At 48.6% G+C, this 273,605-nt stretch overlaps 8 protein-coding genes, 5 non-coding genes and 1 pseudogene across 22 annotated transcripts; 8 read left to right on the top strand and 6 right to left on the bottom strand.

Moving 5' to 3' along the window:
* The first annotated feature begins 2,554 nt into the window (after positions 1-2,554).
* On the top strand, positions 2,555-13,021 carry LOC123454633. Its single transcript, XM_045133356.1, has 5 exons — positions 2,555-3,324; positions 3,527-3,801; positions 5,203-5,349; positions 12,562-12,693; positions 12,954-13,021. The coding sequence occupies exons 1-5, from the start codon at positions 2,555-2,557 to the stop codon at positions 13,019-13,021; spliced, it is 1,392 nt and encodes a 463-aa protein (XP_044989291.1).
* A 5,008-nt stretch (positions 13,022-18,029) lies between these two features.
* Positions 18,030-22,755, top strand: LOC101598364 (Friend virus susceptibility protein 1-like). Of its 2 annotated transcripts, XM_045134277.1 has the most exons (5): positions 18,035-18,102; positions 18,369-18,555; positions 19,464-19,506; positions 20,837-20,877; positions 21,124-22,755. In XM_045134277.1, exon 5 carries the CDS (start codon positions 21,171-21,173, stop codon positions 22,017-22,019), a length of 849 nt encoding a protein of 282 aa, XP_044990212.1. In that variant the 5' UTR covers positions 18,035-18,102; positions 18,369-18,555; positions 19,464-19,506; positions 20,837-20,877; positions 21,124-21,170; the 3' UTR covers positions 22,020-22,755. The 2 variants fall into 2 exon arrangements, with proteins under 2 accessions (XP_004672622.1, XP_044990212.1); XM_004672565.2 differs by lacking the exon at positions 18,369-18,555 and having other exon boundaries at positions 18,030-18,102.
* LOC123454972 lies at positions 19,291-19,380 on the top strand. The gene has a single exon (XR_006633611.1). It is a non-coding gene; the product is annotated as a small nucleolar RNA SNORD88 (small nucleolar RNA).
* Positions 20,655-20,747, top strand: LOC123454971. Its single transcript, XR_006633610.1, has one exon. It is a non-coding gene; the product is annotated as a small nucleolar RNA SNORD88 (small nucleolar RNA).
* LOC123454973 lies at positions 20,964-21,054 on the top strand. The gene has a single exon (XR_006633612.1). It is a non-coding gene; the product is annotated as a small nucleolar RNA SNORD88 (small nucleolar RNA).
* An 864-nt stretch (positions 22,756-23,619) lies between the features above and the next one.
* Acp4 (acid phosphatase 4) lies at positions 23,620-28,032 on the bottom strand. The gene is made up of 11 exons (XM_004672564.2): positions 27,922-28,032; positions 27,735-27,839; positions 27,563-27,649; positions 26,484-26,630; positions 25,575-25,673; positions 25,399-25,494; positions 24,771-24,903; positions 24,594-24,676; positions 24,080-24,207; positions 23,814-23,992; positions 23,620-23,735 (listed from the first exon to the last, which is right to left on the bottom strand). Exons 1-11 carry the CDS (start codon positions 28,030-28,032, stop codon positions 23,620-23,622), a joined length of 1,284 nt encoding a protein of 427 aa, XP_004672621.1.
* Positions 28,033-35,895: 7,863 nt separating this feature from the next.
* Positions 35,896-36,030, top strand: LOC123454940. Its single transcript, XR_006633584.1, has one exon. It is a non-coding gene; the product is annotated as a small nucleolar RNA SNORA72 (small nucleolar RNA).
* A 16,970-nt stretch (positions 36,031-53,000) lies between these two features.
* Positions 53,001-54,359, bottom strand: LOC123454632 (annotated as a pseudogene).
* A 6,850-nt stretch (positions 54,360-61,209) lies between these two features.
* Gpr32 (G protein-coupled receptor 32) lies at positions 61,210-69,983 on the bottom strand. The gene is given in 10 exon segments (XM_045133355.1): positions 61,210-61,272; positions 61,366-61,553; positions 68,748-68,835; positions 68,838-69,029; positions 69,032-69,084; positions 69,087-69,189; positions 69,191-69,245; positions 69,540-69,706; positions 69,709-69,758; positions 69,761-69,983. Coding segments are annotated over 10 exon segments (1,182 nt in total).
* Positions 69,984-87,440: 17,457 nt separating this feature from the next.
* Clec11a (C-type lectin domain containing 11A) lies at positions 87,441-90,195 on the bottom strand. Its single transcript, XM_004672563.2, has 4 exons — positions 89,862-90,195; positions 89,547-89,733; positions 89,144-89,335; positions 87,441-88,000 (listed from the first exon to the last, which is right to left on the bottom strand). Exons 1-4 carry the CDS (start codon positions 90,006-90,008, stop codon positions 87,555-87,557), a joined length of 972 nt encoding a protein of 323 aa, XP_004672620.1. The 5' UTR covers positions 90,009-90,195; the 3' UTR covers positions 87,441-87,554.
* A 3,911-nt stretch (positions 90,196-94,106) lies between these two features.
* Shank1 (SH3 and multiple ankyrin repeat domains 1) lies at positions 94,107-160,377 on the top strand. Of its 5 annotated transcripts, XM_045134339.1 has the most exons (26): positions 95,590-96,182; positions 96,549-96,846; positions 97,027-97,230; positions 97,663-97,734; positions 100,872-100,980; positions 101,095-101,246; positions 104,787-104,954; positions 105,517-105,633; positions 113,103-113,180; positions 113,399-113,465; positions 114,358-114,688; positions 115,443-115,636; positions 122,833-122,946; positions 123,116-123,191; positions 123,590-123,616; positions 132,064-132,146; positions 132,388-132,512; positions 133,498-133,633; positions 134,597-134,677; positions 135,212-135,235; positions 135,405-135,473; positions 135,826-135,944; positions 152,197-152,293; positions 153,218-156,278; positions 158,583-158,663; positions 159,058-159,191. In XM_045134339.1, the coding sequence occupies exons 2-25, from the start codon at positions 96,592-96,594 to the stop codon at positions 158,626-158,628; spliced, it is 5,805 nt and encodes a 1,934-aa protein (XP_044990274.1). In that variant the 5' UTR covers positions 95,590-96,182; positions 96,549-96,591; the 3' UTR covers positions 158,629-158,663; positions 159,058-159,191. The 5 variants fall into 5 exon arrangements, with proteins under 5 accessions (XP_044990271.1, XP_044990274.1, XP_044990270.1 ...); XM_045134336.1 differs by lacking the exons at positions 95,590-96,182; positions 158,583-158,663 and adding an exon at positions 94,107-94,133 and having other exon boundaries at positions 159,058-160,377; XM_045134335.1 differs by lacking the exon at positions 158,583-158,663 and having other exon boundaries at positions 95,592-96,182; positions 159,058-160,377.
* Positions 160,378-162,058: 1,681 nt separating this feature from the next.
* On the bottom strand, positions 162,059-167,537 carry C14H19orf81 (chromosome 14 C19orf81 homolog). The gene is made up of 5 exons (XM_004672560.2): positions 167,468-167,537; positions 164,454-164,526; positions 164,229-164,349; positions 162,967-163,100; positions 162,059-162,293 (listed from the first exon to the last, which is right to left on the bottom strand). The coding sequence occupies exons 1-5, from the start codon at positions 167,535-167,537 to the stop codon at positions 162,098-162,100; spliced, it is 594 nt and encodes a 197-aa protein (XP_004672617.1). The 3' UTR covers positions 162,059-162,097.
* Syt3 (synaptotagmin 3) lies at positions 167,418-198,615 on the top strand. Of its 5 annotated transcripts, none has more exons than XM_045133970.1 (12): positions 167,418-167,685; positions 179,423-179,725; positions 181,019-181,122; positions 182,125-182,346; positions 186,211-186,739; positions 189,493-189,868; positions 190,265-190,483; positions 192,986-193,106; positions 193,403-193,574; positions 193,662-193,794; positions 197,441-197,508; positions 198,140-198,615. In XM_045133970.1, the coding sequence occupies exons 4-11, from the start codon at positions 182,196-182,198 to the stop codon at positions 197,504-197,506; spliced, it is 1,767 nt and encodes a 588-aa protein (XP_044989905.1). In that variant the 5' UTR covers positions 167,418-167,685; positions 179,423-179,725; positions 181,019-181,122; positions 182,125-182,195; the 3' UTR covers positions 197,507-197,508; positions 198,140-198,615. The 5 variants fall into 5 exon arrangements, with proteins under 5 accessions (XP_044989905.1, XP_044989906.1, XP_044989904.1 ...); XM_045133971.1 differs by having other exon boundaries at positions 179,382-179,725; positions 182,181-182,346; XM_045133969.1 differs by having other exon boundaries at positions 179,382-179,725.
* Positions 198,616-225,399: 26,784 nt separating this feature from the next.
* Positions 225,400-225,504, bottom strand: LOC123454977. Its single transcript, XR_006633613.1, has one exon. It is a non-coding gene; the product is annotated as a small nucleolar RNA U13 (small nucleolar RNA).
* Between the last annotated feature and the right edge of the window lie 48,101 nt (positions 225,505-273,605).

Below are 273,605 nucleotides of genomic sequence, written 5' to 3'. Positions count from 1 at the left end.
ACATTCTCAGCCCTGGACCTTATTCTTCTGAGAATAAAACAACTTATGATTAAAGCCATAAGCCAGGTCGGGTGGTTCATGCCTGTAAACGTAGCCCTCAAGAAGCTTAGATGGGAGGATTCCTCTGAGTTTGAGGCCATCCTAGGCTACAGAATAAGTTAGTTTCAGATCAGCCTAGGCTAGAGTGAGATCCTGCCTCAAAAAAAAATAGTGTCTAGGGACTAAGGGGATGGTTCAGTGGCTACAGTTTCTAAATATGAGTTCAATCCCCAGAATCCACATTTTTAAAAAGTGGTTAAAGGGGCTGGAGAGATGGCCCAGCAGTTAAGCATGCTTGTGTGCAACACCTGAAGGCTGGGGTTTGATTTCCCAGTTCCCACGTAAAGCCAGATGCACAAAGTGGCACATGCATGGAGTTCATTCGCAGCGGCTGGAGGCCCTGGCATGCCCATACTCACCTTCTTTCTGTCTCTCTCAAATAAAGAAAAATATGTTCTAAAACATGCCTAAAGGCATTCACTTGCAAAGCCCAGGTTTCAATTCCCCAGTAACTTCATAAAGCCAAATCCACATGTGGCAAAAGTTTCTGGAGTTCATTTGCAGTGGCTAGAGGCCTTGGTGTGCCTCATCTCCTTCCCTCCTCCTCCTCCTCCTTCTTTCTCTCTCTCTCTCTTTCTCTCATCTATCTCTCCTCTCTGCTTGCAAATAAATAAATAAATAAATAATATTCTTTAAAGCCAGGTATGCTTGTAAAACCACTGCTGGGAAATGGAGACAGGAGGTGCTCATTAACCAGCCTGTCTAGCCTACTTAGCAAGTTCCATGCCAGTGTGAGACTCTGTCTCCAAAACAATGATGGGAAGCTCCTGGCTGAGGTTGTCCTCTGGCATCCATACACAAGAGCACACACATGTATATATGCTTGCACACACACACACACACACACACACACATACACAAACACAATGCCTAGATTCCCAAGCTGGAGAGGTGGCTCAATGGTTTAAGGCACTTGCTTGAAAAGCCTAGTGGCCCTGGTTTCTACCCCACTACCCACATAAAGCCAGATACACAAAGTGGTACATGTGTCTGGAGTTTATTTGCAATGGCAGAAGGCTCTGACACACCCATACTCTGTCACTTTGTTTCTCTCTCTCTCCAATAAATAAATATACTTAAAATAATAATGCCTGGCTTCTCTATAACACACAATATTATGTCTCAGTGAAATCTAATTGATCAGGGAGTGGTGGCATGGGTCCACAATCTCAGCACTCAGGAGGCTGAGGCAGGAGGATTGTCACAACTTCCAGACCAGCCTTGGCTAACTAGTGAGTTTGAGGCCAGTCAAGACCATAAATGAATAGATAATCAATCTAATAATGTCAATATTCATATAATTAGCATAAAAGTTTGTGGGTCTTTTTTCCCTCTAAAGTTCATCACAAAAGTCAAAAGATAGTATGGGCAAAGAGTTTTTTCTATTTTTAAAATATAGGGGGGCTGGGGAGATGGCTCAGTGGGTAAGGCACTTGGCTGCAAAGCCTAATGACCCAGGTTTGTTTCCCTAGTACCAATGTAAAGCTAGATGTAGTGGCTGGAGAACCTGATGTGCCCATATTCATTCTATGTGTGTGTGTGCCTTTTTCTCTCTTTCTCAAATTAATAAATATTTTTAAAAACCCATAATCTCACTGTGTAGCTCAGGCTGGCCTCAAACTCATGGCAAGTCTCATGCCTCAAAGTACTGGGATTACAAGTGTGGTGACCATGCCCAGCTGGGGATATTAAGAGTTTCTACTCTGTCCCTTCTGAGACGCCTGCTCCATACTGAACTCTCACTCCCGACCATGCTGTGTTAGGTCTGGGCCTCCTCTCCTCAACCTCCAAACTGGAGGCCTTTGGGTGCAAGGAGTAAGTCCCGTCTTCTCTGAGATCTCAGGGGAAGAGGACGAGGAATCCAAACAGAGGAGAAAGAAAACACAGGAACAAGGTGAACCATGGACACGGAGAATGGGATGAAAGGAGGCCCTGGAGGCTGAAGGAGTACACAGATAGGCCGAGGGAAATACAAGTTCAGATCTCAGACCCTCTAGAAACTATTCAAATTCATCTCAGACACACCGTTGACCCTGACTTGACCTGACCTCAACCCAGTCTGTGCTGGCCTCTTCATTGAGCCAGCATCTCCCTGCCTGACCCATTCCTGATTCAGGCAGACCCTACACTGAGTCTCACGGGCCCAGCCCCAGACTCTAGGTTACTCACAGAAGTCTGTGGTGGAGTCTGAGGCCATAGCCAATCAACTTCCCAGCTTCCTGGAACCCCTCCAACTGTCATAGAACCTCCCCCACCCCCAGCCGCTGGCCAGCCAGGATCCCTAAGCTTGGCCTGCAGATAGCAAGAGAGAGAGAGAGAGCCACAGACAGAGTGGCAGAGTCTGACAATAGAGTGAGACCTATGGACTTCCAGATGGTTATGAAAAAGCCCAGAAGGAGAGGCTGATGCAAGCTGAGTACATCTGTGGACTGGGCCTGCCCTGCTGCTTCTCCACATGGACCAGAAATCTCCACCTGACCTCCAGGACACACAGCAAGCAGCTCCCAGCCACACATCGGGTCAAAGAGAAGAGTCTCTGAATCAGGTTCCCAGCCTCCCAGTCATATCTCAGAATCCAGTCAGCCATGGTCACCGGGTCAGTATTCAAGAGCCTGTATCAATTCTTCATTCTCACAGGATCAGCAACCAAGAGCCTTCACCATCAGCCCTCGGCCCTCGAAGGGTCAGTATCCAAGAGCCTCTGCCATCAGCCCTCAGCCCTCGAAGGGTCAGTATCCAAGAGCCTCCACCATCAGCCCTCAGCCCTCGAAGGGTCAGTATCCAAGAGCCTCCATCATCAGCCCTCAGCTCTCGATGGGTCAGTGCCCAAGAGTCTTCAGAATTTGGCTTCATCTCTCCCCAGCTCAGTATCCAAGCATCTCTACCATCTGCCTACAGTGATTGGGCCAGTTCCAAAAATGCTCCATCAGATTTCCATGGACATCACTTCAACACCCAAAGCCCTCATAACCTGACTAATGCTCCATCAAAAACCTACAGTAGCCAAGATATCAAAGGTCGCCAGTTACACAGCCTTGCGAAAAGACTAACCCGGCCCAGCATCGATGTCCCCCCATCTCTTACCCAAAGCCCAAAGGCCAGCATTGAATCCATTGACTGGGATGACAATGAAAGTTTGAGAGAATGTATATGTGACTCCAAGGCCAGCGAGAGCAGTGCCCTCACCCATGCCTCAAGCAGCTCCATAGTAATCAATTCTATGAGGTGAGTGACAGAAGGGTATGCAAGAGGCCGAGGTCTGGGTTATAGAGTTCTGCATCTGATCAGAAACTGGAGGTGTAGTGGTGGGGCTTAGAAAGCAGTACCTGAGTGGACGGGAGGTGGTCGGGGTCTGATAGATGGACATGGGCTGACTGGACATGGTGGGTGGACTCACTGCTGACCAGTACCGTGTGATCTGCTGCAGGCTACAGAACAGTCGAAGCCTCCCCTCACTGCTTCCCAAGGCTTCACAGCTGCTGCTGGAGGCCAAGAAGGTGAGCCACCAGCTGAGCCTGGTGCTGACCCTGGCTGGGATGATGGTGATCACCACTGTCTCCTTTGGTCAGCCCTGGATCCACTTCTGGGTGCCTCTGAGGCCCCCGGGGGACCCTGCTGGCTCCCAGACCATCCCCATCGACACCATCTTGTTCGTGCAGTGCCCGGACGTCTCCTGCTTGCATGAATTCGATAAGAATGCCTGTAAGGTCTGCCCTGCCCTCACCCCTCCTGGAGCCTGGCTTTTCCCCTTTGTCCCAGGGAGGACCCCTCCTTCTGCCAGAAAACAGTTCCTCCCTTCCCTGGAGGGTCCCGGCTATTCCACACAACTTCTCCCTGCCCATGAATCTGACTTCACTAACCCAGAAGTCCGTCTTGAAGACCAATCCGTCCCACTGAATATCCTTCTCTAAAGCCAGTGTCAGTTTTCTTCTGTCCTTTTGTGTGTGTGCTCTTGCCACACAGATGTGGATGTGTGTGCACATGTGGACATGTACATGTGGAAGCCAAAACTACTCAGTGCTGATTGTATTCCTTCATTTTTCTCCACCTTTTGTTGTTGTTTGTTTTGGTTTTTTGAGGTAAGAGTCTTACTCTAGCCCAGGCTGACCTGGAATTCACTATGTATTCTCAAACTCATGGCAATCCTCCTACCTCTGCCTCTGGAGTGCTGGGATTAAAGGCGTGTGCCACCACGCCCAGCTTTTGTTTGTTTGTTTGTTTTGTTCATTCAAGGTAGGGTCTCGCTCTAGCCCCAGCTGACCTGCAATTCACTATGTAGTTTCAGACTAGTCTTGAGCTTACAGCAATCCTCTGCCCTCTGATGGGATTGAAGGTGTGCGCCCCCATGCCCAGCTCTCCACCTTATTTTTTTGGACAGGATGTCTCACTGAACCTGGAGCTCAGTGATCCAGCTAAACTAGTTAGCTAGACAGCAAGTCTTAGGAATCCCCGTTTCCTCCTCCCTAGCACTAGCATTACAGGCACACACCACCCCACCAGGCTTCTATATGGGTGCTGGGGATCCAAATTCAGGTCCTCATGCTTGCACAGCAAGTATTTCACACACTGAGCAGGTACAGTGATGCACATTTATAATCCCAGCCCTTGAGAAGCTGAAGCAAAAGGATTGCCACAAGTTCAAGGACAGCATGGCTTATGCAGTGAGAAAAGAAAGGTTGGAGAGATGCTCAGTGAGTAACGGTTTGTCATGCAAGCATGAAGATATGAGTTCAAGTCCCCAGCACCCACATAAATACTGGGTGGGCATGGCAGGTTGCCAGTCATCCCAGTACTTAGAAGGCAGAGACAGGGTGACCTAGGGCCAAGCTGGCTACTTAGACTAGCCAAATCAGATTGGTAAACCCTGGATTCAGTAAGAGACCATGGAGGAAAACACCCAACATCAACCTCTGGCCAGGACACACACACACACACACACACACATGCACACACTCATGCACATGGAAACACACCTGTACACACTGGGCACATACCCACACATAAGAGAGAGAATTATTTTCCTGGGAGGAGGCTTGAGAACACTCCAGACTCCTGCTCAGAGCTTAAGGACACCCTGGTGTTCTCGATTCTCCCCTGGCGCAGACCTCCTGGACCTGGCTTGGGCCTGCTTCCTCATCTCCGGCATCACCAGCTTCTGTGTCTGTGCAGGCCTCATCGGTGCCTTGTGCTTTCCCAGCTCCAGCCTTCCCCTGACGGACTTCTTCCTCCTGATGGGCAGCTTCATAGCAGGTATCCACCAGCATCCTTGCCTGGGCAACCAGCGCCTGTGAAGAAAGCCAGGCCCATCTCCTGGGCACCTCAGTGTCACCCTACTCCTACCCCCACCCAGATCTCCAACTCATCACACAGAAGTCAACCTCCAGCCCATCCCCAAAGCGTGGCTTGACTGCAACTCCCGTCTCATCATGGACAAATTTCACTTGCCCCATCTCATCTCCCTCTTTGATTGATGCCTGTTCTGTCCCCACATCTTCCTAAATCATCCATCTCAACCTTCTCATCACAAATCTCAACATCCAACTTAACTCATCACTAACTTACCATTAGGGCCTCTTCATCCTCTACACTTGTTTCCGGTTCCACCCCGCCCCACCAGCTGTGAACTTTAACCTGAACCTCAGCCCCAGTCCATCCCCAGCCCCACCACCTCTCAGGCTCCACTCCAATCCATCAGCTATACACTGGACTCTCAAACGCCACCCCACCCATTCCCATCTCTGTCCTCGTCCTCAACCACACCTGTCGACATCCTCCACCTGGTGCGAGCCCAGCGGGCATCCACTACAATCGATACCCACGGGGCAATTCTAGTCCCAATCCTACCCTCCCTCCATCCCAATGCTCGGTGATATTTTGGCATGTATATGTGTGGGGTGTGTATATGTGCATGTGTGCATATGTATGTGCGTGTATAATGTAAATGGGGTGTGTGTGTGTGTGTGTGTGTGTGTGTGTGTGTGTAGGCTAGAGGTTACCATCAGGTGTCTTCTTCTATTGCCCTCCACCTTATTATTTTTTTGTTTGTTTGTTTGTTTGTTTGTTTGAAAGCAGCGACGGAGAGAGAGAGAGAGAGCTCTGAGAGCAGCCGGAGGGAGGGAGCACTAGGGCCTCCAGCTCACACCCGCACCCGCACCCGCACCCGCCGCCACCGCCTGGGGCCCCAGGCTCTCTCCTCCCCAGGGCCTCCCCCTGCCGGAGATCCGGCTCAGCCCAGCCCTTCCCAGCCGGACTCTACGCTGCCGGCACGTACCTCCATCTCCGGACCCTGGGCTGGGTCCTGGTGGGTTCCCCCCCCACCGCCCGCCGCCCGCCCCGTTCCCTCCTCTCCCGCCCCATTCCGCTGTGGCCTTGGTGCCCCTCTGATCCTTACCTCCGGGAAGGTGTAAAAAGACTAGGCTGAGCCTTTCCTGGGAAGTGAAGGCTGCAGGTATGCAAATCTGGAAAGTTAGAACAGGCACACCCCCCAGATTCACGAGGGCGGCGGCTTCAGGATGGGAAATGGCTTGTCCTGGGCCTGCCACTTTATTCTTACTTATTCGATTTTCAGAAAGAGATAGAGAAGCGAGGCAGGTCCTCTTGTCACTGGAAATAAATTCCAGATGCATGCGCCACCTTGTGCGTCTGGCCTACGTGGGTCCTGGGGAACCGAGCCTGGGCCCTTAGGCTTCACAGGGACCCTTAACCGCTAAGCCATCTCTCCATTCCTTTCACCTTTTTTAGACAGGGTCTCTTGCTGCACCTGGAGCTCAACAATTCAGGTAGACTAGCTAGCCAGAAAATCTTCATGATCACCTGTCTCCAGCCTCTCCCAGCACATGCCACCACACCCAGCTTTACATGGGTACTGGGGATTTGAACTCAGTTCTTCACGCTTGAGTGGCAAGCACTTTACCTACTGAGCCATTCTCCAGCCCTGCTCTGCTCTGTGTTTTTTGTTCAAGCTACTTTATCTCTCTCTCCTAGACACAGTCTGCTCATCTTTTAGATGATGGGTTTTCTTTCATAAAACAATTATTCATTTGCATGAGTGTGCTCACTACAGGTCTCTTAACCCTGTAAGCAAACAGCTCATGCTTGTGTCACTTGCTGTGTCCAGCTCACACGGGTGAGTTGGGAATTGAAGCCCAAGCCAGCAGGCTTTGCAAGCAAGTGCCTTTAAACCACTGAGCCATCTTCCCAGACCCCTCTTTTATTTTTATTAAATATTTTATTCACTTATTTATTTGAGAAAGGGGCAGATAGAGAGAGAATGTGCGCATCAGGGCCTCCAGCCACTGCAAATGAACTCCAGACTCATGCACCACCATGTGCATCTGGCTTACATGGGTTCTGGGGAATTGAACCTGGATCCTTAGGTTTTGGAGGCAAGCATCTTAATCGCTGAGCCATCTCTCCAGCTCTTCCCTCTTTTATTTTTGGAGATAGGGTCTCATTTAGCCCAGGCTAGCCTCAAAAGCACTATGTGGCCAAAGATGACCTTAAACTTCTGATCTTTCTACTCCCCTCTCCTGAGTGCTGGGTGACAGACCTGTGTCACCATGCCTTGTTTTTGTGGTGATGGGCATCAAACCCAGTGCCTCATGCATGCTAGGCAAACACTCTACTAACTAATTAACATCTTCAGCCCAGTAGAGCATAACTTTTTCTATTATATGGAGCTATAATGAGTGCACTTAGACATGAGAGTGCATTGTCTGTGGCCCCGCTGACCCCCACATTAGGTTGGGTCAGCCTGGCTGTCAGTTGCCTCATTAGACATTTTTGGAGAGGAAGGAAGATGAAAATAGACACCACTACTCCCGTTTGCATGTTAATCACTAGTGTTCAGGCTCTCTCGTAGCTCTTCCTAAGTGTGGTTTGCTTTGCTGGGGGGGAGGGGGGGCGGGGAGTCTTTTCTTGTTTTCTTTGTTTTGTTTTGTTTTATTTTCTTGAGATAGGATCTCACTCTAGCCCAGACTGACCTGGAATTCACTATGTAGCATCAGGCTGGCCTTGGACTCCCAGCAATCCTCCTACCTTGGACTCCCCAGTGCTAGGATTAAAGGTGTGAGCCACCACATTTGTCTGGTTTGCTAATTTCTTTAAAATATTTTTTTTTATTTTTATTTATCTACTTGACTTATTTTATTTATTTACTTGAAGAGGGAGAGAGAGAATGGGCGCGCCAGGGCCTCCAGCCACTGCAAACGAACTCCAGACACATGTGCCCCCTTGTGCATCTGGCTAATGTGGGTCCTGGGGAATCGAACCTAGGTCCTTTGGCTTTGTAGGCAAATGCCTTAACCGTTAAGCCATCTCTCCAACCCTGGTTTGCTAATTTTGAGAGAGGGTCTCACTCTGTAGCCCAGGCTAGCCTCATACTCCAGTGAGCTTCCCACCATAGTATGCCCAGTGCTGGAATTTCAGATCTAACCATCAAGCTCCTGATTATTTAAACAAAAGATACACAGGGTAGAAAATACTTTGGTTGAAAAGCACCTAAAGTAAAACATTTTTCTTTTTTTTGTTTTTTCCTTCTCTTTTTATGAGAAAGAATGAGAATTGGCATGCCAGGGCCTCCAGCCACTGCGATTGAACGCCAGATGTGTGTGCCCCTTGTGGGCATGTGAGAGCTTACACACTTGTATCACTTTGTACATCTCTCCAGCCCAGCAATACATTTTTCTATAAGATCATTTCTGTCCTTTTTCCCCAACCCCACCCTCACACCATGCTGGTTTAAATGAAATTTCCCCCATAGTCTCATGTGTTTTGAAAACGTGGTCCTCAGCTGGTGGCAATTTGGGAAAATTGTGGAGCCTTTGAGAGGTGAAGCCTTGCTGGAGGAGGTGTTTCAATGCGGGTCTTGAGATGTGTTAGTCCAGCCCTCCTGATGTTGATATCTAGCTCACACTTCCTGGTGCTGAGGAGATACACAGCCTGCTGTCTGTTCTGTAACGCTTTTCCCACCACCATGAGACTTCCCCCTTGAAACTGTAAGCAAGAAGTAAACCCTTCTCTTCCATAAGTCCATTGAAATGTCCCAGCTACAGCCCCGCTTTTGGTATATGTGTATGTTGTGTATGCCCAGGGAGTGTGCATCTGCGCCCCCTCCACCTCTCATCTGTGTGTTTCCTTGAGATGGAGTCTCTCACTGATTCTGGAGCTTGCCATTTTCACAAGCCCCAGCTATTCTTCAATCTCTGCTCCCCACAAGACTGGAGCTATAGATGGTGTCTGTCCATTCCCAGCTGTCTACCTGAGTGCTAGGGAATCAAACTCAGGTGGTCTCTGGGCCCCGTGGGCCCTCATGTTTGCATTGCAAGTACTCGTAACTACTGAGCTGTCTCTCCAGCCCTCATCCCCTCTCTTAGTTGAGCTGAAAATGACCTCCTGTTTTATTTTCAATAACCCCAGAAATATGTACAATCTAAGCAAGGAAAATTCTTGTTTTCCTTTTCACACATTATCTTTAATTTGTGACATTTCAAAATGAGCTCTTCATAATTTTTTTTTTTTAATGAGCTCTTTGTGTCTTTGGAAGCCCAGTGTTAAAGGCCACTATGAGAACATATTTCTGGCTTACTACATGTGAAATGTGACAGTCATGGTGTACCCTCATGGCAGCCCTAGAAGTCAGATGCTATAGCTATGCCCACTCTACAGATGAACAGATAGAGGTTCAGAGCAATGGTAATGGACAGAAGCAGAGTGAGTGACCTATAAGCCCCAAAGCCTGTGCCTCCAGTCAGTGGTAAAAGTTCCAGGTTTGTACTTATAAAGTCTCCCAGCAGGATACTGTCAGGAACCCATTTTTCTTCCTATGAGCAGAGGCATAGGCCTGGAAGGCTAATGCAACTGAGGAAAATGCCTGGCATGGTGGCACATGCTTGTAATTCCAGCTCTTGGAAAACTGAGGCAGGAGGATTGCAACAAATTTGATGTCAGCAGGGGTTACATAGTGAGTTCAAGGCCAGCCAGGGATATATAATGGGACTATGTCTCAGAAAAAGAAAGAAGTGCTGGTCATGGTGGTTGAGATAGGAGTATTTCTGTGAGTTCAAGATCAGTTTAGGGCTACAGAGTGAGTTCCAGGTTAGCCCTACCGTAAACAAATAAGGCTTGGAGAGAGAGCTCAGTTGGTAAAGTGGATGCCTTGAAACATGAAGACCTGAGTTTGATCCCCAGAACCCAAATTAAAAAGCTGAGTGCGGTGGCCTGTGGTTGTAATCTCAGCCCTGGGAAGATGGCGGCAGGAGGATCTCTGGGGCTGCCAGTTTATCTCCTTCACGAGTTTCAGATCAGTGAGATTTTGAGTCAGCTCTTTCTCACTGCTAGGACAAAATGCCTGGCCAGAAGCAGCTTAAGGAAAGAAAGGGTTTTATTTTTGACAGTTTTGATGGGAAGTTTCATCATGGTGGGGAAAGCCAGTGTCACATCTTTACATCAGCATGAAGGAAGTAGGGAGAGATGGATACTGAATGTGTAGGTGGCTTTCTTTTGATTCTATCCAGGATCTCAGCCCACGGAATGGTACTGCTCACAGTTAGGGCAGGTCCTCCCACCTCAGTTAATCTAACCTAGAAAGTCCTCATAGACATGACCAGAGATTTTTCCATGGTGATTCTATCCTATCTAGCTGACAGCTAGATATTAACCATGGCAGATACTGTCTCTAAATAAATAAAGTAGGGCTGGAGAGGTGATGGCTCAGCTGCTAAGGGCATGCACAGGTAAAACCAGATGTGCAAAGTGGTGTATATGTCTGGAATTGGTGTGTGGTGGCAGAAGGCCTTGGCACATCTATGCTTACTCTATATCTGTCTCTGTGTACCTCTCTCTCAAATAAATAAATAAAAATATTTAAATCATAAATGAGGGCTGGAGAGGTAGTTTCATGGTTAAGGCACTTGCCTGCAAAGCCTAAGGACCCACGTTTGATTCCCCAGTACCCACATAAGCCAGATGCACAAAGTGGCACATGTGTCTGGAGTTCATATGCAGTGGCTAGAGAACCTGGTGCATCCATTCTCTCCTCTCTCTCTGCCTGTTTCCTCTTTCTCTCTTTCAAATAAATAAAGAAATAAAGATAAAATATTCTAAATCATAAATAAAAGTATTTCAAAACTAAAGTATGAGCTGGAGAGATGGCTTAGTGGTTAAGACACTTGCCTGTGAAGCCTAAGAACTTATATTCAAATCTCCAGGTTCCACATTAACCAGATTGACAGACACAAGTGGGCAATATCACACATGCACACAAGGGGGCGGCCACATCTGGAGTTCATTCACAGCCCCTGAAGGCCCTGGTGTTCTCTCTCTCTCTCTCTCTCTCTCTCTCTCTCTCTCTCTCTCTCTGCCTCTTTCTCTATGTCTCTCAAAATAAAAACTTTTTAAGTGTTAAAAATAAGTAAATTAATAAAGTGGAACATGCCTGAGGAACAACACCCAAGGCTTTTCTTGCCTCTACATGCATGTGCACACAGCTGCACAAACACACACACACAGGCTCTCACTTTCATTTCTACAGCCTGATACTGTCAGGAGCCTATTTTTCTACTTGTGCACATATATAGAATGTGTAAAGAAATTTGGGACAGGGGCTGGGGAGATGGTTCAGTGAATAAACCATTCACTACTCAAGCCTGAGTTCCCATGTTCCATCTTCAGACCCAATGTAAAAAGAAGCCAGAAGCTGTAGTAGGTTTCTGTAATCCCAGTATTCTGGCAAGATGGAAGGCAGAGAGGAGAGTTTCCCAGCTTCTCAAAGCAAGGACAGCAAAGAACAAGAGCAGTAGAGCAAGATCAAGAGAAACCCTGCCTCAAAAGAGCTAGAATGGGGAGGGCTGGAAAGATGGCTCAGCAGTAAAAGACACTTGCTTGCAAAGCCTGATGACCCTGATGGGAGCCCCCAGTATCCACATTAAAGCTAGATGTGCAAAGTGGCATATGTATCTGGAGTTCATCTGCAGAAGCAAGAGGCATGTCCATTCTCATTCCCCCCCACACACACACCCTTTCTCTTTCTCCTTTCTCTCTCTCCTTGCAAACAAATAAATAAAATTATTTTTAAAAGAGCTACAATGGCAAAAGCCAACCTGAAAACTGCCCTCTAACCTCCACGTGCTTGCCATGGCACACACATGCACACAAACACAAAAAATAAATTAATTAATTTAATTAAATAAAAAAGAAACTTGGGGCGATGCCAAATATGGTGGTTCATACTCATAAACCTAGCACTTGGGAGGCTGAGGCAGCAAAATTGCAGCAAATGTGAGGCCAGTCTGACAGCCTGGGCTACACAGCAAGACCTTGTCTTAAAAGAAAAGGAAGGAAGGAAGGAAAAGAAAAAAGAAAAGGAAACTGGTATGACATGAAGAGCAAGAGCCGGTGGCTATGAGAGCAAGAGAGCGGTCCCCACAGCCCTGACCCTGCCTCCTCCCATCTGTGCTCACGCAGGGACCAGCATTATACTGGGGATCCTCTTGTACCTGATGCAGGCAAAAAAGTACTTGCAGGAAGGCATGACCTACACACTGGGCATCAGCTTCTACCTGGCTTGGACTGGCGTCTTTTTATTCCTGATGATTGGTTTGTCTGGGCTGGGCTGGGCTGGGGCCTCAGGAGTGTAGCTGGGTACCATCGGGATCAGAGTTTGGAATGGGGTTGCACACAGGGCCGAGAAGGATGGGATGGAGGTGGAAGACAAGGCTGTAGGGTTGCAAGTGGGTTGGGATAACATGGGCGTGGAATTGGGTAGGTTTGGGATGGGGCTGGACACCATGTGGGGTACACAGCTGGGACTGGGCTGCTGAACTCTGGGCCTTATTGTGTCTGCCCTCTTCTCACAGGTCTCTTCTCCTATCTGAATTACGTGAACTTCTGGTCCATCCTGGCACTTCAGGCCATCTGGTCTTAGTACATGGTAATGATCCCACAGGCCTGCTCCGATGGCCCCAACAGAACTCAGTCCTCTCTGACTCCATCCAACCCAGACTAATGACCTACATATATATATTTTTAAAAAAATCTTTATTTTCTGACCAGAATATTCTTTTACTTGGCTCTGTACATTGGAAGCACTTTGTAGAATTGTCATCTCCTGTTGTTGGCCGCCCTTGGGCCCTCTAGGAAAGGAAAGGGACTCAGAAGTAAGAGGCCATAGATATATGGTCAGCAAAAAATCTGACACAGGGAACCCTGGTATACATACAGTACTTAATGTTTGTTTGCCCCATGCCTTGACTTCAACCTTTAAGTTTTTTGTTGTTGTTTTTGTATGTATGTGTGTATATGTACATGTGTGTGTGTTACACCAATGTGTGTATGCATGTTCACATGTGTGTGGGCACCTGTGTGTATAGGTATGTATGTGCACATGGAGACCAGAGGTTGACATCAGGTCTGTCCCTCCATCAATCTCCACTTTATTTCCTAAGGCAGGGTCTCTTAGTTGAACCCAGAACTCACCAATTCAGGTAGTCTAAGCTTGCTCTTGGAATCCTTCATCTCCCAAGCAATGGGGTTCCAGGCAGGCTGCTATGCCCACCTGGCATTTACTTGGGTGTTAAGGAGTTCAGACTTGGGTCATGCTTGCACAGCAACCACCTTACCAACTGAGCCATCTCCTCAGCCCTCAACTTTTAGTTCTATAAACTCCAAGAATTCAGCTTTTCTGAGAAAGTCCTCCCTACATTCTTACCTCACCTCTCAACCTTACCAACAACCCCAATCCCCACTCCCACTCCACCTCCCCGAATCCCTCGACACATACCTATTCTGTGTAGCAGCTTTACGAGGAAGGGTCAGGGCTGACAGTCATCAGGTGAACACGGAAGGGTTGAAAGCCAAGTACAAAACCCTATGATTGAAGCTGGAGAGATGGCTCAGCCATTAAGGTGTTTGCCTGCAAAGCCTAACAACCTGAGCTCAGTTCCCCAGTACCCACATAAAGTCAGATGCACAAAGTGGCACATGCATCTGGAGTTTGCTTACACTGGCTGGAGGCCCTGGTGTACCTATTCTCTCTGTCTTTCTTCTCTCTTTCTCTCACTGCTTGCAAATAAATAATTACAGATATCTTTAAAAGAAAAAATAAATAAATTTCTTTTAAAATCCTGATTGGAGGCTAGAAAAATGGGTTAGTGGTTAAGGTGCATGCCTGTGAAGCCTGAGGACCCAGGTTCTCTTTCTCTCTCATTATCTAATAAATAAAAATAAAATCTTTTTTTTTAAATTTTCATTTGTTTCTTTTTTATATTTATTTATTTGAGAGAGAGAGGAAGAGGCAAAGAGAAAGAGAGAATGGGCACACCAGGGCCTCCAGGCTCTGCAAAGGAACTCCAGATGCATGTGCACCTTGTGCATCTGGCTCATGTGGGTCCTGAGAAATCGAACCAGGGTCCTTAGGCTTTGCAGGCAAATACCTTAACTGCTAAGCCATTTCCCCAGCCCCAAAATAAAATCTTTAAAATCCTGATTGGTTCACATCCACCCACAGAGAAAGAGAGACAGAGAGAGAGGAGAGAACGGGCCTGGGGTTCCCCTCTCACAGGTTTGATGTCTAGACTCTACTTACTAGCTCTGTGACCCATGACTAGGTGTTGAACCCATCTGGGACCCAGTTTCCTTGTGTGTAAAATGGGGGGATGGGACAATAAGAGTACTTCTAGACAGTGTCTGACATAAATGCCTGGCCTGTAATGCTCTTATCTCCTATAAAATGTCCCTAAAATTGGCCATTTTTAAACACAGATGAGCTGAACTATGCACCAGACACAGGATCTACAAGAATGACCAGACAGAATGTAAGTGCCAAAGGAAGGGGAGGAATGCTTACAATACTGTCCTCCAGACACAAAGTGGCCTTGATATGCATGACCACACAATGGCTGATGCTACTTTCACAAGACCTGCATATTAGGAGAGAAAAAAATAATGCCATCAAAATAGAAGAAACCAGTTAGAAAGAAGGGATTCAGTAGAGGAGGGATCTGGGAGGGGGGAAGGGAAGTGAAGGTGATGGGAGAGAATTATGATCATGGCATATTGTCTATATTTAAGGAAGTTGTCAATAAAAAAAGTTTTTTAAAACCAACAAAAAAAAAAAAAAGAATGAGGGCTGGAGAGATAGCTTAGCTGTTAAGATGTTTGCCTGCAAAGCCAAAGGACCCAGGTTTGATTCCTCAGGACCCATGTAATGTGGCTGATGCGTCTGGAGTACATTTGCAGTGGCTAGAGGCCCTGGCATGCCCATTATCTCTCTTTTTCTCTTTCTGTCTCTTTCTCTCTCTCAAATAGGACAAGGCCAGGGAGATAGCTCAATGGATAAAAGGTTTGCTGTGCAAGCATTGAATACCTGAGTTTGGGTCCTAGACCACACATAGAGCTGGATGCAGTGGTGTAATCGTGGTGTGCCTGTGGTTCGAAGGGAGGTGGAGACGAGAGAATCCTCAGAAGGTTGTGAGCCAACTAGTCTGGCAAATGCTGCTGTGAATGACAGACCCTGCCCTAAACAAGGTGAAAGGTGAGGGCTGTGATGGTTTGAATGGTTCTCATAAGCTGATATGTTTTAAATACTTGGTCCTGAGCTGGTGGCAATTCGGGAGAGTGGTGGAGACTTTGGGAGATGGAACCCTGCTAGAGGAGGTATCACTGGGGCAGGTCTTGGGATTTTATAGTCCAACCCATTTGCCAGTGCTAGCTAGCTTACTCTTGCGGCTTCCTCCCAGCTGATGTGACAAAATACGATGCCCTGGGCTGTAGAGATGGCTTAGCAGTTAAGGCTCTTGCCTGCAAAGCCTAAGGACCCATGTTTGACTCTGCAGAGCCCATATAAGCCAGATGTAAAGTGATGCATACACACAGGTTGCAAAGGCGCACGTTCGTGGTGGCTAAGGCCCTGGGACACCAATTCTCTCTCATAATTTTTTTATTAAAAAAAAGCTCAGCACTCGAAGGCAGAGGTAAGAGAATCGTTGTGAGTTCAAGGCCACCCTGAGACCATAGAGTGAATTCCAGGTCAGCCTGGGCTAGAGTAAGACCCACCCTCAAAAAAAAAAAAACTAAGCCGGGCATGGTGGCACACGCCTTTAATCCCAGCACTCAGGAGGCAGAGGTATGAGCATCGCCATGAGTTCAAGACCACCCTGAGACTACATAGTGAGTTCCAGGTCAGAATGAGGTAGAGAGAGACCCAACCTCAAAAAAACAAACAAACAAACAAACAATAAAAGATAATAATCATCAAATAGACACAAATCGCCATCCTGTGGAAATAACATTTCAGTAGAGGCAGAAATAAGCAGTATGGTATGAAGAAATAAGGGAGACAGAGCTGGAAGGAAAGGAGTGAAGGCAAAGTAGGGGACTCTAAGCTAAGGGGACACTGGAGCAGACACGACTGAGGCAGGAGAGAGCCGTGTGGGCTGGAGCACAGTTCCAGGCTGACCAGTACCTGCAAAGGTCCTGCAGTAGAGCTATACTGGCAGGTCTTACAAACACCGGGGGACGAAGGGAGAGAAAGGAAGGGTGTAGGAGGCAGTAAGGGCCAGAGTACACAAGGCTGGCATCACTTAGGGGCCACCTTGAGAACTGTGCCTTTCTTCTGGAGTTGAAGCAGGAGCCAGAGCCAGTGATGGCAACTCACTTAGAGCCTTAGTTGGGGAATCTAAGTTGCTTTCTTTCTCTTCAGACCACCACGTTAACGAGTTTCCTCACAGGTATGCCCAATCTGTAGCCTGTGGCTCCAGGCTAGTATGAATGTGGCACAACATCTCTGTAGATGACATCAGGTCACAAGGTCAAAGGTTAAAGACCTGAGAAAGGAAGAACACAGCCCTAGTGAGCAGGGGCCAGACGCACAGAGCATGTTCAGCCAAGGTAGAAGGAAATAGTTCCCTAAGTACTGATTCAGGGAGACTATTTGAGGTACGGAAGGGAGGAAGGGAGAGAGGGAAGGAGGAGGGAAGGAAAGGAAGAAAGGAAGGTGAACTGGAGAGATTGCTCAGTGGTTAAGGCGCTTGCCTGCAAAGCCATAAGGACCCAGGTTCGATTCCCCCTCGTGCCCACGTAAGCCAGCGGCACAAGGTGGAGCATGCAATCTGAAGTTCGTTTAGCAGGAGCTGGAAGCCCTGGCACGACCATTCTCTCCCTCTCCCCCCACCCCCCGTCTTTCTGTCTCAAATAAATTAATGATAAGTAAATAAAATTATCCAAATGAAAACCCACCCCAAACTGTGTAGTGTCTGTGGCAAGTAGAAGCATTCCCCAAACACAAATTTTTATTAATACTGTTCGTGGAGACGAGCTGCAACAAAACCAAGAAGTCGAGCACCGGGCCTCCTTCCTCAGACCCTCTAACAGCCCTGAGAACGTGGCCTTCTCTTTTCCACTGACGCACATCCTCACCTCCCAGCCCGGCGTCAGCCCCGCCCCGCCCCGCCCCGCCCCGCCCCTCCCGGTGCAGATCCGCCCCTTAATCTGCGCCACGCCGGCTGCATCTCCTGTCCATCACCTCGTGGCCCCGCCTCCCGCGCTGCGGCGTTGAACTCCCCCTAGGCTCGCCGCCCAGCCGCCCGGCGATTCTGGTGACTTCCGGTCCTGGCCCCGCCCTTCCCGGGGGGGGTCCTTTCCCTCCCGCCCTTGGTTGGGTGTGGCCTCAGAACTGCCTGAATCGCGTGACGGGAGTACCGTCCATATATGTCCTCCCTCCTGTTTGTCCTCTTCAAGGGCAATGTCGTCTCACACCTGGTCAGGAATATTCTAGCAGCAGCGGGGGTTTCTCCTTTCCTACCACTCCAAAAGCGGGCTTTCCGACGCCAGGGCACGTTGTGGGCCGCCCCGGGGCGGGGCTTGGTTGACGCAGGGGGCGGAGCCTGGCGAGCGGCGCGCGCACTATAAAATCGGGCGCGCGGGACTGGCGCGAGCGGAGGGCCAGCGGCGTGTGGCGTGCTGCGGCAGCGTGGTCTCCGGCTGCTCCCGTGGTGCGCGTGTCCTGAGGTGCCCGGGGGCTTCGTCGCGTGGTCCGGGAGGGAACGTTTTAGGTGGGAGCTGGGTGGCCCCTTCGGGGAGGGTGCTGGCGCTTGGGGGTCGGTCTCTTCTGCCAGGTGAGTGGAGCTGGGGGTCCCGGCGCAGGCCTACCTTTGTCTGCATCTGAGCCGATCTGCGCCATTTCTGCTGCCCACACCCCAAGGTTCCGCCATCTTGCCCATTTGGGGGGGTGACAGGGAAGGGGTTGTGACATTGGACTTCTTTTTCCTCCCAAGGATGGATGACTGTCCTGTTAGTTGTAGGGCTTAGAAAATCACGACCACTCCTACTCCCTAGTTTTGGGATTTGGAGCATTTTTGTGCAGCCTAGAACATGTGAGGGATGGAAGAAGAAGAAAGGGCGTGGGGCGGAGACGTTATCCAAGACTACCACGTGGATTCCTGGATTACTTCGGAGAAACAGGTAGGAGTAGGAGACAGGCAACGAGGCTTCTGTTGGCCTGACAGAATGGCTGCAGATAACAAAGGATTCTTTCCATTGCCCAGGCAAGTGCACACGTGTCATCAGGAAAATAGAAAGCTCAAGGCGTACAGAGTGACTTCACCGCCATCCTGGGTAGCTTAGTTAAGACCCTGCCTCGAAATTTTCAGAGGTGATATAGCCAACGTGGTAAAGTGCCTAACTGATATGTGAGGGCCCGATGCCACTAAAAATAAATTGAGGAATTGTCGGGTCATCCTTAGTGGACAGTGCCATCATCATACTTGAGGCTAGATTCCTTCCCAGTGAGAATCTGCTGCTCTTTTTTGTGTGTGTTTATTGCTAAGTCATTCCCAGAATGCCTTTCGTGGGTTTGGTCAAAACTGGCTGAGTAAGGTCTGTTACCTTTGTCTGTATTGCTTTGAGGTTTTCTCCTTAGTTCATCCCCCTTTCTCTTCATTCCTCCCACTGAGTTTTTTCAGGGGTAGGTGTTTTTGGAGTTCTCATTTCCCACGGTTTTATAGCAGGTACTCAGCCAGCTCATGGGGGACATCAGGATCCTCTTCATATAGTGGCTTTGGAACCCTGTCCCACGAGTGAAGCCTGTGGAATTGGGGGAGATGGAGCTTCTGGTAGATTTTCTGTTTACCATTTTCTGTTCGCTTGATATCTGTACCTAGAGGCAAGAGGTCTTTGGATCTAGTTGTAGAGGGTCCAGGGCTCTCATGATGTGTAGCACTGGGCTCTGATCTGCTCTGAAGACACAGTGCCCCCAGGACCTTTGACACCTGGGGATCTGAGGGGCCCCGGAGGTTGATGATGCTCTGAACTGATGAACTGTTCCCCCCCCCCCACACACACACACCCTCACCAAATCCTTCCTGTTACAGGTGTGTTTTAAAGACGAAGGGCCACTCACCATCACCCATTGTGGTAAGAACCTTTGCTCCCACTCCTTTTGGGAGGGTATAGCATGGGGTGGGTGTGCATGTATGTGTGCAGAGAAGAACATTGGGTATCCTCTGTGGCTCTTCCACCTTGTTTCTTTGGAGCCCACTACTTTATTGGACTGGTTGACCATTTGAATGCCAATCTTTGCTCCCCTTCAGTCCTGGCACTAGAAGTGTACATGGGTCCGTGTGGCTTTTTACGTGTGTATTAAGGATCAAACTTGCATCCTCATGCTTGTGTAGTAAGTGCCCCTGTCCACTGAGCCATGGCACCAACCCTCATTTTGGATGACTTCCTATCTGTTGTCTCTAAGACTTAATTTACATAGCAACCAGTGCAGGAGGTGCTACATATTAAAACCATCTCCTAAATGGGGGGCCCAGTAGCTAGTCCTAGGTCTAGATTCCCGTTCTGCTGTCATAGGTCTGTAGTGTCAGGGAGCCATCTTGCTTGCTGTATGAGCAGATGCCCAAATCCTTTGCACCTGGGCCAGAGTAGCAGTGTTTTCAAAGGTAAGGTTTGAGTGAAATGTAGAGTGGAGAAGAAAGTACTTGCATGCCAGGAAAAGGACTCAGAACCTTGAACTTAGATGGGAGCCATTGTTAAAATAACAAGGCTTATCTACAGAATGTGTGTTTCCAAGGGTAAAATCTGGGTGGGGACAGGCTTGTGCATGTTATCAGCAAAGGAAGGAGTGTTCTGTGCTTGGGAGGACTTGGATGTTGCCACTTAGGAAGACACTGGTTGCAGTAACCTTGGCCTAGACTATGTTGAACTTGTGCTGGTTAGCCCCAGGGTGTTTTGCATAGTGAACTGGGCATAGAAAGCATGGAGAAAGATGGAGTCCTGAAGGTGCATGGCTTGGCAGAGATGTGAGAGCCGAGGAGAGAGGTGACAACCGGGTGGAGACCTCAGGCACCTGCAGCATGTATTGTCACATAGAACAGGCAAGACAGAAATGTGCTTCGTGTTGTCCACCCCGTAGCCACTGATGGTATGTGGCTCATGAGCATTGGAAATGGAGCTTGTATTACTGTGGGCGGAGCCTTACAGAAAGCAAGCACAGGCTACATTGACCTTGGAACTAGGTTGTGGCAGGACCTGAGTAGGGGAGGGGATCCAGAGTACCAGGGTCCCTGTGATGTCTAGCACTGGGCTCTGACCACACCTTGAGGACTTGGTGCTCCCCCAGGACCTTTGACACCTGGGGGTCTGAGGGACCCTGGTTCTGAGTAGGGGGTGAGTGGGGGTAATGCAGTTTTCCTGCTCCCCACAAACTTCTTTCCTGTCTCTGGCTCCTTTCTGCCTATAGGTAGTTCTGCAGACAGCCTGGTCTGACTTCCTTCCCGCAAGGTAAGAATGGAATGATAGCCTGGGATCCTAATGGTGACACAGATGGAGCTTACTGACTCACTGTGAGATACTCTGTTTGTGCTTGGGGACCCCCATGATGTCCAGCACTGGGCTCTGACCACATCTGAGGACATAGTGCCACCCCAGGACCTTTGACACTTGGGGACTGAGGGGCCCAATCCTAGAGGGACTCCAGGTGGAGTGTAGTCCATGTCACCTCCAAGAGCCACCTTTGTCCTTCCACAGCACCCCACTTGGGTCTCTTGCCGTTCCTGTGTTGAGGCGACCCCGTCATGGCTGAGAGAGCGCTGGCACCCACCCAGCTAGGCCGGGGGGACCGCTACTACACATACACAGAGCTGCTGGCCATCTCAAGGCGCTTCAAGCAGAACCCCAATGAGCTCATGATCACCTGGATCCTAAGAGTGTATGACCAGGGAGGCCCTGCCCTGTCCCTAAATTCGGGGGAGCTGGGGTTGCTGGGTGACCTGACCCATGATGCTATCTTCAACTACCGCTGCAAGGCCCTGCGCGGTGGCTGCCAGACACTGCTCAGCTGGCTGCGCAAGGCTTGGCGCCAGCGCTGGGAATCCTCCCTGCACTTTGAGGCCACCGAGCTGCCCTTCCGGCCCTGGACCACCATGGAGGAGGGCATCCAACTGGTGCGTGAGCTGGGCATGCTAGAGTGGATCTACCGTGAGCCTGCTGAGCCTGAGGATGTGGCTCCAGAGGATGTGGCCTTCACACAGGGTCTGCAGCGGCGCCTACTCACAGCAGCACCTTCGGAGCTGCGGCTCTCACTGGTCAGCCTGTTGGTTAAGGGTATGACTGTGCTGGAGGCAGTAATGGAGATCCAGACCATTGCTGATGTCGGCCTGCTCTGGCGCCAGAGCCAGCCTGGACGCACCAAGCTCATGCTGGGGCCTAACCCAACACGCAAGGACCTCTTGGGTTGGTTGATTAGCCATGGCGTGCCCCGTGAGCAGGTGGACAGACAGCCCACCAAGGTCCTCCTGGAGCTGTATATCAGAGAGGCCAAGCGTAGCCGTGGCCAGCCCAACTATGGGCTGGGTGAGGAGCATCCCCCACCACCCCCTTACTCAGACCAGGCCGGGGAAGAGCCGCCTGTGCACCATGACTAGCCCTGGATTGGCTCCTTCCGACAGGTAGACAGGCAGCCTGAGCCACTGGGAGACAAGACCAGTGCCTTCCCCGTGTACCTATATACAGCACTTAATACCACAATGTGGGGCCCTGGAGAGAGGGGTACCTTTGTTCCCAGCTACCATCTGTACAAGGAATGAACCACAAGTGTCCACCTGTCTTGAAGGTGGGTGTTATGGCCCCCTGGGAATTGAGTTGTACTTGGTGGCTACAGTTGGGTCCCTGACCCACTGCCACTACAGGCCACTTTTAATTTTTTACTTTTTTGTTTTATAGTTTTTTTCAATGCAACATTTTTACTTAATATTTTAAGCATATGTAACACTACAGTTGTAATTGGGAGGGCTTGAAAGCTTTACTGAATATTTTATTTTTAAGCATATAACACTTTAGGGAGGGTTGGTTCCTCTTGTAAAGGCTTAGCGTCTTAAATTTTTTTTTAATGCAACATTTTTTACTTTGTATTTTATTTTGAGCATGTGCACTTTAGTTTTAGGTGGGGCCAGGGTCCCTTTCCTAAAGATTTTCCTCTGAAGACCCCGCTCAGCTTTCTCTTTGCTCCGCCCATCCCTTCTGGAACAGCCTCTCCTCTGTGGCATCTGGTTTCCCAGGCTGCACAAGGGGCCTCGCGTTATTGTGGGTCTGGGTTTAGTGGGGGAGCTGGGCCTGCAGCCCTGCCGTTGTGGGTACCCATTAAACAGCAGTTGCATCACCCTCTGTGGACTGTAGTGTTTGGCTTGGTTCCGGCGTGGGTGCAGTTGGAGTGTCAAGCTGGGTCCTGGGCAGGGAAGGTGCACACGGGCTTGCCCACCTCGAGCCCATTTCCATGGGGTGTTCCAGAGGTCTGCTGAGGAAAGGTGGGAGCCAGTCATGGCCACAGGCTGGCCCCAGCCTTAACCTTACCTTGAGTCTTGGGTTTGGGGTTGACAATCTTGATAGCCCAGGCTGGCTGAAAACTTGGTCCCTTGGCATGTGGGTGTGGGGGCTCCCAGGGGTGCTAACAGGTGATGGCCATATTAGAACTTGGCTGAAGGAGAGCGGGGCTGCCCTAGCTTGCCCGTCTTTATCAGGTCCTGTGGGAATCCCTCATTCCACCAAGGTCTGGCAGGGTGGCCACCGTGACAGGAGCCTTCCTGGTGCCCTACAGGACCTCAGCTCTGCATTCTACAGGTTGGTTGCCTGATGAGCTAGGGAATCTCTACTCTGAATCACTTGCTGCACTGAGGGCCCTGAGTGGCTGGCCAGGCAACACCTGCTCTGCCACCCCCTGGAGCTGGCTGCAAAGGAACAGTTCAAAATCCCATGTGGCCACAGGCTCCCTTTGCTTCCACATGTGTTGATGTGCACACATGGGTCATGACACATGAGCTTTGGGAGCCACTGAGTATAGGAACGGGCACAGGCATGTCCATCCGTGCTGGTGTAATCAGTGCTTGAGGCCTTCAGACCAGGGAGCATACCCACCCTGTCCCCACGCGCACAGACACACATTAAGTGACAAGCCAGAGCAGCAGGTGTGCACACACACGTGTTGGGATCCAGCTTCAGCTGAGCAGGAGGGACTACCCACCCACCCGCTCACACGACCCCCGCAAGGGCCCGTAGGCAGCTGGGCCTCCAGGCCAGCAGCCCAAGCCCCAGGCTCAGCAGGGCCAGCACAGCCACAGCTCCAGCCAGCAGGGGCACCGCCGTGGCTGTGGGAAGAACATGGGGGTTGTGACTCCCAGGCCCTGGGGATTCCCCACTCCCACCCCTGCACAGAGGGCTGTCACCTGGGGGGCTGGCAGGCGCTAAGGAGCCATGGCAGGGGGCCCCATGAGCTGGAGGCCGCGCTGGAGCAGTCAGTTTCTGGAAACGCCCTAGTGGACAGGGGGCTGGGCACCCAGGGAGCCGGAGGGGCAGGGGTGGACGGGAGGTGTCGTTGCGGTAGAACAGGGAGACGGTGACATTCCTGGAGGCAGACAGGAAACTGGTACTGTTCATCACCCCCTCTAGAATGTCCATCCCTCCCCATGCCCTGTCACCACACCATCCTCACCCTCCATCTTCCTCCTCAGGGTCTCTGAGGCGCTTCCGGAACTCAAAGGCAAGGCAGGCAGCATAGGGTGGGGTATTCCCATCATAGAGGCCCAGGGCCCCCTGGAGGGCCAGCAGAGTGCTGTCATGCTGCAGGGAGGGGATCCCATCCAAGGCCTGAGGAGGACTCTCCCAAAAGGACTTGCACATCCAGTTGTCCCCTAAGCCCCTTGAAAACAACCCCAAACCACTGCTTGCCCCCCCCCCATCCACACCCTAGGGGCAGTCCCTCCAGTTTCAGGGAACCACTCAACAAAAATGGGTCAGAAATGCAATTAAGGTGCAACAGTTCCATTAGACTTTCCTTCCAGTGGGCTTGCTCTTCTGACCTCTGTTCTTACAGACTATGCTTCTAGCAATGTGGTCTGACAGTAACATTGGAGGTTAGGGTTACCCAAGGCAATAATAGACTGAGGTTACATTAAGGCTGTCAGCTCTTCCCTGTTGCCCATGCCGTCCCTCCCCCAAGGACTCACAGCTGAATACATGACCATCTTGAGGGGCAGGCCCAGGCGCTGGGCCCGGGAGAAGTTACTGAGAATAGCATCCAACAGAATTCCTGTGGACAAGAGCCAAGTGCTTAGGTGTTACCCCACCACCACCCAGAAAAATAAAAAGCATGTCCTCCTCACCTCCACTGACCCGCACCTCACCCCCGGTCAGCTGGGCCTTCTCTGCAGCCCTGGGTGGGCCCACATGCGCCCTGATATCCAAGGCAGAGATCTGTGCCAGCGTCCTAAGGACATCTGGGGAGGCCCAGGACGGGAGCTGGAGACCATGGGCACGCTGGAGAGAGAAAGAGACAGGAGCGAGAGACGGGCATTCCCCAGTAGCCCTACCCACCCCTTTGAGCCCACTGATGACCAATTCTGTTGTGAAGATACAGTGTGGGGCCAGGGCAAGCATCACATGCCCAGCCAGAGCTCTTAACTGAACCCTTTGGGATTCTAGGAAGGTCTGCCGAGCAGACTTCGTTCTCATGAGGCAGGGTGCACAGCATGTCTGAGCTCTTCAGGTCAGCTCCTGTTGCCCACATTTTGGTTTCCAGAGATTTTCCCATTACTGGCTGGCAGAAGGAATATTTCCAGAGCATAGCCTCAAACCCTGTGCTGCCTCCAGGGTGTGCCAGGCTGTCACATGGGTTAACTCCCATGTAGATATGGTATATTTCCATCCCTACAATGTAGATGAGGAAACTGAGGCACATGGCTAAGTCACTTACCCCAGGATACGGGCCAAGTTAGAATCTGAATCCCTCAACTGGGAGGAGAGTGGACTCACCTGGCAAATCAGGGTGTCCAGAACTTTCCATGACCTGCGGAGTGGTTCTCCAACCAGTGACAGCCCAGTAAAGTTGCCCAAGCGAGTCAGGAAGTCCTGAGTGAGGCACGGGGCTGAGTGAGCCCTGACCAGTCCCCTGCAGGGGCTCTGGCCCACCTACCTGTCCCCATGCTCACCGTCCAGCCTTCCAGGGCCTCCTGATAGTCCGCGGCCTCAGTGGACTCCCGGAGCAGCTCATGATATCGGGGACAGCTGCGCATGGGGAATCTCAGCAGCTGGGGGAAACTGAGGCTCAGAGAAGACAGCAACAAGCTCATAGCAGGTCACAGGGCCAAGGTGTCTGGGGCCCTAGTCTCTCTTCCAGTCTATCCTGTATCCAGCTGTGCAGCATAAGGGTGGCAGCTCTCCCCCTCAGAACTCAGCCAGGGAGAGTTCACTGCTCTGAGCCATCCTGAGCTTCAGAAATCAACCCCCCTGGATCCCCCAACCCAAACTGTCTCTGTCACCTCTTCATCTCTGTCTGTGTCAGTATGTCTCTGTGAAGTTGAATCCAGGGCTTCCAGAATCACTGAGCCACGCCTCCAGCCCTCACTGTGAATTCTAGGCAGGAGCTCTACCTCTGAGCCATGCCCCCAGTCCCCTCACTGTGGATTCTAGACAGGAGCTCTACCTCTGAGCCACGCCCCCAGCCCTCACTGTGGATTCTAGACAGGAGCTCTACCTCTGAGCCACGCCCCCAGCCCTCACTGTGGATTCTAGACAGGAGCTCTACCTCTGAGCCACGCCCCCAGCCCTTCACTGTAGATTCTAGACAAGTGCTCTACCTCTGAGCCACACCTCTCCCTCTTTTCACTTTATTTATTTAGGGTTTTCAAGGTAGGGTCTCACTCTGGTCTGGGCTGACCTATGTAGTCTCAGGATGGCCTCGAACTCACAGCGAACCTCCTACCTCTGCCTCCTGAGTGCTGGGCTTAAAGGCATGCACCACCAAGGCCGGCTCTTTTCACCTTTTAAGTCTAAGTTGTCCAGTCTGACCTTGGGCTCAATATCCTCCTGCCTCTCCCACCCAGGTCCAGCCCCCTGACCTTGTCCTCAGAAACAGGTACTGTGTGCACTGGGATGGGCTTCCAGTCGGCCTCCGGGCTTCCCGGGGCCGCCTCAGGAAACAGCCCCGCCAGGTTGGCCTGCGCACTCTCCAGCGTCCGGTCGAAGTCAGTGCTGCGGATGTACACCTAGGGCAGGTAGGGCAGCGCGGAGGGGGTGGGGGGCAGGCCCAGCATCAGCTGCAGCGCCAAAGCAAAAGCTTCAGATTCGGTTTGGGGTAGGTTAAAGATCATACAGGTAGCAAGGGTGAGGCATGGGCAGTGGGTCATCTAGGCTTCAGTGTCTGAAGTTGGGAGGTGGCTGGGAAGATGGCTCAGCACTTAAAGGCACTTGCTTGCAAAGCCTGTGGCAAAAAGTGCAAGCATCTGGCATTTGTCCAAGCAACAAGAGGCCCTAGTGTGCCCCTGCCCTCCCACAAGTAAATAAAAATTAAAAATTGAAAGGAAGCTGGGAGCAAGGGTCAGTGGTCAGTGTAGTTGGGTGAAAGTGTTGGACTACAGAGGTCATCTGAGCTAATAAGGGTTAAAAAGGAAGGTCAGATCACTGAGATTTGGAGGGAAGAGGACAAGATGAGGGAGCAGGCTGGAGGACGTGGGCCCAAAGGAATGAGAGGTCATAGGTAAGAAAACTGATTTTAAGGAGTCAGAAGTCAGAGGAAGAGACAGAAAATAAGGTCATTATTGATGAAGGTCAGAGATCACAGGTTGGAGGTCAGGACTGGGGGTATAGCTGCTTAGTGGTGGAGTGCTTTACCAAGCATGCTTAAGATCTGAATATACTCCCCACCCATCCCACCCTCCACCCACCCTCAATCAGGAGAGCAAAGCAAGTTGATCAGCGAGGGTAAAGACAAGCTACCAAGTTGAGGGGTAGGTCAAGTTGGAGGGGGTGGAGATGAGGTCAGAGGTCAGAATGTGATTCCGGTTAAGATGAGAGTAGAGGTTCACTGGTGACTGGGAAGTCCGTGGGGCACAGACCAAGTGGACGGAGGTCAAAGCCCAGAAGTTGAAAGCCCAAAGGGAGCCTTGCAGTCAGAGGTGAGGGGTCAACATGGCAGTACCTCCTCCCTCCGGTACTCGGGACTCAGAAAGGCCTTGTAGCGCCTCCTCAGGAAGCGGCCCAGTTCCAGCTGCTGACGGATGCCCTCCTAGGGACAGAGGTGTGGCCTCAGCAGACCCTCCTCGCCCTGCCTCTCACCTCACCTAAACGCCTCACCTCAACCCCCTCCTCACCCTGGTCAGCTGGCCTAGGCCTCGAGGCCACAGGGTGGAAGCGGCTTCCTTGTGCGGGTCTGTGGGATAGGTGGCCAGCGGGGCACGGTCGCCATGGCGGAACACCTGGGGACGACGTGAGGATCAGGACAGAGCCGGCCCAGGGAGGGAGGCAGGGAGTGGGTCAGGTGGTATGGGGGCTACTCACCAGAGCCACGAATAGCAGGGGTCCCTCTGGGAGGACCTGGGGTGGCACCAGCAGCAGCAGTAGTAGCAGCAGGGGTCCAGCGGTGTGGCCCTGAAACCCGGGCCCAGCCATTTCCAGTCAGCCCAGACGCTGAGCTCAGCCTCCGTCTCTTCTATGGCCTCACCCACTCATTAGCCACTGCCTCAGCCCCCTGCGATCAGGCACAGGCCCCAGCATGCCCCCCAACAGTTCCCTGAGGCCTCCCCAGCCTGGGATCAACCCATTTCATCTGCCCTTAACCCCAGGTGGTATCCATGTAGTCACCACCATCCCCAGTGGGATGGGGAAACTGAGGCACAGTAGAGCCACTGACTCATCTGAGAAGACACCTAGTGTGAGTGGAGCCACTGGGATCTGAGCCCAGGTTCCTTTAACCTGGATGTAGATAGAGGGAGAGACACCCCAATTCTAAACTCTTTCTGGAAACACCCCACATTTGAGACTCACCTCTCTGTTCTTTCTTCCCTTCTCCCTCGCCTACTCTGCTCTTCCTTTCTTCCCTCCTATAATGTTGGAGGGTCTCAGAGGCTGCTTGAAGATTTCACTTTTTTCCTGTGCTGCCCACAGCTGGTTAAAATACAGCAGGGCCCTGTGGCCAAATGCCCAAGTATGGGAATTAGACAGACTGAGTTCAAATCCCAGCTTCACCATTTATTAGCTGGGTGACTTTGAGCAAGTTACTTCACCCCTCTATGCCTTTGTCTCACAAAATGGGCCCAATGAGTGAGTTCAAATGATATTCATCACAGGGTAACTGCTAAGGTGTCATACATCTGTGGCCACAGAACAGCACGCCTTTAATCCCAACATTCGGGAGACAGTGGTAGGAAGCATTTGTTACTACTCACAGATATTGTGGGTCAGGAATTCAGGAAGGGTTTAGGTCAGGAGTCTAGCTGTTTTGTTTTTGCAGTGCTGGGGATTGAACCCAGGGCCTCACACATCTAAGCAAGTGCTCTATTGCTGAGTTACATCCCAGCACTTAAAAAAATTTTTTTTTTGCATTTATTTTTATTTACGATAGGGAGGGAGAGAAAGAATGGGCACATCAGAGCCTCTAGCCACTGCAAACAAACTCCAGATGCATGCTCCACCATGTACATCCAGCTTATATGGGCTCTGGAGAATCAAACCTGGGTCCTTAGGCTTCACAGAAAAATGCCTTAACCACTAAACCATCTCTCCAACCCTCCCAGCACTTTTATTATGTTGTGTGTGTGTGTGTGTGTGTGTGTGTGCAAGCACATGTGCACACACAGATGCACACCCACATGTGTGTGCAGGTATGTGTGAGTGCATGTACAGACCAAAAGACAACCTAGGATGGTGTTCCTCGGGTGCGCTTCAATTTTTTTCTTTTTGTAACAGGGCCTCTTATGGCCTGGAACTCACCAAGTAAGCTAGATTAGCTGGCAGCAAGACCCACAAATCCTTTGGTCTCTGCCTACCCAGCACTGGGATTATAAGCACATGTTACCACACCCAGCATTTTAAAATATTGATTTATTTGGTGGGGGAGGGTGTGCCAAGACCTCTTACTTCTTGCGTCCAGCTTGCATGGTTGGCTTGGGAATTGAACCCCAGACCGGCTTTGCAAGAAAGTACCTTTAAGTGCCGAGCCATCTTCCGAGCTCCTACATCTAGCCCAGCATTTTTTATGTGGGTTCTGGGGGGTGGTCATAGTCAGGTCCTCATACTTGCAAGGCAGATGCATAAGTGACTGAGCCATCTCCCCAGCCCCTGAAATCTGTTCTTAGAATAAGCCGCTTCCTGGCCTCTGTCCTGCGCATCCAGGTCTCACCACTGTCTCCCAGATTAAACCATTCCTCGCCTCCATGACATAGCTAAACCCCACCCACCCCCACCCCAACTGTCACTCATCTCTAGGAAGTGGCTAAGCCCCGCCTCACTGCCCAACCTGTCACTCCTTCCCATACATTGCTAAACTCCCCCCTCCCCCAACCTCCCACCAGTCACAAAGGCTGACTGTAGGAACCATGCATGTCTTTTCCTGTCTCTGGAGCTGTGACATCCAGGCCTTCCTGACTGCAGAATGCTCACCCTCCCAGGGCTGCCAGTGGCTAGACACACCTGTCAACTTTACCTACACAGCCAGCCAACCGGAGCCGCACCCCTCCACCTCCCTTAAGAAACTTAGAAGCTTGGGCCATTGCCCACGTGCCCCACTCAGCGCGGGCTGGAGTCTGGACAAGTCACATGGCCCCTGGGCCTGCACCTGAAGTCCCAGTAAACATTCTTGCCTGGTGTCCCTCCCCTCTTTCTGCTCCCCAGCCAAGCCCAGTGCTTAAGCCACCTTTTTGATATCCTTTTCCATTTCATAAAGTAGGGTCTCACTCTAGCTCAGGAAAACCTAGAACTTACTCTGTAGCCCAGGCTGGCCTTGAACTTGATCTATAACCAAAAATGACCTTGATCTCCCGATCCTCCTGTCTCCAGCTCCTGAGTGCTGTGATTACAGGCATACACTACCATGCCCAGTTACGTGGTGCTGGGGATGGAACTCAGGGCCTCATGCCTGCTAGGTGAGCACTGTACACAGAGCTAAGGCCCAGCTCCTGCCTCCTTTCAGCCAGTGTACAAAGTAATGGTTTTCTTTTTTCTGTTTTTTAAAATAGGTTATTTGAGAGAGAAGAAAGAAAGAGGCAGATAGAGAGAATGGGCATGCCAGGGCCTCCAGCCACTGCAAACAAACTCCAGATGCATGCACCACCTTGTGCATCTGACTTATGTGGGTCCTAGGGAATCGAACCTGGGTCCTTAGGCTTCACAGGCAAGTGCCTTAACTGCTGAGCCATCTCTCCAGCCCCCCCCCCCTTTTTTTTGGTTTTAAAATAGTTTTTAGCATTTTATTTATTAGAGAGAGTAAGAAAGGGGGAAGGGAGAATGGGTACTCCAGGGCTTCTAAGCCACTGCAAATGAACACCAGATGCATGTGCCACCTTGTGCATCTGACATTACGTGGGTACTGGGGAATCAAACCAGGGTCCTTAGGCTTTGCAGGCAAGCACCTAACTACTGAACCATCTATCCAGCCCAAAATATTTTTCAGCCAGGTGTGGTGGTGCATGCCTTTAACCCCAGCCCTCAGGAGACAGCAGTAGGAGGATCACTGTGAGTTTGAGGCCAGCCTGGAACTAGAGTAAATTCCAGATCAGCCTGGGCTAGCGTGAGACCCTACCTCAAAAAACACCAAATAAAGAAGGAAAGGAAAAGAAAAGAAAAGAAAAGAAAAGAAAAGAAAAGAAAAGAAAAGAAAAGAAAAGAAAAGGAAAGAAAGAAAGAAAGAAAAGAAAATATTTTTATTTATTTGAGAGAGAGAGAAAGAGAGTGAGTATGGGCACACCAGGGCATCCTGCCCACTGCAAATGAGCTCCAGATGCATGCGCCACTTTGTGCATCTGGCTTCCTTTGAGTACTGGGGAGTCAAACCCAGACCAACAGACTTTGTAAGCAAGCATTTTCACTGCTGAGCTCTCTCTCCAGCCCACAAGGTAATGATTTTCATTATGGCAGTTTCATACCTATGTGTCCTTACTCTTTGTTCTAATTCATCCCCTCCCCCACTGCCTCTGCCTCCCCTCTTTCTTCTTACATGTTATGTGTATGGTGTGTGTGCATGCATGTATGTGTATTGCCACGCTCATGTGTGTGCACATATATGCACATGGGTGTGGAGGCCACAGGCTTGACATCAGGTGTCTTCCTCTATCACTCTCTACCTTATTTGTTTGTTTGTTTGTTTCTCAGAGAAAGGGTCAGAGTAAGGGCACACCAAGGCCTCCTGCCGCTGCCAGTGAAGTATAGACACATGTGCATCTGGCTTTAAGGGGCAGTAGAGAATCGAGCCAGGACAATCAGGCTTTGTGAGCAAGTGCCTTTAACCACTGAGCCATCTTTCCAGCCCTGCCATCTTTATTATTATTATTATTATTATTATTATTATTATTATTGACAACTTCCATCATTATAGACAATAAACCATGATAATTCCTCCCCACACATTTCCCTTCACAACCCCGTTCTCCATCATCTCCCCTCCCCCTCTCAATCAGTCTTTTATTTTGATGTCATCATCTTTTCTCCTTTTATGATGATCTTGTGTAGGTAGTGCCAGGCACTGTGAAGTCATGGATATCCGGGTCATTTGGTGTCTAGAAGAGTGCATTGTAAGGAGTCCTACCCTTCCTTCGGCTCTTACCTTCTTTCTGCCACATCTTCTGCAATGCCATCTTCTTATTATTGATGCAGGATCTCTCAGTGAACTTACCTATTTGACTAGACGAACTAGCCAACATACCCCAGGGAGTCTCCTGTCTCTGCCTCCCCCAGCACTGGGATTACAGGCATGCACTACCATGCCCAGGTATTTTGTTTGGTTGGCTGGTTTTATTGTTAATATGATTATTTATTTGAGAGAGAGAGATATACAGAAATAGGCAGGTAGAGAGAGAGAGAATGGGCGTGCCAGGACCTCCATCCTCTGCAAACGAACTCCAGATGCATGTGCTCCCTTGTGCATTTGGGTCCTGGGGAGTCAAGCCTGGGTCCTTTGGCTTTGCAGGCAAGTGCCTGACTGCAAAGCCATCTCTCCAACCCAGTTGGTTGGTTTTTTTGAAGTAGGGTCTCACTGTAGCCCCGGCTGACCTGCCACTCACTTTGTAATCCCTGGCTGGCCTTAAATTCACAGCAATCCTCATAGCTCTGCCTCCTTTGTGCTGGGATTAAAGGCTTGCACCACTATACCCTGCCTAATGCCCGGTTCTTATATGGGTACTGGGGATCGGAACTCAGGTCTTCATTCTTGTATGACAAGCACTTTACCCACCAAGCCATCCAGTCCCCTCTGCCTCTACCTTATTAAAACCCTTGTGGATGTCGGGCATGTGTTTAATCCCAGCGTTTGGGAGGCAGAAGTAGGAGGATCGCCAAGAGTTCGAGGCCACCCTGGGACTACATAGTGAATTCCTGGTCAGCCTGAGCTAGCATGGGACCCTACCTCAGAAAAAAAAAAAAAAAAAAAAAGGGGCTGGAGAGATAGATGGCTTAGCGGTTAAGCGCTGGCCTGTGAAGCCTAAGGACCCCGGTTCGAGGCTCGGTTCCCCAGGTCCCACGTTAGCCAGATGCACAAGGGGGCGAACGCATCTGGAGTTCGTTTGCAGAGGCTGGAAGCCCTGGCGCGCCCATTCTCTCTCTCCCTCTATCTGTCTTTCTCTATGTGTCTGTCGCTCTCAAATAAATAAATAATAAAAAAAAAAGAAAAAAAATCCCTTGTGGTGCCATCTCCCCATCTCAGGACCATGAACTTCATATCCTCCAAGTCTTTCTCCCCATTAAGGTTAAATATTCATAGGGTCCAGGGAATCACATGTGGACACCTCAGGGGGCCACCAATGAAGATGGAAAAATGTGGACTGTAGAGATGGCTCAGCAGTTAAAGCACTTGCCTGCAAAGCCTAAGGACCCAAGTTGGATACCCCATACCCATGTAAAGCCAGTTTCAAGAGGTAGCATGCCCATTCTCTCTATCTGCCCCTTTTTTTCTTTCTCTCTCTCTCCAAAAAATAAATTTTAAAAATTTAAAAGAAAAATAAAATACAAAAAGTATTTATTTATTCATTTGGGAAAGAATGAGAAAGAGGCACAAAGAGAGAATGGATGTGCCAGGGCCTCTAGCCACTGCAGACAAACTCTAGATGCATCCGCCACCTTGTGTATTTGGATTACATGGGTAGTCGGGAATCAAACCTGGATCCTTAGGCTTTGTAGGCAAGTGCCTTAACCACTAAGCCACTGCTCCAGCCCAATAAAATGTTTTGTTTTGTTTTTTTTTCTTTTTTTAATTTTTTAATGTTTTTTTAAGATGTTGTTTTTTATTTATTTGTTTATTAGAGACAGAAAGGGAGAAAGAGAGAGAGAGAATGGGCACACCAGGGCCTCTATCCACTGCAAACAAACTCCAGATGCGTGTGCCACTATGTGCATCTGGCTTACATGGGACCTGGAAAATTGAACCTGGGTCCTCAGGTTTCACAGGCATGCGTCTCAACCATGCTGTATCTCCAGCCCAAATAAAATATATATTTTTTTAAAGATGGAAAAATGCCTTGGTTTGTTCTGTGCCTGTCACATACCCCTAGACCCACTCTTAGCTCTTCTCGGTCTGGCTCCCTGTACTACAGGTTGGCACTCTGCTGCTAGGATTATGGCTGGGGCTAAGTGACAGGTGGCATTCCTCTGCCACTTAGGATATGTATATCTATGTCCCGGAGCTGCTGTGACAAATTACCATATGTCTGGTGGCTTACAACATCCGGAGTTCATTCTCTCATGGGTCTGGGGACTGAGAGTCCAACTTCCAGGCCTCAGCCCTGCTGCATGCTACAGGAAGCCTATGTCATGGCTCACTCCCAACATCTCGTAGGGCCAGCCCCACCCCGGCCATGCTTGGCTTATTGATGGAGCCCCTCAGCTGCCTCCAACACCACACACATTTGCCTCTATCCCTTCACTCTTTTCACAGACCAGTTCTAGTTGGACACAGTGGCACATACCTGTCATCCCAGTGTTTGGAAGGCAGAGGCAGTAGGGGCCCAAAGTTCAAGTCCAGCATTGGTGCATAGTGAATTGGAGCTCAGCCTGGGCTGAATGAGACCCTGTCTCAAAAAAATCAACAAAACTCTGGTAAGCTATTCCACATTGGCAGAAAACAACAAGCACAGCCAAAAAGGTGTTTGTTTGTTTGTTTTTGTCTTTATTTTGGGGGGTAGGGTCTAGTCCAGGTTGACCTGGTATTCGCTGTGTAGTCTCAGGCTGGCCTTGAAATCATGGCAATCCTCTTACCTCTGCCTCCTGAGTGCTTGGATTAAAGGCTCCCAGAAAGGTTTTCACAGGATAGAGTTCAATGTGGGGACCATGGAGAGGGAGACAGGGCCTAGGCGGCAGAGGGATCAATGAGGGATGATGGTGCATCTGGAACCTGCTTTCACGCTGCTGCTAGTAAAATCAAAGCCCTCAGTACAGTACCTGTAGGACCTTCCTCAGTCATGGGATCTTTGCAGAATCTTAACTCGTAGCCAAGTTAAGCACAGGTCAGAGCTGGTGGGATTTGTTATTGCTTTTCAAAATATATTTATTTATTTGTATGTGTGCATGTGTGTGTGTGTGCATGTGCACACACATGTGTACGTGTGTGTGTGTGTGTGTGTGTGTGTGTGTGTGTATGCACCAGGGCTTCTTGCAACTACAAATGAACACCAGGCACTTATGCCATTTTTCATCTGTAGATATGTGGATGGCTTGGGAATTAAACCTGGGCCAGTAGGCTTTGCAAGCAAAGCACCTTTAACCACTGAGCCATCTTCCCAGACCTCTGTGTGTGTGTGTGTGTGTGTGTGTGTGTGTGTATGTGTGTGTGTGTGTGTGTGTGTGTGTAAAGCAGGGTTTCTGTGTCTCTGGCTGACCTGGAACTATGTACCTGAGGCTAGTCTTGAACTTCTGGTCCTCCTGCCTCCACCTCCTGAGAGTTGGAATGACAGGCATGTACCACCGCCTGGTTTATCTGGTGTTATGACCCAGGGCTTTGTGAGTGCACTCTCCAACCGAGCTGCAGCTTTGTCTGCTTATCTTGAGACGGTGCCTTGTTATGCCTCAACCTCCCCAGTGCCAGGATTATAAACATGAATTAACATTTGTCTCAATATTTACAAGTGAGTCCAAGGCCACATAGCAAGACCCTGTCTCAAACAATAATAGCCAGGTGTGGTGGCTCAGGCCTTTAATCCCAGCATTCTGGAGGCAGAGATAGGTTGAGCACCATGAGTTCAAAGCCTGCTTGGACTACAGATGAGTTCCAGAACAGCCTGGGCTAGAGTGAGATCCTGCATCAAAAACAAATTTGTGTGTGTGTGTGTGTGTGTGTGAATATTCTTGCTGTTCTGATTTTGTAATAATCTGGTTAGGTTAAACATTCACTATATTAAGACCATGCATGTGTCCTGAGGCCTAGGTCTTTTCTTTCCATAGGTTTTTGTTTGTTTGTTTGTTTTTAATTGACAACTTCCATGATTGTAAACAATATCCCATGGTAATTCCCTCCCTCCCCCCAACATTCCCCTTTAAAACTCCACTCTCCATCATATCCCCTCCCCCTCTCAATCAGTCTCTCTTTTATTTTGATGTCATCATCTTTTCCTCCTATTATGATGGTCTTGTGTAGGTAGTGTCAGGCACTGTGAGGTCATGGATATCTGGGCCACTTTGTGTCTGGAGGAACACGTTGTAAGGAATCCTACCCTTCCTTTGGCTCTTACATTCTTCCTGCCACCTCTTCCACAATGGACCCTGAGCTTTGGAAGGTGTAATCGAGATATTTCAGTGCTGAGCACTCCTCTGTCACTTCTTCTCAGCACCATGGTGCCTTCTGAGTCAAGGTCACTGCCATCTGAAAAGAAAAGATTCTCTAACCAAAAGTGAGAGTAGCATTAATATATGAGTATGAACATTAAGAGAAGTGCTTACTGGGTAGTTTGGTGAGCATAGTATATATATTTAACCATACAGCAGCAGACGTTACACCCCTGAGGCACATGACTACCCCGATATAGGTTTTCAGTTTCAGTGGGCCTCCAGTCAAATTAGAGGGCTGTTGATTTCCCCTATAACAGACATGCTGCTATTGCACCTGTTGGCTCATTTGGCCTTCCTGGCCAAATATAAGGCTTGCAGTGTCCACTGTGGAGTATCTTCACTGGTGATTTCTCTTTCTCCCATTGAACTGCATGTGTCGTAGCTTCTTGAACTTTCTGTCAGCTGGTCTACATGGAGGAGGTTATCACTCAGTTCCAGCAGGATTTCTCAGTGGCCTTGCAGCCCAAGTATGTGGAGTCTTTAGCAATTGGGTCTTACCTTCTATTCCTGGTGGGAAACCAAGGGCCTCAGCAATTGCCCTTAATGTTTTGGGGAAATCAGGGCTATGTCTGGTTTTATACATGCTGGTGATCGGCCTGGTCTGAATGCTTCTATGATTACTCGGTGTGATCGTATGATGGCTTAAGGTTCTGGGTTGTCTTTCACTGACCTTGAGAGAGGTGACAGTGCAGCCACTGTGATCATTTGCAAATGGTCAGTGCTAATGTGCAGTCCTGTCCAGGGGGATGTTTGATTGTCATTTTCCATTTAATGAATTGTTAAACTACTGTTTTTATTTCCTAGATGACTCTGACATTATTAGAAGCATGTCAGAGCAAACCCGTGAAAAGTAAACTATGTAAAATTTTTCTTTAATAAAATTTGCCAGAAAGTTGTTTTTTTAAAAGTGGGGGGTAGGGCTGGAGAGATGGCTTAGGGGTTAAGCACTTGCCTGTGAAGCCTAAGGACCCTGGTTCGAGGCTCGGTTCCCCAGGTCCAACGTTAGCCAGATGCACAAGGGGGCGCACGCGTCTGGAGTTCGTTTGCAGAGGCTGGAAGCCCTGGCGCACCCATTCTCTCTCTCTCCCTCTATCTGTCTTTCTCTCTGTGTCTGTCGCTCTCAAATAAATAAATAAATAATTTTTTTGAAAGTGGGGGGTAGAGTAGGGCTGGAGAGATGTCTTAGCAGCTAAGGCGCTTGCCTGCGAAGCCTAAGGTCTCATGTTTGACTCTTCAGATCCCACATAAGCTAGACGCACAAGGTGACGCAGGCGTGCCACATCGCGCATGCACTCAAGGTAGCACACACATCTGGGGTTCAATTTCAGTGGCTGGATGCCCTGGCATGCCAATTTTCTCTCTCTCTCTTGTTCTCACTCTCGCTCTCACTCTCTGTCATACAAAAATAAAAAGCCAATCTGTTGGGCTTGCCTCAAAATAAAATTTTTAAAAATATGAAAGGAATACCTTCATAATGGGTGAGTAACAAGAATAGCTCAACAAGACTTCCGGTTAAGATGGCGGCGTAGGTACCACGCCAAAGCAGCCTAGGGGGGAAAAAGACCAAAAAAACTCAGCAAAATACACACTTTTACTAAAAAGTGAGGTGTATAGGAAATTGAGGCGGCAGCGGAGAAGTGGAAGAGTTATAGAGCATCCAGAGCCCGCACAGGCGGAAAAGCAGCTCCGGCAGCTCCACCAACCGCCGCAGCCGCGGCGCAGCAGAAAGCCGCCAGACTCTCGGCTCGAGCCGCAGGACAAGCCAGGTGCGGGATTTTCCCCTCACACCGCGCTCTCCGCAACTCGGGAAACGTGAGGGGAGAGCGGCAGCGAGCAGCAGAGGAGAAGACCGCGAGGTAGAAGAACACGTGGAGCAGCGAGACAACCAGAGCAGCCGCGGCTCCCTCCCCTCCCCCACCGCCTGAACCCAGCTCCAGCGAACACAGCAGCGGCCCGGGACCCGGCCACGCCAACTTGGGCTGACAACGGGACCCAAGCAGGAGCAGAGTTCGGCAGCAACTTAAGCGGCTCCAGCACCGGTACCAGTGGCCCCAGCAGCAGCGGACCCAGGAGCGGCAGCGGCGGCAGATCCCGCAGCAGCGGCTTCGGGGGGAGCAGCGGCGGTGGACACGGCAGCAGCAGCTTCAGCAGCGGTGGTGGCTCCGGTGGTGGCAGCTATGGCAGCAGCAGAGGCAACAGGCAGCGGCTCGGTTTCTCCATAGGAAAAGCAAGTGCCCAGCTCCAGAAATCAGAACAGCAGCCCGACGACCCAGGCAGCAACTTGACTGAGACCAAAATCACCCAAGGTAACTGGGATTGCACCAGGGAAGGGTCTCACTTGGTCACAAGCTGACTTGGATCCCTCAACAGACCAGAAATCTAAACCTCTTTGTTGATAGAGGATCTGGTCATTATAATAACTACTCTTGCATACATACTCGGGGCTGTTTTTGATTGAATGTGTACAGTGTTTAGTTAAATTTTAGAATCTACCTGTATTTTATTCCACTCAGCCTGCTTGAATACTCCTATAGCAGGGAAACTCAACCCCTAAGAACATCTTTGTAGATACTCTGAGAGTCTTAAGAGCCACACCTAATACCTTAAGGTCCTACCCTGAAAATATATTACATCAAATCAATTGATACAGCTAAGAATACACAGCTAGCTAGAAAATCCAAGCATTAACTTAATCCAAGATGCAAAAATATATACATTATAACACAAGAAACACTAAAAAGCAAGACGATATAAATCCACCTAAAAGTGTTAATGCATCAGAAATGTCCTCCAGTGAGAAAGAGTTAGAGGAAATGCCTGAGAAAGAGTTCAAAAGAATAATTATAAATATGTTCAAAGAGGTCAAAGAACACATGAAAACAATCAAAGAGGAAATCAAAGGAATCAAAGAAGAGGCAGGACACCAATTTAATGAAATAAAGAAGGCAATACAAGACATAAATAGGGAAATAGAAATAATAAAGAAAAAACCAGTCAGAATTACTAGCAATGAAGAACACAGTTAATGAAATAAAAAACTCTGTAGAAAATCTCACCAGTAGGATGGATGAGGGAGAGGACAGAATATCTAAGCTAGAAGACCAGGTGGCAGACCTAATGCAGTCCAACAAAGAGAAAGACAAACTTATAGAAAAGTATGAGTGGGAATTTCAAGATATTCGGGACACTATGAAAAGATCCAATATAAGAATTCAGGGCATAGTAGAAGGAGAAGAACTCCACTCCAGAGGCATAGTAGGCATCTTCAACAAAATCATAGAGGAAAATTTCCCCCAAATTGGGAAAGAGGTGCCAATACAGATACAGGAAGCCTTTAGAACCCCAGCCAGACAAAACCCAGAAAGAACCTCTCCTCGCCATATTATAATCAAACTTCCAAACACACAAACCAAAGAAAAAATATTGAAAGCAGTTAGAGAGAAAAATCAAGTTACCTACAAAAGCAAGCCCATCAGGATTACAGCAGATTATTCAACACAAACTTTTAAAGCCAGAAGGGCTTGGAGTGATATATTCCAAGTTCTGAAAGATAACAACTGTCAACCAAGGTTACTTTATCCTGCAAAGTTATCCATTCAAATAGATGGAGAAATAAAGACATTCCATGACAAAAGCAGGTTAAAGGAGTATTTGAAGACAAAACCAGCTCTACAGAAAATACTTGATAGAATCCTCCATGCTGAACAAAAGGAAAAGCACACATAAAAGGAACCTAGAAAAAACAAGCTATACTCAAATACCAGTTAACAGCAGAGAGCACAGGTAGAACCAGTAACACACACACAAAAAAAAAAAAAAATGGCAAACATAAATACACACCTTTCAATAATATCTCTTAATATCAACGGTCTCAATGCCCCAACGAAAAGACATAGATTTGCAGACTGGGTTAAAAAGCAGGCTCCTACAATTTGTTGTCTCCAAGAAACTCACCTTTCTACAAAGGATAGACATTATCTTAGGGTGAAAGGTTGGAAGACGGTGTTTCAAGCAAATGGGCCTAGAAAACAAGCAGGGGTTGCTATCCTAATATCAGACAGGGTAGACTTTAGTCCGACGTTAGTCAAGAAAGATAAGGAAGGTCACTTTAGATTGATTAAGGGCACACTCCAACAGGAGGACATTACAATCCTAAACATATATGCACCTAACATGGGGGCTCCCAAATTCGTCAAACAAACACTATTAGAACTAAGGTCACAGATAACACCAAACACAGTGGTGGTGGGTGACTTTAACACCCCACTCTCATCAATTGACAGGTCATCCAGGGAAAGAATAAACAGAGAGGCATCTGGACTAAATGAGGTCATAGAAGGAATGGACCTAACAGATATATACAGGACATTTCATCCAAAGGCTGCAGAATATACATTCTTTTCAGCAGCACATGGAACATTCTCTAAAATAGACCATATATTAGGACACAAAGCAAATCTTAACAAATTCAGGAAAATTGAAATAATTCCTTGCATTCTATCTGACCACAATGGAATTAAACTACAAATCAGTAGCAAGAAAGGCTATAGAGCATACACAAAATCATGGAAACTAAACAATACACTACTAAATGATGAGTGGGTCAATGAAGAAATCAAAAAGGAAATCAAAAAATTTATAGAGTCAAATGATAATGAGAACACAACATACCAAAATCTCTGGGACACAATGAAGGCAGTTCTAAGAGGTAAATTTATAGCCTTAAGTGCCTATATTAAGAAATTAGAAAGGTCGCAAGTAAATGACCTAATGCTTCGCCTTAAAGCCTTGGAAAAAGAAGAACAAGGCAAACCAAAAATTAGTAGACGGGAAGGAATAATAAAGATTAGGGCAGAAATTAATGAGATAGAAACAAAAAGAACAATCCAAAGAATTAATGAAACAAAGAGTTGGTTCTTTGAAAGGATAAACAAGATTGATAAGCCCTTAGCAAATCTGACCAAAAGAAAGAGAGAAGAGACACAAATTAATAAAATCAGAGATGAACAAGGTAACATCACAACAGATTCCAGAGAAATTCAAAAAATCATAGGGACATACTATAAAAGCATATACTCCACAAAGTATGAAAATCTGAAAGAAATGGATGATTTCCTTGATCTATATGACCTACCTAAATTAAATCAAAATGAGATTAATCACTTAAATAGACCTATAACAAACATGGAGATCCGAACAGTTATCAATAATCTCCCAACTAAAAAAAGCCCAGGCCCGGATGGATTCACTGCTGAATTTTACCAGACTTTTAAGGAAGAGCTAACACCATTGCTTCTTAAGCTTTTCCAGGAAATAGAAAAAGAAGGAATTCTACCAAACTCCTTCTATGAGGCCAGCATCACCCTGATACCAAAACCAGGCAAAGATAGAACAAAAAAAGAAAATTACAGACCAATCTCCCTCATGAACATAGATACAAAAATTCTCAACAAAATATTGGCAAACAGAATACAAGAGTATATCAAAAAGATCATTCACCCTGACCAAGTAGGCTTTATCCCAGAGATGCAGGGATGGTTCAACATATGCAAATCTATAAATGTAATACATTACATAAACGGGTTGAAGGACAAAAATCACATGATCATCTCATTAGATGCAGAGAAAGCATTTGACAAAATCCAACATCCCTTCATGATAAAAGTCCTACAGAGACTGGGAATAGAAGGAACATATCTCAATATAATAAAGGCTATTTATGACAAGCCTACAGCCAACATATTACTAAATGGGGAAAAACTGGAAGCTTTTCCACTAAAATCAGGAACAAGACAAGGGTGTCCACTGTCCCCACTTCTATTTAATATAGTTTTGGAAGTCTTGGCCATAGCAATAAGGCAAGAGACACACATAAAAGGGATACAAATTGGAAAGGAAGAAATCAAGTTATCATTATTTGCAGATGACATGATTCTATACATAAAGGACCCTAAAGAGTCTACTAGCAAGCTGTTAGAGCTGATCAAAACCTACAGCAATGTAGCAGGATACAAAATAAATACACAGAAATCAGTAGCCTTCATATATGCTAACAACAAACACACAGAGGATGAAATCAGAGAATCACTCCCATTCACAATTGCATCAAAAAAAATAAAATACCTTGGAATAAACCTAACCAAGGAAGTAAAGAATCTCTACAATGAGAACTTTAAAACACTCAAGCGAGAAATTGCAGAAGACACTAGAAAGTGGAGAAACATCCCTTGTTCCTGGATTGGAAGAATCAATATCGTGAAAATGGCAATCTTACCTAAAGCAATCTACACATTTAATGCAATCCCTATCAAAATTCCAAAGGCTTTCTTCATGGAAATAGAAAAAACAATCCAAAAATTCATTTGGAATCACAAAAAACCTCGAATATCTAAAATAATACTGAGCAACAAAAAAGAGGCTGGTGGTATCACCATACCTGATTTTACCCTATATTACAGAGCCATAGTAACAAAAATAGCATGGTTCTGGCACAAAAACAGACATGTAGATCAGTGGAACAGAATAGAGGACCCAGATGTAAGCCCAAGTAGCTATAGCCACCTGATATTCGATAAAAATGCCAAAAATACTCATTGGAGAAGAGATAGCCTCTTCAGCAAATGGTGTTTTGAAAACTGGATAAATATCTGCAGAAGGATGAAAATAGATTCTTCTCTCTCGCCATGCACAAGAATTAAGTCCAAATGGATTAAAGACCTTAACATCAGACCGGAAACTTTGAAACTGCTAGAGGAAAAAGTAGGGGAAACCCTTCAACATATTGGTCTTGGCAAAGACTTTCTGAATACAACCCCAATTGCTCAGGCAATAAAACCACAGAGTAACCACTGGGACCTAATGAAATTACAAAGATTTTGCACCGCAAAGGACACAGTGAAAAAAGCAAAGAGGCAACCTACAGAATGGGAAAAAATCTTCGCCAGCTATATATCTGATAGAGGATTAATATCTGGGATATACAAAGAACTCAAAAAGTTAAATAATAAGGAATCAAACAAGCCAATCAAAAAATGGGCTATGGAGCTATATAGAGAGTTCTCAAAGGAAGAAATACGAATGGCATATAAGCATCTTAAAAAATGTTCTACGTCACTAGTCATCAGGGAAATGCAGATTAAAACTACATTGAGATTCCATCTCACTCCTGTCAGATTGGCCACCATCATGAAAACAAATGATCATAAATGTTGGCGGGGATGTGGAAAAAAAGGAACCCTTCTGCACTGCTGGTGGGAATGCAATCTGGTTCAGCCATTGTGGAAAACAGTGTGGAGGTTCCTAAAGCAGCTAGAGATTGATCTACCATATGACCCAGCTATAGCGCTTCTAGGCATATATCCAAAAGACTCATCTCATTTCCTTAGAAGTACATGCTCAACCATGTTTATTGCTGCTCAATTTATAATAGCTGGGAAATGGAACCAGCCTAGATGTCCCTCAACAGATGAGTGGATAATGAAGACGTGGTACATTTATACAATGGAGTTCTACTCAGCGGTAAAGAAAAATGAAGTTATGAAATTTGCAGAAAAATGGATGGACCTGGAAAGTATTATACTAAGTCAGGTAACCCAGGCCCAGAAAGCCAAGCGCCACATGTTCTCTCTCATATGTGGATCCTAGCTACAGATGACTGGGCTTCTGCGTGAGAATGAAAATACTTAGTAGCAGAGGCCAGTAAGTTGAAAAGGAGACATAAAGGGTGGAGAAAGGAAGGGAGGAGGCTACTTAATAGGTTGATATTGTATATATGTAATTACAATGATTGTAATGGGGAGGTAATATGATGGAGAATGGAATTTCAAACGGGAAAGTGTGGGGGTGGGGAGGGAGGGAATTACCATGGGATATATTTTATAATCATGGAAAATGTTAATAAAAATTAAAAAAAAAGAATAGCTCAACAAGATAATAATGAGAACATTTGATAGGAAACTGCGTATTCTCATTTTCCATGGTGGATATGCGAGATGGATACTAATCTCACACACCTATCTCATGGCGTTGAACAGTTGTTCCTAGGAGACTATTTCTGTTCACTTCAGCTAGAAAGAGCAGTAGCAAGGCTGGGGAGATGGCTTAGTGGGTAAAGCTGCTTCCTTACAATTACCTAGTACCCGCATAAGGCCAGATATACACAGTGGCATCTGGAGTTCATTTGTAGTAGCAGGAGGCCCTGGCTTGCCCATGTTTTCTCTCTAACTCTCTCTCACACACACTTGCTTTCTCATAAATAAATAAATAAATAAATAAATAAATAATGTATTTATTTATGATACATTATTTATTTATTTGAGAGAGACAGAGAGAGAGAGAAAGAGACAGATAGAAAGAATGAGCATACCCAGGGCCTCTAGCTGCTGCTGGAAATGAACTCCAGACACATGCACCACCTTGTGCATCTGGCTTACATAGGTTCTTGGGGGATTGATCCTGGGTCCTTTGGCTTTGCAAGCAAGTGCCTTAATCAAGCCATTTCTCCAGCCCATAACTAATTTTTAAAAAAGAATCAAAGAACAGTAACAAATCAAAGAAATTATTCTAGCATAAGCCTAGTTTGGTGGACCGTTGAGTTTGTTGGGGGTGCTTATGGGGGTGTGGATCCCTCAAAGGCACTGCATCTCCCACCATGGGCAATGACTCAGGCAAGCTGTATCACTAGCATCCTCTGTCCAACTTGCAGGCAGCTTCACTGAAGAGTCTCCTCTCCCCAGCAATTGTTTACTGCTTATATAACCCTGGAGAGGGGAGCCTCCTGGGTCTTGTAAGTTTCATGAACTTCTTGAGTTTTGAGCCTCCCTGCCATCAAGAGTAGCATAGCTGTACAACACACACACACACACACACACACACACAGAGAGAGAGAGAGAGAGAGAGAGAGAGAGAGAGAGAGAGAGAGAGAGAAAGATAGTGGAGCTGGGATTTGAACTTATGGCCTCATATATGCAAGCAACTCTCTACCATTGAGTTATATTCCCAACCTTCATGTATCACCTTTTTAAATATTTTATTTATTTTGATGAGTACAAGAGAGAAAAACATAGGTAAAGAAAGAGAATGGGTGTGACAGCATCTCTGGCCACTGCAAATGAACTCCAGACACACGTGCCACTTTGTACATGTGGCTTTATGTGGGTACTGGGGAACCGAACCCAGGTCATTAGGCTTTGCAGACAAGCACCTTAACCACTGAGCCATCTCTCCAGCCCCCATTATCATTTTTTCTGTGCATGTGTGCATGATTGTGTGTGTGTGTATGTTTGTATGTATGTGGGTACACATGTGTGTGGGTACATGTGCAGGCATGTGTGTGTGCATATGGAGGTCAGAGGCTGGAAATGTTGCCTGGGATACCAAGCCTTCTTTGCCTGCCTTTACCCTTCTCCTGCCTTGAGGTCTGACACCCAGAGCTGACCTTGTTCCTTCCCTGCTCATGAATCTCCCATTGCTCCCTGCGCCCCCCACCAGCTTCTCAGCCTGGACTTGGAGGTTTGGACTCCGATCTCACAGGTCTTGATGTCCAATTCTGACACCACATACAGCATTCTGCACACATCCCCCTTTCCCTAGGCCCCTGCTTAGGAATACCTCTCCTACCCAGAATGCCTTTCTTCAGTCACCAAGACCCCCATTCTGATCACCCTGACAACGCCCTCCCATTCTTGAGGCTTCCTCCCTGTCTGACTCAGAGGCCAGGGGAAGGGAAGGCAAGCCGGTGTGTGGCTTAAACCCATGGCTATGAACTTGCAAGAAGTAAGGAGGGGTGAAGGGTAAGGGAATGGGGGGGAGGAGAGGAGGTAGGTGCTGACCTCTCACCTCTTCCCCCAGAATGTGACCCTGGCCATGGCCGTTTTCACCATCCTAGCCTCCATCTACTTCTTCAACAAGGTGAGCAGACACTCATCCCTCATTTCTTGTCTCTGCTTCTCTTTCCGTACCATGTCTATCAGTGCTTCTGTTCCTGCCTCAGGCTCAGCAGTAAGAAGATGCAGCTGCCTCAGTCCAAGCGAACCCACCTGCCTCACCATGACTCTGGCCTCTGAGACCAAATAAATGTAGCAGCACCAGTCTCAAGTGCCCTGCGCCCCACACTCTGATGGGCTGGGCTGTAGAAGTCAGCACCCTCTGTAGGAGAGAGGAGGGCCAGGGCCTGGACCCCTGAGTCTGAGGGAGGAGGGCCAGGACCTGCACCCCTGAGTCTGAGGGAGGAGGGGACAGGGCTTGGACCCCTGAGTCTGAGGGAGGAGGGCTGGGGCCTGCACCCCTGAGTCTGAGGGAGGAGGGGACAGGGCTTGGACCCCTGAGTCTGAGGGAGGAGGGCCAGGGCCTGGACTCCAGAGTCTGAGGGAGGAGGACTGGGACCTGGATTCCAGAGTCTGAGGGAGAAGGGTATAGGGCCTGGACTCCAGAGTCTGAGGGAGGAGGGCTGGGACCTGGACTCCAGAGTCTGAGGGAGAAGGGTATAGGACCTGGATTCCAGAGTCTGAGGGAGGAGGGCTGGGACCTGGATTCCAGAGTCTGAGGGAGGAGGGCTAGAGTTTCAAGGAATAATTAGGAGCCTTTAAGGAACATTCCAACATTTGAATGACATTCTGCATGTGAGCTGAAGAGACAGAAATGGATGTCCAATTCTCCACCTGACACCAAACAGCCTTTTGGTACTTCAAGCTGGCTACTTCCCTCTGAGCCCGCCTCCTTCTTCTCTGACAAACAAACAGTGAAAACACCCCACAAGGCCACAGCAAGGGTTGCTCAACATCAAAGACGTGAATAGGCTTTGTATGCTGCCAAGGGTCTGAAATCACCATCATTTCTCCATTATCTTAATGTGTTAACATACCTTCCCTTTTTTCTTTGTAGCAAATGTCTATTCAACTTTCAGAACCACTGAAAGTCAGGACCCCTTCCTATAGAAGTGTCCAGAGCCCCAGTAAGCAGTCTTTTAAGCCCCTCCATCAATCATCCCCCTGCCCCTCCTGCAGCTAGGCCAAGTGAATGCCCCGAGGGCATCCCAGCCTTTGATTGAGGCTCATCCACCTTCTCAGCTGGCACAAAGTGGTTTCATTTTAACCCAATATCTGAAACAGTCTCTTCTGAATAGAGTACCTGCTGAGTTTCTAGAGAAAGCACAAGAAATTTCCAATGAACAGATTGGCTATTCTTAGTATATTTATTCCAGGTTCAGGTAACTTTTTCATTCTATTTTTATTTCTTTAAAATTTTTTTTTCATTTATATGAGAGAGAGAGAGAGATTGGGCATACCAGGACTTCTAGCCACTGTAAATGAACCCTAGATGCTTGCACCACCATGTGCATCTGGCTTGTGACCATGTGCATCTGGCTTATGTGGGTTCTGGGGAATTGAACCTGGGTCCAATCAAACCTGTGTTCTTAGGTTTCACAGGCAAGCACCTTAACTACTAAGCCATCTCTCCATCCCTTATTTATTTCTTTATTGGGGGGGACAGAAAGACAGAGAGAATAAGTACACCAGGGCCTATAGCCACTGCAAATAAGACTCCAGACACATGTGCCACCTTGTGCTTCTGCCTTATGTGGGTACTGGGAAATCAAACCTGGGTCCTTAGGCTTCACAAGCAAGCATCTTTAACACTAAGCATCTCTCCAGCCCTCATTTTATTTTATTTTTTTATTTATTTATTTTGTTTTGTGAGGTAGGGTCTCACTCTGGCCCAGGCTGACCTGGAATTCACTTCGTAGTCTCAGGCTGGCCTCAAAGTCACAGTGATCCTCCTGCCTCAGCCTGCCAGTGCGCCTGGCCTGGCCTTCGTTTTATTTTTTTAATTAGCTCAAAAAGTAACAAGTTTCCTTATGGATGGATGTTTCAGAGGTACTTCATTTTGGTTGCTCCTCCCCAAACCTTCCCTGGAATCTCCCTGTGCCCCTTCCCTCTTATAGCTTCCACCTCACTTGGCTGCCAGCATCCCCTGTGCTATGGTCACATCACACGTGCTCTACTACTGTGCCCACCACGCTCCCTTAAATGCTCCCTCTTCCCCTCTCATGGTTCCGTTCTTGTCTTCCGGCCTCTGTACACACTGACTCCCACATAGAATGTGCGCAAAACGCTCGAAGCTGGGCATAGTGGCGCACGCCTTTAATCCCAGCACTTGGGAGGCAAAGGGAGGAGGATTGCCATAAGTGCATAAGTTTGAGGCCACCCTGAGACTACATAGTGTATTCCAGGTCAGCCTGAGCTAGAGTGAGACCCTACCTCAAAAAAATAAAAACTGGAAAAATAAAAAGAGCCAGGTATGGTGGTGCACGCCTTTAATTCCAGCACTCAGGAGGCAGAGGTAGAAGGATCGCTGTGAGTTCAAGGCCACCTGAGACTGCATAGTGAAGTCCAGGTCAGCCTAGGCTAGAGCGAGACCTTACCTTGAAAAACCAAAAATAAATAAATAAATAATTGAAACTGGTCTTCGAATATAAATATGAATATATCTTATTTGTATATGAATATACTATTTGTTGGTTTGTTACAGGGCTTCAAGTAGTCCAGGCTAGTCAACTCACTATGTGGCCAAAGATGAACTCCTGCCTCTATTTCCCAAGTGCTGGGATAGGCTCTGCATAGGATAGTGAACAAGTGGCATTTTCCTTTCCGAGCCTGGGTTTCCTAACAATATAATGTTTTCCAGGTCCATCTCTTTTCTTTCAAACGTCATAAATACAGTTTTTCTTTATAGCTGAATAAAATTCCATTGTATAAATTGTATCACATTTTTATTACTTGGCCATCAGTTAACGGACATTTAGTCTGATTCCATTTTCTAGCTATTGTGAATAGATCAGCAATGAACATGGATGTACAGGATCTCTGCGGTAGGATTTAGAATCCTTTGGGCAGATGCCCAGGACAAGTATAGCTGTATTATATACATTTGAGGCCTGTGGTTCCCTCAGGGGACTGGTGATGGCGCCCTCTGTTGATGCTCAACTGTATCCTATTGGATGAGTCTATGGTTGCAGAATCAAGAACAGCCGCACAGTGGCGCTGTCGGACTAGCTTCCTAAACTGAATCCACCTCATGGAGCGGAGCACTGGTTCCTCCTGTGGGCCCGGGCTCTCCAGCCTCCTCCCGTCATTACAGGTACAGCTCTCCAGCTGGAGATCACACATTCCCTGCTCACAGCCCCTCCCACCCCTGGGCTAAATCTTTACAACCATTCCCCACTCCCTGCCATGGTGTCTGCTGTGTCCTCTCCCTGCCGCGTACACACACCCTCTTCAGAGTGCCCTTTCCCACCTCTAGTTTGCATCTCCTCCAATCCTTATCCCTACCCCCACCCAAGTAAAGTGACAGCTTTCCTCCCCCACCTTCTCCCTCCCCAAGTGGGCTTGGCTGTCAGTAGTTTTCAACCACATCTTAACAGTCAACTTTTGCATTTTCTGTGTCTTCCTCCCCCTCCAGGGTTCAGCCACTGAGAGGTCTCTGGGTGCTCAGGGAGCTGTCATGGGCATTCCCACAACCGCAGGCCTGCAGATAGATGGGTCTCAGGCCAGCACTGTGGAAATCGCTGAGGGTTTTGCAATTCCCACCACCAGGCCTTGGGTGTGATGGGGCATCGATTCTGCTCTGAATGCTCCCCAGGGTGATATACGTGGGCAGGCAGAGGCCAGAAGTTGCCCGCCACACATTAGCAGGAGGAAGACAATCATTTGCTTTGACTGCCGTGTCTGGCTGAGCGTGCAGCTCTCTGTGTCAGGGCGTTCCAAGCAGGAGCCTGACAGGCAGTTCCACGCTGGCTGGCCTGCAGCAGCCTGAGCAGTTCCTTCTCCCCCACCCTAGGGCCTCACTTTACCCCAGGCTGACCTGAAAATCACTCTGTAGCTCCAGGCTAAGCCTCAAAGTCACAGTGATCCTCCTACCTCAGGCTACCAAGTGTTTGGACTGAAGGTGTGTGCCCCCAGGCCCAGCCAGCTTGGAGTTCTTAGAGAGACCTCCACTCAGGTGAAGATGGGATTCATGTCTGTAGTGCAGACAATCTCAGGACAAGACAGCTTGAAGCAGAGTTTTCAGTTTTATCAGAAGAGATTTTCACGTATATTTAAGCATGGGTGTTAAAAGCCATTCAGGGAGGGCTGGAGAGATAGCTTAGTGGTTAAGGTGCTTGTCTCCAAAGGACCCAGGTTCAATTCCCTAGGATCCATGTAAGCCAGATGCACAAGGTGACACATGCATCTGGAGCTTGTTTGCTGTGGCTAGGGGTCCTGACACGCCCATTCTCTCTCCTGTCTCTCAGAATAATAAAAATGTCTTTTTAAAAAGCAACTCAGGAGCCAGGCATGGTAGCACACACCTTTAATCCCAGCACTTGGGAGGCAGAGGTAGGAGGAGTTCAAGTTCACGTGAGTTCAAGGCCACCCTGAGACTACATAATGAATTCCAGGTCAGCCTGGACCAGAGTGAGACCTTACCTTGAAAGGAAAAAAAAAAAAAAAAGCCACCTAGGAAAGGACAGTGTACATCCAAGTGTGGGCTTCTCAAGGGAATCCTGCTTTAAGTGTCTTAAATATGTATATATGATTATGGTGGCTTCTGAAGTTACATTGTACAAACAGTTTCTAGAATTTTTTTTTCTTTTTTTCTTTTTTGATTGGGTAAACGAGATCATAGGGCAGTGTTTGAGGTGCACTGCATAGAGTGACAGCTGATAAGGTGAAGCCAGAGGTCACAAGGCTTGCACGAAGAGCCAAGACACCTCTTTAAGTGAAGTTTATAGTCTTGTTTGTGAGATTTCCAGAAAATTTCAGGTTTGCAGCCGACAAAGGAGTGAAGTTAAATCTGAAGGTCATCTATGCTTAGGCCTTAAAAATTGTTTACTGCCACTTTTGCCTTCTGACTTGAAATCTCTCTAGATAAGAGGAACGCTGTCTCTGTCAGCGACCTCCGTGGCACATGCTGTCAGCTGTACAGGAATTCTTGACTCACAGCTGGAGAAAAGCTTCCACCAGGCTCCCGGGTGAGGGACGCCTTTCCCTTCCCATGTCCTTTAATTTTCCCTGTCGTTCTATGATGGTTCAGAAGTGTCAGTTGTGGTGGTGTAGGCTTCTAATCCTTGCACTAGGGAGGCTGAGGCAGGTCCCCATGGATTCAAGGCCAACCTGGACTACAAACTGGGATCCTAGACTCAAAGAAAAATTTCCTCCCAAAAGACTTAGGAGTGGAGCAAAAGTTCACCTACAGGGCTGGGGGCATGAAGCAGAGGTAGAGCTCCTGCCTAGAATCCACAGTGAGGGCTGGGGCGTGGCTCAGAGGTAGAGCTCCTGTCTAGAATCCACAGTGAGGACTGGGGGCGTGGCTCAGAGGTAGAGCTCCTGTCTAGAATCCACAGTGAGGGCTGGGGGCGTGGCTCAGAGGTAGAGCTCCTGCCTAGAATCCACAGTGAGGGCTGGGGGCGTGGCTCAGAGGTAGAGCTCCTGCCTAGAATCCACAGTGAGGGCTGGGGGCGTGGCTCAGAGGTAGAGCTCCTGCCTAGAATCCACAGTGAGGGCTGGGGGCGTGGCTCAGAGGTAGAGCTCCTGTCTAGATCCACAGTGAGGGCTGGGGACTTGGCTCAGAGGTAGAGCTCCTGTCTAGAATCCACAGTGAGGGCTGGGGGCGTGGCTCAGAGGTAGAGCTCCTGCCTAGAATCCACAGTGAGGGGCTGGGGGCGTGGCTCAGAGGTAGAGCTCCTGTCTGGCATCTAAGAGACCCTGGGTTCTATGTCCAAAAGAGAGTGATGGTTAAAATATACTTGGGAGGGCTGGAGAGATGGCTTAGCGGTTAAGCGCTTGCCTGTGAAGCCTAAGGACCCCGGTTCGAGGCTCGGTTCCCCAGGTCCCACGTTAGCCAGATGCACAAGGGGGCGCATTCGTCTGGAGTTCATTTGCAGAGGCTGGAAACCCTGGCGCGCCCATTCTCTCTCTCTCCCTCTATCTGTCTTTCTCTCTGTGTCTGTCGCTCTCAAATAAATAAATAAATAAAAATTAAAAACATATATATATATATACTTGGGAGGGGGGAGTACTTGAATATTTTCAGAGACAGATGACACTTGGCTAGAAACCAACAGCTTTGGCAGGCCACCGCTAGCCAGTATCTCTGCCACCAAGTGGAACTACATGCCTGTTTGCATGGGACTGTCTCACTTTAGTACTGGGGGCCTTGGGCCTCAGGCCTCAGGAAGTGCTTAGTCCTGGGGTGAGTCTGTCTCCTTGTCAGACTGCCAACCTTTCCCCACTCTTCCCGTAGCACTTGAGTTCTATTTCTCCTCTCCCACAGCCTTTGGGTTTGTCTAAAGTTGGTCCTGTCTGTCATCTCCTTTCCCTACCTCAGTCTTTGTCTGCCACAGTCTGTCTGGCTCCAAACCAGCAGAGCCACCATTTCTCTTAAGGCTTCTGTCTTCCTCTGTGGGCCTCTGTCCCCCTTTCTGGATCTCTGTCTCCTTCTCTGAACCACTGTGCACTTCTCTCCCTCTCTCTCTCTCTCTCTTCCCTATTCTGTCTGGGTCTCTGTCCCTCTCTACCCTTCTGTCCCTTTCCTCCCTGTCACTCATGGCTTCAGCTCAGCTCACCCCCACAATCTCAGGAGATGAGACACTCCCCATCCCCCACCCCTGCTGTGCCTTGTTCCCTCAGGTCCCTGCAGGACAGCTCAGCATCCACTCCTAGTACCTGGTGCCCCCATCTCCTCCTCCAGTTTTCCAGCCTCTTGGCAGGACCACAGGACCTGGCCCAGCCATCTTCAGAAGATCTGGTCCACACACACACATAGAGAAAAGGGTTGAGGGAGCCCCTGGACCCCAGCAGGGTGAGCCCCATGGGTCTCAGCAGCACCCACACATCCTCCAGCTGCAGCTCAGCCTTCCAAGTGCCTACCAACCTCAGCAGCAGGAGCAGGTGGAAGGGAAGCCAGCAGAAAAATAACATGGCTGCCGTGGCCCAGGGCAGGCCCAGCAGCGGGGTCGCCCTGTGGCCCTGGCCAGCCGCAGTCGTACCTTCACTCTTCTGTAGAAGGCGCTTAGCACCCCAGTTGGCATTCCAAGCCCAAACACTAGCCGATCCAAGGCAAAGTCCCAGGCCCAAGAGTCCTGGCCCCAACTGAGTGACTCTCCAGCCAGTGTCCTGTTGAGAGGGTCACTATGGCCAGCTTGGTCTCTCTCAGCTCGTAGGGTTGACCCAAGCAGGCCTAGAAGAAGGATGCAGAGGCCATCAACCCAGAAAACCACCTGGCGAGACATGCTGCGATCCAGAGCCCAGGCCGGATGGAGGAGTGAGGTGCTATAGTCAACTGCCATGCATACAAGCAAATGGCCACTGGCCCAGAAGGTGAGGAAGGCCAGGCCATGGTCCAGGAGGCAGAAGGGGCCAACAGGAGGGCATCCAGATGAGGCTCAGTGGCAGAGACCAGTGAAGGTGACATCAGTGGTGGCTTGGTAACCGAATCAGGCAGCGGACAGTGGGGATGGCAGGAAGGGCCCTGCAGCCTGGGCCAGCAGGCCTTGGCTGGCTATGTCCAAGAGGTAGGAGATGAGTGTGACCAGAGAGTAAAGAAGGAAGAGAGTGGCCCAGGGCAGGCACAGTGTCTCCAATGGCGCCAGCTGCCACATCTCCACAGGGTCTTCCAGGAGCTGGCTGATGCTGTTGGGGACCCAGAGGCCTCCACGTCAGAGCAGCCCCTAGCTGTCCCAAGCCTTCCAGACCCTTGACAGTACCCCTCCTCCTCTGTTCCTGTGACACCCTTATAATCTCCCACCCTAGCACCCTCGCCCTGGCCCAGCTCAGACCTCACCCTCCTTCTCAGTACCTCCAAGTCTGTTCGGAGCGGACCTCAGCACCCTCCCTGGTTTCCAGCCCTTCTGTGTCTCTGTAGGACCCCTGCCCAAAGTCCCGTCCTTTGAATCTGAATGGAAACCCCAGGTAACCACCTTCCTTCTCCACCATCCCCCATCTTGCTCCGCTGCAATCACACCCACCCTTTCCAGGGCTCCTCCCCTGCGCTGTCTTTTAGCTCCACTACCCTCCTCTGTTCTTGGGAACCTAGAGTCTTAAATAGGATCTTCCCCAGACAGCCCCACCAAGGCTCAGAGAGAGGGATCCAAAATCACAGGACAGAGCAGGGGCAGAGCCATCCCATCTCTGAGTCCCAGTGCCTGAACGTGAGCTCAGGAATGGCACCCAGGTCCCTGATCTGCCACCTACCCCTCAGCTCACCAGTACATCCAGGCTGGGCATCTCCCAGGGTGTCTGAGCTAGAGCCAGTGACCCGGTCTTCCCTTGGGCGTGTGCACCCAGCTCACAAGTAGAGAGAAGAGGAAGTGGGAGCCGTGGTCCTGTGGGGTCTGAGTCCAGGCCTCAGCTTCCCCTCCCCAGGCTAGGGTTAGAGCTGCCCTGACTGACACTTGTAGCTCTGTGTGTTGCGGCTCCACATTCCACACTAGCCTCCCAACCACTGCTGTCCTTTTTCCCACGCCACAGCCCTAGAACAAGCCGCCCATTTGAATATGTTCACACAAGCACACACCCAGCCTGTTCCCCCATCTTCGTGTATCTGGCTTCATCCCACCACTGCAGATAGTAAGCTCCTATTCGTCCTTCAAAACCTGATTGAGGGGCTGGAGAGATGGCTCAAGCGATTAAGGTGCTTGCATGAAAAGCCTGATGACCCAGGTTCAATTCCCCAGTACCCAAGGGAAGCCAGATGCAGGAAGTAGCACATGCATGTGGAGTTCATCTGCAGTGGCTAGAGGCCCTGGCACACCCATTCTCGCAATCTCTCTGATTGGAAATAAATAAAGGTTTAATAAATAATGTAATAAAATAAACAAGGCCAGGCATGGTGGCACGCACCTTTAATCCCAGCACTTGGGAGGCAGAAGTAGGTGGATCACCATGAGTTCAATGGTACCCTGAGACTACAGAGTGAATTCCAGGTCAGTTTAGGATGGAGAGCAAGACCATACCTCCAAAAACAAAACAAAACAAAAGAACCTGATTGGGCATCACCTTGCCTGAAAGCCCATCTTTTGGTGCCACTTGCCTCTTATGCAGGGTAACAAGCTATGACCTTTACACGTCATGTCAATTTCCCCCAAGAGCCCTGTAAGAAGATGCTATGGCTGGCCTCCTCAAGACAGAGGGTAGGGTACAGAGCAAGGTCAAGTGACTGAGTGTCCATTAAGTGGAAAAGCCCAGGAAGTGACCAACTCTGGGATATGTAGTCTTATGTTTTCCATTACCATGCTCAAATACACTGAATGATTAGTAAATGGATGAATGAACAAATGACTCTTGAACAACAAAGTCCCAGGACACGAATCAGTGAATGAATGCATTCCTACCTCCATCCTGCAAGCTCCTACTCATAAATCAATTTCCAATTCACACGGCCCCTCCTCCAGGAAGCCCTCTCTGCCTTTTCTAGGCAGGATGCTCCCACAACTTCCTCCTCCCTCTCTGATATCTTTTGTTTTGTTTGTTTTGTTTTGGTTTGGTTTGGTTTTTTGAGGTGGGGGTCTTGCTCTAGCTCAGGCTGACCTGGAATTCACTACGCAGTCTCAGGCTGGTCTTGAACTTACAGTGATCCTCCTACCCTCAGCCTCCCGAGTGCTGGGACTAAAGGCGTGTATCCCCATCCCTCTGATCTTTAATCCTCCCTCCAAACACACACAGATGGAAGCATTTTGCTCTACTTGTGTCCTGAATAGCCTGAAAACCCTCAACGACCCATAGCAACCCTCTCCTTACCTTCCTCAGCCTCTGTGTCCATGAATATGCCAGACACCACCACCCGCAGGCCTGTGCCACTTGCCTAGAAACCCTTCCTCACACATCTTCCAGGCCCTCCAGGTCTTTTCTCAAAGGCTACCTCTTCTGACAAACCCTTCTGGGCCAGCCCTCCTCTGCTTCCCTTCTGATAGGGCCGGTGGGGGGGAGGGGGCAGGTAATTTTGACCATAGGTTGTCCATCTCTATGGCACCCAGACCTGAAACACTTTAACACAGACATTCCCATTTTGTTCATTCATTCATTTTTAATTTCTTAATTTTTATTTATTTATTTGAGAGAGAGTGAGTGAGTGGGTGGGTGCACCAGAGCCTCCGGCCACTGCAAACCACCTCTAGATGCATGTGCCACCTTGTGCATCTGGCTTATGTGGATCCTGGGGAATTGAGCCTGGGTCCTTTGGCTTCGTAGGCAAGCATCTTAACCTCTAGGCCATCTCTCCAGCCCGACACTCCCATTTTGTACCCAAGGCACTTTCTGGCGCAAGTTTGGTGCATGGTGAATATGATCGAAGCCATGGTAGTTGTGTGTGATCAGAGACCACCCCCAGGATCACTGAGTGAGGCTGATGACTTGTCCCCAAGAATGTCATGTCGTCATTCCTGGAACCCAGAGCTGGGCCGTGCAATGTGGCCAAAGGAAGTGAAGGAGGCAAGTGGGATCTTCCTGTCGCTATACAGCGGGAGGTCTCGAATTACTCAGACTGACATGGCCCCAGGTGAGAAGAGGGAGTGAGGCTCTCTAGAACACCTCTGGAAGTTGGGTCGGGCAGGGGGCGGGACTCTCCTCTGGGGGCCACCCATTCAAGTCATGGGTGGTGATGCACATCTATAATCCAGGCACTTGGGGCTGAGACAAGAGGGTCTTGGGTTTGAGAATAGCAGGGCCATGCAGAACAAGACCTGCTTAATATTTGTAAGACAGCTGGGTGTGATGGTGCACCCAGAAGACTGAGGTAGGAAAGATCATTGTGAGTTTGAGGCCAGCCTGGGACTGAGGCCCTACTGTGTGCATTCTCTCTAATTCCAGGTCAGCCTGGGCTAGAGCAAAACCCTCCCCCCTTCCCCCCCAAAAAAGATGATTTTGCATTGCAGCCCTAAAAGTTGTAGTCACTTGCTGTAGCAACAAGAAAAATGGAATGTACCCACTGGTATATGGAGATTCTCTGATAGTCACATAGTTAAATTGCTGGGTTTCCTGGGTATAGTGGTGCGTGCCTTTAATCCCAGTACTCGGGAGGCAGAGGTAGGAGGTTCACCTTGAGTTTGAGGCCACCCTGAGACCACATAGTGAATTCCAGGTCAGCCTGGACTAGAGTGAAACCCTACAAAAAACAAAAACAAACAAAATGCTGGGTTTTGCCTCTAGAATGAGGAGGCAGTAGCCAGTTGGGACAGGCTGCATGCAGGAAAAGGTGGTCTGTGTCTGGGATAGCCAAGGGGAGGTGTGGCCTGGCTGTGGTGGGAGTGAGGGTGGTGTGGTGTTGAGAAAGAGGAGGAAGGAGTTGGGGAAGAGGAAGCGGGCAGCAGTCTTGTTCAGACTTGGTCTTGGGGTTCCTGTGGGCGTTCAAAGTGACCAGGGCTTGGAGAAGGGGGGAAGGTAAGGAGGAAGAGTTGCAGGATAGAGCCCGTTACCAGCTTTCCCACTCCCAGCACCCATTCTCTTTACCTCATCCCCTCCTGCCTAGCACCAAGGCTGGGGAGTCCCTGCTCAGACTACATCCCTGACCAGCCTTCTCACGGCCTCTGCCCACTCCCTGAAGAGCCCTAGAAGCATGCACCACTCTGTACATCTGGCTTTACCTGGATGCTGGGAAAGTGAACCCAGACTGCCGGCTTTGCAAGCAAGTATCTTTAGCCACCTAGCCATCTCTCCAGCTCCTTGATTGATCTTTGTGTCCATAGACATGGCAAGCAGAAAGCTGGAAATAAGCCTCCAAGGGGCACCGACGTGACCCAGAACAGCTGGAGGCCCCATTTTCCTCCCTCCCTCCTTTTTGTTCTTTCTTTTTTCTTTTTCTTTCTTTCTTTATTCTATTCTTTTTTGCTTTTTAAAAATATTTCTTATTGGCTGGAGAGATGGCTTAGCGGTTAAGCACTTGCCTGTGAAGCCTAAGGACCCCGGTTCGAGGCTTAGTTCCCCAGGTCCCACGTTAGCCAGATGCACAAGGGGGCGCACGCATCTGGAGTTCGTTTGCAGAGGCTGGAAGCCCTGGCGCGCCCATTCCCTCTCTCTTCCTCTATCTGTCTTTCTCTCTGTGTCTGTCGCTCTCAAATAAATAAATAAAAAAAATTTAAAAAAAATTTCTTATTTATTTGAGAGAGAGAAAGAAAGAGGTAGATAGAATGGGCACACCAGGGCCTCTAGCCATTGAAACAAACTCCAGACACATGCGTCACTTTGTGCATCTGGCTGATGTGGGTACTGGGGACTCGAACCTGGGTTCTTAGGCTTCTCAAGCAAGCACCTTAACTATTAAACATCTCTCCAGCCCCCTTTTTTTTCAGGTGTTTGTGTATGCGTGTGTGTGTGTTCATGTGTATGAGTGCAGGTGCATGCATGCCACAGCATGTATGTGGAGGCCAGGACAATTTTTGGGTGTTGATTCTGGCCTTCTGTCTCATTGGAGGCAAGACTACTGGTCCATCTCTCCATAGGCAACATGGAGTCATAAAATCCCAGCACAGCTTTGGGCTTGTAGGTGGGGTCTGGGGACCTGAACTCACGATACTCCCACATGTGTGGCAAGTGTTCTACCCATTTGAACCTCTTCCTTCAGTCTTTCTTTTCATTTTCAATACTGGAGATCAAATCATTTTCAATCAGAGCTGGCCGAGCAGAGAGCCCCAGTGATTCTGTCTCTGCTCTCTGCTCCCTACAGAGCTGTGCATGGCCACACCCAGCTTTTTGTTTTGGTTTGGTTTTTGGGGTAGGGTCTCACTCTAGTCCAGGCTGACCTGGAATTCACTATGTAGTCTCAGAGTGGCCTCGAACTCACCATGATCCTCCTACCTCTGCCTCCCGAGTGCTGGGCTTAAAGGGGTGCACCACCATCAAGCCTGGTACACCACACGCCATGGCTTTACCTGGGCTCTGGAGCTGGAATTCAGGCCCTCATGCTTACACCAGGAGCACTCCTCCCCAGTGAGCCATCTCCCTAGCCCCTATTTTATGTTTGGCATTTGTATGATGTGCGGATATGTGCATAGACACGTTCACCTGTGTGGTGCACCCTTGCTGAGCATGTGTGTGTGTGTGCCCATGCACGTGAAAGTCAGAGGTTGATAGTCGGTATCTTCCTCGGTAACTCTTCACCTTCTTGTTTGTTTGTTTGTTTTTCAAGGTAGGGTCTCACTCTAACCCAGGCTGACCTAAAACTCATTATATAGTCCCAGGGTGGCCTCGAACTCATGGCAATCCTCCTACCTCTGCCTCCTGGCTGGTATTTTGAGGTAGGGTCTCACTCCAGCTCAGGCTGACTCGGAATTCTGTATGCAGTTTCAGGGTGGCCTCTAACTCATGACGACCCTCTGGGATTAAAGGCGTGCGCAACCACGCCCGGCTTCTCTTCACCTATTTTACTGAGGCGGGTCTCTCACGTGAAGCCAGAGTTTACCAATTTGGCTAGTCTAGCTAGCCAGCTTACCCTGGGGATCCCCTGCCTCTGCTTCCCAAGTGCTGGGATTACGGGCGAGTCATCACACCCAGCCAGCATTTACACCGGTCCTGGAGGCCTATTCCCAAAGCCCGACTCAACACTGTAACCCTAGGACGCGCGGGACAGTCAGGAAAGAGACCAGAACCCCGCCCTCATGGATGGCCCTGGATGCAAGACAGTCAATCTCCTTCCCTCCGCGTCTCATTCACGTGAGCAAGAATGGGAGCTGTGAATTCCCACTGGAGATTCCTGGGTCCCGAGTTTGAATTCCACCCTAGCGGGGCGCCAGCCTGCCAGCCTCGCCTTCGTGGCAGCCATAGGACCTGCACCTGTGTGGCGGGGAATGCTCGGTGGGGCTGGGGAGGTGTCAGGGGGCGAGGAGGCTCATGACAGCTATTTCCCGACATGGGTGACAGACTGTCTCCTACGGCTGGGAACAGTGCAAACGAGGCCAGATTGGGGGCGCTGGCTCCCCTCCCCGCCCCTCCCGCCTTGCGGGAGAGAAACAGAGGTAGTGATTAAGAGCGGATCCTTACTCCTCTGCGGAGATGAGATGACGGATCTTGGAGCAGAACTGGCTTCCTGGGGCTGAGAGAGCACCCCGTGTGCCCCAATCTCCAGGGTGAGAGGGCTTTGCGCCTACTGTGTGTTTGGCCTGTGTCGGTGGGGACAGGACAGAGTGTGAAGAGGAAGGGGGGTGGAGGCCCAGGCTACCAAGGACAGTGTTCATCCCTGTTTGTCTGTCTGTCTGTCTGTTTTTCGAGGTAGGGTCTCACTGTAGCCCAAGCTGACCTGGAATTCATTATGTAGTCTCAGGGTGGCCTCAAACTCACGGTGATCCTCCTACATCTGCCTCCAGAGTGCTGGGATTAATGGTGTATGCAAGCATGCCCAGCTTTAATTTTTTTTTTAAAGGTGTTAGCTCCACTCCTAAATGTTTGCATGCCAACATCAGCCCATATCCAAAATGTTAGCTCTGCCCCCCCCAACTAAATGTCAGCCCCTCCCGCTGAAATATTAGCCGCTCCCCAAAAATGTCTGTCCTGCCCCTAAAATGTGAAGTAAGCCCTTTTCCCCAGAAGTCTCTGCTCCTCTCCTAGCTCGGTAACCACTCCTCCCTGGAAGGTTAGCTCCTCCCTCTGGAATGTGCGCGGGCCCAGGTCTCTGGACACTTGAGACCCTGCCAACTGCCTGGCATAACCATCACCTCCTTGCTGTGTGACCTTCGGTCAGTGACTTAACCTCTCTGGGCATCGCGTGTCGTGTCCTCATCTGTCCTCTGTAGAGTTGAGGTCTAATTTCTGAGGGTCACAAGTGTTTGGCCAGGCGTGGGAGGTATGGCTCACCCCTTCACAGGCCTCCCAGGGGTACCTGCTGCAGCCGCTCACTCGGAAAGCCAAACACCGCAGGCTGCTGCCAGAAAGCCTACCGCTCTCATTACAAAATCAATGCGAATGAAAAGCTTCCCCGGGACCCGGCTTGCGTGGGCAGGCCGCGGGGAGGCACCTCGCGTGGAGCGCCGCGTCCCGCCGCGCCCCGACTCCCCTCGCGCATGGGCTGGGTGGGGGAAGGGTCCCCACTGCCACCCACCTCCGCAGGCCGGCTGGCGCCTTCATTGCCCACTTGATTGATACCCGGGCGGAAACTGAGGCATGAGTGGAAGCCACTGCCCAGTGTCTCCATTTGGAACTGGCCTGCGGTTTTTGGTAGTCGTAAAAGTATTCAAACACAAATGGAATTCTTGCTTGGGCTAGGGTGACAGGCAGACAAAGGGACAGAGACAAAGACAGGCTGGAATCCCAGCACTAGGGATGCAGATGTAGGAGGATCGCCTTGAATTCGAAGCCAGCCTGAGACTACAGAGTGAGTGCCAGGTCAGCCTGGGCTTGAGAGAGACCCTACCTTGAAAAGCCACAGGAAAAAAAAAAAAAAAAAAGGAACAGTGCTGAAGAGATGGCTTAAGGTGCTTGCAAAGGACCCAGGTTCGATTTCTCAGGATCCAAGGAAGCCAGATGCACAAGGTGGCACATGTGTCTGGAGTTCATTTACGCTAGAGGCCCTGGCACACTCATTCTCCCCCCTCCCCACCCTCCACCTCTCTCTCTCTCTCTCTCTCTCTCTCTCTCTCAAATAAATAAATGTTTTTAAAAAATCATTTAAGAAAAGGCAACACTGGGGAGAGGGCTCAGTGGGTAAAGGTGTTACGTGGAAGCATGAGGACCTTTAGTTCAGACCCCCAGCACCCAGGTACGTGCTGAGTGTGGAGCCGTGTTTATGTAATCCCAGTGCTGTGGAGGTGGAGGAGGAGCATCCCTGCGACTAGCTAGCTAGCTAGCCTAGCCTAATGGGTGAGTTCCCCATTCACTGACAGACCCTGTCTCATAAAAATAAAGGAGAGGGCGCTGAGCGATGGCTCAGCACTTGAAGGCGCTTGCCTACAAAGCCTGACAGCCCAGGTTTGTTTCCCCAAGTACCCAGGTAAAGCAAGATACACAAGGTGGCACATGTGTCTGGAGTTCATTTGCAGTGGCAGGAGACCCTGGTGTGCCCATTCTCACTCACTCTCTTCCTTTCTCTCTTTCTCTATCTGCTTACAAATAAATAGAAATATATTTTAAAAAATACATAAATAGGACTGGGGAGATGGCTCCGTGGGGTTAAGACGCTTGCCTGCAAAGCCCAATGGCCCAGGTTTGATTCCCAAGGGCCCACATAAGCCAGATGCACAAGGTGGTCCATGCATCTGGAGTTACTTCGCAGTGGCTGGAGGCCCTGGTGTGCCCATTATTTCTCTATGTCTTATCTCTTTCTCTCTCTCTGCTTGTAAATAAATAAGTAGTTAAAAAAAAAAGAATAAGTCAAGTGGAGAAGAGAGAGAGAGGTGCCCAGCGATGAGCTCTGGCCCCTCATGCATGTGTACCTGCAAACAGGTAGGCCCACATGCATGCCAGTGTGCGTACAGCATGCAGATGAGTGCCAGAGAGAGATAGAGACAGAGAGGAAGCTGCATGGAAACATAACACAAGGAACACAAGGAGAAAACTTAGTTACTACACGCAAAGAGAGAACTAGCTTTTTGTTTGTTTTTGGTTTTCAAGGTAGGGTCTCACTCTAGCTCTAGCTGACCTGGAATTCACTATGTTGCCTCAGGGTGGCCTCAAACTCATGGTCATCCTCCTACCTCTGTCTCCTGAGTTCTGGGATTAAAGGTGTGTGTCACCACCACACCTGGTGAGAACTAGCTTTTTTTTTTTTTTTTTTTTAATGCTCACAACTTTTTCTTTTTTCATACATTTTCCTTATTAGCCTCTACCAATGTTTTCTTTCAACTTCTGGTGCATTTTGTTTTGTCCTTCTTTTTCTAGCTTCCTGAACTGTTTGCTTTACTAATTTTCTTCGGGACCTTTTCTTCCCTTCTAATTAAAATTTAAGGCTATTGATTTTCATGTAAGAATAGCCTTCATCCACAGCTCACAGATTCTGACACATGGGGCTACTTCAGCTTTATTTGTCCCTGGACTGGCAATGGGGGCTGGGAAAACGGCTCCGCAGTTAAAGGCACTTGTTCGCAAAGCTTGCTGGCCTGGTTTAGCCCAGGTTCAAATCCCTAGTACCCATAGAAAGCCAGATGCACAGAGTGCTGCGTCAAACTGCAGTGAATGCAGCAACATTCGTTCTCTCTCCCTCTCTTTCCTTGCAAATAAATAAAAAAAAAATTTTTTTTTTAAAGGTTGGCAGCTGGATGTGGTGGCACATGCCATTAATCCCAGCGCTCCAAAGGCAGGTAGGAGGATCACTGTGAGTTTGAGGCCCGACTGTGACTACAGCGAGAACTCCAGGTCAGCCTGGGCTAGAGTGAGACTCTACCTCAAAATCAATAAACAAATAGCAATGACAATGTTTAAGACAATCAGGGCGCTTTCCATACTGCTTTCCTTTGTTAGTCATTTCTAAATTTTTTTTGTTTTGTTTGTTTGTTTTCCTGGGATCAAAGGCGTGTGCTACCATGCTGAGCTTCTGAATTCTTGATTTTTTTTTAGTTTTGAGAATCACTTGAGGCTGTTTTCATGTCCTAACAATACTCACTTTGAGGTGGGGAAGGGCATCATTGGAGAATTCTGATTCATTCATTTATTTATTTTTTGACTTTTCGAGGTAGGGTCTTGCTCCAGCCCAGGCTGACCTGGAATTCAATATGTAGTCTCAGGGTGGCCTCGAACTCCCAGCAATCTTCCTACCTCTGCCTCCCAAGTGTTGGGATTAAAGGCGTGTGCCACCACGCCCAGACTGATTTTTTTTAAATTTATAATTATAGGCTAGATAAGTTTGGGATAAATAGTAGGTATTTGGTAAGTATGGTTTTAATGAGTGCTTGAATGAATTACAGTTTCGTCGAATTTATTTTTTTAAATTTATTGACAACCTCCATACTTATGTACAATGTACTTTGATCATAACCCCTTCCCATGACCCTGTTGGGGTCCCCTTTCCCATCCCCCTCCACTAACTCCCTCCCTCTTCTTTTCCACTAGTCACTCTTTCACTTCTTTTTTTCTTTCTTCTTATTTTTTTATTTATTTTTGGCTTTTTGAGGTAGGGTTTCACTCTAGTCCAGGCTGGAATTCACTATGTAGTCTCCTGGCGACCTTGAACTCATGGTGATCACCTACCTCTGCCTCCCAAGTGCTAGGATTAAAGATGTGCACCACCACACCCGGCTCATTTTATTTCTTAAAAATATTTTTTTAACTTATTTCAGAGAGAGAGAGAAAATGGGCATGCTAGGGCTTCTAGCCACTGCAATGAACAAACTCCAGATGCATGCACCACCCTGTGCATCTGGCTTTATATAGTGGGTACTGGGGAATCGAACCTGGGTCCTTAGACTTTGTAGGCAAGTGCCTTAACAAACAGCTAAGCCATCTCTGTAGCCCCTTGATTTTTTTTTTTTAATGCTATAAAGTTCCTCATTGAGATCATTAGGAAATTTGAATATAGACTATTAGGTCATATCATGCTAATGTTCTCAGGGAAAATAATATTATGGTTTCAAGAGAAATGTCCTTGTTCTTAGAAGACACAGGCTAGGGCTGGAGACATGGCTTAACAGTTCAAGGTGCTTGCTTGCAAAGCATGATGGCCCTGATGGCCCAGGTTCAATTCCCCAGCATCCACCTAAAGCCAGAGGCACTATCTACAGCCATAGACCACCCGGAATAAGCCCCACCTCATCTAAAGCCAGATGCACAGAATGGTGCATATATCTGGAGTTTGCTTGCAGAGGCAAAAGGCCTTGGTGAACCTATTCTCATTCTCTCTGCTCACAAAAAAAATAAATAAAATTTATGAAGAAGAAAGAAGAGGTAGAGGAGGAAGAGAAGAAGATGATGACAGTGACAGGGGGCTGGAGGTGGCTTAAAGGTTGAGGCACTTGCCTATAAAAGCCTAAGAACCCAGGTTTGATTTTCCAGTACCCCTGTGAGCCAGATGCACAAGGTGGCGTGCATATGTCTGGAGTTTGTTTGCAGTGGTTGGAGGCCCTGATGTGCCCATTCTCTCTCTCTCTCCTTTTCTCTCAGATAAATTCATAAAATATTTTTTTAAATGAGACACAGGATAAAGAACTTATAAATGACGCATTATGATGCCCTCCTTGTACCTACTTTCAAAAGGCTCGGAACACTGGGGTGGGGAGTTGGATCAGCAGCTAGAGCACTTGCTGCAGGTGTGAGGGCTTGAGAGGCCTGAGACTACCTGAGTTTGTTTCTCAGCATCCATGTAAACAGCTAGGCGTGGCCATGCATGTCTGCAACCCCAGCCCCATGGGGAGCAGAGACTGGGGACTCACAGGGGCTCATAAAAACTGCAGCTTCACGTTCAGAGAAAGACTCTGTCTCAAGGAAATACGCAGGTGAGTGAGACAGAAAGGACACTTGACTTCCTCCTCTGGCCTCCAGGGACCTGAGACCACATCTGCACATACATGTGCACATACCATGCACACACATCACACCACACCACACACACTATACATGCAAAAATAAATAAGTACACGTTCAGAATACTCCCTGGGCAAGAGCATTTTGATGTTTTGTTTTCCATTTTGTTTTCTATTTAGTTATTTATTTATTTTGGTTTTTCAAGATAGAGTCTTGTTCTCACCCAAGGTGACCTGGAATTCACTCTGTAGTCTCGGGCTGGCATCAAACTCACAGTGATCCTCTTCCCTCTGCCTCCCAAGTGCTAGGATTAAAGGTGTGCACTACCATGCCCAGCTGTCTTTTATTTATTGATTTGTTTTATTAATTATTTTTTAAAATTATTTTATTATTTGCAGGGGAGGGGGCCCGAGGTAGGGCCTCATTCTAGCTCAGGCTGACCTGGAATTCACTATGTAGTCTCATGGTGATCCTCCTACCTCTGCCTCCCGAGTGCTGGGATTAAAGGTGTGCGCCACCAAGCCTGGCTCTGTTATTTTTTTTTGTTGTTGGCGGGAGTTCAAGGTAGGGTCTCACTCTAGCTCAGGCTGATCTGGAATTCACTATGTAGTCTTAGGGTATACTTGAACTCAAGGTGATCCTCCGACCTCTGCCTCCTGAGTGCTGGGATTAAAGGTGTACACCACCATGCTTTGCTCTGTAATTTTTTTTTAATTTTTTTACATTTATTTATTTATTTGAGAGAGGGAAAGAGAGGATGGGCATGCCAGGGCCTCTAGCCAGTGCAAACAAACTCCAGATGCACGAGCCACCTTGTGCATCAGGTTTACACGGGTACTGGGGAATCAAACCTGGGTTCTTAGGCTTCTTAGGCAAGTGCCTTAACAGCTAAGCTATCTCTCCAGCCTGGCTTTGTATATTTATTTTTACTTTTATTTACTTCTTTGCAAGGAGAGAGAGAATATGGGCACACCAGGACCCCTAGCCTCTGCAAACAAATTCCAGATATATGCACCACTTTGTACATCTAGATTTATGTGGGTACTGGAGAATCAAACTCGGGTCATTAGGCTTTGTAGGCAAGTGCCTTGACCTCTGAGCCATTTTTCAGTGCTGGATTTTTTTTTTTTTTTTTTTTAGGCAGGATCTCACTCTAGCCCAGGCTGGCCTGGAACTCACTCTGTAGCCCAGGCTGGCCTTGAACACATGGTGATCCTCCTGTCTCAGTCTCCCCAGTGCTGATATGTTTTATGATACCCTTCCCCCCTATTTTTGAGATATGGTCTCACAATAAAGCTCAGGCTGGCCTAGAACTTGCTATGTTGTCCTGGTGGACTCAAACTCACAACCTCTCCCCCCGTGTCCCCGCTGATGGAGTTACAAGCTGTACCACCATGTCAAAGAAGGATGGGAGTGTTTCTGACAAGTAAGTAATTCACAGAGAACCGGACTCCAACAAGCTTTGGCATTAGGGTCGTTTATTATCTTGCTTTACACATGTTCCCTGGGTCAGAGGCATAATAGCTATGGTATGGACAGAGTCAGATATAACAGAGACATAAAATTGCAGTGGCTTCTGTGAACCAGAGTTTGTACTCTCTCTCCTCAGCCTCGAAAGTAGCCCCCAGGGCTGTCATGGGGACTCCACGGGGATGCAGTAGTTTCCCACATGGCTTGCCACGGAGCTTCTGTGCGTGGCAGGTTTCACAAATGTCCCCATTCTGCATGTTCCCCTTTGAGATGTTACTTTGTAAACTTTCCATTGAGAGGTGGGGCCTGTTCCTTCACACCTAGATTCTAGGCCAGCCTGATGACTTGCCTTAGCCAGTAGCAGAGGACTGAAGTCACCTTGTGCAGAGTCTCCTTCTCATCCTTCTCACTCTTAAAACCCCCTCAGCCGCAGTTAAGGACGCTTGCTTGCAAAGAGTGGTGGCTTAGAAACAATTCCCCGGTACCCTTGAAAGCCAGATGCATAAAGTGCTCCATGCATCTGGAGTTAGGTGCCCTCTCTCTCTCTCTCTCTCTCTCTCTCTCTCTCTCTCTCTTTCTCTCATCTATCTCCAATAAATTGCCCTTCCTTTCTTCCTCCCATTCTTGTCTTCCCTTTCCTCCTCTTTTTTTTTTCTATTTTATTTTTAGTTATTTTATTATTATTTGACAGAGAGAAAGAAGGAGACACAGAGAGAGAATGGGCGTGCCAGGGCCTCCACCCACTGCAAACGAATTCCAGACACATGTGCCACCTTGTGCAATTGGCTAACATGGGTCCTGGGGAATCCAACATGGATCCTTTGGCTTTGCAGGCAAGTGCCTTAATTGCTAAGCCACCCCTCCAGCTAACCTTTTCTTTTTTCCTTCCTTCCTTCCCTCCGTCTCTCCTTCTTTCCCTCTTTCCTTCCTTCCTTGTGTCTGGAAGAGTACATCATAAGGAGTCCTACCCTTCCTTTGGCCCTTACATTCTTTCTGTTACCTCTTCTGCAATGGACCCTGAGCCTTGGAAGGTGTGATTAGAGATACTGCAGTGCTGAGCACTCCCTGTCACTTCTCAGCACCATGGTGCCTTCTGAGTCATCCCAAGGTCACTGCCATCTGAAAAGAGAAGCTTCTCTACCCAAAAGTGAGAGTAGCATTAATATATGGGTATGAACGTTAAGAGAAGGGCTTACTGAGGACCCTTTCATTTAAAGGCCCTTCCAGAAAATTTTAAGTCCGCCCTCATGCTATTGTGCAGAAATAGTCATATGGCTGCACCTACTTGCAAGGCATACTGGGTTATATAGTCTTTCTTCAGGTTCACCAGGTGCTCAGTTAAAACAAGAAAAAGACTTTCTATAAAGGAAGGGGGAAATGGATGTGTGTCTATACAGTAGAACTTTCCAGAGAGTTTGCTGGGGAGACATCCCAGAAGAAGAGTCTTGGAAGCCCACCTATGTATTCTTTCACACCCACTATGAAGGAAGACTTCTGGTTTCCTCCTGCAGGTTTCAAGCATCCTCCCCCCCCCATGGGGGGGGGCTTTGCCTCAGGGGCAGGATGACTGATAAAACCTTCTTCCCCAAACGATCTGGCTAGGGCAGAAAACAGAGACCGGAAAATTTTTTGTTGGAAATTTCTGCTTATGAAAACATAGAGGAACAGGTTGAGACAGGTGTTGGGGTAGCTTAAGGAGAAGGTGGTCCACAAGATAAGTAGCATCTAGGGTTAGTGAGATTGGTTTGGCGACATCATTAGCCCCTCCCCCACTCGACCAGAAGCGCCACATTCAAGGGAACCCAGAAGGTGAAAAGGCTTTCACCAACACCACCAGCAGTCTCTTGGGCCTGCTGATGTGGACCAAATCCTCCCTCCAGAGCTTGGTACGGATGAGGTGGGCACAGGTGCCAGTGATGACCCAAGAACACCAAGAAACACAACAGGAAACAAGTAATAGTCACTGCCTTCTGTCGCCTGGAAAACATTGGATTCCAATTCTGTACTGTCTCCTCCAAAATCAGTGTTTACACTGCACAGATTTTTGAAATATTATTTTTATTTTGAGAGAGTGAAAGAATGGGTGTCTCAAGGCCTTCAGCCACTGAAAACAAATTCCAGTCGTGTGCAACATTGTGCACTTGTTTCAATGTGCATCTGGCTAATATGGGACCTGGAGATTTGAACATGAGTCCTTAGGCTTCGCAGGCCAGCACAGTAACTGCTAATCCATCTCTCCAGCCCATGTACAGTTTTCCAGTGACTCCATACTTGAAGTATGGAGAGCAGACAGTGGCTGCCAAAAGCCACACAGGGATAGCCAACCAAATGACTCTCTTCATACTGTGGTGGCTCCAGGCCCAGTCTGGGTAGAGGAGCAAGATGCAGCAATCCACAGAGATGAAGACCAGAAGGTAGATGCTGGTGAAAAAGTTAAGGGCCAGAAAAAAACCATGTAGATTTTGCATGCCCAGAGGGTCACTGGCCATGGGCCATGTTGTAGATAGAGATGAGCAGGGACAGGAGGACAGTGAAGTCAGCTAGGGCCAGGTTGAAGAACCAAATGGTGGTGACAATGTGAGCCATCTGGAAAATGGTCATATACAGCACCAGTCCATTGCTCAGGACTCCAATGACACAGGACACAGACAGGATGGCAGTGGTCAGTTCCCGCAGGTACCACCCTTGCTCAGGTTGGTTTTCAGGATTATTCATCTTTCCAACAGGAAGGACCACATATCAGAGCCACTGGTTATTTCCCTAGCTCCTGCCTAGAATCCACAGTGAGGGCTGGGGCCGTGGCTCAGCCATGGAGCTCCTGTCTAGTGTATTTTTGGTCACTCCAACCAAGATCCTTCTGAATGAGAAGTTTGCTACATAAAATCTTTTATTTTCTTCTTTGCTTATTTCTAGTTTTTCTGAAGTCATGAGTGGTATTTTTATTTCATGATTATTGTCAGTGTAAATAAATGAAATGAGGCCCAGAGAGATAGCCCCGTGGTTAAAGCACTTGCCTGCAAAGCTTAAATACCAGGCTTCAGGCTGGAGAGATGGCTTAGCAGTTAAGGCATTTGCCTGTGAAGCCAAAGGACACAGATTCAATTCCCCAGGACCCACATAAGCCAGATGCACAAGGGGCATGTGCATCTGGAGTTTCATCTGCGGTGGCTAGAGGCCCTGGTGTGCCCATTCTGTCTGTCTGTCTCTCTTCTCTCTATCTCTCTCTGCTTACAAATAAATAAATAAATAAAAATTTTTAAAATACCAAGCTTCAAATCCCCAGGATCCACGTAAAGCCAGCTGCACAAAGTGGCACATGATTCTGGAGTTTATTTGCAAAGGCTGGAGGCCCTGGTGCACCCATTCTCTCTCTCTCCTTTATCTCTCTCTTCTTGCAAATAAATGAAAAATTTTTTAAAGAAATGGAATTATGTTCGTTAATCTTGTAACTACAGGCCATGGTGATCTCTTATTATTTGTTTTAATAGTTGGCATGTTGGTTTTTTATTTTACTGAGCATACAGTTATAGCATGTTCAAATAATGACAGCTTTCTCAATTCCATTCTAGTCTTGATATATTTTTATTTATTTGTGAGCAGAAGGAGAGAGAATGAATGAGCAATTACACCAAGGTTTCTTACGACTGCAAATGAGTTCCAGCAATAATAAGATGGCTTTACATTGGTACTGGGGAATTGAACCCGAGTCAAAGCTGGCAGGCTTGGCAAGCGTGCACCTTTAACTGCTGAACCATCTTACCTTCTAGTCTTTGGTGGTGAGAATCCAATTTGAGACCTCTTGCACACTAGGTAGGTGCTCTGCCACTGAAGTACACCAACAGACACCCCCACCTTTTTTCTTTTTAAATAAAACATCAGCAAGTCATATATATAATTCTACATAATACCTTAAGCAGAATAAGGACAGAACCCTAGTCTGTTTTTTGTTTTGTTTTGTTTTGCACAAAAGCAAAAGGCCTTTGACTATTCTATGATGTTTGCTGGAAGTTTTATGAAGTTAAGAAAGTTCCTTTGTCTTGTTTTGTTTTGTGTTTTTTAAACATTTTTAATATTTTATTTATTTATTTATTTTAATATTTTTTTATTTGCAAGCAGAGAGAGAGAGAGAGAAGAGAGACAGAGAATGGGTGCACCAGGGCCTCCAATCAGTGCAGATGAACTTGAACTCCAGATGCATGCACCACTTTGTGCATCTGGTTTTATGCAGGTCCTGGGGAATTGAGCTTGGGTCATGAGCCTTTGCAGGCAAGTCCCTTCCCTGCTAAGCCATCTCTCCAGCCCCCTCCCTTTTTTGAGGTAAGGTCTTGCTCTATCCCACGCTGATCTGGAATTAACTCAGTAGTCTCAGGGTGGCCTTGAACTCATGGTGATGCTTTTACCTCTGCCTCCCAAGTGTTGGGATTAAAGGTGTGTGCCACCATGTCTGGCTATTTGTATTTTTTAATGTTTTTTTTTTATTGACAAGTTCCATAATTATAAACAATAAACTATGATAATTCCCTCCCCTTCCCCATTTTCCCCTCCACAACTCCACTCTCCATCATATCCCCTCCCTCTCTCCATTCGTCTCTCTTGTATTTTGATGTCATCGTCTCTTCCTCCTATTTTGCGGGTCTTATGAAAATAGTGGTAGGCACTGCAAAGTCATGGATATTAAGTCCAATTTCTGTCTGAATGATTGCATTGTCAGCAGTCCTACTCTTTATTTGGTTCTTACATTCTTCCTGCCACCTCTACCACAATGGACCCTGAGCCTTGGAAGATATAATAGAGATATTTCAGTGCTGAGCAGTCCTGTTACTTCTTCTCAGCACTATGGGACCTTTTGGGTCATCCCAGTGGTCACCGCCATCTGAATAAAGAAGCTTCTCTAACCAAAAATGAGAGTAGCATTAATATATGGGTGTGAAAAAAATATATGGGTATGAACATTAAGTGAAGTGCTTACAGGGCAGCTTGGTGAGCATAATATATGCATTTAGCCAGACTACAGCAGGCGTTACATCCTTGGGCTCATGAACTCCCCCGCCAAAGGCTTTTGATTAGGTTTTCAGTACCATACACGTATTCCTTCCCATGGAGGGGCCTACAGTCCAATCAGAGAGCAGTTTGTTTACTCCATAACAGACATGCCACTATTGCACCCATTCTGTCATTTGGTCTAGTTGGCCAAACTTAAGGCTTCCAGTGTCCACTCTTTTCACTGCTGATGACTTCTGCCTCCCATAGGGCTACAATGCAGGGCACCTTTTCCCAGCTTTCTGTCAGCCCAGATATGTGGAGTCTTCAGCAATAGGGTCTTACCATATATTTCTGGTGGGAAACCAAAGCCTTCGCAATAGCCTATAATGTGTTGGGGGCATCAGGGACCACCCTGGCCAACAACTCAATGGAAGGTATCCCATCTCTGGCACTGACATTTTTCTAGTAACAGTCTATGGCTTCTGGGTGTGCCATTATCTAAAAAAAGTAGGTTTCCATATGGCTTATTCACAACTTTTTTTTTTTTGGTTATTCGAGGTAGGGTCTTACTCTAGCTCAGGCTGACATGGAATTCACTATGTAGTCTCAGGGTGGCCTTGAACTTATGGTGATCCTCCTACCTCTCCTCCCAAATGGTGGGATTAAAGGTGTGTGCCACAATGCCTGGCTAGTTTGTAATTTCTTCAATGACCCATTCATCATTTCATGGTGTACTGCTTAATAGTCTCCATGATTTTATGTATGTTCTGTGGTTTTTCTTATTGCTGATTTGTAGTTTAATCCCATCGTGATCAGATAGAGTACAAGGAATTATATCAATTTTCCTACATTTGTTGAATAATATTTGGAGGGGGGTTAGAGTCTGCAAGCCTGTGTCTTTAGGTTGAGACGTTGAGGCCATTGATATTAAGAGTTATTATTGAAAGGTATGTATTTATTCTCACCATTCTTCTTGTTTTGTAGTGCTTCCTGTTTTGCCTTTACTCTCTTGTACTAACTGTAATTTGAGTATGGATTATTTTTTCTGTTTCTTCATGTGTGTACTTTCCTTCCTCTTCAGCATGGAGTATTCCTTCAATTTCTGTAGAGCTGGCTTAGTTGTCATATATTCCTTTAGCCTGTTTTTGTTGTGGAATGCCCTTACTTCTCTGTCAATTTGGATGGATAGCTTTGCAGGATAAAGCAACCTTGGTTGACAGTTGTTATCTTTCAGAACTTGGGATACAGCATTCCAAGCCCTTCTGTCTTTTAAAGTTTGTGTTGAGTAATCTGCTGTGATCCTGATGGGCTTGCCTTTATAAGTGACTTGTTGTTTTCTCTCTAACTGCTTTCAATATATTTTCCTTGGTTTGTGTGCTTAGTACTTTCATTATAATATGGCAAGGAGAGGTTCTTTCCAGGTTTTGCCTGTTTGGTGTTCTAAAAGCTTCCTGTATCTACACTGGCATCTCTTTCCCAATTTGAGGGAAATTTTCTTCTATGATTTTGTTGAAAAACACCTATTAAGCCTCTGGATTGAAATTCCTCTCCTTCTACTAAACCCTGAATTCTTATGTTTGATCTTTTCATAGTGTCCCAGATATCTTGAAATTCTGATTCATACCTTTGGATTAGTTTGTCTTTCTCTTTGTTGGACTGTATTAGATCTTCTACCTGGTCTTCTAGTTTAGATAGTCTGTTCTCTGCTTCATCCATTCTATTGGTGAGACTCTCCACAGAGTTTTTTACTTCACTGACTGTGTTTTTCTTTTTCTTTTTTCTTCTTTTTATTTTTTTGGTTTTTCAAGGTAGGGTCTCACTGTAGCCCAGGCTGACCTGGAATTAACTGTGTAGTTTCAGGGTGGCCTCAAACTCACAGCAATCTACCTACTTCTGCCTCCGTAGGGCTGGAGTTAAAGGTGTGTGCCTGACTTTTTTTTTTTTTTTTTTTTGAGGTAGGGTCTGGCTGACCTGGAACTCATGATGAGTCTCCTGGTTGCCTGAAACTCATGGTAGTCCTCCTACTTCTGCCTCCCAAGTGCTGGGATTAAAGGTATGTGCTACTATGTCTGGCCCTGTGTTTTCATTTCTAGTATTTCTGATTGGTTTTTCTTCAGTATTTCTATTTCCTTATTCATGTTTTATATTGATCTCCTTATTTCATTAAGTTGGTTCCCTGTGTTCTCTTGGTTCCTTCAAGAGTTTGTTTTCTTTTGATTACTTTGATTTCTTTGAACATAATCATTCTTTTGAAATATTTCTCAGGTATTTCATCCAAATCAGTCTCACTGGAGGTCATTTCTGATGTATTTCTCATTTTTTTTTTTTTTTTTTGGTTTTTCGAGGTAGGGTCTCACTCTGGTCCAGGCTGACCTGGAAGTAACTCTGTAGTCTCAGGGTGGCCTTGAACTCACGGTGATCCTCCTACCTCTGCCTCCCGAGTGCTGGGATTAAAGGCATGCGCCACCACGCCCGGCTGTATTTCTCATTTTTGGTGAAATTATATTGTCCTGATTTTTTGTGTTTCTTGAATTATAATTTAGAGATTTTTTTCATCTTGGTTTAATTTGATGCTTGGGTTTTTTAATTATCTGCAGTATTCTTAGCTGTATAAATCTGACATTATATATAATCAGAGGTAGGAGCTTAAGGTGCCAGGTGTGGCTCTTAAATTTCTCCCAGAGTAATAACAGAAGTGGCCCTAGGTGCTGGGCTTGCCTGCTACACAAGTGTTCTAGTAGGCTGAGTGAAGCAAAATACAAGTAAATTCTAAAATTCAACTGAACAATATACACAGTCAATCAAAATCAGTGGGGAGTATTTATGTAAGAGTGGGTATTGAAACAAACAGCTAATGTAACAAAGTCAAAGTCCCTAAGGTTTTGTTACTCCACACCTTTCCTTAGTCCTGTCACTTGGGAGGCTGAGATTTCTGGGTTTCAGGTCAGCCTGTGGTCAAATGAGATCCTGTCCCCACAAATGACAGAAGAAAAGACACTATAAATCAGGAAGCATGGGCTGTATAGATGGCTTAGTGGTTAAGGCACTTGTCTGCAAAGCCTTACCTTGGAAACTCCAGGTTCCACAAGGCCAGACACAGTGATGCAAGCATGCAATGTTGTATATGCATCACAAGGGAGTGCACGCATCTGGAGTTTGTTCACAGCTGATGAAGGCCCTGAGGTTCCAATTCTCTCTCTCTCTCAAAAAAAAAAAAAAAAAAAAAAAAAAGGAAGCAACAAAGGACAACCCCCAAATATAGCTTATTTAAGAATGGCAAATCAGTCACCGGGCGTGGTGGCGTACGCCTTTAATCCCAGCACTCGGGAGGCAGAGGTAGGAGGATCGCCAAGAGTTCGAGGCCATCCTGAGACTACAGAGTTAATTCCAGGTCAGCCTGGACCAGAGTGAGAGCCTACCTCGAAAAATAAAAATAAAAATAAAAAGAATGGCAAATCATATTGTATATATGTAAGTACAATGATTGAGATGGGGAGGTAATATGATGGAGAATGGAATTTCAAAGGGGAAAGTGGGGGGGGGGGAATTACAATGGGATATTTTTTTATAATCTTGGAAAATGCTAATAAAAATTTTTTAAAAAGTAAAATTGAGAAAAAATAAGGAAGAAAAAAAAAAAGAATGGCAAATCTCAGCCCAAATAAGCCAATGGGTGCAATACTGGATGGAGGAAACCAACTGCTCTCTAGATGGAATTGGAGGCCTGCTCCACAGGAGAGAATACATGCCTGATATTGAAAACCTGTGAGGGGGGAAGTTATGAGTCCTGGGGTGTAATGGCTGCTGGTGCCTGTTTAAATTCGTATACCATGCTTACCAAACTGCCTGGTAAGCCTTCTCTTAATGTTCACACCCATATATTACTACTACTCTTACTTTTGGCTAGAGAACCTTCTCTTTTCAGATGGCAGTGACCTTGGGATGACTCAGAAGGCATCATGGTGCTGAGAAGAAGTGACAGAGGAGTGCTCAGCACTGAAATATCTCTATCACACCTTCCAAGGCTCAGGGTTCATTGTGGAAGAGGTGGTGGAAAGAATATAACAGCCAACGGAATGGTAAGACTCCTTTAAAAATTTTTTAATTTTAATTTTTTTGTTTATTTTTATTTATTATTTGAGAGTGACAGAGAGAAGGAGGCAGAGAGAGAGAGAATGGGTGCACCAGAGCTTCCAGCCACTGCAAACAAACTCCAGATGCATGCACCCCCTTGTGCATCTGGCTAACGTGGGTCCTGGGGAATCAAGCCTTGAACCAGGGTCCTTAGGCTTCACAGGCAAGCGATTAACCACTAAGCCATCTCTCCAGCCTGGTAAGACTTCTTACAATGCAATCTTCCAGACACAAAATGGCCTGGATATACATGACCTTGCAGTGCCTGGCACTATCTACACAAGGAGGAAAAGATGATGACGTCAAAATAAAAGAGAGGGGCTGGAGAGATGGCTTAGCGGTTAAGCGCTTGCCTGTGAAGCCTAAGGACCCCGGTTCGAGGCTTGGTTCCCCAGGTCCCACGTTAGCCAGATGCACAAGGGGGCGCACGCATCTGGAGTTCGTTTGCAGAGGCTGGAAGCTCTGGCGCGCCCATTCTCTCTCCCTCTATCTGTCTTTCTCTCTGTGTCTGTCGCTCTCAAATAAATAAATAAATAAATAAATAAATAAATAAATAAATAAATAAATAAATAAATAAAAGAGAGACTGACTGAGATAGGGAGGGGATATAATAGAGAGTGGAGTTGTGAAAGGGAAAGTGGGGGAGGGAAGTGTCATGGTTTATTGTCTATAATTATGGAAGTTGTCAATAATTTTTAAATTACTTTAATTTAAAAAAAAAATGGCAAAGCCGACCATCTGTCAGATCTAACACACAGCCTGCCCTGACATGGAAGGTGCAATTAGCACTTCTAGTACAGGCCTATATACCAGGCTGCTTTTTGGCAGATACTGACTTGGTGTAAGTAGGCCCTATTACCTTTTGTGATGGCTTTGGTCTCAGCTATGTTTCTTGTCTGCTTTGGTCCCTCTTTCTTTTCTTGTTTTGGTTTTTTGAGATAGGATCTCATTATAGTTCAGGTATATCTGGAATTCACATTGTAGTCTCCGAGTGGCCTTGAACTCACAGCAATCCTCCTACTCCTCCTACTTCTGCCTCCCAAGGGCTGGGATTAAAGGCGTGCACCACCATGCCCGGTTTGATTCACTGCACTGTGGATTCACCTAGGCTGGCTGGGTCAGTGGGTCTGGTGCTCTGATCACCTGCACTGAGTGCTAGGTAGCTTGATCTCCTTCCCCAGGTCAGCAGTGGTTGCCAGGGCTGGCGTTTGGGGGAAGAGGAGGCTGTGGCAGGTACCTGAAGTTGTACAAGAGCCGCGACTGCTCTTCACAAGCTGCTCAGCTGGTCCCTGCTGTCCTCTCCTTTGGGTTTCTTGACTTTGGGAGGATGGTGTGAGTGGAAAATCCTTTCACCCGGCTTCTCCTGGGGCTCAGGCAGAGCCACATGAACTAACAGCACTGCTGGAACTGCTTTGGCCTGCTTCTGTGGGCTCTAGAAGCTCTGGGTCTCTCCTACTTCTCTGCTGTGGCAGGGTCACATTCTAGCCCAGACTGCCCTGGAACTCACTCTGTAGCCTGGGCTAGCTTTGAACTCATGGTGATCCTTCTACCTCAGCCTCCTGAGTGCTGGGATTAAAGACTTGTGCTACCATGCCTAGCTAAAGAAATAATTTTTAAAATATTATTTATTCATTTAAGAGAAAACACGAATGGGTGCACCAGGGCCTCCAGCCACTGCAAATGAACTCCAGACGCATGTGCCATCACGTGCATCCACTTACGTGAGTTCTAGGGAATTGAACCCGGGTCTTTAGGCTTCACAGGCAAGTGCCTTAAATGCTAAGCCATCTCTCCAGCCCAAGAAATAATTTTTATGTTGTATTTGTTATTCTAATTCAGGACATGCTGTGACACTACAATTTTGACAAGTACTTCTGGCCATTTTCTATCATACTGGTATTTAATGTCAATTTATTTTACTTTTTAAAAAAATGGCTATGATCAGCCCATGGAAAACTGAGTTGTGTTTGCATTCATGGTTTAATTCCTACTTGGGTATGAAGATTTATGATTCAACATTGGATTTCAGAGCTTATTATGTGATTTAGGATTTCCATGCCTGCATTCACAAGGGAAATGCAACTACATAAATTTTCTTTTCCTGAATATGATCCTTTTCTGATTTCACAGTCAACATTCCACTAGACAAGGTTAATCAATGGATGTTGAACCCAGAAAGAACTATCAATGAGGAAAATGTATTTTTTCAAAAAACTTTATTTTTATATTTTCAAGGTATGGTCTCAGTCTAGCACAGGCTGTCCTCAAATTCACTGTGCCTTCAGGCTGGCCTTGAATTCACAATGATATTCCTACCTCTGTTTCCCAAGTGCTGGGATTAAAGGCATGTACCACAATGCCTAGCTTATTTATTTGAGGGAGGGAGAGAGAAACATAAAGACTATATATATATATATATATATATATATATATATACACATATATATATATATGTGTGTGTGTGTATATGTATATGTATGTGTATGTGTATATGTATATGTATATGTATATGTATATGTATATGTATATGTATATGTATATGTATGGCCATGCTGTCAGGCTTTACAGTAGGCACCATTAACCGTGGAGCCATGTCTCCAGCCTGAGGAGAATGTATTTGCTTGGTCTTCAAGTGCTTGCCATAGGCTGTGTATTAATTAGAAAGAAGGAATAACAGCAGTAATTATACAGTTGAAGAGCTGGGTATCATGCCAACTGGGTGATCCAAATACCAACAGGGGAGGTTGCTCAGTGGGTAAAGCACTTGCTGCAGAAACGTGAGGACCTGCGTTGGGTTCCCTGGCACCAGGATAAAGCCAGATGTTGGGAGCACATGGCTGAAATTCTAGCATGCCTTTGATGAGATGGGAGGCAGAGGCAGGAGAATCAGGACTGATGGGTCAGCTAGCCTAGAGAATGCATCAGTGAACAAAGAGGCCCTGCCTCAAACAAGGTAGAAGGCTAGGACAGATATCCAAAGTTGTCTCCTGACCACTTTATGTGTGCCTGTGCACATACACACACATGCATGAAATTAAAGTTTTTAAAAGCTGGGTGTGGTAGCATGTACCACCAGCACTGCAGAGAGAGGAGACTCCCTGGACTTGCTGTCTTCCTAGTCCAGCAATAAAACAAACAAGTAAGGGCTGTGGTGGTGGCTTAGCTGTTAAAAGCACTTGCTTGCAAAGATTGCTAGCCAGGTTCAGTTTCCCAATACTCACATAAAGGCAGATGTACCATGTGGCACATGAGTCTGATATTGGTTTTCAAGAGCAAGAGGCCCTGGTGAGCCTCTCTCCCTCTCATAAGTACATAAAAATTAAAAAAAAAAAAAAAGCAATGGACCAGGTGTGGTGGCGCACACCTTTAATCCCAACACTTGAGAGGCCAAGGTAGGAGGATCTATGTGAATTCAAGGGAAGCCTGGAACTACATACAAATTCCAGGTCAGCTTGGACTAGAGCAAGACTCTACCTCAAAAAACCAAAACCTAAAATCAAATCAAATGAAAACAAGCAAAAAAAAAAAACCACATCACAACATGCTCATTCACCTCAAATCCCCAGTAGTGGGGCTGCTACCCACGGACTGAATGAAACCTCTGAAACCAGGAGCCCAAGTAAATCTATCCTCTTTAGACAAATGTAAGCAGTGAACAATAACCAACATAACAATGCACAAGGAGGGCTGGAGAGATGGTTCAGCAGTTAAGGCACTTGCCAGCAAAACCAAAGGACCCAGGTTCAATTCCTCAGGACCCACATAAGCCAGATGCATGCATTTGGAGTTCATTTGCAGCAGCTGGAGGCCCTGGCACGCCATTCTCATTCTCACTATCTGCCTGTTTCTCTCTCTCTTTCTCAAATTAAAAAAAAAAAAACTCTTAAAGAAAAAATAAACCAAAATAAAAACATGTCTACAACACACAAAGAGCAGTTGTACATTCATTGTATCCAAATGGGTTACCTTCAGAGAGACAGGGCTCATCTTGTACATTCTTTTTTTAAAAATATTTTTTGTTCATTATTTATTTATTTATTTGAGAGCGACAGAGAAAGACAGATACAGAGAGAGAGAGAGAATGGGCATGCCAGGGCTTCCAGCCACTGCAAACAAACTCCAGACACATGCGCCCCCTTGTGCATCTGGCTAACGTGGGTCCTGGGGTCCTGGGGAACCAAGCCTTGAACCGGGGTCCTTAGGCTTCACAGGCAAGTGCTTAACCGCTAAGCCATCTCTCCAGCTCCATCTTGTACATTCTTATGAAGGTATAACCCAGCCTTCTTCGTGAGGAAATATGGCAGCAGCTGAAGCAGCGAGGGAGGGGTTTCTGTTTTCTTTTCATTTTTAAAAATATTTTATTTTTATTTATTTGGGAGACAGAGAGAAGGAGAGAGAGAATGGGTGTGCCAGGGCCTCTAGCCATTGCAAACAAACTCCAGACACATGTGACACTTTGTGTATCTGGCTTATGTGGGTCCTGGGGTTCAACCCTGGATCCTTTGGCTTTGTAGGCAAGCACCTGAACCATGAAGTTATCTCTCCAGCCCTCTCCAGGGTTCTTAACCACCACTGGGCTTCCCCAGAGTGTGCATAGCCCTCAGACACAGTGCCCTGCCATGGCCTATGGCCTTCTGTCAAAGGTTCTCCGTGCTCAGCAGCGCCACCACCTTCCTGGCACTGGTACTGGCTATGACCCTTCCAGATCACTGCCCCACCCTCCTCACTGACCTCCAGCCCTCCATCAAAGACCTTGCCAGGGCAGACCCACTTTCTTAATTCCCTCCCCATCCCTTTCCATCTCCTTGGCTTGGCCTGAGCAGTCCTTCACACCTGTCCCTTTAGATTGGAATTAAAGATGCAATTCTACACATGGATCAGTCTAATCCCTGACATCTGCATCATTCCTTGGTCTTGGAGCACCCTTACAGGTCATGCCCCATACACTCAGAAAGGTCCACTACACAGGAAGTCATTTCTAACACTGGTACCCTAATGAATGCTACCAGGTCCTCCTCAGTCTTTGGACTTGGGGTGCTAGGCCAACTCCTGGCATATCCTGCCCATCACACCACTCACTGGCAGCCAACACAAGTTTCCTATAAAACTCCTGAAATTGAAATCTCTTCCCTGCTTTGGATAATGTCTCCTGACCCACCAGGGGTCACCACCTGAGAGGGCCTAACTGGAAAGGATGGGTAAGACACTCACCTTGCTAGGAAGGGCCGGGCCCATCACCAGCAGTATGTCCCTCCAAACCCACAGGGTGCTGACATCACCTCCTCCCTCCTCCACCCCCACAAGGCAAGGCAGCATCTGCCTGACCTGAAATGAATAAATCCCTCTGGTCCCAGGCCACCTTCCCCAGACTCCGTGTGAGTAGTCAAGGTGACTCTGGCCACCTTCTGGGTCTGGGGGTCATGGGTGGAGGGGTGGAGGGCTGGACACTTACCCTCCAAGGCTGCCTTCCAACTGGTATCTACCCTGACCCCAGTCTCTGCAGGAACCCCTCATGAGCATGGGCATCAGCCTTTGTGGGCCAGCACAGCCTCCTCATTTAAAAAAATATAATTTATTTATTTGAGAAAGAGAAAGAGAGAGAATGGGTGGGCCAGGGCTTCCAGCCTCTGCAACCGAACTCCACGTGCATGTGCCACCTTGTGCAGCTGGCTTATTTAGGTCCTGGGGAATTGAACCTGGGCCTTTAGGCTTCAAAGGCAAGTGCCTTAACCACTAAGCCATCTCTCCAGCTTTGTTTTCATTTTTATAAAATAACTTATTTATTTGGGAGGAGAGAGAGGTTTGGAGAGATGGGTCAGCGGTTAAGGCACTTGCCTGCACAGCCTAATAACCTGTGTTTGATTGCCTGGTACCTATGTAAGCCTGATGCACAAGGGGGTGCATGCATCTGGAGTTCATTTGCAGTTGCTGGAGGCCCTGGCATGCCCATTCTCTCTCTCTCTCTTCCTCTGTCTCTCTCAAGTAAATAAATAAAAAGAAAATAAAAGAATTCAGGGCCACAGCATGTTTCATCACCTTCTTCTCTTTTTGTGTGTATGTATAATGTTTTATGGTGTGTGTACATATATGTGTATGTCTACTGGACCAGGAGTATATTTTCCTAAGTGCATTAGAGGAAGGCCAATGGGAGAGGAGGAGAAATCAGTTCTGATTGGAGACAGCTGAGCTCTGATCTCATTGCCAAAGGCATGGTCCTCAAGCATGCTAGAAGTTGTAGGTGAACCCCATGTGGAAGGAGGGAGTAGAATGTGTGAGAGGGTCTGCCTGAGACTCTGAATGACTTCTGGGAAATGAAGGTGTGCTGCTCAATCTCCTGGAATTTGTAGTTTTGAAAGTCTATGTGGCCCCTGGGTAAGTACAGGCCCTTCTCCCACTAGGAACTTGGCACCCCTTAATGCATGCATTCCCATCAGCTAGCTGCAGTGGCCTCTCCTGGTCTATTTTCTTGCTTCTCCAGCCACAGTGCTGTTCAGAGTCAAGGAAGGATCTTTGGCAATTCTAGTCTGCAGGAGCTGGCTACTTGCTGACCAGCCAGGAATTTGCCCTAAATGCTGATGGATAAGCCTTCCTTGTAAATGCTCTCCCTTCTACACGTCAGACCTTTCTTCATACCCACAATTCTGTCCCCATCCTGGTATGGTGGCCCTATATCTAATGGGGATATGAGCAGGATCACGTGAATGTCTGGCCCAGCCTCAGGAACACCAGAGAGGAGAGGCAGCAGATACCTGCTCATCTCCACCCTCAATATTGCACCTCACAGGCATCTTTATTCTGTGGGTTCCCATGTATCAGGAGGGCCTAGGAGTTCCAGAATTGGTCATCCCCAAACCTTCTCATTCACACCCACCCCGCCAGCCTAGTTGATCAAGGCTGCGTCAGGAGAGGAGACAAGGAGTTTGAATATTGCTTGGTGGTGCTCTTGTGCAATCTCATTGCCTAACAGGAGTATCAAGAGTTGGAGGCCAGGGGTGAGAAGGTAGCTCAATCTTGGTAAAGGGCTGGCCACACAACTATGACCTGTACCGTTCTAAAATGCTGCGTATGATGGTGTGTGCTTGCAACCCCCGCTGGAGAGGTGGAGACAAGAGGATCCCCGGGAGCACGACCCAGCCTGCCAACCTGGGTTGCATCTCCCAGTATCCATGTAAAGCCAGACACACAAAGTGATGCATGATGTGGGATTCATTTGCTGCAGCAAAGAGGCTCTGGCATGTTGTTGTAGTCAGTTTTACATTGTTGAGATGAACATTCAAACCAGACACAGTTCATGGGAAGGGGGGGTTTATTGCAAGCTTACAGATCCAGGGGGAGTTCAAGTGGCAGAAGCCCTGGCTCCCATTCATGAATACAAGCAGACAGACACCACCAAACAGCCAGCACCACAAGCAAGCACAGAGCTTAAACCTCTCTGCAAGTGGGGAAGGGGAGGCAATGTTCATGGTTGATTGTCTATAATTATGGAAGTTGTCAATATAGAAGAGGAGGGAGAAAACCTCTCTGTATATATACCTTTAGGCTGGAAATCAGAACCAGCACCCAAACACACTTTAGGGCTAGATCCCAGCATCTATCCCTAGTGGTCCATCTTCCAGCCAGGTGGCTTGAAATCCAAGTTACAAGCTATAATAAAATACCTGAATGGGCTGGAGAGATGGCTTAGCGGTTAAGCGCTTGCCTGTGAAGCCTAAGGACCCCGGTTCGAGGCTCAATTCCCCAGGTCCCACATTAGCCAGATGCACAAGGGGGCGCACGCGTCTGGAGTTCGTTTGCAGAGGCTGGAAGCCCTGGTGCGCCCATTCTCTCTCTCCCTCTATCTGTCTTTCTCTCTGTGTCTGTCGCTCTCAAATAAATAAATAAATAAAATGAACAAAAAAAAATTAAAAAAAAATACCTGAATTTATTGGGGAGCACACATTCAAACTACCACACACACTCATGCTCTTCACTCCTTTCTTTCTCTCTCTCTCTCTCTCTCAAATAAAAATTTAAAATGTATGGCAAGGAGTTAAAGAGGAAGACATCTGACTGATTTCTGGCCTCGACATGTGTATACACACAGACACACACACACACACAGTCACCACATGCATACGAATATAAATATACCACATGCAAAAATAAAGGAGTTAGAGGTCAGCTTGAATACATATTAAAACTCTGTCTCAAAAACAAACAGGGCTGGTAATATGGTTTAGTGGTGAAGGCACTTTCCGGCAAAGCCAAAGGACCTACGTTCAATTTTCCAGCACCCATATAAACCATATGCACAGGTGGCACATGTGTCTGGAGTTCGTTTTGCAGCAGCTGGAGGCCCTGGAGTACCCATTCTCTCTCTTTCTCTCCTTGCAAATAAATAAATTAAATTAAAAAAAAAAAAACAAACAGCCAGACATGGCGGTGCATGCCTTTAAGCCCAGCACTCAGGAGGAAGAGGGAGGAGGATCACCATGAGTTTGAGGCCACCCTGAGACAACATAGTGAATTCTAGGTCAGCCTGAGGAAGAGTGAAACCCTCCCTTGAAAATCAAAAACAAAAATTAAATTATAAGACAAACAAACAAAGTAAAACAGTGTGTGTGTGCCTTTAATCCCAGCACTCTGGAGGTGAAGGTAGGAAGACTGCAGTGAGGTTTGAGGCCAGCCTGGGGCTACAGAGTGAATTCTAGGTCAACCTGAGCTAGACTGAGTTCCCACCTCGGAAATCAAGCGAAGGGAGGGAGAGGGAAAGTGTGATGCAGGGACGGGATTCTTACCTCCGTGGGGTGGAAGTAATTCTGGCTGAACTTGTGATCCTGTCTCATCCTCCCAAGTGGCTTCCAGGGCTCATGATTGAAGCCTTTGAACCACAGGCTGCCCCCTCTCATCTTGTACTCGCCCTGAAGTGGTGGCACAGAGATATATCTCTGGAAGGGACAAGGGGGAGTGTTCTGTAGATAACAGGAGTGGCTGCTTCTGCCCATGGAGAATTCAATAGTGCCACTTTACGGGCTATGGCTAAGTAAAAGGCAAGGGCAGATGTAAGGACCTAAAGATGTCAAGGTCACATTCCTGAATTCTATCATGATGTCTGGCTTGGGCCTGTTATAGTTTGGGTGAGGAATTTCTCCCACAGGCTTCATATGTGTGAATGTTTGGTCCCCAGCTGGTGGCGCTGTTTTGGGAGTTTGTGGAACTTTTGCGGCAAGAGGCCTTGTTGAGCAGGACGTGTTGGCACACACCTTTAATCCCAGCATTCAGAAGGCAGAGGTAGGAGGATCACTGTGAGCTAGAGGCCAGCTTGGCACTACAGAATGAATTCCAGGTCAGTCTGAGCTAGAGTGAGACCCTACCTCAAACATCAAAAAAAAAAAAAAAAGAAAAAAAAAAGGCCTGGCTGGTGATGGGTCACTGGGGGCAAGCCTTTGAGGGTGACAGCTTGACCTTGATTCTGGTCTGAACTCATTTCCTAATTGGTCAAGTCAAATTGACACCACCAACCAAGCCATTTCTGTCACCATGTCTTCTATACCATGATTGGCTGAAACCCCTCTAAAACTGGGAGTCCGAATAAACCTCTCCTCCTTTAAACTGCTTCCGTCTCAGGTAAAACAGAAGTAACCGACACAAGGTCCAGTACTGGTAGTACACTGGGTTGGTTCCCAGAACCCCCTGTTGGATAGCTATCTCCTCTGAATGGAAGCATCCCCTTCTGGAGTAGGGAGGCTCATAAGACTCAGGAAGAAGGTTACAAGGATATAAAAGCATTAAGCGATTGGAGGGAGGAGATGGTCTTTCGTGGAGATGCCTGTAAGTTGTGTAAGTTGCTGTAAGGGATACAATATTTGAGTCACCACCCAAGCTACAGTAGGCTTTTAGGTGATGTCACTGCCTTTGCGTCACCCATGTTCCTGTAAGGTAACCCCAATAAAGCAGTTCACTTAGACATACGTAGAATTTTTTTCCCTTGCATATGTGCTGGGATGTGCATGTGCAGATTAGAGGACCACTTCAGGTGTTGATCCTGACTTTTCACCTTGTTTGAGGCAGCATCTCTCATTGCTCACCTCTATGTTTATCAGGCTAACTGGCCCATGAGCTTATGGGGGATTCTCCTGCCTACTCTCCCTTCTCACCACCATATCTCTGTTATCTATAACATAACACTCACGCCACAGAATCTGGCTTCTTTTGAGTTCTGGGCATCTGAATTAAGGTACCCATTCTTACACAGCAAGTGCTTTAATCACTGAGCCACCTCCCCAGCCCTAGGATCATCTCGTTGGTCAGTTGTTGGTACTCTATCTGGGGTAAATACATGTTTGCTTATGCTTCTTCCGAAAGTCACAACACCCTCCCTAGTATGAAAGGCCATTGCTGGGAAACGTCACTGTCCCCCAAGGAACAATGGTATAACAAATGGCAAGGAAGGCAAGCGGGTGGCGTATGTTCAGCCACTTTTCCTGTTCCAAGGCACTTGTTCCAGGCCTCACCTAGACACCGCAAGAGCCAGGAAAGCTGAGTTCAGAGAAGGGAAAGCACTTGCTCATGGCTTCCAGACAAGCAGAAGAGGAGGCCTGAGTTTCTGGGTTGGGAAAGTCCTTGATTTGTGTTTGACCACGTTCCCCTGGAGATTGGTAAAGGAAAAATTGTAGTGACTTTCTGGAACCTGATGAAATGGTTTCAGGGAAAACAAGCTTGAGACACTGATTAACACTAAACAAAATTAAATGTCAGAGCTTTTGGCAACTTCGTGTTCTCTCTGAACCGAGAGCAATGCAGCGAAGCCTGGGACAATGAGTGACAGGGCCAAAGGCCCCATTGGGAGGCACGAGGGAGCTGGCACCTGCAACGTGCACACTCAAACCACTCGAGACTTCTGTAAACAGGTGCTCATGAGCGTGCATCCCTATGCATGCGCGCGCCCATCACTAAGACTTTCGGGTTTCACTACCAAGTGCAAAACACAAGACAAGTACCCCAAGTGAAGATCTGGCCCTTCCCCGCTTCCTCTAGGCGAGATAGGGTACAAGTGTCTTCACTGTCCCATCATGCTGGATTCCAAAAGGATTTATTGGCGCCGGGCCTATTGTGGAGCTGGCAGATTCAAGGACAGAGGCACGAAAGGAGTCCCGGGACGGTGCAAACACAGGTGTGGGGCGCAGCCCGCTAGAAAGGGAACTCGCAGACGAAGTAGAGGCGCCGCTCGCAGTCGTGGTCCCACCAGGAGCCATCGTCCGAGGCCTGCGCCACGCAGTTCTCCAGCGCGCCGCCGTTGGGCTGATCCGGACTGAGTGGGTGTGTTGCAGCGCTGGACTGGGCGCCCGGCTCCGGGCTGGGTGCGCGGTGCCAGGCGAAGAAGGACACGCGCTGGCCGTTCTCAAACAGGTAGAGACCTTCGGAGCGCCGGTCGTGCACGCCCAGCCACACCGGCCAGTTGTAGGGAGCGAGCGCCGCGCGCAGGTAGCGACCGAGAGCCTCCATCTGCTGGCGGTCCGCGGGCTGCGCCAGGCTTCCGCCCCGAGCCAGACACCGCGCCTGCGCCGCTGCCTGCGTCTCGAAGTCTCGCGAGAGCAGGAAGCACTTGTGACCCAGGCGCAACCCTTTCAGGCAGCCTGCAGGGAGGGGTGGAGCGGGGAGAGGGACTGTGTCAGAGCGTTGGGGCGGAGATGGGGCGGGACCAGAGTCTTCTTGAGGAGGACTGGGGAGGAGACTAGGTCAGAACTGCGGGGACCAATGAAGCAGAAACAAGGCAGCTGAGGGGGCGGTGCCAGAATGGAAGGGGCGGAGCCAAGGCTCACCGCGGGAGAGATGATTAGAATGGCAGCGACCAATGGACATGGAGCCTAGGCCGCCAGGGGCGGGGCCACGTTGTGGGGCGGAGGGAGGACGTGGCTAGAGGCTCCGCTGGACCGCCGCTGATGCGGAGCCGGGGCGGGACCATCCTACCAGCAGGATTAGACTGGGTTATAAAGGCAAGACGCCAGGGGGGTGGAGCCAGGGCCTGGGGGCGGGTCCAGAGCATTAGGGTAGGGATCGGAATCTCCGCGGGAGACTGGGTTAGAACTGCTCAGACCAATGAGGAGGAGGCAGGCCCGTCAGGGGGCGTGGCCATGCGGGGGGGGGAGGAGGGAGTGGGCGGGGATAGAGCCTCAGGATTGGGAGGAGCCTGCAGGAGGCCAAGGAGGCGGAGCCAGGAACGCAGGTGGCCGGGCCAGGATCAGCGAAGGGCGGGTGGTCCAGAATCTCCCAAACTGACTAGACTGGGTTAGAACTGCTGTGGCCAATTAGGTGGAGCCAAGGCCGCCTGTGGGAGGGGCCAGGTCGTGGGGGCGGGTCAGAAAGCCCAGCGGCCGGAGAGGGTGGGACAAAACTGCGCCCAGTGGAGGCGGAGCCAAGAACGTCGTGGGCGTGACCAAAGATTAAGAGGCGAGACAGGGCGGGGCCAAGGTTCGCAGGACGACTGGGAAGGAGACTGGGGCCGTAGTACAGAAACAAATGAGGTGGAGCCAGAATGGGGCGGGGCTGGGGGGAGGGGAATGAAGTTGGATTGTGGGCGGGGTCGTGCTATTGGGTGGGACTTCAGTGGGCGTGGTGCAGGTTGGAAGGAGGAGTGTCTGGCCTACCGCTCATCCCACTAACTGTACCCAAATATGCTAACATACCCAATTCTGCGGCTTCATGTCACCCACACACCCCCTACCTCTTAGACTTACCCGGGTCTCCTCAGTCCCTCCACGTAGTCCGCCCGGACTCACCCTCCAAGCGGCCGTGTTCCCGCTCTGCACGGCCCTGGGCCTCCTGCAGGGCTTGCACGGTGTCGCGCGTGTCTCCCGTTTTCTCCCGTAACTGCCGCAGCCCCTGGGTCAGCTCGACCACGCGGTTGTCCAATGCGTGCAGACGTACGTGTAACTGGTGCAGACCTGCATCCAGGCCGGCCAGGCGCCCCACTGCGGAAGGACAGGAGGAGCATTGGAGGGGAACCTAAAGACCTAAGAGGATATGCCTCTAGGACTCCCAAGGCGGGATGGATGAGAAAAATCTGGAACTTCTTCAAGATGAGAACCAGTGGTCTGGGTTCTTGGACGGCAGACCTGAGGCTCCCAGGAAGTGTCGGGGCTGTGACCAACTGAAAAGCCATCCTGGCTCGTGGATACTCACAGATATAAGTGATGGTGTCCTCAGCGGTGGGGGAGGGGCTGGGGCTGGAGGAAGGGGCTGTGGTTGGTTCCTCCTTTTCTTCCTCCCCCAGAGTCTTCTCTATCCCCCAGACCTCTTCACCTTCAGAATTTCCAGCAAGATTCTCATCCCCTGTTCCAGCAGGCAGCCCTAGGGCTTCCTGCAAGTGCTGAGGCAGAGGGCTGACGGTCAGTCCCATCCCCCCAACCTTGAGTTGTTTCTCTGAACCCATCACCATATACTCTGAACCCCATCACTTCTCCTTGCCTATTTCCAGGGCCAGCCCCTACCACTCACCTTCAGCATCAGAGCTTCACGTTCCCGCTCCTCTTCCAGGGCACCCCCCCAGCCTCCCTCCCATTCCCTCTCAGCACCCCGGGCTCCATGGCCAAAACCCAAGAGCTGGGGAACCACCAGGGCTCCCAAGAGCCAAGCTGCCTGCATTGGGCTGGGCTCCTGGCCCTCAAGGTAGAAGATGTCAGGATGTCTGCGGTGGAGCTAGGGGGGTCTCTTGGAGACTATCCCAGTCCTGTGTGCAGATCACTAGCCTCCTGGTCTTCTCCTCTGTCAGACTTTGTCCTGTGTCTCCTCTCTAACCTGGACTCTGTTGGTCTCCTTGGCTCCTCTGTGTGTGTCTCTCCGCCCCTCTTGGCTCCCTGGAGGCTCTGCCTCTGTGGCCGGAAACCTCCAACGTTCCAAAGCCTGATCCCGCCTTGGGTCTCCCCACACCCACCTCTTTCCACTTTCCAGACCTTACTTCCACCCTGTTCTTTCCTTTTGCCTGGCCAAGCACTCAGATGGTCAGAAGGAGGATAGCGCTGGCTCTCCAGGGCATTCTGGAGACTGTAGGCCCCGCTTGCTAGCTCAGGAGCCCTCTCAGGATCAAACAGGCCATGGTGAGTTGCTGGGACTTTAGCTCTGCTCCCTGCTTCCCCGCCTGGCCATGCCATTCCGGAAGAGGGGGCAGACCTCAGGGTCTGCTAAAGTTGTTATTACCCTGTGGTCACCATTTCCCACACATCCTGGTGAAGGAGAGTCTTCCACCATTCTCAGGCTTCAAGGCACCTCCTACTTCCCCAGATGGTCTGTTTCCCACCCTCCTAAGCACTAGTCCGCAGATGAAGAGCGTGCACGTGGCTGTGTACACGGCCTGGAAGGTGGAGCCCCCAGATTCAAGGCCACACTTTACTGAAAGCTTCCTGCAGGGTAGGCCCTGAGCAGGTGATGTTGGGGGCTTCAACTGCTCAATCAAGCACGGCACCCTCACTCAGGATGAGGGACTGGACAGAAGGTGGGGAGGAGGGGGGAGGCAGAGAAGGTATCTCCAGGAAGTGAACTAGACAGGTGCTAGGCTCTGTGCACCTTGCTAAGCATGCTGCAAGCTGCTTCATCCGGGCCTAGACAGACCACTGCAGTCGCCTCCTGACTGCCCTCCCCCTCCTTCCTCTGAGCCCCTCCAATCCGGGCTGCTTGCCGCAGCCAGAGCAATCCTTCCAAACCATAAATCAGATCACATCATTCCCCACTCCCCTGCTCCCCCACCTTCCCATCACAGGCAGGAGGAAAGCCAAACCCGGCCTCAGGCCTCAGCGCAGCCTGCCACCAGGCTGGGGACTGGGAAAGAACCTTTTCTCCAGACTCGCAGTTGCTCTCCTCTGAACCCCCAGGCTGCAGCCTTGCTGGCTTCCCTGCTCCTGCTGTCCCACTCCAGAGCCTTTGCACTAGCCTTTTCCTCATTCTAGAAGGCTCTTCCCCAGCTCCTTTTCATTACTGAGGTCTCAGCTCTGAGCACCTTATGGAAAGATACAACTGGGTGCCAAGAGTTGCTTACTAGCCCCCTCCCCTTTCTTGTCGTCGTTTAGGTCTATCTGATCAAACCTTTGTGGTCTAGTTTTCTATCTTGTCTCCTGCAGATCAAGGCAAAGATTTTTATACATTTTTGCATCTCTGAAGCAACAACACAACTTCCTAGCACGTAGTAGGTGCTCAGTTGTTGCTGGGTAAGGAGGTAGCGTCCAAACCTGGTGGGATAACTGCTTAGCCAAATGCCTGGTGGCCTGGTTTTTGTGTTTAGGTTGCACTTGAGTCCCCAGAGCGGCGGATGCAGCCTAGGTGGAAGCTATGAGGGCACTGGGTGACAGTATCTGAGAAGAGGGAAGCAGAAGGCTGGCCATGCCCAATCTATGCCAAGCCCATGAGTCCTGCAGGCTTTTCCAGCCTCAGCAGAGCAGACTAGGCCAACAAGTAGGAGTTCGATAGCCAGGGACCGAGGGACCTCCAACTCCGCAAGAGGAAAGCGAGGCTGGCCAGAAGACAGTGTAGCCCCCTGGAAGTCACGGGCATGGTGTCGGGTAGCCAAGGATGCTGGCTTCAAGGAATAGCAAGACATTTGCCCTGCATGGAGCCTCAGGAGGGACCTTGGATATCAACACACTGGTTTCCAAGAAAGCCTAATACATGGAGGTCAGTGTGACCTTGAGCAGCTGTTCACTATTGGTGTCTGTGTCTCTCAGGTGCTCATCTGGGACCCAGAAGTTCCTTACCAGGGGCCAGAGCACTGAGAGATCCACAGGGCTTCAGAAAGCCCTCAAAAACGTAGAAGACAGCCTTGCATTGCTGGCGCCAACACCCACAGCTGTTTCCCTGGGCACAGCTGCTTTGCACCTGGGAGGGGGGATGCACATTAGTATAAGAACTTCCCCAGGCTGGGCAGAAACCCGCTATGGCTCATACCAGGATGTCTTATACCAGGGTGCTTAGGTACTCACTGCTGCCCTGTGGATGTGGCCCAAGTACAGCTACCTTCATACAGGTAGTTGTGTGTGTCTTAAGTCTGTGAGTTCTGAGATGACTGGACACAAGTGTGTGTGTGTGTGTGTGTGTGTGTGTGTATGTGTGTGTGTGTGTTGAGTGAGGATATATAAACCTTGAGGTGTCCTGCTAGGACACTAGTACGCCAGTGATGACTATGGGGGCCATCTGCCTGTTCTTGATCTTTGATAACATCTCTTTTTTAAAAAAAAAAATTTGTTAGAGAGAGAGAGAGAGAATGGGTGCACCAGGGCCTTCAGCCACTGCAAATGAACCCAGACGCATACACCACCATGTGCATCGGGCTTACTGTGGGTCCTAGAGAATTGAACCTGGGTCCCTTGACTTTGCAAGCAAGCACCTTAACCACTTGCCTTGGTGGGGGACATGTACCTATCCCCACAGCCCTGATCACATCACTTTACAGCTAGGTAACCTTGAGCAAGTGATTTAGCCTCTCTGTGCTCCAACCAGGATGAAAGTCTCTGAACCTGGCACACAGCACGTGCTCAAGAAATGTCACCAGGAACTATCAGCTCGTGGAAGGACAACATGGCCTGGTGTGATCCTGCTAAAACAAGTACAGGATGTGATGGACAGGGTGGTGGGTGAGTGTGTGGGGCCAGCACAGACACTGCTCTACCCTTTGCCTCTGGTGGTGTGATCTGAGTGTGCACCTCTCCAGAGGATTGCGGTGTGTAAATCTTTTTAACAAGCTGTGTGTGTGCTATGTGGCACAGAGGTGTGACATTCCCATGCATGGAGCTGGGCGTGTTTCTGGTCATTGTGCCTCCAGTGTGTGTGCCTGGGCAAGGAGGGGGCGTGTGTGCTGTTCACTGAGGTGCTGATGTCAGCACCATGCTAGCTGGGGCCCCTGTACCTGCCTTGGTGGGGGACATGTACCTATCTCAGGTGTGTCCACATGCGTCGCTTAGGTGCAAAGTGTGTGTGTGTGTGTGTGTGTGTGTGTGTGTGTGTTTGCGCGCACGCGCGCGTTTGGGGACAGAGGACAAGAATCTATAACCCTCACCATCCAATTTCGGCTGTAAAAACTAGCAACAAATACATATACCACCCCACTGTGTGTAGGGGGGGTGGGGAGCATTCTGGGAGGAGGTGCCCTTAGCAGAACAGGACCCCATCTTTGGGGTATGGGGACAAGCAGGGATGAGACTGGTCAAGGGGGGAGGGTAAGGGGAGGGGGCGGAGCCGGCGAGGTGATGGGGGGATGGGCGAGGTTTGGGGGCGCGGGGAGGGGCGATGTCTCCTCTGCTGGCTCCCGGAGGGAGGGGAGAGGGCGGAGGGAGGGAGGGGAGGGAGAGAGGGAGGGAGAGAGCGAGAAAGACAGGGTGAGGGAGAGACCAGCGAGAGCGAGAGAGCGAGCCGGGTGGCAGAGGAGGCGCGGAACGGGCTGGCGGCGCCGCGGCCCCGAGGAAGAGGAGGAGGAGGAGGAGGAGGAGGAAGAGCCGGCGGGAGACGCGGCGCCCTGAGCCCGCCGGAGCTCGCCGGGGGCGCGGCGGCCGCGGCAGCAGGGAGGGGGTGCTTTGCGGATGGCCAGGCCCGGCCCGCGGGGGGGGGTGAGGTCCGCGGCCCCCCGCCCTCCCCTCGGCCCCCGCCCGCCCCCTCCCCGGCCCGCTCGCCCTCCGGGGCGGTGGGGCATGGCCTGAGGGTCCCCCGGCTACGGGGGGGTGGGGGGTGGGGGGAGGGGGGAGGGGCCGCGGGCGCCGCCGACCGGGACTCTGCAGCCCCGCCTGGCAGGTAAGGAGACCGGGGATCTGGAGGGGTCTTGGGTGTGTGTGTAGGGGCGTGAGGGTGGAGCTGCCAGACCTGGGGTTGCAAGAGGGGGTGGGGGCGCCCCAGATGTCCTTGGCCCGGCGCCGGGCTCCGGCCTGGGTGTGTGTGGGGGGCTGTGCATTTAGGTAGGGGTGCGGGTGAGGATGGGAGCATGACCCCAGGTGATACCAAATTGGGTTACGCCCGGGTCTCGGGTATTCTGTCCCAGATCGTATCTTTGCCCGGAGGGTGCGCCCCATCCCCCGCCCGCTGCGCCCCCTAACCTGTATTCCATTTTTCCTGGGCTCCACTGGGCAAAGGATCGCGGTCGTGGTCCCCGCCTCCCAGGGCCTGGCCCGGCCGGCCACTCCCCCGCCTCGCCCACCCCGGCGCACCTGGGCCCCTCCCCCAGGTCACCCTGGTCCCCACGCCCTCCAACGTGGGTCGGGGCCTGAGCCTCCTCCACCCCCTTCCATCCACTTCTCCTTTCAGGCACCTTCAGTCCCTCCCGACTCGTCCCCAGCGCGCCCACCGCGGCTCCTGTCCCTTCTTCACCGGCCGGCGCGCCCCCTCGGCTCCCGCCCCCAGTACCAGCTCCCTCTCCCGACCTGGTGCTGTGCCCCCCCCCCCAACATATCCAGCTTTTGGGCTTCAGCCCGGGCTCCCTGCCTTCCATCTCCCACCACCTCCATTCGTTCTGCTCTGCTCCTGACCACGCCAGCCGCCCCCTGTCCCCTCGCAGCATCGCAGGGCACCCCCTCTCCCCTTCTCCACCCCCCCACCCTCGCCGATTCCTCAGCCCGTCTCGGTACCAGCTGCGAGCCAGCTATTCTTAGCCGCGAAGCGTTTGATTCATGCCGCCCCGGCGGAGCGTGCCCGCTCCCTCCCGCAAGGCCGGAGGGGGAGGGGCCTGAGCTGTCCTGGGGGTTTGGGGGCAGCTGTACCCACGTTGGAGGGGGGTCCCGGCTCAGCTGGCCTTGTATCCCTCCTGCCATCCCATTCCTGCAGGGCTAGGGCTGAGAGGTAGGGGGTCAGCCAGGGTCAGCCAAGGGGGAGTGGCTGTGAGCCCCACCTTGGGAGCGGGGAAGTGGGGTAGGGCGGCCAGCGGTCTAGAGGGAGGCCTGGGGTTTTTCTGCGGAGCCAGGTGGGTGGGGCAGCGCGACAAGGCTAAATACCTAGGGATGGGGAAGAGCCTTTGGAGCTCTGGCCCCGCGTGGGGGAAGGGTCCCTGGCCCGTGATTTAGATGCCTGATGGCCTACAGTTCTTGGAACTCTTCTTACACATTTTGTCTCTCCTTCCCCAACCCCCAGCCCTAGCCCATCCCCACTCCCCCAAAGTCAGCAGTACCCTCCACTGCTTCCCATCTCCATGGCAACGGTGCAGGAGCCGGGCCTGGTGTGGGGGGGTGGGGTGGGAGGGACCAGGCCAGACATTCTGGTTTCCGGTGCTGGGATGGGGGAGAACAGGAGAGAAGCAAGACCCCATGTGGAAGGGCATCCACCCTCAGAAGGCCACCTTAACGTGATGATTTCCCTAGTTCTCTCCCACCACATTCCCAAACCTCACTTCTTAGCCTCCTCCCCAGCCACCACCACCCCCCTCCAAGATCTCCTCCAAGTAGAGCCACCAATGCCAGGCAATGCATGCCCACCCACCCTGCTGTGCCAGGTTTGAAACGCGCCCACAGGTCACCAGCAGCTGCCCGTTTCCACCCAAGCCACCACATCCATGTCACCTGGACGGTGCTTCTCCAGCCAACCACCCCACCACCCACACACCCTGTCTAGATGCCCCAGTAACCTCCTGTACTTCCCTCAGGGACAGCCCGCCCGCCCACTGGAGATGCTCTTCCCTTTGACACCACCCCCCATCTCGTGTCCCTTGCTCCCCAGAGACAGCTCATAACTCCAGCAATCTTCAGTACATGTGGTCAGCTACACTTCAGGGAAGTCACGGGCTCACAGGCACCTCCTGTTGCCCCAGGCTCACCACACCTCCACCTCCCCTTTTACTACGTGCCAGCTTCCCTCAGGGTAAAGGGGGCCAGACTCCTCTAGCCATGAGGGCAGGGTATTGGGTGGGTTGGTCTACCTGTCTGTCCTTAACTAATTTTAGCTGCATTTTCCGTGGCTTGACAAAGTGGGCCAGTAGCTCCCGCGGTGATTCTGCGGTTTCTGGGACACACTGGGTCAGCCGCAAAGTGGGGCGCAGGGGGGCGGGGGGGGGCTGTAAGCAGGGCCAAGGGCAGGGAGGAGACAGGTGCTTGGAGCAAGGTAGGGTTGTGGGGGGATATGAGCGTCCTTATGCACGGGTCTGAGGAGTCCTCAGAGTAGAGGGGACAGGCTGCCCATGTACCTGTCCCGTTGAGCTAATCTGAGGGTCACCCTTGGCTTCTCCAGTCGCCTGTGATGCTGCCGTCCCCCGTCGCCCCGTGGCCCCACGATGACCCACAGCCCCGCCACAAGCGAGGAAGAGGAACGACACAGTGCCAGCGAGTGTCCCGAGGGGGGCTCAGAGTCAGACAGCTCCCCAGACGGGCCAGGGAGAGGCCTCCGGGGGACCCGGGGCCGGGGCAGTGGGGCACCTGGTAGCTTGGCCTCAGTCCGAGGCCTCCAGGGCCGCTCCATGTCTGTCCCGGACGACGCCCACTTCAGCATGATGGTCTTCCGAATTGGCATCCCCGACCTGCACCAGACAGTGAGTGGCCACTCACCTGCCAAACTGGCAGAGGTGGGGACCCAACCCAAGCTGGCCAGAGGAGGCCTCAGGTGCAGGGTGTCCTCCCAGAATGGCCCTGTACCCTACCTCGCTACTCCTTTCCCAACCCTACCTCAGATCCCTGACCCACCATAAGTCCTGGCGGTCTTTCCCCACCAGAAATGCCTTCGCTTCAACCCAGATGCCACCATCTGGACAGCCAAGCAGCAGGTGCTCTGCGCCCTCAGCGAGAGCCTTCAGGACGTCCTTAACTACGGCCTGTTCCAGCCAGCCACCTCAGGCCGGGATGCCAACTTCTTGGAGGAAGAGAGACTGCTGAGGGAGTATCCCCAGTCTTTTGAGAAAGGGGTACCCTACCTGGAGGTGAGACCATAGTCTCCTAGACTCCTTTACCAACAGAAGACATGCCATAAACACATCTACACAGAAACCATGTTTGGTTTTGTTTGTCCCAGTTTTGATGGGAACAAGGGAAACCCCAGGGTGCTATTTGATGTCTCCTAAAGCTCACAGGAGACATCAAATAGCACACGTCCTAAGCTTCTCCTCGTGCTATCAGCTGGGGAAGGAATCCTAACCACAATAATTCTAGAACATTCCACGTGTGTGTGGGTCTACCTCCCAGGGGTTGTGGTGCACATATGCCTCATGACCTGCACTTTTGGAAAAAAAAGTGTCTCTTACTGTTTCCATGTTAATCCTGAATTCACCATGGAGGATTAGGGGGAATTTGACCCTCTCTCAAAAAAAAGCCTCCTAACCTGTGTCTCCTCCCCCACCCCTCCTTGGGCTCAGTTCCGCTACAAGACCCGAGTTTACAAACAGACCAACCTGGATGAGAAGCAGCTGGCCAAGTTGCACACAAAGGTGAGCGCCCCCTACTGGTGGGAACTCCTGTCCCCCCCCCCAACTCCACCCAGAGCCCTGCCCCATTGCTTTCTCCCCAACACCACTGCACACTGCCTTACCGCTAACCTCTCTGTTGCTCTTTACTTCCTGGTTCCCCCCACACACACACTTCAGTGCTGAGTCGTAGTCCGGCGCCACCTTGGTGATCTCCATCTGAACCCCCTTCTACTTCCCTCTTTGGCCTGTCCTGTCCATTTCCACCTGGTTCGTCTGACTCTGCCTTCTCTTTCCCCAGAACATGAGTGCCATGCAATGTCCTTTCCTTGCCCTTCTATAGTAGTGACTTCCCTTGTTGCTGTGACGTGACAAGAAGCGGTTTAAAGGAGGATGGGGTGATTTCCGCTTACACGTTGAGGGCATGCAGTCTGTCGTGATGGGAAGGCATGGTGGTATGAGTATGAAGTACCTGGTCACACTGCATCTGCAGTCATGGAGCAGACAGCAATGAATGAACTCACTCGTTGATTCTCTCTCTTTTTTTGATTTTCTGAGGTAGGGTCTTTCTGTAGCCCCGGCTGACCTGGAGTTCACTATGTAGTCTCAGGCTGGCCTTGAACTCACAGTGATCCTTCTAACTCTGCCTCCCAAGTGCTGGGATTAAAGGCGTGCGCCACCACACCAGGCTTCTCCTTTTTTTTTTGTTTTTTTTTTTTTAAAGAAATTATTTATTTATTTGCAAGCAGAGAGAGAAAGGGAGTGGGGAGAATGAAAATGTATGCATCAGGGCCTCTTGAGAATGTGAATGAATTCCAGATACACATGTTGCTTTTTGCCTCTGATTTTACGTAGGTACTGGGGACTTGAACTCAGTCTGTCAGGCTTTACAAGCAAATTCTTTAACTTCTGAGCCATCTCTCCAGCCCTTTTAAATATATATGACTTATTATTTCTTTGCAAGGAGAGACAGAGAGAATGAGTGTGTCAGGGCCTCTTGCCACTGCAAATGAAGTACAGATGCATGCACCACATTGTGTATCTGGCTCTAGTGGGTACTGGGGAATGGAACCTGGGCCCTTAGGCTTTGCAAGCAAGCACCTTTAACCACTAAACAATCTCTCCATCCCTTTTTATTGAGCCCGGGACCTCAGCCCATGGAATGGTGCTGCCCACAGTCAGAGTGGGGTTTCCCACCTCAGTTAACCTAATATAGAAACTCCCTCATAGGTGATGCCCAGAGGTTTGTCTCCTAGGTGATTCTAGATTCTGTCAAGATTAACCATCACACCCTTGGGCAGCATCCTGTCTAAGGGCTCTTTCATAGATGCTGTGTGGGTGTCCAGTCCCATAGTTGACATCTCCATCAAATCCAGGGTCAGCATCTCCTCTCTGGACATATTTATTTTGCTGGGTCCTTTACCTCCAACCTTTGGTCAATATGTTCCCTTTGTTTGCCTTGGTCACCTAGGAGCTGGGAGGAAGCTGGAAGCTGCTGTGTCCAGAAGGGCAGGATTCTTTCTTTCTTTTAATTTTCAAACTCTTAAAAATTGTTTTTAATTTTTATTAACATTTTCCATGATTATAAAAAAAAATCCCATGGTAATTCCCTCCCTCCCTCCCCACACTTCCCCTTTGAAATTCCATTCTCCATCATATTACCTCCCCATCTCAATCATTGTACTTACATATATACAATATCAATCTATTAAATACCCTCCTCCCTTCCTTTCTCTTCCCTTTATATCTCCTTTTTATTAAATTTTTTTTTATTGACAACTTCCATAATTATAGACAATAAACCACGATAATTCTCTCCCCCTCACTTTGCCCTTCACAACTCCACTCTCCACCATATCCCCTCCCTGTCTCAATCAGCCTCTCTTTTATTTTGATGTCATTATTTTTCCTCCTATTATGAGGGTCATATGTGTCAGGCACTGTGAGGCCATGGATATCCAGGCTATTTTGAGTCTGGAAGAGCACATTGTAAGGAGTCCTGTCATTCCTGCAGGATTCTTGTCAAGTGGGGAAGAAACCTCTGGATCCATCCTTATGAACCCTCCATTCCACTCTTACATGCCCTCCATGTCTCACCCCTCCAAACAGAGCTATTTGGCCAGGGAGAGGCTCCCACTTTGGGAGCCATGGGCCATCTGCGACTCTTGGGTGCCCACAATGTGGCAGGTCTGATATGAGTTACACTGTGAGTGTGGAATTGCAAAGAAAGTACAAAAAAACCCACTCAAGATATCTAATAATTTTATTGTGGATTTACATGTTGAAGCAGTAGTTTTATGAATATCTGAATTCCAGAACACATATCTTCATGATGAATTTCAATACAATTCATGGTTCCCTTTCTCAGTAATTCATTCATTTATTTGTTTGTTTTTGTGTGTGTTTTTTTTTTTCAGGTAGGGTCTTGCTCTAGCCCAGGCTGACCTAGAATTCACCATGTAGTCTCAGGATTACCTCGAATTCACAGTGATCCTACTACCTTAAAGCTGTGAACCACCATGCCTGGCTTTTTTTAAAAAATATTTTTATTTATTTACTTGAAAGAGAGAGGGAGAGAGAGAGAGAGAAAGATAGAGAAAATGGGCATGCCAGGGTCTCTAGCTACTGCCAACAAACTCCAGACACATATACCACCTTGTGCAACTGGCTTACATGGGTACTGGGGATTCAAACCTGGGTTCTTTGGCTTCACAGGCAAGTGCCTTGACTGCTAGTCCGTCTCTCCAGCCTTCTTCTTTTTTTTTTTTTTGAGATAAGGTCTCACTGCTCCTGGCTTCATGTTTTTCTTTGGAGATAGCTACCAAACTATTTTTTTAAAAAATTGAGACAGGGATCTCTCATATAGTCCATATTGAACTCACTGTGTAGTGAGAATGACCTTGAAGTCTTCCTCCTCCTACCTCCACCCCAATTGCTAGGATTACAGGAGTCGCCACTACACCCAGTTTATGTGGCACCAAGGATGGAACTCAGGGCTTCATGCATGCTAGACAAGCAGCTTGCCCATTGAGTCACACACAGCCTCAGCCCGGCTGCTGAAGTTTTCCATTGCTGAATGGCTCCACTCAGAGGCGCTGCTGGGGACCTTTGTTTTCTTCTGTTGACCCCTGTCCAGCCTGTTTGTTTTGTGCATTGCTCAGACGGGGTTGAAGAAGTTTCTGGAATACGTACAGCTTGGAACATCAGACAAGGTTGCAAGACTGCTGGACAAGGGGCTGGATCCCAATTACCACGACTCGGATTCAGGAGGTAGTAAAAGGGCCTGGGTCACGGCGGATAGCGGGAAGCCAGGAATGGTTATGAATCTTGAAAGTGGGAAGCGCTGGGGGTGGGGGTGACTTACAAGTCTTTCTTACCCCTCAGAGACACCTTTGACCCTGGCGGCCCAGACTGAAGGTTCGGTAGAGGTGATTCGAACTCTGTGCCTGGGTGGGGCTCACATCGACTTCAGGGCGCGGGATGGCATGACAGCATTACACAAAGCGGCGTGTGCCCGGCACTGCCTAGCCCTCACGGTAAGGCCACTGTGACCCCCTACCTTCATCTTGGAAGCTTGTCTCCCTACCATGTGTTCATTCTCAATTCTTGTTTCATTTCTGTTAAAAGACAGGCGCTCACCAACTGGGCATGGTGATGAAGCCCCTATAATCTCAGCACTTGGAAGAAGGAGGTAGATCAGGAGTTCAAGGCCTCAATGGTTCCCCTCAAAAACAACTCCCTATAACAGTGTTGTGTTCTCAGCACAAAGCCCCTTTCTATAGACCAAAATACACAGTACCTCTTGCCAATCCTCTGAATTAGAGACCTGCCTCAGGTCCCTAGATGTCCCCAGCTCAACAACAGCTGGTCACACCCCCACCCAGGTAGGCCCTCTAACTCCCCCAGTATATAGCCTCCTCCCCAGCCACCCGGAATGGCTCCCTTCCTTCTGCCCAGCCCAGTGCCCACTCTTCTGTCTCCTCCTCTAAGTGCCTGTCTCTCATAGTCCTATACCCCAGAGATAGCTCCCCCAAACCTCACCCCTCCATCCAACCTTCCTATCCCAGTACTTCACCCCCAAACACTCCCTCTTCCTTCACAGGCAAGTACAGCCCCTCCTCCCATACCCAAAACCCACTTGACTAAGGATGCCATCTGGCCATGGTGGTGTCATGCCTGCCTTCCCAGCACTTGGGAGGTGGAGGCAGGAGGATCAGGAGTTCATGGTCAGCCACAGATATATACTGAGTTGGAGGCCAACCTGGGCTACATGAGACCCTGTCTCAAACAAACCAACCAACCAACAAACAGAAAAACAAACTGTACTTTCTCAAATAGATAAATCCTATATGCCCACAAAATGTAAAAGGAAGAGTCAATTTGCATGCACAGGCTTATTTTTTTTTACAGTCTTAAAAAAATATTTTTTTTACTTGAAAAAATGAGAGCACAGAGAGAAGACGCGGATGAGTATGAGTGCCGCCGCAAACGAGCTCCAGACGCTGAGCCCTAGCTGCTCCCTAACCACTGAGCCATCTTTCCAGCCCCTCCTTTTTTTTTTTAACAATCTTATTTATAAATATTCTTGGGGCTCAGGAAATAGCTGAGTGGATTGAGCACTTGCCACCCAAACACGAGGACCTGAATTCTGGTCTCCAGCCTCCATGTAAACGCTCAGTGTGTGTGTCAGTTTACTTCTAATCCCAGTGCTCAGTAGATAGGGGATCCTAGGGCAAGCTGGCAGGCTAGATTAACCAAATTGGCAAGTTCTGGGTTCAAGTGAGAGACCCTGCCTCAGCAAATAAAGTGGAAAGGGATCAAGGAAGAGTCCTAGCTTCAACCTCTGGGCACCCCCATACATGTGCTCACAAACATAGATACACGTACTCCATGAACATACACATACATTCATACAAGTTTTTTTCTTTCTTTCTCTTCCCCTGCCACACTGATCGCTCCATGTATAGCTTAGGACAGGCTGCTCCTGGAGATAGCCCTTGGCATCACCCCAGTTCACAGGTGTTCCAGTGCGGAGAGCACAGCTCTCTCTTCTAGACGTTTCTTTAGAACCCTTGAGGTAGCCAAACACTTGCCACAGAGAATACCTTTTGCCTCTGGAAGGAAGGGGAGTGGGTGTGACACAGCCTCCTGCCACTGCAAACAAACTCCAGGTTCACGTGCCACTTTGTGCATCTGGCTTTACATGGGTGCTGGGAAATTGAACCCAAGCTGTCAGCTATGCAAATAAGCACCTTTAGCTCTGACCCATCTTCTTAGCCCCACTTTTACTGCCGGAACCAACAGATTGTCTTTATGTAGCATAAACTCATACTGAGCCCCAAACCCACATCATATAGACACACATAGACCTTTACTGTTCAGGCCATTAGCCACTGGCCAAAAGGGGCTTTTTAGATTTAAATTTATTGAAACACAATAAAAGCCAGTAAAGGCACACACCTTTAATCCCAGCACTTGGGAGGCAGAGGTAGGAGGAGCCCCATGAGTTCAAGGCCAGCCTGAGATTATAGAGTGAGTTCGAGGTCAGCCTGGGCTAGAGTGAGACCCTACCTTGAAAAAACAAAAATAAAGAATAAAAATTGGAGTTGAGGAAATAGTTCAATCAGTAAAGGGCTTGCTACCCAAGCATAAGGACCTGAGTTGGATTCCCAGAAGCCACATGAAAATGCAGGATATGTTGACATGCATCTGTAATGCCAGCACTGGGGACGGGGAGACAGCAGGGATCTCTGAGGTTTGCTGGCCAGCCAGTGTAGCCTGCTTGGTAAGCTCCAGACCAGTGAGACACCCTGTCTCGAAAAGAGGTGGATGATGTTCCTAAGGATGACACCTGAGATCTTCCTCTGACCTACACACACACACACACACACACACACGATCTCTGTTCCCCAGGCTCACTAGCCACAGTGGGTATTCATTGCCCCCATGTTGCTAGATCTCCACCACTGTAGAGTGGTCTTTTGTTCTATGAGCTTTCCAAGGTGGCTACTGTCAACACCTGCTCCTTGTAATGCTTGACCCTCCCCTTCCACACCTAGAGCTCTCCCTTCTTCCAGAAGTCTGGCTCAATACTTGGTTCAAGCTTGCCCTTTCCCAGGGTGCCTTGTGTCTTTGTAGCACTTCCCACTTGGCCACAGTCCCTCTTACATTCATACCCTGCTCCCTAATTGATGCCCCAACTTGACCTTCCTGTGAGGTAGAGATCACATGGTTACTGATACTCTACTGGTTCATCCAAGGTCACCCATGGACAATGGCTGGGCAGATTGTCAGAGTGAGAGGGGTTTACCTTGTTCCCTTGTTGTGTTCACAAGCACTGGGAATAGCCTAGATTGGGGACAGGGCCTGTCTCAGAATCTTGCAAGAGCACAGGGAAACAAAACAAAACAAAACACCTAATAGAGAGACTGGAGAGATGGCTCCGCAGGTAAGTCATTTGCCTGCAAAGCCTAATGAACCAAGTTCAATTCCCCAGTACTCACAAAAGCAAGATACACAAAGTGGTGCATCTGCCTGGAGTTTGTTTTCAGCCACTAGAGGCCCTAGTGTGCCTCTTTTCTTCTCTTCTTTTCCCTTCCCTTCCCTTCCTTTCCCTTCCCTTCCCTTCCCTTCCCTTCCCTTCCCTTCCCTTCCCTTCCCTTCCCTTCCCTTCCCTTCCCTTCCCTTCCCTTCCCTTCCCTTCCCTTCCCTTCCCTTCCCTTCTCTCCCTCCCTCTCTTCTCCTCTCCCCCTTTCTCCCTTCTCCCCCTCTCCCTTTCTTTTCCCCTCTCCCTCTATCAGGCATAGTGGCACATGCCTTTAACCTCAGCACTTGGGAGGCTGAGATAGGAGACATCAGTATGAGTATGAGACCAGCCTGAGACTACATGTGAATTCCAGGTCACCCTGGGCTAGAGTGAGACCCTACCTCAAAGGAAAAAAAAAAAAAAAAAACTGACATAGACACCAGCCAGAATCAGTGCCTTAAGACTTGCTTCCCCATTATCACTTCATACTAACGATTTCTTGAGTGATTGTCATCTGTCTTTCCTTCCTGGGCTGTCTGTCCCTCCCTAGGCACTCCTGGACCTTGGGGGCTCCCCCAACTACAAAGACCGCCGGGGGCTGACCCCTCTGTTCCACACGGCTATGGTGGGGGGCGACCCTCGCTGCTGCGAGCTGCTTCTGTACAACAGAGCTCAGCTGGGCATTGCGGATGAGAATGGCTGGCAGGAAATCCACCAGGTATCGGAGGGCCCTGGAGCTAGCACAGTTTCTAAGCCCAGAAATATCCAACAGGCTTGGCTGGATCCTAGGCTCTCTACAAAAAGGGGAAGTGGGATTAACATGGTCCACACAGAGGAAAAGGTTGGTGTGTGGATATCTAAGGTGGAAAGGGGCTGGTGGAATAGACAGAAATGGATGAGGTTGGCAGCTTGGCTCTCCTGAGGGGCCACATTGGATATCTAGGTCTTGGGAGCAACTGAACAATCAGACCTGTGGAGCTGACTGACTAGGTCCCTGAGCAGGAATGGGGGTAAACAGGCAAATAACTGAGCCTGGCTTGGTGGCACATGCCTTTAATCCTGGCATTTAGGAGGCAGAAGTAGGAGGATTGCTGTGAATTTGAGACCAGCCTGGAACTACAAAAAGAGTGCCAGGTCAGCCTGGTCTAGAGGGAGACCCTACCTCAAAGAAAAAAAAAAAAAAAAAGAATTGGATGAAAGGACTTCTGGCTCCAAGAAAGAAGGGCCTGGAAGGCTTCGGGGGGCATCTGCTTCAGCCTCCTCCCTCCGTGCCCCCCTAGGCCTGCCAGCGGGGCCATTCCCAGCATCTGGAACATCTGCTCTTCTATGGGGCTGAGCCAGGAGCCCAGAACGCCTCTGGAAACACAGCCTTGCACATCTGTGCCCTCTACAACAAGGTTAGCCTCTGCTGTGCCCACCTGCCCCTTGCTCCTATCTGCCCACCGAAGCCAACTCATTCTCACCAAATTCAGACCCTGTCCACTCCAGACTCACGGCTCTGTGTCCTCCACTGGTTTACCATCCCTCCTTCCACCCACCCATGCATCTCTCCATACATCCATCCACCCATCATACATACATCCCTGCTTCCATGCATACCCCACACATTCATCTGCACATCCATCCATCCGTCCACCTGTGCACTCATCTATTGTCCATCAACCCACTCACCCATCCATCCATCTGCTAATCTATCCATCCATCCATTGATGTACACACTCACCCAACAATTCACCCATGCAACCACTAACTTATCTATCCACCTGTTTACCCACCAGCCAACCCATTCATCCACTCATTAACTCCTCTATCCATCCACCCATCCATCTACCCAATCATTCATCCATCCATACATTTATTCATCCATCCACCCACCTACCCAACCATCCACTTACCCATCCATCCACTTATCCACCCACCATCCATCTACCCATTCATCCATCTATTCACCCACCTATACATCCACCTACCCACCTACCCAGCCATGCACTCATCCATTTATACATAAATATATTCGTCCATCTACCCTCATCCGTTCATCCAGCCCGCCACCAACTCACCCATCCATCCACTCATCATTTATCCCCCCAACCTGCCTATCAACCCCCTCGTCCACACGTTTGCTCAGCATCTTTCCTTTGTGTGGCTCAGAGCTGTGTGTTGAGCTGCTGGCCGAATCCAGGGCTCAGTGAAATCACAATGAACCCGAGTCCCTGTCAGAGCTGGGTCTGGATTTGGGTTTGGATTGGAGATGGCTTCCTGGAGGGTGTACCACCCATGTTAAGGTAGTCAGAGTCACCAGGGCAGACTAGAGGAGAAAGGGTGCTCCAGCCATGGGCACAGCCTTTGCAGGAAGTGGAGGAGTTCTGTGGGCTCCTATTCTCCATGGGCCTCCAGTCAGCCAGCAGTGTGGCGGGGGCCCATCAGGGAACAGAGAAAAGACCAAACTAAAGACCCAAAGTGGGTGAGAGTATTAGCAATTCAAGGCTGACGGGCTGGTCCCCAATCCAGGAATTCTGGGGAGGAGAGGGCAGTAAAGAGAAGGTGGGGGGGGGTCCCACCAAATGAGGTGGAGTCTTGCTGGGGTTGCTGCTGGCAAGAGCTATGACTTCGCCTTTGCCACAAAAATACCCAGCAATCTCAGACCAGCCAGGCTCCTTGGTGCCCCAGCCTCCTCCTGCGTCTCCAGACTTGCTGTCCCTGAATCGTTGCAGTGGGGATTTAGGGGGCTGGCACCTGCTGGGACTCTTCTGGTCTGCCAGGGCTCCTCCTGCAGGAAGTCTTCCAAAACAGCCCCAGCCCCTTCTGCCTCCTGGGAACTTGCAGTGCTGGGGATTTGGAAGGGAGCCAAGTGCCGCCTTGTGGCAGCAAGCAGTATGCTCAGCGGCCAGGGAGACGCGAGCCTGCCTGCATGTCCCCTCCCACCTGCTTCTTTCCTTCCTGCTCCTGACGTGGGCCTGGAGTCCAGGTTCTCTGTGCAGTGGAGAAGGAAGAAGTGCCAGGCCAGTGCACCCCGGGGGTCCTGAACGGGCACCCCTTCCCCCGCTGAGGCTTTGTTCTCCACCACATGGGCATCACTTCAGCTGATTGAAAGGATGAGCGATCATGTACATTAAGTATTCATCCCTAGAAGACAGCGTGATAATAACTGTTATTATTAGTATCATCGCCAGTGTCAATTGCCAGGATGTGGTCAGGAGACTGGCATTCATCGGAGCAGGGAAATTGAGAGCAGAGTCCTACAGCTGGCACCATTCCTCAGAGTGGGCCAGTTGAGCTTCTCCACTCACCAGTGAAATGGAACAGTAATGGATAACCCATTGCAAAGGGATCAACTGGGCGATCTGCTGTCAGAACAGAAGTGGATGCTCAGAATCTTTCACTCTCCCTGACCTCCCTAAACCCGTGCTAGCTGTCCATCTGCCTACCACCCATCATACATGTACTGATTCATCTATTCACCTCTCCATCCATCCATCCATCCATCCATTATTCATTCATTCATGCATTCATTCATACAACCAACCATCCATCCATCCATCCATGTATCTGTCATCTTTCCATTCATCCACCCATCCATAGTTCATCCATTTGTACAACTCTCCACCCATCTATCCATCATCCATCTGTCCATCCATCTATCCATCCACCCACCAATCTATCCATCCATACAGCCACCCACCCATCCGTCATGTATCCATCCCTCAGCCATTTATCATTCATCCATCCACCTATCCTCCACCTAGCCACCCATCTGTTATTTATCCATCTACCTACTACCCATCCATCCATGCACCAAGTTGGGCTGGGTCTGTCCCTGGTCTGTAGGCCTGTCTAGTCCCTGCTATCAAAGGTCAGGTTCTTGTCTAGGCTGAGCTCATCTGGGTGGAGATGTAGTCTGATGGTTTACCCTACAAAGCCCAGCACATCTTTGCGGGGTGTGTGAATGAATGCACTGCATGAATGATGGAATGAATGATGGACCCGTGGATGCATTTCCACCAGGCCTGTGCACAGCTCTGGGCTCAGAAATCACAACAGGTGGTGGCTGTTTGTGACAGATTGAATGACTCAACAGATGAATGAATAATTGAGTGACTTGTGCAAATGAACTTTGATTGACAGCTCCGCATCCTCCATCCCTTGTCTTTTCCAAGCACACTTCTTGAGCACCTACTGTGTGCCCAGTGCTGGGCGTTGAAGATGGGAGGCAAATCAGATGGCCAGGGCTCCTCGGCCCCAGGGAGGGTGAGGGATTTCTCAGTCTAGTAAAGAGGCAGTTGTGTAAACAAATAATTGGAGTCCTGTGAGATATAAGGCCAGTGAGATAAGAACACAGAGTTCCCCAGGTGCCCAGCAGAGGGCGCCACTCACCAAGACTTGGACACTTCAACTTCAATATAGTGGGAGGAAGTAAAGGTCTGGGGACAGTGCCATAGCCCTGTGCCCTTAGAGGTTGGGGCTGAACACATTCAAAAGCTCACATGGCAATTTTCACAGTATATCTGGGGGCCAGCAAGTGCACCGTTCTCACACACACACACACAGCCACTGGATGTGCTGCATTCCTCAACTCAAAGAGATCTTCACAATTAGAACTGGACACAGACTAGCACTAGGATTGGAAGGCCGGGTTCTAATCCTGCCTACTCCAGTAACTGGCTCTGTGGACTCGGCCACAAGAGTAGCCCTCAGCATCCTGTCCTGTAGGATGGGCCAATAGTCAGTGGAGTTCTCATGAAGGAGTTTAACACGGGGGTATTTATGCATCAGCATAGGAGGGAGTGGTGTGGAGCTGCAGGCCAGTTTAGGCTTGTGCAAGCAAAGACTTAGAGGACATTTTTCCATTGAGTGACAGTTTTCTAAACAGTCGCTGTGGGCCAAGCATGGTTGCATACAAAGTCATGACCCTGTATAAGTTATCATGGAAGAAGACAGAAACACTAGAGGCAAGTAACAGAGAAAATGGAACTCAAGGCAGTGTTATGAAGAAAATAACTTAATATTGGCTTAGAAGAATGTCTGAAACATTCAAGAGTGTCATATAAAAATAAACAGGCAGCCGGGCGTGGTGGCGCACGCCTTTAATCCCAGCACTCGGGAGGCAGAGGTAGGAGGATTGCCGTGAGTTCAAGGCCACCCTGAGACTCCATAGTGAATTCCAGGTTAGCCTGGGCTAGAGTGAGACCCTACCTCAAAAACCAAAAAATAAAAAATAAAAATAAACAGGGGGCTGGGGATGGAGCTCAGTTAGTAGAGTGCTTGCCTTACATACACAAGGCATACAGATGGGCATGGTGATACATCCCTGTAATTCTAGTACTCAGAAGGCTGAGGCAGGAGGATCAGAAGTTCCAGGTCATCCTCAACTACATAGCAAATTCAAGGTCAGCCTGAGATACATGAGACCCTGCCTCAGTCAGTCAATCAATTAACAAGAAGGAATAAAACTAGTTCTTTTTAGGCTGGTGGTTCATAAACTGGCTATAGTGTCATCTCAGCACATGGGAGGTTGAACAGGAATATCACCAGGAGTTTGAAGCCAACCTGGGTTATGTACCAAGCACCAAGCCAGCCTGAACGACACAGTGATATCCTGTGTCACAGCAAAAAGACAGGTGGTCAGAGAAGGCCTTTCTAGCAAGGTAGCATTTGGTGGCTCAGTGGTTAAAGGCACTTGTTTGCAAAGCCTGCAGATCTAGGTTTGGTTTCCCAGTACCCACATAAAGCTGGATGCATGAAGTGATGCATGCATCTGGAGTTTTGTTTACAGCAGTAAGAGGATCTGACACACCCCTTCTCCTTCTCTCTCTCTGCTCATAAATAAATCAGTAAAATATTTTGAAAACTAAAGATAACGGGCTGGAGAGATGGCTTAGCGGTTAAGCGCTTGCCTGTGAAGCCTAAGGACCCCGGTTCGAGGCTCGGTTCTCCAGGTCCCACGTTAGCCAGATGCACAAGGGGGCGCACGCGTCTGGAGTTCGTTTGCAGAGGCTGGAAGCCCTGGCGCGCCCATTCTTTCTCTCCCTCTATCTGTCTTTCTCTCTATGTCTGTCGCTCTCAAATAAATAAATAAAAAATTAAAAAAAAAAACTAAAGATAACATTTGGGCAAAAATCTTAATATAAGTGAGGAAATATGCTGCCAGAGATTGGGAGCAGAGAACTCCATCCAGGTAGCTCTTGGGAACAGCAGGTGCAAAGGCCCTGGCCCAGGAGCATGCTTGTCGGAGGAAGAAAGCAGTCAGCACAGTCAGAGTAAGGGAAGGTGACAGAACTGGATGGGGGTGTGCCAGAGCAGGTTGTTCAGGTCTCAGCATGGCAGGGAAGAGGAGTGACATTTGGTTGATATGGATGTACCTGTCCCAAGCATTCTGACCTGTACACACTACTGCCTTCCATGTCTTCCGTGATGACTTTGTGAGTGACTGCCACATGTCCTCTTTCATGTCTTCACTCCTTCCTTCTGGACATAATAGAGAGTATGCTTAAGACAGACCCGAGTTCGAATCCATGGGCTCTCAGTTACCAGCCACATGATCTTGAACTCTGCTGGGAGCTTAGTTCTTCATCTGTATAATTAGGACTGGAATTTTCACCCTGTGGAGTTGTTGGGTAATTCATAAACTTCTTTCTAAAATGCTGTGCTGGACAAAAACCCCTTCATAGAGCTCAGGGGACTGCTTCTCCCTCAGGAGACACAACTTAGCAATGTCTGGAGGACAGCCACTGGGATCTAGTGTAAGACACCAGAGATGCTCAACACTCTACAGTGCAGAGAACAGCACCCTCTCACGGGAGCCTCCTACCCTCACTGTCATCGGTGCCCAGACTGGCATTGCATCACCCAGTATAGATGCCAGCTACCTCTCCTCAGTGTCCTTCAACGTCCTAGTGACCATGTTTAAGGGAAAAAAAATCAGGTGACAATCCCTTTAGTACCACATTTTGTTTAGCTCAGTGAAGGTAAAAATAGTACTTCAATGTAGAGTCAACATAAAATTGGTAGATTTAATTTTTTTCATATATGTCCTTGAAATCCCATATATATATCTATATATTTTTGAAACAGGGTCTCATGTAGGCCAGGCTTGCCTCGAGCTCACTATGAAGGTGATGATGACCTTGAACTACTGATCCTTCTGGCTCCACTTTCCAAGGATTATGGATGTGCTCCACCACAACTGGTTTAAAGAGGTGCCAGGAGTCAAACCCAAAGCTTCATGCATGCTAGGCAAGCATTATCAACAGCAACAGTCAAAGCTCCCTATGTTTTTATTTATTTATTTGCAAGCAGAGAGAGAAGACAGACAGAATGGGCACGCCAGAGCCTCCAGCCACTGCAAATGAACTCCAGAAGCATGCGCCACTTTGTGCATCTGACCCAAGCAAAATTTCATTTTACAGCTGTTCCCCTGTTGCCCTGGGGCAAGTGAGGAATGGGTGGAGAATAAGTTGTGGATAACAAGCTCATCACACATGGCCATGCAGGTTTAAGTCAGTCTTTCTTTCTTAGTATTGTTTTTTTTAAATTTTATTAGAGAGAGAGAGATTAGGTACGCCAGGGCCTCTAACCACTGCAAACAAACTCCAGACACATGTGTTACCTTGTGCATCTATCTTAAGTAGGTTTTGGGGATTTGAACCTGGGTCCTTAGGCTTTGCAGGCAAGTGCCTTAACTGCTAAACCATCTCTCCAGTCCAAGTCCAAGTCTTTCTTATGTTGGTGTGCCTGTATGTAGAGAAAGAGAGCGTGTAAGTCGTGTGTGATATGTGTGTGGTGTGTGCATGTGTGTGTATGATATGTGTAGTGTGATGATGTGTGTGGTGTGTGCATGCGTGAGTGATGTGTGTGTGTGGTATATGATATGTGTGTGGTGTGTGCATGTGTGTGTGTGATTTGCCTGTTTCCTTGAGATGGAGTCTTTCACTCAAGCCAGACCTGCCTTTTTTTCCTGTATTTTTTTTAAGAAAACTATTTTCTTTTTCTTTCTTCCTCTCTCTCTCTCCCTCTCCTTTTTTTTTTTCTTTTTGGTCAGCAAGCTAGAGAGATTCTCTGGTTTCCTTGCCATGCAGTACTGGGGTTACAGATGTGTGTGACCACACCTCTGCTCACATGGGTGCTAGGGAGTTGAACCTGACCTCCGATTATACAGGCCCTCTTGCCTGGACAGTGTAGCTGAAGTCAACTTCAGTTGCTGGGATGAACCCTTAGAGCAGACAGTTTAGGGGAGGAAGAAGGGATTTATTTGAAGCTTACAGATCCAGTTCCATAATGGCAGAAGGAATTGCCCCGCTTTCTTAGATCCAAGCAGAGATGCCACCAGCACCATAAGCAAGCAAGCACACTGGGGAACCCAGGCAGAGCTCAAGCACTTTGCAAATCTTAGGCTGGAATTCAGATCCGCCCCCAGGTAGCTGGAAATCCAAGAAGCTTTAATAAAACTGCCGCGTCTAGGGCTGGAGGAATGGCTTGGCAGTTAAGGCCTTTGCCTGTAAAGCCAAAGGACCCAGGTTCAATTCCCCAGGACCCACGTAAGCCAGATGCACAAGGGGGTGCAAACGTCTGGAGTTTGTTTGCAGTGGCTGGAGGCCCTTGTGTACCCATTCTCTCTCTCTTTCCCCCTCCCTCTTTCTCTGTCAAATAAATAAGTAATTAAAATAATTTAAAAAAAAAACACTCCTGCATCTACTGGGGGGCATCTATTCAAGCTACCACAGACAGTAAGCACTCTTAACCACTGAGCCATCTCCCCAGTCCCAGGTCAGAGCACAACGCCTGTGTCCACTCATGGTGACATGCATTCACTTAGGTATTTATTATTTATTATTTTCTCCTCTTTTCTGTGTGTGGTTGTCATCCTCAGGAGACCTGCGCCAGAATCCTCCTCTACCGGGGTGCCAACAAGGATGTGAAAAATAATAATGGGCAGACAGCCTTCCAGGTGTGGAGCTCTGGTAATGTACAGTTGCAGGGGCGGGGGGAGGACTCAAGAGGACCAAGGGGACAAAGTAGGTAGCAGTGAGGAATGTTGGGAGTGTGGTCCTGATGTGGGACAGGGTTACTGGTGGAGTAGAGGGTCGGGGGTGGCTCGGCACTCAGGATTCTTCCTGCCCTCTCTCTCTTTGCTGGGGGGTTGCCCTCCACAACCCCTTTCCACAGGTAGCTGTGATTGCTGGGAACTTTGAGCTGGGGGAGCTGATCCGAAACCACCGGGAACAGGACGTGGGTGAGCAAGAGGAGCTAGGGCAAACGGGGCACCTGGGAACACACCTGGGCCCATGGTGGGATTGGGGCCTGACGGAGTGGGGCCAGGATAGAATGTTGAAAACCTCAGAGGCTGCGGAGATGGCTCAGTGGGTAAAGGGCAGGCTGGGCTGTGCAAGCATGAGGAGCGGAGTGGGACTCCCCAGCACCACGTGAGGGATGGGTGCGGTGGCACATGCCTGCAGTCCCGGCAGCAGGGAGGCAGAGTAGGAGGATCTCTGGGCGAATTTGCTACTTTGTCTAGCCACATGGTTGAGCTCAGATCCAGTGAGAGACCCTGCCCCCAAAAAAATGAGACAAAAAGCCTCTAATCCCAGCACTTGGGAGACTGAGGTGGGAGGATTGCCATGAGTTTGAGGCTAGACTGGGTTAGCATGAGACCCTGCTTCAACCCTCGCTTACCCCAAAATAAGGTAGAGAGTGATTGAGGAGGGCACCCGACATTGACCTCTGGCTTATACTTGCATACGCACGTGCCCCCCCCCACAGAAACATTGGCACCCACACATTTTTTTTTTTTTTTTTTGGTTTTTCGAGGTAGGGTCTCACTCTAGTCCAGGCTGACCTGGAATTAACTCTATAGTCTCAGGGTGGCCTTGAACTCATGGCAATCCTCCTACCTCTGCCTCCCGAGTGCTGGGATTAAAGGCGTGCGCCACCACGCCCGGCTTCACACATTTTTTTTTTTAAAAAAAGAAAGAAAAATCTCAGAGGTAGGTCAGAGAAGTGGTGGGGGTTGTCTAGGCTCCATGATTTCTCATCTCTTCCTTTCTCTCTCCCCTGCCATCCCAAATGCTCCTCACCTGCCTCTGTCTCCCCACCTGACTCCCCTGGCTACCACTGTACCCTCTCAGTGCCCTTCCAGGAGTCCCCCAAGTATGCAGCCCGGCGTCGGGGAGCCCCAGGTGCAGGGCTGACAGTGCCCCCCGCATTGCTGAGAGCTAACAGTGACACCAGCATGGCGCTGCCCGACTGGATGGTGTTTTCTGCCCCAGGGGCCTCATCCTCTGGGACCCCTGGCCCTACCTCAGGGCCTCAGGGCCAGTCGCAGCCCTCAGCCCCCAGCAGCAAGCTCAGCAGTGGGACCCTCCGAAGTGCCAGCAGTCCCCGGGGCGCCAGGGCGCGCTCCCCATCCCGAGGGAGACACCCTGAAGAGACCAAGAGACAGCCTCGAGGTCGGCCCAGGTAGGTAGGACTCAGGTCCCCCAGCCCCAAGTTTAGCCATTTCAGTACTCTCCCCATTCAGAGCTGACACATGCCTTGCTTTCGGGAGAGGGGTAGGCTCCTGGGCCACAGGCAGTCTAGTTGTCCCTTGTAAAGTGAGGACACCAATGGAGTGTCTTCATACTCCATCCTCAAATGCATCAAACTCCACATGAGCATGGAGTTGGGGTGGCGCCTACAAGAGACAGTCATAGCTCTTGAGCACAGAATTGCAGGATAAGGTCACAGGAAGTGGAGTCAGAAAAGGGTGTTAGGGTAGGTAGGACCCTTGGGAGCAGCGTCCAAGGCTGTTGGGGGAGCGTGGGGAGGGGACGCAGGGAGCAGAGAGGTTAGAAGTCTGAAAAGCAGGGGCCATTCCAGAATACGGATGCCAGTGAATGGGAGGCCCACCAGGTATGTTCTGAAGAAGCAGGAAAATCTCGAGATTGGCATACTGGGACCTTGGATCTGCCCCAGGAGGTTGCTGGGAGTCCCGGAAGGCTTATTGAGCTGGGAGATGACAAAATCCAAGCTCAGCTTCAGAACCATGGGAGGTAGCAGAACAGGGAGCCTAGAGACAGACTGGAGTCCCCCTCCACTGCAGGACACAAGAGCTGGGAAACACACTCACCCCTTTCCCCCCACCCTAATGCTCCATCTTCCTCCCATCCAAGGACCCCTGTCCTTCCAGAAGCACCCTGTCCCTCCACTCTCCCCTGCCTCTCTCTATGTGCAGCTCCAGTGGGACGCCCCGTGAAGGGCCAGCCGGGAGCACAGGGGGTTCAGGGGGCCCTGGGGGCTCCCTGGGCAGTCGAGGGAGGCGAAGGAAGCTGTACTCAGCAGTACCTGGACGCTCCTTTATGGCTGTGAAGTCGTACCAGGCACAAGCCGAGGGGGAGATCTCCCTGAGTAAGGGCGAGAAGATCAAAGGTAACAGGGCTGGGCTGGGCAGTGGTGTGGGGTAGAGGGCATCTCAAGCACCGCCTTGTCCTATGCACTGTGGGGACCTTAGAGAGCCCCAGAAGCCCTTCAAAGTAGCAGAAAGAACAAACGAGGCCAGGAACAGTGGGCAAAAGGGGGTAGGAGCATTCAGGGGACCTTGACACTTGCCAAGCTCAAGTTGCAGGTTTTGCTGGGGGGGGGGATTGTTTGCTTGTGTGTATATATAGGTAGATGCACATGCGTGTTTGTGCAGTAAGTGCGTGCGCACACGTGTGTGTGTGTGTGTGTGTGTGTGTGTGTGTAAGCTTAGTTTGACATTGGGTGCTTTCCTATATCACTCTCCACCTTATATTTTAAAAATATATTTATTGATTTGCAAGCAGAGAGCAAGAGTGAGTGAGAGAGAGTGAGTTTATGAGGATGGGTGCACCAGGGCCTCTAGCAAATGAACTCCAGATGCAAGTGTTGCTTTGTGCATCTAGCTTCCATGGGTACTTGGATATCAAACCCCAGTCCTTAGGCTTTGAAGGCAAGTGTGTTAACCACTGAGAATCTCTCCAGCCCTCTACATCATCATCATCATCATCATTTTGGGATTTTTTTGAGGCAGGGTTTCACTCTAGTTGACCTGGAATTCACTGTGCAGTCTCAGGCTGGCCTCAAACTCCCAGTGATCTACTTACCCCAGCCTCCTGAGTGCTGGGATTAAAGGCGTGCACCCACCACAGCCCGCCTCCACCTCAGTTTCTTTTAATACTTCAGATGCATGAGCCACCTTGTGCATCTGTCTTTACATGGGTGCTGGGCAACTGAACCTGGGTCCTAAGGCTTTGCTAAGCCATCTCTCCAGCCCCACATTATTTTTTGAGACAAGGTCTCTCACTGAATCTACAGCTTGCCATTTCTTGGCTAGATTAGCTAGATAAACCCTTTCTCCTGTCTCCTCACCAGAGCTGGGATTACAGATGCATGCCACCATGCCTGACTTTGTGTGTTGCTGCTGGGGATTCGAACTCAGGTCCTCATGCTTGCACAACAAGCACTTTACCTGCTGAGCTGTCATCTCCCCAGCCCAAAACTTAAAAAAAAAAAAAAGGATCTCATGTAGCCCAAGCTGGCCTTGAACTACATATGTAGTAGAGACTGGCCTTGAACTCCTGATCTCCCTGCATCTACCTCCCAAGTGCTGAGACTATGGTCATGTACCACCACGCCCCATTCTTGTTTCTTTTCTTTTGTTGAGACCGGTTCTCATGTAGCCCAGGCTGTCCTCAAAAACTTGCTATGTAGCAGAGGCTGGCTTTGAACTCTTGTTCCTTTTACCTCCACTTCTTAAGTGCTGGGATGCTAAGCATGTGCCACCATGCCCAGCCTTCTCTCTGGTTTTCCTGTCTGGAGCGGGGTGACTGTAGTCTTCACCGTAGGCTTCACAGGGCGGGTGAGGTGGGTTCTCAGGGAAAAGTGGCGCTTGGAGATGCACACTGCAGGAATGTGGTTCTTACCAGGCAGAGGGAAAACGTTCGCCAGACCCAGTGTAGCAGCTGAATGGGTTCACATCTGGACTCCAACACTGCTACTACTTTTTTCTTCTCTTGGTTTTTTGAGGTAGGGACTCTAGCCCAGGCTGACCTGGAAGTCTTAAGGTGGCTTCGAACTCATGGCGATCCTCCTACCTCAGCATCCTGAGTACTGGGATTAAAGGTGTGCACACCATGCCTTGCGGCTCCCACATTTCTTAGAGATGACTGACTTCTCTCAGCCTTAGTTTCCTCATCTATAAAAGGAGGCATAGAAAGATGAGAAAGACTAGATAAGCGAGAAGGATCCCACCTGAGGAAGGTGGTGTGCAGGAGGGCTTTGAAGGGTGCCCAGGGATCCGAGCGTCCAGTGGATTGAGTAATTCCGTCTGCTTTGTATCTTACCATAGCCTGGGCTCCCACAGTCAGGGCACAAATCATTACTGTCCACATTATCACAACCTGTTTGTTTATTATTTGTGTACTGTGCGTGCATGTGGGTATGCCTGCTCTTAGGTGTGTGCACATGCATGTGGTCCCAAAGGACAGCATCAGGTGCCGTTCCTCAGATACTTCACTACTTCTTTTTAGGGGAGGGGGCTTGAAGCAAGGAATTCACTGTGTACCCCAGGCTGGCCTTGAACCTCCTACCTCAGACACCCAAGTACTGGGATTAAAGGTGTGTGCTACCATGCCTGGCTTGCTACTTTTTGAGACAGCGCCTCTCATTGGCCTGGAACTCACCAGTTAGGCCAGACTGGCTGGCTAGTGAGCTGAAGGGATACTCCTGTCTTCTCCTCCCCAGTGCTGGGATTACAGGCAATGCCATGATGCTTGGCTTTTATGTGGGTTCTGGGACTTGAACACAGGTCCTCATGTTTGCAGAGCAAACACTTTATAGACTGACCTGTATCCCCAGCCCCATTTATGTACTTACTTATTTAGAGATAGGGTCTCATACTGTAACCTGGACTATCATGGAACTAATTCTATAACCCAGACTAGCTTCAAAGTGACAGTGATCCTCCTGCCTCAGCCTTCTGAGTGGAGAACTGACAGGCATGAGTCACCAGGGCCCAGATTAATAACCCAGTATATTTGCTAAGTGAAAGATGGATGAATGACCAAATGCAAGAGTTATCCATGTTGACGTGGTTCCAGCAGAGCTAGTGAACTTGGGAACTGCTGGGAGGGGATCTGGGAGACAGAAAAAAGGGAAAACTGATGCCAGGGAAGCTTCTGGATGGATGGAATCGGACCAGAGTATTATCTTCCATTATGCCTTTCTGAATCAAGTCCAAAACTTCTTGGCAGGGAGCCCTCATTTTTATGTCTGCCACGTTCATCAGAAGGGATTTAATTGCCACAAGGTATGCCCACACCCATGATGTAACCAGTAGGCTACCTCTTTATGTCCCTTAGAGTCAAAGCCCCATACCCTAAGCTGGCTTCTAAGGCCCTTCCCTACCCACAAGGTTTTGGGGGCCTTATCACACTAACTAGTCATCCTTGCATCTACCTTCTTTCTTCTCCCAGGTATCCCAACATTTTCTTTGCTTTTGCAGGGTGGGCAGGTTGAGACAGGGTCTCATATAGCCCAGGGGGACCTCCTGCCTCCACCTCCCAGAGTGCTGGCTCATGCTTGTGCCACCACATCCAGCTCCCTTTCTTTCTTTTTTGGGGGAGGGACTTTTTTATTTATTTGGAAACAGAGAGGGGGGGAGGGGAAATGGGGGGGGAGAGGGAGGGAGGAAGAAGGAGGACTGGAGATAAGGTGCTTGCTGGCAAAGCCGAAGGACCCAGGTTCAATTACTCAGTACCAACATAAGCTAGATGCATAAGGTGGTGCATGTGTGTGGAGTTCATTTGCAACAGCTAGAGACTCTGGCGGGCCCATTCTCTCTCTCTCTCTCTCTCTCTCTCTCTGCAAATAAATAAGGAAAAAATGTTAAAAGAAAGAAAGTGGGTACCAAGCTGCTACAAAGAAACTCCACATGCACGTGCCACCTTGTGCAGCTGGCTTATGTGGGTCCTAGGGAATCAAATTTGGGTCATTAGGTTTGACAAGCAAAGCCTTAACCACTTAGCCATCTCTCCACCACTCCCTTTTTTTGGACTTTTTTGAGGTAGGGTCTCACTTTAGCTGAGGCTGACCTGGAACTCACTTTGTAGCCAAGACTGGCCTTCATCGCACAGTGATTCTCTTGCCTCTGCCTCCCAGGTGCTGGGATTAAGGCATCAGCCATCATGCCTGGCTAGCTCCCTTTTTGTCTGTTTATTTGCTTGAAGCAAAGTCCTGTGATAGGGCTCAGATTGGCATAAAACTCACTCTAGCTCAGACTAGCCTTGAATTCATGATCCCCCTGCCTCAGCTTCTGGAGTGCTGGGATGACAGGCGTGATGATGGCCTCCAACACGCCATTACATTCACAAAGAAAACTCTCCCGCCTCTCTGCCCCCCTGGCTACTAGAATCCAAGTCTGTACATATGACACCCTCAGGGACATCACTGCTATCCAGTTCATACTCCCATCTGGCCTCCAGACACCTTCTTCTGTCCTCTCTGCACCCCCCCTCTTTGAGACAGTTTTTAAAAAATATTTTATTTCTTTTTATTTGAGAGAGAGAGAGGGGGAAGGAGTGGGGGGAGAGAGAGAGAGAGAAATGGCACACCAGGGCCTCCAGCCACTGCAAATGAACTTCAAGTGTGTGTGGCCATCTTGTGCATCTGGCTTATGTGGGTACTGAGGAATCGAATGTGAGTCCTTAGGCTTTGCAGGCAAGTTCCTTAACCGCTAAACCATCTCTCCCAACAGGGCCTCTAGCCACTGCAAACAAACTTCAGATGCACACAGCCATCTTGTGCATCTAGCCTATGTGGGTACTGAGGAATCGAACCTTGGTTCTTAGGCTTCACAGGCAAATGCCTTAACCACTAAGCCATCTTTCTAACTGAGACAGTTTTATATAGCCCACACTGACCTCAAACTTGATATGTCCAGCTTATTCGGTGCCAGGACTCAAGCCCAGGGCTTTGTGTGTGCTAGGCAATCATTCTACCAGCTAAGGTACATCCCTAGCTACCCCTTCTTCTTTTTTTATGCATTTTTAAAACTTTATTTATTTGAGAGAGAAACAGACAGACAGACAGACAGAATGGGCGTGCCAGGGCCTCTAGCCATGCAAAGGAGCTCCAGACGCATGCGCCCCCTTATGCATCTGGCTTATGTGGGTGCTGGGGAATTGGACTGAGGTTCTTTGGCTTTGCAGGCAGATGCCTTAACCGCTAAGCCATCTCTCCAGTCTCCCCACCCCTTTTTTTTGAGACAAGATCTCATTATTCAGCTCTGGATGGCCTGTAACTCCCTATGTAGACCAGGATGGCCTCAATCCTCCGGCTTCTGTCCCCAGAGTGCTGGGATGACAGGCGTGCGCCATGGTGCTCAGTCCCTTATGTACCCTCGAGTGATAATACTCCACTTGTAGTCTCTTTTCCCAGGCTGCTTGTCTGGAAGCTCTACTAGGGCAGGAACTACACTGGTCATGTTCAGCTGTATCTGCCCTGGTACCAGATAGGTGATCAGCACTTAGGATTTGTTTGGTGGACCAAAGATCAATCTAAGATCACTCAGCCAGGCATGGCCAAACCAACCAAGAGCAAAGACCCTAGACACACCATCTTCGCAGGCCCATGACCTGGGACCTCATGTGGTCTCCCCGGGTCCTTAAGGGAGGCAGTTTGTGTAAGGAAAAATATCCACTGGTCCCAGGTCAGCATCTAGTGTGACCTGAGCCATCTCTGGGCAAGTGATGTTTGCTTTGTTATCTTATCTCTCAATAGTGGGGATGGAACCCGGAGCCTCTGGCATGCTGGCAGGCACCTGCTGCTGCTGAGCCACGCCCCAGCCCCTTTCTGTGGATTCAAGGCAACCATTCTAACCACTGAACTACATTCCCAGGCCTCATTTTACTTTTTTTCTTTGTTTTTTTTTTATCACTTTTTTTTTTCAAGGTAGGGTGTCACTGTAGCCCAGGCTAACCTGGAATTCACTGTGTAGTCTCAGGGTGGCCTCAGACTCACAGTGATCCTCTTACCTCTGCATCCTGAGTGCCACCATGCCCGGCTTTCATTTTACTTTTTATTTTGAGACAGGATTTCATTATGTTGCTCAGGCTGACCTTGAATTCACTCTGTAGCTCAGGCTGGCCTTGAACTTGCCATCTTCCTGTCTCAGCCTTCCCAGTAGTTAAGATAGGCCCGGCTTCCTTGGCCTCATCTTCTTTATGAAACAGGAAGGAAAACGGTTGGTTCTTACCTAGGAAGACCTAAGGACTGAGTGAGGAAGAAAAATAGGTGAAGGGCCAAATGGGGTAAGTGTTTTGAAAAATACTAGACATGAATGACGTTCATCTGTCACTATCCCCAGAAGCAGCAGGGAAGTTCTTAAATGGGAAGTTAGTATTAGTGGCCAAAAGAATTATCTGTAGAGTTGGGTGTGGTGACGCACACCTTTAATTCCAACGCTCGGGAGGGGAGGCAGAGGTAGGAGGGTCACTGTGAGTTCAAGGCCACCCTGAGACTACATAGTGAATTCCAGGTCAGTCTGGGCTAGAGACAAAGACCCTACCTCAAAAAAAAAAAATCATCTGTAGAATCCCATAGACCTGGGCTCAAATTCTGCTCTGCCAGTAACTAAACGGGTGACCTAGGTCATGTAGGGCTAATTCTCTGAGCTTTAGTTCCTCTTCAGTAAAACAGGGACAGTAAAAGTGTTACCTGTTAGGGTTCTGGCCCAGAATGAGAGCCAGCTGAATGTTAGCTGACTTGCTGTCCATCTTTGGACTTCAGCATTGAGCAGGTAACAGGGGGCAAGTGTGCCAAAGGGCCGAGAACTGGAGCTGACTGACTCCCAGGGAAAAGCAGAGAGCTGATCTAATTCCCTTTGCCTTAGAGAGCCAGGAGAGGCAAAGAGGCAGACAAAGGGGTTAGGGGCAAAACTGCCAATAGATATGACAGGGAAGTGTCAGGGCAGTAGTGGGTAGAGGGACAAGGAGGACCTCAGAGTGGCCATCTCAGTCCACAGAGCTTCACAATGAGGCTGTGGATGGTAGTCAAGGGATGTGATGGCCAATTTTGTGTGTGCATGCCCCTACCTTGGGAAAACCATGTCCCAGAATCCAGCTTATTCTCCAGCCTCCTGATGGCCCTCTTGGGTCAAGAAAGCTCAAATGCAAGAGAGACTTGATTTGACTTTCTACTACCTCTTGCCTCTTCCTCAAATCTTCTCATGTATGTATGTACATACATATGTACATATGTATGTGTGTGTTTGTTTATTTTGAGACATGATCTCATGCAGCCCAGGCTGTCCTCCAACTTGCTGTGTAACTGAGAATAATGTTTAACTCCCGATCTTCCTGCCTTTATCTCTTGAGGGCTGGGATGACAGGTGCGGCCAATATGCTTGATTTCTGTTTTGGTTATCGAGACCGGGTTTTGCTTTGCAGCCCAGGTTAGCCTCAAACCCTTGACAATCCTCCTGCCTCATAGCTCTCTTAAGGATGTCCTTGAGCCAAGTGCTAGGGATGGGGGAGGGCTCTGCACAGAGCATGCTGGGGAGCAGCACAGAACCCTCAAAACTGTTGTGTCCCTGATTTTCTGTTCAGTGCTCAGCATCGGGGAAGGAGGCTTCTGGGAAGGCCAAGTCAAAGGTCGTGTTGGTTGGTTCCCTTCTGACTGCCTGGAAGAGGTGGCAAACCGCTCACAGGAGGGAAAACAAGGTAATGAGGAAGCCCTCTCTAGCACTGCCTAGTCTTTCTTTCCTTTGCCTGACGGGAACGGGATGCTGAGAGGTAGAAGGGAAGGGAGGCTTAGGGTAGGAGTCTAGGCGCAGGTTTGTGGTTTCCACAGTGAAGGTCCAAAGTTGCCCCTCATCCTCCCTCCCCACAGAAAGCCGCAGTGACAAGGCAAAGAGGCTCTTCCGGCATTATACCGTGGGCTCCTACGACAGCTTCGATGCCCCAAGGTAAATGTCCTCACATCCACAGGCTCCCTTTTATCTTCCCTCCCTCTGCCCTCTGTCCTTTATGCCTCCTTTTTCTTTCCATAATTTGAAAGGTGAGAGAAGGCAGAGTTTTCTTCAGATCGCCTAACCCAAACCCCAGATCTGTCCCTTACAGCCAGCTCTGGGGTTCCCAGGGTCGGGCATGGGGGTGTCCTGGGGCCTGAGGTGCTTGTGTGTGAGCTGGTTAGCGGCCGTGTTCTCCTCCATGTACCCTCACCTCCAAGCTGTGCATTCATGTATGTCTTATTATGTCACCCCACTGTGGGGAGGGCACGGACAAGGGCCTGGTGGGTGGGATGGACAGAGGGACACACTGACACCTGTCCCCTCCCTGGCTGCTGGCTGACTTGCTTCTGAAGTCTGATGGATGGGATTGACTCAGGGAGGTGAGAAGGGTGGGGGGGAGGGGACAGGGTCAGGTGGGGGTGCCTTGTGGTGGTGGTGGGAGGCACGAATGTGTGTATGTGCACGACCGGAGCTGGTGTGTTGGTGTGTGTCCCTGTGGGTGTGCATGGTGCCTCCCTGTCCATGCATGTGCTGAAAGCCCTTAGCTGGATTCTCCTGTGACTATCCCCTGGGCCCAGGGCTGTGCGTGTCTACTCAGTATACCTGGGGGCATTCATGTTGGTGTTAACTGTGAGCCTGGCTCTGCACACAAGTGCTTTTCTGAGTCTGTGGGCAAGTACTGCCAGAAATATCCATGTGTCTCGAAACACAAGACAAGATGGGTCTCTGTACACATCGTGTCACATGGGTGAGCCTTATAACCCCAGCTGTGTGCATGCATTCACCTCTGTGCAAGCTGGAACGTGGAACCTGAAAAGTTGGGGGATTGAAGGGAGGGGGACATCAGGGCAGGGCTGTGTGGGGGGGAATGTCATAATTTGTTGTCTGAAAGTGACATCCTCCCCCACCACCTCCTCCCATCTCCATCCAGGGAAGGGTCTTCTGTTCAGGGAATCTTTCCATTAAATGTCCAAAATTAAATGTCTGTGTTCTGACCAGTGGGGATGGGCGTGGATCGGGAGGGGGAGAGATGACAAGCTGGGAAGAGTGGGTAGGACTGGGATGCCAGCCACCCTGCGAGGGTCTGAGGCACATGTTCTGGTGAGTATGGAGGTTCTCCCCACCACCGTGACGTGACCCAGTCTCCTTTGTTAACCTTGCTACTTGTCTGTCTGCATCTCTATGGGGGTCCTTCCTATACCTGGTTCTCTGGGGTCACTTGCTCCAACACTGAGTGGGGATAGTCCCTCTTGACCTCAATGTCCTTCCCTTCCTGTAGCCTGTGTTGCAGTCTAGCTGTTATTCCCTTCTCCTCCACCCCTCCTGGGGCTCAGGGGGCTACTGTGTTGGTGGTGTCTGAGTACCCCTTCTCCTGCCTTTACTCTGCCTGCTCCAGTCTTCAGTGGCCTGGCTTGTGTAGTGTGCCCTCCTTGCTGGTTTTTAGCACCCCAGCTGGAGCTGAGCCAGCCTTCCCTTTTTTTTTTGCTGCCTGGGGGGGGTCCACAGAGGGCTGTGGTGTGGGGCTCCTTTGGGGGAGGTAGGAAAGGTGCCGTTTCACTGGTGCCAGGTTCAATACCCTGGCTTTCCTTTTGGGAGGGCCTTCCCACAAGGTGTTGCAGATGCGATATGTCGTGCGCCCAGTGGCTGTGGTGGTGGTCCATATGCCCCTCTTGGGGAGGGGAGCCTCTCTCACCCTTGATGTTCCTTGCCCTGCCAGTGGGGCTCTGTCCGCACGTCCCTCAGGCACGCGGTGGTGGTGGTGGCGGCGAGGCATCTTATGGGATGTGGTGCGTCCCTCTCCCCGCGCTCTGGCGCTTTGGCTCGCTCTGCACCTGCGCGGGAGGACTCTGGAAAGGGGGGGGAGGGAGGGAAGGGGGGGTTAAGTTGGGGGGGCCCAGACCGGAAGTACCTCCCTCCCCCCTCTCTCCGCGTCTTGCCCCTCCCCCTTCTCCCGCCAAGGGGGCCCCCGCGTTCCCCTCCCCTCCCCCCCCCCCAGCCCGGGCCGGCTGCAGGACGCCAAGGGGTTAAAGCCGAGCGCCCGGCGCCGCCGCCTCCGGAGCTGTCCGCGGTGCTGAAGCCGGCGCGGTCCGCGGTCCCCGCGTGCCCCGCGGCATGTGAGCCCCCCGGCCCTGCCCTCCCTCCCGAGGGGGGGTGCGCGCCCCCTCCCCCGGCCCCTCCCCCCTCCCGGCGCGGGTCAGCATGAGGCGGGGCCTGGGGGCCCGGACACGGGGGTTCGGCCGAGCGGGGACGGGGACGCGGTGGTGGCCGCGGTGGCGGGGGCGGCCCGGATCGGGACCCGGGCCGGGGCCGCGGTGGCCGTGGCGATGGCTTTGTCTGCGGTCGGCGGCGGCCCCGCTGGGGGCTCCCTGCCCCAGCCGCCCCCCGCGCTCTCCTCCAGCTGGCCCGCCCTGGGGCCCCGGCGGCGCAGCGTTTGGTACATTTACAGGTAACCCAGCGCGCCACCCCTTTGCCGCGGGCAGCCCTAAGACTACCCTCTCTGTTCACGGCCCTCCACCCTCCTCCAAGTCTTCATCTCACCCCCCCTTTTCATCCCATTCACCTCCATCTCCCTCCTCCTTGGGCCCACTTTCCCCAGTTCCCTAGAACACTCTCCCCCAAGATCTTCCTCCATGCAGACCCTCCCGACTAAAGGACCCCCACTGCGGGCTCTGGGAACCCACTCGCCCTTGGCTACCCCACTCCGTGCGTCCCTTCCCTGGGGAGCCACTAGCATTTTCCCCTCAGGCCCCTTGTCTCCGATCCCCCCATCCCCGCCCCTCTTCCTAGAGTTGGCAAGTGCCCCCATTCATACCCCTCTCTCCCATTCACAGTCGGTCCCCCCACACACACCTCCATCACACACGCATCCCGCCCCCAGCCTCCCCTCCCTCCCTCTTTTTCCGCTGCGTGTCACTGTGCCGCTGTGCGTGTGTCAGTGTGGCGGTATGATGTGCGTGTGTGACTGCCTGCAGCCCTCTGTGTATGTGTGTGTGAGAGAGAAGGGGGTAGATGGTGGGCTCCCAGCTATGTCCATCTGTGTGTCTCTGTGTGACGGGTGTCTGTCTGTGTGACTTGGGACCATAGCGAGGCTGTCTGGTGTGTGCGTGCGTGCGTGCGTGTGTGTGTGTGTGTGTCTGTGTGTCTGTGTGTGTGTGTGTGATGGAGTGCATCTGTCCCAGAGACTGCGGCTGTATTTCCCAACACCCAACCTCTGGTGGTGCCTGGCCTGCCCCCTCCCCCACTGTTCCTCTTCACGAGGTCTTTCATGTTTCTGTCCTCACGTTCCCTGTGTCTCCTGGGGGTCTAGGGGGAGGGAACCGTGGAGCCCGAGGTTCTGACCTCTGCTGAGATGGGGTACCTGGGCTGAGCCAGGGCCTCTGAGCTTGTGCATAAGGCTCTGTCTGCATGCTTGTGTGTGCCCCCTCTTCTCAGCATGAGGACGGGGGCTGGCTTCTCTGCATGGAGGGCACCTGGGCAGGCCAAAGAGAGGCCCGGGGAGATGGGTACACTGGGAGGGACTGAGACCAGGAGGGAACGCTGTGGAAGGCGGCTGTCTGCAGGCTCTGAGATCCTGAGTATGCAAGAGGGGCCTGGGGGGTGGGGGGCTCTGCAGTTTCTGTGTGAGGGGTCCAGGGAGCCCTGAAGGCCCTCTGGTACACGGAGGCATGGCCTGGGGAACAACATGGTGCGGGCTCTGAGGGTAGGTAGTAGGGGTGCTGTGTGAGTGTGGGGGAGGGGCGGGCCTGGGAGGGAAATGGGATGTGTGTGGGGTGGGCTACTGCAAAGGGGAGTGGGTGCTTAAGTATGGAAGGTGCGGAGGGAAGGCAGGGAGGGTGGAGGATTTGGGGGTGGGGATCTGGGAGGCACGTGGAGCCAGAGGACACAGGCAGTGCTGCTGTGAGCAAAGGCAGCGCAGAGGGGAGTGAGCTGCGGATCCCAAAGTAGGAAAAGCTTTCTGTGGATGAGAAAGGGGCCCGGACAGCATGAAAAGGAGCAGGGGTGGGCATTCTCTGAGAGACACCATGGTGTTCCTTGCAGGAGAGGCAAAGGGAGGCTGTGGAGCACTGAGGCCCCTAGAAGAGGGGAGAGGCGTATGCAGGGGTGAAGAGGGGCCCTAAGTGTTAAGAGGACACTTGGATGTAGGAATGTGGGTTGTGTTGGGGGTAAAGGGTAGTGGAACCCTGAGGTGTTGTGAGGGATTGCAGACCTAGCTAATGATGTGGGCTAGGGAGACATGGGGCTCCAGGATGGCCTGGAGTGAGGTGCAGGAGGGGTGAGGTTCCCAGGAAAGAGGGGTGAAAGCAGATACATGGAGCTGTGGAGGCAAGAGGGAAGTTTGTGTACCACATATAATAGGATACTGGTCAAGACTATCCTAGGAATGGAGAGAAGTCTCATTGGATGAGAGGGAGAAGAAGACAGGGTGCTATGGCGATCTAGAGGGTGTTTGCTGATATTGGGGTACATGGGTTATTGGGGTGTATGGTTTGCAGGCAGTCCAACTTGTGGCCTTGCTGTTTCTTCTAGCTGGTGTAACCTTAAGCAGGTTCTTACTCTGTGCCTCAGATTCCTCATCTGTAAGGACAGGGACAGGGACAGCCTACCTGTTCTGATGGTGTTTAAGGGACTAACCAAATACTTGAATGTGGGATGCTCAGACCAGCCTCTGGCTTCAGCAGCAGTCTGGTATCTGTTACTGGTGTGACTGGCAGATGTTGGGATAAAACTCAGAAGCTGGAAGGGCAGCCGGAAGCTCCTGGTGACTTGGGGGCAGATGTGTGTGTTTGGGTTACTTGGGTGTTGTGGAATGAAGGGCATTGTCCTGCAGCTGCACCAGACATTTTCCTGGGATTGTTAGAGAATGCTACTTGCTGTATGACCTCAGGCAAGTTACTCAACCTTTCTCTGCCTCTGTTTTCTCACCTACAAAGTGGAAACAGTATTTCTATCTTCCAAGTTGTTCACGTGTGAAGGGCTTCACATATTGCCCGGCCTGTAGGGCAGTATGTGAAGGGCTTTAAAGAATGCACAAGCCTATTTTGTCTTCGCCAACCGTGAACAAGGGAACTTTGATTATATTGAAGGATGAAGTACTCAGGGAAGGTGTGCCTGTGGAGAGTGAGTATGTTTGGGTGGGGGTCGGGGGCGGCAGGGAGCTAAAAGAGTTTCCAGAGCCAGGTGTGGTAGGCCATGCCACCCGGCTCTTGAGAAGCTGAAACAGGAGAATTTCTGTGAGTCTGCGGCCAGAACATCATGGACTGCAGAGTCAGAGAGAAAATGAGACAGAAAGATATGGGAGAAAGAGGAGGAAGAGGAGGAGAAACATACATACCAGGGGCAGGGGAAAGATGTAGGGAAAGTAAGAGGCATGAATGAAAGTGATCTTGTCCTTTGTAAGGCATTAAGAGAGTCCTAAAGGGCACTGTTGGATGCAGAGAGCTTGGAGAAAGTTATAATTATTTGTGGGATAAGGATGTCATAGGATACATGGTCAGAGATAAGCTGTTCTGACCTCTGAACTATCTCCAATTGACTGTCCACTCACCTTCTTTTCCAGCCGCCTAAGCCCCCTTCCTCCCATCCCACTTCCCTTTACCTCCCCTACCAGCCCTTCTGTCTTCCTCCAGTGCCTGCTTCCCATAGCAGTGAAGTCAGCCTGTGGAGGAGGAGGGTGTTGAAAATAAGGCCAGAGGGGAAAAGACATGGCAGATGCAATATGGGTGTGTTTACTGGACTTGGGTCAAGAAAGGTGGCTGGGGCATGCTTCTGCCCATCAAGAGTAATAAGGGGGGAGGCAGCCCCAAGGCACATGCAGAACACTGTCACTGTGGCGCAGACACATGGTCTTCGTTGTGAAAATCATGGGGGTCCTGGGAACATACTGAGGCACCAGTGGGAGGTGGCACTGGGATACAGTAGGCACTCAGTTAGGCATCATTGGCATGTGCTGGGAAGTGCTCAGTGTGTGTCGGGAATACGCTATCAGAGTGAGGGGGTGTTATGATCTGGGCATACTGGGATGTGTGGGGGTGTTTCTGAAATATACTGGAGTATTCAGGGAGGGCTGCTTTGCAGAATCTGTGGGGGTGGGTAATTGGGGAGCCCGCTTGGTTATTATTGGAGTGACTTCAAGCCACATGGATCTTACTGGGACTTGTTGAAGGGGGTCTGTGGATTAGCAAATGCTGTCAGCCCTGGGCTCCAAAAGATTGGGGCACAGAGACATGGAAGAAAGTGTATTCTGGTGACTCCGGGTATGTTGGAGTGTTCTGAAGGGAGTGAGACTGGAGTGGGGGTGTCTGCCTGTCCCTGTTGTGTACTGAGATGGAATGGGAATGGTTGTATATTTCTGAGGTATGTCATGGTAATGTCAGAGACTTGGGGCTGTGGTTTGAGAAAAAAATGAATGTTATGATTGGAGTTTCAATGGTGTTTCTTTTCTTTGTTTCTATTGTTTTTTGTTTTGTTTTGTGTCATTTTGGTTTTCAAGATACGGTCTCACTCTAGTCCAGGCTGACCTGGAATTCACTATGTCGTCTCCGGGTGGCCTCTAACTCACAGTGATCCTCTTACCTCTGCCTCCCAAGTGCTGGGGTTAAAGGCGTGCGCCACCACACCTGAAATATCAGTGATGTTTCTTGAGTGTATTACCAAGGATGTGTTGGTGAGCTTGGTGGGTTTGTGGACGACTGGCACCATATTCATGGGGAGTTGGCTGTTAATTTGGTTTTTTTTGTTGTTGTAGTACTGGAGATGGAATTTAAGGCCTTGTGCATACTATGTAGATGCTCTACCTCTAAGCCATACCCCAGCCCCTCACTGAGGATTCTAGTCAAGTGCTGTAACTCTGAGCCACAACCCCAGTCCTCACTGTGGATTCTGGGCAGGAGCTCTACCTTTGAGCCACGCCCCCAGCCCTCACTGTAGGTTCTAGGCAGTTGCTCTACTACTAAGCTACATCTCCAAGCCTTTTACTAGTAGGTTCTAGGCAGGCACTTTACTACTAAGCTATACTCCCAGGCCCTCACTGGTGGGTGCTGAATAGGCACTGTGTGCTACTGAGTATATCACCACCCCTCTTTTCATTTTCTTTATCTTTTTTTTTTTTTTTTTTTTTTTGAGGTAGGGTCTCACTTTAGCCCAGGCTGACCTGGAACTGACCCTGTAGTTTCAGGCTGGCCTCAAACTCACAGTGAATGTCCTACCTCTGCCTCCTGAGTGCTGGAATTAAAGGCGTGTGCCACCATACCTGGCCTTTTTAAACTTCACTAAGTTGCCCAGGCTGGCCTTGAACTCACTCTGTAGTCAAGGTTGGCCCTTTTACTTGCTATCCTCTTGCCTCAGCCTCTTGAGTAGTTAAGATGACAGACCTGTACCATCAGGCCTGGCTGGTACTTGGTGTGTGAATAAAGTGTACTGGCAGCATTCAGTAGACACGTTTGATGGATTTAGAAGTCGATGATGCTCACTAGAACTTTCTACAGACGATAGAATTTTTTTTATGTCCGCATCATCACAGCAGCCTCAGGTAGCTACCATGACTGAAAAACCGAATCTTTAAATTTAATGTTAACATAAAAATAGTCACAGGCAGCTTGTGGCCATTCTATTAGATGGGGCAGAATAAGCGCTATTCCAGTGGGATATCAATACAATTCATGTATCCTCTCCACTTATACCTTGATCTAAGGGTATGGGCTCCATGCAAAACACTGCGTGCATATGTAACTTACTCCGTTTTAGATTTTTCTTTTTTTTGGGAGGTAGGGTTTGAAAAAATATTTTATTTCCAAGCAGAGGGAAACAGACAGAAAGAGAGATAATGGGTGTACCAGGATCTCTAGCCACTGCAAACAAACTCTAGATGCATATGCCACTTTTTACATCTGGCTTTATGTGGGTACTGGGGAATCAAGCCCAGGTGGTTAGGCCTTGTAGGCCTTAACCACTGAGCAATCTCTCCAGGCCTAGAGGTAGGGTTTTACTGTAACCCAGGCTGACCTGACTTACTCTTTAGTCTAGGCTTGCCTCAAACTCAGGGCAATCCTCTTACCTCAGCCTCCTGAGTGCTGGAATTAAAGGTATCAGCCACCTTGGCTAGCATGCATGCATGTATACATGCTTACATGCATAGGATTGCCTCTGAACTGTTTCAGATAGGGTCTTATTGTCCCCATCACAGAGGAGGAAACTGAGGCACAAGGGGCTGAGGAAATGGCTCAGTTGGTAAACAGCTCATAAACATGAGGACTTGAATGTGATTCCCAGAACTCACATAACAATTCTGGGCATGGTGGTGTGCCTCTGTAATTCCACCTCCTCAGGGACGTGGAAACAAGAGGATCCCTGGGCCCCTGGCTAGCTAGTCTAGTCTAGCCTAATTGGTGAGCTCCAAACCGATGAGAGACCCGATCTCCAAAAAGACAGTGTACCAGAAGTTGACCCCTGAGGTTGTCCTTTGTCCCCCACAGAGCACACACATGCAGTTGGCAGGGACCCATGCAGTGCTGGGGTAATCCAGAGCCTTCTCTGCCGACCCTGCGGGTGCTTGGTGCACAGTGGGCTCAGTAACTGCTTGCTAAATGGATGGATGGATGGATTCAGGAGTAGATGAATGAGGAAAGAGTGAGTGGGAGTGAGAGCACCCCAGGCTCTGAGGGGGAGGCCTGTCAGGACTGCCGTGCACACAGGCACAGAGTGGGGGGGACATATCCCGTGAGCTGCAGTGAATGGCTCTGGAGCAGGGGCTGGGGCACCCTGAGTCTGGGTGGGGCACCAGCTTGATGTCTCATGATTCTTTCTCCTCCGCCTCCATCCCTCCTGCCAGCGATTACATCATCAAGGAGAAGACAGTCCTGCTCCAGAAGAAGGACAGTGAGGGGTTCGGGTTTGTGCTCCGGGGGGCCAAGGGTGAGTGCCAGCCGGGGTGGGCATGGGAGATCCTTTCTGACCCAGGAAGCAGGGCCAGGGTTGGGGAGGATGACAACGGGAAGGAATCCCACCCCCCCCCCCCAGCCCACCCATTGCCCCACTCTGGGGTGCTGGTCCCTCAGCTTCGGTGAGACCTGTGTGACTTGGGTCTGAGCCCCATCCCCTGCTCGGCCTCTCCACCCTCTCCCCTCCGACCCCGCCGGCTCCTCCCCGTCTGCAGCGCAGACCCCCATCGAGGAGTTCACCCCCACCCCGGCCTTCCCGGCGCTGCAGTACCTTGAGTCCGTGGACGAGGGTGGCGTGGCATGGCGGGCTGGACTGCGAATGGGAGACTTCCTCATCGAGGTGAGCTTCCTTCCAGGACCCTGATGACAAGCCCCGCCCCCTGCCAGGTGCCGGAGCTGTGTGCCCTTAGCACTTCCTGTCGCCTGCAGAGCCCATTTTCCACACTTGGCCCACAGCCTTGCCATTTCCTGGACATTCTTTGTTTGTTTATTTTGAGGTAGGGTTTCACTCTAGCCCAGGCTGACCTGGAATTTACGATGTAGTTCCAGGCTGGCCTTGAGATTATGGTTATCCTCATACCTCTGTCTCCTGAAGGCCGAGATTAAGGTGTGTGGATTATGCCCAGCTATTCTTGGACCTTTGAGAGATGCCCAGACCAAGTGTGGTGGCTCGTACCTGGCAATCCAGCTAATGAGAGGCTGAGGCAGGAGGATTGTCACTAGCTCCAGGCCAGCCTGCTCTACAAAGTGAACTTAAGGCCCCGTCTGGGCTACAGACTGAGTTCAAGCCTAGCCTAGGTTATAGAGTGAGTTCTGGGCCATGCTGGTCTACACAATGAGTTCAAGGCCAGCTTGGGCTAGAGTGAGTTCCAGCCTGGACTATAGAGTGAGGCCTTTCAAAAAAGAAAGAGCTAGGTGTGGTGGCGCAGGCCTTTAATCCCAGCACTTGGGAGGCAGAGGTAGGAGGATCACTGTGAGTTCAAGCCCCGCCTGAGACTACATAGTGAATTCCAGGTCAGCCTGGGCTAGAGGGAGACCCTACCTAGAAAAAGAAAGAAAGGAAGGGAGGGAGGAGGGAGCTAAGGAGGGAGAGAAGGAAGAAAGAAGGAGGCAAGCAAGGAAGAAAGGAAGGGTGAGTGAGTTACACAGCTGTCTTTGAACACAATACAGGACAAAAGAGGGGCACAGAGGTGCAGAGAGTGTGGAGAGTCTCCTGCCCAGCTCGAGCAGTAGTAGGGAAGGTTGGGGAAAGGGAGATTGGTGGAAAGGGGAGGGCAGGTCACTGTGTTGCTGAAAGTCCCCTTCCCACTATGCCTGTGACACAGGTGAATGGGCAGAATGTGGTGAAAGTCGGCCACCGCCAGGTGGTGAACATGATCCGCCAAGGAGGCAACACGCTGATGGTCAAGGTGGTGATGGTGACCAGACATCCGGACATGGATGAGGCCGTGCATAAGAAAGGTACTTCCCCAGGGCTGACGCTGTAGCTCAGCGAGTAAAGCCCTTGCCTAGCTTGCATGAGGCCCTGGGTTCCATCCGCAGCACCTCACGAGCCGCGTATGGGGCTAGTGCACACCCGCCATCCCAGCACTCAGGAGGCGGAGGCAGGAGGATCAGGAGTTCAATCAAGGTCATCCTTAGCTACACAGAGTGTTCGAGGTCAGCCTGGGCTACATGAGGCCCTGTCATAAAAGAAAATTGTGCGTAGGGTGGTGGCACACGCCTTTAATCCCAGCACTTGAGAGGCAGAGGTAAGAGGATCATTATAAGTTTGAGGCCAACCTGAGACTACATAATGAATTCCAGGTCAGCAAGAGCCTACCTCAGAACAAAACAAAACAAAACAAAACAAGGTGCTTCTGTAGGTCTAGACACCACAATGCCATCAGATTAAGACTTGACGGATTCCTGGGGAGATGGCATAGTGGATGAAGCTCTTGCTACTCAAGTATGAGTCCTGCAGTTTGGGTCCGTCCCCTGCCCCACACCCATGTACGTGCTGGGACGCTGGGTGCGCTTGGCAGCCTTCCTGTGATCTCCTCACCAGTAGAGACGGGGATTCCCCTGGGCTAGCTGGACTAGCTGGATGGGAGAGCTCTGGGTTCAAGTGAGAGAACCTGTCTCCGTAAATAAGTGGAGCGTGATCAAAACACAATGTGAACTTCTGGTCTCCATGTGCACACCCACACATACACACATAATACATGCATACCTATAAAAAATGAACTCTTCTAAGAACTCCCTCTCCCACCCCCGGAGCCCTCTTTCCCCCAAGGCTACTTGTTCATAACCCTTCTGGGGAGAAACTGAGGCAAAGAAGACTCGGCTTGCCGGGTGCTGTTCTCAAAGCTCTGAGAGCGTGGTGGAGGGGAGGGGCTCCCAGAGGGTCCTGGCGCTGACACCTCCCACGCCCCACCTTTCCAGCATCCCAGCAGGCTAAGAGGCTCCCGCCCCCAGCCATCTCCCTTCGTTCCAAGTCTATGACCTCAGAGCTGGAGGAAATGGGTGAGCCTGCGGGGCTGCTGGGGCTGAGGGCCAGGGGCGGCCAGGGCCAGGGGCTGGACCACCCTTTTATTAGTGTTTGTTAGTTTGAAGGGTCCTTGTCCTCTGTACCCCATGTCCTTGGGCCAGACTCCATGGCCTGGCTGTGTTGTCTCTGGGGAGGGGTGTCTGAGAGACTTTTCTGTCCACTTGTATCTCTGTTTTTCTGTTGGGGTCTCTCTGGATCTGTATGTGCACCCCTTCTCCACTGTGGGTCACTCTTTCCTTCTGGCCCCTCTCCATCTGTCCCCTCCTCCTGCCACTCTCCCGCCTTTCTACTGGCTTTGCCACATAATAGACACAAGTGAGCCCCTCCTTCCAGGCAGGGCCATGTGGACCTAGGGCGTTCCATTTCCCCCTGACTTGGGGCCAGTCGGATAGCTGACCATCCCTCACCTCATGGGGCCCTAAGGGAGGTGGGCATTCCAGACAGGGGGCCCCTTGCCTCCCCCTGACCTCCTAACTCTTGGCTCCTCTGCTGCCTCCCCCCCGGGCTAGTCTCCCCCTGGAAGAAGATGATTGGTGAGTGGGCACAGGTCTGGCGGGAGGGCCCCAGCCTCCTGACCCCATCGGTGGACTAACCCCTCCCTAACCCCGGCCCCTCACTGTCCCCACTCGCGCTTCCACACACCTGACGGCTGTGCCCACTGGGGGAGCACTCTTGGTCTTCATCCCTCTCTTTTGCCCACAGAATATGATCAACAGCCGGCGCCCGTGCCCAGTATGGAGAAAAAGCGGACAGTGTACCAGATGGCACTCAGTAAGATGGCCCAGCATGACCTCCAGATGCCCAGGCCCCATCTCCACACAGCTTCAGGGGATGCTGTATACAGCACTTCTCTCTTTCTCCCCATGTTATGTGCCTTGGTATCCCGAACATACCATGGCACCCTCTTGCCATCCTTCCTCTTCCCCTATGCTCAACCATACTTGGGCCCTGATGGCTGGGCTGGGAGGTGTCTTCATACAGTGCTGGCCTTGGCCAGGGATGGAGGCAGGACAGCCCTTTTCTGGTCCATCCAAGCTCTAGGGATGTCCCCAAGGCAGCAGGGGTCCCTGTGACAAGCCAGAGCAACCTTCATGTCGCCTTCTCCCTCATTGCCTCCCCACAGACAAACTGGACGAAATCCTGGCTGCAGCTCAGCAGACCATCGGTGCAAGCGAGAGTCCTGGACCTGGTGGCCTCACATCCCTGGGCAAACATCGGCCAAAAGGGTTCTTTGCCACTGAGGTAAGTGGCATAGCCGGGGAGGACACTGAGCTCCCAGATATTTTCCACACACCTGTGCTCCATCCACACTGCTCTTAGAAGGGCCCCACATTTCCTCCTCCCCACTGGGGACCTTGTTATCCTTTCTCTCATTTCTTCACTCCATTCTTTTAAAAAATATTTTATTTTATTTATTTATTTGAGAGAGAGAGAGAAAGAATGGGTGTTGCCAGGGCCTTCAGCCATTGCAAAGGAACTCCAGATGCATGTGCCATCTTGTGCATGTGGCTTATGTGAGTCCTGGAATCAAACCTTGGATCTTTGGCTTTTCAGGCAAGCATCTTAACTGCTAAGCCATCTCTCCAGCCCCTCACTCCATTCTTGACATCTTTACTCCTCATATTAGTTCTCTTGTCTCCCCTATTTTCTTCTACCTTGGGTGGGTGCTCAAGACAGACAAAATGATATCATGCAGAGTAGTCATTCTGGTACACATCCGTAATCCCAGCCGCTTGGGAGGCCGAGGCAAGTGGACTGCTGTAAGTTTGAGACTAGGCTGTGCTACATAGCAAGACCTGATCTTAAAACAAAAAACAAGGTCATAGATGGTGACCCTAAAATATTAAGCTGGGATCAATGGCATGTTGTCTGTTGTCCCAGTTACATGGTAGGATGTGGAAGGAGGATTACTTCAGCCCAGGGAGTCAAGACCAGCATGGGAAACATAGGAATGATCTGCTCAATTATTTTTGTTTGTGTTTTTGAGGTAGGGTCTCACTCTAGCCCAGACTGACCTGAAATGTTCAGGCTGGTCTTTAACGCATAGTGATCCTCCTACCTCTGTCTCCTAGGTGCTAGGATTAAAAACACACACCACCATGCCTAACAGAGAGACAGAATGGGTGCACCAGGGCCTCCTACCGCTGTGAACAAACTCCAGACATATTTACCAGTCAGTGCATTTGGCTTTATGTAGGTACTGGGGAGTCAAACTTGGATTGTTAGGTTTTACAGGCAAGAGTCTTAGCTGCTGAGCCAACTCTCCAGCCCCAAAGTTTTTTTTTTTTTAAGTGAGTGATGACCAATGTTCCCTCTAACGTAGTCCATCCTCAACAGAAGAGATGACAAGTTGTAACAAGTGATCTTCAAATTTAGGGTGCTGTGTTTGGCATGGATGACAGCTCATTCATTTCTTAGAATCTGCTTGTGAGGTATGTGACAATGGTTAATCCATTTACAGATGAGGATTCTGAGGTTCAAAGTTCAGCCCTGGGTCTTCTGGGGGGACCCTGCCACCACCCCGGCTCTGACCCTTGACATCAATACAAGCCTGTTCATGCCTCTTCCACCCTCCATCTGGTCACCTCCAGAGACCACTTGCTGTCTGGCCATTTACTTGACACTTCTCCTCTGCCTGTCTGGGCCCTGCCCTCAGGCCATCCCCCATCAGTTAGTAAGCTAGGAGCATTTATTATAAGGCTGGGCCATTGGTTTCTAGAGAGCCCTCGACTCATGACAGGTTGATATAGTCTTCCTCAGAACAGTGCTTATTGCTTGGCCCTTTGGCTAGGTCTAGTATCAGTGAGGCATATAAAAACAAAACGTGTGCCCCAGACCCTCACTATGGATTCTAGACAGGAGCTGTACCACTGAGCCACACCCCAGCCTCTCACTGTGGGTTCTAGGCAGGAGCTCCACCTCTGAGCCACGCCCCCAGCCCTCACTGTGGATTCTAGACAGGAGCTCCACCTCTGAGCCACGCCCCCAGCCCTCACTGCGGATTCTAGGCAGTAACTCTACCTCTGAACCACATCCCCAGCCTTCACTGTGGATTCTAGGCAGGAGCTCTACTACTGAACTATATCCTTCTCAGGCCTTCAGTTTTTTTTGCTCGTGAATGTGTAGAGCATGTGTGACACTGTGCATTATGCACGGTGTGAGTGCAAGTGTGCACTGTGCCTATAGGGGCCAGAGAGGAGCTTTGGATGCTTTTCTGCATCACTCACTCAAACACCTGAAACTTAATATCAACCCAGAGCCATGTTTTGTCAATGAGCCCCAGCAATTCTCGGGTCTCTTCCCACAGTGGACCTGGGTCATGGATACTCATGATCACACCCAGCTTTTTATATAGACTCTGAGGTAATCAAACGTCAGTGGTCTCAGGTCCTGATGCTTAAGCAGCAAATGCTGCTAACCACCGAGTCATCTCCCCAACCCTGAAAATATTTTTAGACAGTTAGATTTAAGGCTGGAGGGATGGCTTATCGGTCAAGGCACTTGCCTGCAAAGCCAAAGGACCCAGGTTCGCTACCCCAGGACCCACATTAGCTGGATACCTAACGGGGCGCATGCATCTGGAGTTCATTTGCAGTGGCTGGAGGCCCTGATGCACCCATTCTCTCTCTCTCTCCCCCCTTTCTCTGTCAAATAAATAAATAAATAACAATAAAATATTTTTAAAAAGAAAGTTAGATTTGAATCCAAGCTCAGTGGCTAATGCTTATAATCCCAGCACTCAGAGGCTGAGGCAGGAGGATTTAATGATTTCAAGGCCAGCCTGGGCTACAGGATGAGAGTCTGTGAGATCACAGTGTGAGCACTCTTCATTCACACAGCACCATGTGGGATCTGTAGTGATGTTTCCTCTAATTTCAAAATCATGAGCAGTATAAACACTATGTGTAGAGCTCTATGGTGCTGTGATGGGGTATAGCAACTGCCACGGTTTCTCCTGGGGACACAGAAGCCAGTCTCGCTGAGACTAGCAGGACTCGCTGCCAATAGCCTTAGCAGAGAAAGAGCCGAGTATTCACAGGAGGGTGTGGAAATAGAGAGATTGTTTACTCTCATTCAAGGGTGCAGACTCCCTCCATATTCCTGAGATTTATCCACAGCCACTTATGCTAAGGGTTAGCCTGCCTGTTCCAGGGAGCCTTGTGCTTTTACAAGAGCAGGGGACAAATTTTACGACAGAACTTCTGGAGTTTCTTTATAGTTTAGGGGCACAGGGTCTTTGGCCACTTCTTGACAGGTAGAGAGTGCTTTGTAGGCCCAGCCCCTCCCTTTATGCACATCTTCTGATTCTCAGAGATTTTGAAATAGCTGTAGTTGGTAGGTATGCCAGTTACATCCTCATTCCTGGGACCAAACACCTGACCAGAAGCAGTTTATGGAAGGAAAAGGGTTGAATCCGGCATATAGTTCCCAAGGTAAGTCTATCATAGAGGAAAAAGCATTGCAGGGCAGGACGCCAGCTTCACACCCATCACACCGAGAGGGAGGAAGTATAAAGAGAGGAAGAACAGCAAGCTGGGCTGGACTATAAAACCTCAAGTCCTGGCCCCCGTGACGTACTTCCTCTAGCAAGCCTCTACTTCCTAAAGCTCTATGGCCTTCTGGAACATCACCACCAGTTGGGAGGTCAACTATTCAAACAGCAAGCCTGTAGGGGGAATTTTATACTCCAACTACCAGAGCGGGGTCATCTCCCATGCCCACTTCCCCCCGTGTTCAGTGTGAGAAGAAGAAGGATCAGCTAGAGATACATTTTAGCAGTAGCGCACTTGCCTGGCATGTGCAAGACCTCAGGCTCGGAAAAGGAAGGAAGAAGGGAGAGAGGGATGGAGGAAGGCACGAATGAAAGAAGAGGAGAAGGAAAGGAGGGAGAGAGGAGAACAGAAGGAGGAGGATGAAGGGCTAGGGAGATGGCTCGGTGATTAAAGGCACTTGCTTGCACAACCTGCTGGCCTGGGTTTGCTTCTCTAGTGCCCGCATAAGCCAGATGCACAAAGTGTTGCATGCATCTGCAGTTCATTTACAGTGGCAGGAAGCCCTGGCATGCCCATACACAGCACACACACACACACACACACACACACACACACTCACTCTCTCAAGTAAATAAATGTAATAAATAAATAAATGTAAACAAAAGTAATGAATGAAGCAGTGCAGAGAGAAAGAAGAAGGAATGAAAGGAGACAGAGAAAGTGGAAAGAAAGGGGAGGAAGAAAGAGAAAGAAATGGAGAGGAGGAATGGGAGAGGTAGAGGGAGGAGAAGAGGAGAAGGAATCAGGAAGAAATGAAAGAAAGGAGGAGAAATGAGAAGAAAGAACAGATTCAGCTGAATGTGATGGTGCACCCTTTAATCCCAGCACTCGGGAAGCAGAGGTAGGAGGACTCCTGTGAGTTTGAAGCCATCCTGTGACTACAGAGTGAGTTCCAAGTCAGCCTGGACTAGAAAAGAAGAGAGAGAGGAGGGGTAGGGAAGGGCGGGGGAGGGAGACTCAGAAGCTCATGAGTCTTAGCAGCAGGCAGATGTGGCTTCAATTCCTGCCTTCCTCTCACTTATTTTCCCTTTGGACCCTGCTACACAACTTCGCAGCATCGCAGTTTCCTGTTCTGTAAAATGGGTTGAAGCTGCTAGGAAGGTTAAACAAAGTCAGCTCCTACCTCAGCAGGCACTCAGTAAGGAGTCTCTCTGCTTCCCAAGGCATCAGACCCCCAGGGGTCACTCAGCCTGGAGGACTTGATACTTTCCACCCTGTTCTGAGCGGCGCAGATCCCAGCTCATCACCTGGGGACATCAGCTCAAACTGAGCTCAGCTCTTATGTTTTAATTTTCTTTACCACATCTTTATCCAGTTTTCTTATAACCTGTTCATAAATGCCTCTGAAGATGGGGAACTCACCATCTCCTCACGCAGTTATGGTATAAGTGGACAGACTTCTAGAAATTTCTTCCTTATATGGAGCCCAAATTACCTTCCCTGAGCTTCTCCTGTACCAGAAGAAAGAGGTTCTTTCCTTTGGTGGTTTTCCATCCTCGCTCACCCCCTGGTAGAACTTCATAATTAGCTAGGTTTTTTTTCAAGGTGAAAAGAAATGGCGAGAGAAAGAGAGAGAGAATACCCCAACTTTTTTTGTTATGTTTTTTTGAGGTAGGGTCTCACTCTAGCCCAGGCTGACCTGGAATTCACTATGTATTCTCAGGGTGGTCTTGAACTCTCAGGGATCCTCCTACCTCTGCCTCCTGAGTGCTGGGATTAAAGGCATGAGCCACCACACCAGGCTGAGAGTACCCCAACTTTAGAGAAGAGAGAATGCTGGTTGGAGGGTTGAGTTCAGTTGCCCGAGGCCTCTCAGCAAGTGTCTGTCCAGTCAGAACCCAGGTCCACCCAGGCTTGGCCTAGAACTACTATGAATAGTCCAGGTTGGCTTTGTACTCATGGTAATCCTCCTGTCTCAGCCTACAAATAACACGTGTAAGCCACCATTCCAGCATGTTTGTTTATTTGTTTGAGACAGAGTAAAACAGTTTTCGGCCCAGTTCATCCTACGTGGATTTAGAACTGGGATGGCACTATATTGATTCACGCATGCAAAGATTCAGCATTTCCTGGAGGAGCCGAGCTCCCAGCCTTCTGGTCCCCCCAGACTTCCTCCCCATCGGCACCAGAGCCTCTGCAGCCGCTGAGTTCCCTTCCCTAGGGCCAGAAGCCTCCCCAAGGGGGTTCTCCCTCTGCTTCTGGTGCCTAGAAATTCCAGGGCTCAAATCCCGACTTCAGAAACATTCTTTTATTTCTCTGCATCTCGGTTTCCCTTTCTGTAAAGTGGGACCAAAGCCATTATTGCCCTATTTTGGTAAGGGTTAAGGGAGACTGGGCTTGAGCACAGCAAGCTCTCAAGAGGATAGAGAGTAACAAACCAGGCTGGGGACGCAGGCTTGTCAGAGAGGTGGACCGTTCCAGGCCATGCTTCATTGCAGAGTGAGTTCAAGGCCAGCATGGGCAATTTAGGGAGCCCCTGTATCAGAATAAATAAAAAGAATGCTGGGAGCATGGCTCAGCAGTAGTATGACCACCTAGAATCCCCCTATTGTAGGCTAGGAGCATGGCATGGGCTATGGGTTCAATCACTGATATATAAAAAAAAAAAAAAAAATCTTGCTGGGCATGGTGGCGCACACCTTTAATCCCGGCTCTCAGGAGGTAGAGGTAGGAGGATCACCGTGAGTTCGAGGCCACCCTGAGACAACAAAGAGAATTCCAGGTCAGCCTGGGCTACAGCGAGACCCTACCTCAAAAAAAAAAAAAAAAATCTTGTCCCCAAAAGACATTTTGCAGCCACTGCCTTCCTTTAGACTGTGCATTCCCAAAGGCCCCACTGCCTCCCAAATCCCTGCCGGTGCCAGCGTCAGTCAGCCTCTTTATCGGTTACTCCCTAGGGTAGCATTTGCCCATTCGGTGCTCGCCTTCGTCCAGCGTTTCTCTCCCTGCCTCCCTCCCTCCTTGCCGCCCTAGCCTCCCTTTCCCTCCCACCTTTCAGTTGTTGCTTCTCCTGGCTCTAGGTCTTCACTTGTTCCCTCATCTCTACCTGTTGCCCCATCTGTCTGTCTTCCCTATTTCTTGCTGTCTCCTCTTCTAAACTCTCCCTCCTCTCAGGGGCTGTCACCCCACAGGAATTTCTCAGCCATTGTAGGCCTGTGCCCCAGCAGGGACTGGACTGATGGACACGGTTCCAAAATACCTGCACCTGCAGGTTTACCCTTTTAAGGACGATCTTGCCTGACAACCGGTGACATCACACAGTCTGCATGCTTTGCTTAGTTGCTCCTTTGCTCAGGACCCTGCGTTCTGGGTTTGTTGAGAGTCCAAGTCTGCTTTATGCCAAGCCAGTATGACCCTCCTCCTGTGGTACCTGGCTGCTGTAGAACTGTGACCCTGCTCCTCTGTCATCCAGATCCTCCTCTGTCACTCTAGCCTTACCTTTTTTTAAAGTATTTATTGGAGGGCAGGTCAGAGAGAGAATGTGCACACCAAGACCTCTGGTCACTGCAAACGAACTCCAGATGCATGTGCCACCTTGTGCATCTGGTTTACTTGGGTACTGGAGAATCGAACTTGAGTCCTTAGTCTTCACAGGCAAGCACCTTAGCTGCTGCTAAGCCATCTCTCTGGCCCTAGCCTTACTTTTGTTACCCTGACGCCCCCCCCCCCCGTCATGCTGACCCTTCTTCTGTTGCTCTTACCCACTTCTGCCACCATGACCATTCCTGTCACATTGACTCCCACCATCACCCTGACTTCCCCATTATAGTAACCCCTCCTCTGTCACAGTGGGCCCCTCCCCTTTCACTGTGACCCCTCCTCTGTCACCCTGAGCCCTCCCCTGTCACAGTGTCCCCTCTTCTGTCACCCTGACCCTTACCGACACCTTGTCTCCTCCTCTATCATCTTGACCCTTCCTCATTCTTAGTGACCCTTCCTCTGTCATCCTGACCCTTCCTGACACCTTGTCCCCTCTGTCACCCCTCTTCTGTCAAGGCGTCCCCTTCCCTGCACCCTGAACCCTCTCCTCTGGCACAGTGTCTCCTCCTCTGTTGGTATCCCCTCTTCTGTCACAGTATTCCCTCCTCTGTCACACTGAGCCCTTGTAATTACCTTCTCGTTGCTGTGACAAAACACCAGACCAGGGCCAGTTGTGGCGGTGCACGCTTTAATCCCAGAACTCAGGAGGCAGAGGCAAGAGGATCGCCATGAGTTCAAGGCCACCCTGAGACTACATAGTGAATTTCAGGTCAGCCTGGGCTAGAGTGAGACCCTACCTCGAAAAACCAAAACCAAACCAAAACAAAACACCAGGCCAAAAGCAGCCAGTGGGAGGAAAGGGTCTGTCCTGGCTTACAGAGCCGAGGGGAAGCTCCCTCACGGTGTGAAAAGGTGGTAGAGTGGAGGCTTGACATCGCTCCTTGCTTCAGCAGGTAGGAAACAGTAGCGAGAGCGGAGCGGAGCTCTGGCGAGGGGTCACCGGCTCGAACCCCAAAGCCTTCCCCAACAGCACTCCTCCTCCAGCAAGGCTCCACCTCCCAAATTGCCACTGGCTGGGAACAAAGCATTCAGAACACATGAGTTAACGGGGGACACGTGATTCAAACCACCACATTCCTGTTCGTCTCAATGGTCAACTCACTGTCAACAGCATCCCTTGTCACAGTGACCCCCTCTTCTGTCAAAGTGGCCCCTTCTCATTTTTCCTCTCCTCTGTCACCATGAACCTTCCCCTGTCAGTGACCCCTCCCATCACAAGCCTGTCCTCTGGCCATCAGTCTCCATCATGGTCACCTAATTGGACCTTTTGAGTGACAGCCAGTTGCAGGGTTCACTGGGGACCTGAGCAGGCAGCAACAGGCACAGCACCAGCTCCCTCTACTGGCTGCTGCGCTCTCTGCGTTTTCTCAGAGTATCTGGCTTACGGGACAGGTCTGTCTGAGGCTAGCTGCAGGATGGGGCAGAAAACCAGTCAGGGCATTTTGCTGAGAAGGAAGAGGTGAAAGACCTTGAGTGAGAGGCAGAGAAGAAAGACACAGGCTGGGGAGCACAGGGGCACAGTCACCCACAGAACTCCGCAGGTCTCCCTGTTGCCACCCTGACATTGTAGGCCAGGACATTCAGGGGGATAGGAAGCGACTCTCCTTCATACTGTAAGTGTTTGCTGAGCGCCTGTGGTATGCTGGGCCTAATGCTGGGTCAGAGGGTGTTCCAGTCAAATCAAGGCATTTCCTTTAAGGAATTCACATCTAGGGGCAGGGGACATGGCTCACTGGTTAAAGGCAGCTGCTTGCAAGGCCTGGTGGCCTAGGTTCAATTCCCCAGTGTCCACATAAAGCCAGATGCATGAGGTGGCACATGATTTTGGGATTTGTTTACAGAGGGGGAGGCCCTGGAATGCCTATACTCTCTGTCTTCCTGTTTTTTTTTTAATTAATTAATTTATTTATTTGAGAGCGACAGACACAGAGAGAAAGACAGATAGAGGCAGAGAGAGAGAATGGGCGCACCAGGGCTTCCAGCCTCTGCAAACGAACTCCAGACGCGTGCGCCCCCTTGTGCATCTGGCTAACGTGGGACCTGGGGAACCGAGCCTCGAACCGGGGTCCTTAGGCTTCACAGGCAAGCGCTTAACCACCAAGCCATCTCTCCAGCCCTGTCTTCCTGTTTTTAAAGAATATATTTTATTTATTTATAAGAGAGAGAGGCTGATAGAGAATGGGTACACCAAGGTCTCGAGCCATTCCAAACGAACTGCAGACACATGCCCACACTGTGCATCTGGCTTACATGGGTAGCGGGGAATGAAACTTGGGTCCTTAGGCTTCACAGGCAAGCACCATAACTGCTAAACCATCTCTCCAGCCCTGTTTTTTGTTTTTGTTTTTTGTTTTTTAAGGTATGGTCTCACTCTAGCCCAGGCTGACCTGGAATTCAGTATGTAGTCTCAGGGTGGCCTCGAACTCACACGGTCCTCTTACCTCTGCCTCCCAAGTGCTGGGATTAAAGACGTGTGCCACCAAGCTGGGCTAATAAATTTTTTTTAAAAAAAGAGAATTCACATCTGGGGCTACGCAGATAAAGTGCTTACTGTGCAAATGTGAGGACCTGAGTTCAGACCCCAGCATTCAATGTAAAGTCCATGCACAGTAGCATACAGTAATGTCAATGCTGGGGAGGCAGAGAGCAGAGGATCCCTGGGGCTCGCTGGCTAGCTAGGGTGATGAAACAGTGAGCTCTATGTTCAATAAGATACCCTGTCTTTAAAAAATAAGGCAGACTGGTTTGAGGCTCGATTCCCCAGGACCCACGTAAGCCAGATGCACAAGGAGGTGCATACGTCTGGAGTTTGTTTGCAATGGCTGGAGGCCCTGGTGTGCCCATTCTCTCTCTGTCTGCCTCTTTCTTTCTCTGTATGTCTGTCACTCTAAAATAAATAAAAATTAAATTTAAAAATTAAAAAAAAAAATAAGGCAGAGAATGAGAGACACCCAATATAAGCCTCTGGCCTACACACACACATACACGTACACCTGTGCCCACACACATCTGAACACACTTACACACTCACCACACACTCACAAACAAAAACGTTTCCATGTGGGGAGTGGAAAGTCACAGAGTGAGGCTCTGCTATAAGTGAGAGGAATTCCCAACAGTAGCTCACGTAATGAGAATGCTTATCGTCTACCTGTTCCAGTGAAAGCGGTTGGAAGTAGGACCCAGCACGCCCAGCAGCCACGTCAGCAGCTGCTGTGACGACCTGGTACCTCCTCCTCACTTTCCACAATACCACCCTAGCCTTGCTGCCAACCACAGACTGGTCTCAGACTCCAAGATGAGTGCTGGAGCTATAGCTATGGCACCAGCAATCCAGGGAACAGAAATGAGGAAGGGTAGACAGGCAAAAGAGGGTGCCTTGGCATTGGGGTACCTCCATTGAGACTTCCCAGGAGTCAAACACAGCTTAGCTTGCCACCCTCTGATCAATGTTATATTTCCTTTCTTTCATTCTTTGTTTATTTGTTTGAGGTAGGGTCTCGCTCTAGCCAAGGCTGACCTGGAATTCACTATGTAGTCTCAGCGTGGCCTGGAACTCACAGCGGTCTATCTACCTCTGCCTCCCGAGTGCTGGGATTAAAGGGGTGGACCACCAAGCCTGGCTGTTATACTTCCTTTCTTTTTCCTTTTTCTCTTCATTCATATGTGTGTAGTATGCATGCATGCATGTGTGTTGATGGGATGCACATATGTATACATGTATGTGGAGGCCAGAGGTCAACATTGGGTATCTTCCTTGATTACTCTCCACCTTTTTTTCTTATTTTTGCTTGTGTTTATGTGTATGTGTGTGTGTGATGTGTGTATGGCGTTTGCACATGTATGTGTCCTTTCAGGACCTCATATGCTCACCTGTGGCAGGGGTCACTCACCTGCTACGGAGGTCACTTGCTTGTGGTGGCCAGAGTGGAACATCGTGTGTCCCACTCGATCTCTCTTCTAACTAGTCTTGTTTTGAGCTGGAGTCTCTTTACTGATGACAGATCAGACAGTTCTCAGATCTTTGCCTCCCTGGGAGGTTAGGTTACAAGTGCACATGGCCATGGCCCGCTGTCTTACATGGGACCTGGAGATTTGAACTTGAGCAGTCTCAGGCCACGTCAGGTCCTTATGCTTACTCAAGAAGCACACTTAACCCTTGAGCCCTTTTCCGTACACCTTAGGTTATTTTAAAGTTTATTCATTTATTTGTAAGCAGAGAGAAAATAGGCATGCCAGGGCCTCTAGTCACTGCAAACAAACTCCAGATGTATGTGCCGCTTTGTGTATCTGGCTTTACATGGGTACTGGGAAATCAAACCCAGATCATTTGGCTTTGCAGGCAAGTACCTTAATTGCTAAGCCACCTCTCCAGACCCCACATTTGTTTGTTTGTTTGTTTTTGATTTTTTGAGGTAGGGTCTTGCTCTAGTCCAGGCTGACCTGGAATTCACTATGTAGTCTCAGGGTGGCCTCGAACTCACAGCGATCCTCCTACCTCTGCCTTCTGAGTGCAGAGATAAAAGGCATGTGCCACCCACATTACTTTTTGAAACAGCATTTCTCACTGAACCTGGAGAGCTATCCAGCTTTACTATTACCTTCTTGTTGTTGGGACAAAATATCTGGCAAAAATCCATTTGGGGAGAAAAGGATAATTTCAGTTTACAGTTTCAAGTTACAGTCCATCATGGCAGGAAAGGGGGGGTGGCAGGAGCCTGAGGCAGCTGGTCCCCGTCCATCCCACGGTGAGGAGGCAGAGATAGATTAATGCTGCTGCTCAGCCAGCTCTCTTCCTTTTATATAGTCCAGGACCCTGGTTTATGGAATGGTGCTACCTACAGTTAAATTAGGTCTTGTCACCTAGATTAACGAGTCACACAGACTGACCCAGAGGTTTATCTAATCTATATAAACCCTCACAAGATTCCAGGTCTTGTCAAGTTAGAAACCAGGGATCCTCCCATCTCCTCCCCGCCTAGTGCTGTGATTACAAGTGCTGGGAACCAAACTCAGATCTGTGCTTGTATAGCAAGCATTTTACCTATTGAACCATCTCCTCAGCCCTCCTTTTACTTTTTCTAAAAATATTTTCACCCAGTTGTGATGCAGGCCTTTAATCTCTGCACTCAGGAAGGCAGAGGTAGGAGGACTGCTGTGAGTTCAAGGCCAGCCTGGGACTACATAATTACAGGTCAGCTTGGGCTAAAGTGAGATGCTACCTCGAACCCCCCCCCCATTTTTTTTTATTTATTTGATAGAGAGAGGGAAGGGAAGAGAGAGAGAGAGAGAGAGAGAGAGAGAGAGAGAGAGCACTCCAAGGCCTCCTGCCACTACAAATGAACTCTAGACACATGGCATCACTTTGCGTATCTGTCTTTAAGTAGGTACTGGAGAATCCAACCCAGAGGCTTAAAAGTAAATACCTTTAACTTCTGGACCATCTCTCCATTTTCTTTTCATTGTTTTTTTAATTAATTAATTATCTATTTATTTGCTAACAAAGAGAGACAGACAGGGGGAAAAAGAGAATGGGTGCTTCAGGGCCTCCAGCCACTGCAGATGAACTCCAGATGCATGTGCCACTTTGTACATTTGGCTTTACATGGGTAATGAGGAAATCAAATCCAAGTCATTAGGCTTTGCAGGCAAGCATCTTAACCTCTGTGTCATCTCTCCAGCCCCTTATTGTTTTTTATTGTTTATTTGTTGTTTTCTGAGACATGGTCTTATAGTGCACTTCAGATTGACCTGCAACTCATTTTGCAGCCCAGGCTAGCCAGGAACTTTTGGAGTCCAGGCCAGCCCAGAACATGTGATAATCCCCTTGCTCCAGCGTGGGCCACCACATCTGGTTCCTTGTCGTATTTTGTGATCTGTTTCATTTGTGTCTTTTCTTCATGTAGCCAAGAATCCCTGGCATCCAGAACAGTCCCTGGCATAAGGAGATGCTTTATAATACTTGTGAGATGAGTGAATAAGAAAAACATGGAAATAGCCTATTCTAGCCCAGGGAAGCATTGTCCTCTAGAATGTTCTATGAGGATGGAAATGTTCCTATCTGTGCTTTCCTGTGCAACACCCAGCATAGCAGGTGACATGGTGCTTCAGACATGGCCAGTGTCATGGATGGCTCAATCAATTGATTGATGGATCAGTGGGTAGATGGATGGATGGATGGATTGATGGAGAATGGATGGATGAATGGACACATTGATGGGTGGATCATGGGTGTGTGGATGGATATGTGGATGGATAGTGGATGAATGTGGATGGATTAATGGATGGACTTTGGGTGGATGATTGGTGAGTGGAATGATGGATGGATTATGGATGGATAACGGGTGACTGTATGGATTGACTGGTGGTGGGTGGTGGAGGGATGGATGATAAATGGATGGATGAAATTTTTTTTGAAGTAGGGTCTCACTGTAGCTCAGGCTGACCTGAAATTCACTATGTAGTCTCAGGCTGGCCTTGAACTCTTGGCGATCCTTTTACCTCTGCCTCCCAAGTTGCTAGGATCAAAAGCATATGCCACCACATCCAGCTTCTTATTTTTATTTATTTATTATTGCTAATTTTTCAAGGTAGAGTCTCACTCTAGACCAGGCTGACCTGGAATTCACTATGTACTCTCATGGTGGCCTCAAATTCATGGTGATCCTCCTGCCTCTGCCTCCCCAGTACTAGGATTAAAGGCATGTGCCACAATGCCTGGCCTCTTTTTTATTTTTAAATATTTCATTTATGTATTTGCAAAAAGAGAGAGAATGGATGCAACAGGGTCTCCAGCCAGTGCAGACTCCAGATGCATGTGTCACTTTATACGTCTGGTTTTACTTGGGTACTGGGGAATTAGGTTTTGCAGGCAAGCACCTTAACTGCTGAGTCATCACTCCAGCCCTGGATTTTTTTTCTTTTAATGAGCTGAAATTGACATCAGACTTGCTTGTGGGTAACACAGGCCTAGAGAAGGGGGCATCCAGGCCTAGGTGGTGGGCTAGGCTGACAAAGGGTCTCCTCAAGCAGAGTGTAGATCACAAGGAAGGGATGTTCCAGTTCCAGGTGGAAGGATCTGTATATATTAGGAGTCTGAGTGAGAAAGCCCAGGGACTTCAGAGGATGGAGTGTTTTTTCGAAAGCACTGTCAGTGGGACAAGAGAGCTGGATATGGTGCCACTAGCTTGTAGTCCCAGCAGTCCTGAGGAGGAAGCAGGAAGGCCAGCAGTTCAAGGTCATCCTCAGCTATATAGCCAGTTCAAAGCCAGCCTGAACAACATAAGACCCTGCCTCAAAAAAGGGGGTAGGGGACTAGAGAGATGGCTTAGTGGTTAAGGTGCTTGCCTATGAAACCTAAGGACCCAGGTTTGATTCCCCAGTACCCACGTGAGCCAGATGCACCAGGTGGCATATCTATCTGAAGTTTGTTTGCAGTGGCTAGAGGCCCTGTAGTGCCCATTCTCTCTCCCTCTCTCTCTCTCTCTCTCTCTCTCTCTCTCCCCCACTCTCTCTCTCTCTCTCTGTATCTGTTTATCTCTTTCTCTCAAAGAAAATATTTTTAAAAGAGGGGGGTCAGCTGGGTTGGTAGCACACGCCTTTAATCCCAGCACTCGGGAGGCAGAGGTAGGAGAATCACTATGAGTTCAAAACCACCCTGAGACTACATAGTGAAATCCAGATCAGCCTGAGCTAGAGTGAGACCCTACCTCAAAAAAAAGAGGGGGGTAGGGCCTGGTGTGGTGGCATACTCCTTTAATCCTAACAGTGGGGAGGCAAAGGAAGAAGGATCACCATGACTTCAAGGCCACCCTGAGACTAGAGTAAGATTCCATTTAGCCTGGGCCAGAATGAGATCCTACCTTGAAAAAAAAAAAACTAAATAAAAAGGGGGTTATGGAGGCTCCAATTAAAATGTGGGTACTTCATCCTGGGTATATTTTCTGCCTCTCCACCCTAGTATAAAGAGAGGCTCTGGAGTCACCTTCCAGAAGTTGGGGAGTTGGAGCTCAGCAGTGGTTCAGGGTCTTGTTTAGTTTTTCCTTCATTCAGCATGTGCTTGTAGAAGTCAGGCTCTTGTGGTGACTGGAGACTGTCCACGAGTAAGACAGACAAAATCAGCCAGATGTGACAGTGTGTCTGTCATTCCAGCAAGTGGAAGCTGCAACAGGAGGATTCAATCTGGGCTAGGCAGTGAGACTTAGGGGTCTTGAGGTAGCCATTTACTGAATGGGAATCTTAAGGAGTGCGGGAGGCAGGATGGAGCTGCAGACAGATAAGTCCCCACTGGAATCTGCCTGCAGCTTGACCCCACCCAGAGCTCTGAAGTGCAGCTGTACCACGGAGTCACTTTGGCCTTATGCCTTTGTGTTTGCAGAGGCCTGACATAGGCTGCAGCTCTAACCAACTTGGGGAGCAACTCCATGATTCCTCACATCCTAAGCAGCTGTCATACCCCCAGACTGGTGGGCCACTCAATTCCGGGATTTCACACAGGGCAATAACACACTCCTTTCTGGAAAATGCTGCTGATGGTCTAGAGAGACCGGTCAGCGATTAAGATCCCTTCCTGTGCAAGTGTGAGGGCTGAGAAGGCCTGAGAGATGGCTCATGTTCAATCCCCAGGACCCACATAAACAGCTAGGTGTGGCTTTGTGTATCTGTAAATCAGTCCCACGGGGGAGGGGAGGGAGGGAGGTAGGGAAGGACACACCAGAGACCTGAGAATCACCAGAGTTTATGAAAAAAACAAAACCCACAGCTCTGGGATTAGTAACACTCCAAATAAGAACAGGCGGAACACTCTGGCCACTGCAGATGAAGATGAGTGCGTGGGGAGCTGCATGGGCGCATACATGTGCACGCGCGCGCGTGCACACACACACACACAACACCAAAGTAAAAAAAAAAATGCCCTGTGTGGTGGGGTGGCGCATGCCTTTAAATTCAGCACTTGGGAGGCAGAGGTAGGAGGATCGCCATGAGTTCAAGGCCACCCTGAAACTATGTAGTGAATTCCAGGTCATCGTGGGCTAAAGAGAGACCCTACTCCGAACCCCCCCCCCAAAAAAAAATCTGCTAAGGCTGGTGTGGAAAGACCAGAAAAAAAAACATAAGAACTAGGGGGCAGTGGCAGAAAGAGGAGGGTGTCTGTTGCGACAGTGGAGATGACCATGTGGGAAATTGGGGATGGGCAGTGACTGCGGAAGCGTCCGGCTTAGTCCAGGAAGTGGTCGTTACTCATCTGCTGGCCTCTTTCTTCTTCACTCCCCCACTTTACTCCTCCACCACCGCCCAGATTCAGAAAGCTTTCTCCTTCCCAGAATGGAGAACCCTGAGTGTTCATACCCTCACGGATCTTTCTCTGTTCTTTCTCTCTCCCTCTAACTGCTGCCCTAAAGTCGAGCTTCGATCCTCATCACCGCTCCCAGCCAACTTACGAACGCCCGTCCTTCCTGCCACCCGGCCCTGGGCTTATGCTCAGGCAGAAGTCGATTGGTAGGTCCTCCAGCGGGGATGCGGGATGGGGGTGCCTCAGGAATAACTTTGTACGTTTGGAAATGTTTCCTACGTCTACGTGTGACACTAGTTACTTAGGGTTAGGGCGTGGGGCTGGGAAATTTGGGAATGAATCCTATAGCTCCTCTCACAGCTTTGTCTCCTGGGGCACTTGGCTTCACTTCTTTGGGCTTAGGGTTCTGTGTCTAGAAAATGGGGAACTTTTCCATCCCTGAATAGAAGAACTGGACCCTAAGGGAAGAGGATGGGGAGTTGACAACTGGGAGGTAGAGAGTGGAGGCAGATAGTGTATTGGAAGAAACTAAACTAAACATGGGTTAGCCCAGTTCTTCCCAGAAATACGCGGTATGTACTACATAGTCTGGACCAGCAGGGGGCGCAAGGGGCAAGGCACGAGAGCAACGAATCAGCTTCCAGAGGAGGTCTGTATAAAGGGTCTGCCTGGCGTGGTGGCGCACGCCTTTAATCCCAGCACTCGGGAGGCAGAGGTAGGAGGAGTGCCATTAGTTTGAGACCACTCTGAGACTACATAGTGAGTTCCAGGTCAGTCCAGGCTAGAGACTCTACCTCAAAAAAATATATATATATCACAGGTTTCTAGTGCATTTTCTTCCCTCACACGTACATGGCCATCTCTTTCCAGCCTGAGTTTCTTTGACTCGCTCTTAGTCACCCTTAGCATACAGCCGAGCTTTGAGCGATGTGGAAAGAGACACCCCCTCGTGGTGGGAGGTGGAAATTTCGCTGCGTTTTGGCTTTCCCCTTGCGCCCTCTGCTGATTGATACTGTGTAGTGCGCAGCGTGTACCTGTGGGCAGAGCTGGTGGTTTGTCCACAGTACTGCCATTGTTGTTAGTGGAAGTCCTAGGTCAGTCTTCCAGCTCAGAATTGTGTCTCTCTCCAGGGGCTGCGGAGGATGACAGACCCTACCTGGCACCCCCAGCCATGAAGTTCAGCCGTAGCCTGTCTGTCCCTGGTTCAGAGGACATACCCCCACCACCCACTACGTCCCCACCAGAGCCTCCCTACAGCACACCCCCGGCCCCTTCCTCCTCTGGCCGTCTCACCCCCTCCCCCCGGGGAGGTCCGTTCAATCCTGGCTCTGGGGGTCCCCTCCCCGCTTCATCTCCCTCGTCCTTTGATGGGCCCTCCCCTCCTGACACCCGAATAGGGAGCCGGGAGAAGAGCTTATACCACGGTGGTCCCTTGCCCCCCGCCCATCACCACCCACCCCATCACCATCACCACCACGCCCCGCCCCCCCAGTCCCACCACCACCACGCGCACCCCCCACACCCTCCAGAGATGGAGACTGGGGGCTCCCCCGATGACCCCCCGCCCCGCTTGGCTCTGGGACCCCAACCTAGCCTGCGAGGCTGGCGGGGCGGAGGACCCAGCCCGACCCCAGGGGCTCCATCGCCTTCCCACCACGGCAGCAGCGGCAGCGGGGGTGCCTCGCAGGCTCCGGCCCTGCGCTACTTCCAGCTGCCCCCTAGGGCGGCAAGCGCGGCCATGTACGTGCCGGCCCGCTCGGGCCGAGGCCGCAAGGGTCCGCTGGTCAAACAGACCAAAGTGGAAGGCGAACCCCAGAAGGGTGGCCTCCCACCCGCGGCGTCCTCTCCCACGTCCCCAGCGTCGCCGCAGCCACCGCCTCCGGCCGCGCCGGCGGAAAAGAACTCCATCCCCATCCCCACCATCATCATCAAAGCTCCATCCACCAGTAGCAGCGGTCGCAGCAGCCAGGGCAGCAGCACGGAGGCCGAGCCCCCCAGCCAGCCCGAGGGCGCGGGCGGCGGAGGCTCCTCCCCCAGCCCGGCCCCTACCACGTCCCCGGTACCACCGTCCCCGTCGCCCGTGCCAACCCCCGCGTCGCCCAGTGGCCCGGCCACGCTCGATTTCACCAGCCAGTTTGGAGCAGCCCTGGTGGGCGCCGCGAGGAGGGAGGGAGGCTGGCAGAATGAAGCCCGCCGACGCTCCACGCTGTTCCTCTCCACCGACGCTGGGGATGAGGACGGAGGCGACAGTGGTCTGGGTGCGGGGACCCCCCCGGGTCCCCGGCTGCGCCATTCCAAATCCATCGATGAAGGCATGTTCTCAGCCGAGCCCTACCTCCGGCTGGAGTCCGGGGGCAGCAGTGGCGGATACGGGGCCTACGCAGCAGGCGGCCGAGCCTACGCGGGCAGCAGCGCCTTCACCAGTTTTCTACCCCCACGGCCCCTCGTGCACCCGCTCACGGGCAAGGCCTTGGATCCTGCCTCCCCACTCGGGCTGGCCCTGGCCGCCAGGGAGCGAGCCCTGAAGGAGTCCTCAGAAGGTGGGAGCACCCCGCAGCCGCCGCCTAGACCACCATCCCCGCGCTACGACGCTCCGCCGCCCAGCCTGCACCACCACTCGCCCCACCACGCGCATCACGAACCGGTGCTGCGCCTCTGGGGGGACCCCTCGCGCAGGGAGCTGGGGTACCGGGCAGGCCTGGGGAGTCAGGAGAAGGCCCTGCCAGCTAGTCCTCCAGCAGCCCGTCGCTCCCTGCTGCATCGCTTGCCCCCGACGGCTCCCGGGGTCGGGCCACTCCTGCTACAGTTGGGCCCAGAGCCCCCCACTCCGCATCCCAGCGTGAGCAAGGGCTGGCGCTCAGCAGCCTCGGAGGAGCCCGAGAGGCTGCCCCTGCACGTGCGGTTCCGTGAGAACTGCCAACCCCGGCCCTCGGTGGCGGGCAGCAGGGCATCCTCTACCGAGGACGGGCCTGGGGTCCCACCGCCCAGCCCTGGCCGTGCCATCCCCGCCTCTCCCACTTCTCCCCGGGGCAGCGAAGAGAACGGCCTTCCTCTGCTGGTCCTGCCTCCGCCTGCCCCGTCCGTGGATGTGGATGATGGCGAGTTCCTATTTGTGGAGCCTCTGCCTCCGCCCCTGGAGTTCTCCAATAGTTTTGAAAAGCCCGAGTCGCCCCTCACGCCCGGGCCTCCCCACGCCCTGCCCGACCCTCCCGCCCCAGCCACCCCACTGCCCCCGGCGCAGCCCCCTGCTGTCACCCCTGCCCCTCCCACCCTGGACTCCACCGCTTCTAGCCTGACGTCCTACGACAGCGAGGTGGCCACGCTGACCCAGGGGGCTCCGGCGGCTTCTGGGGACCCACCACCCCCAGGTCCTCCGGCTCCAGCAGCACCAGCTCCTCCGGCCCCACAGCCTGGCCCGGACCCTCCACCAGGCACGGATTCTGGTATCGAGGAAGTGGACAGTAGGAGCAGCAGTGACCACCCGTTGGAGACCATCAGTAGTGCGTCTACACTCAGCAGTCTATCTGCGGAAGGAGGTGGCAACGCAGGGGTTGGGGTGGGGAGTGGGGCCGGGGTAGCCAGTGGGCCAGAGCTACTGGACACCTACGTGGCCTACCTGGATGGCCAGGCCTTCGGGGGGAGTGGGACTCCTGGCCCACCATACCCTCCCCAGCTTATGACTCCTTCCAAGCTAAGGGGCCGGGCTTTGGGGTCCAGCGGAAGCCTTCGGCCTGGACCCAGTGGGGGACTTCGCGACCCTGTCACTCCCACGAGCCCCACGGTCTCTGTGACGGGAGCGGGAACGGATGGGCTACTGGCCCTGAGTGCTTGTTCGGGACCTTCGACCGTTGGTGTGACTGGGGGTCCCGTGGCGGTGGAGTCAGAAGGCCTACCGGTGCCCTTGCCCACTGTCTCGTCTCTGCCTCGGAAGCTGTTGCCATGGGAAGAGGGCCCTGGCCCCCCACCACCTCCCCTCCCTGGGCCCCTAGCCCAGCCTCAGGCCTCTGCCTTGGCCACTGTCAAAGCCAGCATCATCAGCGAACTCAGCTCCAAGCTCCAGCAGTTTGGGGGGTCCTCGGCAGCTGGAGGAGCTCTTCCGTGGGCCCGGGGAGGCAGCGGGGGCAGCGGGGACAGCCACCATGGGGGAGCCAGCTACGTCCCCGAGAGGACTTCCTCCCTGCAGCGGCAAAGGTGAGCGGGGCCCTGCGGGCGATAGTGCAGGCCAGCAGGGCTGATGCGATGCAGAAGGCGCCCGCTAGCCCCACAGCCACGTCCTTCTGGGCCCCAGTAACGCAATTCTGGCCTTCTAGGAGTCAGTTCCTCCAAGAAGTGAGCTTTTACACCCTAGACAACGTAATCCTAGTTGTTTTTTTTTTTTTAATTTTTGGTGGTGCTAGGGATCAAACCCAGGGCCATATGTATGTATACTATGCTGGGCCATGCCCCCAGCCCTCATTGTGGATGCTAGACAGGAGCTCTACCTCTGAGCCACGCCCCCAGCCCTCACTGTGGATTCTAGACAGGAGCTCTACCTCTGAGCCATGCCCCCAGCCCTCACTGTGGATTCTAGACAGGAGCTCTACCTCTGAGCCACGCCCCCAGCCCCCTCTGTGGATTCCAGACTGGAGCTCTGCCTCTGAGCCACGCCCCCAGCCCTCACTGTGGATTCTAGACAGGAGCTCTACCTCTGAGCCATGCCCCCAGCCCTCACTGTGGATTCTAGACAGGAGCTCTACCTCTGAGCCACACCCCAGCCCTCACTGTGGATTCTAGACAGGAGCTCTACCTCTGAGACAGGCCCCCAGCCCCCTCTGTGGATTCCAGACTGGAGCTCTACCTCTGAGCCACGCCCCCAGCCCTCACTGTGGATTCTAGACAGGAGCTCTACCTCTGAGCCACGCCCCCAGCCCTTACTGTAGATCTAGACAGGAGCTCTACCTCTGAGCCAGGCCTCCAAGCAGCAAGGGCTGCACTGCTGAGCGGTGTCCCCACTTTGTATTCTTCATCTGAGACACTGCCCAGTCTGACTTTGGATTTGTCTTGTGCTGTTATTCCTGCCTCAGTTTCCTGAGTAGCTGGGCTGACAGGCCTGCACTGACAGACGTGGGTATAAACATTAACAGAGGAAATTGCAGTAACTGAAGTTTCTGGTGTCTGTGTGGCTGTGGCGCCCAGCTTCTTGGGTTCCATTCCTGGCCCAGCACCAAGCAGGGATCCCCCCACCCCACCCCCACACACATGCATACACCCGTAGGAGATGGCACTCTGCCTGCTTGAAAGGGTGTAGGAAAGATTTAACTTGGGCTGTTGCTAACATTTCAATGGAGGGCGGAGGTGTCTTTTGAGAGCCCAGTAGTCATTCATGTGGAAGGTCAGAGTGATGCTGAGGGGCGCAATAGCACCTCACTACGGGTGCTCTCCGCTTAGAACACAGCCCATGCTAGCTAGTCTTAGGGAAAGTGATTCCATCCCCAACTCAGACACAACAGACAAGGGAAGGGAGTTTTAAAATCCCTCCCCTCCAGGGGTTCTGGAGACATGGCTCAATGGGTGAAATGCTTGCCCTATAAGCCCCAACCCAAGTAAATGGTGGGTGTGGTGATGCATGCCTGAAATCCCAGTACTGGGGAGGTTGGAGACAGGAGGAGTCTGGGCGAACTCCAGCTTCAGTGAGAGACTCTGTCTAAAAGAGAGGTGGACAGAGTACCGAAGATGTCATTATTGGTTGTCCTCTGGCTTCCACATGCACCCACCTACATTTTTTCTAAGTTCATATTGAGTGGTCCAATGTTGATTCATTAGGTGCACACCCTGGAGATCTTAAAGAATCCACTTGTCCTCCTGGGATGGATGGGAGGGCTTCCCAAGGCCGTGCTCCTAGTTTAGTGAGGCCTGGGCTGGAGACCACATAGTAGGTAAAATAATTGCAACCATCTTCCAAAATTGGACGATTAGAGATGATCTCTCCGCTCGATAAGATTGCCAGGCCTTGGGGCTTCAGCTCAGTGGGTAGTGTGTTGCCAACGTGTATGAAGCCCTGGGTTCCATCCCCAGCGCTGCATAAACTGGGCATAATGGTGCACACATACAATCCCAGTTGGTGGAGGCAGGGGGGATCAGGAGTTCAAGTCATCCTTGGCTACATAGCGATTTTGAGGCCAGCCTGGACTAGACAAGACTGTCCAACAGCAACTGTCAAGCTTCATGTGGGAAGAGTGAGCTGAGAAGCGGGAACAGGCAGTCCAGAGGCTCTGAGGTGGGGCTGCGCTGGAGGAAGCTCAAGGGATGAGGGGAACCTTTTTCTCCCCTTGTTTCTTTCTTTCATCTTCCTCTCTTCACCCCTCTCTCTCTCTCTCTCTCTCTCTCTCTCTCTCTCTCTGTGTCTGTCCCCTCTTCCCTTCCATCTCTCTTCCCCCCTGAATGCTCACCCTCTTTTTGTTTCTCTCCCACTGTCTCCTGTCTTCCACTCTGCTACAATTGACCATAACCCAAAAGGCAGTTTCGAGTGGTGGTTAAGAGCTCAGACTTTGGTGACATCTAACTGGGCTCTGCCACTCCCTGGCTGTGTGTCCTTAGGCAAGTTACTTTACACCGTTTGTGCTGGTGATGCTAACAGTAATCTCTGTCAGGGCTGTCGTGGGGATTAAATCGATAGTGATACGGAAAGCCCTAGAGCAATGCCTGACACACTGAGCAGCAGTAAGGGTGGCGGTGATGATTACTATCACTTAATGTTTCTTTTTCTTTCATCTCTCTTGGCTGTCACCCTCTCCCTGTCCTCTTTCTCACCCTTCACTTCTCTCCTGAAACCCATCTTACCCCTTGCTCCCCCGTCTTTCTCCTCCATCTCTCGGCCCCCCCCTCGTGTCTCTCCCCCCTAAATCATGACCTCTGCCTCTTTCACACCCCTGCCCTCAACCTCCCCTCTCCCACCCACCCTCCTCCCTCCTCCCACCTTGTCACATTCCAGACTCTCTGAAGACTCGCTCCTCTCCAAACCTGTCGGCAGCCTCTTTCAGAACTGGCCCAAACCCCCTCTGCCACCGCTCCCCAGTGGAACCGGTGTCTCCCCTTCAGCTGCTGCAGCCCCAGGAGCCACTTCCCCCTCAGCGTCTTCCTCCTCCACATCGACCAGACACCTACAGGGCGTGGAGTTTGAGATGAGACCCCCTCTGCTCCGCCGGGCACCCAGCCCCTCGCTGCTGCCTGCCTCGGACCACAAGGTCAGCCCTGCACCCAGGCCCTCGTCTCTGCCCATCTTGCCTTCAGGACCCCTCTACCCTGGCCTCTTCGACATCCGAGGATCTCCGACAGGAGGGGCAGGAGGCTCAGCTGACCCCTTTGCCCCGGTCTTCGTGCCCCCGCACCCGGGAATATCGGGGGGTCTCGGAGGAGCCTTGTCTGGGGCCTCTCGCTCCCTGTCACCCACCCGTCTGCTTTCCTTGCCCCCGGACAAGCCCTTTGGAGCTAAACCTCTGGGGTTCTGGACCAAGTTCGATGTGGCTGATTGGCTGGAGTGGCTGGGCTTGTCTGAGCACCGAGCCCAATTCTTGGACCATGAGATTGATGGCTCCCACCTGCCCGCCTTGACCAAGGAGGACTACGTGGACCTGGGCGTGACCAGGGTGGGCCACCGCATGAACATTGATCGGGCTCTTAAATTTTTCCTGGAGAGGTGATGGCTGGCCAGGACGGACCAGCCCGTCGAGAACAATCCCTTGAGCCCACTGGCCTCTTGACCTCTGACCCCCAGACCATCCTTATCCTTCCACCTCCCCAGGGGGCCAGGGACTCTGTTCAAACTTCACCCTGCCCAGTCTCCCTCGGGGTGGACCCAGATATTGGCACCTCACAGGAGGGGGGCAGCTGACAGAAACCTGAGTGTGTAACGACGCAGGGAGCCGAGGTGGGGAAGGGAAAAGTGACACGGGGAGACCCAGAAGGATGGAAGGGTCGATTTTGCGGGGGGGAGGGGACAGACAGAGCCATAGAGGGTCAGCCTGGAGCCTGACCGGATTGGGGGGACATCCCCCAGGCCGCAGGGGAAGGTATGCCCTCCGATTCCACCACCTGCGTCCCTTCAACAGCCCTTCCCACCCTCTCCAGGCCCCTCAGCCTTCCCTCTCCCAGGCATAGTCCTCCTCTGCCTCTTGCACGCTGGTTGCACGCCTGCTCTCCCGCCCCATGCTGCAGTTTTGCACACACTTGCCTCCCTTCGCTGTCTTGCACATTTCTGGCTAGCAAGGCCCTCAGCTCTCGAACACGCGCTGCTTTCCTTGCACATGCTGCATTCTTTTTCTCACGCGTCAGTCTCTGCTTACAAGCTTCTCCTCTGGGGCCCTGTCCTGCAGCCCTCACTTCTCTGCGCCCCCACCCCCAACAGGCCCCATGATGCAGACACACATGGGACTCACCTCCCCTTTCCCACTCACAGACCCCTATGCTCCCACAATCCCTAGAGGACCCTTCTCTCTGTCTGGTCTTGGCACATTCATCCCGTACGCCTGTCGGACATACCTCCGTTTTCTTAGGCTGAAGCACTTGCTCTTACTCCCACTTGTTCCTCTCATACCTCCCGCCCCACTCTGCCATTCCCTTGCCCTTTCGATACACCGTTTACACACTCACCACACAGAATTCTCACACTCAACTCTTTGCCAGGCCCCACTCTCTTTTCCAAACTTTTACCCACCTGTCTGCGTCTTGCACACCTGCCCTTCCACACGCACCCTCCTCAGCTCCTTCACTGCTGCCCCACGAGCCTTTCTCTTCCCTTGGCGATGCTCGGGCACAGAATACATGCCTGCTGTGCACTGCTTGCATCTCTGCCGGGTCCTCCACATGCCAGCCTGCAGAGCCCGGCCCCTCTTCCCTTTGCACACACACTCGCCTTTCTCCTGAGAGGGGAGAACCTGCGCGTGCACGCTGGCTCCTTGCTCCCTGGGCCGTCCCTCTGTCCTGTCCTTGGGCCATCCATCCATCCATTTGCACGAGGATTTCCCCTTCCCTCCTCCAACCCTGTCTTCTCTACCAAACCCTCCCCCACCCATCCCACCAGCATGGATCCTCCCTCCCGCACGTTTCCCCTCGCTCCTGGGGCTTGGGAATTCAAAGCCACCCTTCCCCCTTCCCGTGGTAAGCCCCCTCCCCTGCTATGGGTAAAGAGGGGAGGGCATGGCCCACATGTTACCTCCCTCCACGTTCAGCTGCCAAAGAAGGGAGCTCCCCCTCCTCTCCCTGAGCCCATTCCTTCCACGCTTCCCCCACCCGGGGTGGGGAGCGCTCCGTCCACGAGGGGAGGGGCATTCCCCTCCTCTCACCACGTCAGGGATCTGCGGGAACCTGGTGGGAGGGTCGTGGGAAGGGGGGAGGGCGGCCGGAGAGGAGCGGAGGTGGCACCGGGGACCCTTCCCCGCCCCCTCCCCTGGGTCGGATGCCCCCGTCCGCAGGGGGCCTGCGCGGCGCCTATCTATCAAGGGCTTGTTCATTCCGGATGGGTGCCGCGGGGTTGGGGAGGGGGGAGGAGAGGTGGGGAGGGGAGGGGGAGGGCTGGATGAGGGGTGGGGTGGAGAGGAGAGACTAAGCAAAAAGAGAAACAATAACAAAAGAAGAAAAACTACAAAGCAAAACAAAACACCCTAGAAAACACACACACACACACACAAATCCAGAAGAAAAAAAAAAAAACCTGAAATAAAAGCCCGAGAATTGTCTTCCAAGGGGGCGGAAGGGGACGAGGATGGGCGGGCGGAGACGTCTAGCTCCCGGCGTCCGTCTGCTGGGACTGGGGTACGGTTAGGGAGGCGGGATGATTTTATGGGGGTTCGCCCCTACCCCCCCTCCTCCCTCCCCCCTTCCCACCAAGATTTTGCAGAAAGAAATGGCTTTTGTACCAGGTCATTCTTTATAATTAAACTCACAGTATCCACCCCCTCGAGCCCGCCCCGCCTGCTTCCTGGGGAGGCCCCAACCCCTGTGCCCACCAGGCACTGCCAAGCCCCACCCCTACGTCAGTCTTCCTCGGCAGGCTCCATCCCCAGGGCCTCGATCAGGCGCTGTCGCGCCAGCAAGCGACACTGGTACAGGCGGTAGTCACTCAGGAGCAGGTCGTCGTGGCGCACGAGTGGGTGCGCGATCCCGCGGGGGCTGATGCCCGAGCGCAGCAGGTGCGACAGCGTCTGCACGTCGGCGACGGTGACGTGCCACCTGCGTCGTGAGCCGACTCCCTACGTCACTGGCCCGCCTGACAGCCCCCAGAGTTTCCTCTCCGGAATAGGTGGCCCTCCTCACGCTGACGCCGCCCCTTTCGCATCACTGCCCATCCATGCATTCCTCACCATGACCCCATCCCCAGGGTCACCCGCCCGAGGCGCCACACCTTTATCCCCCGCCGCCCCTCACCGCCCTCTGCACCCTGACTTCACCTCCAGTGTCCCCCACCCTCAGTCCCGCCTCTCACTGCGCTCACTTACCCTCCTCGCTCAGACTTCGACCCCGGGGTCACCCTACGGCCAGCCCCCTCATCTCAGCTCACTACCCTGCCTCTCTCGGTGGGCTCTCGGCCCCGCCCCTCACGACCTTTCTCGAACCCTCGCCCCCAGTGCAGTGCCACTCACCCTAGGCCCCGGCCCTCCATTCTCTCGGGGTCTCACCCTCGCTGACTCTGCCCACCCCTCATTCGCCCTAGGCCCCGCCCCTCCTGGTGGCTCTCAGCGGCCAAGCTTCACTCCTCACTCAACTCACCAGTCGCGCTCTCACCCTAAACCAAGCCCTCCTCCAAGCTCCGTGCCCCGCCCCTCGGGGCGGATCCGACCCCGCCCCTCTCCAGGCCACGCCCCCGCGAGCTTCACCTCCTGCCCGGTCCCCAGCTCGTGCTCACCGGTCAAGGAGGCCTGAGGTCCCGCAGATGACATTCATGTTCTCATAGCGGATGCTGCTGATGAGCTCATTCTCTGCGGCCCCAGGCAGCTCCGCCTCCAACGCCTCCAACACCTCCTTGTGGTTGAAGTCCTCCTGGTGCCAGGACAGAACCAGTCACCACCCTAAACCCCAGCTGCAGAGCCTGCCAGGCTCCAGGGTGGCACTAGATCCCATACTCCTGTCGCTCTTGTCAAAGGGGAAACTCTTTGGAAGGTGTGACTGTCATTCAAGGACATTCTCCCAAAAGTGCATTCCTGCCACGGTGATGGCAATGCAGTCAGTCTCACCAATCCACAGGACGGCCTCCCCAGCTCCCCACCATGGATGGTGCTAAGACCGCCAAGATTCCGACCAAAAATTATCTTTCGCCTTTAAGCCCAGGCTCTTCTGTTATAGAGTATGTGTGGTGGTAAGTTGGGGAAGGCTGGAGGATCCTTTTACTACATCCAACTACTAACCAGGCCCAACTCTGCAAAGAAAAACGAGGGTCTGGCATGTTCAGGGCAGTGTACTGATAGACCGCTCCTCGTGGTGGGATGGGTCCTGCTCCCCAAGATAAAGATGGCAATCTTTGTCCCACAGGTCGCCACATACACTAGCCAAAGGTCTCCTTGGTGGCCTGGGCCTGGTTCACAGTAAACTCCCATCAACGTCAGTTTTCACTCTCCCCGACACCATCTCTGACCCAGGGCAATGATTGTCAAGATTCACTAAATGACCAGTTTGCCAAATCTGTCAAAAACACGAGGTTTTTCTTATGAGTTTTTTGTTGTAGTTGAACTTTTGCAGATGCTCACACAGATGGATTAGAAGGTCTCCCAATGTTCTTGGTCTCCTAGCTCCTCCTCTTTGCCTCTTAGTCTCTCCTCTAAGGTGTGCCGGGATAAATATGAACACTGATCCTCTGGCAAAATCACAATCTATTTCAGCTAACTGTCCCCATGCCAAGCCCACAGTGGGTAAAGCACATTTCTCTCCTTCCATTCCTCCCTTCTTCCTTTCTTTTATTCTGTTTGTGACAGTGTCTTACGTAGCCTTGGCTGGTCTTAAACGTACATGTAGTGCAAACTGGAACATGATCTTGATTTCCTGATCCTTCTGCCTCCATCTCCCAACACCTAGCCCATAGCCTGAATTTTATCACTGGCCACCTCAATCGTGAGCAGATGCCCTTCTTACCACCCCATGTAAAGGGCAAAGGAAACTACTGGGGCCACTCACCGAGGTCTCCATGCAGAGGCAGAGGGGCTGGGCAGTGGGTGGGGAGGAGAATTTCCGGATGCGCGGGAGTTTCCTCTCTAGCGCCTCATATTCTGTGATAACCTGTCGCAGGTACTGCCTCCTGGGAAGAGAGAACCAAGGGCAAAGACCTCCGCCATCAGGAGTCACTAACTCCCCAATGTGCACAGGCTAAGGTCAGAGGTCATAGGACCAGGGGTCACTCACGAGCACTTGACAGGCCTGCCCAATCTCTGAGTCGCCATCTCCTCTGTGGTCTTTAGATCCATGAGGGGGACTCCTGGGAAGAGAAAACCCAAGGTCAGCTGCACAGGGCCCTCCACAGCCATGATTCTTCTTAGAAGAGTATCACGTTGTCCGCACTTCCCCGGAAGAGCTCAGAGGTCAATTCTTGGGTCTCTGAACTCCAGAGTCCAGCCTTTTGGAACTCAATGGCACAATCACAATTAGCACATGGTACTTATACAAATCCAGCTTCGGCACTAGCTCTGACACCATGGGGCTGGAACCCCACTGACCACATTTTTGCTATGATGTTGGGGTTATGTTCAGCCTGAAGGGGAGGCCAGAGGGAGGCCACGTGGAGGGAGGCAGCAGAACGGACTTGGTCCTCTCTGCACGACTAGCGGCCCTGAGTTTGTTTTTTCTCCTGAGCTCTCAGCACCAGCCTCTTCTGGTTGCTTGCTGCCTGACTGATGTGGTCCTCAATTGTGGTCCCTTGAAAACCTCCTCATCAGCTCACTGCGTTGCTCTCTGCTGATTGGCCCATGTGACCCCATTTCCTCTCCCTCTTCAGCACATGTGTCCCAGCTTCTCTTGCTGGTATGGCTGTGTAGCCCAAACTTGCCAACAGTGCTAGTGGGAGTGAGGAGGGCAACTGTGGGGTCTACTCCTTAAAAGAAACAAATGTCAGAGATGGCTTAGCATTTAAGGTGCTGTCCTATGAAGCCTAAGGTCTCAGGTTTGATTCCCCAGTGCCCATGTAAGCCAGATGTGCAAGGTGACTCATGCATCTGGAGTTCATTTGCAGTGGCTAGAGGCCCTGGCATGCCCATTCTTTCTCTCTCTTTTTCCCTCTTTCTCTCTCAAATTAAAAAAAAAAAAAAAACAATGCCAGCTGGGTTGGGTGGCACACACCTGTAAATGCAGCACTTGGAAGGCTGACACAGGAGTACTGTTTTGTGTTTGAGACCAGCCTGAGCTATATAGAAAAATTGTGGAGAGAGGGAGGGAGGGAAGAAGGTAGGAAGATATAAAGGAAGGAAGACTTCTGAGTCCTTCCTGGAGCTGGGGCTGGCATGTGAATGTAGCAAGAACCCAGCTTCCACTATGATGGAAAATGCTGAGCAACAATGTGGGAGGATCCTGGGCTCATGATGAATCGTATTGTGGAGCCCAGGTATCCAGGAACCCGCTGAGAGAAGTTGATGTCTCTGTCCCTTAAGTTATTGTGTTTCAAAGTGTCTTTGTTATAGAAGCCCCTGCCAGCCAGGCTGTGGTGTGCTACTGATTACAATCTTCCATGGCATCAGCGAGGAGCTGGGGGCGTGGCTCAACAGTAGAGTACCTGCCTAGAATCCACACTGAGAGTCGGGGGTGTGTAGCACAGTGGAAGAGTGCTTGCCTGGAAACAGGCTTCCCAGAGATGTGGTCCACAGTTGAGACCTAAAGGCCGAGGAAGAGTTTGCCAGGTGTTAGGGTTTGGATGTGAGATGTCCCCCACAGGCCCGCCTGTTTGAACGCTGGTCACCAGTAGCACAGGAGGTGTGGCCTAGCTGGAGGAGGTGGGCCATTGATGGCAGGGGCTTAAGGTTTACAGATCAGCCTCCAGTTCCCCGGACACATTCATCCAGCTTGACCCAGTGCACCCCAACTCCTGCTCTTCACCAGCACCTGCCCAGCATGTAAAACCACAAATACCAGGTCCAAGTCCCACAGATTGTGAGGCTGGACCTGAGGAGGAGAAATCACAAATAAGTCATGTGCCACTAGAGTTGTAGACCCCTGATCAAAATGACTCTAATAATCCCATCCATTCCTCTTGCCTGATAGGGGTGGGTGGATGCTGGCCAGTGAGCGATAAGGAGAGGATAATTGAGGATACGAGGAATGAAGACCTCTGGAAGTGAAGCTTAAAGTTGTGGCAGTCACCTTGTGACCATCAGGAAGCAGGCCTGTCTGCCAAGATGATATATTTCAAATCAAAAACTTGGGAGATAGAAACTGGAACCTTCATGGGTTACCTAGTCAATGAAACTCAATCCTCCTGTACTGGCACCCTTCCTGGGTTTCTTGGAGTGAGATTCTAGTATTCCTATCCTTTACATTGTCTAGTTTTCTGTCACCTGAAGCCTTACATGCACCCTCCACTTAACAAATGTTGAGAGTGAGTTGTGTGAGCCTGGGGACTTGATGTGATCAGCAGGTTCAACCCACCCAGAGTCCCGAAAGCCAAGCTGAGATGAGGTCATGGCAGGCCAGGAGTAAGGGACAAGTTCAGCCCTGGATGTCATGGGACCAGAAAAAAAGGACCAGGCAGAGTTGGGAGAGACAGGAAGGTGGGAATAATGGGCTGTGGGAGAGAGGGAATGGCATCTTCAGTATGGGTCAATGGTGGGGTCAGTGGTGGGCTTTTGAAAACGAGAACCAGGGATTTGGAAGGGAGGGAAGAGACTGAGGGGACTGTGCAAGACAAGGAATGTGGGTGTATAGGAGGAAAATGGCTTCAGAGGAATTGCAATGGCCCCAGAGGCTCCTGGGAAATGTAGTTTGGGGTGGCGGGTATCGGCCAGGGAAAGGCAGAGCCGCATGGGAAATATAGTTCTAGTCCAGAGTATTTCCCATGAACTGCAGAGGCTCATGGGAAATGTAGTCATATAAGAATATTGGCCAGGGAATTACAGTGTCTTGGGAAGTGTAGTTATGAGCCCAGAATACGGGCAAGCCCCTCCCCCACACAATCCCATTGTTAACTCTGGAGCCAGAGAATTCATGAGGGAACTGCAAGGTTTCCTGAAAATGTAGTTCTGAATCCAAGTTATTGGCCAAGGACTCCCTAGACTCTCATGGGAAATGTAGTTCTGTCCCAGAGTGTGAGCCAGAGAACCGCAGTGGTTCTTGGGAAATGTAGTCTGAGATCCAAGGGGCAACCGTCCAGAAATGCCAATGACTAACTCAAGGGCAGGATGAGACAAGGGACAGCAACACAGTGGCCGGTTTACCTGCCTTCCTGTGGTAGCTGGGGGTGCTCAGGCTGGGGGAGCAGAAGGGCTCCTCCGCCTTGGGCTGCATGCTGGGAAGGCGGGTGGGGGGAGGCTTAGGAAAGTAGGAGAAACTTGGATTGGGCCACCGGCCCCAGCTCCTTCTCCCCATGCCTGCTTCCTCTTCCTTTGTGACGCCGCGTGGGGAAAACGAGGAGCAGGGGGTCCGAGACCACATGGTAAGCTGGGTTCCCTTGATCTCGGGGACTTGATATATGCCCCAGCTCCTTCTCCCAAGGCTCCCTGACTTAGGCCTGGTCTCTGGCTGTCTCCTGGAATCTTTTTCCCCATCCCTCCCTCTCCATCCCTGTTCCCACCTCTCCACTCTTTTCCCACAAGGCTCTGCCCTCCTCCTGCCCACTTCGCTGGGCCCTTGCTCCCTCTCCCCAACATCTTTTATCAGTCTCCCCAGTCCCCCAGGTCCCTTTCTTCTCTTCATACTTTGGACTTTCTCTTCAACCCCATCACCCACTCTTGGTCTCCCTGCTTCCCTTCCCCTGTTTCCCAAGTCCCTTCCTCTATCTCTCTGTTCCCATCACTTTCCTCCCAGGTCCCTGTCTTCCCACCCTCTACATCCCTTGGCGCTGTCCCCACTTGCCTTCTGACCCGACTCAACGGAAACTGGGTTCTCTGTGGGGGAGGGGACAGAGGCCTGGTTGCCATGGTACCTCGGGGGGCAGGGTTAGAAGGAACTGTGGGCCCCAGGCTTGGGCTGATAAGAGTGCAGGAGTCTTTGACTGTTTGAATCCCTTTGTTCCTGCAGGAACTGCGGAGTGAGGCTGGACTCCCCTTAGTTACTCTTTCCCACTCCCTCTCTGGCTTTTTTTTTTTTTTTTTTTTTTGGAGACAGGGTCTCAAGTGTCCCAAGATGACCGCAGACTTGCTATGTAGCAAAGGCTGGCCTTGAATTCCTGATCCTCTCGCTGCCACCTTCTGAGCTCTGAGATTACAGGCGTGCACCCTCCACCACACCTGCTTGCTGTGGTGCTGGGAGTCAAAGGCAGGGCTTTGTGCCTGCTACACAAGCATTCTTCCTACCGAGCCACATCTACAGTTCTGATTTTTTTTTTAATTTAAACTTATGTTCATTTGTGTGTGCATGTATATGGTGTGCCCTTGTGGCAACCCGTATGCTAGTCTACTTTGAGGATCGCTCGTCTGTGGAGGCTGGAGTGGTACTTCCGGTGAACTGCTCCATTGCTCTTCTGCCTTGAGTTTATGGGGCTCTGAAGATTCTTGGGTCTCTGCTCCATTCTCCACTGTTGGACTGGAGTTACAGGTGCCTGTGACCATGCCCAGCTGTAAACACGGGATCTGGAGATTTGAACTCAGGCAGTCTTACCCCCCTCACACCCTCATCTTGTACCGGAAGCACATTTAACCTCTGAGCCATCTCTCCAGCCCAGACATTTTTTAAAATGTATGTCTGGTTTTTGTGTGTGTGTGTGTGTGTGTGTGTGTGCACGCACACGCGTGTGCATATGCGTGTGAAGGCCAGAGGACAACCTCAGGTGTCATCTTCAGAATCACCAGTCTTCTTTATTTGGAAGCAGGTTCCCTCACTGGCCTACAGCTCACCAAGTAGGCGAGACTGGTTGACCAGTGAGCCCTAGGAATCCTCCTCTTTCTGCCTCCCCAGCCTTAGGATTACAAGCTTGTGCCACCCTGCCCAACATTTTACATGAATTCTGGGGATCAAACTCAGGTCCTCATGCTTACAAGGAAGCACTTTACCCACTGAGCTATCTCCCAGCCCCTCCTCTGACTTGTAGCTCCCTCTTCATTCATTCATTTGTTCATTCATTCATTCTTTTTTGAAGACGTCTCCCCCTGGGTAGCCCAGGCTAGCCTTGAACTCATCCGGTATCCCAGGCGGGCTTTAAACTCCTGCCTCCAATCTCACAAGTGCTGCAATCACAGGGCACCTAACTGGGTACTATCACACTCTACCTGTGGCTCTTATCTCTTTGAAGGTTTACAGTTCTCTTTGCCTTTCTATGAAGGTACAAAGCTGATTTGAACTAAGGTTTGAGGTGCTCAGGGTTCCCCTGTTTCTGTGCCATGAAAGAACTTGCCTGAGAGCAAAGATGACTGGAGGGAAACAGCCCAGAGATAAGACAGTCAGATTCCTGGTGGTGATTGGAGAGTTGAATCCGGCTGTGTCTGCTGTCCTCATTTACCCAAGTAGCCACCCACCCCCCATAAAAATAGTGTATTTCAACTCTGTATCTCTAAATATTTTATTTGTTTTCAAGGAGAGAGAGAGACTATGAATATGGGTGCACCAGCGCCTCCATACTGTGCAAACAAACACCATATACATGGGCCACTGTGTGCATCTGACTTTATGTAGGAACTGAGGAATCAAACCCCCGTGGTTAGGCTCTGCAGGCAAGTGCCTTAACCACTGAGCAAATCTCTCCAGCCCATAAGCTCCCTCTTACACTCAGATGAGTTTTGTCATTGGCAACTAAATGATCTGTTTTCTGTGGTGCTGACTTCCATCATAGCGTGTGTGTGTGTGTACGCGTGTGCACGCACTCTGGTGATTGAACATAGGGTGTTCTGCATACTAGGTGAGTGCTTTACCACTGAGCTGCAGCCCCAGCCATTTCTGTCTCGTACTTTACGCTGCCTTCTCCAGTTCCATCTTGTAGGATGAGGACTATCTTGGACAGCCATGGTCACAGGCAACACCTAAGCCCTCTCACTTGGGACACACATGTAGAATGAATAAGTGAGTAATTACTTCCCTCTGTCTCTGTGATGGGTTCTGCCCACCATGACCCTACTGTGACAATGGAGGGAGAAAAGAGGATACAGGCTGGCATCAAATATCAGCAGAGTATCAAAGCTAACACCCCTCTCTCAGCCATGGTCTCCTTTCCTTTACTTCCCTTGTCTTTCCATTCCCCTTCCCTTTCCCTTCCCTTTCCCTTTCTTTTCCCTTCCCTTCTCGTTCCCTTCCCCTTCCCTTTCCCTTCTCTTTCCCCTTCCCTTCCCTTCCCTTCCCTTTGCCCTTTCCCTTTCCTCTTCCTTTCCCTTTCCTTTTTTTATTTTTTAAATTTTTATTAACATTTTCCATGATTATAAAAAAATATCCCGTGGTAATTCCCTCCCTCCCCACCCCCACACTTTCCCCTTTGAAATTCCATTCTCCATCATATTACCTCCCCATTACAATCATTATAATTACATATATACAATATCAACCTATTAAGTACCCTCCTCCCTTCCTTTCTCTTCCCTTTATGTCTCCTTTTTAACTTACTGGCCTCTGCTACCAAGTATTTTCCTTCTCACGCAGAAGCCCAACCCTTTCCTTTTTTTTTTTTTTTTTTTTTATCAGTGCAAACTCTCAATCTGAGTTCTCTCTGTCTTTAAAGCTTTTTTTTTTTCCTTCTCTCATTTGAGGGAGAGAGACACAGGAGAGGGGGAGAGGGAGAAAGTGTGCGACACACCAGGGCCTCCAGCCACTGCAAGTGAACGCCAGATGAGTGCGCCCCCTTGTGCACACGTACAGCCTTGCGTGCTTGCTGTCACTGTGCATCTGGCTTACATGGAACCTGGAGAATCAGACGTGAGCCCTTAGGCTTCGCAGGCAAGCACCTTAACCATTAATCCATCTTTCCAACCCTGATTTTTTTTTTTTACTTTTATTTATATATTTGAGAGGGACAGAGACAGACAAAGGGTGAGGATGGGGGCCCCAAGGCCTCCTGCCACTGCAAATGAACTCCAGATGCATACACCATGTGGGTACTAGGGAATCTAACCCTGGCCACTAGACTCTGCAAGTGAGCACCTTTAACTGCTAAGCCATCTCTCCAGCCTTCTCTCTTTCTGTCTCTCCTCCCCTCTGGGACTGGTTCTCTCTGTGTACCTTGCTCTCTGCCTTTCTCTTGCCTGTCTTTCTGTGTCTCTCTCATTCTGCATTTCCACACCTGTGTGTGTCTCTGAGTCACATCCCATCTGTATCTCTGTTCTCATCACTCTGTTTCTCAGTCTCTTTTTGCCCTGTGTCTTTGTTTCACCATCATACCATCTCTCCATCTCCTTCCAGGTCACTCTGCCGCCCACACCTGCTTCTCTCTGCCGCTTATACTGTCTTTCTTGGGTCATCACTGTCCCACTCCCTGACCTGGCGCCCAGATGAGGACCCCACCCTTGCATCAGAATTGTCCTCGTCCCGCTCCACAGTTGATGTCAGCACTGCAGCAGGGTACTGCTGCCTGAATCCCTGGATGGAGGCTCTTTTGTTCCACCTCCTTGTGCACAGATGCTGGGAACTTGGCCAAATGTTCTCCTGGGCTAGCTCTAGCCATGAGCAGCAGCAGAAGAGAAGCTGGATTCACACACCCGTGGACATGTCTTGGAGGGTATCTGTGTGGGAATCTGTGCATCTCTCTATGAACTCCAGGCCCAGCTAGGTCCATAGCCCACACCTGTTGGTAGGTAGAAGTGAATGGTATGTGGGAGACTCCAAGTCAGCATACAGTGTGATGTGTGAGAGGCTCATCTGGAGTGCCTAGAAGAATAAAAATGAAAGCGTTTGTGCAAACTCATTTATTCATTCAACTCCCCACTTCATTTATTCTTCTGTCACCCATTAACACAATCATCCATCCACACTCATCCAAAGTTTCACCAACTCATCAATCCTTTCCTTGATCATTCACTCATCATCCATGTGTTTACTATAATCCATTCCATCCATCCATATGCATTCACCTATCCATCTATAACCCATCCCTCCATCCATCCAGTATCTACCCATCCAGTCATCATCCATCTGTCACCATTCATAATTCATCATATCCACCCACCTATCACTCTTCATCAATCATCTATCCATCATGAATCCATGTATCCATCATCCACTCACCTACCCGTCATCTACCCATTTATCGTTCATCACCCATCCATCCACCCACCATCTACTCACTCACCTATAAAACTAATAAAAGGGCTGGAGAGATGGCTTAGCAGTTAAGGCATTGCCTGTGAAGCCTAAGGACCCAGGTTTGATTCCTCAGGACCCACGTAAGCCAGATGTACAAGGTAGTGCCTGGAATTTATTTGCAGCAGCTGGAGGCTCTGGGGCACCCATTTCCTCTATTTACCTCTTCCTCTCTCTCCAACAAATAAAATGTTTTAAATTAATAATAAAAAGCTAATGAAAGAGGTGTTGTATAGATGATTCAGTGGTCAAGATGCTTACCTGCGAAGCTAATGAACTGGGTTTTGATTCATCAGTATCCATATAGAGCCAGATGCAGGAAGTGATGCATGCCCTTGGAGTTCATTTGCAGTGACTAGAGGCCCTGGTGTGGGCCAATTCTCTCTTTCTCCTTGCAAATAAGAATAAACTAATAAAGTACTAATAAAAGACATAAAAGGGGCTGGAGGGATGGCCTAGTAGTTAAGGTACTTACCTACAAAGACAAAGGACCCAAACTCGATTCCCCAGGACCCATGTAAGCCAAATGCACAAGGTGGTGCATGCGTCTGGAGTTTGTTTGTAGTGGCTGGAGGTCCTGGCATACCCATTCTCTTCCTCTCGCTCTCTCTCTCAAATAAATAAATAATAAAATAAAAAGATAAAGAATGATTGAATTTAAAAAAATGCTGGGGCTGGAGAGATGTCTTAGTAGTTAAGGCATTTACTGGTGACGCCTAAGGACCCAGGTTCAACTCCCCAGAACCCACATAAGCCAGGTGCACAAGGTCATGCATGTGTACAAGGTGGCACACTTTTGGAGTTTGTAGTGGCTGCACACCCTGACACACCAATTCTCTCTCACCCCTTCACTTTCTCTCTCTCATTCAAAAAAAAAAAAAGCTAGTTTATGGGCTGGAGTGATGGCTTATAGTTGTTAAGGCACTTGCCTGTGAAGCCTGAGGACCCAAGTTCAATTTCCCAGGACCCACATAAGCCAGAGGCACAAGGTGACATGTGTCTGGATTTCATTTCAAGTGGCTGGAAGTACTGGCATGCCCATTTCTATCTACCTCTCTTTCTCTCTTTCAAATAAATTAATAAAATATTTTTTTAAACTGCTGGTTTACTAGAAACTGGAAGATCAATTTCTTTTGGTGACATGTTGAGAGGGAAGCTATTTTAGTGAAGGGTTAGTAAGCTGTTCCAATGCTAAGGCTTCAGTTCCAAGGAAACAAAACAGAGCACTGTTTTTGAGGATTCTTGAGAGGGGAAGAGGGCTGGATACCTCATGAGTCAGCCCATGTGCTAGGAGTCACAGAGACACTGATAGAGCCCAAGGCCAGAACCCAGGTAACCCTAGGTCTCCCTGCGAACAGGGAGCTGCTCTTACTTTCTTCCTTGGTCTTGGACCCCAGGAAACGAAGCCACTGAAAGTGACTACATGCTAATGTCACCCATCTACCTATGATGGGTGTACCTGTGCATACAGCCACCCACCATCCACTCATTATCCATCCATCACATCCACCCACCTATCTGTCCATATATTCCTCCATTCATCCACCCACTTGGTCACTCATCCAACCAACCAATATTTATTAAATATGTCCCTTGTGCCAGGCCCTGTGCCTCTCTTTCTCTCTCAAATAAATAATACATTTTGTTTAAAAAAAAAAAAGGTCAAAGAGGTCTGGAGAGATGGGTTGCCTGTGAAGCCTAAGGACCCATGTTCCACTCTCCATATCCTACTTAAGTCAGATGCACAAAGGTGAGGCAAGTGCAAAGTCGCAATGCCCACTAGGTGGCACAAGCATCTGGAGTTCAACTGCTGTGTCTGAGGCTGCCAATTCTCTCAATCTCTCTCTCTCTCTCTCTCTCTCTAAAAAGAAAAATTAATTAGTTAATTACTTTAAAAAATTTTAAGGCCAAAGAGCACAGACATTTTGAGATTGTCCTATTATCTCCACATGCATGCCATACTTACACAGGTACATAGATACACATAAAATTTTAAAATAATCCAAAACAAAAATTTATTTTATTTTTTATCACATGTGTGTGTGTGTGTGTGTGTGTGTGTGTGTGTGTATTTTTTTTTTTTTTTTTGAGGTAGGGTTTCACTGCAGCTCAGGCTGACCTGGAATGCACTATGTAGTCTCAGGGTGGCCTTGAACTCATGGTGATTCTCCTACCTCTGCCTCCCAAGTGCTGGGATTAAAGGCATGTACCACCATGCCCAGCTTAAAAATTCATTTTTAAAAAGAATTAAATGAGTGAATGCATAAAATTACTAGTTATGATGGCACTAAACATTTTTTATTTTTATTTATTTGCAAGCACAGAGATATAGAGAGAAGATAGACAGACAGAATGGGCATGCCAGGGCCTCCAACCACTGCAAAAGAACTCCAGATGCATGTGCCACTTTGTGCATCTGGCTTTACATGTGTATTGGGGAATTGAACCTCGGTTGTTAGGCTTTGCAAGCCAATGCCTTAACCACTGAACAATCTTTCCAGCCCTAATCATTTTTACTAAACACCTAACTGAACTTTACCACCAAGCCACTCCTCAGATCCCCTCACTGTGGATTCTAGGCATGTTTTCTATTGCTGAGCCATGACCCCAACCCTTCCCTGTAGGTTTGACATGGAATTTAGGAGGCCCTGGGTTCTATCCATAGTACCTCATAAAAACTAAGTAGCAGTGTATCCCTATAATCCCAGAATCTAAGAGGTAGAGGCAGGAAGATTAGAAATTCAAGGTTATCCTCCCCTACATAATGAATTTGAGGCCATCCTAGGATACATAAAACCATGTCTCAGCCGGGCGTGGTGGCATACACCTTTAATCCCAGCACTCAGGAGGCAGAGGTAGGAGGATCATCGTGAGCTCAAGGCCACCCTGAGGCTCCATAGTGAATTCCAGGTCATCCTGAGCCAGAGTGAGATCCTACCTCAAAAAAAAAAAAAAAAAAAAAAAAAAAGACTCAAAGAAAAATAAAATAAATAAAAATAAAAAACTGGGGCTGGAGAGATGGCTTAGGAGTTAAGGTGCTGGCCTGCAAAGTCTGAGAACCTGGGTTCAATTCCCTAGTGCCCATGTAAAGCCAGATGTTCAACATGGCAGCATGCACCTGGAGTTGGTCTGTGTCTGCTAGAGGGCCTGGCTCGCCCATTCTCTCTGCCTGCCTCTATTTTCCCTATCTCTCTCTGCTTGCAAGTAAAAAAAAAAAAAATTATATATATATATATATATATATATATATATATATATATATATATATATATTTTAACCTGGGGCCAGAGAGATTGCCCAGTGGTTACAGACACTTTCTTCAAAGCCTGATGGCCTGAATTTGATTCCCCGGTGCCCACATCAAGCCAGATGCACAAAGTGGAGCATGTGTGTGGAGTTTGTTTGCAGTGGCAGGAGGCCCTAGCCTGTATTCTCTCTCTGTCCACCTCTTTCTATCTCTATCTCATAAACAGATGTTTAAAAAACTCAGGACTGGAGAGATGGCTCAGTAGTTAAAGGCACTTGTTTGCCAGGTCTGATGACATACGTGGGTTTGATTCCCCGGTACCCATGTAGAGTCAGATATAGAAACTGGCATCAGCATTTGGAGTTCATTTGCTGTGGCAAGAGACCCTAGCTTGCCCATTCTTTCTCTGCTTGCAAATAAATAAATAAAATATGTATTTAAAAATAATTTTAAAAGACAAAAATCAAGGCTCAGTGTGGTGAGCATATGCCCTTATTTCCAGCACTGGAGAGACTGAGGTAGGAGACTTGTCATCCTGAGTTCAAGGTCAGCCTGGGTTACAGAGTAAGTTTCAGTTCAGCCTAGGCTAGAATGAGTTCCTGTTTCAAAACAAAAATCTCAGCACTCAGAAGGCTGGTGCAGGATTAAAAATTCCAGGTTATCTGGGCATGATGGCTATAACAGAGAGCTTCAGGTTGCTGAGATGAACTTCCAGACCAGGCACAGTTATGGAGGAAGGAATATTTATTTGAAGTGTACAGATCCAGGGGAAATTTCATAATGGCAGAAGAAGCTGGCCTGCTTTCACAGGTCCAAGCCAAAAGAGAGAGAGAGAAGCCACAAGCCAAAAGCTACCCCACACAGCACACTTCAGGAACTCCAGGTGGAACTAGGCACTTTGCATATCTTTACATTGGAATTTCAAATCCACCACCAAACCTTAGAGCTGGACCCTAAGATTTGCCCAGTGACACCTCCTCCACCAAGGTAGTTGGAAATCTAAGAAGCTTTAATAAAACTGAATCTACTGGGGGACATCCATTCTGCCCATGGCCCCCAATAGATCTAAAACCATCTCGCATAGTAAATTGTATTCAATCTGATTTCAAAGGTCCCCAGCCTTTACCAACTTCAAATAGTTCTAATGTCCAAGTCTTTTCTGAGATTTAAGATGGTCTCTTAACTGTGAGTTTTGTAAAATCAAAGAAGTTATGTACTTTCAATATATCCTGGCACAGAGTAAACATTTTCAACTGCTATGAGGCATAGCAAAGAGAGAGTAGAACAATGCAAACTTAACAACCATCAAACTTCTGCAAGTCAAGTCTGATAGGGCCAGTGACTGACAGTCTCCAGATTTTCCAATTCCACCCCTCTAGCTCGGCTGAGTAGCCACGGAAAACTGCTAACCCTAACCAACAGCCTCTAAGGTAGCCCTTGCACAGTCTTGGTATATCCAAAACATCTTCAGGTCTGCATGCAAACCATGGTCCATCTTCCAATGGCTTTACCAGCATATCAGGGTCATCATACCCTGCCTTATGCCACATCTCAGTACAGGCTTCTGAAACCGTGTGTAATTTATGATCACTTCACACACACATTTTTAATGCTTCCAAAAGCAATACCAGGTGTGCAGGACACAGCCATATTCTCAATTCAGGGACAAAATAAACCATGACCTTGAAGAACAGGTTCTTTCTCCAGTCATTTCTTTCTAAGAGAGTTTGGATTTCTATCACAGTCTTTCCTCAGGCATCCTCTCATTGTTTTAATGAATGTAAAGCAGTTGGGCCATCTTCCTTATGATAGCTATTGTGTTTGACAAGAGCAGCTTCAGTAACCTAAAACCAGTCTCAGTGCCTGCAATTTTAACTTGCTTGAGGTTTTCCAACTTAAAATCTTAAATCTCCAGTCCAATATCTTTAGCCAAGCACATCAGTCCTTCACAAATTTAACCTTGATCAAACTCTCTGGGCCTGGGCAGCAGAATGCAGCCAGCCCTTATGCCAGTAGCCCAGTTCCAACAAAGTCCTCTGCAGTCTTTCCTTCCCCTTAGAAAGTTCATAAGCTAAGTCTCCAAATACAATTCTTGCTGCAGTTACCATTTTTAAACTCCCATCAGAATAGTTCATAAAACTTGGCTTACTGCTCCAGAAAGTGTCTTCAGTTGCAAGCACCAAGTCCATGCCCAACAAAGTTTCCAGAAGATCAAAATCCACATGATCAGGTTCATCTCACCCCACATTCTGGTACCAATTTCTGTAACAGACAGCTTCAGGTCGTTGAGATGACTCTCCAGACCAGGCACAGTTATGGAGGAAGAAATATTTATTTGAAGCTTACAGATCCAGGGGAAGTCCATAATGGCAGAAAAAGCTGCCCTGCTTTCACAGGTCAAAGAGAGAAAAAGGCACAAACAAAAGCCGTACCACACAGCACACTTCAGGAACTCCAGGTGGAACTAGGCACTTTGCATATCTTTACATTAGAATTTCACCACCACACTTTAGGGCTGGATCCTAAAATGTGCCCAGTGATACCTCCTCCACCAGGGTAGTGATAAAGCTGAGAAGTTTTAATAAAACTGACTCTATTGGGGGACATCCATTTAAACTACCACAATGGTGCATGCCTTTAATCCCAGAGGTAGGAGGATCACTGTGAGTTTGTGAGTCCATGGCCACCCAGAGAGACTACATAGTGAATTCCAGGTCAGCCTGGGCTAGAGTGAGAGCCTACTTTGAAACACAAAAACAAAACAAAACAAAAAAGTTCCAGGCCAAGCTAGTCTATGTAATAAAACCCTGTCTCAAAAAATGCACCACCTTCATTTATAGAGAGGGAAACTGAGGCATGGAGATTCTAAGTAACCTACCCAATGTTGCACAGAGAGGGAGCTGAGCTGGTATTTGAACGTGAGGAATGTCTCCAAGCTCACACAGCCAATTCTGACTACAGCTGCCTCAAAATACATCAGTCCCTTCAGAATCAGTGTCTCTCTGGAAACATGTCATGCAAGGCCAGCCAGCCCATCTGTGTAGACATTTCTCTATCTGTGTGTGTGTGTGTGTGTGTGTGTGTGTGTGTGTGTGTGTGTGTGTGTCACTGCTGTTTCCTGGCTACATGGGGCTCACACATGGACCGTAGGTAGGCCTGGCTGGGTGGATGGGAATGGGAATATGCCGTGAAGGTAGCTGCTGGAGCCATGCACATCCTCCATGGGGGACCCTACCACTCCCCCAGGTGGACAAGAGGACATCCGTAGGAGAATGGATGCATGAAGCCATAAACGTGGGACCCTGGGAGAAGTCATTTCTGGGGGACTCTGTGGAGTAATAATGATAGCAAAATGTATGCTTAGACCACAGTGGAAAAGGACAAGCTAGTTAGAAAAACTGATTTGAACTCAGGACCTCTGGTATGTTTGGAAAGTGCTCTACCACTGAGCCATGCCCCCAGCCCTCTTTTTACCTTTTTTGTTTTGTTTTTTTCAAGGTAGGGTCTTGCTTTAGTTCAGTCTGACCGGGAATTCACTGTGTAGTCTCAGAGTGGCCTCGAACTCAAGGAGATCCTACTACCTCAGCTTCCTGAGTGCTGGGATAAAGGTTTGCGCCACCATCCCTGACCTCTTTTAACTTTTTCTTTTAACACATGGTCTCACGAAGTCGCCTAGGCTGGTCTTCAACTTCCCACCCTCTTCCCTCAGTCTCCTGAATGCTGGGATGACAGACCTGAGCCATCAGCAGCAAGCCATCTTTTACTAGGATGTTGTACTCACTGAGTGCCATTGGTTGAATGACAATAATAAGGGAAGATTGGGACCTCCCCAGCCTCCTCTTTGAGCTACTGCTGCAGATGTGTAGAATCCGAACTCATTTCAAGAGATTTTACCTCTACCGGCCTCTATTGTTCTGTGAAATGGGAATAACATAATTGCACCCATCTCCGTGCCACGGAAGAGAAATAAGGACACGCTTTCAAATCTCTTTGCACATCGTCATTTATCTTAGTAAGTGCCAATTATCATTAACTACCATTAATGTGAACACATTGGATACTAGCTATTTTTAAGAAGTATTTGTTAAGTGCCTACTTGGTGCCAATGCTTTGTGTATATCGACTGTTTTTCCAAACTACATCCCTTACGAAATAAGTTGATGGTCTACATTTTGCTGGGGTGCAGTACGAGTTGGATCTGGGATGCTACAAGGCCCAAGGATGCCCAGGCAGGATTCAAGCCAGGTGCCTGGCTTGACTCCTGGCTGCGGCTTTGCAGCTGACCTGAGGCCTCCTCCGGCCACCACCAGCTCTCCCTGCTGCTGGGCTGCCAAGCCCTGAAGTTCTACGCCTTGGGGAAGGGCAGGGGAGGGTCCCCAACACTTGCAGATCTTAAAGCAGCAGTAGTTCTGGGTCCCCCACCCCGTCCCAGGTGCAAGTCCGCTGCGGGATTCTGCAGCGTGGGTCCTGTGGAAAGTCTTCTTGCAAGGCTGAGGCCTCTCCATTCGGGCTTTTGAGCTGCTCGGGTTGGCAAGGGCGGGGAGAAAGGGGGTGCGAGGAAAGAGGAGGAGCTGCAGACCTGCGACAGGGCGGGGAGGAGCCAGGCGGCCACCGCGACGGGCGCGCGGGGCTGCGGCGGCGGCGGCTCCGGGTGAGTCCGCCCCTCCCCCTCCCCTCCCCCTCCCAGCCCGGTCCCGGGGGATGGTCCCGAGGAAGGGGACCCGGGTTGTGCCGCACGTGCGGATCTCAGGTTGGGCAGTGGGAGTCTGCAGCGCTCCAGACCGCCCCGAGGGAGGGGCACGTGGCCCTGGAAATTGGGAGGGGGGTCCCCGAAACACTTGGGTGTACCTCACCTCTCATCCATCCCTAGAGCGTGGGGATCTGTGACCCATTCCACGGCCCTGAATGCTTAGGATAGTCTGACCTTTCCAGGTCCTGCACATTGTTTCTCTCCCCTGCAGCGTCTTGGGACCCTGGCATTTTTACCACCCCCCCCCCCAAAAAAAATTCCCATCCTCTGCAGCTCTGAGGCATTAAGGACTTCAACTCCCAGCAGGCCTTGCAGCTTCGGGCCATGAAGCCATAGAGGTGCAAGAGGAATGCTTGCTGGGAGTTGTAGTCCCCAGGCGTTTAACTGGCTACTGGGGGGCGGAGGTGGGAGGGGGGGATGGACCCCCCCCGGGGGTCGCACAGCTAGCTCGAGTAAGGCATGATGCATGGTTTAGGCTGAGTTTTTCTCATGACCTCGGCACCCAGATAAAACACCCTCTCTCCACCCCCCCCCCAACCTTCTCAATCTGGCAAGCTTGGGGACCGGTCCGCAGCCGTTTGTCCAACCCTGCAATCCCCATGGGCTACCGCCCCCCGCCGCCTTGGCTGCCACCCCGGACAAGGCAGGGATAAGCGAGGGTGAGTCTAGCCATGCCTGACTGAGAGGCTTCTGCAGCACCCCACTTCACCTGTCCCTCCTCGAGCCCTGACCTCTCCGTCCCTCATTCCTTCCCTCCGTGTCCCCTTTCCCACCCATATCTAATGTCAGGCTCCAGACTGTGTGTTTAAGTCTCCTCTCCCATCCGCCTCAAACCTGTCCCCCTCTCATTTCTTCCCCCAACCCACCTGCCCATCTGGACCCCAGTGTCTTATCTGTCTCTTTTCTCCCTTCTGTCCATCTGTGATCTTGAGCCATTGTCTGTCTGTCCTGTACCTCTGCACCGCCTCTCTTTTTGGAAGATATTTCTTCTGCCTGCACTCCTGCCTGGCCCTGTTCATTCACTTCTTTCTGTGCACCATGTTGGCCCTAATGAAGTCAAGCTGGTTTGCTTTTTGTCACTCTCCATCCAGAATCTGTGCTTGACTGTTTCTTTCTGTTCATTTTTTTCCCTGGCTCTGGTCCTCACTTCGCTCTTTCTGTCTCTCCTCTCATCTCTCCCTCAACTGATCCCCCCCATCTTTCTATCTCTCTCTCTATCTTTTCTCTCTCTCTCTCTCTCCACGGTCCATTCTATCCATCTCAGCCTAGCCCTTTCTTCTTTCTCTGACTCTCCAGCTGCTTGCTTAGCCTGAGCTCCCTGCTCATGCTGTTCCACCTGTCCCAAATGTTTTTCTCCTCCCCATCTTGACTGCCCAAAGCCAGTGACTGGCTTCATCTCATCCTTTGAGTCAGGCCATCTGCCCTGACTGTCGCCTTTCCCATTGCCTTGCAGCATTGTCCTCCAGCTGTTTCTTCTAAAGTGTTCCTCACAGTCTGAGAGTGTCCTGCATCTTGGTGTTTATTCTTTGACCTGTTTGATCTTGTAGTCACCCTAACACCTGTCCCTTGGAATCCCTTACCATCATCTATCCCTCCTCTAGGACCTCTTCTTACCAATGCTTCTCTCGCTTCCCCTCTCCCTTACCTCCGCACCTGCCCAGTATCCCCACCTGTTCCCTTCCCTATATATGTCATTGCCCACTCCTCCCAAGTGCAGGACCACGTGGCCACCATGTCTGGAGACTACGAGGATGATCTCTGTCGGCGGGCTCTTATTCTGGTCTCCGACCTCTGTGCGCGGGTCCGAGATGCCGATACCAACGACAGGTGCCAGGAGTTCAATGAACTGCGAATCCGAGGCTACCCCCGGGGTCCAGACGCAGGTCAGAACCCCCAGCTGTTGTAGCAAGCCCCTCATCCACCACAGTCAAGACTTTGGGAAGTTTAGAGCAGCTCTGCTCAGTTTTCTATGCCTTTTATGTCTATTCCCACTGAAAGTCTTGCCTCCATCATGTCTGCTGTTAACCTGTCCTCACACTGCTAAGCTAAGGAGAGAGAGCTGTGTGTTCTGGTCACCTGACCCTGACCTTTTGAGTTTTGCCTTGTGGGTATCCCCTTCCTTATAGTCAACAATGATCTCCTTCAGGTATCTTTGTGAATTTTTTTCTTTCTGCTGCCCCTCCTCCTCTTCTGCTTCTTCCTCCTCCTCCTTCTTCTTTTTGGTAGAAATGGGAGATCAGGCAAGATCCCATGTAGCCCAGCCTGGCCTCAAGCTCCTCGCAATCCTCCTGCCTCAGCCTCCCAAGTGCTGGGGTTACAGGTGTGTGATGCCATACCTGGCTATGTAAGAATTTATTACAACAAAAGGCTATGGACTAGACCAAGCTAAGAACAGAGGCAAAGTCCAGCAGACTCTAGGGTGTGACCACTAGTGGCTGTCTCCCAGGGCTGTCACATAGGCATGTTTAATTCCCCCAACCAAGGAAGCTCTCCTGAGCCTTTGTGCCCAAGATTTTTGATATAGTTTGGTCACATAATATATTCATAGCATTCGCATCATGGAGACAACAGTACCTGACAGAAACAACTTAAAGGAGGAAGGATCTATTTTGCCATGGTTTCAGAAGTGGCAGTCTATCATGGCAGGGCAGATCAGAGCAGCTCACGTTACAGTGGACCAGGATCAGAGAAAGGGGAGTGCCAGCACTTGCTGGCTTCCTCCTTTTCCCTCCTTTTTGTGTCCTCAAGTTGGGGTTTCACTGTAGCCCAAGTTGACCTGGAACTCCCTCTATAGTCTCATGGCAACCTCAAACTCACAGTGATCCTCCTATCTCTACTTCCCCAGGCTGTGATTAAAAGTGTGTACCACCATGCCTGGCTCTTTTTCCTCTTTAAAAAATTGTTTTTTGGGGCTGGAGAGATGGCTTAGCTGTTAAGCGCTTGCCTGTGAAGCCTAAGGACCCCGGTTCGAGGCTCGCTTCCCCAGGTCCCTCGTTAGCCAGACGCACAAGGGGGCGCACGCATCTGGAGTTCGTTTGCAGAGGCTGGAAGCCCTGGCGCGCCCATTCTCTCTCTCTCCCTCTATCTGTCTTTCTCTCTGTGTCTGTCTCTCTCAAATAAATTATAAAAAAAAATTGCTTTTTTATGTGAGACAGAAAAAGAGAGAGAGAATTGGCACACCAGGGCCTCCAGCCACTGAAGTTGAACTCCAGATGTGTGCACCACCTTGTATGTATGCACAACCTTGCACATGCATCAACTTTGTGCATGTGGCTTACGTGGGATCTGGAGAGTTGAACCTGGGTCCTTAGGCTTCACAGGCAAGTGCTTTAACCACTAAGCCATCTCTCCATACCTCTTTTTCCTCTTTTATTCCATCTAGGTCCTCAGCCCATGCGAGGATACTGACTACATTCAGGGTGGGGCTTCTCTCTCTTTTAATCTTCTGGAAACACCCTCATACACTCACAGGTGTGCATGGGTCTGCTAGGTGATTCTTTTTATTTTTAATTTTTTTTTTTTTGAGACAGGGTCTCACTCTGAAACCCAGGATGGTCTCCAACTACCCATGGAAATCCTCCTGCCTCAGCCTCTCAAGTGTTACAATGACAGGCATAAACCACTATACTGAGCTCCTAAGTGATTCTAAATCTGGGCAAGTTGACAATGAAGACTAAACATTACACATAGAGGTGGCCGACTGTCTGTGTGGTCAGGCTTACTCTTCTGCTCTCTCAGCTCATAAACTGACAGCCACAGCTCCCAACATAAGTCACAGTGCTGTCATAGACTGCCCAATATGACCCAAGACACTTATCAGGCAGGACAGCTCAAGGGCTTGGAACCCTCATCTCTCTATTTATTCTGACAACTTCCTGCCCAGGGGCTGATGTAGCTGTGAGAAGAGTGGATCTTTTGCTGTATAGTCATGTGGCTGTCAGGCCCTGAACTTTCTTGACCATGCAGACAGGAATAAGGAACCTGGCAGGCTTGGAAGACTCAGGGTTTCATCCGTATGAGGTCCCATTTAATTGGCAACAAGGGAAGTATCTGGTCATTTTCCTTCATCATGAACACCTTTCCCTGATGACTCTCTTATGTCTAGTAAGCTGGTAAAATCCTGGGTTTTGGCTTCCAGCAGCCACTATGACTCTCAGCACTTTGACAGAAGTACACCAAGGGAAGGGGCAGGAGAAAGCTCAAGTTCTTCTTGCCTGTGGCTGGGGCATGGCCCTGCAGGCTCACTTTCTCTCTTTGATAGCCGCAAACTTCCCATCCAGGAGATGGGATACATTGAATGTAGGTTAGTTACACAGTGGCATGGGAATTAATATCACATACCGTTGTCATTTAACTAGGCAGAAGTGTCCCCTTCCTGCTGCATGTCCCCTGAACACAGTGGTTACACTCCACTGTGCCTGCTGGCAAAGGCCAAGCTACCCGCACCTCCACCATAGTCCTCCTCCAGATGAATGGAACAGGACTTACCCTACTTCTACCTCCAGACCCAGGGATCTCACACTCCGGAGAGTCATTTCCATAAAACCCCATTCCTGGTACCAACTACTGAACAAACTATAAACTTTGATTGGAAGGAGTGGGCTATGCTGGGCGGTTATATGCAGACCTGACAGCGTAGCACTGGCGCTCAGAAGCTACAAGAGTGGCCATAGTACTGATGATCCAAATAGGAAGTACCACTGGGGTCGCCATCCATTGAGTAGCATTGTGTGATAGACCATGATGGTGAAAACTGTATATTATGACACGTATCACATTCTGAGGGACTTGGGGCCCATCATTATGGGTCTTTGGACCTCAGCTTCTTGTGGAAAGTGGTAATGTTGTCAACCTCATGTGGGTGCCCTGAGGTGTTTGGTATATTGTCAACCCTCAACAAATGTTTGCTGCTGTATTCTACCTGTCATTTGCCGTCTGTATGCTGGTTTAATAAAGAACAGAGCTGATTAATCCCATTTGGCCAGTGCAAAATGTAAGCCTCAGAGAGGTTAAGGGAGATTCTCAAGGCCCACAGCAAGATTTACCTGGATCATTTCAAAGCCAGGGTCTTGGTCCTACTTCCAAGGTGTCCTGTTATAGAGGAATGATGTGAGCCAGAAATGAAGAGAACAAAACTGAACCAGTCTTCAGGACTCACTTGTCATTTTTCACCACCAGAGCATAATATGAACTCTGTAGCCTCTTTAAAATAACTATATAGGGGCTGAAGAGATGGCTTAGCAGTGAAGGCACTTGCCTGCAAAGCCTAAGAATCCAGGTTAAGTTCCCCACTACCCACATAAGCCAGACACACAAGGTGCTACATGAATCTGGAGTTCATTTGCAATGGCTAGAGGCCCTGGCACACCCATTCTCTCTCTATAAATCTGCTTCTTTCTTTCCTTCTCTCTCTCTCTCTCTCAAATAAATAAAGTAAAATTAAAAAAATAGCCATATAGACTTTAATCTCATCACTTGGGAGGCAGAGGCAGGAGAATCGCTGTGAGTTCAAGGCCATCCAGAGACTACATAGTGAATTCCAGGTCATCCTGGGCTACAGCAAGACCCTACCTTGAAAAACACAACAACAAAAGCTATATAGAGTCACGTCCCTCCAAGGAGTACGGAGTTCAAATTCAGTCATGTATGCAAAGTGCTTAGGACAGTGCATGCAGATATTCTCGGGACAGCACTAGGTAGATGCTCTGTCACCTTTCCTAGCCCTTGACTTCTCTCATTCTTTCCAGACATTTCCGTGAGCCTGCTGTCGGTCATCGTGACGTTCTGTGGCATTGTCCTCTTGGGTGTCTCTCTCTTCGTGTCCTGGAAGTTGTGCTGGGTGCCCTGGAGGGACAAAGGAGGCTCAGCAGTGGGCGGCGGCCCTCTGCGCAAAGACCTAGCTCCTGGGGTTGGGCTGGCAGGCCTGGTAGGTGGTGGTGGGCACCACCTAGGGGCTGGCCTGGGTGGCCATCCTCTGCTAGGGGGTCCCCACCACCATGTGCACACAGCTCACCATCCACCCTTCGCGGAGCTGCTGGAGCCGGGCAGCCTGGGGGGCTCAGAGCCACCGGAACCTTCGTACTTGGACATGGACTCATATCCAGAGGCTGCAGCAGCTGCTGTCGTAGTGGCTGGGGTCAAACCAAGCCAGACATCCCCTGAGCTTCCATCTGAGGGTGGAGCAGGCTCTGGCCTGCTCCTTCTGCCGCCCAGTAGTGGGGGCTTACCCAGTGCCCAGTCTCATCAGCAGGTCACAAGCCTAGCACCCGCTACCAGGTGAGAGATTCTACTGGATTGGGGGGGGGGGCGGCTCACTGTGAACATATTATGTTTTTCTTTTACATGTATGGCTCTTCTTTTATTTATTTATTTATTTATTTATTTGAGAGCGACAGACACAGAGAGAAAGACAGATAGAGGGAGAGAGAGAGAATGGGCACGCCAGGGCTTCCAGCCTCTGCAAATGAACTCCAGACGCGTGCGCCCCCTTGTGCATCTGGCTAACGTGGGACCTGGGGAACCGAGCCTCGAACCGGGGTCCTTAGGCTTCACAGGCAAGCGCTTAACTGCTAAGCCATCTCTCCAGCCCATGTATGGCTCTTCTGAGGCCTATGTTGGCACAAAGATTAGGGTACTGACTCCAGAATCCTGGGGAAGGAGGCTGAACCCCATATTTCTTGATCTGAGGGGTTATAGAACTGGAGACCTAGATTTATTGAAGCAAAGGAGGAGGGGAACTGGAAACATGGGTTCCTGGGTTCAGGTACAGAGGAACTAGAGGACAAGAATCAAAAGCCAGAAGCTAGGCCCAGTGTCACCTTAGCATGGGAAGCTGACATGGGATCAAAAGTTGAAGGCCAGCCTGAGAAACTTAGTGACATGCTGCCTCAAAGTAAGAAGCACAAAGAGAGCAATGGGACATGGCTAAAAAGCAGCGACTCTGCTTAGAACCCACAGTTAGGGGCTAGGGCATGTGGCTCAGCAGTAGAGCTTCTGTCTAGAATCCACAGTGAGGGCTGGGGCCGTGGCTCAGAGGTAGATTGTTAGTGTAGCCTTCCCTTCAGTAGGCCTGGGCTTCAGTCCTTAGTGTGCGTGGGGGCAGGTGGTAATGCATGGTCAGGAAAGTAGAGGAGAATGAATAAGGGGTCCCCAAGTCTGTGATATACAGGCAGTGATCCCCTTCACTCTAGGCTGGCCTTTGTAGTGTGAACCTGCAGTTTGATTGCCCATTGGTCTTATTCCTCACTTTAAGTAAGTACTTTGAGATGCTAGTATCAACTGGGTCAGAGCTGCATGCCATCCCCCGGGCTCCACCTTTGGGACCTTCAGAGTCCATGGGAAATAGGCTAGGGAGACAGAAATGCAGTTCGGGGAGCACCAAGGTCCCCAGGGAAACTGCACACCCAGGTTGGACAGAGGCTGAGGACTTCCTGGATGTACAGGTTCCTTGGCTGATGGGCCTTGGTTGAGAGGCAGGGGATGACCCAGGCATTTCAGGCTGAAGGAAGGGTGAGAGGAGATGGAACCCAAGTCCATGGTGGGGAAGGCTAGAGATCATTGAGGCACCAGATTAAATCTGAAAACCGTGTTTCGGACATGATGTGGGTGCATATGCCAGACCAGGCAAGGCTTGGTGTAGCTGGTGGGAAAAGCTGTGGCTTTGTTCTGAGGAAACTAGATAGTAATGGCAGGGCTGTGAGCGGAGGAGGAGCACAGCCCGCTCTGAGGCCATCTAGACAAGGATGGGAGGAAGAGCTGGAGGCCAGGAGCCCAGGACAGCATCTGCTAAGGACAGAGCACTGGTGATGGAGAACCTTGGGTAGGCTGGAGAGATGCAGGGATTGGCAAAAGAGGGCTGTGGGGCCTTTGGGGACCGGGAAGTCACTCTGGCCACCAAAAAAGTATCCCACAGGTCTGGCTGGAGCTAGTATAGAAACACAAACAATCCCCCTGACACAGATGAGCGAGCAGAAGCTCAGAAAGCACAGTGGGGCTGGGGAGATGGCTTAGCATAGAAAGTCCTTGCCACACAAGCATGGTGATCCAAGTTTGATCCCCAGCACTCTCATAAAATGCCAGTCAGGGTGTGACATCCGCCTATAACCGCAGAGCTGGGAAGTGGAGACGGGATCCCCAGCACTTGCTGGCTAGCTGGACTAGCTGAATCAGTGAGCCCCAGGTTCAGTGAGAGATGATGTCTCAGTGAATAAGGTGAAGGGACTGAGGAGTTAAGAGTGCTTTCTTCAAAAGCATGAGATCCCAAGTTCAACCCTCTGCATGCGCCTGAGTAAAAAGCTGGCTATGGCCACACCCACCTGAGGGAGATAGAAACAAGGGTCACTGGGGTTTACCAGTCAATCAGTCTAACTGAAACGCATGGAGCTCTTGTAGTGAGAGTGTCTTGGGGAAATAAGGCAGAAGAGCAATGGAGGAAGGCACCTGATGTCCTCCTATGCTCTCCATATGTGTGTTCACGTATGGGCATATACATCTATATAGACACGCACATGTACACACATGCCACACATACTATACCTCCCAAAATGAAGGTGGTGAGTAGCTGAGGAAGACACCCAATGTTGACTTTTGGCTTCCACACATGTACACTTATGTACACATGCACCCACAACATACATGCACACCCACATGCATGCATGCATGCCACACCCCCCCATATATATGCAAGAAAAAAAAAAATCCAGCACAGGTGGCTAGGTCAAGGTCACATAGCTAACAAAAGATGGGACTAGAGGCTACTGACAGGGAGTGGATGGATCTCCATCCAAACTTCTATCAAATTAGTTAATTAATTAATGATTGAGAGGGAAAGAATGGGCACACCAGGGCCTCTAGACACTGCAAACAAACTCCAGATGCATACACCACTTTGTGTGTCTTGTTTTACGTGGGTACAGGGGAATCAAACCCAGGTATTAGGCTTTTCAGGCAAGCACTTAAACCACTGAGCAATCTCTCCAGCTTTCCATACAAACTTCTAAGCCTCACTTTGGTCTCCTTCCCATGCACAGGTACCCAGCCCTGCCCCGGCCCCTCACGCAGCAGACTCTGACCACCCAAGCCGACCCCAGCAGTGAGGAGCGGCCACCTGCCCTGCCATTACCTCTGCCGGGTGGTGAGGAGAAGGCCAAGCTCATTGGGCAGATCAAGCCGGAGCTGTACCAGGGCACTGGGCCTGGAGGCCGGCGAGGTGGAGGAGGCTCTGGGGACGCAGGGGCACCATGTGGCCGAATCAGCTTTGCCCTGCGGTACCTCTATGGCTCGGACCAGCTCGTGGTACGGATCCTACAAGCCCTGGACCTCCCAGCCAAGGACTCTAATGGCTTCTCAGACCCCTATGTAAAGATCTACCTGCTGCCGGACCGTAAGAAGAAGTTCCAGACCAAGGTCAGCAGGGTGGGAGCAAACAGAGAGGGCATTGACCTGGGTGCCTGGGTCTGAGGGAGGAAAAGGACCCAGTGACTGAGTCTGAGGGAAGAGGACTAGGGTCTAGGTGACTGGGACTGAAGGAAGAGTGTAATGGCCTGGGTGATCAGATCTGAGGGAGGGAGGTGTGAGCAGCTCTGAGTGCATGAGCAGAGCCTAGCTACTTAGGTCTGAAGGAGAATAGTCTGAGTGACTGGGTCTGAAGGAGAGAGATGGAATCTGGACCCCTGTGTCTGGAAGGCCAGGGCCTGGACCCCTGAATCTGAGGGGAAAGGGCTGCGGCCAATGGGCAAGGACTACTGGTTCTGGGAATAGGGAATAAGGGGCATACTATCCATACCTCCCCCTCCCCTGCAGGTGCACAGGAAGACCCTGAACCCCGTCTTCAATGAGACGTTCCAGTTCCCAGTGCCCCTGGCTGAGCTGGCCCAGCGCAAGCTGCACTTCAGTGTCTATGACTTCGACCGCTTCTCGCGGCACGACCTCATTGGCCAGGTGGTTCTGGACAACCTGCTGGAGCTGGCCGAGCAGCCCCCTGACCGCCCACTGTGGAGGGACATCGTGGAGGGTGGCTCGGTCAGTGGTCCTTCCCCTACCTGCCCCTGCACCCACCTTCCTCTCCCCAAGCCCCAACACCCCTGGTTGGCATCTTTCTTGCCCTGGCACTGATCTACCAGGCCCTGGATTTGGTGAGCCATCTATGGAGATGGGGTACATATGGGAAAAATATATGGTGGGGGTTCTTCCCTCTCCAGCTTCATCAAGCAGTGGCAGCAGGTGTGGAGTACAGCCCCCCAACTGCAGGCCCCTCCCCAGACATCTGATGACCTGAACCCTACACCTTGTGGTCTCTGCCTTTTCACCCCAACTCCTGGTTTTCCCCACTTCTTTCCCTTCCAGTCTCCCTCCTGGCTTTCATTTCCAGATGTCCCAAAGCCACACCCCTTTCTAATCACTGACTCTGTTTAAAACTCCTGATCTTCAAACACTTTCATATTGTGTCTTTATATCTTTTCATCACTTACCCCCACCCCTGGCTCAAGGCCTATGACACACTGGAATTCCCAGAGTTCCCCTGTAAAAAGGCCTAAAAAAAGGGGGGGTGGTGGAGAGATGGCTTAGTTGTTAAGGTGCTTGCCTGCAAAGCCCAAGGACCGATGTTCGACTCTCCAGGTCTCATGTAAGCCAGATGCACAAAGGTGAGGCATGCATAAGGTCACATATGCCCACTAGGTGGCGTAAGCATCTAGAGTTCAATTTCAGTAGCTGAGGCCCTGGCATGCCAATTCTCTGTCCCTCTCTGACTCTCCATATCTTTCTCTCTCTAAAATTGAAAAAGGGGCCTACATTACCCCAACTCCCCAATTTATAACTCCTGCTCTGAGACCCCTCATGATCCATACCTCAGCCACAGCCCCACTTTCAGGCCTGACAAAGGCGTCTGGAGATCTCGAGCCCCCATGTCTCATATCCCAACCCCCAGCCCTTACCAATTCCCATCCACAATTACCCATCAGTTCCCATTTTTTGGAAGTCTGGGGAAGCTAGGGTGTAGATGAGTCAGTCTTCATATCAGAAGAGGAACGCTCAGAGCTTCAGTTTCCCCATCTGGTCAGGAAGCAGATAATTGAATGTGGACTCTAACAAGGTCTTTTAAAAAAAAAAACATTTTTATTGATTTCTTTCATAATTATAGACAATAAACCATGATAATTCCTTTCCTTCACTGACTCCCCCCCCCACAACTCTACCCTTCACCATATCCCCTCCCCCTCTCAATTAGTGTCTCTTTAATTTTGATATCATCATCTTTTCCTCCTATTATGAGGGTCCTAACAAGACTTTTTAAAACTTATTTACTTGCAATGAGGGGGTCATCTAACATACAGACAGACAGAATGGGCATACCAGGGCCTCTCACCACTGCAAATGAACTCCAGATGCTTGCATCACTTTGTGCATCTGGATTTATGTGGGTACTGGAGAATTGAACCCTGGCCAGTAGGCTTTGCAAGCAAGTACCTTTAGCCACTGAGCAATCTTTTAAGTCCTCTAACAAGGTCTTGCTGGTCCCCCAAGCCCAGTCTCTGGGATCTAGGGGCTTCCATTCCAGGAGTCTGTCACCTTCCCCATGCTCTTCCACCACCACAGATGTCCAGTGAGAGAGTCCTCTCTTAGATCCATCTCATGTCCCTTCTTCTGTCTGCCTCTCTCACTTCCTCTCATCACACCACATGAGGTTTTCGTTCACTCAGTCATTCGCCCATTCCTTCAATCAGATGGTCTGCAGTAACTCATGTCTGTGTCATCATATGCAGTGGGCATTAGGGGCGAGTGCTCAGAGAACGTACAGGGCTGTAGAGGACACAGGAACTTGTGGGAGTTGGTGGCCACAAAGCCAAGGCTTGAAAGGTTAAGAGATGATAGGGATGTGGAGAAAGGGCTATTCTGAGCACAGGGAATGAAGTGGGCAAAGGCCCCAAGGTCGGTGAGACAGCCCAAGCAGGGCCACGTCAGAGTAGGTGGGAGGCTGAGGGCCCAGCTGACCCAGATCCCCTCGGGCTCTGGCCACTGCTCCATCGCTGGGTGTCTGAAACGGAGCAGCATGTCTCCCTGGATGTTTCATTCTGCTCTGGGAGGGCGGCCTGTGCTTTCCAGGATGGCTGCTCTGAGGGCTTCTCTTCCATCCTGTCATGTGCTGTCCAGGTGGCTCACTCAGCTTGTGGAACTCATCCTGTGGATGTCCCTGTCTTGGCCACAGCCTTCCTCTGTCTGCAGCCAGGAACCACATTCACCCCTCTCGGAATGCGAGTGCTTCCTCCTCAGCACGTCCTTCTGTGGACTGTGTCCTCTCTCTGGGTCTCTGCCTCTCTCTCTCTCTTCCTGTCTGAGGCTCTTGCTCTCATCTCTGCCCATCTTCTCCACAGAACAGGCTTTGCTGGTGGCCCAAAGTCAGACTGCTAAGTTCATGGGAGAGGGGCAGTGGTGGTGTCAGGGAGGAAGCTGGGGCTGGAAAGACCAGTAGGGAAAGATGGACCCAGCTTTGCTGACCTCCACTGACCTCTGCCCCCACTGCAGGAAAAGGCAGATCTTGGGGAGCTCAATTTCTCACTGTGCTACCTCCCCACGGCTGGGCGCCTCACCGTGACCATCATCAAAGCCTCTAACCTCAAAGCGATGGACCTCACAGGCTTCTCAGGTGAATCCCAGGAAAGCAGCATGAGGGAGGAGGCAGGGCCTGGACTCCTGGATCTGAGGGAGGATGAGGGACTGGACTCCTGGATCTGAGGGAGGATGAGGGACTGGACTCCTGGATCTGAGGGAGGATGAGGGACTGGACTCCTGGATCTGAGGGTGGATCAGGGACTGGGTTTTTGGGTCTGAGGAAAGAGGGCAGGGGACTGGCCCCCTGGGTCTGAGAGATGAGGGCTGGGGTCTGGACTCCTGGGTCTGAGGGAAGAAGCCACTGTTTAGTTCCCTGGGTTTTCTGCACAGACCCCTACGTGAAGGCCTCTCTCATTAGTGAGGGGCGGCGTCTGAAGAAGCGGAAAACCTCCATCAAAAAGAACACGCTGAACCCCACGTACAACGAGGCCCTGGTGTTCGACGTGGCCCCTGAGAGTGTGGAGAATGTGGGGCTCAGCATCGCAGTGGTGGACTACGATTGGTGAGGGGTACAGTTGAGGTGGGGTGAGGTGGAATGAAAACTACCACCTTCCCCCACCTCCGTCATAATCGCCTCCCCATCCCCCAGCATTGGGCACAATGAAGTGATTGGCGTGTGCCGAGTTGGCCCCGAGGCTGCGGACCCGCATGGCCGGGAACACTGGGCTGAGATGCTTGCTAACCCGCGCAAGCCTGTGGAGCACTGGCACCAGTTAGTGGAGGTGAGTTGGGGACACAGATGCACTTGAGTGTTTGGAATTTGCTGGAAGTCACATGGCCTGGGTTCCAATGCCTGCTACGGACTGCTGTGTGACCTAGGGCAAGTCACTTAACCTCCCTGTGCCTCCATTTTCTCTGCGGGGGTACCAAGCTGTGAATAGCAACTACAGTTAGGACCCAGGTGAGAATCCAGTGCATTCAGAGTTCTATCAATGGCCAGCTGGTGAAACTGGGTGATAGATAGAAGGAAGCAGGTTTTATTTATTCATTTTTTTTCTCACAGTAAAGTGTGAAAATGAGTAGATCGTGTGCAGTGGGTGGGAAGCAAGAAGATTTTTTCGTGAATAGGAAAATACTAGATGTGTGTTGCGGGGTAGCTCAGTGATTGAACACATGCTTGTGGTGTGCAAAGTTTGGTCCCTAACACCACAAACAATAGCAACCATAAAGGCAAAATACAAGAGAACAGGAAATGTCATCAGACAGGACTCGTAGAGACAATGGTGTTTATTTTTTGTCTGGGGGTCGTGGTGTGAGAAATGAGAGGATGGGAGGTAGAGGGTATCTGCATGGGCCCTGGAAGGCCTCTGGAGGAAGTTCCATTGGGGCTGAGCTCTTGGGAGCTGGGGAGGCTGAGGAAGGAGGATTGTCTTGAGTTCAAAGTCAGCCTGGGCTACATAGTGAGTTCTGGGTCAGCTTGGACTTCAGAATGTGATCCTACCTGGAACTGAACCCATGAGCATAAAATCTGGTATATAAAGGTGCATCTTTGCCTTTGGACCAACAACCCCTGTCCCTCTTATGTGGCATTTATTTAAAAGTTGGAAAAACAAAAAATGGTTGGCGAGATGGCTCAACAGTTAAGGCTCTTGCCTGCAAAGCCTGACAACCCAGGTTCACTTCCTCAGTACCCACATAAGGCCATACGTACAAGGTGGCGCATGTATCTAGTTTATTTATAGTGGCCAGAGGCCCTGGCATATGCCCATTTTCTCCCTCCCTTTTTTTTTCCCTCTTTCTTTTTTTTTTTATATTTTTTACTATTTTTATTTATTTAAGAGAGAGAGAGAGGCAGATGTAGAGAGAGAATGGGCATACCAGGGTCTCTAGCCACTGCAAACAAACTCCAAACACATGTGCCACCTTGTACATCTGGCTTATGTGGGTCCTGGGGAATCAAGCCATGGTCCTTTGGCTTTGCAGGCAAGCACCTCAACCACTAAGCCATTTCTCCAGCCCCCCTCCTTCCCTCTCTCATAAATATGTGTGTGTGTGTGTGTGTGTGTGCATGTGTGCACACGTGTGTGTGTATTTTTAAAAGTTGGTAACTTCTTCAACATGGATTGTTTGGGATTCTCACCTTTTATAGATACTGCATTAATAAATTCTTTATCCTTTTTTTTTTTTTTTTTTGAGATAGAGTCTGCTCTAGCCCAGGCTGACATGGAATTCACTGTGTAGTCTCAGGCTGGCTTCAAACTCACAGAGTGCTGGGATCAAAGGCATGCACCATCACACCCGGCAAGATATTCTTTATCTTGATTATGAGTTTGGAGCTGTTGTGTGATTTTCCTGGAGACATGAGCAGACATCTATTCACTCCATCCAGACACAGCACCAACAATAGATCCAAAAAGCAGTCCCACCCAGGTCTGGCTTGGTGAACTAGTGAGTTTCTTGGGATTACTTAGAGGAGTGTGGGTGGCTGGGGCAGCTGCGTTGCCAGAAAGCCCTCCTCAGCACTCACAAAAGCTGCATTCCTGGAGTCCCCTGCGCAAATTGCAGGCAGCTCCATAAAAGAGTTTCCTCTCCCATAAGTGACTGCTTTTGTAACCTTGGAGACAGGCCTTGTGACTCTTGCAACTTTCTGACCTTCTTGACTCTTGTCAGTTTCTTGTGCTTTTTCCTCTGTTTTTTAAAATATTTTATTGATTTATTTACTTATTTATTTATTTAAGAGAGAGAGAGGCAGACAGAGAGACTGAGAATGGGCAAGCCAGGGCCTCTAGCCACTGCATATAAACTCCAGATAAACTCCAGACACATGTGCTGTCTTGTGCATCTGGCTTATGTGGGTCCCGGGGAATGGAACCTGGGTCTTTTGGCTTTGCAGGCAAGTGCCTTGACTGATAAGCCATCTCTCCAGCCCTCTTCAGCTTTTTTTCTTTTAAATATTTTATTTATCTGAGAGAAAGAGACAGCGAAAGAAGCAGACAAGAGCGAGTATGGGCGCACCAGGGCCTCCTGCCACTGCAAACGAACTCCAGATGCATGCACCATTTTGTGCATCCGTCTTTATGTGGATACCAGGGAATAGAACTCAGGTCGCTGGACTTTCAGGCTTGGCAAGCAAGCAAGCACCTTTAACAGCTGAGCCATCTCTCCAGCCCTCTTGTGCTTTTTGAGTCTTGTAAAGTTCCCTTAGCTTCTTGGGTCCTGTGAGCCTCCCTTCCCCTAGGAGGGAATGTTTCAATTAGAAGGAAATATTTACATGACAAGGGTGCACCTCAAATATGGCTCTGGGTGAATTCTCGTCCATCAGATTCCCAACCTCCACAGGAGGCCTTTCTCTGTGGAGATGGACCCAGAGCTCCAAGAGTTCAGATGTAAAAAGGCAAGACTGGACTGGGTGTGGTAGTGCCCACTTTAAAAAAAAATTTTTTTTTGTTCACTTTTATTTATTTATTTGAGAGTGACAGAGAGAGAGAGAGAGAGAGAGAAAGAGGCAGAGAAAGAGAGAGAAGGGTGCTCCAGGGCTTCCAGCCACTGCAAACGAACTCCAGATGTGTGCGCCCCCTTGTGCATCTGGCTAACGTGGGTCCTGGGGAATCCAGCCTCGAACTGGGGTTCTTAGGCTTCACAGGCAAGTGCTTAACCGTTAAGCCATCTCTCCAGCCCAGTGCCCACTTTTAATCGCAGCAGAGGTAGGAGGATCACTATGAGTTTGAGGCCAGCCCGAAACTACATAGTGAATTTCAGGTCAGCCTGAGCCACAGTGAAACCCTACCTCAAAACAAAACAAACAAACAAATAAAAAAAAGAAAGGCAGGGTTGTAATGTACTAGAATGGAAGCTGTCCTCCCGTCTTCTTCCCCCCAACACAGCTGGGGCGTGTACTCTTCCAATGCCCTCACCCATTCCACAATTTCTTTGGAAGCTTCCAGTGAGCCACAATCCATGCTAGACAGCGCTTCATGGCAGAGACCCATGAAAATGTTAAGATGTTGCTGGCAGAGGCCTGGCAATGCTCCACAGTTTCAGCCCACAGAAGGTCTGTGCCCACCCAGAGCTGCCCCTGCCCCTCACCTGCTCACAGCTCTCTATGGCATCCAGTGCTCCAGGATGAAGTCTCAACCGGCTGAGGCTGGCAGGACCTGCCCTGGCGCCCTGCCCCGTGGCCTTGTCTTTTCTCAGGTTCTCAAGGATTTGGTTTCACAAGTTTCTGTAGTGTAGTGGTTGTCACGTTTGTCCCGCAAGGATTTGTGTTTTGAGCCGCAGTTTCTGCATTGGTGGGATAGGATTGTAATGCCATGAGCCCCATCTTGGAGCTGAGTGTAAGGGGTGGGGCAGGACTGACGGTTTTCCTTGTGGTTTATGGTGGTGGCTCTGCTTTGGTTCCCAACTCCTGATCCTGAATTTCCCCTCCAGGAGAAGACTCTGACCAGCTTTAGAAAAGACAGCAAAGGACTCTCAGAGAAAGAGAATTCAGAGTGAGGGTAAGACTGCGGCTAGAGCGAGGGCGCACCTGCAGCCCCGTCGGAGGGAGGAGGGCTGGGGTCCGGATCCCGGGTCTGAGGGAGGAGGGCTGGGGTCCGGATCCCGGGTCTGAGGGAGGAGGGCTGGGGTCCGGATCCCGGGTCTGAGGGAGGAGGGCTGGGGTGCGGATCCCGGGTCTGAGGGAGGAGGGCTGGGGTCCGGATCCCGGGTCTGAGGGAGGAGGGCTGGGGTCCGGATCCCGGGTCTGAGGGAGGAGGGCTGGGGTGCGGATCCCGGGTCTGAGGGAGGAGGGCTGGGGTCCGGATCCCGGGTCTGAGGGAGGAGGGCTGGGGTCTGGATCCCGGGTCTGAGGGAGGAGGGCTGGGGTCTGGATCCAGGGTCTGAAGGAGGAGGGCTGGGGTCTGGACCCCTAGGTCTGAGGGAAGAGGACAGGGATCTGGATCCCTTGGTGTGAGAAGGAAGGGCTGAGCTCTAAAGTCCTGGGTCTCAGGGGAAGGAGGGCTGGGCTGGACCCCGGGGTGTCAGGGAGGCAGTCCCAGCACAGCAGCGTCTTTTCCATTCCTGGGTGTAGCAGAGCCCGTGACCTTGCTCGTTCAGGCTCTTTCCTCTCCCCATACACCCATTATGCAGGTCTGGCCTAAGCCCGGGATCCAGCCAGGCACCCTCAGGACCCCATCCCCTCTTGCCCGGACCGTGAACTCATCTCCTCGAAGCCATAACGTCCGAGCTGCTGGCCCAGGACAGCCTGGGCCTGCCCCTCACTCTCCAGAGGCGTGAGGCTGGGAGGATGGTGGGCCCAGCTCCCTGTTTCAGGGTGGGGGCTTTTGCCCCCATTGTCTGTCTTTTTTCCCTTGGGCCCCCCCTTGAGGCAAGGGGCCATGCATGTCTGGGGGACCCCTGTCCCCAACCCTCTGTCTGTCTGTTCTCTTCGCTGTTGTCTGGAGTCTTGTCCTGCCCTGTGTTCTCACCATGAATGTCCAGTGTCCCTCCTCCCTGAGGCACACCCACTGGGGTCTGCCCTCTCTGTTCACCCATCTGCGTCTGGCCAATCCCCCGCTCTGCTGCTGCTGTCTTTGCCAGAATAAACACAGCCGTGGGTCTCACTCCTCCTGGGGCTCCTGTCCTCCCTGGTACTGGGAAGTGTGTTGGAACATGCTGGTGTATGTTCCCACCAGTATGTGTTTCATTCGATGGCTGGGCCACTGAATGACCTCTCTGGACCTTAAGTTTCTAAAACTTCCATTTGCTGGGACAAATGTGATTATAGGACACAAACTTCAGGCTGGAGAGATGGCTTGGAGGTTAAGGTGCTTGCCTGCAAAACCTAAGGATGCAAGTTCAGGTTCAATTCTCCAGATCCCACGTAAGCCAGATGCATGTCTGGAGTTTGTTTGCAGTGGCTAGAGACCCTGGCACACCCATCCTCCCTCCTTCCTTCCCTCTCTCCCTCCCTCCCTTCCTCTCTCTCTCCCTCATAAATAAAATAGGACACAAACTGCAACAAAAAGCCATGTGCAGCATTGGAAGCAGTCTGTACCTGAAGGGCACAAAAGCACTTCAGGCATGGCTGGATCCAGGTGTTTTAGTAACCCTTTCACTTCCACTTTTCTCTCTCTCTTTCTCCTCTTCCTTTCTTTCTTTTTTGTTCTATTTTGTTTTTTTTTTCGAGGTAAGGTCTCATCCTAGCCCAAGCTGACCTGGAACTGACTCTGTTGTCCCATGCTGACCTTAAACTCATGGTGATCCTCCTACCTCTGCCTCCCAAGTGCTGGGATTAAAGGTGTGCCAGCCCACTTTTCTTTCGGCTGACTTTGTTCTCAAGCAGGTCATACAGTGGTCATGAGATGGCCACCTGGGACTCTAGGCTTATGCTGTATCTGTTCTGTTACTTTCAGCTAAAATAGGTGGGAGGTGGTCTTGAGACTTAGCAGTTAAGGCACTTGCCTGCAAAGCCTGGTGACCTGGGATTCTATTCCCCAGTACCCACATAAAGGTGGATGCAAAAAAAAGTGGTATATGCATCTGGAGTTTGTTTGCAGTGGCACTATGCCCTGGCATGTCCATTCTTTTTCTCTCTTCCTCTCTCTCTCTCTCTCTCTCTCCTTGCAAATAAATAAAATATTTAAGGGCTGGAGAGGTGGCTCAGCCATTAAGGCTCTTGCCTGCAAAGGCTAAGGACCCAGATTTGATTCCCCAATACCCACGTAAAGCCAGATGCAGAAAGAGGCACATGCATCTGGAGTTTGTTTGCAGTGGCTGGTGTGCCCATTCTGTCTGTCTTCTCTCTCTCTCTCTCTCTCTCTCTGCTTGCAGATAAATAAATAAAATATTTTTTAACAAATTTTTAAAAAGGGGCTGGAAATATGGTTTAGTGGTTAAGGCATTTGCCTGTGAAACCTAAGGACTCACGTTTGATTCCCCAGTACCCACATAAGACAGATGCATAAGGTGGCACATGCATCTGGAGTTTGTTTGTAGTGGCTAGAGGCCCAGGTGCACCCATTCTCCCCCATGCCCCCAGCCTCTTTTTATCTCTCTCTCTCAAGGAAATAAAATATTTAAATAAAAAAAGCAGAATTACCAACTGTCAGAGATTGACGGCAATTTCTCTTGTTCCTAATAACAAATACTGCAAAGACAGGCTGGCCTGGCGTTAGTTCAACTGCTTGGCAACATCTGGCACTGAGTCAGCATTTCCCAAGCTGGATTTGGGCCTTCCACTTCGGAGTTCAGATTGTCTGCAGCACACCAGGCTCCGTGTCCTCACGCAACAGCATTAGAGCATGCTATGTGACCTCCCTTTATGTAGTCATCTGTTCTGTCCCCATAACAATTCTAGATTCTCTTCTGCTAGACTTTGGCCCATGGAGAGCCTGAGTTGCATTCTGAGAAAGTGGGTCCCTGTTGCTTTTGCTCTCTGTTGTGGGCTGTGGACTTTGCCAGTGAAGAAGTGTGGTAGACATTAAGAAGATTCACTTAGGGCCTGCTGATACTGACCTTGGAGCAGTTTATTTCTAAGGAAACAAAAATGAAGATCCTACCTCCCTCAGGCCAAAGCCCTGCGGGCCTTGGATGGTTATCTTTGCGACCACCCTCTGAGTCTTCTTCCCACGCCCATCTCCCAGCCATTGGTCCAGACCCCCTGGGGACGTCATACCTTCTTGTACCAATGTTCAATCCATCTTCTTGAATTTATGTCATTCTTTTATTAAAAATATTTTTTATGAGCCAGGCGTGGTGGCACACGCCTTTAATTCCAGCACTCAGGAGGCAGAGGTAGGAGGATCGTGAGTTCAAGGCCACCCTCAGACTACATAGTAAATTTCAGGTCAGCCTGAGCTAGAGAGATGACTCAGCAGTTAAGGTGTTTGCCTGCAAAGCCTAACAACTGGGGTTCAATTCCCATGTACCCACATGAAGCCAGATATACAAAGTGGTGCATGCAGCTGGAGTTTGTTTGCAGTGGCTGGATGACCTGGTGGACCCATTTTCTCAACCTCTCTTCTTTTTATCTCTCTCTGTTTGCAAATAAATAAAAGTTTTTTTTGTTTTTTTTTTAAATAGGGGGCAGAAGATATGGTTTAACAGTTAAGGTGATTGCTTGTGAAGCCTAAGGACCCAGGTTCAACTCTCCCAGAACCCATATAAGCCAGATGCATAGTGACACAGGAGTCTGGAGTTTGCGGTGGCTGGAGGCCCTGGCGTGCCCATTTTCTCTCTATCTTCTTTCTCTCTCTGAAATAAATAAATATTTTAAAAAATTTAAAAAAAACCATTTTAGTTATTTGAGACAGAGAAAAAGAGGCAGACAGAAAGGGAGTGAGTATAGGTGCATCTCCTGCCATTGCAAATGATCTCCAGACGCATGCACCATTTTGTGTATCTGTCTTTATGTGGGTACTGGGAAATCAAACCCAGGCCATTAGGCTTATTAGGCTTTGCAAGCAAATGCCTTTAACACCTGAGCTATCTCCCCAGCCCTATGGCATTCCTTAGTCAGGAACATAGGGGGTTCCCTTGACTGACAGTCCTGAAAGAACTGTAAAGCAGTGGCCAGGGCCGCTCCCTCAAGATAGATGCCTCACATTCTACCACGGGCTTCTTGGTGTTAGTTCATGCCTGCATTCTTATGAATGCCATTTCTAAAAGTTCGCCTACCACCGGAAATGGGCAACCATTGCATTGTTGGCTCAGACTGCCTTAACACCTTGATTCAGAATGGACTGTGAGCACTGGAAATTGATTCTCCCCCAGGACTAGAAGTTGGAGGCTCTGAGGGAGGGTTTACCCTAAGCTTCTCGCCTGATGTCTGGCAGTTGTGGGCAACCCTGGCATTCCTTGGCTGATAGATACACTACTGCCACCTATTTCTGTCCTCATAGCATTGTTTCTTGTACCCACTTGTTTTTTATAAGGACACTTGCCATTGGATATGGTGACCAGTTTAAAGCCAGAATGATGTCATTTGAAGACTCCAATCTTAATTACATCTTCAAAGGGTCCTGGTCCCTGTTGTGAAGGTGAAGGCATGGAGTGTGTCTTGGGAATTACCATGACCCCACCTTTAGAAACAGTACCAATTTTTTTTTTAATCCAAGGTAGGATCTCACTCTAGCCCAGGCTGACCTGAAATTCGCTACATAGCCTCAGGGTGGCCTTGAACTCACAGTGATCCTTCTGCCTCTGCCTCCCAAATGCTGGGATTAAAAGCATGCACCACCATGCCTGGATTAATTTTTTATTTTTATTTTGTTTAATTTTTTAACTCTTAATATACTTATTTCCAAACAGAAGGGAGAGAAAGGATGAGAGAGTGAATGGGTGTACTAGGGCTGGGGAGATGGCTCAGCAGTTAAGGCACTTGCTTGCAAAGCCTGACAGCCTGGGTTCAATTCCTCAGTGCCCACATAAATAAAGCCAGATACACAAAGTGGTTTATGAGTCTGGAGTTCCTTTGCAGTCGTATAGGCCCTGGAGTGCCCAGTTTCTCTCTCTCTTTCTCTTTCTTTCTTCTCCTCTCTCTTCTTGCAAATAAATAAAAATTAAAAAAAAAAAAACTGGCGGGAACAAAAGTCAGGCCTGGGACAGTGGTGAGCAAGGGTCAGGATCAGTGTTAACTGTAGATGGCCATCAGAGAATCTTCTGGAATGATGGACTGTTGTCTGCTTTGTGTGTGGTGGTGCATACCACTGTATACACTTCTCAGAACTCAGTGAACAGGAGCTGGGTCTAGTGTTGCACACCTATCATCCTGGCACTTGGGAGGCTGAGGCAGGAGGATCTCAAGTTCCAGACTCACCTGGGCTTCATAATGAGACCCTGTATGAAAAATGAAACACTCATTGATACTAAACTTAAAATTGGTGCAATAGTTACAGAGTGAGTTCCAGGTCAGCTTGAGCTAGAACGAGACCCTACTCCAAATAAACAAAACAAAAATAAATATGTATTTTAAACATATGTATTTAAATTGGTGCTTAAAAATTTTAAATAACTGCAAAATACACTTAGAAAGATTATATCTACATGGACCAAAGTATTGAGTACAACTACTTTAAAAAAATGTTTTATTTATTTGAGAGAAGAGAGAGATAGAACAGAGACAGATAGAGAATGGGCACGCCAGGGCCTCCAGCCACTGCAAATGAACTCCAGGCGCATGTGCATCTGGTTTATGTGGGTCCTGGGAATTGAACCTGGGTCCTTTGGCTTTGCAGGCAAATGCTTTAACCGCTAGACCGTATCTCCAGCCACACCATTGTTGAGAAACTCTAACCAGCTCTATCTCCAAAGTATCCTCACCTTGCAAAACAAAAGTCCTAGACTCATTCCTCGCCACTCAGTCCCTACCAAGCAATGCTCCACTTTCTGCAAAATTTTCTATGGATTGATTATTCTATGTACCTCATATGAGCAGACTCCTAGAATCACACAGTATTCCCCCCCCCTTTTTTTTTTTTTGAGTACTAGGTTGTTTCACATAACATAATAATGGCCTCAAGGGGTTCTCCATACTGAAATATATGTGAAATGTCCCTTGCTCCCTCCCTTTCTCTCCGTTTTGTTTTTTTTTTTTTTTTTTTGTTTGTTTTTGAGGTAGGTTCTTGCTGTAGTACAAAGTACAAGCTGACCTGGAATTCACTATGTAGTCTCAGACTGGCCTCCGAATCTTGGCAATCCTCCTGCCTCTGCCTCCCATCTGCTGGTATTAGAGGAATGCGCTACCACACCTGGCTCATCCTTTCTTTTGAAACAAGATCTCCCTCTGTGTGGAGCTTACTATGTAGCCCAGGCTGGCCTCAGACTTATGGCTATCTGCTTGCCTCAGAAATAAGCCACTATCTCTAGCTGATTATTTGTTTTTGTTTTTGAGATAGGGTCTCATGTAATCCATGCTGGCCTTGATCCTCTTGCCTTAGCCCCTAAATGCTAAAGTGGCAGGCATGGGCCACCATACCCAATTCAGCATTTTATGTCCACTTATTTATTTATTTGAGAGAGAGGCTGACTGAGAGAGAGAATGGACATGGTAGGGCATCCTGCCACTCCAGATATATGCACTACTCTGTGCATTTGGCTTTATGTGCATGGGCATTGAGCCTAGGCTTTGTGGCTTTTTGCAAGCAAGTGCCCTTAACCACTGAACCATCTCTCTTTCTTTCTTTTCTTTTCTTTTCTTTTCTTTTCTTTTCTTTTATTTTATTTTTTGTTTTTTGAGGCAGGGTCTCACTCTAGCCCAGGCTGACATGGAACTCACTCTATAGCCCAGGCTGGCCTTGAGCTCATAATGATCTTCCTGTTTCAACCTCCTGGGTGTTGGGATTAAAGGTGTGAGCTGCCACATCTGGCTACCACTTTATTTTATTATTTTATTTTAAAAAATATTTTATTTTTATTTATTTATATGACATAGAGAAAGATGGGGAGAGAGAGAGAATGGGCACAGTAGAGCCTCCAGTCACTGCAAACAAACTCCAGACACATGTGCCACCTTGTGCATCTGGCTGGACCTGGGGAATAGAACCTGTGTCCTTTGGTTTTGCAGGCAAACGCCTTAACCACTAAGCCATGCCTCCAGGCCTTTATTTTTGACAACATGAGTTTATTGGCTGTGTCATCACTAGCTTCAGGCATGGCTAAATCCAGGCACTGACAACAATCTTCAGAATTTCCCTTTCACCATCTGGGCCCTACTGTCTGTACCTTGTCTTGCCTCACAGGCGGTCTTGCCCCTCAGGCTGGACGAGCCAGGCTTTCATCTTGGCCACTTCAAAGAAAGGTGTCTCTGATCTGACTATTTAGACCAAAGTCCCCACATTAGTTCCCGATGGCCCAACTTGAATTACTTGTCCATGTCTACACCAATCAATGTAGCCTGGTGTTGCAGTCAGGTTCACGTTGCTGGCAGAAATCACCTGGACAAGAGCAGCTTGTGGGAAAAGGGTTTATTTTGGCTTGCAGACTCGAGGGTAAGCTCCATGCTGGTAGGGGAAAACGATGGCATGAGCAGAGGGTGGACATCTCCTCCTGGCCAACATAGGTGAACAACAGCAACAGGAGAATGTGCCAAACACTGGCAAGGGGAAACTGGCAATAACACCCATAAGCCCATTCCCAACAATACACTACCTCTAGGAGGTGTTCATTCCCAAATCATCATCTTGGAACCTAGCATTCAGAACACCTAAGTTTATGGGGGACACCTGAATCACACCACCACACCAGGTATGATGAAAAACTGATTGGCTAGACCTACTTTCTTCCCACACTTGGATCCCTGGTAGAATACATCCAAAGAATGTGGATTTTTATTTTTATTTTATTTATTCTTTTGTTTTGTTTTGTTTTCGAGGTAGGGTCTCGCTGTAGCCCAGGCTGACCTGGAACTCAATATGTAGTCTCTGGGTGGCTCCGAACTCACAGTAATCCTTCTACCTCTGCCTCCCAAGTGCTGGGATTAAAGGCGTGTGCCACCTCGCCCGGCTTATTTTATTTTTAAAAGTAATTTTTATTAATTATTTACAAGCAGAGAGAGAAGAGAGACAGAGACATTGCGCCCGCCAAGGCCTCTAGCTACTGCAAATAGACTCCAGATGCATGGGACACTTTGTGCATCTGGCTTTACGTGGGTACTGGGGAATCAAACTCAGGTCCTTAGGCTTTGCAGGCAAGTGCCGTAATTGCTAAGCCATCTCTCCAACCTGCATTTAAAATTTTTCTTTTCTTTTCTTTTCTTTTTTTTTTTTTTTTTTGGTTTTTCGAAGTAGGGTCTCACTCTAGCCCAGGCTGACCTGAAACTCACTATTTAGTCTCAGGGTGGCCTTGAACTCGCCATGGTCCTCCTACCTCTGTCTCCTGAGTGCTGGGATTAAAGGCGTGAGCCACCACACCTGCCTCATTTCTAATTTTTAAAAAATATTTTTATTGGGCTGGAGAGATGTCTTAGCGGTTAAGGTGCTTGTCTGTGAAGCCTAAGGATCCTGGTTCGATTCTCCAGAACTCATGTATACCAGATGCACAAGGTGGCGCTTGCCTCTGGGGTTCAGTTGCAGAGGCTAGAGGCCCTGGCGTGCCCATTCCCTCCCTCTGTTTCTCTGTCTCTAATAAATAAATATTAAAAATATCTTTATTTATTTGAGAGAGAGAATGGATTTGGGCATTCCAGGGCCTTTGACACTGCAAACAAACTCCAGACACATGCACCACTTTGTGAATCTGGATTTATGTGGGTACTAGAGAATAGAACCTGGGCCGTTAGGCTTTGCAGAAAGTGCCTTAACTGCTCAGCTATCTCTCCAGCCCTGAGGTATTGTTTTAAAAATATTTTATTTGAGAGAGAGTGTGGTAGTTTAAATAGATGGCCCCCAATATATTAAGAATTTTTTTTTAATATGTTTTTGTTCATTTTTTATTTATTTATTTGAGAGCAACAGACACAGAGAGATAGACAGATAGAGGGAGAGAGAGAGAATGGGCGCACCAGGGCTTCCAGCCACTGCAAACGAACTCCAGACACGTGCACCCCCTTGTGCATCTGGCTAACGTGGGACCTGGGGAACCGAGCCTTGAACCGGGGTCCATAGGCTTCACAGGCAAGCGCTTAACCGCTAAGCCATCTCTCCAGCCCATATTAAGAATTTTATTAAAGCTTGTAATTTAGTTCTGCAGCCACCTGGTTTAAGGAACTGTCACTGGGTAAATCCTGGGTTCCAGCCCTGAAGTGCGGAGGTAGATTTGGAATTCCATGCAAAGTACCTGAGCTTTGTCTGGAGTTCCTGAAGTGTGCTTGCTTGTGCTGGTGATGGTGTTGGCTTGTGAAAGTGGGCCAGCTTCTTCTGCCATTATGGAACTTCCCCTGGATCTGTAAGCTTCAATAAATCCCTTCCTCCATAACTGTGCCTGTTTTGGAAGTTCATCTCAGCAACCTGAGAGACAGAGAGATGGCAATAGAGGAAAACACAGCGTGAGTATGGACACACCAGGGCCTTCCACCACTACAAATGATGCATACACTGCTTTGTGTATCTGGCTTTACAGGGTATTGGGGAATCAAACTTTTCAAGCAAGTACCTTTATTCACTGAGCCATCTCTTCAGCCCCAGCCTGAGATATTTCTTTAAATTTTTTTAAAAAAGTTTTATTTATTTGAGATATAGAGAGAATGGGCACACCAGGGCTGCCCAGACGCATACACCACCTTGTGCATCTGGCTTACATGGGTCTTAGGGAATTGAACCTGGGTTCTTTGGCTTTGCAGGTAAGTGCAGTAACTGCACTCCCTCCAGTCCTGAGGTGTTTTTATTTATTTAATTTGGAGAGCAGGAAAGAGGAAGAGGCAGAGAGAAAGAGAGATAGAGATTGAGAATGGGCATGCCAGGGTCTTCAGCCGCTGAGAATGAACTCCAGATGTGTGCGCCCCCTTGTGGCACATGTACAACATTGCATGCTTGTGTCACTGTGTCTGGCTACGTGGAACCTGGAGATTCAAACATGAGTTCTTAAGCTTTGCAGGAAAGCACCTTACCTTCTAAGCCATCTCTCCATCCCCCTGAGGTATTTTTGATTATGCAACTTAAGTCTCCTGCAACCTGCTGGAGGGTGTGGCATTGGGTGGGGGTGTATCCTAAGTCCAGCCCTAAGGTGTCAAAGCAGTTGGAGCTCTGGCTCTTCATGTTTGCTGCCTGTTTGGTTGTCTCTTTCTTTTAAAAAATATTTTATTTATTTATTTAAGAGACAGAGAGGCGAGAGAGAAGGAATGGGTGCATCCAGGGCCTCTAACCACTGTAAAAAATTTCCTCTTTTTCTCTCTCTCAAAAAAAGAAATACTTTGTAGCTGGAGGAATGCATGTGTCATTTTGTGCATTTGGCTTTACATGGGTACTGGGGAATTGAACCCAGGTCCTTAGGCTTTTCAGGCCAATGCCTTAACCACTGAGCCATCTCTCCAGCCCCTGGTGGTGTCTTTCTGATATGCATCTATGAAGGTGATCCAGCTTCTTCCACCATTGATGGTGCTTCCCTGGATTCTGTAAACCTGAAATAAACGGTTTCCTCCCATAAGCTGTTCAGGTGTTTGTCCAGCAATGGAAAGGTAACGCCGACAGTAGTTTACTTTTATTCCACCCAGACTACTAGCCTACAGGATGTCGCCACTGACATTGAGGGAAGCCTTCTCCTTTATGACTCTTCTCTAAAAGCACAGAAGTGTGTTTTATGAATCTCCCAGGTGCTTCTCAATCTGATCAAGTTCATAATTAAGATGGGCCATCACAGCAAGTAAGTATAAAAGGATGATTAAAATCACATGTCACTAGGGAATTAAAATTAAAGCAACAATAAGATCCTACTACCCCCTACGAGAAATGACCTTAATATAAAACATTGACATCATCAAATGCTGGTGAGGATGTGGAGGCTTGGGAATGTTCCCACCTTGCTGGTAGAAATGTAGCCAAACTGGAAGACAGGTCATTTCCCCAAAATTAAACACATTTTACCATATGGAGCAGTCATCGCAATACTTGGTGTGTATGCAGATGAGTTAAAAAGTATATCCAGGGCAGGAGAGATGGATCAGCAGTTAAGGCAATTGTCTGCAAAGCCTAACAACCTGAGTTTAATTCCCCAGAGCTCATGTAAAGACAGATGCACAAAGTGGCACATGCATCTGGAGTTTGTTTGCAGTGGCTACAGGCCCTGGTGTGCCCATTCTCTCTCTCTGTCCTTCTCTCTCCTTGCAAATAAAAATATTTTAAAAAGTACATTCACACAAAATACTGAATATGAATGCTACAGCAGCTGTATTTATCAAAACTTGGAAGCAATCAAGACATCCTTCCATAGAGGAACAGGCTGGACCATGCCTAGGATGTGTGATAAAAAGAAATCCCGGAAAAGATGTAGAAGAGCCCAAGATGTGTTTTCTGAGTAAGAAGCTAATCTAAAAAGGGTACATGTGGTACCATCCCAACTATATGACATTCTGGAAAGGACAAAACTATGGAGACAGGAAAAAACAATCAGTAGTTGCCAAGTGTCTGGGAAGGATGAATCAGTGGAGCTCAGAGGATGTTTAGGACAATGAGAATAGTCTATACAATGCCATAATAGTGAGTATATGTCATTGCAACTATGTCCAAACCTATAAAATATTCAGGAAGAGGGAGCTGTCTTGTAAGCTATGGACTCTGGATGACAAGTATGTGTCAGCGTACAGTTCTTCAGTTGTAACAAATGTGCCACTTTGGTGGGGGGTGCTGGGACTAGGGGAGGCTGTGGGTAGGCATTTCTGTGCATGTGTTAATTTTGCTATGCACTTAAATTTCCTCTAAAATGTTTCTTATTTTAAAAACAGATATATCCATAGGATGCACCATGAACAGCATCAAGAGAGAACCCTCATACAAACTTCAAGTGTTAGCTAATAGCATTGTGTTGTTTTTACCTTATAGTTAATAATAGGAGATAATGGGGCGGGAGCTGAGAGCATATGAAACTCACTGTACTCTGTACTTTCAATTGATTTTGTTTGGAGGTAGGATCTCACTCTAGCCCAGGCTGACCTGGAATTCACTGCGTAGTCTCAGACTGGCCTTGAACTCACAGTGATCCTGCTACCTCTGCCTCCTGAGTGCTGGGATTAAAGGCATGCGCCACCCCTAGCTTCAATTTTTTCTCTACAAACCTAAAACTGCTAATGAAAGTCAATTAATGGAAAAGAAAGTTAACAGATGTCAGGCAAAAACAATGGGTGTCCATTGCATAGGTCCAAGTTATAGGAGATGTATTGCTCTAATATTAGTTTGCATTTGGCCATAATTGTGGGAGCCTAGAAAAGGTAATAGGAGGCTGGGTATGTGTGGTGGGGTGAGTGCTTGCCTAGCATGCATGAAGCCCTGTGTTGGACCCACAGCACTGCAGAAACTAGGCATGTTGGGGCATTCCTGCAATCCTAACACTGGGGAGGTAGGAGAATCAGGAGTTCAAGGTTATCTTTGGCTACATAGTGAGTTCAAAGCCATCCTGGGCTACACAAGAACCTGTCTCAAAAAAAGAAAAGTTGATCATGGTGGCTTATGCCTATAATCCCCGAGCTTGGAAGTGCATAGGTAGGAGGATCGCCATGAGTTCAAGGCCAGTCTGGGTTACAGAATGAGTTCCAGACCACCCTACTTCATAAAAACAAAACGAACAAAAGAATAGGTCCTGATTCCTGGACACAGAGACTGCTTTCTTCTGTGATCCTGCTCTCACAGCCTGACAGTTATAACTGTGCTACTCAGGGAGACAGGAAGCCAGTCACGGCCGGATCACCCCTGACCATTATCAGTCACCAAGGTTTCCAAGGGCCCAACACTCATGGCGCCCTCTGGCGGGAAGAAAGGAACTCTGCATGTGAGAGACAGCCAATCTCCCCTGTCATGTCTAACTCTCCTCACGCCCCCTGGCGACTCCACTTAGCCATTGTTGGCAGAATGAAACTGAGGAGGGGAGGAAAAAAAAAAATGAGAGGACGCTCCAAATTCCTTAACACCCAATCCGAAACAGGTACTCAACGTGAGAGCCAATCGAATTAACAGAAGTAGCTCAAGCATCCGATTGGCTATCAGAGTTGCCATAACGACACGCGTTTCTAAGGCTCCCTGAGCGCCAGCGCAGAGATGCGGGACACTTGGCCACCTACCCACAGCAAAGCCTACTGGCTGAAGGCAGCCAGTAAGAGGAGCGTCAAGCGTGTGTGACGTCACTAGTTGCCAGGCCGGACGCTGGAGCGCATAAACGCCTCACGAGGCCCCTCCCCTCGGAAGCTGGCCGCGTGCACACCTCTGTAGTGGCAGCTGGTGCGCACGCGCTCATGCTTCTCGCTGCCTTACTGAAGATAAAGAGCGGGAAAGCACGTGAGGTGAAGCGGGAGGCGAGGGACAGCCAGGCTGACAGATGGATTGCCAATGCAATCCTTCGTGAAAGAAAAGGCCTAGGAGAGGATATGGTCCCTTTAGAGTCTATGAGGAACGGCGGCCCAAAGAAAACGACCTCCGCACACAGACTGAGAGAAACAGCAACACGGGGTCAGACTCAGCATGTTCAGGTGACAGAGCAGAGGACCACAAGCCGCAGCGCAGGAGAAGCAGGAAATGGCAGGAACAGTGAAGGATGGGGCCAGAAAAGCACCCAGAGACGAGAGAGACGGTGGCTGTGATGAGGAAGGACAGAGGAGGCTGATGTAAAGGATATTTTATTACTTTTAAAATATTTTTTTATTTATTTGAGAGAGAGAGGCCAGGGCCTCTATTCACTGCAAATGAACTCCAGACACATGCGCCGCCTAGTGCATATAGCTGTACCTGGGTACTGGGGAATTGAACCTGGGTCTTAGCTTTGTAGGCAAGTGCCTTAATCACTGAGCCATCTCTCCAGCCCAAGAAGAGATATTTTATACCATATATCATATATATTATCTATTATAAAATCCCATTACAGATGGAGGATAGAGGGTATATGAGGCAAGGCATGGGGACAGGGTCAAAACAGGACAACAGACACAATGGTGTCAGATTGGTATTCACAATGAGGAAAAGAAAGTACAGAAGACAGTGGATCAGATAGGAGTGGAGATCCAGGGGACTGAGCAAGGTCTGTGGGCTTGACAGATCCAAAGGCCTAAGAATAGTGTCAGATTGGCCACAAGGACAATAAAATGGAACAGTATCTTTGGAGAGGTAGAAAGGGCAGTGACAGAAAGGACAGAGGGCAAAGAGACAGTGATAGAGTGGGAAAAGATATGGGGGACAGATCTAGAGAAGAAGATGGCAGCCACAGAGAGAGGAAAGACAGATCCAGGAGTGATAACAATATAGAGGACAGGGTTAGAGAGAAAACAGATTAACCGAAGGAATCCAGGAGTGACAGAAATAGAGGAGTCACCAGAGACAAAACTGGAGGCACTGATGATGAAGGGCCAAGAGAACAAATCAGAACAGGCATGGATAATGAAAAGCACTGGTGACAGAGAGACGCAGGAAACAGTACTTGACGAGGAGTGGTACAACATTTGGAGGTGACAGTGAGAGTGGGGGAGAGAGATCTCAAGATCACATGAAGAGGGCATGAATAGAGGAAACAAGAAACAATGTGGGGAGGGGCTGTGAGTGCACCTGAGACTACACAGTGAATTCCAGGTCATCCTGGGCTTGAGCAAGACCCTACCTTAAAAAAATATATATGCATATATATAACAGGTTTGTTTGCTAGAAAGGTATCTGTCCACGGTAAACAGAGCATGGGAGTCTGTGGTTAGGATTTAACTTATTTTATGTAATTTAAGATAGGAGCAGCTACATCCCTCAATTTGCATGGCTTACATGCAATTTTCTTTTTTACAGTTAGGCTGTCAGAAACATTGAGATTTGACAGTGGTCCAAGAGAGGAGGATAGATAACAGGAAGAATGTGACGGAGACACATCAGGACAAGATAAGGATAGAGTGGCCAAGTCACAGAGATAAAGGTGAACAGACTCTGACCTGGAGAGGTTTGGGGGACAGGTGGTTTAGTCTGGAAAAACAATCTATGTTAGCCACGCTTTCTGTTTCAAATGAGCAAACTTATTAGTTATATATCAGGCAGAAGTACGAGAACAAATGGTAAGATGAACATCAGGCTGGGTGCTTACAACACCCAGCAGAAATGTCTGGAGTCCAGATCAGGCACTCACAACATCCAGCAGCAATGACTGGGGGAACCCCACTGAAACAGTCAACCAGAATCACCCGTCATGCATCCCTGGCAAAGTGTCTTCTCAGGCGAGGCTTGCCATTAGCTGTTCCCGCTGCAGGTATTTTATGCCATGGGATAAACAAGTGACCTCTGCTCAGGTCTTAATATTGTGTGTGTGTGGGGGAGGGAGGGGAGTGCATCAGATAGCCTGTGATGTGACCTCTGTTCCAGTCCTATGATTTGTGTGTGCGTGTGTGTGTGTGTGTGTGTGTGTGTGTGTGTGTGTGTGGCCGGGGGGGGGGGGCGGTTTCCAGTTTACCTTGTAGCTACTCTCAAGGGCACAGTGTTTTTCACTCGTAGGCTGTTTGATGTTCTGCTTTCTTCCTGTCACAAAGCCAAGGAGCTAGCCTTACCCCAAGATGAGGGGTCTTGGAGGACATTTTAGCATATATCTGAGATGGGGTGGGGGGGGGTCAGGGAGAAGGGGCTACGCTACCCCTATTGTCAGTTCTCAGAATGCTCAGACAGCACATGACAGTTTACCAGTATAAGTTATAGAGACAAAAACAAAGATGGGTGTAAACAAATACCAAATGAGTCTAGGGACAGAGCTCCATTGTAGACCTGTCACTCAGCCTGATGGCTGAATCTGGGAAGAACTGAGAACCAGGGAGACTTGAGATTTGTGTGTGTGTGTGTGTGTGTGTGTGTGTGTGTGTGTGTGTGTGTATGTGTGTCACTCTGGTAAGCTATGATCTTAATTTGTAATTGTGACTTGGAAGATCTCCACCCAGGTTCTAGAACTGTGATGATGTTTCTGATCCCCTTCCCCAAATCCTCTTTTTTTGGTCTACTGTGGTCTCAGTCCAAAGAGGTGTGCAGAAGTATGTGTTTATTATTATTATTATTATTCATTCAACAAGTACTGAGTACACATACTATGCCCCAGGCATTATTCTGGGTGCTGGGAGACAACAGTGAATGAAGCAAGGCACATGCAGCCATCCAACTTTCAATCTCAATGGTGGACAAATGAGAGTAGAATATCAATTAGTGGAATATGCTAAGACAAAAAAATTAAGCAAAGCTGAGAGTAATGGAGGTTGCTGATAGCAGCAGTTTGGATATTCAGACCCATGTTACCATTCCAACAACTGAAATAGTGGCTTTTTCATAAATTTAAAAGCATTGAAGATCTCATGAGATTTATCAGTCTATAAGGAAGGAAAAATGAGAACTCAGAGAAATAATAAGCATAGTTCTACCCTGAAGGCATTATACAATCTTAGCAAATTTAAACTTCCATTTATTTATTTATTTATTTTTGAGGCAAGGTATTTAGGCCAGGCTGACCTGGAACTCACTCTGTGGTCCCAGGCTGACCTCAGACTCACAGTGATCCTCATACCTCAGCCTCACCTCCAAAGTGCTGGAACTAAATAAAGGCAAGTGCCACCACACCCAGCTGAACATTTATTTACTTATATTGTTTTTTTGGGGGTAGGGTCTTGCTCTAGCTCAGGCTGACCTGGAATTCATTATGTAGTCTCAAGCTGGCCTTGAATTCACAGCACTTCTTCATACCTCAGCCACCCAGTGCTGTGATTGAAGGCATACACCACCATGCAAGAGAGAGAGAGAGGGAGAGAGAGTTGGTTTGATTCAGGGGTCCCCCATAAACTTAGGCATTCTGAATGCTAGGTTCCCAGCTGATGGAGATTTGGGAATTAATGCATCCTGGAAGGAGTGTATTGTTGGGGGCAGGCTTATGGCTGTTATAGCCAGTTTCCCCTTCCCAGTGTTTGACACACTCTCCTATTGCTATTGTCCACCTTATGTTGGCCAGGGGTCATGTCCACTCTCTGCTCATGCCATCATTTTCCCTGCCATCATGGAGCTTCCCCCTTGAGCCTGTAAGCCAAAGTAAACCTCTCTTCCTACAAGCTGCTTTGGTTGGGTGATTTCTACCAGCAATGCAAATCTGACTGCAACAGACAGGGAGGGAGAGAATGGGTGCACGAGAGTTTCTAGCTGCTGCAAAAGAACTCCAGACACAGGCTGGAGAGATGGCTTAGCGGTTAAGAGCTTGCCTGGGAAGCCTAAGGTTCGAGCCTGGTTCGAGGCTCGATTCCCCAGGACCCATGTTAGCCAGATGCACAAGGGGGCACACGCGTCTGGAGTTCCCGTTTGCAGTGGCTGGAGGCCCTGGTGTGCCCATTCTCTCTGTTTCTCTGCCTCTTCCTCTCTCTGTCTGTCACTCTCAAATAAATAAATTTAAAAAAATAAAATATATTAAAAAAAAAAAAGAACTCCAGACACATGCACCATTTTGTGTGTGTGGCTTTACGTGGGTACTGGGGAATCCAACTCGGGTCATTAGACTGCATGGGCAACTGTCTTAAATGCTGAGCTATCTCTCCAGTCCTGAACTTTAAAAAATAAAAATAAAATATATATTTTATTTATTTACTTATTTGCAAGCAGAGAAAAGAGAAAGACAGATAGAATGGGTGTACCAGGGCCTCCCAGCCACTGCAAACCAATTCCAGATGCATGCACCTTTTTGTGCATCTGGCTGGTACTGGGGAATTGAACCTGGGTCATTAGGTTTTGCAAGCAGGTGCCTTCGCCACTGAACCATTCCTCCAGCCTGTGAACTTTTATTTATTTATTTTTTAATTCATTTATTTGAGAGGGAGAGAGAGAGAGAGAGAGAGAGAGAGAGAGAGAGAGAGAGAGAGAGAATAGGGACATCAGGGCTACCAGCTGCTGCAAACGAACTCCAGACACATGCAACACCTTATGCATCTGGTTTACGTGGGTCCTGGGGAATTGAGCCTGGGACCTTTGGCTTTACAGGCAAGTGCCTTAACCACAGAGCAATCCCTCCATGCCTGAACTTTTATTTTTGATGGCATCTTAGATGATGGGAATAAAGATAAGAATTCTGTCCCATCTGACCCTGTTAAGATGGCGGCATAGGAACCACATCAAAGCAGCCTAGGGGAGAAAAAGCAAAAAACAAACAAACAAACAAACAAAAAACCCCCAGCAAAATGCACTCTTCTACTGTGGAGTGAAGGTGTATAAGAAATTACCAACCATGGCAGAGAAGTAGGAGAGATTCAGAGCAGCTAGAGACCACAGAAGCAAGCAGAAGTGGCTGTAGCAGCAGTGGCACTGGCTTGATTGGCAGGAAAAGCCAGGTGAGGGGATTTTTCACTCACACCAGCCTCCTCTCAAGCTCAGGAAATGTTAAGGGAGGAAGATAGGGGCCAGCGGAGTGGCTAATGAGGAAGAGAATCGTGAGAACCAGCAGGAAAACTTCAGCCACCAGCCACAACCTCCTCTCCCCCCAGTGCCAGTGCAAGTGCCAGCTAGTACCAGAGACCTGGGGAGGGAGATCACCTACACAGCACCCAGCACAGGCTATCAGAACAGCGACCCACTGACCCAGCCAGCCTACCTGAGCCCACAGCATAGCAAAGAGGTACCCACGTGGGTGCACAGCATAACTGAGACCAAAGCCATCCCAAAAGGTAACTGAGATTACACCAGGTCAGTACCCACCAAATAAGCCTGGTATGTAGGCTTGAATTGGAAGTGCTAATTGCACCTTCCATGTCAGGATAAATTATATATTAAATCTGATGGATGGTCAGATTTGCTATTCTTAAATAAGCTATATTTTGGGCTTGTCATTTGTTGCTTTCTGATTTATTATAGTGCTCTTTTCTCCTCTTTTGTTGTTTGTTGGGGCAGGGACTCATTTGGTCAAAAGCCGACCTAGGAAACCTCTACAGACCAGAAATCTTAGCCTCCCAGTTAACAGGATTAAGGGTGTGGGGAAACACCTCCTTAGGGACTTTGACTTTGTTAGAACATTGGTTTATCATAATACCTACTCCTGCATAAATAATCTGGGATGGTTTTCATTGAATGTGTATATTGTTTAGTTAAATTTTAGAATTTGCCTGTATTTTGTCCAACCCAGCCTAATAGAATACTCTCAAAGCAGGCAAACCCAACACTTAGGATCACTTTTATGATTACTCTCAGAAGTTTTAAGACCCACATTTAGCATCTTAAGCATCCTATCCTGAAGATGTATACCATCAGATTGATTGATACATCTAATAATACTGCAGATATTTAGACAACCCCAGCATTAAGTTATCCAAAATGCAAAAATCTCTACATTATAATGCAAGAAACACAAAATATCAAGACAATAAAATCCACCAAAAATTATAAATCCAACAGAAAAGACCTCCAGTGAGACTGGTTTAAAGGAAATTCCTAAAAGACTTCAAAATAATGACTATAAATATGCTCGAGGAAATCAAAGAAACAAAGAAGACACAGGAAACCATTATACATAATAACATTAAGCCTTATTTAATGAAATAAGGAGGTCAATACAAGACATGAATAAGGAAATAGAAATAATAAGAAAAAACAGTCAAAAATACTAGTAATGAAAAACACAGTAAGTCAAATAAAAAACTCTGTAGAAAATCTCACTAGTAGAATGGATGAAGGAGAGGACAGAATATCTAAACCAGAAGACTAGGTGGCAGATCTAGTACAGTCTAACAAAGAGAAAGACAAATTAATAGGAAGGTATGAATGGGAATTTCAAGATATTCGGAACACTATGAAAAGATCAAAATATGAATTTAGGGTATAGTAGAAGGAGAAGAATTTCACTCCAAAGGCACTGTAGGCATTTCAACAAAATCATAGAAGAAAACTTCCCCCAAATTGGGAAAGAGATGCCAATAAAAATACAGGAATCCTTTAGAACACCAAACAGACAAAACCTGGAAAGAACCTCTCCTTGCCATATGATAATTAAACTACCAAACACATAAACCAAAGAAAATATATTGAGAGCAGTTAGAAAAATCAAGTCACATACAAAGGGAAGCCAACCAGGATAACTTCAGATTACTCAAGACAAACTTTCAAAGCCAGAAGGGCTTGGAATGATGTATTCCAAGTTCTGAAAGATAACAACTGTCAACCAAAGTTACTTTATCCTTCAAAGCTATCCATTCAAATAGATGAAGAAATAAGGACATTCCACAACAAAAGCAGGCTAAAGGAAAATTTGAAGACCAAACCAGCTCTACAGTAAATACTTGAAAGGATCCTCCATGCTGAAGGAAAAGAAAAAAACACATATAAAGAACCTGGAAAAAATAAACCATACTCAAATAATAGTTAATACAAAAGAGCAAAGGTAAAATGGCAAAAATAAATACATACCTTTCAATAATAACTCTTAATATCAACAGAATCAATGCCCAACCAAAAGACACAGGTTTGCAAACTGGGTTATAAAGCAGGATCCTTGCTGGGCGTGGTGGTGCACACCTTTAATCCCAGAACTCGGAAAGCAGAAGTAGGAGGATCACCATGGGTTTGAGGCCACCCTGAGACTACATAGAGAATTCCATGTCAGACTGAGCTAAAGTGAGACAAACCAAAGAAAAAAAAGCAGGATCCTTCAGCTGGGCATGGTGGTGCAGCCCTTTAATCCCAGCAGTTGGCAGGCAGAGGTAGGAGGATCGCTGTGAGTTCGAGGCAACCCTGAGATTACATAGTAAATTCCAGGTCTGCCTGAGCTAGAGTAAAACTCTATCTCAAAAAAAAAAAAAAAAAAAAAAAAGCAGGATCTTTCAGTTTGTTGCTTCCAACAAACTCATCTTTCTACAAAGTATGGACACTATCTTAGGGAGAAAGGTTGGAAAATGGTCTTATAAGCAAATGGGCATAGAAAACAAGCAGGCCTCACTATCTAATATCTGACAAGGTAGACTTCAGTCCAAAATTAGTTAGGAAAGATAAGGAAGGTCATTTTATATTGATTAAAGGCACAGTCCAACAGGAAGACATTACAATCCTAAACATATATGCACCTAACATGGGGGCTCCCAACTTCATCAAACAAATGCTAAGGTAACAGATAACACCAAACACAGTTGTACTGGGTGACTTCAACACTGCACTCTCAACAAATGACAGGTCATCCTGGCAAAAAGTAAACAGAGACACATCAGGATTAAATGAGGTCATAGAACAAATGGACCTAATAGATATACACAGGACATTTAATCCAAATGCTGAAGAATATGCATTTTTTCCAGCTGCACATGGACCATTCTCTAAAATAGACCATATATTAGGACACAAAGCAAATCTTAACAAATACAGGAAAAGTGAAACAATTCCTTGCACTCTATCTGATCACAATGGGATCAAACTACAAATCAATAGCAAGTAAAGCTATAGAGCATACACAAAATCATGGAAACTAAACAATATACTACTAAATGATGAATGGGTCAATGAAGAGATCAAGAAGGAAATAAAAATGTTCATAGAGTCAAATGATAATGAAAACACAACGTACCAAAACCTTTGGGACACAATGAAGGCAGTCCTAAGAGGGAAATTTATAGCTTTAAGTGCTTATATTAAGAAATTAGAAATGTCACAAATAAACAACTTAATGCTTCATCTTAAAGCCTTAGAAAAAGAAGAACAAGGCAAACCAAAAATCAGGAGATGGGAAGAAATAATATTTCAGAAATTAATGAAACAGAAACCAAAAAAACAATCCAAAGAATCAATCAAACAGAGTTGGTTCTTTGAAAGGATAAACAAGAATGATAAACCTTTAGTAAATCTGACCAAAAGAAAGAGAAGAGACAAAATTTAATAAAATTGGAGATTAAAAAGTCACCATTGAAACAGATACCAGAGAAATTTAAAAAATCATAGGGACATACTATAAGAATATATTCCACTATGTTTGAAAATCTGAAAGAAATGGATGATTTCCTTGATTTATATGACCTTCCAGCATTAAAATAAGATGAGATTAACTACTTAAATAGACCTATAACAAGTATGGAGATCCAAGCAGTAATGAAATATCTCCCAACTAAAAAAAGGTCCAGGCCCAGATGGATTCACTGGTGAATTTAACCAGACCTTCAAGGAAGAACTAACACCAATGCTTCTCAAACTCCATGATATAGAAAAGGAAGGATTCCTACCAAACTCCTTCTATGAAACTTGATATCAAAACCAGACAAAGATAGAACAAAACAAGAAAATTACAGACCAATCTCCCTCATGAACATAGATGTAAAAATCCTCAGCAGAATATTGGCAAACAGGATACAACAACATATCAGAAAGATCATCTACACTGACCAAGTAGACTTTATCCCAGTGGTACAGGGATGGTTAAACATATGCAAACTGATAAATGTAATACATTATATAAATGGAGTAAAGGACAAAAATCACATAATCATCTCATTAGTTGCATTTGACAAAAGCCAGCATCCTTTCATGATAAAAGTTCTACAGAAACTGGGAATGGAAGGTATATATCTCAATATAGCAAAGGCTATTTATGACAAACCTACAGCCAACATAATATTAAATGGAGTAAAACTTGAAGCTTTCCTACTAAAATCAGGAACAAGACAAGGATGTCCACTCTCCCCACTTTTATTTAATATAGTACTGGAAGTCTTAGCCATAACAATAAGGCAAGAGACACACATAAAAGGGATACAAATTAGAAAGGAAGAAATTAAGTTATCATTATTTGTAGATGTTATGATTCTATACATAAACGACCTTAAAGACTCTATCCTCAAACTGTTAGAGCTGATGAACACCTATAGCCATGTAGCAGGATACAAAATAAACACACAGAAACCAGTAGCCTTCCTATAGGCTAATAAGAAACACACAGACACTAAGTGAGGTAACCCAGGTCCAGAAAGCCAAGCATTGCATGTTCTCTCTCATATGTGGATCATAGCTACAGATGATTGGACTTGTGTGTGAGTAGGAAGAAAACTCAGTAGCAAAGGCCAGTATGCTAGAAAAGAGATATAAAGGGAAGGGAAAGGAAGGGAGGGGTTACTTAATAGGATGGTATTGTATATATGTAAGTAGAAGCATTGATTAATGGTGAAAAGGCATAAAGTGAGGTCAGGGGAAGAGACTGAGTAAAGGAAAGGTGGCAGGAGGGCTAATTAAAATCTAAGGATATAAATAAGTCAGATGGAAACCTACTATTTTGGAAAATGGAACACCCAGGAGCTATAGATTATTGCTAGAAAATTTTCAGTGACAGGAATGGGATACCTTCCAGTGACTTGTTGGCCAGGGAGATCCCTGATGCCCCCAAAACATTACAGGCCATTGCTAAGGCCCTTGGTTTCCCACCAGGAATAGATGTTAAGACCCTATTGCTGAAGACTCCACATACTTGGGCTGCAAGGCCACTGAAAAATCCTGCTAGAACTGAGCTGATAACATCCTCCATGTAGACCAGCTGACAGAAAGCTGGAAGAAGCCATTATGCATGCAGTTCAATGGGAGAAAGAGAAATCACCAGTGAAGATACTCAACAGTGGACACTGCAAGCCTTATATCTGGCTAGCCAGGCCAAAATGAACCAATGGGTACAATAGTGGCACATCTGTCATGGTGGAAACCAACTGCCCTCTAATTGGACAGGAGGCTCACTCCATGGGAGGGAATACATCCTTGATACTGAAAACTTAAAACATGGGAAGTCATGAGCCCTAGGGGTGTAATTTCTGCTGCTGTCTGGCTAAATGTATATACTATGCTTATAAAACTTCCAAGTAAGCACTTCTGTTAATGTTCATACCCTTATATTAATACTACTTTCACTTTTGGTAGAGAACCTTCTCTTTTCAGATAGCAGTGACCTTGGGATGACTCAGAAGGCATCATGGTGCTGGGAAGAAGTGACAGAGGAGTGGTCAGCACTGAAATATCTCTATCACATCTTTCAAGACTCAGGGTCCATTGCAGAAGAGGTGGAGGAAAGAATGTAAGAGCCAAAGGAAGGGTAGGACTCCTTAGAACGTGCTCCTCCAGACACAAAATGGCCTGGATATCCATGACCTCACAGTGCTTGACACTACCTACACAAGACCATCATAATAGGAGGAAAAGATGATGACATCAAAATAAAAGAGAGACTGATTGAGATGGGGAGGGGATATAATGGAGAATGGAGTTTCAAAGCGGAGGGTGGGGGGGAGGGTATTACCATGGGATATTTTTTATAATCATGGAAGTTAATAAAAATTAAAAAAAATAAACATACAGATGATGAAATCAGAGAATCACTCCCATTCACAATTACATAAAAAAATGATAATAAAGTGCTTGGTAATAAACTTAACCAAGGAAGTGAAGGACCTCTACAATGAAAACTTTAAAACACTTGTGCAAGAAACTACAGAAGACACTAGAAAATGGAAGGACATCCCTTGTTCTTGGATTGGAAGAATCAGTATTGTAAAAATGGCAATCTTACCAAAAGCAATCTACACATTTTTTATTTTTTAACTTTTTTAAAACTTTTTTTAGTTATTAGATACAGAGGGAGAGAGAGAAATGTGCACACCAGGGTCTCTAGCCACTGCAAACAAATTCCAGATGCACATGCCATGTGTGGGACCTGGAGAACCGAGCTTGGGTCCTTAGGTTGTGCAGGCAAACACCTTAACCGCTAAGCCATCTCTCCAGCCCACAATTTGCATACTTAATACAATCCCCATCAAAATTCCAATAGCATTCTTCAAGCAAATAGAAAAAACAATTCTAAAATTCATTTGTAAACACAAAAAACCTCAAATATCTAAAACAAATTTAAGCAACATAAATAAGGCTGATGTTTTCACCATACCTAATTTTAACTATATTACAGATCCATAGTAACAAAAACAGCATGGTACTGGCAAAAAAGCAGATATGTAGATCAGTGGAACAGCATAGAGGACCCGGATGTAAGTCCGGGTAGCAATAGCCATCTGATCTTTGACAAAAATGCCAAAAGTACTCATTGGAAAAAAGAGAGCCTCTTCAGCAAATGGTGCTGGGAAAACTGGATATGCATCTATAGAAGTATGAAAATAGATCCTTATCTCTCTCCATGCACAAGAATTAAATCCAAATGGATCAAAGATCTTAATATCAGACCTGAAACTCTGACACTGTTAGAGGAAAAAGTAGGGGAATCCCTTCAACATATTGGTCTTGGCAAAGACTTTCTGAATATAACCCCAATTGCTCAGACAAAACCACTAATCAGTAGCTGGGTCCTCATGAAATTACAAAGCTTTTGTATAGCAAAGGACACTGTGAATAGAGCAAAGAGGCAACTTACAGAATGGAAGAAAATCTTTGCAGCTATACATTTGACACTGGATTAATATCCAAAATATACAAAGAAGTCAAAAACAATAAGAAATCAAACAACCCAATTAAAAAGTGGGCTATGGAACTAAATAGAGTGTTCTCAAAAGACAAAATACAGATGGCATATAAGCATTTTTAAAAAACTTCTACATCCCTAGCCATCAGGGAAATTCAGATTAAAACTACATTGAGATTCCATCTCCTGTCAGAATGGCTACTATCCTGAAAACAAATGAACATAATTGTTGGCGAGGATGTGATAAGAGGGGAACCCTTCTACACTGCTGGTGGGCATGTAATCTGGTACAGCCATTGTGGAAATCAGTGTGGAGGTTCCTGAGACAGCTAAAAATAGTTCTACCATATGACCCAGCTATAGCACTCCTAGGCATATATCCTAAGGACTCATCTCACTACCTTAGAGATACTTGCTCAGCCATGTTTATTGCCACTCTATTCACAATAGCTAGGAAATGGAACCAGGCTAGATGTCCCTTAACTGATGAGTGGATAATGAATATGTGGCACATATACAATGGAGTTTTACTCTAGTGGTAAAGAAAAAATGAAATTATGAAATTTTCAGGAAATTGGATGGATCTGGAAAGGATTATATTTAATGAGGTGACCCAGGCACAGAAAGCCAAACATCACATGTTCTCACTCATATGTAGATCCTAGCTACAAATGATTGGACTTCTATGTGAGTAGGAATAAAACTCAGTAGCAGAGGCAAGTAAGCTAGAAAGGGGATATAAAGGGAATAGAAAGGGAGGGAGAGGGACTTAATACAATAGTATTGTATATATGTAAGTAGAACAGATTAATGGGGATGAAAAGGCCTAAGTGAGGTCAGGGGAAGAGATTGAATAAAGGAAGGGTAGAGGGAGGGCTAATCAAAATCTAAGAAGATATAAATAAATCATATGAAATCCTACTTTTTTGGACAATGGAACACTCAGGAACTGTAGATTGTTGCTAGAAAATTTTCAGTGCTAGGGATGGGATACCTTCCAGTGAGTTGTTGGCCAAGGAGGTCCCTGATGCCCCCCAAACATTAGAAGCCATTGCTGAGGCCCTTGGTTTCCCACCAGGAATAGATGGTAAGACCCTATTGCTGAAGATTCCACATACTTGGGCTGTAAGGTCACTGAGAAACCCTGCTGGAACTAAGCTGAGAACCTCCACCATGTAGACCAACTGACAGCAAGCTGGAAGAAGCCACTCTGCATGCAGCTCAATGGGAGAGCGAAATCACCAGTGAAGGTACTCAACATTGGACATTGCAAGCCTTAAATTTGGCCAGCAAGGCCAAATGAGCCAACAGGGGCAATAGGGGCATATCTGTTATGGGGGAAACCAACTGCCCTCTAATTAGACTGGAGGCTTGCTCCATGGGAGGAAATATATCCCTGATACTGAAAACTTAAAACATGGGTAGTCATGAGCCCTAGGGGTGTAAAGTCTGCTTCTGTGTAGCTAAATGTATATACTATGCTCATCAAACTACCCAGTAAGCACTTCTCTTAATGTTCATACCCTTATATTAATGCTACTCTCATTTTTGTTGAGAGAAGCTTCTCTTTTCATATGATGGTGTCCTTGGGATGACTCAGAAGGCACCATGGTGCTAAGAAGAAGTAACAGAGGAGTGCTCAGCACTGAAATGTCTCTATCACACCTGACATCAAAATAATTAGAGACTGATTGAGAGAGGGTGGGGATATGATGGAGAGTGGAGTTTCAAAGGGGAAAGTGGGTGGGGGAGGGAGAGAATTACCATTGGTTATTGTCTACACTTATGGAAATTGTCAAAAAAAAATTCTGTCCTTATCCACAGCAGGGAAGTCTCATTAAACTGAGGATGCTGGGCTGGGGAAATGGATCAGCAGTTAAAGGCCCTTGTTTGCAATGTCTGTCTGCTAGAATTCCATTCCCCAGTACCCATGTAAAGCCAGATGAGCAACATGGCACATGCATTTGTAGTTCATGAGGCTCTGGGGCACCCATTCTCTCTCTCTACCTCTCTCTCTCTGCTGCAAGTAAATAAAAATATTTTAAACTGAGGATGCTATTGTTGTAACTTCAGGATAAAGGAGACAAAAAGCAAACTGCTACTTGCTTGTAACTTGGCAACCTATTTTTGCATGGTCAGAAAGACCTGAAGTTGGGAATTTAAAGCTCCAGACTGCAAGTGTTTATTTATTTATTTATTACTGTTTTTGGTTTTTCGAAGTAGGGTCTCACTCCAGTCCAGGCTACCTTGGAATTAACTATGTAGTCTCAGGGTGGCCTCAAACTCACGGTGAGCCTCCTATCTCTGCCTTCAAAGTACTGGGATTAAAGGCATGTGCTACCATGCCCAGCTACAGTTTTTTATTTTTTTTATTTTTTATTTTTTCACGTCAGACGGGTTATGTGCCAGAGTGTAACAAGGTTTAGTGGGAGGCACACGTCACGCAAGAGCGTGAACACCCAATCATCACGCTTATGAACCAATAAAAGGATCCAGCTACAGTTTTTTAAAACATATTTTATTTATTTATTAGAGAGAGAGAGTATGAGCACACCAGGACCTCCATGCTGCTGTAAACAGACTCCCTACACATGCGCCCATTTGTGCAGCTGGCTTTACATGGGTACTGAGGAATTGAACCCATGCCATCAGGTTTTTCAAGTATGCACTTTTAATGACTGTGCCATCTTTCCAGCCCCCAGACTGGAAGTGTTTTTAAAATCTTGACAAATAGAACACACACACACACACTTTTGTGGAAAAAATTTTGCTAAACACCTCAAAACATTCATTACAAATGTATTTCTTTCAAAGACAGTAGCACCCAGTCATGTATCACCAAGGATACGAAGTACCCAGATCAAGAAGGGCAGAGATAGGGTGTGGAGAGATGGCTCAGCAGGAAGTGCTTGCTGTGCACTGGGAGGGCCTGAGAGGTCTGCTTTGCTGCGAGTTGACTCTCCAGAAGCCACGTAAATAGCTGGGCATGGCCACTGTAGCAGTTACCTTCTTGTGGTGGGTCAAAACACTAGACCAGAAGCAGCTCTTGTAAGGAAGCAATTTATAGTTTCAAGGGCGTGTTTCATCCCGACAGGGAAAGCATGGCAGAGCACACAGCCAGGGTGTCACATCTTGTCACAACAGCAGGGCGGAAGTGACAAGCGTGAGCAAGCTGTACCCAGGAGGGCTGGGCTAATAAGCCTCAATGCCTGCTCCCCACTGACACACCTCCACACCCCAAAGGCTCCACCATCCCGGGTCTAACAATGAGACTTAATCACAAACACACATGAAAAAAAAAAAAAGAAGCTTTGTTCTAAAGGATACAATTGACGCAGAAAACATGTTTCCCGGACTGGAAAGATAGCTCAACGGTCAAGAGTACTTCCTGCGCAAGCGTGAGGGCTTGAGGAGGCCTGCAAAACAACCTTGAATTTGATCCCCAGTGTTGTGACAGCTTCACATTGCTGGGATGAACCACCACCAGACAGTTTATGGGAGGAAGGGGTTTATCTCAAGCTTACAGATCCAGGGGGCAGTTGCATCTATGGTGGAAGAAGCTGGTTCCCATTCATACATCCAAACACAGAAACTACAACAAGCAAAACGCCAGCACCGGCGCACACACCAGAAAGTTTCAAGCACAGACAGACGGCAGGCAGCAGGGGCCCCGCTGCTCAGCATACTTTTGGCTGGAGTTCAGATCCACCCCAAACATACCTTAGCGCTTGACCCCAGGATCCACCCCAGTGACACCTCCTCCAGCCAGGCAGCTGGAGATCCAAGTTACAAGGTTTTTGTTTTTTCTTTATTCTTTCCTTCTCTTTCACTCTCCTTCTTTCCTCCTTTCTCCCTTCCTTCCTTTCAAAGAGAAAAGGCACATAGAAAATGGGCACACCAGGGCCTCCAGCCACTGTAAAAGAACTCCAGACACATGCACCGCCTTCTGCATCTGGCTTAAGTGGGTAATGGGGAATCAAACCTAGGTTGTTAGGCTTCTCAAGTAAGCACCTTAACCACTAAGAAATCTCTCCAGCCCCCAAGTTACAAGCTTTTTTTTTTTTTTTTATCTTTGGTTTTTCAAGGTAGAGTCTCACTCTTGCCCAGACTGACTTGGAATTCACTATGTAGTCTCAGAGTGGCCTTGAACTCACGGTGATCCTCCTACCTCTGCCTTCTAAGTGCTGGATTAAAGGCATGTACCACCACACCTGGCTCACTTTTTTTTAAACATGTTTCAGTAAAACACCTGAAACTATGGGAGACTTACATTCAAACTACCACGCCCAGTATTTAAACAGTTGGGTGAGGCCACCTGCATCTGTAACTTCAGTAGCATAGAGGAACAATGACTCTAGAATTGTTGGAACCTTCTCTCTCTCTTTCTACAGACACACACACAAACACTGGCAAGCTCCAGGATCAGTAAGAGACTCTAGCTCGGGCTGGAGAGATGGCTTAGCGGTTAAGCGCTTGCCTGTGAAGCCTAAGGACCCCGGTTCGAGGCTCGGTTCCCCAGGTCCCACGTTAGCCAGATGCACAAGGGGGCGCACGCGTCTGGAGTTCGTTTGCAGAGGCTGAAGCCCTGGCGCGCCCATTCTCTCTCTCTCCCTCTATCTGTCTTTCTCTCTGTGTCTGTCGCTCTCAAATAAATAAATAATTAATTAAAAAAAAAGAGACCCTCTGGGCTGGAGAGATGGCGTAGCGGTTAAGCGCTTGCCTGTGAAGCCTAAGGACCCCGGTTCGAGGCTCGGTTCCCCAGGTCCCACGTTAGCCAGATGCACAAGGGGGCGCACGCGTCTGGAGTTCGTTTGCAGAGGCTGGAAGCCCTGGCGCGCCCATTCTCTCTCTTCCTCTATCTGTCTTTCTCTCTGTGTCTGTCGCTCTCAAATAAATAAATAAAAATTAAAAAAAAAAAAAAGTAAAAAAGAGACTCTAGCTCAAATAACTGGGGCTGGAGAGATTGCCCAGTGGTTAAAGGAACTTACCTGCAATGCCTGACAGCCCAGGTTAAGTTCCCCAGCCACCCACGTAAAGCCAGATGCACAATGTGACACATGCATCTGGAGTGGGTTTGCAGTGACAAGAGGAAACTTCGTATATATGAAATGGAGTCAGATGCCTGACGTTCCATGACACCTGATGTGCCACTCCAGCTGCTGCAGGCCAACAAACTCTGTGACAGGAGAGTGCCAGGGGCACCACGTGGCCAAACACCACACCTACACACACCACCTTACACACGCACACACAAAAAAGTGATTCCAGGCAGAATATCTGAGATGCAATATGAAATAAAAAGCAAAGTAGATATGCAAATGAATTTAAACAAACCATGGTCATGCAAAAGGAGCAAAAGCAGTAATCATGGCACCTCTTGTGTTGTGACCGATAGAATGGAAACGCAGCACTGACCATGTGTGGAATTAAACTCTGTTATCTATCTACAGTCTAAGTGGAAGTAAGAGTGGTGGCCAGTTTAAGGCTTTGTTAAATTACCTTGTAAGGGCTGGAGAGATGGCTTATTGGTTAAGGCGCTTTTCTGCCAAAGCCAAATGACCCAGATTCAGTTCCTCAGGACCCATGGAAGCCAGATATACAAAGTGGTGCACGCATCTGGAGTTCCTTTGCAGTGGCTGGAGGCCCTGGCATGCCCATTTTCTTTCTTTCTTCTCTCTCTTGCTTTCTTTCTTTCTTTTTCTCTCTCTCAAATAAATAATAAAATATTTTTTAAAAAATTTTTAAAATTACTTTGCAGCATAATTATCAAAAGAAATAATTGTATTGCTTGACAACTAGTATACCAGGAAACTGTAAAAACTAGAGGCTGGAGAGATGGCTCAGTGCCTAAGGTACTTGCCTGCAAAGCCTAATGACCCGAGTTCAATTCCCCAGTACCCATATAAAGCCAGATGCACAAAGTGGCACATGCATCTGGAGTCCATTTGTAGTGGCTGGAGGCCCTAGCACACCCATTCTCTCTGTTTCTCTTCTTTCTCTCTCTCTCTGCTTGCAAATAAATAAGTATAAATAATTTTTAAAAAACTAGCAAGGACTAGGGAGATGGCTCAATGATAATAAGTGCTTGCTTGCAAAGCCTGAAAACCCAAGTTTGTTTCCCCAGTACCCATGTAAAGCCAGATGCAAAAAGTGGTGCAAAGTGTCTGAAGTTCATTTACAGTGGCAAGAGGCCCAGGTGTATCCATTCCATTCTCACTCTCTCTCATTCTTGCTCTCTGATTGCAAATAAATAAACATGTTTTAAAAAATTATTGCTGGAGAGATGGCTTAGCTGTTAAGGCGCTTGCCTGTGAAGCCTAAGGACCCGTGTTCGACTCTCCAGGTTCTACATAAGCCAGCCACACAGTGATGAAAGCTCACAGGTTTCACATGTGCATGAGGTTGTGCAAGTGTCTGGAGTTCGATTTCAGTAGCTGGAGGCCCTGGGCACCAATTTCCTCTCTCTCTCTCGTAAAAAAAAAAAATACAAAAAAATTAATGAAATTTCAAGAAAAGAAATAGGAACTGTGATGGCTAATCTCCAGTTGTCAACTCAACAGGATTTAGAATCACAATAAAAACAAATGTCTGGTCATGTCTGTAAGAGATTTTCTTTTTAAAAATATTTTTATTTATTTATTTGAGAAAGAGGCAGATAGAGAGAGAGAATGAGCACACTAGGGCCTCTAGCCACTGCAAACAAACTCCAAATGCATGTGCCACCTTGTGAATCTGGCATACATGGGTACTGGGGAATCAAACCTGGGTCCTTAGGCTTCACAGGCAAATGGATTAAGCACAAAGCCAAATCTCCAGCCTCAGATTTTCTTTTTTAAAATTAATTTATTTTATTTTTATTTGTGAGAGAGAGAGAAAGAATGGGTATACCAGGGCCTCTAGACACTGCAAACAAACTCCAGATGCATGTGCCACCTTGTGCAACTGGCTTGCGTGGGACCTGGAAAATTGAACCTGGGTCCTTAGGCTTCACAGGCAAGCGTCTTAACTGCTAAGCCATCTCTCCAGCCCAGATTGCCTTTTTTTTTTTAAAAAAGAAAAATTTATTTATTCATTTGCAAGCAGAGAAAGATTGAGAGAAAAGAGACAGAGAGAATGGGTGCACCAGGGCCTCCAGCCACTGCAAACAAATTCCAGACACATGCGCCACTTTGTGCACCTGGCTTTACATGGGTATCAGGGAATCAAACTCAGGTCATTAGGTTTTGCAGGCAAGTGCCTTAAGCACTAAGCCATCTCTCCAGCCCTGTAAGAGATTTGCTAAATTTGGGCTGGAGAGATGGCTTAGCGGTTAAGCGCTTGCCTGTGAAGCCTAAGGACCCCGGTTCAAGGTTCGATTCTCCAGGACCCACGTTAGCCAGATGCACAAGGGGACGCATGCATTTGGAGTTTGTTTGCAGTGGCTGGAGGCCCTGGCACTCCCATTCTCTCCCTCTCTCTCTCTCTCTCTCTCTCTCTGCCTCTTTCTGTCTCTGTCACTCTTAAATAAATAAATAAATAAATAAATACATGAACAAAAAAGTTAAAAAAAAAAAAAGAAAAAGAAAGAGATTTGTGAAATTAGATTAGCTGAAGTGGGAGGACTTTCTGTAACTGTGTGTGGTGCCATTCCATGGACTGGGTTCCTAAACTGTATAAAAAGGATAAATCTAGCTGATTGTGGAGCATTCATAGCTCTCTACGTCCAACTGTTGAACTGAATGTTACCAGCTGCCTCAAGTTCCTTTCACCATGCTTACCCTGTGATGATGGACTGTAACCTGGAAGTGTACGTGGAAATAAATCCCCCTTCTTTAAACTGCTTTTTGTGAGATGTTTTGTCTCAGCAACAAGAAGGTAACTGATGAACAGACCACCAGCACTGTCAGGGTCACATCTCTTTTTATACAGCCAGCTCTGCATCCCTGACGACTTTTATGCTTTGGTCTAGTTTGACTCATGGATGGAGTGACTGGAATTGCTGATTTCTGTGATGGACAGAGCCTGAGCCATGAACCCAGGGGAGGTAAGCAGTCCTTTTGAAACCACATAGACTGTGGAGGGATGGGTGGGTCTGCAAGCAAAAACAGGAATCTCTTTTAGAAATCAAGGGCTATGGAGTCTTCTTGTCAATAAAAAAAAATACAAACTGTGTGCCATGTGTGGTGACTCACGGTTTTAATCCTAGCACTCGGGAGACAGAGGTAGGAGGATTGCTGTGAGTTTGAGGCCACTCTGAGACTACACAGTGAATTCTAAGTCAGCCAGACAACTACCTCAAAAAAAAAAAACAAAAAAAACATTGCAAACAGTGATTGGCTTACAGCAACACAGTTCAGGAAGGCAAAAGTCTAAAGGATCTTACAGTGATGAAATGAAGACATCATCCAGGCTGATTTTTATTTATTTATTTGAGAGCGACAGACACAGAGAGAAAGACAGATAGAGGGAGAGAGAGGGAATGGGCGCGCCAGGGCTTCCAGCCTCTGCAAACGAACTCCGAATGCGTGCGCCCCCTTGTGCATCTGGCTAACGTGGGACCTGGGGAACCAAGCCTCGAACCGGGGTCCTTAGGCTTCACAGGCAAGCGCTTAACCACTAAGCCATCTCTCCAGCCCCAGGCTGATTTCTTGCTGGGAAATCTGTCTCATCCTGGCTTCCAGAGGCTGTCTGTATTCCTTGGCTAATGGCCCCTTGTATGTTGAAAGCCAGTCATGTAGCATGTCTGTAGCTGCACTTCTGTTATTGCATCTGTTTTTATTTTTTTGTTTGTTTGAGACAGAGTCTCACAATGTATCTGAGTCTAGTTTTGAACCTGGGGCAAACATCCTAGCTCAGCTTCCCAAGTACTGGGATTCCAGATGTGTGTACCACTATGCTTGGCTCACATATCTTTCTGTGTTTCTATTCTTTTGGCCTTCCTCCCCCACTTTAAAAAATATTTTTTTTAATTTATTTGCAAGGAGGGAAGGAGGAAGAAAGAGTGAGAGGGAGAGAGAGAGAATGGACATACCAGGGCCTCTTACCACTGCAAATGAACTCCAGAGGCATGCACCACTTTGTGCATCTGGATTTACACGGGTACTGGGGAATGGAACCCAGACCATCAGGCTTTGCAAGCAAGTGCCTTAACTTCTGAGCCATCACTCCAGCTTCCCTCCTTTTAAGGACCCTGTGGTTGGGTTGCATTGTATCCATCTGTGTAATCCACAATCTCTCTTTATCTAACTCTGCTGATTAGAAGGCACAATACCATCAGGCACTTTAATTTCTCTGTGTAGTGTTCCCATACACACAATCCAGTTCTGAGTAGCCATTATTCTGCCATCATGGGGGAAGGATGAATGCCAAGGGGACGCTCACAGAACAACCGTATGACTGATTTGTGGATTAGAAGCAAGCTTAGGGTTAGCACAGGCTGTAAAATGGAAGGGAGAAAACCAATGTTTAATTGAAAATATCCTAGCTGCCAGATAATATTCTTGAAATTTTGTGTACATTATAATTTAACTTTCATGCTAACTTTATAAAATATAAAGGAGACTCCCCAGTTTGCATTAGAGAAAACAAATTTAGAGAGACAGAATGACTTGTCTAATGAATAACACACAGCTGTGGCACAGGTAGTATTTGAATTTGAACCTATCCTTCTCAAAGACATTTAAAATAGAGCCTTGAGGCTGGGAACACCTGCTAGGAGCTACAGTGAGGTGCTGGGGGCATGCCTCAGATCCTTCCTAGAATCCACAATGAGGCGCTGAGGGCGTGGCGCAGCTGTAGAGCTTTTTCCTAGTGTGTACAAGGAAGGCCCTCGGTTCCATCTTCAGCACTGGAAAATAAAAACCTTATGGTTATACTCATGCCACATACACACACACACACATACACACACCTATCTATTTCCCTTCAGAGTTTCTTTTTTATCTGTACAAGTAACACAGAGATTATACTTGCTTCTTAAAAGGGAATTACCAATAAGTCACTTCTCACCAGGCTAAAATCTCTTCCCTGGAAACAACTTCTGTTACCAGTTGCTGGTAGATTTTTCTCAATCTTTGTCTAAAAGTGTGGAGCTGCATCGTACATATGTGTGTGTATAGTTATATAGTGTGTATCTACAGCTTGTGCTCCAAGTACTGTGTAGTAAATGACTGGTATTGTTTGGGCAAGCCTGTGAGTGTCTCAGCACAAATGGGATCATACTGTACATATTGTTCTTGCTTTTTTAGCTCAGCAGTACATCTTGGAAACCCATCCAGATTTATTTAAAGATCTCTGTCCCATTCCGTTTAAGAGCTGCAGTGGTATTCCAGAAAACTCCTTTTGCCCACTCTCCCGTTGCTGGACATCTGGCCTATTCTAGGTTCTCAGTTCTTAGAAGCACTGTTGCTGTGAGCATCACTGTACAGGTTTCCTTGGGGACATGTTTATTTCCTTAGGATACACAGGAGAGGAGTAATATCAGGCCACATAAGCATATTGTTTTAATTTTTTGTTTTTAAAACATTATCTATTTATTTATTTAAGAGAGAGAGTGAAAGAGGCAGATAGAGAGAAAGAATGGGTTTGCCAACTCCAGATGCATGGCCAACTTGTGCATCTGGCTTACCTGGATACTGGGGAATCAAACCTGGGTTCTTAGGCTTCACAGGCTAACCTTAACCTTAACCACTAAGCAATCACTCCATTTTTTTAAAGGTAGAATCTTGCTCTAGCCCAGGCTGACCTGGAATTCACTATGTAGTCTCAAACTCGCAGTGATCCTTCTTCCTCTGCCTCCCAGGTGATGAGTCATCTCTCCAGCCCTTAATTTAATTTTTTACTTATGTGTATAAGTGTGCACACAGATGCACACCTGACACAGCATGAATGAGAGAAAGGGGCTTGCTCAGTGGTTAAGGCGCTTGCCTGCAAAGTCTAACAACCCTAGATTGATTCCCCAGCACCCACGTAAAGCCAGCTGGAGGCCATGGTATATTCTCTCTCTCTCTCTCTCTCTCCTTGCAAATAATGCATTTTTAAAAGAAAGAGAGAGACTGTGTCTCAAAGGGCAAGGAAAGGCACTAAAGGCTATCATCTGACCATCCCACAATGTGCCATGGTACATGTGTGCACACATCATGCGTGAATGCTGTTGCAGTCACCTTCTTGTGGCTGGGACAAAGCACCCAATCAAAAGTAGCTGATGGAAGGAGAGTTTTTATTTTGCCATACAGTCTCGATGGGAAGCAGGGCACAGCATGGCCATGAGCAGAAGCTAGACATCACCTCGTCCATAGAAATGGAAAATAGCAGGAGAGTGAGAAAAACTCTAGCAAGGGGAAGCTGGCTATCACACTCCTAATCCCACACCCACCAACACACCTCCTCCAGCAAGGTTCCACCTCCCAAAATGCCACCACTTGGGGACCAACATTCAGAACACATGAGTGAATGGGGGACATTTGATTCAAACCACCACATGCAATCAAATGTGTAAATAATAATGAAAACCAAATGCTGGGCTGAGAAGAATTGCTTGCTTGCAAAGCTTGCCAACCTAGGGTTCAGTTCCCCAATATCTACATGAAGCCAATCACACAAAGTGGTGCATGTGTTTGCAGTTTGTTTGCAGTGGCAAGAAGGCCCTCACATATCCACACTCACTCACTCTCTAGTTCAAATGAAAAATGTTTTAAAGCAACACCGAAATCCACTGGGCATGGTGACATACATCTTAAATCCCAGCACTCTGCCAGGCGTGGTGGTGCACGCCTTTAATCCCAGCACTCAGGAGGCAGAGGTAGGAGGATCGCCATGAGTTCAAGGCCACCCTGAGACTACAGAGTTAATTCCAGGTCAGCCTGGACCAGAGTGAGACCCTACCTTGAAAAACCAAAAAAAAAAAAAAAAAAAACCAAAAATCCCAGCACTCTGGAGACAAAGAGGGGAGGATCACCATGAGTTTGAGGCCAGACTGGGCTACAGAGTAAACTTTAGGGCAGCCTAGACAACAGTGGGGCCCTGCCTCAAAAAAAAAGAAAGAAAGGAAAAAAGAAAGAACCAAACCAAAGAAAACACTTCCTGAAATGATCAACTATTGTTATATAAACACCCAAACTCACCACTTGGAATAATGATCCTGTACTGATCTAGCCTGCTTGCCAAGGCAGCTGTCTTGAGGTTGTAGTCTGGCTGGCATAGGTGTGCTCCTCACGTCAGCAGGGACACAGGAGGTCTGGAAGCAGTCTGCAAGACCTCTGAAGGCCTAAAGGGAACTGGCACAGGAGAATCGGTGGTTTCCAGTACCGGCCACTGGCCAGTGAGTCATGTGGCACTGCTGAAGAGTTAAGGGGTGGAAAGGACTTGAGGCCTGGTATGAGAGTGGGGCAGGGCTGTGGAGGCATTGGTGGGCATGCTAACTTTGACCCTGCCAGTGGCAGAGAGATCCTGCCTCTCCACTATCCTCCTCAACAGTAACCCCTCCCCCCCAAGTCTTCTTAGTGTGTACCAGCCCCATGGGAAACACTTACTCCTTTCAGCCACAAATGAGACCAGAAGCACCCATCACCATCATCCCTGCAGTCATTCGCTGAGATTTCCAGGTGCTTCCTCTCTAAATATAGGACTCTGCTTCCTGTCTGAAAAATGGACCAAAGACCAAGAGTCACATGGCCCAGGTGAATCCCTCCGGGCGCAGCTCTGGGCGCTTGTTTTAGGTAACCTGGACAAAGCCCCAGGCTGGCCTCAATAAGTTCTGAGCCTGGCATGGTCGGTGGCCCACACCTGTCACCCCAGCCCTGGCAAGTAGAAGCAGGAGGATCAAAAGTTCAAAGCCAGCCTGGACTACAGTAAGAGTTTAAGGTTAGCATGGGAAAATTAGTGAGACCTTGTATCAAAATAAGAAGCACAAAAAGGGCTCAATAGTAGAGGGCCTGCCTAGACTCCACAGTGGGGGGCTGTGGGCGTGGCTCAGAGGTAGAGCTCCTGCCTAGAATTCACAGTGAGGGCTGGGGTCTTGGCTCAGAGGTAGAGCTCCTGCCTAGAATCCACAGTGAGGGCTGGGGGCGTGGCTCAGAGGTAGAGCTCCTGTCTACAATCTACAGCGAGGGCTGGGGGCGTGGTTTAGTAGTAGATTCTTGTCTATGAGTTAAATTCCCAGCACCCCATTATACACACACATCTTTCTTTTCCTACCCTCTTCTCCTCTGTGTTCCTTGTTCTCAGGCAGGGTCACCAGACGACTTACAGGCTCATCACAAGAAAATGCCAGGCCTGGAGTGTACAAGGATAAGCAACCACTCCCTTGAATGGATACATGTCTGGAGAGCATTCTTCCTATGGGAGCGGTGCCATCCAGTGCCAGGATGCTGGGCTGAATTTGTGCACAGATTGCTGGACTATGACCACAGCCCCGAGAACAGCAAGGTGCTCACTCCACGGTGGGCTTCTCCCAGGGAAGCAGCCCTGAGACCAAGTGGCACCAATGCCCTGGTAACGACCAACAGCCTTGGATGTCGTTTTCTGTGGCTGGTAGAAGGCAGCTCCAGACCTGGGCTGTGCATGTTTCCCTCCTCAGCTCCACCACGATCAGAGACAGAAAAGATGACAGGGGAAAGCGCCATGAGCAGAGGCAGCACCATGCACTGCACCACACTGCCACAGGTGAGTTTAGACTGGCCAGGGAACCATACCAGGTCACTCACTGTAGGCCAAACAGCCCTCCAACTTCACAATTATACTTATTGCCTTTTGGTTTGGATTCACTTTTTAAAAAATTATTTATTTATTTATTTATTTGAGAGTGACAGACACAGAGAGAAAGACAGATAGAGGGAGAGAGAGAGAGAATGGGCGCGTCAGGGCTTCCAGCCTCTGCAAACGAACTCCAGACGTGTGCGCCCCCTTGTGCATCTGGCTAACGTGGGACCTGGGGAACGGAGCCTCGAACTGGGGTCCTTAGGCTTCACAGGCAAGCGCTTAACCGCTAAGCCATCTCTCCAGCCCTTGGATTCACTTTTTAAAAAAATATTTATTTGAAAGCAGAAAGGGGGAAAGAAAGAGAGAGAGAGAGAGAGAATGGGCACATCAGGGCCTCCTATCACTGCAAATGAATTCCAGATACATATGCCACCCCAGGCATCTGGCTTTACATAAGTACTGGGGAATTGAACCCAGACCATCAGGCTTTGTAACATGCACCTTTATCTGATGAGCCATTTCGCTAGCCTGGGGTTCATTTGCTTTTTTGGTTGTTGTTGTTTCTTTTTTTTTTTCTTTTTTTTTTTTTTTTGAGGTAGGGTCTCACTTTAGCTCAGGCTGACCTGGAACTCTCTATGTAGTCTCAGGATGGCCTCAAACTCATGGTGATCCTCCTACCTCTGCCTCCCAAGTGGGTTCATTTGTTTTTGTTTGAGTAGTCTCATGTAGCCCAAGCTGTCATCCAACTCCCTATGTAGTCCCAAGTGCTCAGATGACATCACATCCAGCTCTCTTTTTTATATTTTTATTGGCAACTTCCATCACTGTAGACAATATCCCGTGGTAATTCCCTCCCTTCCCCTACTTTCCTCTTTGACAGTCCATTCTCCATCATATCCCTTCCCCCTCTCAATCGGTCTCTCTTTTAATTTGATGTCATGAGCTTTTCCTCCTCTTATGATGGTCTTGTGTAGGTAGTGTCAGGCACTGTGAGGTCATGGATATCCAGGCCATTTTGAGGAGCATGTTGTAAGAAGTCCCACCCTTCCTTTGGCTCTTACATTCTTTCTGCCACCTCTTCCACAATGGACCCTGAGCCTTGGAAGGTGTGATAGAGATATGTCAGTGTTGAGGGTCTATTCTTTTTAACTTTGTGTGTGTGTGTGTGTGTGTGTGTGTGTGTGCAGGTGCATGTGTGTGTGGAGACCAGAGGGCAATCTTGGGTGTCATTCCTTAGCAATGCTTTTCTTTTTTTTCAAGGCATGGTCTCAGGCTCTCCTGGAATTCACTATGTAGTCTCAGACTGGCCTTGAATTCACAATGATGCTCCTACCTCAGCCACCCAAGTGCTGGGATCAAAGGTGTGTGCCATGCTCAGCAGAAAGAGAGAGAGAGAGAAAGAGAGAATATGGGGGCACCAGGACCTCTAGCTGCTGCAAACAAGCTCCAGCCACTTTGTGCATCTGGCTTTTATGTGGATACAGGGAATTCAACTTGGGTCCTTAGTCTTTTCAGGCAAGTCCTTCACTGCCAGCCACTGCTCCAGCCCTAGGAATGCCTTTTCTGAGACAGCATCGGTCATGGACCCAAAGCTCATCAACTAGGCCAAACTGGCTGGTCAGCAAGCTCCTGTGCCTGCCTCCCTAGTGCTGAGGTTACAAGCATGCTGCCACAACTACATTTTTTTTTTTAACTGTTCTGGGCATCAAACTCAGTTCCTCATACTTACATGACAAGCACATTACTGACAGCCCAATTGCTTTTGGTTTATTGAGACAGGGTCTCACTCTATAGGCTAGGCTGGCCTGGGACTTGTGGCAAGTCCTCATGCTTCAGCCCCTTGGTTGCTAGATGTCATGAACCATCAGGGTCACTTCCAACTTCCCTATTTTATTATATTTTTGTTTGTTCTTTTTTTAAAAAAAATTGTTCATTTTTATTTATTTGAGTGTGACAGAGAGAGAGAGAGGAGAGAGAGAGAATGGGCATGCCAGGGCTTCCAGCCACTGCTAACGAACTCCAGATGTGTGTACCCCCTTGTGCATCTGGCTAATGTGGGTCCTGGGGAATCAAGCCTTGAACCGGAGTCCTTAGGCTTCACAGGCAAGCGCATAACCGCTAAGCCATCTCTCCAGTGCTTGTTCTTTGTTTTTTCAAGGTAGGGTCTCACTCTAGCTTAGGCAGACCTTGAATTCACTCTATAGCCCCAGGCTGTCCTCAAACTTATGGTGATCCTCCTCTTGAGTGCTAGGACTATAGGCATGCACCACCACACCTAGCCAACTCCCCTATTTTATTTATTTATTTATTTATTTATGAGATGACAGAGAGAAGAGTATAGGCATGTCAGGGCCTTTTGCCACTGTGAATGGGCTCCAGATGTATGTGTCCCTTTGCGTTTCTGGCTTTACATGGGTAGTAGGGAATTGAACCCAGGCTTATAGGCTTTGCAATCAAGTGCCTTTAACCACTGAGACATTGGTCCAGATCATCAACTCTTCCTTGTACTGCTACACTGAGTCAAGTTCCACTGTGTATATGCAACACCTCGCCAGTAACCATTCATCAGTTGATGGGCATCTTGGCTGATTCCAATTGCTAGCTATTGTGAATGGAATAGCAACAAACATGCCTGAGCAAGTATCTCCACAGTGATGTCCTCTTCACTTTTCCTTGTTCTTAGAGTATTTGGAGGTTCCAAGGTTCCCCACTAACTCTATGGCTTCAGCTGGTGCCCAGGTGGGGTGCGATGGGCTGATTCTCTCAGATTCTGTGTCCATCTGAAAAAGAGAAGCAAATTCTCCAACGGAGAGTGAGGTCGGTTCAAGATACATGGATACCCATTCTTATTTTTAAATGTTTTTTTTAAAAATTTTTTATTTATTTATTTGAGAGTGACAGACACAGAGAGAAAGACAGATAGAGGGGGAGAGAGAGAGAATGGGCGCGCCAGGGCTTCCAGCCTCTGCAAACGAACTCCAGATGCGTGCGCCCCCTTGTGCATCTGGCTAACGTGGGACCTGGGGAACCGAGCCTCGAACCGGGGTCCTTAGGCTTCACAGGCAAGTGCTTAACCGCTAAGCCATCTCTCCAGCCCCCATTCTTATTTTTGAGAGAATTTAATAGATATAGGCCCTCTTGTAGCCCACTACTAGTGGGAGATTGATATTGGAGAGCAGGCATGTTTTTGGGTATGGTTCTGACTTGTTTCTTCATTCCAGGTATGGGTTCTGTTCCACTGAACAAATCAAGAGCAGTTGGTAACTCACCATGGCTGCGTGCCACTATTGCAGTGTGTGAGCATCACGTTCGGGTTGATTGCTGCTGAGTAGCTTAGACCACGAGTTGCTTATACAGATGTTGGTCATTTTCCCCCAGTCACTCATGTACAACCTTCTGGCACTAGATGACCTGTCTGGGGATTGACTCTCTTCCGGTTTCCAGCCAGGCCACCCCATGTGCCGTCCCAACAGCATATGGTGTCTTTGGCAGTAGGGTCTTACCATTAACCTTTGGTGGGTCATCAAGTACTCTTGACAGAATTCTGTCTTCTTTTGGGAAACCTTGTAGGTCTCTCTGATCAACAGCTTATTGTGGATATTACCCACATGCTGGTACTGGGCAACTGCATTATTTTAAAGATGAGGAAACTAGCGGGAAGTGGTGGTGCATGCCTTTAATCCTAGCACTTTAGCACTTGGGAGGCAGAGGTAGAAGGATCATCATGAGTTTAAGGCCAGCCTGGGCTACAGAGTCAGTTCAAAGTCTGTCTGGACTACAGTGAGATATGCTCTCAAAAAAAAAGAGGGCTGGAGGGATGTCTTAGTGGTTAAGGTGTTTGTCTGCAAAGCCAAAGGACCTTGGTTCAATTCCCCAGGACCCATGTTAGCCAGAAGCACAAGGGGGCGTATGTGTCTGGAGTTCCACTGCAGTGGCTGGAAGCCCTGGCGTGCCCATTCTCTCTCTCTTTCTCCCTCTTTCTGTCAAATAAATTAATTAAATATTTTTAAAAAAGAAAGAAGGGGTTGGGAGGGAGGAAGAAAGACAATACCGATGAGGACACTGAGGTGATGAACTCTTTCACTGGGCTGGGGTGGGGGTGTGGCTTGGTGGTAGAATACTAGCTTCAGCCAGGTCGACAAGCATGGGAGGGAAGGGTGTCCTTAATTGGAACAAGTCAGTCTTCTGAGTCTATCATACTGAGGGTGGCTTTGACTATCCCCTCTGTTTTCACTATGTCCATAGTAACCAGCCCAGCACTTGGTCTAAATGCAAGTTGAAGGGTGAACAAATGCTTTGTCAGCAGGCAGCAGTGGATGGAGCTGGAAACAGGAAACCAGAGATCACACTCCACTAGTTTTTATTATTTATTTTTGTTATTATTTTAAATTTGGTTATTATGACTGACTCTTTGAAATACATCTTTTTTTAAAATATATTTTAAAGTTCATGCTGGATATTTTCTTTTTAAAATTTTTTTGTTTATTATTTTTATTTATTTGAGAGTGACAGACAGAGAGAGAAAGAGGCAGAGAGAGAGAGAGAGAGAGAGAGAGAGAGAATGGGCGCACCAGGGCCTCTAGCCACTGCAGACAAACTCCAGATGCGTGCGCCCCCTTGTACATCTGGCTAACGTGGGTCCTGGGGAATCGAGCCTCGAACCGGGGTCCTTAGGCTTCACAGGCAAGCGCTTAACCGCTAAGCCATCTCTCCAGCCCCTGAAATACATCTTTGAATTTTGTTTTGTTTTTGTTTTTTGAGATAGGGTCTCACTGTAGCCCAAGCTGAGCTGGAATTCACTATGTGGTCTCAAACCTACAGCAATCCTCCTGCCAATGCCTCCAAAGTGCTGGGATTAAAGGCATGTGCCACCACACTCATCTTGAATATTTATTTTATTTGTTTTGTTTTTAATATTTTTAAATTATTTATTTATTTTAGAAAGATAGAGAGAGAGAGAATTGGCACGTTAGGGCCTCAGCCACTGAAATTTCACTCCAGATGCTTGAACCACCTACTGAGCATGTGCAACCTTGCACTTGCCTCACCTTTATGTATCTGGCTTACATGGGATCTGAAGAGTTGAATAGGGATCCTTAGGCTTCACAGGCAAGCGCCTTTACTGCTAAGCCATCTCTCTAGCCCTAATGTTATTTTTATTTATTTGCAAGGGAGGGAGAGAGAGAGTGAATGGGTGCACCAGGGCCTCTAGCTGCTGCAAATGAACTCCAGACACATGTGCCAACTTGTCCTAGAGAATCGAACCTGGGTCCTTTGGCTTTGTAGGCTAGTGCCCTAACCACTAAGCAATCTCTCCAGCTCTGAATATTTTTAAAATTTGTATTCATTTATGTGCAAGAAGAGAGAGAGGAGAGGACAGAGAATGGACATGCCAAGGTCTCTTGCCATTGCAAATAAATTCCAGACACATGTGCCACTTTGTGCATCTGGCTTTATGTGGGTACTGGGGAATTGAACCCTGAATGTCAGGCTTTGCAAACAAGTGCCTTTGACTGCTGAGCCATCTCTCCAGTCTTGTTCTCTGCAAAAGTTAAAGTCTTTTTTTTTTTTTTTTGGTTTTTTGAGGTAGGGTCTTACTCTAGCTCAGGCTGACCTGGAATTCACTATGTAGTCTCAGGGTGGCTTTGAAGTCACGGTGGTCCTCCTACCTCTGCCTCCCAAGTGCTGGGATTAAAGGCGTGCATCACCATGCCCATCTAAAGTAATTTTTCACATTAGCTGTTTCACTGTATTCCTTCTGATAAAGTATTAGAAATTCTGAGTAACCCTTTCTTCTACACAGTCAATGAGCAACAAATTCCCTAAGCCCCCCAAAACCAGCGAGAGTGTGCAAAGCAGGCATTTACATAGTGTCCTTTGGTGACATTGAAATTGCTACTCCCTTTCCAAAAGCAATTTGGTGGTCCATGTCAAATACAGGAAAAAAAAAAAATGCCTCAGTTCTTGAATGCATTGGATTCCATCCCCAGGAACCTGTATGAAGGTTGGAGATTTAGGGACAAAGAGGGCAATCATGATGGTCCTTCAAAAGTGAAATGACACAAGTACCCGAATAGAAGGAATAATTAAATTACCTATGCTACTACATCTACACAGTAGAATATTACACAGTCATTTAAAATGGCATCTTGAAGAATACGTATCAGTATGGGAATGTTGATGAGGCAATGTTCAGGATAAAAGCATATGAAAAACATTTTACATGAAGTATGATTCAAATTGTGCTATTAGAAACTGAGTGGAGCACATCAAACTGTTACAATGAAACTGGATTGGGAAGATGAGAGTATAGAACGTTTTCCTACTCCTCCCTCCCTCCCTCCTCCCTCCCTCCCTCCCTCCCTCCCTCTTTCCTTTCATCTTTCTCTTCCTCTCTCCCATCGTTTTTTTTTGAGACAGATTCTCATGTGTTGCAGTCAGGTTCACATTGCTGGCAGAAATTACCCAACCAAGAGCAGCTTTTGGGAAATAAAGGGCTTAGTTTGGCTTACAGGTTCAAGGGGGAAGCTCCACGATGGCAGAGGAAACGATGGCATGAGCAGAGGGTGGACATCACCCCCTGGCCAACATAAGATGGACAACAGCAACAGGAGGGTGTGCCCAACACTGGCAAGGGGAAACTGGCTATAACACCCATAAGCCCATCCCCAACAATACACTGCCTCCAGGAGGTGTTAGTTCCCAAATCTCCAACAGCTGGGAACCTAACATCCAGGATACCTAATTTTATGGGAGACACCTGAATCAAACCACCATAGTCCACCCCCGCCCCCATAAACTGATAACCATAAAAATAAAAGTTCCTATAATTCTTATCAATCCCAATGATGTTCAAACATCCCCACAATCCAAGGTCTTTTAACTGAACCATAATACCCAAAACTGATAATGGCACAGAATACACACTCACACTGCAAAAGATGGCATTAAGCATAGCAAAGAAATATTCAACCAATATAAGATTTAAACAGGGCAAACATCAAACTCTGTAGCTCCAAGTCCAACAACTCTAGTCAGTGACAAATCTCCAAATCTGGTAATTCTAACCAACAACAAGTCTCTGGAGTTCCAATTCCACCTCTCCAGCTATGCTACTCATAGTCCTGGAAAACTTCCAGGGCTAGCAGTTCTCCTTGGCAGCCATCTCATGGTCCTGGCATCTCCACTGGGTCTCCACTGCAATCCACGGTCCATCCTCACAGCTCCATCAGGTCTCCACGCAGGCAATTCTGCTTCACAATGCCCATGGCCATTTCCAAAACACATGACCATGGTGCAAATTCTCTCTTCCCTGCATTTCTTTCTTTCTTTCTTCTTTCTTTTTGAGATAGGGTTTTGCTGTAGCCCAGACTGACCTGGAATTAACTATGTACTCTCAGGGTGGCCTCAAACGCACAGAGATCCTCCTACCTCTGCCTCCCGAGGGCTGGATTAAAGGCATGTGCCACCACACCCTGCTTCTCTTTACTGCATTTCTTAAACTCCATAATATCAGGTGAGGTGCCAATTTGTTAATTCAGGGTGGGGAGGGGGAAGCAGACCTTGAAGAAAAGGACACTCCTTGAGCATTCAGACTCCTTCAAAAGAGACAACATTCTTCCTGTTGTCCCAGTGCAGGTCAGATGACCCAATCTCAAAGGTTGTTATCTCTCATATAATTACAGGTGAATGGGCTGAAGCTTCAGCCCAAAGATTTCATTTCTGTGCCATATCCCTCTGCTCATACCTGTCCGTTTCTACACAAAGCAGTCCTGCACAAATTCTCAGGACATGGGTATAACAGCAAGCCTCTAACACAAACTGCTTCTAGCCTAGTCCTGGCAAAGCTCTTTCTCATCCTCACAAGCCAAACCTCATAGTCCATAGTTCTTCCAGCATTCAGGTCTTTCAACTCTGACCAGAATAGTCCATCAAGCTTGATTTTACAGCACTGCAAGGCATCTCTTAGGCCAAGGTTTCAAATCCTTCCACATTTCTCTTGAAAATCAGCTTCAAAAGGCCAAAGCCGCATAGTCAGGTGTCTAGCTGCAAATGATCCCACTCTTGGATCCCACTCTTGGTACCAACTTTACTGGTGCAGTCAAGTTCACATTGCTGGCAGAAATCACCTAATCAAGAGCAGTTTTGGGGAAATAAATGGTTTATTTTGGCATATAGACTTGAGGGGAAGCTCTGTGATGGCAGGGGAAAACAATGGCATGAGCAGAGGGTGGACATCACCCACTGGCCAACATAAGGTGTACAATAGCAACAGGAGTGTGCCAAACACTGGCAAGAGGAAACTGGCTATAACACCCATAAACCCACCCCCAGCAATACACTGCCTCCAGGAGCCATCAATTCCCAAATCTCCATCAGCTGGGAACCTAGCATTCAGAACACCTAAGTTTATGGAGGACACCTGAATCAAACCACCACAGATGGCTAATCTTTTGTTGATGTTTTTCAAGGTAGGGTCTTACTCTAGTCCAGGCTGGCCTGGAACTCATAAAGATCCTCTTACCTCTGCTTTGCAAGTGCTAGGACTAAAGGTGTGCACCACCATGCCTGGCTGATGGCTAATCTGTCAATTTGACTGGGTTTAGGGCCACTATGGAGACACACCTCTGGGCACATCTTTGAGAGTGTATACAGAGAGGTTTAACTGAAGAGGAAAGACCTTGAATATGGATGACACCATCCCATGAGCTGGGGTCCAGGTCTGAATACAAAGGAGAAACAGGGGCTGGAGAAATGGCTTAGTGGTTAAGCACTTGCCTGTGAAGCCTAAGGACCCCGGTTCGAGGCTCGGTTCCCCAGGTCCCACGTTAGCCAGATGCACAAGGGGGCACATGCGTCTGGAGTTCCTTTGCAGAGGCTGGAAGCCCTGGCGCGCCCGTTTTCTCTCTCTGTCTATCTGTCTTTCTCTCTGTGTCTGTCACTCTCAAATAAATAAATTTAAAAAAATTTTTTTTTTAAAAGGAGAAACAGAGGGCTAGAGAAATGGCTTAGCAGTTAAGGTGCTTGCCTGAAAAGACAAAGGACCCAGGTTCAACTCCCCAGGACCCATGTAAGCCAGATATACAAGGTGGCACATGCAGCTGGAGTTCATTTGTAGCAGCTGGAGGCCCTGGTGCACTGATTCTCCCTCTGTGTCTCTCTTTCTCTCTCTTAAATAAATAAATAAAAATTTTTTTTTAAATTTTTTATTTATTTATTTGAGAGCAACAGACACAGAGAGAAAGACAGATAGAGGAAGAGAGAGAGAATGGGCGCGCCAGGGCTTCCAGCCTCTGCAAACGAACTCCAGATGCATGCGCCCCCTTGTGCATCTGGCTAACGTGGGACCTGGGGAACCGAGCCGCGAACCGGGGTCCTTAGGCTTCACAGGCAAGCGCTTAACCGCTAAGCCATCTCTCCAGCCCAATAAAATATTTTTTAAAAAGAGAGAGAGAGAGAGAGAGAGAGAGCAACAGAGCTGGAGAGATGGCTTAGTGGTTAAGGCACTTACCTGAGAAGCCTAAGCACCCAAGTTCGATTCCCCAGGACCCACGTAAGCCAAATGCACAAGGTGGCACATGTGTCTGGAGTTCATTTGCAGTGGCTGGTGGCCCCAGTGTGCCCATTCTGTCTATATATCTGCCTTTTCCTCTCTCCCCTCCCTATCTCAAATAAATAAATAAAACATTTTTAAAGAAGGAGAAACAGCTGAGCCATGTGACCAGCTGCCTCATACCCTACTGCCATAGCTTCCCTCCACGATGGCTGTATTCGTAAGACCTGTAAGCCGAAAACTCTTCCTCCCTTAGGTTGTTTAGCTAGGTATCGGTCACAGCAGTGAGATAAGCCAGGAATACAGCACCGACTCCTCACCTGCATTGTCAGTGATGTACATTTGGGCATCTCTTGGGTTTGAGCCATTACAAGTTGTGCTGCAAGTCTTTGTATGTAGCCAAGTGTGGCCCCACCGAAGCCCTTCCAGTGGGCACCCAGCAGCCAGTGTGCACAGTTCAGAGCAGCCACAGCAGCTTTCCCAGCAGCAGCACCGAGGGAGAGTTCCCCCAACTTCACTCTGGCGAATCTCACCCTTTCTTGTAATTAGAAGGAGCTCTTTGCATATTGGGATAAGAATTTACCGTCTTTGACTTGCCTTCAAACCTTCCTGATGATGTGCTTTGATGAACCTAAGTTCATAATTGTGGTGGTTTGATTCAGGTGTTCCTTATAAACTTAGGTGTTCTGAATGCTAGGTTCCCAGCTGATAGAGATTTGGAAATTAATGCCTCTTGGAGGGAGCATATTGTTGGAGGCAGGCCAGTGTTTGGCACACTCTCCTGTTGCTATTGTCCACCTTATGTTGGCCAGGGTGTGATGTCCACCCTCTGCTCATGCCACCTTGTGCATCTGGATTACATGGGTCCTGGGGAATTGAACTTCGAACCCGGGTCCTTAGACTTCACAGGCAAGCGCTTAACCACTAAGCCATCTCGCTAGCCCTTGGCCTTTTTCTTGCTGGACATAAAGCCACATTATTGATCCAGTGGTGCTGTTGCTGATAGTGTTCCACAGTATGCATCAGCACAATTGGTTTGTCCATTCTCCTGGGGAACCTTGCGGTCTGTGTCCCAGTGCTGCTATTACCAAGATGCTTGAAACATTCCTACCCGAGGTCCTGTGTGCAGTGCATGGGCACATGGCTTCATTTCTCTTGGGAAAATACCTAGGAGTACGATTGCTGAGTTATCTAAGTAAATAAATAAATAAAATATTTTTAAAAGATTACTGGGTTGTCATGTAGACATTAACGTTTGCCTGGAACTGCCATCTCTCCCTCATTTTTGTTTGACGGTTTTTATGTGGGTGCTGGGCATTGAATTCAGGTCCTCATGCACATAACGCAAGCACTTCACCACCTGAGTTCTCTCTCTAGCCCCTCGCCTTCAATTTTCACATTCCTAGATGTATGCAACGAACGAGGATAATTCCAGTCTCTCCACTTCCTCGCCACATCTGGCGCCATCTTCTTCATTCCAGCCCCCCTGCTCAGTACGACTTGTCTTCCCGTAGTGGTTTAATTTGCATTTTCCCAAGATGAATGAGGTTGGATACTCTTTGGCTGTGTGTGTGTGTGTGTGTGTGTGTGTTCATATCATGTGGATGCAAGTGCTGGTCAGACGACAGCTCTGGGAGCCATCATCGCCTTCTACTGTGTCTGAAGCGGGGTCTCCTGTGTTCACCGCTGCATCCACTGTTGCCTCCACAGGGCTAGCTGGCCTACACATGTCTCCTGTCTCTGTGGGCATGCTAGGATGACAGATAACATGCGGCCTCTACATGGGTTCTAGGAATCCAAACTCAGGTACTCACACTTGTTTTATCCATGGAGCCATCTCCCAAGCCCTTGCATATCTTTCTCTCTATTTATTTGTGTAGTGGTGAAAATCAAACCAGGGCCTCACACATGGGAGGCCCTCTACTACTGAGCTACGCCTCCAGTTTGAATGCCTCTTATTGTGTTTATGAAGCACCCATGTTTCTTCTTTGTGAAGTGTCTTTTCAGACCCTGTGTCCATTTTTTTGTTTACTTTTTGAGGTAGGGTCTTTCTCTAGGCCAGGATGACCTGGAATTCACTGTGTAGTCTCAGGCTGGCCTCGAACTCACAGCAATCCTCCTATATCCAGCTACAGAGTGCTGGGATTAAAGGCATGCACCATCATGCCTGGCAAAGAGAGAGAGAGAGAAAGAAAGGGCATTCTAGGACCTCTAACCCCTGCAAACCAATTCTAGATGCTTGCACCATTTTGTGTACGTGGCTCTACATACGTACTGGGGTCATTAGGCTTTGCAGCAAACACTTCAACCGCTGAGCCATCTCTCCAGTCCACTTTGCCCATTTTTTCTTTTTTTCGAGGTTGGGTCTCACTCCAGCTCAGATTGACCTGGAATTCACTATGTAGTCTCAAGGTGGCCTCGAACTCATGGCGATCTTCCTGCCTCTGCCTCCTGAATGCAGAGATTAAAGGTGTGTGCCACCACGCTCAGCCTGTCCTTTTTTTTTTTGAGACATGCCCAACAGACTGGCCTTTTTTATGAGAGAGAATTGGAGTACCAAGGCCTCCAGCCACTCTAATCAAGCTCCAGATGCATGTACTTCCTTGTGCACATGTGCAACCTTGCGTATGCATCATCTTGTGCATCTGGCTTACATGGGATTTGGGGAGTCAAACATGGATCCTTAGGCTTTGCAGGCAATCGCCTTAACCGCTAGGCCATCTTTCCAGCCCCTTTGTCCATTTTTAAATGGGCTGTTTGTCCTGTCTTTGCTGGTCATGAGAACTTCTTTGTGCTTTTTTTCTTGATTTGTTATCTGATCTGGGTAGTGTGAATCATGTTCAGTCGTTCATCTTGTTAATTGTGTCTATGGCATTCATTCATGTTGCAGCATATGCTGGCAGGTCATTCCTCTCACAGCTTCCGTTGTCTTCTCCCATCTTGCTAGGCCCTGATCTGTTGGCACACCCTCTTGCAGGTGGACATTCTAGTTGTCTCTGGGCTTGGCATGCTGTGACTAAGAATTCTGCAAACGTTCTTGCACTATTTTCATTTTTCTCGAGCAGAAGAAACCAAAGTGGGTGTATCATTTAACACTGCCACCAGCAGTACATGGGTATTGCATTCCACAATCCCAGCAGCAGTTGCTGGGACTTATCTTCTCCACTGGGACCATTCTGGTTAGTGTGAAATGGCATTTTTTCTACTTCTGTTATTTAGTGATGTGCAAACATGTGTGTGCCATGGAGCATATGTAGAGTCAGAGAACAGCCTCTCCTTCCTCCTTATTTCTATTTTTTTTTTTTTTTATTTTGGTGGGGAAGTGGTTTTTGAGATAGGGCCTCGCTCTAGCCCGAGCTGACCTGGAATTCACTATGTAGTCTCAGGCTTGTCTCAAGCTCACAGCCATCCTCTTACTTCTGCCTTCCAAGTGCTGGGATTAAAGGCATGAGCCATCAACCCTCTTTCTTTTGAGACAGAACCTTTCTTTCTGCTGCTTCTACTTGTGAGCTTCCAGATTCCCCTATCTCTGCCTCCCACTGCCAAAGGCATGTGGGATTACAGCCACACACCCTACTTTGTGTCTGGCTTTATGTGTGCATTGAGGACAGGCTTGCTGGCAGTAAGTACCTGTAATCAGGCTGGGTATGATGGTGCATACCTTTAATCCCAGCACTTGGGAGTCAGAGGTAGCAGGATTGCTGTGAGTTCAAGGCCACCCTGAGACTACATCGTGAATTCCGACTGTATGTTTTCCTTGGCAAAATGCCTGCTCTGGCAATGTGGCTTTGATTTTACTGACCTGGTCATCATGTATTGCTGACCTTCCACACTCAGCTCCCTGTCATATGTGTGAAGTATGAATATTACCTCCAGGCCTGCGTCTTGCATGTTCATTGACTTGATATGATTTCTAATGAGTATTTTAGACTTCATTAAGTCTAATTTTTATGGTTATTACCTTCTGTGCCTTGTCTGGGAAATCCGTGGCTCTCAAATGCAAAACTATTTTTTCCTGATGCTTTGTAGATCAAGTTTTGAGTTTAGATACACAATCCACCCTGAATTAATTTCTGTGTATGCTGTAAAGCGTGGGTTAAAGTTGTATTCCACATGTTTTCCAGGCTGCCCTGTGAATCATTTTGATTCCTTTGTGGTGGAAAACATTTTATTATAAATATGAGTCTATACAAAGATTCACTGTTCTCTGCTTAGCTATCTGGTCATACAGCAAAACCACACTCCAGGTTTCTGAAGCTTCCTGGTAAGTTTGAAATCAAACAGCTTGCTATCCCAGCTTTGCTTTTCAAGATTGTTTTGACTATTTAAAGTCCTTTACGTTTCCACATGAGCTCGTCCATTTTTACAAAAGATCATAGGAATTCTGGCTTTTAAATTTTTTAATTTTTAAAATTTATTTGTTTGCAAGCAGAGAAAGAGAGAGAGAGAGAGAATGGGCACACCAGGATCTCCAGCCATTGCAAACGAACTCCAGATGCATGTGCCCCTTGTGCATCTGGCTTACGTGGGTCCTGGGGAATTGAGCCTGGGTCCTTTGGCTTTGCAGACATGTGCGTTAACTGCGAAGACATCTTTCCAGCCCAAACTCTGGCTTAAAAGAAAAGTGTGTGTGTGTGTGTGTGTGTGTGTGTGTGTGTGTGTGTGTTTTGCACGTGATTATGAGCACAGGCATGGAGAGGTCAGGGGAGAACCTCAGGTGTTGCTCTTAGGTACACCACCCACCATTTGTTTTTGAAGTAGGCTCCCACTATAGCCCAGGCTAACCTGGAATTCACTATGTAGTCTCAGGCTGGCCTGGAACTCACAATGATCCTCTTACCTCAGCCTACCAAGTGCTGGGATTAAAGGCATATGACACCACACCTGGGCCAGAGAGAGAGACAGAGAGAGAGAGAGATTGAGAATGGGCCAATCAGGGTCTCTAGCCACTGCCAGCGAACACTCCAGACAAATGAGCCACTGTGCATCTGGCTTTAAGTGGGTACTGAGGAATTTGAACTCTGGTCATTAGGCTTTATGGGCAAGCACCTCAACTGTTGAGCCATATCTCCAGCCCCTGCCCACCGTTTTTTGAGACAGGGCCTCTCAGTAGCCTAGAAACTCCTTGATTAAACTGGACTGACTGGCCAGAGAGGCCCAGCGATCTTCCTGTCTCCAGTTCTCCAGCACTGAGATTACAGGCATGTGCCACCTGAGAACTGAACTCAGTTCTCCTGCTTGTATGGCAGGTGCTTTACCAAGGGACTCACCTCTCCAGCCCCTGTTGGAGTTCTGACTGGCACTGTGCTGATTGTGGTCATGTGGGAAGATGTGATGTCCTAACCATGCTCAGCCTTCCAACTCACGAACCTGGCTTCCCATTTCTTCTTTCAGCCACGCCATATAGTACGCAGCAACTCTTGCTTATCCTTTGTTAAGGCCACTTCTGTGCATTTTATGCCATTGATGCTGTTTTAGTGGGATTTAAGTTTTTCATTTTGACCTAGTATATAAAAACATAACTCAAGTGTTTTATACTTTATGTATTTATTTATTAGAGAGGCAGATAGAGAGGTACATCAGGGCTTCCAGCCACTGCAAATGAGTTCCAGATACATGCGCCACCTTTTGCATATGGCTTATGTGGGTACTGGGGAATCAAACCCGGGTCCTTGGGCTTCACAGGCAAGTGCCTTAACTGCTAAGCCATTTCTCCAGCCCAACTCAAGTTTTTATATTGATTATTTATCTAGCAACCTAGCTAAATTCACATTTTTGTTCCAGAAGTTGGTTTTGCCAATACCTCTAGGCTTTTCACACATGATATTGTCTGAATAGAGACAATATTACGTTTTTTCCTGCATCTATTGAGATAATCATGTGACTTCCTCCTTTTATTGTATGGTATGCTAAATTCCACTCATTGCTTTTTGAATGTTAAACAAATATTGTTTTCCTGATCTAAATCCCCTTGCTCACAATGTCTTAACCTTTTCATATATTACTATTTTGATTTTCCAATATTTTATTAAGGATTTTTCCATCTGTGCTCATGAGGGATATAGGACTATAATTTTCTTTTCTTGCAATGTCAGGTTTTGATATTGGGATCTGCTGCCCTATGAAATGATTTTTGGAAGTGTTTCTAAAAATGTGTGGGTATGGTCAAGAACTCCCCTTGATTCTGTTTCTAGTTACCTTATCAATGCTGATGCCTTCCACCTTCTATCACTGCCCTGTTTGCCCTTCAGCCCTTTACCATCTTCGTCTCTCAATTCAAACATCTGGGTCATCTCAAGGTCTGTTTCTCTCAATAGCTGTGGAGGTCTTCATTGTAGGCTCATTTTCCTGTTTCTTTGTAAGTTTGGTGTTTGTGTTTGTGTATGTGTGCATGGAGGTCTAAGGACAACCTTGGGGTATTTGTCTTCTCCTTCCTTCCTTTTTAAAAAAATCTTTCATTCATTTGTGTGTGAGAGAGAGAGGAGGGGAGGAAGGGAGAGAGAGAATGGGTGTCCTTGGGCCTCTTACCACTGCAAACAAACTCCAGATGCATGCACACTTTGTACATCTGGCTTCTGGCTTCATGTGGGTCCTGGGGAATTAAACCCGATTAGGCAGCATATTTTTTTCGAGGTAGGGTTCCACTCTAGTCCAAGCTGACCTGGAACTCACTATGTAGTCTCAGGGTGGCCTCAAACTCACAGTGATCCTCCTACCTCTGCCTCCAAAGTGCTTGGATTAAAGGCATGTACCACCATGTCTGGCTCAAGCTAGCACCTTTAACCACTGAGCAATCTTCCCAACCCTCCTTCCTTCTTTGAGACAGGGTCTCTCAGTTCTGTTGCTGCAGGTATCAATCTAGGTGGCCCATGAGCTTCCAGATTCTCCTGTCTCTGCCTTAGGTGCACTGGGTTTACAGTGCATGTTCCACTTTGCATCTGGCAAGTGTAGTATTTTTGTTTGTTTGTTTGTTTGTTTGTTTGTTTGTTTGTTTATGAGAGATGGAGAGACAGAGAGGCAGAGAGAGGGAGAGAATAGATGTACCAGGGCCTCTAGCCACTGCAAACAAAGTCCAGATGCATGCACCACCTTGTGAATCTGCTTACGTTGGTACTGGGGAATCAAGCCTTGAACTAGAGTCCTTAGGCTTCATAGGCAAGCGGTTAACTGCTAAGCCATCTCTCCAACCCAAGTGTAGTATTTTTAACTGTCTATTGGACATTGTGGAGGGCAGGTAGCATAGGACCTGGACCATGCTGTCTTCCCTTAAAACAAAACAAACAAGAGACAGAGAGATGGCTTAACAGTTAAGACATTTGCCTGAGAAGCCTAAGGACCCAGGTTCGATTCTCCAAGTGACCACATAGCCAGATGCATATGGTGGTGCATGCATCTGGAGTTTTTTTTTTTTTTTTTTTTGCAGTGGCTAGAGGCCCTGGCACCCCATTCTCTCTCTCTGTCTCTGTCTCTCTCTCTCCCTCTCTTTCTCTCTCTGTCTTCCTGTCCCTCTGTCTGTCTCAAATAAATAAAAAGTAAACCATTTACTAAAACAAACAAAAAACCTTGAGTTTTTTTCTGATGGCAGTTCCTGGAAGACAATTTTTTGGATCCTGACAGGCTTGGTATTTACTCATTGCTGGGACAGGCATATTTCCATTCTAGTACTAGGGTGTGCCCCTCATTTGGGGGGTGTGAGCCTTTTCCCTGAGGCAAGTCCTTCAGACTTTGAGCCCTGAGTCTTGGTGAGGCTCCTCTGCTCTGACCTGGCCTGGCCCTCTGCACTGAGCATTGCAGCCTTCTGTGTCTGTTGGCTATCACCCCCAAAGCAGTTGCCCACGAAGGGCCTCCAAATCCCACTCTCAGAAAACACAGTATGATCCTTGGCTAGGGCCTGAGGCTGAATCCTGCACTGGTCTCTGGGTGCCTGCCTCCTGCAGCTCCCTCGGCTCCGCTCCCCATTGCAAGCTCTAGCCCTTCAGCAGCCTCCAGAACCACCGCTTGCCTCCCGGCCTTGTGGAAGAGGCCCTGCTGTAGCTGGGCTTGCTGCTGTGAGGCAGGGGGACTCTCCTGGCCAGTTAGGAGAGGATGTAAACTTACTCCCACACCTCTCGCCTCATCAAGATCACAGTCCTGTTCCTCCAGTGGGCTCACACAGGCTCAGGGGCTGTCGGCATTATTAGGTGTTCATGGCCTGTCTTCTCTCAGGCTTACTTGCTGCAGGAGGAAGTCAGCACTGGGCTCACCATCACTGGCAGGAGCAGGGGCTCCCCATGTGAGTCATCTCTACTGAAGAAAATGCATGCTTCCTGTCTGTCCCAAGCAGCATCGCAGAAAGGAGCGAGCACCTGTGGACTTCACATGCCAATGCTTCCGCACCAGTGTCTCATGCAAACACTTGGCCTGTCAGAACCAGGTGTCCTCTGTGAAATGAGAGGAAATTGCGCCTTCTCCGCAGAGCCATTCATGGGCTAGGAACCCCCGGGGCTTATCGAACACTCACCAGACTCACCAAAGCAGCACGTGCTCTGTGAAGCGGAGGGAAGACTCACATGAGACTGGATGTGCCGTGTACTGCATATGATAAACCTAATGAAAACAGATAATTTGCTTGACATTCCCTGGACTCAGAGAAGGTGATAATCACTGAGATTGGACAGGTCTTTGTCCTCACTGAGTTTCCCTTCTATGATGGAAGGCTTGTCACTGAGGACGAGCAAGGAAGGGAACAAGAAAGTGTCCGTGGTCCATGACTGTAGGCAACAAGAGAGCGCACTAGTGTGGAGGGTCTGGCCGGGAGTGCGGAGGCGGTGCCCGTCAGGAGCGGGTCGGGGTCGGAGAACAAGAGGCAGCCTGTGCAGAGCACCTGGTGAACTTCCTGTGCTGCGAGATTCCGGAGCAAGTGTGAAGAGCGCATGAGCCCAGTCCACAGAGGACCTCAGAAGCCATGCTATGCAGTTCGGAAGCTTTACTTGTTACGCAGCTCACCCCGGCTGCTCTGTGGACACTGACCGAGAAGGAGGCAACAGCAGGGGGGATAAGCCCAGAGAGGAGGCCTTCAGTTAGTCATGGGGAAGAGAGAGATTTTACTTTCTTGGTAGTGAAAGAGATGTTTGAAATATATTTTGTGAGAAGAGTCATGGGAATGGGTTGGCCAAAAGGATGAGGAAATGAACAACTTGTACATTCTTTCAGTTTTTATTTTCTTTCTCTCTCTCTCTCTCTCTCTCTTTTTTTTTTTTGGCTTTTTTGAGGTAGAGTCTTGCTCTAGCCCAGGCTGACCTGGAATTCACTATGTAGTCTCGGGGTGGCCTCGAACTCTCAGTGATCCTCCTACCTCTGCCTCCCCAGTGCTGGGATTGAAGGTGTTGTGCCACCATGCCCGGCTTACCTTCTTTCCTCAACCGGACAGATGGTAGTGCGGCTGATGAAGACAGGAAGACTGGAGCAAAGCAGGTCTGAGTGACCGTGGTGCACACATAGGGCTGAGGACCTGCCCTGGGGATCGGTCAGGAGAGCAGGGGTAGGACCACCCAGCGGGGAGAGAGGGAAGCACAAAGAGGGCTCAGGCCCTGAGGCTCTGCTTCCACATTTAGGGGCCAAGTGAAAAAGGCTTGGCATGGTGAAGGAGGTAGTATTAGAGGAAGGCTTGGAACCCCCCCTCCCCCCTGCCAGGGAAGATCGAGGAGAATTCAAAAAGGTTATAGGAGGGGTGGAGAGATGGCTTAGCAGTTAAAGAGCTAACCTGCATGGAGAACCTTCTCTTTTCAGATGGCAGTGACCTTGGGATGACTCAGTAGGCATCAGGACGCTGAGAAGTGACAGAGGAGTGCTCAGCACTGAAATATCTCAATCACACCTTCCAAGACTCAGAGTCCATTGCGGAAGAGGTGGCAGAAAGAATGTAAGAGCCAAAGGAAGGGCAGGACTCCTTACAACGTGCTCCTCCAGACACAAAATGGCCTGGATATCCATGACCTCACAGTGCCTGACACTACCTACACAAGACCATCATAAGAGGAGGAAAAGATGATGACATCAAAATAAAAGAGAGACTGATTGAGAGGGGGAGGGGATATGATGGAGAATGGAGTTTCAAAGGGAAAAGTGAGGGGAGGGAGGGAATTACCATGGGATATTGTTTACAATCATGGAAGTTGTTAATAAAAATAATACTTTAAAAAAAAAAAAGCTTGCCTGCGAAGCCTAAGGACCCTGGTTCGATTCCCCAGGACCCATGTAAGGCAAATGCACATGGTGGCACATGTGTCTGAAGTTTGTTTGCAGTAGCTAGAGGCCCTAACATGCCCATTCTCTCTCTGTTTCTTTCCCAAATAAATAAGTAAGACTAATTTTCTTTTTAATTTAAAAAAGAGAAGGTTACAGGACTGTGGATAGAGAGCCATTGAATCTGCAGAAGGAAGTTGTTGGTGGCTTTGACCAGGGAGGCAGCCAGCTGCTGTCTGAGGAGAGAGCAGGACATACAAGCAGGGTGATAGAGTCTCATAGAAAACCTCACTGAGGGCCTGGAGAGAGAGCTTCACAGTTAAGGTGCTTGCGCCACCTAATGCACGTGTGCCACTTTGCGACCTTGCGTCACCTTGTGTATCTGGCTTACATGGGACCTGGAGAGTCAAACATGGGTCCTTAGGCTTTGCAGACAAGCACCTTAACTACTAAGCCATCTCTCCAGCCCATGTATATATATATATATATATATATGTATATATATATATATATGTATATTATATAATATATATATAATATATATATATTATTTATTATATATATATATTATTTGTGAGGAAGGACAGAAAGAAAGAGAGAAAGCAAGAACATGGGCACAGCAGGGCCTCTTGCAAATGAACTCCACATGTATGCACACACTTCATGCATCTGGCTTTATGTGGATACTAGGGAATGGATTCCCAGTCAGGAATCACAAGCAAATGCCTTTATTTCTCTAGCACCAGCTTCTTCCTTTCTTTTCTTCCTTTTTTTTTTTTTTGGTGGTGCTGGGGATTGAACCCAGGACCTTGTGCATGCTAAGCATGCACTCTCACTGAGCCATGGCCCCAGCCCCCACTGCACTATTAAATGACACTTGCCTCTTTACTGAACAGCATGTCATCCTTCGGAATCACTGGCTTGTTTCCTGTTCCACAAGCAGGCAGGGCTTGCTGCCCACCCCACTTACTGATCTGCAGCCACTTGATCGCGTGCAAGGAAGGCGTGGACCCCGAGGCTCTGCTTTCACAAGCCCTGGCCTCACAAAGACAAAACCATTTACCAGGGTGGCACAGTTGAACATGGAGGCCCTGCGCTGTTCCAGGCTGAGGTCACATGGTATCTGGCGCCTATCCAGTAGCTGGTTCACTTGCAGAAGTTAATTGTTCTGTAACCTGTTACATGCCAGAGGCACCAAGCGCTGGCTTTCCAGGGAGGAAGAAGAGAGCATCTCTGTCCAACTGAATGCTGATGTCACCGGACTGCAGAGGCCAGCTGTGAATCTAATGTGATTCCCCTCAGGCGCCTCAGACACAGGCTGGAACCTGGGGTCTTGAGACTTAGATGCCATTCTAGTATCCTCAGCCTGAACACTCCTGGGGCCACTCAGTGCTTCACCTTGCATCCACCAGGAGGCTTGGATCTGGTAGGCAGGACTAATAAAGGGCTTCTTCAATCCTCTCTCTCTCTCTCTCTCTCTCTCTCTCTCTCTCTCTCTCTCTCTGTGTGTGTGTGTGTGTGTGTGTGTGTGCATGCATGTGTGATCATGGGCATGCAGTGGGTCAGAGCACCCAAGGGGTAGTCAGAGGACATCCTTCAAGTGTCAGTCCTCACCTCCCATCTTCCACCTTGTGTGAGGCAAGGGTCTGTTCTTTCCCACCGTGAATGTCAGGCTAGCTGGCTGGGGAGTCTCGTCTCGGCCACCTGTCTCTCCACAGGCACTCATTGGGATGACAGACACAGCCCCCTGCCCCCTCCCCACGTCCAGCTTCCACGTGGGTTTTGGGATCTGGACTCAAGTACTCATAATTGGGCAGCAAACGCTTTAGCCACTGAGCTATCTCCTTGACCCATTTCTCCCTTTTGATGGTTTATTTTCCTCCTTTTTTTTTTTAAATTTTTATTTATTTATTTGAGAGCAACAGACACAGAGAGAAAGACAGAGAGAGGGAGAGAGAGAGAATGGGCGCGCCAGGGCTTCCAGCCTCTGCAAACGAACTCCAGACGCGTGCGCCCCCTTGTGCATCTGGCTAACGTGGGACCTGGGGAACCGAGCCTCGAACCGGGGTCCTTAGGCTTCGCAGGCAAGCGCTTAACCGCTACGCCATCTCTCCAGCCCTATTTTCCTCCTTTTAACCAGGATGCAATCTATAGCATGAGACTTGAGCACCAGAGCTTGAGGGTTTCACATGGTTCTGAGCAGAGTTTGGTAGCCCGCGCCCATCAACCCAGCACTTGGGGAGACTAAGGAAGGGAGATCAGGAGTTCAAGGTCATTCTCACCTACATAGGAAGTTTTAGGCCAGGCTCAAAGTTCAGATACTGTCTCAAAGAAAAATTTTTAAAGGCCAAAAAACAATAGCACCAAAACAAACAAACAAAAACGAACAGCACCAAAACAAAAAACAACTGGAGATACTCTGTCCACATGAATACATTGTCACGTCAATCATATCCGTATATGTGTACACATATATGTATATATATATATATGCACATATGTACACATGTTCACATGTACATGTATTCTATACATGCACAGACCATGTTATTATCCATTCCTTTTGATTCAACTATTGTCTCAGTTTTTTAAAAAAACTTTTTGTTTTATTTTAAATATTTATTAGAGAGAGAGAAAGAAAGGCAGAGAGAGAGAATGAGCACCCTCCAGCCACTGCAAATGAACTCCAGATGCATGTGCCACCTTTTGTATCTGGCTTACATGGGGTACTGGGAAACCGAACCTAGGTCCTTAGGCTTCATAGGCAAATGCCTAACTGCTAATCTATCTCTCCAACCCTGTCTCAGTTTTTGCAGCAAGACCTCCTTGGGCACCTCTTACTTTTTTTGGCACAAAAATTGTCCCTGGCTTACTTGCTACACCAGAGCTGAAAGCATCCATTTGTTCATGGCTTGTAGTGTGGAATAACATGTGGAAAGTGAAGCCAAGGTGATATACATCCCAGCCACACTTAGGACCCCTGAGAGAAGACAGCTTCAGATCATCCTATCTACAGTGCTTTCCTTGTTGCTGAGTGTCGAAGCTACCTACTGCTGTGTAACAACCCCTCCCCCCAGTACTTAGTGGTTTCAAACAGCAAAAACATTTCAAAGTTATTATCTCTTAAGGCTTCCATGAGGCAAGAACTAAGAAAGGGGGCTGGAGAGAAGTGGTTAAGGCACTTGCCTGCAAAGCCTAATGACCTGGGTTTCCCTAGTACCCATGTAAAGCCAGATGCACAAAGTATCACATGCATCTGGAGTTCACTTGCAGTGGCTGAAGGTCCTGGCATGCCCATTCTCGGTCTCTCTTCTATGTCTCTTTGCTTGCAAATAATCCCCTATGAAAGTTGAAGTTGACCTAGAACATAAACTAAGAAGTTATATTTATGATGTCATGTAACAAAATGTGGCTTTGTTTACATAAAATTTCAGTTTACCATAGGCTTTAGTTAAATCTGACTTTTAAAGACAAAAACCAAAAGAAAACCTTGGAGTAAATCAAATGCCAACAAAAACTTTAGGAGAGACCTGTTGGACTATTTGGATTAATAAAGAAACCAAAAGGTATCTATAAAACAACATCTTATTTGTTTAAAGCCCAAACAAAAGAGAAAATATCAGACACAATTCAAATTAAATTTACGTACTTTTTTATTATTATTTATTTATTAGAAAGAGAGAGAGTGTGTGTGAGGTGGGCACACCAGTGGCTCTAGCCACTGCAAACGAACTCCAGATGCATGTGGCATCATGTGCATCTGGCTTACGTGGGTCCTGGATATTTGAACCTGGGTGCTTAGGCTTCACAGGCATGTGCCTTAACCACTAAGCCATCTCTCCAGCCCAATTATGTACTTGTTTTTACCAAGCAATTTTTATTTATTTATTTATTTATTTTTTAGTTTTTTGAAGTAGGGTCTCTGGCCCAGGCTGACCTGGAATTCACTATGGAGTCTCAGGGTGGCCTCGAACTCACGGTGATCCTCCTACCTCTGCCTCCCAAGTGCTGGGATTAAAGGCATGTGCCACCACGCCCGGCTTACCAAGCAATTTAAGAGTTATGTGGTTTAAAATGTGGAGTCAAGATATCACATTGGAACCTTGAATTGGAGATCTTCCTGTCTCAGCTTCCCAAGTAGCTAGGATAATAGGCCTAGCTCAGTTTGTTCTTTATAGTACCTGCATGAATAAATGATTTACAGTTATATAAAGATATATTTGTTCACTTCTGGTTAAGATGGTGGCATAGGAACCACACCAAAACAGCCTAGGGCAGAAACAGCCAACAATAAACTGAGCAAAACACACTCTTCTACTAACAAGTGAGGAGTATAAGAAATTATCAACTGCAGCTGAGAAGTAGGAGAGATCCAGAGCATCTAGAGCCAACAGAAGCAGCTCCAGCAGCGGTGGCACCAGGTCAGTGTGGCCACAGCCACCAGGCTTGGCCTGAGCCACAGGAAGTCAGGTGAGGGGATTCTCCACTCACACCAGCCTACTTGCAAATTCAAGGAAACATGAAGGGGGGATGTCAGTGAAGAACAGAGCACCTTGTGAGGAAAAGGATCCTGAGGACCAGCAGGAAAACTTCAGCCACCATCCACAGACTCTGCACCCTCACCACCAGCCCAAGTACCAGCAAGCACCAGAGACCTGGGGAAGAGGGTTCACCTGCACAGCACCAGGCACAGGTGATTAGAGCAGCAACGCAGTCAGCCTACCTGAGCCCCCAGCACAACAAAGAGGGACCCAAGCAGTAATGCAGCATAACTGAGTCCAAAACCATCCCAAAAGGTAACTGGGATTACACCAGCTCAGTACCTGCCAAATAAGCCTGGTATATAGGATTGAATTGGAAGTGCTAATTGCACCTTCCATTTCAGGATAAATTATATGTTAAATCTGATGGATGGTCACACTTGCCATTCTTAAATAAGCTATATTTTGGGTTTGTCATTTGTTACTTCCTGATTTATAGTGACTTTGTTTCCTCTTCTGTTATTCGTTAGGAAAGGGTCTCAACTGGTCACAAGCTGAGTTGGAACCCTCAATAGACCAGAAATATTAGCCTCTTAGTTTACAGGATTAAGGGTGTGGGGCAACACACATCCTAAGGGACTGTGACCTTGTTAGAGGACCTGGTTGTCATAATATCTACTCTTGCATAAATATCCTGTGCTATTTTCCATTGAATGTGTACATTGTTTAGTTAAATTTTAGAATCTGCCTATATTTTGTTCCACTCAGTCTACTTAAATACTCTCATAGCAGGGAAACCCAACATCTAGCATCACTTTTGTAATTACTCTGAGAGTCTTAAGAGCCACACCTAGCATCTTAAGCTCCTACTCTGAAGATACATAGCATCAGATTGATTGATACATCTAATAATACTGAAGATATTGAAAAAACACAAGAATTAAATTAATGCATGATGCAAAATATGTACATTATAACACAAGAAACACAAAAAATCAAGACAATATAAACCCACTAAAAAGTACTAATGCATCAGAAGTGACCTCCAGCGAGACTGATTTAGAGGAAATTCCTGAGAAAGATTCAAAAGAATGATTATAAATATGTTCAAAGAAAGCAAAGAGGAAATCAAAGAAATGAAAGAAGACACAGGAAACCAATTTGGTGAAATAAGGAGGTCGATACTAGACATAAATAAGGAAATAGAAATAATAAAGAAAAGCCAGTCAGAATTACTAGCAATGAAGAACAGTCAGTGAAATAAAAAACTCTGTAGAAAATCTCACTAGTAGAATGGATGAGGGAGAGGACAGAATATCTAAGCTAGTAGACCTGGTGGCAGATCTAATACAGTCCAACAAAGAGAAAGACAAACTAATAGAAAAGTATGAATGGGAATTTTAAGATATTCAGGACACTATGAAAAGACCAAACATAAGAATTCAGGGCATAGTAGAAGGAGAAGAATTTCACTCCAAAGGCATAGTAGGCATTTTCAACAAAATCATAGAAGGAAACTTCCCCCGAATTGGGAAAGAGATGCCAATGCAGATACAGGAAGCCTCTAGAACACTAAACAAACAAAACCTGGAAAGAACCTCTCCTCACCATATTATAATCAAACTACCAAACATAAAAACTAAAGAAAATATATTGAAAGCAATTAGACAGAAAAATCAAGTCACATAAAAAGGCAAGCCCATCAGGATCACAGTAGATTACTCAACACAACCATTCAAAGCCAGAAGGGCTTGGAATGATGTATTCCAAGTTCTGAAAGATAACAACTGTCAACCAAGGTTACTTTATCCTGCAAAGCTATCCATTCAAATAGATGGAGAAATAAGGACATTTCACAACAAAAGCAGGCTAAAGGATTATTTGAAGACAAAGTCAGCTCTACAGAAAATACTTGACAGGATCCTCCATGCTGAAGAGAAAGAAAAACACACATATAAGCAACCTGGAAAAAACAAACCATACTCAAATACTAGTCAATACAAGAAAGCAAAGGTAAAACTGGAAGAACTACAAAACAAGAAAAATGGCAAAATAAATACACACCTTTCAATAATAAATCTTAATAGCAATAGCCTCAATGCCCCAACCAAAAGACATGGGTTTGCAGACTGGGTTAAAAATCAGGATCTTTCAATTTGTTGCCTCCAAGAAACTCATCTTTCTACAAAGGATGGACACTATCTTAGGGTGAAAGGTTGGAAAATGTCTTTTAAGCAAATTGGCCTAGAAAACAAGCAGGGCTTGCTATTCTAATATCTGACAACGTAGACTTCAGTCCAACATTAGTTAGGAAAGATAAGGAAGGTCACTTTATATTGATTAAAGGTACACTCAAACAGAAAGACATTACAATCCTAAACATATATGCACCTAAAATGGGGGCTCTCATCTTCATCAAACAAATATTATTAGAACTAAAGTCACAGATAATACCAAACACAGTGGTAGTGGGCGATTTCAACACCCCACTCTCATCAGTTGACAGGCCATCCCAGCAGAAAATAAACAGAGATGCATCTGGATTAAATGAGATCCTAGAAGAAATGGACCTAACAGATACATACAGGACATTTCATCCAAATGCTGCCGAATACATATTCTTTTCAGTAGCACATGGACCATTCTCTAAAATAGACCATATATTAGGACACAAAGCAAATCTTAACAAATACAGGAAAAGTGAAATCATTCCTTGCACTTTATCTGATCACAATGGGATAAAACTAGAAATCAATAGCAAGAAAAGGTATAGAGCATACACAAAATCATGGAAACTAAACAATACACTACTAAATGATGAATGGGTCAATGAAGAAATCAAGAAGGAAGTCAAAAAATTCTTAGAGTCAAATGATAATGAGAACACAACATATGAAAACCTTTGGGACACAATGAAGGCAGTCCTAAGAGGGAAATTTATAGCTTTAAGTACCTATTTTAAGAAATTAGAAAGTTTGCAAGTAAACAATACTTCACCTTAAAGCCTTGGAAAAAGAAGAGTAAGGCAAACCAAAAATCAGTAGATGGGAAGAAATAATAAAGATTAGGGCAGAAATTAATGAAATAGAAACCACAAAAAACAATCAAAAGAATCAATGAAACAAAGAGTTAGTTCTTTGAAAGGATAAACAAGATTGATAAACCTTTAGCAAATTTGACCAAACAAAGAGATAAGAAACACAAATTAAGAAAATTAGAGATGAAAAAGGCACCATTACAACAGATACCAGAAACATTCAAAAAATCATAGGGACATACTATAAGAACGTATAGTCCACTAAGTGTGAAAATCTGAAAGAAATGTATTATTTCCTTGATGTATATGACCTACCTAAATTAAATCAAGATGAGATTAACCACTTAAATAGACCTATAACAAGTATGAAGATCCAAGAAGTTATCAAAAATCTCCCAACTAAAAAAAGTCCAGGCTCAGATGGATTCACTGGTGAATTTTATCAGACCTTCATGGAAGAACTAACACCAATGCTTCTCAAACTTTTCCATAAGATAGAAAAAGAAGGAATCCTACCAAACTCCTTCTATGATGCCAGCATCACCCTGATACCAAAACCAGGCAAAGATAAACAAAAAAAGAAAATTACAGACCAATCTCCCTCATGAACATAGATGCAAAAATTCTCAACAAAATACTGGCAAACAAGAATACAAGAATATATCAGAAAGATCATTCATCCTGGCCAAGTAGGCATTATCCCAGAGATGCAGGGATGGTTCAACATATGCAAATTGATAAATGTAATACATTATATAAATGGACTGAAGGACAAAAATCACATGATCATCTCATTAGACACAGAGAAAGCATTTGACAAACGTCCAACATCCCTTCATGATAAAAGTCCTACAGAGACTGGGAATAGAAGGAATATAACTCAACATAATAAAGGCTATTATGATAAGCCTACAGCCAACATATTACTAAATGGAGAAAAGTTTGAAACTTTTCCACTAAAATCAGGAACAAGACAAGGATGTCCACTGTCCCCACTTTCATTTAATATAGTACTTGAAGTCTTAGCCATAAGGCAAAAGGCACACATAAAAGGGATACAAATTGGAAAGGAAGAGATAAAGTTGTCATTATTTGCAGATGACATGATTCTATACATAAAAGACCCTAAAGACTCTGCCAGCAAACTGATAGAGCTGATAAACACCTATAGCCATGTAGCAGGATACAAAATAAACACACAGAAATCAGTAGCCTTCCTAAATGCTAACAACAAACACACAGAGGATGAAGTCAGAGAATCACTCCCATTCACAATTGCATAAAAGCATAATAAAGTACCTTGGAATAAACCTCACCAAGGAAGTGAAGAATCTCTACAAGGAAAACTTTAAAACGTTCAAGTGAGAAATTGCAGAAGACACGAGGGAATGGAAAGACATCCCTTGTTCTTGGATTGGAAGAATCAATCTTGTGAAAAATGGCAATCTTACCAAAAGCAGTCTACACATTTAATGCAATCCCCATCAAAATTCCAATGACAGGCTGGAGAGATGGCTTAGCAGTTAAGCACTTGCCTGTGAAGCCTAAGGACCCCGGTTCGAGGCTCGATTCTCCAGGACCCAGGTTAGCCAGATGCACAGGGGGCACATGCATCTGGAGTTTGTTTGCTGTGGCTGGAAGCCCTGGCATGCCCATTCTCTCTCTCTCTCTCTCTCTCTCTCTCTCTCTGCCTCCTTCTCTCTGTCGCTCTCAAATAAATAAATAAAAATAAACAAAAAAATTCCAATGGCATTCTTCATGCAAATAGAAAAAGAATACAACAATTCATTTGGAATCACAAAAAGCCTCAAATATCTAAAATAAATTTGAGCCACAAAAATAAGGCTGGTGGTATCACCATACCTGACTTTAGCCTATACTACAGAGCCATAGTAACAAAAACAGCATGGTACTGGCACAAAAACAGATATGTAGATCAGTGGAACAGAATAGAGGACCCAGATGTAAGTCTGGGTAGTGCTAGCCACCTGATCTTTGACAAAAATGCCAGAAATACTAATTGGACAAAAGACAGCCTCTTCAGCAAATGGTACTGGGATAACAGGATATGTATCTGTAGAAGGATTGAAAATAGATCCTTCTCTCTCTCCATGCACAAGAATCAAATCCAAATGGATCAAAGACCTTAATATCAGACCTGAAACTCTGAAACTGCTAGAAAAAAAAGTAGGGGAAACCCTTCGACATATTGGTCTTGGCAAGGACTCTCTGAATATAACCCCAATTGCTCAGGTAATAAAACCATAGATTAAATGCTGGGACCTCATGAAATTACAAGCCTTTTGTATGGCAAAAGACACTGTGACTAGAACAAAGAGGCACTGTGCAGAATGGGAGAAAATCTTTGCCAGCTATACATCTGATAGAGGATTAATATGTAGGATATATAAAGAGCTCAAAAAAATAAATAATAAGAAATCAAACAACCCAATTAAAAATGGGTTATGGAGGCCGGAGAGATGGCTTAGTGGTTAAGCGCTTGCCTGTGAAGCCTAAGGACCCAGGTTTGAGGCTCGATTCCCCAGGACCCATGTTAGCCAGATGCACAAGGGGGCACACATGTCTGGAGTTCATTTGCAGGGGCTAGAAGCCCTGGCGTGCCCAGTCTCCTCTTGCTCTCTCTTTCTCTGCCTCTTTCTATCTCTGTCTGTCATTCTCAAATAAATAAATAAAAATTAAAAAAACTTTTAAAAAATTGGCTATGGAACTAAATAGAGAGTTCTCAAAAGAAGAAACACAGATGGTATATAATCATCTAAAAAAATGTTCGACATCCCTAGTCATCAGGGAAATGCAGATTAAAACTACATTGAGATTCCATATCACTTCTGTCAGATTGGCTACTATCATGAAAACAAATGAACATAAATGCTGGCAATGATGTGGAAAAAGAGGAACCTTCTACACTGTTGGTGGGAATGCAATCTGGTCCAGCCATTGTGGAAATCAGTGTGGAGGTTCCTGAGACAGCTAAAAATAGATTTACCATGTGACCCAGCTATACCACTCCTAGGCATATATCCTAAGTACTCATCTCACTACCTTAGAGATACTTGCTCAACCATTTTTATTGCCACTCTATTCACAATAGCTAGGAAATGGAACCAGCCTAGATGTCCTTAAACTGATGAGTGGATAATGAATATGTGGCACATTTATACAATGGAGTTCTACTTAGCAGTAAAGAAAAATGAAATTGTGAAATTTTCAGGAAAATGGATGGATCTGGAAAGGATTATACTTAGTGAGGTAACCCAAGCCCAGAAAACCAAATGTTGCATGGTCTCTCTCATATGTGGATCCTAGCTACAGATGATTGGGCTTCTGTGTGAGTAGGAAGAAAATTCAATAGCATAGGCCAGTAAGCTAGAAAGGAGATATAAAGGGAATAGAAAGGGAGGGAGGGGGTACCTAATAGGATGGTATTGTATATATGTAAGTAGAAGTTCACATTAATGGGGGTGTAAAGGCCTAAGTGAGGTCAGGGGAAGAGAATGAGTAAAGGAAAGGTGGAGGGAGGGCTGATCACAATCTAAGAAGATATTAATAAGCCATAGGGAAACCTACTATTTTGGACAATGAAACACACAGGAGCTATAGATTGTTACTAGAAAATTTTCAGTGCCAGGGATGGGATACCTTCCAATGAGTTGTTGTCCACTGAGGTCCCTTGTGCCCCCAAAACATTACAAGCCATTGCCAAGGCCTTTGGTTTCCCACAAGGAATAGATGGTAAGACCCTATTGCTGAAGACTCCACATACTTGGGCTGTAAGGTCACTGAGAAACCCTGCTGGAACTGAACTGATAACCTCCTCCATGTAGACCAGCTGACAGAAAGCTGGAAAAAAGCCATTCTGCATGCAGTTTAATGTGAGAAAGAGAAAACACCAGTGAAGATACTCAACAGTGGACACTGCAAGCCTTATATTTGGCCAGCCAGGCCAAATAAGCCAACAGGTGCAATAGTGGCATGTCTGTTATGGAAGAAACCAACCACCCTCTAATTTGACTGGAGGCCTTCTCCATGGGAGGGAATACATCCCTGATACTGAAAACCTACAACAGGGGTAGTCATGAGCCTTAGGGGTGTAATGTCTACTGCTGTCTGGATAAAAGTATATTCAATGCTCACCAAAGTGCCATGTAAGCACTTCTCTTAATGTTCATACCCATATATTAATGCTACTTTCACTTTTGGTTAAAGAACCTTCTCTTTTCAGATGGCAGTGACCTTAGGATGACTCAGAAAGCACCATGGTGCCAAGAAGTGACAGAGGAGTGCTCAGCACTGAAATATCTCAATCATACCTTCCATGGCTCAGGGTCCATTGCGGGAGAGGTGGCGGAAAGAATGTAAGAGCCAAAGGAAGGGCAGGACTTGTTACAATGTGCTCCTCCAGACACAAAATGGCCTGGATATCTATGACCTCACAGTGCCTGATACTACCTACACAAGACCATCATAATAGGAGGAAAAGATCATGACATCAAAATAAAAGAAACTGATTGAGAGGGGGAGGGGATATGATGGAGAGTGGAGTTTCAAAGGGGAAAGTGTGGGGAGGAAGAGTATTACCATGAGACATTGTTTAAAATTATGGAAGTTGTAAATAAAGAATAAATTTACATGCTGGAGGCTTGCCTGTGAAGCCTAATGACCCCAGTTCAAGTCTTGATTCCCCAGGACCCACATTAGCCAGATGCACAAGGGGCTCATGCGTCTGGAGTTCGTTTGCAGTGGCTGGAGGCCTGATGTGACCATTCTCTCTCTCTCTCTATGTGCCTCTTTCACTCTCTGTCTGTCACTTTCAAATAAATAAATAAATAATAAACAAAAAATTAAAAATAAATAAATAAATTTACAAAAAAATATACTTTTCATAGAGCAATTTGGCAGAAAATCACAGCAGGCAGTTACACCACCAGGCATGTCGTTCCCATTGTCTCTATATTTCCTAAGAGACAGTGCGGTTGTCTCCCCCACCAGGCTGACACAGTTGCAGGCCTCATCTCCATAGGGGAAGGAGGCATTTGGTAGGGACCCAGGCCTGTTATAAAGCCCTTTCCAGCCAAAGGCTTAGCCTCTGGGCTTGGCTGGAGCATTTTCAGTGTCTCCCTCATTTAGGGGGCCAGAGACCCATAGTCACTGGCTGGGGTCTCCCTCTATTCCAGAGGTGAGTTCTCAAATCTCCAATTGAATTGGGTAGAGGCCCTAGCTGCAGGATGAGCAGAACCCAGAGCAGGAGTCAGAGCTCCATCCTTTCATCCCCCACAGGTAGCCACGTGTCTTGTGGCACAGTGGCTTGGTTGCGGTGGTGGTGGGGGACAACCTAGAAGATGTTCAGGTCAGGGGTCTTTGGTTCTGGAGCTTCCAAGTGGCCATGATGTCCCTTCCCCCTCAGCTCAGCAGAACCAGCTCCCAAGCACTGGAGTTCAGCCTCAGGATCTGAGCTCAACCCAGTGCATCTCCTTACAAAAGTTGTCACCTTTACAAGAGCCCTGCCTGTCGCTATACCAGTTTGGCCTCAGGCGATAGCGCATTTCAATAGGGCTCAGATCCCAGCAGGGTGGAGCAGGCCAGGCCAAGAAGCCATGGCAGAGTTAGTGGGGAGAAAGAGAGAGTGGGAGAGTGAGCAAGATGCAAACCATAAATCGGATTTTTGTTACTCCCAGGACTGCTGAAGTATAAAGGATCAGGAGTACTTGTGGAACCGATGGGAGCAGCAGCTGGAGTGTATCAGTGGCTCATAGAAGTGGGGAAACCGAATAAAAATGTGGCTATTGGTATAACAATCATTCTCAAGATCTCTCGGCGGGACCTCCATTATGTAACAGGGAAATTGGGGTTCTGGGGTGCTTCCTGGAACCCCAAGCCCTGCATTCATATCTGCAAACTAACCAAAGAATTGGCAATTCCAGATTCAAGAGAATGATTTTTAAAATACCACATTTTATTCAGATTTTACAAAGGAGTACAGAAAGGGGAAGGCTGAGGGGTAGGGGGAAACAAGGTGGGGAGAAGAGAAGTACACCATGTGGACCCCAAAAGCCCATGTGGGCCACGTGTAGCTCAGGAGTCCATGTGACCAGACAGGGATTGTTATGGGTCTGGTGTTGCACAAGTAAGACCATCTACTCACGGAAAGTGAGGCAAAGTTTTATTGGGTAAAAAGAAAGAAAAAGAAGAAAGAAGCTTGGAAAGAAAAGAGAAAAACAAAATTCAAGGAATTCCTGCCATGTGGGAAGCTGGAGGAGATCAAGAACACAAGTGGGGAGTCAGGCATAGGGGACCCAGCCCAAGCCCAACCAAGGGAAAAACTCACCCACAGCTGGAAGTTCCCAAGTGATCAGAGAGCCAGAGTCTGCTTGCAAATAAATTTTTAAAAAGTTTTAGAAGAAGGAAGGAATAAGGGGCTAGAGAGATGACTTAATGGTAAAGGCGCTTCCCTACAAAGCCTAAGGACCCAGGTTCGATTCCCCAGTACCCACATAAGCCACCTGCACAAGATGGATTCTGAATTATCCAGCAAGAGAAAGAGACTGCACTGAGAGCCACAGGCCACTGGCTGAAAGGTCACACAATTCCCACCAGCTTCAAAGGAATGTGTGGGGGAAAAACTGTGCAAGGAGTCCCCTCCCCAAAAGAGTATACAGGGGCTAGAGAAATTGCTTAGTGGTTAAGGTGCTTGCCTGCGAAGTCTAAGGACCCAGGTTCAATTCCCCAGGACCCACGTAGGCCAGATGCACAATGTGCATGCATCTGGAGTTTGTTTGCAGTGGCCAGAGGCCCTGGCATGCCCATTATCTCCCTCCCTCCCTCCCTCTCTCTCTCATAAATAAATAGTGTATGGGATAGACAGGTGGAAAATAGCCATGCTGACTTGTATTCAGTGCTGAGCCAGACTCACAGGCAGCATCCAACTCTGTCCCTCTGTGAGTGGTCACTCATCATCTCTCCTGATGCTTGAGGTTAGGGACTGGATTTGTGGAACAGTATCAGTCTACTCAGAATGCTTTCTTAAAACAACAACAACAAAATTTTTTTTTTGAGGCAAGCCCAATAGACTGGCCTTTTTTTTATGGGAGGGGGATTGGCACATCAGAGCCTCCTCCAGCCACTGCAATTGAACTTCAGACACGTGCAACACCTTGTGCACATGTGTGACCTTGTGCATTTGTGTCACTGTGTGTCTAGCTTGCATGGGACCTGCAGAGTTGAACATGAGTTCTTAGGCTTCGCAGGCAAGTGCCTTAGGTCATCTTTCCAGCCCTTATTTATTTATTTGAGAGAGAGAGAGAGTGGGTGCACCAGGGCCTCTATCCACTTCAAATGAACTCCAGATGTATGTACCACCTTGTGCATCTGGCTTATGTGGGTACTAGGGGAATCAAACCGGGGTCCTTAGTCTTTGCAGACAAGTGCCTTAACCACTAAGCCGTCTCTCTAGGCCCTATTCAGGATGCTTTAACAAGATTCCTTAGACTGTGTGACTAATAGATAACAGAAATCTAGTTCTTCTCATAGTTCTGGAGGCTAGAAGTACAAGGTCAGAATACCACAGATTTTGCATCTGCCCCCTTATACATCCTTTATTTTATTTTATTTTATTTCATTTCATTTCATTTTTTAGGCAAGCCCAACAAACTGGCCTTCTTTTTAAAGAGAGAGAATTGGCGCTCCAGGGCCTCTAGCCACTGCAATCAAACTCCAGACGTGTGTGCCCCCTTGTGCACATGTGTGACATTACACACTTGCAGCATTGTGTATCTGGCTTACATGGGGCCTGGAGATTTGAACATGAGTTCTTAGGCTTCACAGGCAAGTGCCTTTAACTACTAAGCCATCTCTCCAGCCCTATTTGTTTTTTGGGTGTTTTTTGCTTTCTTTTTTAAAAAGAGAAAATTGGTGCACCAGGGCCTTAGCCACTGTAATCAAACTCCAGATGCTTGTGCCACCTAGAGGGCATGTGAGACCTTGCGCTTGCCTCACCTTTGCATCTGGCTTATGTGGGATCTGGACAGTTGAACATGGGTCCTTAGGCTTCTCAGGCAAGTGTCTTAACCATAAGCCATCTCACCAGCCCTTTTTGTTGTTGTTGTTGTTTGTGTTTTTGAGGTAAGGTCCTGCTCTATCCCAGGCTGGCCTGGAATTCACGATGTAGTCTCAGGCTGGACTCAAACTCACAGTGATCCTTCTTTTTCAGCCTCCTGAGTGCTGGGATTAAAGGTGTGCCACCACATCAGGCTTCATACCTCTTTATAAAGTCACCAGTTACATGAGACTCACCACCTAAAGGCTGTCCTCTTTGTACTGTCATGCCAGTGATTAAGTTAGAGCAAATGAGGCCTGGCATGGAGGCACACACCAATAATCCTGGCACTTGGGAAGCTGCAGCCAAGGTCTTGAGTCTGAGGCCAGCCTGGGTTACATAGTTGAGACCTGTCTCAAAAAACGGAAAACTTCAACACATAAATGGGGGGCAACATTGAAAGTCAAAATTGGGGGCTGGAGAGATTGTTCAGCATTTAAAGACACTTGCTTCAAAGACTGACAGCCTGGGTTTGATTCCCCAGTACCCGCATAAAGCCAGATGCTCAAAGTGGTGCATACGCCTGGAGTTTATTTGCATAGGAGGCCCTGTGGGCCCAAACTCATGTTCTGTCTCTCTCTCTTTCTCTCAAAAACATATTTTAAATATTTATTTATTTTACTTATTTGAGAAATAGAAAGAGGAAGGGAGAGAGACAAACACAGAGAGAGAGGGGGAGGGAGGGAGAGAATAGGAGTGTCAGGTCCTCCAGCCACTGCAAACAAATTCCAGACACATGCACCACTTTGTGCATATGGCTTACGTGGTACTAGGGAATCAAACCTGGGTCTTCTGGCAAACACCTTAACCGCTAAGCCATCTCTCCAGTCCATAAATACATATTTTTAAAAGTTGGGGCTAAGATCTAAGGCCCAGCACCTGCTGTGATGTTACCCACTTTCTAGAACTTTCTGATGGCAATCTTGCTTCTGTCCCAGCACAGGTGTGTAGTATTTGTTGGATATAAGTGTACTGACTGCAATACATGAACATTGCTGAGGGTGACATTTCCTTCAGATATTGCCCCCAGGTATCTCACTTTGGGAGATTTTTCTGAGCAAAGCTAAGTGAAAAGTTCACTCATTTTCCCCAAATTTTGTTTGTTAGAGGTATTTTCTAACTGCGCATTAGAACTTCTGATCAGAGCTTGACCACTCTGAATTTTCTTTTTCTTTTTTCCAGCCTGAAGCAGAGAAATTTGTTTGGACTGGCCTCTGGAACCTCATCCTAAAGAAAGTATAGAATTTACACTCACTGTTTTGACTGTTTTTGAGAGACAGTCTCACGATGTAGCCCAGCAGGCCCTCAGCTCCTGAAGGTCCTGCCTCAGCCTCCTGAGTGCCAGTACTACACGTCTGCCACTACCATGTCTAGCCCTGTTTATTTTGTTTTGATTTGATGTGTGTGTGTGTGTGTGTGTGTGTGTGTGTGTGTGTGTGTTTTCCAGACAGGGTCTCACTGTAACCCAGGCTGACCTGGAATTCACTATATAGTCTCAGCCTGGCCTC

This window comes from Jaculus jaculus, chromosome 14 (genome assembly GCF_020740685.1).
Source record: "Jaculus jaculus isolate mJacJac1 chromosome 14, mJacJac1.mat.Y.cur, whole genome shotgun sequence".
Taxonomy (NCBI): domain Eukaryota; kingdom Metazoa; phylum Chordata; class Mammalia; order Rodentia; family Dipodidae; genus Jaculus; species Jaculus jaculus.
This window is presented reverse-complemented; position numbering and strand designations above follow the sequence as displayed.

Bases quoted from the DNA above. Each gene is read 5' to 3' on its own strand.
- LOC123454633 (XM_045133356.1), top strand. From the start codon at position 2,555: ATGGACCAGAAATCTCCACCTGACCTCCAGGACACACAGCAAGCAGCT. The intron at 3,802-5,202 runs GTAAGGTCTGCC...CCCCTGGCGCAG, and splicing joins TGAATTCGATAAGAATGCCT to ACCTCCTGGACCTGGCTTGG. The intron at 5,350-12,561 runs GTATCCACCAGC...GTGCTCACGCAG, and splicing joins GATGGGCAGCTTCATAGCAG to GGACCAGCATTATACTGGGG.
- LOC101598364 (XM_004672565.2), top strand. From the start codon at position 21,171: ATGGCTGAGAGAGCGCTGGCACCCACCCAGCTAGGCCGGGGGGACCGC.
- Acp4 (XM_004672564.2), bottom strand. From the start codon at position 28,032: ATGGCTGGGCCCGGGTTTCAGGGCCACACCGCTGGACCCCTGCTGCTA. The intron at 27,840-27,921 runs GTGAGTAGCCCC...CGTCGTCCCCAG, and splicing joins CCCTGCTATTCGTGGCTCTG to GTGTTCCGCCATGGCGACCG. The intron at 26,631-27,562 runs GTACTGCCATGT...TACCTGCCCTAG, and splicing joins CCGAGTACCGGAGGGAGGAG to GTGTACATCCGCAGCACTGA.
- Clec11a (XM_004672563.2), bottom strand. From the start codon at position 90,008: ATGCAGGCAGCTTGGCTCTTGGGAGCCCTGGTGGTTCCCCAGCTCTTG. The intron at 89,734-89,861 runs GTGAGTGGTAGG...CCTCTGCCTCAG, and splicing joins GTGAAGCTCTGATGCTGAAG to CACTTGCAGGAAGCCCTAGG. The intron at 88,001-89,143 runs GTGAGTCCGGGC...CCCTCCCTGCAG, and splicing joins GGAACACGGCCGCTTGGAGG to GCTGCCTGAAAGGGTTGCGC.
- Shank1 (XM_045134336.1), top strand. From the start codon at position 96,592: ATGACCCACAGCCCCGCCACAAGCGAGGAAGAGGAACGACACAGTGCC. The intron at 104,955-105,516 runs GTATCGGAGGGC...GTGCCCCCCTAG, and splicing joins GCTGGCAGGAAATCCACCAG to GCCTGCCAGCGGGGCCATTC. The intron at 134,678-135,211 runs GTGAGCCTGCGG...CCCCCGGGCTAG, and splicing joins CTCAGAGCTGGAGGAAATGG to TCTCCCCCTGGAAGAAGATG.
- C14H19orf81 (XM_004672560.2), bottom strand. From the start codon at position 167,537: ATGCAGCCCAAGGCGGAGGAGCCCTTCTGCTCCCCCAGCCTGAGCACC. The intron at 164,527-167,467 runs GTAAACCGGCCA...TTCTCTTCCCAG, and splicing joins CAGCTACCACAGGAAGGCAG to GAGTCCCCCTCATGGATCTA. The intron at 162,294-162,966 runs GTGAGCACGAGC...CTCACGACGCAG, and splicing joins ACCTCAGGCCTCCTTGACCG to GTGGCACGTCACCGTCGCCG.
- Syt3 (XM_045133970.1), top strand. From the start codon at position 182,196: ATGTCTGGAGACTACGAGGATGATCTCTGTCGGCGGGCTCTTATTCTG. The intron at 182,347-186,210 runs GTCAGAACCCCC...CATTCTTTCCAG, and splicing joins CCCCCGGGGTCCAGACGCAG to ACATTTCCGTGAGCCTGCTG. The intron at 189,869-190,264 runs GTCAGCAGGGTG...CCTCCCCTGCAG, and splicing joins AGAAGAAGTTCCAGACCAAG to GTGCACAGGAAGACCCTGAA.